The sequence below is a fragment of the Talpa occidentalis genome, unplaced genomic scaffold, assembly GCF_014898055.3.
Source record: "Talpa occidentalis isolate TD23 unplaced genomic scaffold, MPIMG_talOcc4v2.1, whole genome shotgun sequence".
NCBI classification, from domain to species: domain Eukaryota; kingdom Metazoa; phylum Chordata; class Mammalia; order Eulipotyphla; family Talpidae; genus Talpa; species Talpa occidentalis.
The window spans coordinates 147,584,801-147,846,715 of NW_026555331.1; the positions used below are offsets into that span (position 1 = coordinate 147,584,801).

Below are 261,915 nucleotides of genomic sequence, written 5' to 3' on the forward strand. Positions count from 1 at the left end.
GATAGAGGAGCTACCTGACCGCCCTGTGCGTGGGGGAGCTGGAAGGTCATTATCAATTGCCCGCAGGTCTTGTCAGTTGCTAGCAGTGGAAAGACTTGGGCATTTAACCTTGACATTCAGCCGCATAGTCAGAGAGAAGTCAGAACAAGATGACGTGGGGGTGGGGTAAGAGATTGCTCAGATACTCACAATAAGCAGAAACAGAGTCATTCCAGCAATTTTTGGCACCACTACAATGAGCCCAGAGATGATCAGCCGCCAGTTCATGGTGAAGGAGCCGAGGAGCCCTGGGGGTGAGAGTCTGGCACCCCATCAGACTGCAACAAGGCTGCTTTCCACAGGGCCACACCCGCCTCTCTCTCAGAGCACCCTGGGGCTGAGAAGACTGTTTGCCACTGAGGGCTATGAGGAGGAGCCCGGTGCACGTCCAGAGGATGGACAGGATCTTGTGCCCGTTGGGCACCTTGAGCTTGCTAGGTTGTCTCTCTCTCAGCCATCCCAAAGTGCCAGCCTCATTCCTGCCCTCATTTGTGGCCTCCTCTCTGCCTGACAAAATAAATCCCCTCCTGGGCTTTGACAGCTCGTACCCTTAAGGGTAAGGTCCCTAATTCGGCCCCAAAGGCCTTAATTTGTAGTCTTGTCCACATAGACTCTGGCTGTCAAAAGCTCCAGACACCAAAAGTCTGCCTGGTGACTCACAGACAGAACAGTTGTCCCTAAAGGCCTTGGCCTTGGCCTTGGGGAAGAACCGACCATTGTGCATGCATAGTGGGCGGGGGGGGGGGTCCCTCTGGGACATGCTCCCTCTGCTTAGGCACCGTCCTGCCTCACACAGCCTCTCCGCCTTGGCAGCGTCCCCCAGCAACCTTGGCAAAGGGGGTGGGTGGGGCAAGGTGGAGAGGGGGACGGAGTCTGCCACCTCCGTGAGAGGAAGCTTCCTGCCAGGGGGTTCAAATAGAAAGGAGCAGGTTTTCTTTAAAAACACCCTTGTTTATTTTTTCACAATATAGGATTTCTCCCCTCAGGTTCCATCACAGTAGTTTCCCCACCACCAAGGGCCCCCAAGTCCCCACCACCCTCCAGCACGCCCTCCTCTCCCCTGTCTGCTCCTCTCCTCTCCCTCCTCCTACCCTCCTGAATGTCTCAGATCCACCTGCTTTCAAGGGTCAGCCTGACAGGTGTCTTTGTCTGATCCTCTGTTTGGTTTCTCTACAGTCCATATGTAAGTGAAACCATCCAGTATTTATCCTCTAGAGGAGAACATTTTTTAGGAGTATTTGGAACACAAAATACCTCAACACAGACTTACCCTTTCTCTGCATCTGAATCTCTTTGAAATACAGTGGGAAGAAAATGTAATCAAATGTCCACTCAAAGTGGGCATCTGAGTGAAGGGTATCTGGGAATTATTTATTCTGCTCTTGCAACATTTCTGCAAATCTGAAACAATGACAAAATAATATTTTTAAGAAAAGAACTCCATCTGAAGTCTGAGATCAGAGACCAGGAGTTGGTGTGACTGGCTCCTTCCACTGTCAGTCAGTGCTGCTCAGCCCCTTTGCCATGGGCTCCTCCTCCTGGCCCCTACTGCTCACCTTCCAGGCCACACGAGGCCAGTGGCTGTGTGGTGTTTCTGAGACATGCTGCTGGAGGTGGGGTGAAGTGAGTGTGAACGATACTCATCAAGGAGTTTTTATTGCATATGAAATGTGATGTGTTCCTTCAATTACATTTTCCCTTATATAAACCAACATGCTCACTATAAAAAAAGGTTAGAAAATATTGGCAAAGAAAATTGAGCAGACAAAAAAAGTCCATATATGTTCACATATTCAGCTATGATCACTGCTAGCACTGAAACTGAATTCTTTCTTTTAAAAATTTTTTTTAAAAAAAGATTTATTTATGCATACAAGAACTGGGGTACAGGCCAGAGGTGTGGGGGTAAGAGGATTCACCAGAGACAGAGTGGGGAACAGAACAGCAATATACTGCTGAGGGGAGCAGCGGGGAGACAGGAGAGGTCTGCTGCGCCATGTGGGTACCTCTCTGACCGGGGATTGAACTCTGCTGCAGTGGCTGTGGATAGCTTCATAGGTTGTGTCTTAGCCCCTTGCACCACCAGAGAGGCCCTGAATCTGAATTCTTTCTGGATGAGTAAGTAGATAAAAAGATAGATGATGGATAGATATGATGGATGGATGGTCTGTCTCTGGTCTCACCACCTCAATGGAAGGAATTGGTTGCCAGCTGTTGTCATGCTTGCAAAGTTGTTTTCTCCTTAGTGTAGAGCGAGAGTTATTTAAAACCATGTCTCTTTTGAAAGAGGGAAAACAAAATATAGAACAAAGAGTCTACATGTTTCCAGAAAAATAGAAGAGAACAGAGTTCTTTGTGAATGTTTTATGTGTTAAAAATGCAAAATGTGTCTTTGTCAAATAATAAAACTTAAGCAGCACAGTTATGAACTAAATTAAAGAACAACTGCAATATAGAAACATACCTGATAAAAATTTAACTGAAGGAATTCAATTTTCCAATGGATTAATTTCTGAATGCAAATAAAGTCTCACTATGTCTTTTGTGAAGACATGTCTCCCAATTTTTTTACAGATGATAAATTTTTAAAAGACTGTTTATGGAGTGAAGAAGAAATTATATGATTTCAGCAGAATCAAACATTCACAAATATATTATAGCCAGAAACACAATGTCTTAGAATATTGAAAATGACTGAGAACTTGCTGGAGAAGAATTAAATAATCTGTTATGTTTTATTGCAACAGATGAAAGCAAGGGTATAAATAATAATTCCAAGCAGCTAGCTTTGTTCACTTATGGCATTGATTAAAAAGTTTATGCAAGCAGTGAATTTATTAAAATGACACCCATGATATCTACAACATCAAGAAATGACATATATCTGTGTACTAAGAAAAGCTTTGATATTTTACTGTTGAAAGGTCAAATAAGTAAGTGTGACTGGGGAGACATTCTGTGATGGTTTGTTTGAAAATCAAGCTTGTTAGTGAACTTAAAACCACGATGGAAACTTTATAATGGTAAGGAACTAAAGTCTACTCATTGCACCATCCGTCAGGAAACACATTGTGCTAGAAATCCATGGATGTGGTAATTAAGGCATGGAATGGGCCCATCAAATATGTTTGGGGCAGGGTCGTAGTAAACATTTTAGTTGTAGTTGTGAGGAGGGATAGTTACAAAGAAGGTATTGTGAAACCCCCCTCCCTATTCCCTTACCCCCTTCAAAAGTATCTGGTTCATTCTAACCCATCCTCCTTACATCTTCTTACCCACTTGTTCCTTCCAAAGCTCTATGGATCCAACTTTGCTAATGTTTTTCCTTTGCTTTTATAACCCAATTCAAAACTTATATTTTCCAGATTAGCTTCTCTTTTCCGAAGCTAATATTTCCCTAGTTCTAGCCTCTAATCTGAATTTTGACTCAGTACCAAGAATCTGCTGATGTTTTCCAACTAAAGGAAATTATGTCAACCCATTTGCAATAAGTTACAAACCACACTTAGCATTTTCCCTCAATTTTGACCCACTTCCTTTCCCAACTTCTCCATTCTTTTGTTGGTGATTAGATCATATTTCAACACACTCATACACTGAAAACCTCCTTGATTCTTCCTTCTCTTTCAAATACCATATCAAGATACTCATTAATGATGCTGTTCAAAAACACTTTAAGATCTATTCCACCTTTTCCATGGTGTGATATATGTATATATATGGTATGGTATGTACATATGTATATATACCAAACTTGACAAAGATATTTTAAAGGAAAATAAACACAGAGGTTAGTATTCCTCATGAACATAGAAGCAAAGCTGCTTGATAATACAGAAGCAAATAAAATAGAGTAGCATATTAAAATAATACTACATTATAACTAAGTAGGGTTTATTACAGGAATGCAAGACTGACTTAATATTTAACATTTATTCAAAGCAAATCATTATGTTAACAAAATCAGGAGAGAGAAATCATTTCAATAAATACAAATAAAGCCTTTAATTAAATTCAACTCCAAATCATGATAAAAAATTTCTCAGCACACCAGGAATAAAAATGGCATGCTTAATATGATAAAGAACACTTGTAAGTAAAACCAGTGTTTTACTTAATGATGAGATGGTGGATATTTTTCCCCTAAGGTCAGGATTGAGGCAGGGATCGAGTACTTCAATCAATATTGTAGGAAGATCCCAATCAGTGCAGAAAGTTAGATAAATAAAGGGCATAAGTTTGGGAAGGAAGAAGAAAAATTGTTTTTACTTGCTGATGCCATGATGGCTGAAGTATGAAATTTCAAAGAACCTACAAAAAATATTGGAATTACAAGTTAATTTAGGAAATTTGCAAGATGCGTAATCCATATGCAAAAATTGCATAAACCAGCAGTAAGTAACTGAAAACCAAAATTTAAATATTCCATATACAATAATATAAAATATTACACATTTGGGGATAATTTCATCAAAAGGCATATAAAACTTCTGCACTAAAAACTATAAAATGTTTCTGAAGTTAAAGACAAACAAGTGAAGAGAGATAACATTTTTTTTAGATTGTCATATTGACCATTTTAAAGAAAAAGACGTCATTTTAAGAACAGACATACAAATCAATAAACTCCCACACATAAATAGTAAAAAGCCAGTTCAATGTTAAAAAAGGGCAAACAAATCAAATATTAATAGTTACTTTATAATGAGAGATAGACAAATGAAGCGTGTGAAAAAGTGTTCCACATCATTCTTTGTCAGGAAAATGCAAATTAAATCATAATGAGATACCATTCTCCTCCACTGGAATGCCCTCAATTTAAAAAGACTGACAATACCAACTGTTGGTGAGAATGAGGAACATCTACTATATTGTGGATGGAGGCTCAAAATGGTAGAATCACTTGGGAGCACTCTAGCAGGTTTTGGTGAAGTTCAATGACCATCAAATTTATGACATAGTGATTGCACTCTTAGATTCTTCTCTAAGAGGAATAAAAACTATGGCTACAAAGATGGATTCAAGCCTGTTGAGAGGCTTTATTTGCAGTACCCGCAAATTGTAAACAATCCAAATATCCTCATTCGTCAATGGGGCTAAGCCTGTTGTGATTCATATGCTATTAAGGATGAATCTCAAAAGCATGATATGAAGCAAAAATAGTAGAAACAGGAGTTTCTACTCAATGATTCCATATAAGAACAGACAAAACTAATTGTTGGAAAGATATAATCTGTGGGGCGAGATTAGGATAGTGATCCTCTAGTGGGTGGGGATTGAGTGGAAGAGAAATATTGGACTGTTGCCTGCTGAGGGCAACACAGAGTATCTTATTTGGGGTATTGGTTCCATGCATGTGCACTTAATCAAACTTCACCACATGGTACATTTAACATCTCTGCTTTTTTCTGTATATACATTTTGCCTAAAAATGAAAAATTATTATAAGCAAATATTGAGCTCTAGCTAGTCATTTTGCTTTCTGCACTATTATAAGATAGCAGTTCTAAAACCTTTTCCCCTATATGCTAGGCCTAAGCAAATGAGAGAATATATTGAGCATAAATGGAGGATAAATTTCATGTAACCATGTTGCAGGGAGGTACAAATGTATAAGAGGGGATGACAACAAGGGAACCCCAATTATTGCATTGGAATTTTATGTCTATGTAGAGGGGGCACGGGGGGAAAGAGAAATTGGCAAAATATAACTTATGGGTAAATCTGGATACAAGATTATAGGTACACACTTGCAACTTTTTAATAAATTTGACATTGTACGAAGCATCTTGTTGAAAATAAAGCTGTGGAGGGCAGCAAGATAATGGAGATGAATGGAGTTTACAGACAGAGCTTACAAGAAGAGTCTCCCCTGGTTTCTTTCCTAATCATATTTCCCCAAGTCCTCTAGAGAAAAGTGGGCTTCAGAGATCACACAACAGTTTAGCCAGAGGGTCTATCACCCAGCTTTAGGAAAAGGGGATCTGAAGCATTGGTCCCCTACGTTGGCTGCACCCTGGAATCATGCAGGTTGCTTTAAAACAAGATGCCTGGGGTCTCCCCGGTGGCACAGGGGCTCAAGTCTTGCACTATGAAGCGATCACCAGCCACTGCAGCATGAGTTTGATCCCCAGCCGGCCAGGGAGCTGACCCACATGGTGCAGCAGACCTCTCCTGTCTTGCCCACTGCTCCCCTCAGCAGGGTATTTCAATCAATCTGCCTGTTCTATTCTCCACTCTGTCTCTGGTGAATCTCTCCACCCCACCTCTGGCCTACACCCAAGTTCTTGTGTGCATAAATAAATAAAAATAAATCCTAAAAAAAAAAAAAAACCCACAATGCCTGAAGCCAGTACTTCAGTTTGATCAGCTAGGACGAGGCCAGGACATTGAGATTTTTCAAACCCCCACTGGGGATTTCAATGTGTAACCAGGAGTGGGAACCTTTGAGGGAAACTAGGAAAATGTCTGTGTCCCACAAGGAAAGGACCCAGATAAAGTTGCCAATTTTGTGACCAAAAGGTTCGTGTGTCTGGAAAATCTGGGAGGAGCAATTGGATTTATTTATCAAGACCTGACAGGAGGGGGCATCGAGGTGCCCACACCAGCAGCACCAGGCGCCTCTCAAGAGCTGGATGCCTCGTGGGCTCTATGCTTTCTTTTTAGGATCTGATTTGAGGGAGCCTTCCTGATTGGGTTCATGTGCAGCCAGAGAGAAGATGCTGGACCTAGGCCACATAACACTTAGCTAGGCTGTCTTGACCAATGTTTGGTACCAGGTGAACTGCTGTCTTCAAGGGCAAGTGACCCCCTTGACTCTAGTGCCTAGGGCCCCTACTGGGCAAATCTCGACCTCTTTCTTCCCACTGTAAAGCAGGTTGAACATGCATTTCTGACAAAATGACCCCCAAGCTTCTCGTTTCTGGGGCGCTTTAAAGTAGTACCTCATGAAGTTGAAATGATGACATAATTGTTCTTCCCAGTTTGTCTCTTCATTTCTTATGTTTCCATGAAAACCGCAGAGCTCGACCAGGGTCATATAATTGCCATAATAGTGAAAATATGTCCAAGTATCATGTTGACACCAGTTCTAAGAAATAGACTTGGCAACCACATGCAAGCTGACCCCACTGCTTTGGAATTTAGAAATTATTCCAGAAGAGGTGACTACTGGTGGTTTGGCTCACGCCAAGCACTGATAATCCACATACTTTGACATCTCTGTTTACTTCATTCTATCCAGCAAACTTCAGGAACAAATGCCACTTGCCGAGGCCACGCTTAGAGCTTCAAGTATTTTATTCTTCTGTGGGTGAGTCCTGGGATGTCAAGTGGAGAGACTCTAAGGGAATTTTTGCAGAAGGAACTGGGATAGGTTTATGAAGGCTTTATGGCCAGTTGGGGGCAAGTTCATGAAGAGCCCACTACCTGTCCACTCTCAGCAGGGATTTGGTGTCCTGAGGTCCATGCTGCCCCATCTGCTGCTCTGGGCCCAGTGTAGAATGGCCCCCAAAGCTCTTCTCAGCTTGGGGTTGCCTGAGATCAAGATGACTGAGTGTCCTGAGGGACAGGCGGCCATGACCCCCACACAGACCATCACCCCCAGCTTGTGCTTCCACAGCATCAGTAAAGGCACCGACACCAGGGCTGCGCAGAACGACACCACGTAGAGGCAGAGGAAGGAGGCCAGAGACTTGAGGGCTCTGATGTGGGCCTCCAGGCTGGGGTCTCGTGAGTCTCTGGTTATGGCTCTCATTGTCCTCAGGTGCCCCCCCAGGGAGACAATCAACACCCCAGAAGAAATGACAAAAATGAGGAAAGGGGGGATGGCCCCCAGGCTGCAGATGAGGAAGGAATGGAAGAAATGGAGTTGTACGATTTGCACATTGAGTTCCTTGCTGTGGTTCATGACTCCTGTAGCCACGACGATGAGGCCAGGCCTACTAAAATAGTCCCACAGACAGAAGGCGATGCAGACACAGGAGATCAGGAGAGCACCCAGGAGCATGTGGGGGAGCTTCCTGGGGATCCAGCACACCAAGCAGACCAGGAAGGTGTATGAGAAACGGACGATCTTCGAGCAGTAGAGGAGACTGAGGCAGGTGGCCAGCCAGAGGCTGGCTTGCTTTATGATCATCCAGAGCATGATGATGGTTTGGTAGCTGACGTTCAGTGGGTCTTTCATCTGCTGGACGTGGGTAAGCTGGATGGCATCCAGGAACAGCAGCCCTTGCAGGAAGAGCCGGGTGAGGCTGAGACCCAGCAGCACAAGGTCACAGCTGCTCAGCGGCTGCCTCCTCACCACATCCCAGAGATTCACCAAGAAAATGAAGGCATTGGCCAGGATGCCCACTGCAAACTCCAGGACTGAAAGGACCAGAAATACACCCTTGACTTCATAGGACACGGTGACGGCAGGAGTCAGCGTCAACATGGTGTCCCTCCTCCCGGGCCAAAGGAACCTCACGTGCCAGCTGGCAGAGAAAGGTGAGTGTGTCTTCTGAGCCAAGGCTTCTCCTTCCCCAGGCGTCCGACTCTCGCCCTAGATGTATTCCAGAGTGGCTGCGTCGAAAGTCCTGGCAGCACTCTCGGAGGAATGCCGCTGTTTTATAAGATCTCTCCCAACAAGGGCTCTTTGCAAGAGTGGGAGAGTGATGGCTCTTTCTTTGGGGTGAGGCAGAAGCCTTTACTAACCCAGGTGTTTCTGTATTGCTGTCTCCCTAGGGGAGCACATCACAGCATCAGGGATGCAAACAAGACAGGGTCTCAATGTCCCAAGCCCAGATTTGCGTGTCCATCTGCACCTGTGTGAGTAGAAAGGAGAGTGGGATTTGCTTATGGGATTTGTTCATGGAAACTGGCAGCAGGCCAAGTACGTGTGGATTTGTGGGGAACTGAGGTTGGAAATGATGCCTCTTTCCATTTGCATGCCTGTACCACACCTCTGGGCCCCGAGTCTCTCCCAGACTTATGTTTTTAATATGAATATATGGACCATTCCTTGTCTGGTACCAGCTTATGACTGGCCTGGCTGCCATTGACAGAGTTTGTTCAGTCATCATCATCACTGTGCCAGCTTTTGTGTTTGGCAAGAGGAGTTTTCACACAAGCAAGACAGCACCTTGCTGTGCAGGGAGAGGGCCAGGGGCCTAGCTGACTTGGATTATTGCTGAAGATTTTTACTTCTCTTTTTGCTTCCCACCCCATTCTCTTACCCCATTTTCTCCAAAGCAACAGTAATGATTGTGTGACAGAAGAACTGAGATCATGGCATTGCTCTGTTCAAACCTTTCAGGGCCTCCCATCTTTCTCATCATAACAACTAAGTCCTGACGTAACCTCTAGGTCCCCTACACATTTGGGCCTCTGTTCCTTCTCATTTGTCAATCTGTGACCCTTGTCTTTTCCCTCACTCCCCGCCAGCTACCTTTCCTGTCCTGTGAACTCACCAAGCACCCCCTGCCTCAGGACGTTTGCACTTGCTTTTCTTGCAAATTTAATTACTTTCCTCCTACATACTTTCACTTTCTTTTCAGAAGGTCTCTTCTTAAAAGTCCCCTTGTCAGAGACCATCCCTAACTATAGCAAGCATGTTGGGTGCTTACTGTCATCCTTAACCTGTGGAATATTCCTGCAGACATGCAGTTATTTAGTTCCTGTATCTACCTGCCCCCACTAAAAATGTAAATTTCATGAAGGCTCATGCTAGCTTCCAACAGCTCATACTGTTTCCAATCAGTAAACATTTTTGAATGATTGAAATTTTCACAAATAAGCGTTTCGTCATCTATAACATTCCCATGGATAACAACGAGAACATTTTTTTGAACATACCTGGACATTGTATTCTAACATACTTGGGTGTCATTTCTTTTTTTTTTTTTTTAAAGATTTATTTATACAAGCACTGGGTACATTCAGAAGCATGGGAGGGTGAGAGAATTCACCAGAGCCAGAGCGGGGAGCAAAGCAGGCAGAGGGACTGAAGTACACTGCTGAGGGGAGCAGCGGGCGGCAGGAGAGGTCTGCGCGCCATGTGGGACCCTCCTCTGGTGGCCGGGGAGCAGCCGGGGATTGAACCGGCGCTGAAGAAGCTGCTGGCAGCTTCGCAACCCAGCGCTCAACCACTGCGCCACCAGGGAGGCCCACTTGGGTGTCATTTCTGAAGTCTAGTTTTCTCCCATTTTTAAACATTTCCAAACATTTGGTGAGCTTGGGCTTCCCCGAATGGGTAATTCACCTTGATCTGCAGAGGAATGTGGACTGATTTCAGCTTCACTTCTGCAAAAGTTTTACGTCAGACTAGTTTCTCAGCATAGATGGGGACCTGGTTATTTATACGCAGTGTGTTTTAGAACATTCACCATCACCAGGTGCTCTCTTCCCCCTTACAAATGCTTTAGCTTTTTAAATTCTTTTATTCTTGTCCGTCATGCTTCGTTCACGCCACCATTTCATCCGGGGATGAATGAAGATGAAGGGGAAGAAGACGTGGAGAGGCTGGTTTGCCCAATAGCATTTCCTTGCAGGGCTAGAGCCTTCCAGCCTCTGTTCATCTTCTCCCTCGTGCTGCACTGGTTCATTCTGCCAATTCTTCACGGTCTCTCTCTGGGCCGTTGGCTCCCTCTGAATGTCTCACTGTTCCCAACGCATCCATGAGGACAGGCACTCTGTTGGTTCGTAATTACCATTGTGATGTGTCTGTGATGTTCTTCATCCTGTCTTCTTTCCCTCATTTTCCTTCAAATTTTTCAATATGCGTTATGTGCGCTGCCCCCTTTGTCTCTGTAGACATTTTGTCTTTTTCATGTTTTCTTCTGACTACAGCTCCTTTTATTTACAAGTAATGCCACACAGGTTAATCGTTACTAAAAATGGCCCGTCCTGTTTTATCCTGAACTATTCCTATCCCGATAATCAGGCAGTCCTTCATGGTACAAAATCACATAGCAGTGACCTTGTGCGTAAGTCAGTGTACTTGTGATGCCCTCAGTTGGGTCCTTCATTCTTTTCGGTGGCCACAACCCAGCAGAGGTCAGCACGCAGACCAGACTGGTCTTCCTTTCCTCCTCTGCACACCAGGTGGCAGTATTGCCCAAAGGAACTTAGCCGTGAAGGCGCCCTTTCAACCCACTACAAACTTTGGAAAACAGAACTGTCTTTACTGTCAGATAATCTCGCGCATGCACACACACTCTAGGCTCACTTAAGATCCCTGAGAGGACACGTCTGTCGGCCCTGCAGGTTAGCATTGCCACCGGTAATGTGCAAACGAAAATCTAAGAGAAGTCCTTAGTGTTGAAGGGAATTCTTCCTGGTTTCTCCAGGCAGCCCTGGGATGAGGGCCTCTGGACTCCAGGCCTGTAGTTCTCTGCTTCCATCATGCTTTGCTCATCCCACTGCTGTTGCACTCACCCTATTTATTAAAATCTGCATTTGTCTGTGTTTGCCATTATGGCGAGCTGTTCAAAAGCAGGGACTATGTGATACTGTTCTTCTGTGTTCCTCAGGCTATGTGACACACAGCTAGACTTTTGCTCCCTTAGTTGGTCATCTCCCTAATGCCAGGGTGATGCTGTCCACGATGCATTCCTCAGGATGTAGTCTCGTGTGTAGCCCTCGCTAGATTCTATGTGATTTTGCTCCTGGGGCCATACATGCTTCCTGCACTGAAGGTTAAAGGCTGAGAACTTCTCACAACACTGCACATAGCCACTCAGGAGAGGCCCTGAGGGGAGAGAGAACTGGGCCGTGGAACCTGACCCAGGACAAAACTGTAGCCACCAGTGGCAGCAAGGCTCAGAGACCCCTGGAGCATGTCAGGAGGCCTTGTCCTCATGCCAGCCCTGCACGCAGAGGGTGGATTAAATAGGCTCTCTGACTGGAGGACTCATTCATTCAGGTCATCTCGAGTAATTCATCGCACGTGACATCAGACAGGATGGTCAGAGTCACAGAGAACCTGTTAGAAATGCAAGTGGTTGGACCCCACTTAGGGCTGTGGAAGCAACTGCTCTGAAGTTGGAGCTCATCTGTGTCTGAACTAGCCATTCAGGGTATTCCCATGCACACTGGCATTTGAGAACCCCTGGGTTACGAGGGAGTAAGACTGGGACCATCCCAGAGATAGCCACACCTCACATGGCCTCCACTCAGGAGGCGCCAGGAGCTTTATTCAGGATCCGTGTTGTCTTGTCAGTGGGAGGAGTTAGCCGCCCTCACCCAAATGCTCCGCCATAAATGAAATTTGGAGTCTTGTTAGACTCCATGGTCAAGTGGCATTGGAGCTGTCATATGCGAGCGTCTCAGGAACCCCCAAATCCAGGCCTGCTATGTGTCGAGAACGGCAGTGAGAAGGGGGTGCAGGATATGTGTCGCAGAAGCAGTGATGGCAGGCGTAGTAGAGGCAGTAATTTGGCGAAGAAGCAGGAGCATGACCTGAAATTTACTTCATAGAAATAGGAAAAGTACCAGTTGCTCGTCTCTCTGCTTTTCCTTCTTTGAATTTAAATGGCCGCTAATTCTTGCTACTTTCTACATGCTTATTCCTTTCTCTTTTGGGAAAGCAAGTACTTTTTAGTAAACTCTAATTTCTGCCTCAATAAAATGATATGATCTTAGTGCCCAATGCAATATGAATTCGACTCTGTGTCTCAAATCCTAATGTCAGAGAGGAAGAATCTGGTTGGACCAGGTTGGTCAGCTGTCCAGTGCCGGCCCAATCAGCTGGCACCAGAGGTCAGGATTGTGTTGCCCTTCCCTGTAGGAGTTGGCAGGTGTCCTCTGGGTGTGGGGAGGAAATATTGGGGGTCTCTAGTCAGGATTTGGGATTAAAGAAAAGTAGCCATCTGAGATGAGGATGGGAAACTGATAAATGATAGGATCTGACAATTTCCACTTTGGTAGAAAGGGTGGGGAGTTAACTTTTAATTTTTTTTAAATGAATGAACAAATATATAGAATGAAGAAGCAACTATTTGCTTTTTCAAATTTACTGACTTTGTACTTTATGAATATTCAATCACTAGATTGAAATTTAATTTGCATAGGTTTGACTCTGCTGCTATTTGAGTGACCTTTAGTAAGTGATTGTCCTTAGTTTCTGTTTCCTCATTTATAGATGGGCATTAAAAGTACCTGTCCTACTGGTTAGGGTTGTTGTGCTTAATGACATAATACAGATTAAAGTGCTCTGAAAGTTGCAAGGTGTTCTAAAAGAAGTTTTATTACTAGCGCGTGAATCTTGGGCAATGTTTTATCCCTAATAACTTTCTCCTTGGATTTGCATGCGTGTGGCAGGTGCTCAGTCTGTGGGGTTAAGAGGCAGGAAGGGGTGAAAGCTGATGTGAAATTGCTGAGTAACAGGTATTTCACAAGAGAAGGATATGCTGTAATGCTCAGTGTAAGTCCCTTCTGCTCTCACCTTCCTCTGAGCACTTCTGGGCAGAGAAATTACTGCTGCCCCAAACAAGTGCATTTCTCCCTTTCCAGGTAGCCTCTGATGTGAAGAGTTTGTATCTGAAACAAAGGAAGGAAAATCAACTCATTGCGATAAGAAAGAGGTACATTTCAAGTGTGTAGCTGGTAGAGATGGACATGATTTGTGATTGGAAGGGGGATAGGAGCCATGTGTTTGTGGGTTTGAGCAGTGTGTGTGACTCCTTCAAACAAAATAATGGACTAGGCCTGGCTTTGCTCCACTGGCCTGTGGGATTAGTTCTCATGGGAGGCGCTGGTGGCTCACTTCTCTGTGATGCTGGTCCATTGGTGGAAGAGGCTCCCTCTTTCAACCCAACCTAGTGATGTTATTCCTGGGCGTAGATGAACTGGAGCAATGGTTCTTAGCAGAATTTAAGCTAATTGCACTGTTTACTGTATTTTATTTTCAGAAAAAAGAAGTTGGGGAGGGATTGGGAAATTGACATCAGATGCCAGGTACTCACTATTTTGGCTTAGACCTGGAATGATATTATGGCATGCATGTTATCATCTCTAGTTTAAAGAGAAGGCAACTGAGCTTCCAAAAATTTAAAGGACTGCCCAAAGTCTAGAGCATGTAAGTAGAGAATCCAATATTTAAACCCAGGCTGACTTACTTCCAAACCCCACTCTCTTTCCATGAAATGTTACAGAACCCACTAAACTACCATTTGAAGGTTTAACATGGAAACACTCTCCCAAGAAGTGATTCATCTCAATTTTAGTGTTATATTTAAGTATATTAGACTAATGGACTATTAGAGATACTTTCAGGGTCATCTAACCCACCCACAGTTTACTGCTGGTAACATTTAGACAGATGAGTATTTTATTTTCTGTGAGGATTTTATTCCAGGAAGTGAGAATCCATTAACTCATGTTTAATGCCAAGAAGATGGGAGAACACACTGGTGCTCAGCAGCCCCTTCTTAGCTCAGTGGCCAGGATAGGTCCCTCAAATCAGTCTGTCTTTGACCAAGAGCTTGAAGGAACTAGACAGTGGGGACTTGATAAATGGCTAGTATTTCTCTGAGCACTTTGGGATATGGGTGCCCATACAATAGAACAATATATACTTTTTATTCCAGGTCTTTTCTGTTATCCATATTTAAACGAGGTAAAACTGGCTCACAACACTGTATATGATTTACGGGTATAGTATCACATCCTTCAGGTGTATGTTACCATATCACACCCAACTCCAACACCCCTCCTCTACCACAGCCCATGGTGCCCCCTCCCTACTTTGCTTTCTCCCCCATCCCTCTGGTAGCTTCAATTCTATAGTCATAACTAGACTTTGTTATTGGTTTGTCTTTATCTGACCTTTTGTTTGATCTCTTTATATTCCACATATAAGTGATGCCAACCATTGACTTATTTGCTTAGTATAATGCCTTCTAGTTCCATCCATGATGTCACTCACGAATGGCAAGAGTTTATTTTTTATTTTTTAACAAGCAACAACAAATGTTGGCGAGGATGTGGAGAAAAAGGAACTCTCCTACATAGCTGGTGGGAGTGCAAACTGGTCCAACCACTATGGAAAGATCTGTGGAGATTCCTCAACCTGCTAAAGATGGCGCTTCCATATGATCCAGCAATTCCACTCCTAGGTATTTACCTAAAGAACACAGAAACATCATAGGGGCACCTGCACCCCTATGTTAATTGAAGCACTATTTACAATAGCTAAGCTTTTGAAACAACACAAATGTCCAAAAATAGATGACTGGATCAAGAAGATGTGGTCCATATACACAATGGAATATTACTCAGCATTCAAAAAAGATAAACACATGCCATTTGCAGCAACATGGATGATGCTGGAAGGGATCATGCTCAGTGAAACTAGCCAGAAAGAAGAAGAAAAATACCGGATGGTCTCACTCATAGTAGGAATTTAGAAAACCAAAATAAGGGACCAGGAAAAAGACTAATTATAATAAAGTAAAAATAAAAATCAATAAGCAACTATAAACTAGAGACACACTACTACTATGGGGGGGAGGAGGGATTAGGATTCAAATTAGGGGGGTGGGAATTGTATGGGGACTATGACCAAGATGAAGGTGCATACATTGTGCAAAAATGAAAAATGTAAAAAATATATAAAATAAAATTAAAATTAAAAAAAAATCAGTAGTAGACTTGCAGTAGAATCTTGATGAGTGAGTAAGAAGTGGCCAGGCAATGAATTGGAACTCAAATGGTCTGAGCACAGGAAAAAGGAATAGAAAGAATGCTGTCATCAGGAAAAGATAGTGAGCACAGGAAACTTGAGGACCTAATCAGGGAGTGTCCAGGGTGGTGCTGAAAGACATTCTGGCCATGTGGAGCCCCTAAACCATAACATGTGAGATCCAGGGACCTGGGAGGCCATGAATAAGCTCCTAATCAACAAAAAATGAGCGTATGGGGCCTCCCCGGTGGTGCAGCAGGTTGAGCGCAGCGCTGTGAAGCTGTCCACAGCCTCTGCAGCACGGGTTTGATTCCTGGCCGGCTAGGGAGATTCCCACATGGTGTGGCAGACCTCGCCTGTCTCTCCTGCTGCTCCCCTCAGCAGTGTATTTTGGTCCTTCTGCCTGTTCTGCTCCCTGCTCTGTCTCTGGTGAATTTTCTCACCCACCTGCACCTCTGGCCTATACCCCAGCTCTTGTATGCATAAAATAAATAAATCTTTTAAAAAAGTTTATTTTTTTAATATCTGAGTAGTATTCCATTATGTATATATATCTCATCTTCCTCATCCACTCCTCTGGGCTTATAGGTAGTTTCCATAACCTGGCTATTGTAAATAGTGCTGCGGTGAACATAGGTGTGCATATATCCCTTTGAATCAGTGTCTTTGCATTCTTCATATAGGAGTAGAATTGTTGGGTCATATGGTAGATGCATTTTTAACCTTTTGAGAAATCTCCATACTTTTTGTCCATAAGGGCTGGACCAGTCTACATTCCCACACCAAATGTAAGAACATTCCATTATCTCCACACCCTTGCCAACACTTGTTGTTTCTGGTCTTTTTGATGTGGGGCCATTCTCCTAGGTGTGAGGTAGTATCTCATTGTGATTTTGATTTGCTTTCCCCTGATAAGTGATAATGAACATTTTTTTCATGTATCTATTGGTTATTGGTATGACCTCTTTGGAGAAGTGCCTCTTTAGATCTTCTACCCATTTGCTTTTTGTTGAGTTGTATGATTCTTTTGTAGATCTTGGGTATCACCCTCTTGTCAGCTGTATGATATGCAAACATTTTCTCCTATTCAGTAAGGTGTTTTTTTGTCTTAGTGATGGGTTTTTTTTTCTATGCAGGAGCTTTTTAGTTTTATGCAGCCCCAATTGTTTATATTTTCTTTTATTTTCCTGGATGTTGGAGATGAATCCACACAGACAACTCTGAAATGTATATTATGAAATGTTTGCCTGTGTTTTCTTCTATATATTTTGTAGTTTCAGGTCTTATATCCAAATCTTTCATACATTCTGAATTAATTTTTCTGTAATAGTATGAGTTAGTGGTCTAGTTTCATTACTTTGCATATGTACTATTGAGGAAGCACAGACATTGCTTCATTGCATTAAAAATATTCTAGTAGTTCAATGGAATTGGTTTTCTTTGTATCCTTATAGATTTTGTGTCATGAATTTAAAAACATAAATCTAAGGGAGGTCCACAGGAAGCACCAGACTGCCAGCTAGTCTTCGTGGTACCTCTTCTGGAGGGAAGAAAATAAAACTATTTTGAAAAATCTCACAGCTATTCCCTTTAAATGCAAACCAGCAGATTGGGCCACCAAGTGTCACCTGCTGCAGAAAGGTTAGAGGTCACAGGGAGAGATGGGCTCTTCTGGGATCCTGGGTTTGCTTATTTTTTTCTGTTTATCTCCTACATTTTGAGTTGGACTGTGTTCTTTTACCATGCACCTGATAGATATCACTGCTGTAGAAAACATTCAGGGCCTGCAGGGTTTAGAGGAGTCAGGTTGGTTGCTTCTTGTTCTAGGATCTTAGGTATGTTCTCCTCATGGGAAGCCTGTGATTACTAATTAACTAGTAGATCTGATACTGACAATAAAAGCTGGCAGTCATTAGTAACACCGTCACCTGGGCTGTTGCTGCTCTGTGTGGACTCTGCTTCTCTGCTGTTAACACCAGGCCCTCCTTCAGAGAGTGGATCAGCGGGAGGTGATGAGGTATGGTCATAAACCCAGTGTCCATTAGGATTCCTGGTGTGTGTGCATAGAACAGTGTGGATTTTTGCTGCTGTCCTTTGGTCAAAATGCCCTTGTGAATTTGTTAAACATAGACAAATAGAAATATCAACAATTCACAACATGATATAAACACACAAACAAAACAAAATTCATGCATGCATCTCTCTCTCTCTCTCTCTCTCTCTCTCTCTCTCTCTCTCTCTCTCTCTCTCTCTGTGTGTGTGTGTGTTTGTGTGCAACTGCCTGTGTATGTTTTCCTCCTCTGGATGGAGGCTGGATCTTCACACCCTGTTGTATCTAAGCCTGTATGTTGCTGTGTCTCTGTTTGTGGTGTGAAGAATGATTTCATAGACCCATGCGGGGAGGGAAATTGTAGTTTTTTCCTGCTATGGAAGATGGGGTGGGGGGAATGAGGGGAAGGAGTTGGCATTTGGGGGTTAGCTAACAGTGTTGCTGCACCTTCCTTCTATAAGGGTGTGGAGTTGTGATCAAGGGATGCCTATTAGAGAACATAGAGAGATTGCTTCCCTGTGAGTCTGGGAAGCACTTAATGCTCAAATAAACTAGCCAAGAGCAGAGGGAAGGGTGTCTGGTCCTCTGGGGTACAGTGAGAGGGTGAGAGGGTCTGTGTGGAGTCTGGAAGGAGGTTCTAAAGGAAAGTTGGGGGTTTGGGGAAGCCACCTTTAAGGCAGGATGGGTTCCATTTTGGAGGGTGTGGATTATTATTGGCCTCTCTCTGGTAAAATTTAAAATGAAAAAGGACTGTGTCCTCTGGGTGCTGGAGTTCAGCTGGACACACATGGGCATTTCTTACTACTGAGGTGGAAAGACGTACTACTGGGAAAGAGAGGGAGGTCACGACCAAGCCCGTGGGCTCACTGGTAAAGGTGGCAGAGAGACAGAGAGGTGGCTAAAGGGGCCTCCTGATCCCCAAACTGTCTGTCGCTCTGGTCCTGGTGTGGAACAGCAAGAAAGTGTGGTGGGCATGGAGAGAGAGAGAGAAAGGAGGGGTCTTTGGTTTGTTGTGTTGGGTGAGGCTGATGTGCTATCAAGAAGCAAGTGGGAGGCATTTTTCCCCGTGCTCCCAGTTTAATACAGTTCATCACTCATATGGACCCATGATGCCAATGGCTTTAGCATCGGGTATTCCTTCATAACTGCTTTTGCTGAGTTAGTAAGGTGACTTTCCACACTGCCTCATAAGTGTGGGGTATGAATAAGCAGATGGACCTAGAAGAAGAAAGTTGGCTCAGGAGGCAGCTGCAGAATGTGACGTGGAAGGCGAGCCTCTTGGCGCGCAGGTCCCGCAGGCACAGGGGTCACAGCTGTCTGCTAGTGATGATCTCCCTTTGTGGTTCAGATGGGGAAACCGAGGCCTGGATTGGTTAAGCAGCTTTTCCAGGTTCAGACATCTGAGTGGGATCCAAGTCTGCTTTGACATCTCTGCACTTTGGGCATGAACAGACTTGGGGGAAATTCCCTTTCCCAATCCTGAGCTGAGTAGTTGGGAGCTATGAACAAAATCACTGCATTTCACCCAGGATTTTTGAGGGTTAGTTACGACTTATTCCAGTCTTTGTAAAACCAAGCCTCTCTTTCCCACTGTCTTGCCTTGTGTCGTCAAAGGATTTTAAAAGAAAAGACTTGGGTCACCAGACCCCAATTAGAGACTGGCTCTCACTCAAAAAAGAGCGGCGCCCCCTATGTTTATTGCAGCCCTGTTTACAACAGGTAAGATATGGAAACAACCCAAATGCCCCAAAATAGATGACTGGATCAAGAAGATGTGGAATACTATTCAGCAATCAAAAAAGATAAACTCATGCCATTTGCAGCCACATGGATGGAGCTGGAAGGGATTATGCTCAGTGAAATAAGCCAGAAAGAAAACAAAAGTTATCAAATAGTTTCACTTATAGAAGGAATGTAGAGGCACCAAAGAAGGGATCAGGAAAAAATAATTATAATAAATTAAAAAACAAAATTAACAGGCAGCTATTAATCAGAGACACTCTGCAGGGGAGGCGGGAGGAAGAGGGATCAAAGCAGGAGAGGGAAGAGCACAAGGGACTATGGTGATGGTAAACGTGGTGGGAATTTTACAGGGCCTACACCTGAGAGGAGAAGGCATGCATTGTACAAAAAGAAAAAATGAAGTAAAATACATATATATATATAAATAATAATAATAAAAAAGGGGTGCCGATAATCCAGTTTTCCCAAGTGAGTTCAGATAGCCTTTCTGTGTTTGGGGCCTCCACCTGAATTTATTTACCTACTTTGCATAAATAATTACCACAGTACCAGGAGAAAGAGCTTTGGCAATTATTTATAAACCATTTTAATTCAAGAGGCAAAACTTGGAATCAGTTAGAATCTGCACGATTTAGGTAACAGTAATATTTTGTACCTTCTCAGTGAGATACCCCCGACCAGCCTCATGAAAACTGCAACATTTACCCCCACATTTCTCTTCTTTCCCTCCCTTCAATTTATTTTTCTCCATAGCGCTTACACAGTCTAACTTAAGTGTATTTACTAATTTAGTCCATGGTTCTTTTTTCTTTCTACTCACCAGAATATAAATTCCACAGGGCAAGAATTTTTTTTTTTTTTATCGTTTGTTGTTGTGTAACCAGCTTTTGGAAGAGCATTTGGTGCTTGGTAGGAACTGAATACATAACTGATGAAGAAACAAACTGCAATCAGGTCTTCCGTTTCTCCAGAGACATAGCATCCATAAGCGGTGATAATAAACTGGGGAACGAGGGGTGTCAATAGCTTTTCTCCTTGGTCTACAGAGAATTTAAAACAGTGATGTGGGCCATGAACATGCTCCAGATACTTCTAAAACCACTTTAAAATCCCCAGGTGCTATGGAGACAGAGATACAGAATGTTTGTTTCCTTTTCTTTCCATAAGCCCTGTACCCCCTCCCTGGTGTTGTCTTTGGAAGGACCTAGGCATCCCCTCTAGGGCCCACCTCCTCTTAATTTCAAAACCTTTATTATTTATGAAACTGTAAGTTTTTGCATTTGCATCATGTGGTGGACACTGGTTTTGGTTTCAGATAGCCTGGAAAGCTTGGCTTTGAGGTCTGGACCTTGGGTCACCTAGCCCTAATGGGGCTCAATTAGCTTATCTGTAAAATGGGGTAATGGCAGGCCCTGCTTGGAGGGTGGTTGTGAGGACAGAATGAAACAATGTGCCCTGGTGCTGTGTACTTTCTAAGTACTTGCTTAATGATGCAGACACCACTTGATAAAACCACCACCTCACATATAGCTAAGCTGGGATATGATATGGGCCATGATAGCATCGAACACAGAGTAGTGACTACAAGTTCTGGTTGTGGAGTCCAAAGGGCAGGTAGTGGCTTTGCTTCTTATCAGTTGTGTGGCATCAGGCAGGCTATTGGTCCTTGCTGAAATTTCATTTCCTCATCTGAAAGTGAGGCCAGTAGTAGGAAGTAACTTGTGGTTATTGAGGATTGCATGTAACCACTTATGCAAAACCTCTCAGAATATTTGCTAAATCTTTGTTAGTTAGTATCATTGCTACATTAAAATTGCAGTTTATGTTGGTCATATGGAATAGAATATTCAAAGACTGAGGACAGATTGCCAATAGCAGTAATTCAAAACATTTTTTCCTCTTTTGAAAGCAGTTAAAGCTATTTACATTTCTTCCTTCTTCTTTTTGCTTTTTGCCAATTTTCTTTATCTTGATTTTTCCTTAATTGTTTCCCTAATTGATACATAAGTTTCACCATTAAGATCCCTGTAATTTGGGAAGTAAGATCAGTCAGATGATGCCAAAGAGGATATTTTTTTTCCTCTCAAGGTTTAAGGAAATGTTACTCTTGTATAGCTAGAAAATAGTTCTCTTTCCAATTCTCAATCTCTTGTTCTTATATAGCATGTTATAATGAAAACCTTTATTTGTACATGGTTTCTCACAGGTGCAAGTGCATTTATGGACTAAATTTCTATAGAAAGAATTTCAGATTGTGGGTATAAGTGCCTTTAATCCTCTTTGTCAAGTTTTTACTGAGCATATGGTATTTATGGTTTGACTAGCAATATGTGGGTCCCTTTTGGTTCATAACGTCTAACTCTGTGTTAGTAAACATTTGGAAAAATTTTAATTTTTAGTTAAGTGTTAATTTAATTAAAGTAAAGAACAGCCTCCAATCTCACAACTGTTATTAACCCCCATGGTCATTTTGATAGGCTTCTGAGAAACTCTTTACCTCATTCAGTCACCTAATTATGTTAGGCAGGGACTCAATCTTTATGGAATTTTATATGCAAAATTTACATTATGGGATATTTTATAAAACCTTTGGGAATGTGAGGTGTTGGGCACAAGACAAGCAAGAACGATTCTAGGTAGATACTTCCTATCTTAGAAAGCAATCCTGGTGAGAGAGGTGGAGTTCCCTTTCCTCTTGCATAGTAAGAGGACTTCATGTTGACAAATAACAGTTTCCCACCTGTGGGTGAGAAGGAAGTCCTCTTGGCATTTAATCCTTGGGCAAAGGCTGAGGAAGCTTCTTTTGCTTGAAGAGAACATGGTGATTGAGAGCATGTTGATTGGGTGGAGAATGAGGCACGAGGAAGTGTAAACAGTGCATTTGCGCTGAGAACCTCTGGCTTCCAAATGGGGACACTTGAATTAAGACCTGAGGTAGGCGGGAAGGGGTGTGCTTTTGAAGTAAAGATGGTGGTTTTCCTGGCAGCCTGGAGAGGAGCTGTGGGTGGGAGGTGGGGAAAGCAGGCCTGGAATTGGCAAGGCCACCAAGCTCACCACTTTCCTGGGTCTTCCCCACTTTCTGTTCCTGTGCCTCAGGTAACTGCCTCTTCACAAAACACTGAGCAATTTAGGGGCGTGCAGAACTGTGAAGACTTTCTGAGGAGCTTGGTGTTCCTTACCTGGGACTCACCAGCTGTACTCTTGCCTGTAAATTGCAACATAATGCTTGTGACACTTTATCCTTTCGGGTGTTTTTATCGGGTTCTTATTTGGAAGATGACATTAGATAACAAGAATAATCTATCTTATTAGTTCCATTTTTGCAGGTAAGAAAACCGAGACTTGAGATTGTTTAGTAAATTCTTTGGGTTACTCCAGCAAGAAATGGGGGGGCTGGGAACAAAGCTCAGATCTTCTCACAGTCCATCGGCAGATTCTCACCTTGAGAAGGAGAATTTGAGGGTAGAGAAAGGAGGGAAATACTGACATGTGGTTGGCGTGGGCATCTTTAGTGGAAGGGAGGGACAAAGAAGCACTCAATTTGTGTGATTGCCCCACAAATGACATATTAAAAATTGGTATGAATTTTATAGTTCTAGTTCAACCCCTTTGCTTCATGAATAAGGACAATGAGAACCAGAAAGTTTCGGTACATTTCCCAGAGTCATCTGGCTAGTTATTTTCAGAATCAAGAATAAAATTCAGGCCTTCTGAGTCCCAAGAAGCAGTGCTGTTTCTACTTCTTGCTTTTGTTGTGTAGAAGGAAGTAACACTTTTGGACTTTAAGCTTCCTCAGTGCAGAGAGCATTTTATCCCCTACTGTACTTTCATGATGTACTCTAATCAGGGTATTTTATCCAGATAGTTTGTAAATATTTAATCAGGGAGTAAAATATTATCAGTTGATAGGTATTTATTAAACAGATTCTGCTAGGAGGTACCTAGGAGACCAAGAAAGGGCAAGAGCAGGCATCATTCTCATACCCTGGGAGCTCACAATTTGAGTAAGGAAAGGGTCTTGTAAACCTATGGAAGTGTTGGGTGGGATGCTTTGATGAGGGGCAGTTCTGCATTGAAGACTTTCACAAGGGGCCACCCATTCCCCACAACCCCCTCCAAATATGTGATTTTATTTCCCCTTATCACTGTCTCCTATTTTGTCTTTGTCCCATTTCACTGTCCTAGTGTACACTTGCAGCTCCGCCTCCCACCTGATAGGACAACACTGTACCATGTTGTTAAACCAGGGATCATCTCAGAATTCCCAAGGTCATTTTCCAACAGCAGTGGGGAGAGACTGAAAGTCAGAATCATCTGGGAAACTTTTCAAACCTACATGATGGATTCAAGATGGTAGACTAATCAAAGAATTGGACATTTCTTCCTGGGAAGACTTCCACTGACATTCTCATAGAAATGTACCAAATGGGCCTGTACGATACGGACAAAGGAGCAGACAGGCCCATCACGCTGCAGAGAACAGTGCAGAGTATCTCAGCTCACCATGAGCCTGGGCTGGGGCCTCTACTGTGGAGTTGCAGGCGCTTCTGCCTGGCAGAACCAGCAGGCTCTGAACTGAGAATAGCAGAGCCCAGAGAACAGGGGAGACTTGTGGGCTGGTCTTCAGCTGGGTTAGGCTTGCAGACCATTACTTTTTAAGGGAGAAATATTGCGAAGGTCATGTGGAGGAGGTGGATATTCTGGAAGACCCTTCCTGGAGACCTTGATGTACCTCTTTTCATACTTCAAAGATAATTGGTGTAAAAAACTTGACTTGGATCCTAAAATAAGTGATTGTGCTGTGATTTATGTTATTTTTTAAAAAAGATTTATTTATTTATGCACAAAGAGCTGAGGTGTAGGCTAGAGGTGTATGAGAGGACTCACCAGAGACAGAGTGGGGAACAGAACAGGCAGACTGACTGAAATACACTGCTGAGGGGAGCAGTGGGGAGGCATGAGAGGTCTGCTGCGCTATGTGGGTCAGCTCCCTGGGGGGGGGGATCGAACTTGTGCTGCAGTGGCTATGAATAGCTTCCAGTGCTGCCACTTAACCCTTTATGCATCAGGGAGGCCCTTAAGTTATTTTTTAGCTCCAAGTTTTCTTTCTTTTTCACTTATGTTCCCATGGTGACTGGTGAGCTTTCTGGGAGGAAGTCACCCTGAGGTGTCTTGTCCTCCTTTTCCCTTTTGGGAAATAGGAATGAGGACCCACAGTTACCTCTAGTATACAAAGCCCAGGCACAGGTGTTTCTTCTGTCTTGTCCCCAACCAGAACATGCTCGTTTAGTGCCACCTGCTGAGGGAGGAGGGCACCCAAAGAGGCATTTCTTACATCACGGAGCATGAGGAAAATGATGGTGGCATCATTAGGTTCATGGAACGGTCCTTGGTTTCCACTCCCAGAAGAATTTCCCCAGCCTGTCTTTCCTTATACCCCCTCTGTCCCCCCGGTTGCCCTCAGGACTGAGGAAATTGGTGTCTCAAGCTCTCAGACTGAGGGATAACTCAGGGATAGTCAAGACTCTCCCTCACTGGCCTCTAGCAGCTTAAAGTTCATTGGGGTTCCTGAGGGCCAGACTGGCTGGTGGTGGGTGTGCCTGGGCCTTGGGCCTGGACCTGGGCCTTGGGTAGGCGTGTGCCATGACCCACTTGCTGAGGGAGACAGTGTGACCTAACCCCACACAGTGCCCTTAACTAACATCACCTCAATTATCAATAAAAAAAAGTCAATAGTGGGAGGCAGCTCACCCTCTGTGAAAACTTTACAGGTAGATAAAGTGTGGGAACAGGAGAGGAAGGGAAGGCAGCTAATTGTCAGCCCCGAGGAGGTATTGTTTGCACCAAAGGAACAACATTCTTATAGATAGCGAAGGCAGAGTAAGGAGTAAGGAGAGAAGCGAGTAGGGATGAAAACAAACCAGATCGGCCATGGGTCAGTCACTTTGGGTGCATGGGGGTTTGCTCTATTAGTCATTCTACTTATGTGTGCGTTTGAGCTTTTCCTTTTAAAAAGTTGATAGCGATTGTTGAAACTCTAAAATGTTTCTTTCTTTTTTGATAGATGGCAAGAAGAAAGCTGAAAGATTGTACTAACTTGGAGCTCATGCTCTGCGCCCTTCTGGTTATTATGTTTGTCGTCACGATCCCACTGTTTGTGCTTTCAGCCAGGAATTCTGGATCAGGTACTCCAATGGGCCCCTCCTGGGAGAGTGCTCCTCAGAGCAGAACCACAGTCCCCACAGAGGTGCATGCTTCCATGTTCCCTGGTGTGAATGTGTGTGAATTGGATGAGTGTGTGCATGCACATGGGTGTATGAGTGTGCACACATGTATGTGTGCACATGTGCGGGCTGTATGAGTGCATGCAGGTGTGCATGTATGTGAGCATGTTTGTGTGTATGTGTGGGCTGTATGAATGTGCATGTGTGTGTCCACATGTGGGTTGTGTGCGTGCATGTGTGTGAGTGTGAGCATGCTTGTGTGCATGTGTGTGGGTGGTAAGCATGTTGGGGAGCACCTAGTTAACACCAGGACAGCTCAGTAGGCATTCTCTGTAGGCCTAAGTTCTAACACTTTCTTTTGCCAATTAGTAGAGTGTAGGATTCCACAATGGACATTTGAAATCTACTGGCCGAATTTCGCTAAGTAGGTCTAATTTTGTCAGCAATAAGAATTAACATTACTAAAAAAAAAAAAAAAAAAAGAATTAACATTACTCTAATATGAAACGCTAACAGATAATTGAGTCAAATCTTTTTAGCCAAAGTGTGGTTCTTTAAGAAAATAAGAGTGTTTTTCCTTTTATTGAAAGTTTGTTGAACTGTTACCTTGTGAAAGAGAGGCTGAGTTTTGCTGAGTTATCCCTGATTTCTTAGCTGAGTCCTCTAGGAGAAGCTTCATGAAAGAGCCAGGCAATGAAAGGGCCTTTCCGTGGCTAAAGGGAATCATCCGTCCCTCCTCACCTCCTCATCAATGCCAGATTTACAGCAATGCCAGGTTTACATTTTGGGAAGTTAAAGAGTTCAAAAGTTGTTCAACTCTTAAAATTTACAATCCTGAAGATGGAACTAAAATCTTTATGCAGAGAGTCGCACATGTACGGAGTCATTTTAATCTCGTGTTTTTATTTTTTTTCTAGTGTTTTTAAATTGGAAACCCTGATGAAAAGAAAGAGGCTCTGGAAGCCTTGATGTTTTGTCTTCCTGTGGTCGTGAACTTATTATAGCATGCCTTAAAGAAACCTCACTTCCTTATTTTAGAATGCAATAAACGTGATTTGTGACTGATTTTAAAAAGTGAATCAAAGCCAAGAAGTAGATGCTAGCTGACCTTCTAGACCTGTATGGAGACTTTACGTTTTCATACACATAGTGTCCCTTGTTGAGGGACTTCCTGGTGACTAAACAAGGAGCACTGGGTTCTGACCAGAGAGTCAACTTCCCAGACAATAACATATGCTGCACAAGCTCTATGAGTAGACAAAACTACGACTGGCCGCGGGGAGTGGTGATGAAGCATAGACAATCTGCAGGCTGAAAGGCCAGATACATAATACTTAAGAGTTTGTCGAAATCTCTGGGGTTGGTCCAACCGTTTGGCCACGTGGTATCTGTCCTAACTACTTAATTCTGCTGAGATAGCACAAAAGCAGCTATAGATAATACATACAAAACCTGGTGTGACTGTAAGTACACTATTTAAAAATCAGATTGTGACTGATTTGGTCCACAGATCCTAGTTTGCCGACTTCTAGCCTCAAGAACGTAAATCTGGCTCCCACCTTGTGAGTTCCCACTCTCACGGCCAAGCTCTTGCTCTTGTATGCACTGTCTCATAGCAAGGTCCTTGGGGGTAGAACGAGATGATGAGGGTTTATGCAGAGGTAATACAGTCAGTAAGAACAAAGAGGTCTTCTAGAATGAATGCATAAATCTCAAGTACATCAGCATGAGGTCCAATCGCAAGTGGTGTCCTTATAATAGGAGGTGTTGAAAACTGGGGGGGATATTGAATGCTTGATACTAAACCTGTCTGAGAGTCATTTTATGTTTGCTTTTGGCATTATCACAGGTTCTGAGTGCTCAGGGATACCAGTATCAGAACGGATAAACTGCATCCCCGAAAAGACACCAACAAAGGTTTGAGTTATAGATCTTGCTTTCACCTAAGAGTTTTTGACACTGGGTAGCTTTATTTTCCCTGTTTATAACTCTCAGAGAATTGTTGGCATGACACCACTTGGTGGTTCAGGAGAGTGAGTCCTGAAATTGCTGTGGGTCAACAGATTCAGCAAATAAAAGTACAGGCTGCTCATAAATTTGAAATTCAGATACACAATGACTACATTTTTAGTGTAAGTATGTCCCATGCAAGACTTGGGACTGACATGCTAAAAACTGATATGTCTTTTAACACTTCATAGTTCTGGGTTCGCTCGCCCTCTCTTACTGCTTCTGTTTCTTGCCCTCTCTTGGCTGTCTCTCTCCTTTCACAATTCCAAAGGTTATCCAGGATCCACCATATAAAGCCATACATATGCATAAAACATTATTTAAGATAAGGACATCATTTCAAGAGCCACGTTCTAGACGGAAGATGGTCATAAACACGTGATTAAAGATAGAGCAATCATCTGGGGAGTGATGAGAGAGATGTTTGGTGACTAGCAACTGAAGTCCAACGGGATATTATGATAATAAAATGCACTGCACATGCCCTATCAGTCACTTTGCACGTTGAGAATGAATGAGGATCAAAGGTAATCCACTGGCGTGAGAGGCAGACCTGTGTCAGATACAGGAGGGCTTTGGTGTGTGGGGTGCCTGGACCCCGCACGCCCACCCCAGCTGTGTGTGCATCTTGGAGGGAGAGAGCTGCATGTCTGTGATGTTCTTGAGTGGCTCTTTTGGTTTGTCTAAAGATTATTTTTTTCTTCCCTACTTTCTCTCTCACACTTCTGGAAGGCAGAAATCCAAAATCGAGGTGTTGGCTGGTTCTTTTTGAGTACTGAGGCAGAAGCTGATCTGTGTGTCTGTCTGAGCAGCTTCTGGCAATGACCATCAATCCTTGATTTTGCTTTTAAAGGCTTCACTCCATGGTGTTTTCTCATGGTGTTCTCCGTGTGTGTGTGTGTGTGTCCTGGCTTCCCACTATGGTAAGAACGCAGGTCACATGGGTTAAGGGCCAGGGTGATCTCTTAATTAATTGTATCTGCCACAATCTTTTTTTCCAAATAAAATCAGTTCTGAAGTCCTGAGGATGTGGAATTCAACATGTCTTGTCTGGGCTCACAATTGAGCCCATGACCTGGACAAAGTCTTAGAGATGGGAACAGTAGAAAATGGGAATTGCTATGACTTGGGCCTTTGGAATTGACGGGAATGGCATCGATGCTGAGCAAGAAATGAATGAAGGCAGCAAGGAGAAGAGCTGAAAGGTCAGCTGTAGGATGTGACACCTGGGGTTGTGGAAGCTGCAAGTTTAGGAAGAGAAGTGAACCAGGACCAGAGAAGTAGCTTGCAGGAGCTAAAATGCCTAGGAACTGCAGCTTGGAGCTGAGTGATGGGGGAAAAACTATACAGGAAGTCTGGAGGCTCTGTGGGAGGCATGTGAGAAAGAAGGCCAACCTGGTAAATAGTTAAGGATCGTGAAATCCTCAGACTAGAACAAACCCAGTGCCCTGACCAGCTGCTTTTAATAAATACCATGGTATCAAGATTGTTGTTCAGTAATGACCTTTGCTTTTTTCTATATGTTTTGACCAACTGAAGTAATCTTTGACCTTCCCCTTCATTCATTGGTCTGCTCCTTGTTAACTCAGAGAGAAATACTCCTGGAGCACCATCAACGGCCTGCTTGTTCATAGGCCTTACTTCATTATTTCGTTGCATGTTTTAAGTGTTCTGGGTGTTATATGCTGAATGAGACACTTGTTGAGTGGCTGAGTCTGGCCACTGATGTGCACGTTATAGCTTATGTAAGGTTTATGTTTAGGGCAGTGCACAGCTCTGTGGAGGAGGACAGGGGCACGGAGTTAAGACCATGACCCCAGATTGGGCAGTCTCCAGTGGTGCGGCCATTGCTCCACTACGTTATCTCTCCCACCTCCTCCAGGATTACTTACAAAGAACTAATACCACAAATTTTCTCGCAGGTGATTCTTTATTGTAGACTCCATTGTTTCTTGCTCCCAATAATGTGATGTATGCAGGACAAGACAAAGGAACGTATCAAACCATCCTGAGCACCCTTGGGATCCTTATTTGAAGGAATATCTTCAGGAGTCCTCAGTCTCTGCTCTTACATCTCTAGTCCTGAGCTTTGGTTGTGGGGTGGCAGCTGCTGCAGGGTGCCTGCACTTGGATGTCTCACTGTGACATTGGCACAACCCGTTAGCTCTTTACACAACCTGCCTTCCTGTCCTAGCCATTGGATTTCTGTTTGTAGTTCTTGGACCCTTTTGGTCTCTGAGGAAGAAACAACAGAACTTTTGCTTAACTCTCCCCTTCAATCTCTTGGGCCAGTATTTCATTATTTGAACTATTTTCCTTAACACTATTTCCCAGAATTAAGTCCTTTATTTCCATTCACACGGCCGTTGCACTAGATGACACTACCTCATGCTAGGATTCCTGCAAAAGTGTCTGAGCATCTGCTCTGAATTCCATGACGTGTGTGGTTGAATCTCCTGTTGAAGATCCTACTTCCATTATATTTCTACTTATCTCAAATGCCTACAGCATTCATTATTCTACATTGGGTAATGTTCAAATATTTCATTCTAAGATCCTGTATAGCCTTCTTTGGGTCTCTGTGGTTACACTTAGACCCCATGCATATCCTAGAGAGCCTCTCTTTAAAATGTTCCAGTTACTGAGGTCCTGATTTTTTTCCTAAATTTTAGATCTGCTGCTTCCTAACGGTGCACACATTCTCAGAGGTGTCATGTCATTAGTGACTTATTTCCAACTCACTTTGATGTGTACAAGTTTCTTGTTGTGTTATTCTGAATTCCAATGCTTTTAATTACATACATTGTAAATATCTTCTAGTCTTAAGAGGCTGTGTTCATCTATTTTATGCTCTCGATAAACAGAAATTTCACATCTTAATGGAGTCAAAGTCAAACGTCCATATTCCTATGTGACATCATATCTCAGAACTGATTACAGGAACATTAAAAGCCTAAAGGTGAAAAGGAAAAAAGTTACAACATTGAGAAGAAAGTAAAAGATCTAAAATAATAATGATGAACTTAATAAGTCAAAGTTTATTTCTATACATTTTCTTAAGTTTCTACATAGTCAATACTATGCATGGAAATCATGACAATTTGACCTCATCCTTTGTAGCCTTAAAGTTTTATTTTTTGTTTCTATTTGTTTTTCAGGTTAGGCTCTCCAATATATTTTTAATTTTAAGAAGTCATAGGCATAGATATGTGTGTGCATATATGTAAACAATAAAATACCTTTACCTTTTGTGTACTTTACCTAATACTGAGGGAGCTCTTAAAAATATTTCATTATGTACTCTTTCAATTTTACATTGTGACTCTTTAAAAATTTTCTGTAAATATTTTGAGTCTTTATCATTAGTTGAAAATCAAGTTTGAGATGTCATATATTTCCCATAAAATAAGCCTTTTGTTATCATATGTGACTTCCCCGCTCCCTGATAATGAATTTCCCCTTGGGTCTATTTGTCTGCTATCTCTGCAGCTGTACTGGCCTTAGGTTGGCATTCTTCTTATGCATCTGCCCCCCCCCCCACCTTTTAATCTCAGTGCTTCTGTGATCTTAAAGTTTGAATGTGCCTCCTATAAGCAACTTTAGTGGCATTTACTTCTTTAAGTATAATCTATCTTTGCTTTTTTTAAAAAATACTTATTTATGCATACAAGAATTGGGGTACAGGCCAGAGGTTTGGGGGGGGGTGAGAGGATTCACCAGAGACAGAGTTGGGAGAAGAGCAGGTGGAGCTACTGAAATACACTGCTGAGGGGAGCAGCAGATGAGACAGGAGAGGTCTGCTGAGCCATGTGGGTCAGCTTCCTGGCTGGGGATCGAACTCGTGCTGCAGTGGCTGCGGATAGCTTCCTAGTGCTGCGTCTTAACCCCTTGCACCACCAGGGAGGCCCCTATCTTTTCTTTTTAAATTAAATATTGAATGAAATAATGACATGACAGTTTTTTTCCCTAGTGTCTCATTTTATATTTTCCATTTATTCTTCTCTTATCCTCCCATAACATGTATTCCTGCCTTAGTTTCCCCTCAGTACTGTATTTGAAATTATAGATTCTATGTTATTTTGGCAGTTTCTCTCATGTTTTATTTTATTCATTTATTTAAAGATTTATTTATTTATGCATATAAGAACTGGGGTGTAGGCCATAGGTGTGAGGAAAGGGTGAGAGGATTCACCAGAGACAGAGTGGGGAAAGAACAGGCAGACCGACAGAAATACACTGCTGAGGGGAGCAGCGGGTGAGATAGGAGAGGTCTGCTGAGCCTTGTGGGTCAGCTCCCTCGCCGGGATTCAACTCATGCCACAGTGGCTAGTGATAGCATTGTGTGTTTAACCCCAGTGCCATCAGGGAGGCCCCTCTCTTACGTTTTAATCGTCATGTTCAACATAGAGGGGCATTTTGTGTCTTGGGTCTACTTTTTCTTGTTCCTTCGGTCCCACTCTTGTCTTCATTCTGCTTCTCTTGACAACTACTAGGGCTCCCCTACTTTTTGCCCCCTTCTTTGTATTCCTGGGGCTCTGCTCTCCTCCCCCTTCTCAGCATGGCCTGGCTCTACTCCAGGAACTGGTGTTTCACACGGACTCTCAGAGATTGCTCACGTTTCTTGCTGCTTTAGGTACTCTTTGCCCTTTGCTTTTTCTAGTTCAATGTAGAAATGATTAAACTCTGTGCAGCCTACAAAAACCATTCTCTTTAATACCCTTTTCAAGACCTTTCTTCTTTCCCTTTACGCTGAAGTTTCATCTGAGTGCTTTTGGGAAGGAAAAAACAGACACTGCTGATTGAAGCTGAGTTCACAGGGAATGTGATCCGTTAGCTGCATTGATCACAGACTAGCAGCCCCTCCACCCCTCCTAATGGCTGTTAGTGAGAAAGTAGCATTTGATTTAACCTGGTGGTTAAGATGTCTAAGCAAATTTTTCTTATTATTTGTAAAGCATTGCCATATCTTCCTGAAAATGTGCTCAGCAGATCCTCAGCTCAGACTACAGGCAGAAGGAGTGGAGATTGAGAGCCCTGGGTTTCTGGCTTTGCCTTCTCAATGGCTAATGAGTGACCCTTTGACAGGCACATCACCTCTGTGGCTTTGATCTTTGTGGCCTTGAGGTTTCTGTCTGTAAAATAATGCATTTGCCAATCAATGGTGGTCCTACAACTTAGTTATTCTACAGTAAACATTATTTTCTTACAGTTTCTGTGGTTGGAGATCTGGTCTTGTTATCTCTGGGGGCTTTTGGCTCGAAGTCTCATACGACTGCAAAGATGGTCTCTATGAGGACTGTGGGGTGTTCCTTTTCAAGCCCAGTCATGTGATTGTTGATAGGATGGCAGGATCCATTGGCTCAAGGATGGCTGGACTGAGGGCCTCTACTTCTTGCTGGCTCTTGGCCAGAGATCTTCCTCAGTTCCTTGCTGTGTGAGTCCCATACTACGTCTCACTTGCCCCCGAGTGAGGGTTCCAACAGAGCAAGTCAGAAAACAAGCAAGGCAGGAAACTCAGGCTTTCTTTATTCTAATCTTTTTGCTACGTTCTATTAGTTTCAAGTCACTAAGCCTAGCTCAGACCCAAGAAGAGGGGTTTCTTTTTGTTTTTTTGCATTTGACCTAGTTGCGCCTCCCAAAGAGTTTCCAGGAAGGGATTGTACTCACTTAACTCTCCACTTGACTCAGTCATTAATTGTGGCTGGTACCTTATTCTTAAATAAGAATTAGAATCTATTTGGATGTCAAGGAGCAATGACTTTCTGCCTTGGGAGGAATTGAGGGATTATTTTAGATATGTATATAATGTATGTCACATATGCACATGTAATATACATATCTAAATGTCAAAGCAGGATTGGTTTGGTTTCAAACTTCTGTTGAAATGAACTTGATTGGTTTCTGAATAAATTTGATTATAGTCTCTTTTTTTGAAGTCCACACTGATATAAATGAAACTCCATTTGTCGTTTGAGGCTATTGGTAATATAACTGTATTGTAGTTTAGAATATTTAAATAAACATATTTCTGTTATTGTGACAACAGACTTGGAATGCTTTGCGGTCCCCATTTTATTATATAATAGGGAAAGGCAATCATCAGAAAGATTAGCTTTAAGTACAAGTTCTACACTGATACAGCATGAGTTTTCTATATATCAGTTACCTTATTTATCAAATGAAGTTAAGGATGCCACAAACTCAGATGATATTGATAACTGCTAGTATCCTACATGTCGAAGAAGTAACTGATGATCTCTTATTTCAGGATGTGTGTGAGCAACGTGGCTGCTGGTGGCAGCCTCAGAGCTCTGTCAACGTGCCTTCATGCTTCTATACCAACAATCATGGCTATTCCATGGCGGGTGACCTTAGCAACACAGGAGCAGGTAAGCCAGACAACCATGAGGCAGAAGCCTCTGCTTTAAAGGCCCCACTTCCTATGCAGCCATAGCAGCTTGCACAGCCCTGTGCCCACATGTGGGTGCTTCTCTTAGCAAGGACAGGAATCTACTTTGGCAACAGAGAAAAAAATCACTGTCTGTCTTGGGAGTTTAGAGACATGCTCTATTCCTGGCTCTGTGTTTATGGAGATTTGTAACCTTGCACAAACATCCTGACCTTTTTGTCCCCAAGTTTCCAATTATCATTTTTTGAGAATCTCAAATTGATTTCCTTAAATTTTTTCCCAAATTATGTTTATTGAGGTCATTTAGATTTACATCTTTGTACAATAGCTTAATTATGGGAATAGCCTAAGTGCCCAAGGACAGAGGAGTGGATCAGAAAAATGTGTGTATACACACACACACACACACACACACACACACACACACACAATGGAATACTACTCAGCTGTAAAAAAGGACAAACTCCTGCCATGTGTTACAATATGGAACTGGAATGATTAATGCTAACCAAATTCTTAACATTTAAAGAGCATGATTTGAACTCAGTAACCTCTGAGACCATATCCAAATCTAATATAGTGTGATTTCAATGATAAGGAAATAACCCCAATTTTATAAACATCTTATGAAAGTTAACTAATCAATGTCAGTGCACAAAAACTAAACACCTCCACTTCTCTCTCCCATCCTAAAATGGAGAGCATAGCAATGAACTTTCTGGGGGATGCTGGAAGGTGACAACTTTGGGGAGCCTCTTAGCATACAGGAAAAGGCAGGCTTCCTGCCTAGAAACTCTTAGCCTGATGAGTTTTTTCTAATAAGCTCTCAACTGGCTTATTACATAACTAGGGAGATGGCATCAGTGAATATGACCACCTGCGATGAAAATCCCTGAGAAGGGATAATGTCTACTTGCACATTGAGGGCTGAGAGTATAAAGGCTGAGTTTGTGGCGGAAAGGGAGTTAGGCCTTTGGTTGAGGTTCTCAATCAGACTTTGTAGAAAAGAGGCATGTTTTTTTTGGCTAGATAATGACAGTACCCAGCTTCAGAATCTGGCTAAGGTGGTATTGTGCATGATGAGGTATATGGTCTTTCTTTTGGGCAATAAAGACGCTTACCAGTCCCTTTGACATAAAGCTTCATTTCATGTGGCTGTTATTTGTGAATTTACTCAGCCAGCTCTGAAAACCCCTGTTCTCTACCCATTAGGCTTCACAGCACAGTTGAAAAGGCTGTCTTCTCCATCCCCATATGGAAATGATGTTATCAACGTCCTTCTCACAGCGGAATACCAGACAGCCAATCGTTTCCACTTTAAGGTTGGACTTTGTTTATATTAAAAAAAATCCTTTTGAAGTGTTCTTCCCTACTGGATAGCTGCAGTTACTACAAAGAAGATGGTTTGGCTATGCAGATGTTTTTCCCTATGTAATTATTCTTACTGAGCACCCATGTGTTGAAGCCATCTGTGGCCTTCTTTTAGAGGGATAACTTCTTAGTGCTGTAGAGTGTTAAACATTTGAATCTGGTGGTACAAGGTGTGAGCCTACAGCAGACACAGAGTGTCTGGATCGGTGCCAGTGGTCCGATATCTAAAGTGCTGGTGTTGGGGTTGGGGGTTGGTTCTGATTTGGAAAGACAGAGTTTTCATTTTGACTTTCATTCCCCTCCTTTGTCTGGACAGTTAACTGACCCCCAAAAGAAGAGGTATGAAGTACCCCATGAGCATGTGAAGCCCTTTCAAGGAAATGCTGCTGCTTCCACCAACTATGAAGTTCAAGTCTCCAACCAGCCATTTAGTATCAAAGTGATCAGAAAAAAACTTGGCCGTGTCCTGTGAGTTTTGAAAACCTGTCTGGGGAGCCAAGTAGGAAGGTAGTAGGGGAGGGAGGTTTGCAAGCCTGAGAGCAGAGTGCATCTCATGGAGACTCCCAAAGCTGGCGAGCTGCTATTGGGGACTAGATGCTGCAGCTCCATGCAGATACATTTCTTCTGCCTTCCTCCTTCCTTCTGTTTGTTCATTCCCCCCTCCTCTTTATTTTTCCTTTACTTCTATTCTTCTAACCACTTAACCACCAGCGACTACTTATGGACCATCTAATGTAACAAATGTATACTCTTTTAGTCACGTGGAGGAATGTCTGGTGGACAGATCTAAGAAATGTGCCACGTGGTTCCTCCTGATCTCTTGGTGTCCAGGGAAAAATATCACAGGAGAGCAGGTGGGGTGGATGAAACTGAGGGTAGCACGTCATGAGACACAAAGGACATTTTCTAAGCAGTCTTGTTCTCTCCACTTGGCTTCCTGGCCCTGTTTCCCATCTGCATCTAGGTTTGACTCAAGCATCGGGCCCCTCCTGTTCTCCGACCAGTACCTGCAGCTGTCCTTCCGACTGCCCAGTGTCAACGTGTACGGGCTGGGAGAACACGTGCACCAGCAGTACCGCCACAACATGGATTGGAAGACCTGGCCCATATTCACCAGAGACACGATTCCCACTGGGGTGAGCTTTCAGGAGGGGCCCCTCTCCCTGGATGTCATAGCTCATTCTCAAAGTCACCCCTGGCAACACAATGGTTAGGAGTAAGAACCACTTGTGTGGTTCAGGGCATGTGACTGCTCTGTGTCTCCAGCTCCTTGTCTGGTCTAGGAGGTAATAAACTTATCTCTTTGGACAGTGGTGGGAATTAAGTACACATACAGAGTCTAGAAGAGTGTCTGCCACACAAGACGTGCTCAGTAAATAACAGCTTCTTAAAATAACAACTCAGTAAATAACAGTATTTTCCTTCTGGCCTAAGAAGTCTTGGCGAGAGGACCATGCATATTGACTCTGTCCAATGTTAGCTGGGATCTCCATATTTTAGGTTGATCCTTTATGAATCACCAGTTTCACAGGTTTGCCAGCAAACGAGGGTATAATATCAATTAAAATACTCAGACATTCTTTGTGTGAAGAATGTTTCGGGCAGTGAAAGAGTAAAAGGAATGGAATTTTGTGGCTGTCATTGTCATGCTGTGTTTTGACAGCTAAAACCCAAAGCAGTTGTTTTCTAGGCTCAGCAATACTTACAGGTCTTGTTAAGCAATTTTCAAGGGTGGTTATAAGAATAATTTATTAAGTGATTATTCTTGTACATTATCTGTGTTTACCAAAGAAATTCTGAAAAAATAAGAATCCTTTACCTTATTGAACAGATGATGAAACCAATAATTCACTTGTTTACAGCAACCATATCTAGATCTTGGATGTTAAACATTTATTCAAATTTAACCATGATTTCCCTATTCAGTATTCACACAATTAGCACTAATTTCCTGAACCATTTCTGACAATGTGGGGTTTGGACTAGTAGATTGTAAATTTTTGTTTTTTTAATTATCTCTCCACAGGATGGAGCTAACTTGTATGGTGCACAGACCTTCTTCCTGTGCCTTGAAGACAGCAGTGGATTTTCCTTCGGAGTGTTTCTGATGAACAGCAATGCCATGGGTAAAGCTCTGAAGGAATATTTGTGGACAAAGGGCACAGGAGTGACTTTTAGTCCCTTTGTTACAGTGTTACAATAAAAGGACTGGGGTCTTTTAGGAATATCTAAACCAGAGCTTAGGGCCTTGTGTGGTCCCTGATTGTGTCACCCCTCTTCATTGCCTGTTCACCCATGAATGGGGTAGCTCTCCTTGATTTATTTCCTTGAACCTGGTTGCCTCTCTTGGAATATTTTCTAGAGGTAAGGCAGCTGACTAACTCTTTCCTGTAATCTACTCTAAGCAGTTTCTTACTAGTTGTTACTCCCTTCTTTAACTGTGATATAGTGGAGTAGGCTGATAGAATCCTAACGTGGGCCTAATGATGGCAGGTGCTGAGCTTAACCAGGTTGCTACAGCTGAGCAGCGGTTGTCACATTTAGACACTCCAGGGTAGCGAGGTGGAGTGACAAGCATCATGCAGAGGAGTATCAGGTTGTTTAAAGCCAAGTAGTGAAACGTCAGATTCCAGTGGCAATAAATCAGTCACCACAGGGGAAGAGGACGTATATCAGAATCCCCCAGGATTGACGGAGGTATAAGATATTCATCTCCTTCTCAACTGAGAATCAAAGGACTAGATCAGTGCTACTCAAATCATGGCCTATGGATGGTTCACAAACTATTTCTTTTTTTTTAAATTAAAAAAATTTTTTTTGCATAGAACTGGGGTAGAGGTGTTGGGGGGAGGAGGTGGAGTGGAGGTAAGAGGATTCACCAGAGACAGGGCTGGGAGCAGAACAGGCAGACGGACCGAAAACACTGCTGAGGGGAGCAGTGGGCCAGACAGCAGAGGTCTGCTGAGTCATGTGGGTTGGCTTCCTGGTGGGGGATCGAATTTAGGCCATAGTGGTTATAGTCTGAGACTTAACCCCTGGGCCACCAGGGGTTCACAAGTTATTTCATGTCTAAGGTAAGAGAGTAAACGTTGCCTTAGCATCCAAGTGCATGCATGAAACTTTCCCTAGTAATTCTTTTTCACATTATTTTACAAAAGTATTCATTTGCAAAGAAGTGGAAATTAAAAAAAGAAAGACCCCAACCTTCACCAACAGAGAGAGAGCCACCATGGGTGGGCTAAGATGATTCTAAGATACTGAACAGTCTTGAGGTGATACAGAATTATTTCATTTCAGGTAGATGAAAGGAACCAGAAAACAAGTTGAGTCAGATTTAAAGGGAAAGTTCACAGGATCCCATAATCTATGCATGAGTTGGTCCTATGACCAAACAGTAGAGTTTGGAGATCTTCAGGCCTTTTATCCCTAAATGTGAAGGGTATAATCCTGGATCTGGGGCATGGGGAAAGCATTTCCTATAGTTGTGAATGTCAGAGAAGAAAACATTTTCCTTTGTCCTCTTCGGTTCAGTGGATGGAAACCGGCAAATCACAAAATCACAGGCAGGTTAGCAAGAGAACAGACAGTGATTACTTATATGTGCAACATTCAAGGGTGCTCAGTGAAGGGTAACTCAAAAGGGTGGGTAGGATTTGGAGCTTATAGACCATCCTAGTGGACAGATGTGAGGGGTGGGGAGAAAGGCACTTATCGCAAGTGCTTCCTAGAAGAGGTAGGAGGATGAAAGGCACTTAGAGAACAAAAAACGACTTAGAAACGTAAATTAGCCCTTGGGAGAATAGTTGGGAACCCAACATTCTTACGAGAAAATTTATTTGGATGTGGTGCCAACTTCCTGTCTCTGAGAAGATTAGAGTCCCTCTAGGAGAGGGGATTTATAAACAACCCAGTGCTTTTGAAAGGCTCTGCTTTTAGGTTGATAAGGGATTTCAGAAACTCAGATGTCTTCAGTTTAAAATAATCTTTATGCCACAGTAGCTTATTCAAAACATCTTCATGAAATGGGTCATTTTTTTATTAAGAGTGTTTCCTACATCAGTTAACCCTGATGTGGGGTTAACACACTCTAGAATGAATTCTCATTTTTCTTTATTTTCCATCATTCTAGAGGTCACCCTCCAGCCCGCCCCAGCTATCACGTACCGCATCACTGGGGGCATTTTTGACTTCTACGTGTTCCTGGGAGATACTCCAGAGCAAGTTGTTCAAGAGTATCTGGCGGTAAGCTCACAATGCCATGATTATGGCCGAGGTACCCCAATGTGCAGGGGTGACTCCTAGCTGTCCTGCAGAGCTATTGTAAGTTGACCCCACCCTAAGGAAGCCCAGTGGTCTATCTTGTGAGACTGGGTGAGTTGATGGTGGGTTCACTGTGGTGGTAATGCCTGATAGGGGCACCCCAATATTACCTCAGTTAAAAATAATACAAAATAAATGAAACAATTATGATGTTATTAACATTTTAAGGGGAGGGGAAGGATGAGAGCAAAGAAGGGAGGGTCTGTGATGGCAACTGTGGGGTCCTTGGCAGTGGGCACATGCTAGCAGTGGTGCCTGATCGGGGTGTCCTACACTTATATTACGGAAACAGTGATGTAACCCAATATCAACTCAAAAAATAATAAATAAAACACTTTAATATGCAATTCAGAAACATATAATGGATGACACAGGCAAAAAAGTAATGTAAAATGATCAATTATAAGAACATGCAAAAGGAGGACAAACAAGACCATAAAATACAATGGCAGAAATAAAAATTTAAGATTTGCAGAGATTTAAAATCTCTTAATTTCCTTTGAATCTATAATTACTCAAAATTAAAATTTAGAAAATATCCATCATGGTTCATGGGTGATTTGGTAGTGGGAATTTTATGGGGATTATACCTAAGGGGAGAATCAAACATTATATCAAAATGAAGAATGATGTAAGAGAAAACTAAATATAAAATAATAAAAAAAAAATCAGTCATCTTTATATATGGAGTTTGGTTAAAAAAAAAAAAAGAATAAGTTGACCTAGACCTTAACAATTTATAAAGGGGTTAGGAAAATAGACATATATTCTAATAATGAAACAGTATGTTGGCAAATTGGTCTTGTGCCCCCAAACCAAGACCAAGAAAAAGTTTCATCAAAAACAGAGCACTTTATTAACTTTCTTTTTAAAAACATTTTTGAAAAGATTTATTTATTTAGGCATACAAGAACTGGGGTGCAGACCAGAGGTGTGGGGGGTGAGAGGATTCACCAGAGACAGAGCAGGGAACAGAACAGGCGGATCCACTGAAATGCACTGCTGAGTGGAGCAGCGGGCGAGTCAGGAGAGGTCTGCTGCACCATGTGGGTCAGCGCCCTGGTCAGGGATTGAACTTGTGCTGCAGTAGCTGTGGATTCTTTCATAGTGCTGATGCTTAACCCCTTGTGCCTCCAGGGAGGCCCTATATTTATTAACTTTCATTGCACATATTTCTCTCAGCTTGTTGGGCGGCCAGTCCTACCCTCATATTGGTCACTTGGATTTCATCTCAGTCGCTATGATTATGGAAGCCTTGACAACATGAAAAGAGTCGTGGCAAGAAACCGTGGAGCAAATCTTCCTTATGTAAGTGATGCTTAAAAAAAGCTTCCCCAAAGAAAAGAATTCCCTTGGGGAATAAAAACAACTGTCTACAATGTCAAAAATGAACAAGCTTAGAGATCTAATTGACTTTATTAAGTGATTCATGAGCCAGGCAGCGTGTTTTTGAGGTGCTGCAGGGGTTCATGCAAAATGGAGGGTGTTTATAAATAGAAGGAGGGTGGGAATGGTTATTAGCAAAAGGTAAGATAATTGCAGGTAAAACCCTCTTCCTTAGGGGCAGAGAGAGGTGTCTTATGAGGCAGATAACCCCTCTGGTTCTGATTAGGAAATTCCAGATTGTTTTAGGGTCACTATCGTGAGGGAGTTTGAAACTATAATAAGTATCAATTCTGGGTGGAAATCCAGTATAAAGGACTCCATTTTAGGCCTGTTTTTTTTTTTTTTTCCTATTTTTAATAAATGCCAAAGAAGACTTAAAGTAGAAGAGAAACACAACAAAATGTGGTTATAGTGGAGTGAAGAAGTGGGAGAGAAAGCCCCTTCTCTCCTTTTATCTTAGGGACAGTGGAGGATTAAGGCACCTAATAGTTTTTATAGCGATTGCTGTAATTGACATAGTTTGCTTATTAGCTTGATTTTTTTAATGCTTGAGGGCAGGCGACTAGGTTGGACAAGGTAGTTAACCTGATTTCAGGCTTTAAGGAAGCAATGGGTCATTTGTTTTTGAAATTACTATTTTTTAAAAGATTTATTTATTTATGTATACAAGAGCTGGGGTGCAGGTCAGAGGTGTGGGGGTGAAAAGATTCACCAGAGACAGAGTGGGGAAAAGAACAGGCAGATCTACTGGAATACACTGCTGAGGGGAGCAGCCGGGAGACAGGAGAGGTCTGCTGCACCATGTGGGTCAGCTCCCTGGTTGGGGCTTGAACTCATGCTGCAGTGGCTGCGGGTAGTTTCATAGTGATGAGACTTAACCCCTTGTGCCACCAGGGAGGCCCTGAAATTACTATTGAAAAGAAACAGTGAGATGCTAGGGATAGATGAAGACTATTTGGAGCCCAGCCCAGCATCAGTGGGGAGCATAGAGAATTGCCGGAATCACTTGAACGACTCATTTAAGCAGGGACCCTCCCAGGGACTAAATGCTGGGCTCTGTGTGTCCTTCCAGGATGTTCAGCATGCCGATATTGATTACATGGATAAGAGGAAGGACTTCACTTATGACCCAGTGGCTTATAAAGGCTTCCCTGAATTTGCTGAGGAGTTACACACTAATAAGCAGAAACTGGTCATCATTGTGGTACGTGCCTCCTCTTTACCCCAGCCAGATGCTTGCTCGCCTGCTCCCCTCCTTTGATTCCTAACCCCCATCTCCTTTCAATGCCTCTAGCTTACAGTCTGGCCCTTCATTGTTGTCCCCCTTTGTAGGATCCAGCCATCTCCACCGACTCTTCCCAAAGCAGCCCGTATGGCCCGTACGACAGGGGCTCCAGCATGAAGGTCTGGGTCAACATGTCTGATGGTGTGACTCCGTTGCAGGGAGAGGTGATTTTATGGGGAAGCTGGAGGTGGGGGAGCAGCTGAGGCAGCGTGTGGTGCGTCTGCGTGCCTATATGGCTTGGTTTTCCATTTTCAGATGCCTTACATATGCTGCAGAGAAACCTGCCCTTGTCCTTGCACCCCCACATGTCTGTTAGCTTCCTCCCTCTTACCTGTCCTCCCAGCTGAGTCCCTGGAGACAGCAGCTCACCTGCTGCTGGTCCGCAGCCTCACTGTCCACAGCCTACTGAGCGTTGCTGCCGCTGGGTTGGCAGATGGCAAATCCTCCTCACTGGCAAATGCAGACGATCTGTTTCCTTCTTCTTACTTTATTTCTCAGTAGTATTTGACAATCCTACCACTTCTTTCTTAAACTTCTGTTTGTCCTTTACCTGCTGCTGGTTCACTTCTAAGGCTGCTGCTGTCCCATCTGCCTAGCATCTGAGAGATGTGGGCAGGAGAGAAAAGGAGAGCAGGAATTGATGGGGAGGGCCCACAACTTGTGGTGGATTGTGGAGTTTACAGTGTTCTCCCTCCCTCACCACCAGAGGCCTGGAAGTAGAGACAGTGAGAGGGGGGGTGAGGGAGGGTGAACCAGAGCTGAAAGTCAACCATTTCTGAAGGACTTAGCCATTTCTTTTTCTAAATAAGATTTTGACCTGACCCCTCCTGATGTTTATTCTTCACATCCTGAGCACTTCACTTTCCTCGCTGAAAGAACCTGGGCCTGGGCGCCCCCATCGTAGTTGTGAGTGTGCTGGAAATGCTTTGCATAGCCACTGTTCAACTCTATATCCAGTCAGTTTATGCTAATCAACAATTTTCTTTTTCCCCTGCAGGTCTGGCCTGGAAAATCTGTGTTTCCTGATTACACCAACCCTCTTTGTACTGCTTGGTGGAAACAAGAATTTGAGCTTTTCCACAAGGAAGTGAAATTTGATGGAATCTGGATTGTGAGCTTTTTTTTTTCCTCAAAATTTATTTATTTATACGTACAAGAACTAGGGTACAGGCCAGAGGTGCAGGGGGTGAGAGGAATCACCAGAGACAGAGTGCGGAACAGAACAGGCAGACTGACTGAAACACACTGCTGAGGGGAGCAGCAGGGCGAGACAGGAGAGGTCTGCTGTGCCATGTGGGTAGCTCCCTGGCCGAATGGGGATCAGGGGTTGAACTCATGCTGCAGAGGCTGCGGACAGCTTCACAGTGCTGTGCTTAGCTCCTTGTGCCACCAGGGAGGCCCTGGATTGTGAGTTCTTAACATTTTAATTATTAGGTGACTAATATTCAGACCATGTGCATCTATATGGAGCATAAGTGGAAGAGGAAAGCAAGTATGATAACAAGTCTAAGTACCCCCTATCTTGGTATTCATATATCCTTCCCAAGACATGTAGCTTAGGATCACAATAAGATTGTTAAAGCTGGAAGTAAATACTGAAATGAATGAGCTGAAATAAAAATAGGTCATCTACTCCTTACATTGTTGCAAGCCCAATGAATTGTTGGATTGTCAGTTCATTTGGACACGCTGGACAAGTTGATCAGAGTAAAAGTACCTGGGATTTTGACAAAACTGAATGGGAGGACAGATAATCATGTCATGTCAAGTGCCATGCAGCAAATGTTCAGCATTATTGAGGGAGCACAAGAGTTGAATTTTTTTCTTTTTGTAAGAGAAATGTAGAAAATTCAAACAATACAGAGAGTGAAAAAGATGACAACCAAAACCCTCAAGAAGGATATCAACCAATGCCATCTACCATCTGTAGTTTGGTCTTCCTCTTCCCAGACCCTCCCTCTTTCTGCATATGCTTATATTTATCTGTGTAAATGTGCTCTCTCTCTCTCTCTCTCTCTCTGTGTGTGTGTGTGTGTGTGTGTAGAGAGAGAGAGAGAGAGAGTGTGTGTAAGTTGATATTTCTGGAATCAGAGGAATAGAAATTTGTTTAATCTAATGTATTTGGAAATTTTTCATTTTCAGTGACTAGATATTTATCATTTGGAAGGAATTTTTTAAAAGATTTATTTATTTATGCATACAAGAGCTGGGGTACAGGCCAGAGATGCAGGGGGGTGAGAGGATTCACCAGAGACAGAGTGGGGAGCTGAACAGGCGGATCCACTGAAACATACTGCTGAGGGGAGCAGTGGGCAAGACAGGAGAGGTCTGCTGCGCCATGTTGTTTTGTTCCCTGGCTGGCCAGGGATAGAACTCGTGTTGCAGAAGGTGCGGATTGCTTTGTAGTGTGGTGCTTAACCCCTTGTGCCACCAGGGAGGCCCTCATTTTGAAGGAATTTTAAGAAACTTCCTGATGAAACTTTTAAAGGGTAGAGAAGACAGTAACATTTATTTCTCTCCATATACACAGAACCTCTTTAAAAAAGAAATATCCAGAATCATTTCTCTGATTCTTCAAAAAAAAAAAAAATAACAATAAAGAGTACCATCAGTGCAACATAAGGGGAAATGTTACTTTTCCTAAAAAGTTTTTGTTCATTGTCTTGTAGGATATGAATGAAGTCGCCAACTTTGTTGATGGTTCACTTACAGGATGTTCTAAAAACAGTCTGAATAATCCCCCATTTGTTCCCAGTAAGTCTTGGTGGTTAGTCTGATTAAAATAACAATTCATATTTGATGTTTAATGTTCATGAGGTTAGATATGAACAGCCAGACAAAGGAATTTTTACATAAGAGCACATAGGGAAAGGAAAATTATAGGTAATTAATTAAGGATAATCAACACCAAAAGAAAACTAAGAAAGAAAATCAAAACACATCATGCTTTCCTAAGAGAGGCAAAAGGGACAATCTAGTCCTTCAACATACAGCCCAATCTGCAGCTCAGGGGAGGCCCAGAGAAGGTTCAAGGCAGTGCCTGGAGGCTGGGGGTTAGTGTTCCTCTTAGGTCCGTCCCCGCATGTCAGGACTTACCAGAGAGAGACCAGGTAACCTGTCTACAGATGAGGGTTAGTCTGCTGATGCTAAGAGTGTAAAGAATAGATGTGAAGCGAGGATGAAGCTGGACCAGCAAGAGGCTGTGGCTTGGGAGGTCACAGTCAGCCAAGGACTGTCATGTTAGTGAGCTCTGATTGCATCTGACAACACTGTCTCTAAGGATGTGGCCCTGGAATCATAGCATTTATTGTAGTTTGAAGAAAGCTAGAGGCCCACAGGCATATCATATCTTATTAAGGTAGGGGTGAGCTGCTGGAACATAAGCTGCATCTTATGAAGACTTGCAGTCTAGTGGGCTACTAGGAAATTGGGGCAGATGAGTCAGAATCAAATGTTGCGGGGCTTGGATGGGAGGCCAACCAGTTCCCACTCCAGATGTTTTGTGATATGAACTTTGTTTTCCTCATTAAACTTTGTTTTAATGGGTCTCAAAAGTCGGTGACAGGTTTTTGGTCAAGTTGTTTCATTAAAAAGAACAGGTTTTAAAAACTGATGACTTAAAACTGCCACACAAAAGAAACCAAATGGTCCACAAAGCATTCTCCTGTCCTTCTGAAGGTTTTAGCATGCATCATTATCATTAAGCAGTCTTTTGCTTTTACACTTCAATGGCCAATTGAGATAAACAATTCAGTAGAAACTTTTTTATGTTTGAGAAAGAAGAAAATATGATAGTCAAATGGCTTGGGAATTATTAGTTAAAGTACAGTGTGATTTAGAAAATCAGTAGATCAATAGTAATTAAACCATTAAGAAACCATTATAGTAGTTAAGATCCAAAGGTAATTTAGACACGAACTAGGGTACAAGAAGCACGAAATAGAATAGATGAACGGAAGAGACAATCTTCCTTTACGACACTGGTCAGTGGAGAGAAGGGGTGAGAGACTGACACCTTCTCACCCACTATTTCTATTCTTGGACCACTTACATGAGCTAAGCTTGAGGAATTCAGATTGAACCTCAAGTGTAACTGTATCCTCTTGCTTCCAGATGCCATCTGGAGTCTCAGGAGGACCCAGGAGGGGGAATGTGTATGGGTCAGTGGGTAACTCTTTGATAGCAGGGAAGCAGTATGATCATTTACAGGGTGGCCACAATAATTATTGACCAGGGAACCACCCTTATAGGTTCTGTGACAGTCAAGGAGCAGGGAGGCTCTCACTGACTGATCCCTCTTTTGTCCTAGGAATCCTGGATGGTCTTATGTACAAAAAAACTCTCTGCATGGATGCTTTGCAGTCCTGGGGCAAACAGTATGATGTCCACAATCTGTACGGCTACAGTATGGCCATCGCCACAGAAGAGTAAGACCACTATTGCTATGGACCTGCTATAGGAGGGAATTTTTAACCTTGCTAGATGCCAGGTGCCAGTGTGCTTTTATAAGAACTGTGGTTATTATTATTGAATGAAGGAAGAAACTACCTGGCACATTGGGAAGAAAGAATCCAATAGATTTTTGTGGGATGTATGAAATGAAAGAATGAATTAATGAATGAGTGGAAGGTTGAAAGAAAGAAAGTAACTTGAACAACATCAAACAGGTCTTCAGTTTTCAAAGTTTAAGTCCACTTCTGCATGAATGTAAGACCCATGTGTTTTTCCCAGGGACACACTATGCAGAGGGAGTATGCAGGGCTAAGTTACCTGTGCTTTGGGGGTTCGGTAGCACCCTTATTCTACGATGCTATATCTCCCTTTGCGTGCAGACTCAAAATCTATAGTGTGGACCAGTTTGCACTCCCACCAGCAGTGCAGGAGAGTTCCTTTTTCTCCACATCCTCACCCACATTTGTGGTTGCTAGTTTTTTTAATATGTGCCATTCTCACTGGTGAAAGATGGTAACTCATGGTAGTTTTGATTTGCATTTCCCTGATTACAAGTTATGTTTGAACATTTTTTTCATATGCTCAGCGAGATAAGCCAGAAAGAAAAAGAAAAATACCGGATGGTCTCACTCATAGCAGGAATTTAGAGAACCTAAATAGGGGGCCAGGAAAAAGACTAATTGCAATAAAGTAAAAATCAAAATCAACAAGCAAATATAAACCAGAGACACACTACAGTGGGGGGCAGGGGGAGGAGAAGAGGGATTAGGATTAGGGTCAAAAAAAAAGGGGTGGGAATTGTATGGGGAATATAACCAAAATGAAAATGCGTACATTATGCAAAAATGAAAAATGATGTAAGAATTATATAAAATAAATTCATAAAAAAGAGACAACAACAAAAAAAATCTATAGTGTGGGAAAAAACATTGAGAATTTCCTCTACTTACTGTAAATGTCACAAAGGAAAGCCAGGCCAAAGCCACATCACTTAGCAACATCATGAGTGTAATTTCAACCTTTTTGAAAATTGATGAAAAAAATCACAGAGAAAAAATATTAAAATATATGTACAGACTTCTCATTTTAAAAGTATAGATAATATATTTATATTTATTTATAAAATACACATTCACACATGCTTATAAAATATCTTTTCTTGTTATAAAATTATGACTAAAGCATTTCTACTGGAAAAAAATTCTACTTGAAAAGAAGTTCCAAAGGCTATTCATAAGCTCATTTTTGTGCATGTTTGAAATCATGTGCAGTGATAGACCAATTCCTGTCTATCTATCTATATATGCATATATCTTTGTAACACTGAATTTCACCTTTGTTTTCACAAAAATTGTACAATTCTCATTACTGCCTTTTCATGGCTGCTTTTGAAATGATTGGAAATTATGGAGCATGAGAACCTTAATAGAAAGCAAAACAAAACAATACAAAGCAAACTGCACTCTTACTGGTGCAGTCTGCTCCCAACAGCAACTCTGCCCCTCCTGGGAGAGAGCTAGAAAGAACAGGGTTCTCTGATCCTTGGTGCTGTTGCTCTGTCTCTGGAGCTGAGACTGACTGAGGTTGCACACTGACTGCCTGGGCCTCTCTTCTTTTGTAGAGCTTCCAAGACTCTGTTCCCTACTAAGAGAAGCTTCCTTCTAACCCGCTCCACCTTTGCGGGCTCCGGCAAGTTTGCAGCCCATTGGCTAGGAGACAACACAGCCACCTGGGACGACCTTCGGTGGTCCATCCCTGGCATACTTGAGTTCAACCTTTTCGGTATCCCAATGGTGAGTCCATGTCCCAAGCTCTTTTATGAATCTCAGTCTCCAGAGAGCTTCATTCTAAAAGGTTTCAAGCCTTAAGACTCCTCTACCTTCCATGGCTCAGATATCTTGTGAGCATGTGCTTCAAGACTGTAAGGCTTGATGCCATGGCATTCTTTCCTGTACTGCCTTATAAAGAGAGGAAGGGAAACCTTGAAGTGATGTCACTGGAGTTTTTGTATTAAAGCAGAGCATGCATGCAAACAAGCGTGCATATCCTTGCATATGCAGTTGCACTTCCCAAACTGAACACCTCTGTGCATCCCGAGCCCAGATGAGGAAACAGCATTGCCGGCACCCTAGGGGTTGCTTTGGCAACATATGCATTTATTGAGCACTCCCATGCAGGTACTGAGCTTGGTGCACATGGGGAGAGAAGAGAAAAGCATAAATACAGTAACAGAATATTTTCTCTTTCCCCAGAGAGTTTATAGTTTAGTAAAAGGAGGATTTATATGGCCAATGATTATGACCAGCCAGGGTAAGTGCCACAAGGAACTTACAATTAAATGTTAAGAGAGATCCTAAAAAAGGGCTTACTGACTTAGAGAAAAATTATGAGGGAAACGGAATCAGGGGAGGTAGTCAAGAGAACCTTCATGGAAAAGCTGACACTTAACTTTAACATTGAAAAGTTGGTATATTTTATCAGGCTACTGGAGGCCGGTCACTTTAGGGCTGAGAAGGAAACAGGAGCGAGAGCTGTAGTAGGCAGAACTTGATGTGTCCGTGGGGATTGGTGTGTGGGAGTGGAGTGGAGTTTGATGCTGGCGAGGTGGATTTTGAGGAGCTAATCAGATGAGCTATAAGGGCAGCCTGCAGATTTTTGACTAGGTGTGTGGAAGTTTAAGATTCAGGCTTTGAAAAATTAATTCTGATAGTGGTATTGTTAAAATAGTATCAGCAATATTCCTAGTTACTATTCATCAAAAAACTGCTCTGTGTCAGGTGTTTTACCTACATTATTTTACTTACTAAAAGCGGATGTTGCTAGTCAGTGCCCACTTTATCAAAATGGAGACAGTGAGGCACAGAAGGGCTAAGTAACTCACTCAGCATCATCTGATGGGGATCGTGGACGCTGGATGTGACCCCTTTTTGGGGGAGATTAGCACAGCTCAGCTGGCAGGTCCCCCTTAGAAGGCAAAGGTGGAGGGGTGAGGGTGGTGAGGTATCCCTGCTGTCTGTGTGTCCTTCCAGGTGGGTGCTGACATATGTGGCTTTTTACGGGATACCTCTGAGGAGCTCTGCAGACGGTGGATGCAGTTAGGAGCATTTTATCCGTTTTCCAGGAATCACAACGGCCAAGGCTATAAGGTAAATCTCCTAGGATATGGGATCAAAGTAAATGTGGTGCACAGTAGGACTGGCACTCTGTGCTTCCTCATCCAGCAGCCTGTTGAACTGACCCTGCCCGGTGCTTCACTATGGCGCATGTGCAGCTACTAGGGGCTGGTGAGGCCTTATGAATACAGCCCGGCAGCCAGAAGCTGCTGTTGCTACTGCTGCAGTCAGAGAGGCAGTCTATGGAGTTTTAAAAAGACCTCTGTCCTCTGCTACTTGCTCATTTTGTGATGAGAATCACATGAGAAAATACCTAAAAGGTGTTTATTTATTTTTTATGTGGCAAATCTCATTTTAAATTTATTTTTGTTATTTATATATATTTTACATCATTCATTTTTAAACAATGTTTGCTGCCCTGCCCCGCCCCCACCACCTCCACCCCTGCCAGGTGTAGTCCCCATAGAATTTCCTTCACCAGTGCACCCGTGCACCCTCACCTCAGTGCCCTGGGCTCCTCCCTCCCTCCCTCTGATCCCTCTCCCTCTTCCTCCCCTGCAGGTTGGCTCTGATTTATAATTGTCTGTTTTTGTTTTGTTTTGTTTTGTTGTGTTTTGTACTGTTATTATTTTTTTCCCCTGATGTCTTATTTGGTTCCCCTATATTCCTGTTATAAGTGAAACCACCCGGTATTTTTCTTTTTCCTTCTGGCTTATTTCACTGAGCATAATTCCTTTTAGCTCTATCCATGTTGCTGCGAATGGCATGAGTTTATCTTTTTTGATTGTTGAATAGTATTCCATTTTGTATATATATATACCATATCTTCTTGATCTAGTCATTTGTTTTTGGGCATTTGGGTTGTTTCCAGGTTGGTTTTTTTTTTTTTTACAGATTTATTTATTTATGCATACAAGAACTGGGGTATAGGCCAGAGGTGCAGGGGGTGAGAGGATTCACCAGAGACAGAGTGGGGAGCAGAACAGGCAGACTGACTGAAATACACTGCTGAGGGGAGCAGCGCGCGAGTCAGGAGAGGTCTGCTGCACCATGTGGGTACTTCCCTGGTCGGGGATTGAACTTGTGCTGTAGTGGCAGTGGACAGCTTCATAGGTTGCATCTTAACTCCTTGTGCCACTAGTGAGGCCCTGTATCCAGGTTTTACCTATTATTAATAGTGCTGCAATAAACATAGGTGTACAGGTGCTCTTTTAAATCACTGGTTGGGTAGATCACTAAGAGTGGAATTGCTGGGTCATATGGTAGCTCCATTTTTAGTAGACCGAGGAAGCTTCAGACAACTTTCCCTAGTGGTTGGACCAGTTTGCACTCCCACCAGCATTGTAGGAGAGTTCCTCTAAAAGGCGTTTAAAGGACTGTGTTTATAATGGATAATAAAACAAATTTCTTCTTCCTGAGTAGGTGACAATGGCCACTTATTAAAGGTGACAGTGACCAGTTACTTGGTGAAACATCTCTCTTGACACAACCTGATGGCTCAGAGGCAAAGTTTGCAACCTTGCCCCAGGTCATCAGGAAAGAAACTCTAAGTTACATTGAATGGAACCTGGAACTCTCAGATGCTTTTGTTATTTATAGGCAGGTAACAACTACAAACTCTTGTTTCCTCCAGGACCAGGATCCTGCCTACTTTGGAGATCAGTCTGTGCTGCTGTCGTCCTCCAGGCACTACCTCCAAATCCGCTATACTCTGCTGCCCTACCTCTATACCCTCTTCTACCGTGCTCACACCCAGGGCAGCACAGTGGCCAGGCCCCTCCTGCATGAGTAAGTGCATCTAATCCAAAGGGATCTATGAATCAACTGAGTGACATTGACTATATCATCAAATATCAGAGTGAAAATGGAAACAATTCGAACAGTGACATATATGTGTGGGGTGTGTGTGTGTGTATAAATGTGTTCCTGTGTGTGTGTTTACACGTGTTCATGTTTATATATGTGTATATACACATACCTATACACACACACACACACACACAGGAACACTTAGCTGGTGTTTGCAAGGTTATTGATGCCTAAGTACTATTCTAGAGTTGTATTTAAGAATCATATTCTGTTCCCTTTTGGGGACAGAACTAGCCTAACAGTCATGGGACCCAGGTAGGGTCTTTGTTTGGTCTCCTACAAATTCTGTAGCCTAAATAAATCATAGTAGCTCCTTCATTCTTACTTTTTTTTATTCTTAATTTGAAAGATTTGGTAACTTGAACATGATGGTCTCTTCTGTATTATACTATGTTTAGGATCTAGCCTGAGCTGGGACAGGTGGATCTGTCTGTAGGATTGGGGGGTGGGATTGAGTAGATGTCACAGAATAATTTGGGGATTTTCCCCCTGTCAGGTGGCTGGCATGTTTTGGGTAGGCTGGGGAGCCAGCCACATCTCAGTGAACATCTTTCTGATCTCCAGGTTCTATGAGGACAGCAACACGTGGGGTTTGCATGAACAATTTTTATGGGGGCCCGGCCTCCTCATCACTCCAGTTCTGTATGAGGCAAGTGATCCCACAGAGACACCTTGGTGCTTGCTCCTGTTCCTGACACCCCCCAAACTCCTCTCTTCCTGGACCCTTTTAGCTTCTCTTTATTCCATATCCATTTTCAACATTTGTGACTGAGCCAATCCTGAGGAGAGTATGCTGGGGTTTGGGAAGTTGGATATTTGATATTTATACATTTTCTTCCCTAGAAGCCTTTTTCTTTTCTTTTTTTTTAAAGATTTATTTTTATTTATTTATACAAGCACTGGGTGCAGTCAGAAGCATGGGAGAGTGAGAGAATTCACCAGAGCCAGAGTGGGGAGCAGAGCAGGCAGAAAGACCAAAGCACACTGCTGAGGGGAGCAGCGGGCGGCAGGAGAGGTCTGCGCGCGATGTGGGACCCTCCTCCAGTGGCCGGGGAGCATCCAGGGATCAAATTGGTGCTGTAGAGGCTGCGGGCAGTTTCGAAACCCAGTGTTCAAATGCTGCACCACCGGGGAGGCCCTAGAAGGCTTTTTCTTGACCAAGTTCCCAACCAGTGTAGAAACACCTGTGGGTGACTTTGAGTTAGGGATGATCCTGCTTGTTTCATCGGATTCTTGTAACACATTGTTACCTGCTTGGTGGCGTAGAGGTAGCATGGGCCAGCACTCCCTCCAAAGTCATACCAACCAGGCTATGATTGTACCTCTGCCATTTGGCACTGGCATGATTCAGGGAGAGTTCTGAGATATTAATAATACCTGCCCGGGGGACTGTTGGGAAGATGAGATGAGTTGATCATCATAAAACTGACGTTTTCGCAACATGTTTCTTCTTAGTCAACATGAACATGGTTTCATTTGGGATTTCTCTTTGGGTTGCCAAGTTATTGTTTCTATTATTACTAATGGAAGAAAGTACGGTTTGATGGCAGACATTAGGAAGGTCATTATGCATTTTCGGTAGCTGGTTAAAAAGTTCCCTAGGGGATACTACGACATCCATTTTATCCTGTCTAGATGTTGAGCCATGGAAAACCAGATTTTCCTTTTTTAATTTCAGGCTGTAGAGAATGTGACGGCATATATACCTGATGCCATCTGGTATGAGTATGAGACTGTAAGTAGCTCTGACTTTTCTTAAACTCCTTGAGACCAAAATGGCAGCCACATACACTAGATGCCCCCCATGGTGAGAGAAGCCTCCATTCTTCCTTTGAGGAGTGTCTCCAGTGTTTTCTTTTTCAATTTCACAGCTGATAAAGCAAGTTGTTGTCACTTTATATTAATCATGATGAAATCTGAAGGGAAAAAAAGTCCATACACTTTACTGAGCAACAACATAAAGACTCAAGTACAGTGTTTTGTGGGCAAATATTGGAGGGGCTGATGAGCAATCTGAGCTTGACCAGAGGTCAGATAACTTGTTTAGAATGCTCAGCTCATATAATATATATCAAGTAGCCTCAGTATGATAAAAAGTTCTTATAAATTCCTAACTGACCATATTTTTACATACTTATTTTTTTCGTTAGTATAGAGTAAAATTGACTGCTTTTTCTTTTGGTGTATGGTTCTGTGAATTTTACTACATGCAAATGTTCATGAAACTCACCAGAAAAAGAACACAAAACCGTTTCATAATCCATAATCACTCCATCCTGTCACCCCTTTTATCATCAGCTCTGTCACTGTTTCCTAGTATCTGATAACTAATGATCCATCTTCCATATACCTTTTAGAGAATATTATGTAAGTATAATTCAGTAATATGTAGCCATTCGCACCCCCCCAAAAAAAATTCCTATCTGATGATAAAACCTGTTGCTCTGGATCTTTTTTCCCCTTCTGTTTGATTGAACGACTAGATAGTCATTCAGCTCTTGGGAAAAGGAGGGAGGTGTTGCAGATAACTCCACACAGGGCATGAGGGAGAGGTGTGTAAGCTGTCGGCCGCCATTTTGATTTGTCCACAGGGCAAGAAGCTGGAGGAGAGGAAGCAACAAGTGCTGATGAATCTTCCTGGAGACAAAATCGGCCTTCACCTTCGAGGAGGCTACATCTTCCCCACACAACAGCCAGGCATAACCACCGAGGACAGGTACAGTGTGCTGGGGAGTTTCTTTAAAGCAGGAGTCTGCTTCTGTGGCTATGTGTTGCCGCCAGAAGATGCTGAAGCTTGAGATGGAGGTGGGGACAGTGACTGGGATGTGATTGTGGTCCTCAGACTCTGTTCTCTGGGTTTCCCTCAACTCCTTCTGAGGAAGCCGTGACTAGGGTTGCCTCCAGCTGGATTTTGAAAGGCCCTAAGCCCTGTCTTCCTAACCCCTGTGAATTTCTCTTTGAAACATGCCACTGGTAAGGCAGTAAACTTTCCAGAATTTCCAGGACCATTGCAATTTCAGCATGGAGAGTCCCATGTCCTAAGAAACCTCCCAATTCCTGGAAAATGGGGTCTGTGGGTTAGTCAGCCTTCCTCACAGAGACCATCCATCCATCCTGCCCTGCCCTTCTCTCACTCATTCTCATTCCTAGGGCATCGGGGCCACTCTCCCCCCATCATCTCAATTCCCCATTCCTTTTCTTAAACTGAGCCATTTCTTTCTTGTGATATAAAGCACGGTTCAAAAATTACTTCTTATGAACCTCATATCCCTGGTTTCTCCTCTTAGGGATTTTTGATGCCGAAGTGATAGGTTCCACTGTACTAGGGAGGCACACATTTACATCTATCTCTAAAAGTATTAGCTCACTTGCTTTTAGTAGATCCTGAGTTCATTCTGTCTTTTAAACTTCCTTTCCAACTTTCATTTTTCAAATTGTAGACTTTTTATGAAACTGATGGTGTGTACATCCACATAGGATACAAGCTGGTTTCCTTTTCTCTGATCATTCAGCTTCAGGCTGTCCTGCACGATGATGCCAAATTTGTTTTTCTAAAATGAAGAGCTCAACTTGTTATTGCCCTGCTTGAAGCCCAAAGTCTTTCAGGAGTAGGGTCTTCAAGGCCTGTCACAATCTGGCTCCAAGTTATTAACTACTGCGTCTCCTCCATAGCATGCTCTGCTGTCCAGCCACAGCGAAAATCTTGCTCTTCCCAAACTTCCCATCTCCTTCACTGCATTTGGGCTTCTGTGTTTATTGCCCTTATTAGGATACTTTGCCATATACACATTCTCATTTTTTTCCATTTTAAATCTATTTTAAATCTATTAGTATCTCCTCCCTTCTTTTTTTCAAGTCATCGTTTTGATGGAGAGGGCAGATCATTTGATCAGTAGCGTGTCCCCCTTCCTGAACCAACTTCTTACTTGTGATGCAATTTAGTTTATTCCTTTCTACTCTTCATGGCTCTCTAGGCTGGGAGAGACTTGATTAGACTCAGGTTCAAAGGCAGGCATCCTTTGGAGGTGATGGTGTGTAAAACTATTGCATCACCTCTAAGACACATGATGTCTGGATGTCTCTCTTTTTGAGATGTGAAGGTCGGTTTCTGAATTCAGGTAGAGTCAACCTACCTTTCTACCTTTTCCCTAATGAATGTGCACATCATAGATGCTGGTAGCCTAGTTCAATTTTAGAGTTTGCTAAATGGTGATGATCTAAGTCTGTCATTCCTCTTATAATTACTAACTGGAATTCTGTTTATAACGAACTTACTCTCATAAACTACTTGGGTTGCCTAAAATTCAGATTGTGCAGGAACGGCAAAGAAAGGATTAAGTTTTTCCTTTCATCTGTTTTCTGAGTAATGCTCTGGTCCCAAGATAATCAATGAGTTTTTCTTTTGGAAGCATCATGATCCTCCCAGCAGAAGGAGAGCTGCCACTTCCAACTTTCTGGCCATTTAATAAAATACTCTTTTGTCCCTTATCCGATTTCTTTCTTGCCTCTGCAATATTTTTAAGTATTTAATACTAGGTGTATAATCATAGGTATTTAGTACACTGTATCTGAAGGTACGAGTATTGAATGTCCTTGGGGGAATCTAAATCTATTGTTCGTTGTTTCCTATCATTTTTTCTTTTTAGCTCTCTTATTATCTTGCATGTATATTAATTTTTGTGTTTCCACTGCAGAGGTCTGCAGGATCCAAATTCCCATCCTCCAGAGATCACTTGACTTCTCTTCAGCGGAAGCCAGGGCGTATCATATCAGCATCACACTAACTCCCTTCAGGGGTCACATGCTGCCCTTCATCTAGGACCAGGAGCACTTTAGTGGGGGGTCTTTCAAGATGTTTAGGGTCTTCCAGGATGTCTAGGCTGCCGGACTGCTAGCAGGGGTCCAGTGCTTCCAGTGCCATTCCGGAAGTCTATGAGTATTTTAACTTTTGTGTCTCTCTTCCTTTCTGTCTTGAATTTTTTTGGTGAATATGTTGAATCTGATAATCTGTAAGGTCATCCACAGATGTGGGGTCTATTCCTTACTGTCTTTCAGACTTTGTGACAAATGAGAGTTACACAGTACTTGCATGTTAAGTGTGAGCAGGTGGTTTTATTGATACTGGAATCTGACTTGCACAGGCCCTGACAGAGGGCTGAACTGTAAAAGAAAACAGTGGGGAAGAAATGTGAAGTCAGTGGAGGATGCAGAAGGTGCAGGAAATTGGGGGTCTTCAGAGGAGTGGTGAGATAAGGCAAGGTGCCAAATGAAACTCCTCTGTCTTTCTCCCTTTCCCCATGTCCATCTATTTGAGTATCATTTGGTGTTTCCTAGTCCAAATGGTAAAGTAGACAACTAGACTGTTTTCTTTTCCTCCGCAAAACAAACTGATAACAAATAATCAAACCAGGAAAGCTGCCATCCTAAAGATGCATCCTATAGCATTTGATTACTTTCTGAGTTAAAATGGTTTTCAAACAGGGAAAAAACTGTATCCACTCCACATCCCCCAGCAGAGCTAACACTTCTGTGTTTACTCTCTAAGCTGTTCAGCTGAACCATGTATTGACTAGCATTTCTTCTTCTGATAGTCTGGATTCTAAATAATAATTGCATCAGCAACTTTCACTGTAGTGATTACAGTGATAACTCATTGCTCAGATTCTTATCTTCTACATAGATGTTTATGGCTAATCATCTGGGTACTTCTGTCTCCATGACATGACTGATTCTAGAAGAAGAGGTGCCTATTGATTTTGCCTTTGTGCCTAAAGAAAAGCAGAACCATCTGCTGCCAGTGGCCTTTGCCATTTGAAACTTGGTGGCAACATGCCCAGCTCCTTTGAGAGATTAGCCCCGAGTCTTTGTCTCTGACACCTGTCTTGCTTCCCCCAGTCGGCGGAATCCGCTAGCTCTTATCATTGCCCTGGATGATAATGAGGAAGCCAAAGGCGAACTTTTCTGGGATGATGGGGAAACGAGAGGTGAGCACCGTGATGAGGGCATTGCTGCTTCGGCACCTGCATCTGAGTTACTCCAGCGGGCATGCAGCTGTGGGAGGAGTTGCACTGGGAACGCAGCATTCCCCCCAGAGAAATGGGCTTTAGTTGCAGGGTTGCGGGGTGGTGGGAGGTGGACCACAGATGAAAAGAAAGCACGTTTCTATGTCTCAGAATCCTCCCATTGGCCACAATATAGAGACTCTCATTTGAGGGGTAGTGGGTACCTGAAAGCCATTTTCAAGACTCTTCCTGCCACTCACAGGGCATTTCTTCCCAATAAGTGCTTAGAAACACACATGATAGTGTGAAAAACACACGCATGCCAGCGAGGCCAGAGAAGACACTTTCAAGAGGTCCCGACTCTAGACTTTGCTTCTTAGCAAATGTTTTGGGCTCCAATGACCTAACATCTCTGTGGCTCTAGTGCAGGGAGCAGGTTCCTCAGTCATGTGCCTTGTATGCACTTGGCCTTTTCAAGGTGAAGGCGAGAAGGAGATGGGCGAACTGTGGCGTGGGCTCAGAGACTCTGTCCATGATCTTGTCATTCCCATGATGGCACTTCAGGAATGGCCAAGCTGAGATCTGCTCCTTGTTGGGCAGGCCTGTCTGATTCATCTTTCTCTTACTTTCAGATACTGTGGCCAAACAAACTTACCTCCTGTGTGAGTTTTCCTTCACCATAGTGAGTAGCATGTTTTTTATGAATCTCAGGTGTGAGCGTTTCTGGTGACCATTAGCACGCGCCTGTATGTGTATGATTATATTTGTAGCTTCTAGGCATTTATGATTATAAGTGAGCACACTTTAATTTATGACCGGATTCCCAAGAATGGAATCATTCATGTCAGTACAAAGAGGCAATGATCGATTAATCAATGCCATCTTTTCAAATGTAGTTTAAAAGAATTTCTCCGTGTCGGTGTGTTTCTGTCTCTCTTGTGTCTGTCTCTATTCTATGTACCCCTGTCTCTGCCTCTTGCTCAGGGGGGTATGAAATTAAAATAATTAAAAGTAAAATATTTAAAATCAGACTGTACTCACTGAGCGCATTATAAACACAACTAAGGGCCATTCTGAGGGAGTGGGAAACTGGTCTAGGACGCACCGCCCCCAAGTGGTCTGAGAATTCATGTGCTACAGGCAGACCTTGTCCTTCGTTTGTTTTTGCAGAAACGCCTAGATGTGAAGATTTTGCAAGCAACCTACAAAGACCCTAACAATTTAGCATTTAAAGAGATTAAAGTCTTTGGGACCAGGGAGCCCAAGAACGTTACAGTAAAACAATACAATGTCGTGATTCCAATGTCTCCTAAAGTCGCCTATGATGCTAAACTTAAGGTAAAGACCATCTGCCAGAGCTGATTTACCCATAATTTCTCATAGCTTATGGTGTTCCCTCTTGCTGAGGTTGCATGGATTCCTGAAGGACCAGAGCACATTCTGAGGCCTGGGGTGGGGAAGGCAGAGGGCCAGGAGAGAAAAAGGAGGAGGGGAGGTTGACAGATGGGCTAGGGAACTGCTCAGAAATCAGGAGAAGGTAAAAATCTCCTTTCATCTTTGTTCCTTATTTTGGCCATCAGTCTCTGTCCTCTCTGATTGGCACAGAGGAAAAGCAGAGTTAGGGAGTGTGGGAAACAGGATTAGAAAAGAGTGGATCTGAATGTTGCTGGCTGATGCTAGAAAGATAAAACATCCCATGAATTAAAATTTTGAAATGTATTTTTTTTTACTGTGTTGAGATACATAGACTCTTGCTCCAACACATTTTATTTTACTATTTTTTAAAAGATTTATTTATTTATGCATACAAGAACTGGCCAGAGGTGTGGGCGGGGGGGTGAGAGGATTCACCAGAGACAGAGTGGGGAGTAGAACAGGTGGATCTACTAAAATACACTGCTGAGGGGAGCAGCGGGGAGACAGGAGAGGTCTGCTGCACCACATGGGTCAGCTCCCTGGCCCGGGATTGAACTCGTGCTGCAGTGGCTGCAGACAGCTTCATAGGTTGTGTCTTAATCCCTTGAGCCACCAGGGAGGTCCCAACACAAACATTTTAAAGAAATAGTTTAAATCAAAGAATTTGAGAAGCCTAGCTAATGGCTACTGCTTTGGTTAGATGATAATAACATACTTTTCCTCACCTGTCATGAGAACCGACAATCCTGAACACGTTGTAAACAGTTCTTCTGATGTCCTAGCATTATATGGAATCCTTTCTACCTTTCAAATTTAGAAAAATAAGTAAATTTATTCTTCTATAATGATTTATCAATGACATTTGATATTTTGTCTTAGAACGTATATTGAGGAAGCATGCATTATGAAGTTAGAAATAAAATGTATGGGTGCTTATATGTATCACCAAATGCAAGTCATTTGAAGGGTACACATACAACAACCACCTCAATAAATGAGTGAGTTAGTAGAAAAGCAAAGGAGCACTGTTATTACTAAAACTTGGATGGTTGGGAGACACAATTTATGGTGCCTGCTGGGAAGGAGACAGATCACGCATTCTGACATATAAGAAATGTTCACTTCTGCCTGGTTTAAGGTCCTGAGCTTAATGCAGCAGAGCCCCAGACAGTTCAGGGTGGAGCTGGGTGGAGCATCTGGTAGACATGCCTTCAGCTATGAGTGACAGGAAACTCAGAAAAAAATGCTACTTTACACAAGTTGGGATTTTTACCCCCTCAGGCAATATGATTCAAAAGGGCTCAGTTGCTGGCTCAAGGGTGTCAGAGTTCAGGTCTTTTCTTCTCTTGTGACAGGAAATGGCTTCATTTCAGCTGCTGTAGCCCTGTGACAATGGAAGAGGAAGCCAAAAGGAACAGGTCAAGGTGAAGGGGCAGATTCTTGAATCAGGGAAGGAGCACTTGGTCAGCTGCTCCCAGCAGACCTGCACTCTCCCATTGGTGGCTACAGCTACTCACATAGATTAAAAAGTCCCCAATTGGGAACTTTCATATTCTAAATGGAAATAATGAGTGAGAAGGGAGCTTTTAATTAGGGCCAGAAACTAGCTGCATATTCTACAATTGGCACCATTTTTCTAGAAAGGATATTGGTTAGATAAAGCACTGAGGTTGAGACATCAGCATAAGTCAGCATAAGTAGGGAGAAGAGCTTTATATAAAGCTGTGATTATTGTAGAACCAGAGCCAGTGAGATTCGTTTTCAGAAGGAGATCAGTTTGGATAGGTACCTGTGGGTCAGATTTTGGAGGGTCTTAGGTGGTGAAATGAGAAAGATTTGATCTAATTCTCACAGAGTGTTGTATTGATTCTGAATCAAGGCTGTGCCACTGTGAACATTGGTTTGGGGTGGGATTTGTAATGCAGGGAAGTGCAAGGTGAATTCAAGTCTGCAAGAAGCATGATAACCCTTAGAAGATGTCTTTACATTCTAGACAAATGAGATCTTCCTCTATGGAAATTGTGAATTAAAGAAGAGGCAAAAATAAGAAAAATGCATAGAAAATACTAGATATTTGAATTAGTGAGTAGGGTACAAAGACCCTTTCATGTTTGGAGGCTTTGAACTTGGAGAAATGAAGAGGATGGGATGTTAGAAATGGAAACAAATGTAATGGGGTTGCCATTGCACAAAGATCCAAAGACTTGCACAGAAGACTGTAGATGAGAATGAAGATTTCCTGATTCTCATTCCTGTTTTCTTGCCACTACTTCAGGGGGATAGTGGTTGGGGGTATGGAGGGCAAGATCAGCTCAACGTGGGCTGTGTTTGTGTGTGTTCATATACAAGGGGAAGTGCAGAAGAGAGCCTTCTTGATACAAGAGGCACAGGAGGAGCCAGAAAAGGGGCGATCATGGGTTTTATTTAATGTAATATTTTCACTGTGTCATGTGCAGGACTTGGATACAGTATGACATTTTTCCTGTTGCATCTGGATGTCCTCATCCCCCATGTCACTCTCTTTATAGACACTCTGGTGGTGTGTTACCTGGGTTGTCCAGATTTCCTGCTCTGATTTCTCTTTCCTTTCCTAAAAGAAATTTTCCATCCTGCAAGGCTTTTGTCTTGAGGCTAAATTTCTTTGTCATTTCCTCATTCCGACAGGTTGCCCATATCACAGGCCTTAATCTTGAGCTGGGAAAAGCATACACGGTGGAGTGGACCATTACAAAGGATGAAGAAAAGATAGACTGTTATCCAGATGAGCATGGTGCTAGTGAAACAAACTGTGTGGCCCGGGGCTGTATCTGGGAGGTAACCATGCCAATGGTGTGACTGTCTAGTAAATTCCTTTAGGATTAATCTATAATTCCCAAGCATAGCACCAGGCTTATGGCACTCACTCCCTAAAATTTATAGAAAGAAAGGACTTTCAAAGAAACCTGTGTATTTATCTGGATGAGCAGGTAGTGACAGGTGTGTGGGTATGTATGTGTGTGTGTGTACACAAATACTTAACATGGAGACCAGGAATTGAAAGGTCATTACTACCTGACAACATGTGAGGAAATGAGTGATGGTTGGATTTTCACCTCCCTGCAAGTTGCTTTGTCTAGCCTTTCTCTGTGATAATCCTATATCTGAGCTGACTTCACCTTTACTTTTCAGGAATCCCCCGTTCCGCGAGTGCCTGCCTGTTATTTTACCAGGGAGCTATATTCCGTTAGTGATATTCAGTATGACTCCCACGGGGCCTCTGCTATCCTCTCCTTAAAGCCTGGATCTTATGCCTCTGCTTTTCCTTCAACACCTGTATCCCCCCTCCATCTGAAGGTGACCTACCACAAGGACCACATGCTGCAGTTTAAGGTAGGTGTTTACATGTCAAGGGATGATCATGCCCTTCTGAGTTTCATTACCTTTTGCTAGTCTAGGTTACAGAACCCTGAGCTAAGCTTGCTCTTCTACATTACCCACATTGCCATGTACCAGAATGTTATCCTAAGAGCAATTAAAAACCATTATGAGACCGTGAGATCTGTTCTAATTTGCAATCAAGAAGATGACTGTGTGACACTAACGATAAAGTACCGATCACAAAAATCTACAAAGAGCTGATGAGACTCAACAAAAACGAAGAAAATAATCCAGTCAAAAAATGGGCAGAAGAGCTAAAAAGAAACTTCTCTGAAGAAGAAATGCAAATGGCCAACAGGCATATGAAAAAATGTTCAACATCACTTGTAATCAGGGAAATGCAAATCAAAACTACCATGAGATACCATCTCACACCAGTGAGAATGGCACCTATTAAAAAAACTTGCAACAACAGATGTTGGCAAGGTTGTGGAGAAAAAGGAACTCTCCTGCACTGCTGGTGGGAGTGCAAACTGGTCCAACCACTATGGAGAGCTGTGTGGAGATTTCTGGACCTACTAAACATAGAGCTTCCATACGATCCAGCAATTCCACTCCTAGGTATTTACCCAAAGGACACAGAAATATCAATTCAAAAGGGCACCTGCACCCCTATGTTTATAGCAGCACTATTTACAATAGCTAAGCTATGGATGCAACCCAAATGTCCAAAAATAGATGATTGGATCAAGAAGATGTGGTCCATATACACAATGGAATATTACTCAGCAATCAAAAAAGATAAACACATGCGGTTTGCAGCAACATGGATAGAGCTAGAAGGGATCATGCTCAGCGAAATAAGTCAGAAAGAAAAAGAAAAATACCGGATGGTCTCACTCATAGCAGGAATTTAGAAAACCTAAATAAGAGACCAGGAACAAGACTAAACAATACAAAGTAAAAATCAAAATCAACAAGCAACTATAAACCAGAGACACACTACCAGGGGGAGGGGGGAGGGAGGGGAGAGGAAAGGAAGGACTAGAGTCAAAATAAGGGGGTGTGCAATTGTATGGGGAATATAACCAGGATGAAGATGCATACATTGTGCAAAGATGAAAAATCATGTAAGAATTATATAAAATAAAATATTTAAATAAATAGAAAAAAGAAGATGACTGTGTGAAGGAAATGGTTGAGAGGACAAGAATAAAAAGGAGAGACAACTTCCTGAGACCAAGTGTAGGAAAGGAGGCAGAGACCGTGGGCTTCTTCGAGACATCGAGAGGGTAAAATGACAGAATCTGGTGACTGATTGCATGTCGGTGCTGAGGGAGAGGGAAGCATCAAGAATGTTCCCCGAGTTTCTATCTTGGGTCTCTATAATGGCAGTGGTGACATTAACTGGAACGGGATCCTTAAGAAGGTTTGGACTTAGGCAAAATAAGATGATGAGCTCAGTTTTGGATCCAGAACTTGGGATATCTGTGAAATACCCATGAAGAGTCAGGCATTCTTTTCCTCTAATTTAATCACCTCTAAGGACCTGTGATGGGCTATTTTTATGTCAGCTTCTGTTTCTCTACTAAGTGGTAAGTCTCTCAAAGACAGGAATCCACCCTTTGGTCTTTGTGTCCTGGAGTCTGACACAGCGCCTGGCAGCTGACTCTCAAATGTCTATTGAGAGTGAATGAAAAAACATCATGCCAGAGTGGCATTACCTCCCTCCTGTTCTTCATGTTTTGACACCAAACTGGACCGAGTTCCTTTGATCTCCTGATGCAGGGATGATGCTGTTTTCTACTCCTGTCCTCACCTGGGCTCTGCATGTGGAGGCACGTGCTGCATTTGACATAAATGAGCTTGTGTGGGTTTCTGGCTATAACTCCTTATTGCTGTACATCCTGACCATGCAGTAAACCCCATAATATTTGCCTCCTTACAACCCACTTTATCACTCTGTGCCTTATTTCTCTATCAGGGATGACCTGATCTTCCTTCTCTGTTTTACTAGTGAATACAAAGCTTTCAAGACTCAAGCTGTCCTCTTCCCATGAAACATTCCAGAAAAGTGTTAGACATCTCCTTCCCTGTATCTCACAGCACTTCTATACAGATCTACCTTCATGTTATCACCCAGGTCTTGTGGGTACCTCCCTTTCTCCTTCTACTAGCATGTGGGTTTCTTAAAAAAATAATAACCGTGTCTTATTCAGTTTGGTTGTCCCTAATGTCGAGTAGCAAATCAGGCAGGAATATCATAGGCACTCAGTGAGTCAGTTTACAAGGACTTGGATGATTATTTTAACCTAGTAGAGTTCATGTTTTTAGGGGGAGTGTTTCTCAATTCAGAAAAAATTTCAGGTCATCATATACATCCATACATCTACACATGAAGTAATAAATAATATATTCATAAATACATACTGATTCCAGACTGATTTTCCAAGATAGCACCAATTCAGAGCAGGTGTGTCAATGTAACAGAGGTCTTATAAATTAGATGTGATAGACTCAGATCAAATGCTAAATCTGGCATAATTCTTTGGTATGTTAATTAAATACAGGATTGATATTGTGAACTTAAAAGAAAAGAAGACAAAGGAATATAGCATTTAGATTCCGTCAAAGACATCAAGGGTATAGATTTCAAGAGTACTGTACTTACCTGAAATGTATTTCCTCTGGCCCCAGATTTATGATCCTAACAACAAACGGTATGAAGTTCCAGTTCCTCTCAACATACCCACTGTTCCATCCAGCACCCCTGATAGTCGACTCTATGATGTTGTCATTACAAAGGACCCATTTGGCATTAAAATTCGCCGGAAGAGTACCAACACTTTTATGTAAGTATCGCCATGTCTGATACTTTGCCCACTCAATGTCAGATCATTGCCCTTAGACATGTCATGGCTCAAAGCATCACAGTATCCATTCCCAGATTAATAAATTATTTCCTTTCGGTCTGTTCTTATGAGAAATCTGTAGTCTCCTAGGAATAATTTCCCAAGGCAATGTCAGGTACCTAGCGATTCATTCAACAAATATTTATGGAGTGCCTTCTCTATATTGGATGGTAGTGGAAGGTGAAGTCTCTCTTCACATGACCAAAAGTAATAAGCAAATGTCAAGGATAATGTAAGTTAAAATATGAATTAGTAGGTTTAGATTGTGACAGCTGCTGTACAGAATGATGGAGAGTAATGGGAAATTTCTGCTTTTGATTCTGTGGTCATAGTGGGTCTCTCTAAGGAGGTGATATTTAGACTAGAACCTGGAAGAGATTCATACACCCCTGTGGAGATCTGGGAGAAGGGAACAGCATTTTATTGAGTGCACAGGTCAAGAAACAAAATGTCCAGTGTGGTTGGAGCAATGTAGTAAGGATATGAATGGAGGGAGATGAAGCTGGGGATTTGTGTGTGTCAGGTGTGACCTTAAAGACTTCCTAAGATGTTTTGATGAAAAATCACTGAAGAACTCGCCTGGTTATAACTCAGAAAAGAATGAGATTTTAAAAAAAAAAAACTATCACTCTGGGCGCTACGTGGAAAAGAAACCGTAGGGGAGCAAGAGTAAAGTCAGGGCTCGAATGGGTGGGAGGGGTAGAGGAGTGCTTAGATGTGCTTTGTGGGAGGGAGAAAGGAATGGACAGTGTGAAAGAGCAAAGTGAACGAACAAAGTCTCCTGGGCTCTTCACAAAGGCATCTATGATCATTTTAATCAAGTGGACTTCGAATTTTGTTTGAAAGATTAACAGGGTTCTGGGAGGAGGGAGGAGTGAAGAGTTTCGCTGTCCCTGAAAAGTCAGCTGCTTGAGGCCAAAATCTCTGCCCATTTTTTCTCCAAATATGCCTTTTTGTGTTGCAGTTGGGACTCTCAGCTCCTTGGCTTCACCTTCAATGACATGTTCATCCGCATCTCCACTCGCCTCCCCTCCCAGTACCTCTACGGCTTTGGGGAGACCGAGCACACAGCTTATCGCAGAAAATTGGACTGGCACACATGGGGCATGTTTTCCCGAGACCAGCCCCCAGGGGTAAGGGTGCCCCCCTCCGCTCCCCCACCCACCCAGGTGTGCACTTCATGCTCTATCTTCCCAGGATGCTCACTTTCTGCTTTCGGACAAGTGGGCCAATCCTCAGGCTCCGTTAGTTCTCATGCATTTGATGTGTTTCACAGGGAAGAGTAGACTCAGCTTAGCTGTCAGTGTTTGTTGTTTCTTTCTCAACCACCAAGTCTTAACCTCCTACGCCTTCTCCCCCATGACTCTCCCAGGAAAAGCTGAACTCTTATGGCGTCCAGCCCTACTACATGGCCCTGGAGGAGGATGGCAGTGCCCATGGAGTGCTCCTGATGAACAGCAATGCCATGGGTAAGACGGTGCCGGCGTCACCCCCTATAATTGTGAACTGATCATTTTTGAGGAACTTTAGAGTGTGCTTCCCCTAGCTGCCCCCGCCCTCCTACCCCCCGGATTCAAAATTGTCTGTGGGCAGTTGTCTTTTCTCCTTCCTGTACAACCTTTCTATTTATTTCAGTTCATTAACATGTGGTAACCAGAATTAAGTCAATTCTTACTTGGCAAAGATCATATAGGAAGGGCTACAAAGCCAAGCAAGTTCTGGATATCTAAGTGGTCAGCCGGTGGGGTTTAGCTGTATGAATTGAGCTAGTGCTGAATCTTCGGGTCAGAGAATTCACTCAGGGTATGAGAGATGAAGAACATATGCATGTATATTCCATATATGTATGGAAATGGGCAGTGATATTTACCCCAAAAATCAGGACTTGGGGAATGCCCCAAAACAGATGACTGGATCAAGAAGATGTGGCATATATACACAATGGAATACTATTCAGCCATCAAAAAAGATAAACTCATGCCATTCATTGCAACATGGATAGAGCTAGAAGGAATTATGCTCAGTGAAATAAGTCAGAAGGAAAAAGAAAAAAATATTGATGGTTTCACTTATAGAAGGAATATGGGGAACCAAATAAGACATCAGGGGAAAAAACAATACAAAACACAACAAAATAAAAACAAACAGACAATTATAAATCAGAGACATCCTGCAGGGGAGAAGGAAGAGGGAGAGGGATCAGAGGGAGGGAGGGCGAGCACAGGGGACTGAGGTGAGGGTGCATGGGTGCATTGGTGAGGGAAATTCTATGGGGACTACACCTGAGGGGTGGGGGTGGGGAAGCAAATATTGTTTAAAAATGAACAATGACGTAAAAAATGTAGATTAAAAAAATCAGGTCTTGGGGGAAAGAAGCACATGTGAAGCCTGAATATGTTCTATACCCGAAGAGAGAGCATCACATCTGTGTCTCAGTCATGTCACATCAGTCCTAGTGTTGACCAGGTACGCTGCTTATATAGGATGTTATTATTGGGGGAAGCTGGTGAAATGTACGAGGGAACTCTCAGCACTATGCTTGTAACTTCCTGCAAGACTTGTGCTATCCTAAAATAGAAATCGTGATACTATTTTAAAAAGAATAGAATAACAAAGCATGTTAGATAATAAAGCACATCAAAGGCAGGAGTTCAGAATGGGGCCTTGTAGACTTTCATGTAACTTGTTCAGTTCTTTGTAGGTATAGTAAAACTACTTCCTCTCTATCATAGGGAGGCACAGGACGAGGGAAAAGGGATGAATTTCAGGGGTAATTCCTCATCTTCAAGCTTTCTAGCTTGATTGACATTTTTTTGATTTTCAGATGTGACATTCCAGCCTCTGCCTGCGCTGACATACCGCACTATAGGAGGGATTCTGGACTTTTATGTGATCTTGGGGCCAACTCCAGAGCTTGTCACTCAGCAGTACACCGAGGTAGGAGAGAGTTTAATAGGTTAGCAATGGCATTTTGCATGCGAGTGCCCATATTCATTAGTATAGTAACTAATGAATGGTAGTTGGCAAGTGGAATGGTGGATCTTCTCGGAAGACAGATTTATAAAGTAAGGAGTAATAAATACATCTCAATAACCTTTAAACTTGTAACCTCTCAAAACATTGCAGATTAGCAGTAGTAGTGATGGTGCCAGTGGTGATGGTGTTGGGTATACAGGGGGTGGTGACGATGGACATGGCAGTGGTGATGTGATGGAGTTGGGGTGGTGTGATGGTGGTTATGATGGTTAGGACAGCATGATGTTCTGGCAGCAGCAACAAGCACGTATATAAAACTCACTATATGTCACTGACAGTATCACTCACTGCATATCACTCAATACTTTAACTTGTGCCCAGGGTCACCTAGCTAGCAGGACTGGAGCCTGTCTGATTTTCAGGAGCCTTTCTGAAAATCAGCACTTTTCTCTCAGATTCCGGGTTTTTAACCAGTGAGCTAGAATCTGATTTTGAATAAAATCAGAGTTTTCAAAATTCCCAGAGAGGGCGCTCAGGTCCAGCCAGAAGCTTTCTCCTGGGTACTGCCCCTCACTGCACCCTCTCAGTGTCTCTGGATTTGAGTTTGTTGATTATCTAACCTGGGGTACTAGAAAAGTATTCTTATTACTTTGTGAACCTCAGTCCATATTTTCCTTTTTAGGGGCTAATGTTTTCTATCTGTTTTCCAGCTGATCGGTCGACCGGTGATGGTTCCTTACTGGTCCTTGGGCTTTCAGCTGTGTCGCTATGGATACCAGAATGACTCTGAGATTGCCAGCTTGTATGATGATATGGTGGCTGCCAAGATCCCCTATGTAGGTTCATAATCTGTGGTGTCCTGGCTGTGCTGACCCCAATTCTCTCTGTGTCTGGATAGTTTGATTTTTGAGGGGTTCTTCAAAGTACAAAATGCTTTCTCCTCCAACATCATGCTGAACTTCACTCAACCCAGCAGGTCAGCTGGGATTAGTGTCCCCATATCACAGAGTCACAGTAATTTGCCAAGAAAGGAGGACAAGGGGCCAGCTCTAGGGCTCTTTCTGCTATTTGTTTCTTGCATTTCTTTTACGGACTTTAGTCAAAAGCATCCTTGATATCACAGTAATAGAAGGTTCCCCAAATGGTAATATTGTTTAATTAAAAAGATATTTCAGACTGAGTCAGATCATTGTGTGTGTGGATAAAACCTCAGCTCCAGCACCCTGTCACTTTGTCAGTGCTGCAGCACAGTGCTCCCTCTGCTTTGTGCTAACCTCAGTGAACTCGGGAGCAGGGGAAATGCACGTGGGGGCATGCTCTGTCCCTCACGTGAGAACTAGAGAGAGAAGCTCATCACCAGTGAACCGATCCCTTGAACCACTTGCTTATTTCATTTTATTCGACTAATTTTTCTATTGTGGACAATTGTTCTTACTAGTGGAAAGCCTGGCTCTCAATAGTTCATTCTTAATAAGAAATCTGTATTTGATAGCTCCCAGCATTGGCTATTTCAAGGCAATTACAGGCTTTGTGCTTTGGAGGGTAGATTTACCATCCAGGTTGTATCAGTCCTGGGTAATTGACATGATGTTATTTTTCTGAATATGAATCATTGATACCATGACGGTCTCTACTGAGAGGCCACCACAGTCCTTCCACACAGTGATCACTTGCAGGACACTCGCTCATCTACTGTTCTCACTTATCCTCACAACAGCCTCTAGATAGGCATCAGCATCCTCTATCTCACTCATTTAGGTTTTTCTACTATATCATTAAACATTTGAAAATTAGGTTCATTTCCTAAGAGCTACTTTGTGACAAACAATATAGCAGAGTTTGGTAGACTCAAAAAGAAGTCATCTGAAATTCACCATCCGTGAGTGCTGGGAGGTTCTCATCTGGAGCCTGCCACCAGCAGGTACTCAGAGTCCTTGTGTACCCCTTCTCCCCTCCTCCCCCCAGGATGTGCAGTACGCAGACATTGACTACATGGAGCGACAGCTGGACTTCACCCTCAACCCCAAGTTTGCGGGCTTCCCCGATCTGATCAATCGCATAAAAAGAGATGGGATGCGCGTCATCCTCATTCTGGTTAGTCCCACATGAATGGGTGGCTTCTGTCTGGAAGAGGGATGGCCTTGGGTGGAGAAAGCTGTAGCTTGTGTTTCTATCCATGTTCTGAGTAGAGAGGTTGACGTTCAATAAGAAAAGTGATTTCCCAGGATTCCCAGAAGCTGGCAGTTCTGGTGGAAGTGAATGCCTCCCTTCTTCTGTCTGAGTCACCTCTGGATCTGGTTTTCAGGACCCAGCCATTTCTGGCAACGAGACAAAGGACTATCCTGCATTCCGTCGGGGCGTGCAGGATGACGTCTTCATTAAGGACCCAAAGGATGGAAGCATCGTGTGGGGCAAGGTCTGCTCTCTGACCCACTGTCCCTCACCGGGGGTGGGCCACTGTGTGTGTTCTGAGCTATTTCTTAGAATTTCCCTCTGGGCCTGGGGTCGGAAGTTCTTATCTTCTTAATCAATATGTGTCAATAGTGTGAAGGAATTTTCAGGAATAAATGTGCGTGGTGAGATCCACTCTTCTCTAGATCAATCCTACCTGAAAACTCTAAATATTATTCCCCCTAGTACCATGGCATATAATTTCCTAGGAAATAAAAGTTACCTAGTGCATTGCTTCTGAATATTTTTCTCTGCACAGGTCTGGCCTGATTTGCCTGATGTTGTTATAAACAGTTCTCTAGACTGGGATACTCAAGTGAAGGTAAGGCCCATGGTGGGTGTTGGGTGAAGGCAGGGGTGTGGGAGGGGTGCAGCTGTACCCAGGACACGGGGCATCTCCTCGCCGTGGGCGCAGGTGTGGGAAGGAAATGCACTCAGGGACACATCCTGGACATCGTCTTGTACCAGTTTTTTCTCTGCATAATGAAGTCCTGGAGAACTTAAATTTCTTGTCCATGGTTTGAGGTGACAGTGGTGACTTTTTTTTAAAGATTTATTTATTTATGCATACAAGAGCTGGGGTACAGGCCAGAGATGCGGTGGTGGGCAGGGGGGATTCACCAGAGACAGAGTGGGGAACAGAACAGGCAGACTTACTGAAATACACTGCTGAGGGGAGCAGTGGGCGAGTCAGGAGAGGTCTGCTGCACCATGTGGGTATCTCACTGGCAGACCAGGGATTGAACTCATGCTGCAGAGGCTGTGGATTGCTTCATAGTGTGGTGCTTAACCCCTTGCACCACCAGGGAGACCTGACAGTGGTGATTTCAGGTCCAAAGCTGTAGACTCCAAAGGCCCATGGTGTCTCCATGTGGTGATGCCTACAGAAATCCTCTTTTCCCTGAATTAGTGTACTTGTTGCTGCCTTTGCCTTGAGTTGCCCTTTTATTTTTTAAAAATATTTATTTATGCATGCAAGAATTGGGGTACAGGCCAGAGGTGTGGGGGGTGAGAGAATTCACCAGAGACAAAGTGGGGAGCAGAACAGGCAGATCTACTGAAATGCACTGCTGAGGGGAGCAGCGGGAGTCAGGAGAGGGTAGCTCCCTGCCCGGGGATCGAACTGGTGCTGCAGTGGCTGTGGATAGCTTCATAGTGCTGATGTTTAGCCCCTTGCACCACCAGGAAGGCCCTTAGTTGCCCTTTTAAATTAGACTCTCACCCCAGGCTTGAGTTATGGGGTCCTTTTCTCTGTGCTTCCTTTCATCATGGACACTTACCTCCATTTTCACTCTTATAAACCCCCCATCCTTCTTTGCTTTCCTCGCCTTTGCTCCTGTCTCCCAGTTTCAAGATTTTTGTTGAAGCTTACTGGCTCCTGCGAGCAGGGGTGTACTTGTAAAGGATCACAGTAAGGGTTCAAGGGTGAGCACCCCACTTCCTGTTCTCTCCCTTGTTGAAGTTTGGTGGCCCAGGCAGCCCGCGGGCACACAGGGATCCGCCAGGCCAGACAAGTTCAGGGTCCTGGGCTCCTTGGCTTTTGTTCACTTATTTTCTGTTTCAGTATTTCTCCCCTCGTCCCCTGCCAATTTAACTGAAGTATAATGAACAAAATTGCATATATTTAAAGTATAATAATATGGTAATTTGATATCCACAGATAAGAAATGATTACATAAGGTAAATTAGCACAACCTTCATTCTCATCATCATTTGTGTGTGTGTGTGTGCTGGGAATGCTTAAGATCTGCTCTGTTAGCAGCTTTTAACTATACAGGGCGATATTAACTACAATCACCAAGCTGTATGCTATTTCCCCGGAATGTACTCATTTTAGAAAGGTAGACTTGGACCCGCTGATGAACATCTTCTAGCTCCCCCAATCTTTTGCCCCTGGTAATCACCATTTTTCTCTGTTTCTGTGAGTTCAGTGTTTGTTTTTAGATTCCACATATAAATGAGATCACACAGTTTCTGTCTTTCTCAGTCCAGCTTATCTCACCTAGCAGAATGTTCTCTTGGCTCATCCATGTTGCCCCAAATGGCAGGATTTCCTTCTTTCTCATGGCTGAGTAATACTCCAGTGTGCGCGCACATGTGCGTGTGAGTGTGTGTATCACATCTTCTCTATCTGTGTTTCCCTTCATGAATTCTCAGTAATTCGGCTCACTGCTCTCCCATTTCTCAGTGGGCTAAACCTCTGGGTTCTGATTCATTTCCATTTTCTCCTTTGTGTCCCTTTTCTACTTTTTATGTACATCTGTGGGTTCCTATTTACTTTTGGTCCATTGTATATAAGAACTGAAGACCAAACTTTCTTTCCGTTGTTCTCCTCGCTCTCTCCACCTGCGTTATTTATCTCTTTAACTCCTAAAATGCATCTGTAACATAAAGGCACCTATTTTCTGAGATATACAAAGGACCATGCAGCTCCCTAACCAGTGATATGGGCTATGAAGAAAGTGACGGGTATTTACTGTGTATGATGTGAACTCACCATTATGCAGGCAACATTTATTTTAGGTCAGGTTTTTTTTTTCTTTTTTAGAGGCTTATTTATTTATTTGTTTGTTTGTTTTGTTTATACATGCACTGGGTACAGTCAGAAGCGCGGGAGGGTGAGAGAATTCACCAGAGCCAGAGCGGGGAGCAGAGCAGGCAGAAGGACCGAAGTACACTGCTGAGGGGAGCAGCGGGCGGCAGGAGAGGTCTGCGCGCCATGTGGGACCCTGCTCCAGTGGCTGGGGAGCAGCCGGGGATCAAACCGGCGCCGCGGAGGCTGCAGGCAGCTTCGCAACCCAGCGCTCAACCGCTGCGCCACCGGGGAGGCCCTTAGGTCAGGTTTTTAAGCACTGTGGAAAATACAAAGATCAACCAGAAGAATATAAAATAAGGTCCTTGCTATTAAAAATCTTACAATAGAGTTAAGGAATTATAGCATAGATTCACTTCCAAGTTACAATTAAGACACAGCTTTTATTATTTGAGGTGGGTAAGAGAATGGAGAGTCGAAGCTTCCTCCTTAAGTCTTTCCCATTTAGGTGACACACAACTGTAATCCTCAAGTGATCCTAAAGCCATAGAAAATACTGATACATATAATTAGATAGGCTAATACAATAAAATGCAGTCTTTCCTGTCAACTCCTTTTCCTCAAGGAGTGAGACAGGAGAGGATCACCTAGAACTTTCTTTCCAAACTGTCGCTGATGCCTCTGATGTCTGCCCCTTCTAAGCTGCAATCTCTGGTGAGAGAATTCACCAGAGCCAGAGCGGGGAGCAGAGCAGGCAGAAGGACCGAAGTACACTGCTGAGGGGAGCAGCGGGCGGCAGGAGAGGTCTGCGCGCCATGTGGGACCCTCCTCCAGTGGCTGGGGAGCAGCCGGGGATCAAACCGGCGCTGCGGCTCATGTTGTCTTTGAGGAGTGAGGACACTGCAGGATGGAAGTGGAGGCCTGGGCCTCTGGTGCGTGGCATAGTGAGTTCAGGGTGTTAATTGCCACCATTCATGTAGGTACAAAGAGGATAGCAGTCCAAAGACAGAGGTTAAGAAGGTGTCTGATTTGTGCTGACTTTATTTCAAATATGCCCAGAATGTTTCTTGGGCTCTGTTTGAGTTATCAATCACCATGATCCCAGACCAGGCCCATATACAAGTGGGTCCTCATCTCCCTTCTGCAGGCACAGATGATGACTGAGGAAGCTACCCTCCTTTTCCTTTCAATACACCTTCCAGGGATGAACAAGATTTTCGTTACAGCTATGTGACAATTTTTAGTTATTCCTGTTGTCATACTCAGGAGGCAGATTTAGATCAAGCATGGCCCTGCTAAGTGAGAAACTAACAGTCTTGTAGCCAATCATTCTGTAGGGCTAAATTGGTCATTCCAGTCAATTTTCAGTTGAAATTGATGCGTCTCCCTGCTCTGGCACCTATGGGACATGAGAGGAAGCATACAGGGAGACACCAGCAGTTACTTCATAGTGTGACTGATGCTGTAATAATTTAGTTATAAGAGGCAAAGGGAACATGGAGAACTGGAAATCTCTCTATTTCAAAAGTGACTCGTATCCATAGGAATTTTTTTGTTTTTCCTTATTCTTATTGAATCGCCGACTGATATTTTACTGAATTACGAGATTTTGCATACATGAAACTTCAGCAAGTGCCCATTTGCTGTCTAATATATTGGCTTGGAACAAACAAGTTATATTTCATTTTTACAGCTATATCGAGCACATGCAGCCTTCCCAGACTTTTTCCGTACTTCAACTATCACATGGTGGAAGAGGGAAGTGAAAGAATTACATGACAATCCACAGAACCCAAACAAGAGCTTGAAGTTTGATGGCCTGTGGATTGTAAGTGTGCACTTGAGTCTTTGTCCATGTAGATACGTGTGTGTCTATCTTTGTGAGTGTAAGTACATGTATCAGTGACCTTTATCAAGGAAATAATCACCCAAGAAAGACTTTGGACATATCAGGCTGAAGCTCCTCCAGCTGGTGGTGGAGAGGAATAGCCCCAGGAATAGCCCCAGTATTCCTCATACCTTGGACCTTTCCTGAAGTCCCTGTTGTAAAACTCTAAGGTGATTACTAGGAATTCCTTGGAATTGAGCCTCACCTCACACCCTGAAAGAGAATTTTTAAAATTTCTCTAGTCAGTCATTCTGTAGGTCTTCATTGATCATTCCAATCAATTATCAATAGATACTGTTCTGACATCTATGGGATTACTGAATGGTAAACAGTTTATTCACTGCTTCCTTGTGTCTGAGTTTACAAGATGCCATCATTTTGGAAAGTAAGCTGTTTCTATGTGGCATTTCTAGGATATGAATGAACCATCAAGCTTTGTGAATGGGGCAGTTGAACCAGGCTGCAGAGATGACCCTTTGAACCACCCTCCCTATATCCCACGTAAGTACATTGGGTTTATCTCCTGCCAGACCTGGCTAGAAGGCATGACCCTCGTAAGGGCCCAGTGGCAGGGATTTATCCTGACTGCTCAGGGCATGTGCTCAGTGGTGCTTTGGTTTTGGTTGAATTTCTCAGATTTGTTTAGAAAATGCTTGACAGTGGCAATGTTGCCAAAGAATTTTAGGTTTCTTACTTCTTCAGGCTTTTATCAGTTCCTCACAGGAACTTGTGGTTACCCCAGTGGGTGGAAAGTAGCATCTTCACCTCATCATGGAATCTATGAACTTTGGCTCCAGAAATTATTTTCTCTGTCGGTTATATGGCCTTAAGAGATTACTGCATGTTTCCAAATTTGTATCTTCATTGAATTATGCTAAGGGTCACAAAATAATTTACATATTAAAAATCCTAGATTGGAGTCTGTTCTGTAGTGTTTTCCCACTTTCTCTTGGTGAACCCTCGAGGGGGTTCTCAAGAAACCAAACACCATTGGAACCAGGGTAAGACATTAGCTTTTAGCTTTAAAAGCTTTGTGTTACTAGGAAGACAACCTGTACTGTTAGCATATAGTGCAGCATATAGTTAGTATATAGTGCAGTATTATTAACTATACTCATCATGCTGAGGGGACTTGATGTTGAAACCACCTGTGGGTGCCATTGTAGCTTAGAGCTGAGCACATCCCCATCCTGCTGGGAACGAGGGGGACCCCTGTAGGGCTCACGCTAATCTTAAACTCCAGTCTAATCCCTTAAAGAGAGATCAGGGATGGCCAGGAGTGGGTGTGATTTCTACATGACTTCTTTCTCCTCAGACTTGGACGGCAGGGACAGGGGTTTGAGCAGCAAGACCCTGTGTATGGGGAGTCAGCAGATCCTTCCAGACGGCACCCCAGTGCGACACTATGATGTGCACAGCCTGTATGGGTGGTCCCAGACCAGACCCACATACGAGTGAGTCCTCATCTCCCTTCTGCAGGCACAGACTGAGGAAACTACTCTCCTTTTCCTTTCAATACACCTTCCAAGGATGAAAAAGATTTTCGTTACAGCTATGTGACACTTCTTAGTTATCAAGTGGACACTCACGGACATGGACTCAGGCCCTGTCATCATACTTAGGAGGCAGATTTAGATCAATTGTGGCCCTGCTAAGTGAGAAACTAACAGTCCTGTAGACAGTCATTCTGTAGGACCAAATTGGCCATTCCAATCAACTTTCAGCTGAAATTTATGAGTCCCTCTACTCTGGCTCCTGTGGGATACCAGAGGAGGCACACATGGGGACACCAGTAGTTATTACACAGTGCAACTAATACTGTAATAATTTAGTTATAAGAGGCAAAGGGAACATGGAGAGCTAGAAATCTGTTTCAAACGTGACTCATACCTGGAATGGAATTTTTTGGTTTTTGCTTATTCTTGTTGAATAGCCAACATATTTTACTGAATTATCACTATACCATTTTATGTGCCCAATCAATCGAAAAACATGAATTATCCTAAGAAAAAACTTATAAAGGAATTTACCTTTCTTCTCCAATTATATAAAGCTAAGAAATGAGTAAATGGACTTGGTCATTGCTCACTATTTTTAGGTAATCTGCTGAGTTTAGTGTACAGTGAAGTTTTGGTAAAATATTGGAAAGCACCATGTAAAGGCACAATTGTCCTTACTATCTTCATCATCTGGATCTGTCAGTGGAGATCTCATTATGGCTCAGATTTCCATATTCTCTCTAAATAATCCAGGACACATTCCATTACCATACTGTAGGCTCAGGAACCCTGGGAGTTTTGTGGCTTTCCCTCCCCTGCTTTGTTCTCTCTCAATCACCTCCTTGTTTTCGCCTCCAACCAGAGCTACGCAGGAGGCGACCGGAGAGCGTGGGATTGTTGTCACCCGCTCCACATTCCCCTCTTCTGGCCGTTGGGGAGGTCACTGGCTGGGAGACAACACATCTGCCTGGAACCAGCTCAGAAAATCTATCATTGGTATGTGTGCTGATTCCCAGGTGCCCCTGATGCTCAGGATGGTAGAGAGGAGAGTCAATAAAGGGGTCTGAGGAGGGAGGAGGAGGAGGCAGATCATGCAACCCTCATCTGACACAGCTGTGTTCTGATTGCAGGCATGCTGGAGTTTAGCCTCTTTGGCATCTCCTATGTAAGTGTTCTTTGGATCATTCCTCATCACCAAACAGATGGTGATGTCTTTCAGAAAGTAATAAACTCATATTATTTCATGTTATTTCAGACAGGAGCAGATATTTGTGGGTTCTTTAACGATGCTGAATATGAGATGTGTGCTCGCTGGATGCAACTGGGGGCCTTTTACCCCTTCTCAAGAAACCACAACACCATTGGAACCAGGGTAAGACATTAGCTTTTAGCTTAAAAGCTTTGTGTTACTAGGAAGACAACCTGTACTGTTAGCATATAGTGCAGCATATAGTTAGTATATAGTGCAGTATTATTAGCTATACTCATCATGCTGAACGTTAGATCCCAGGACATATTTCAATTTATAACAGAAGGTTTATACCTTTGACTTACACCTTCTCATATCTTCCACCCCCTTGATAACCACCATTCTACTGTTTGTTTCTTTGAGTTTTTTTTTTTTAAGATTCCATATATAAGTGAGATCATATTTGTCTTTATCCATCTTATTTCATTTAGCACAATGCCCTCAAGGTCTATCCATGTTGTTGCACATGGCAGGATTTCCTTCTTTTATATGACAGAAAGATATTCCATTATATCTGTATCTCTCACATCTTCTTTATCCATTGATCCCTCAATGAACATTTAGTTTGTTTACATATTTGGCTACTGTGAATAGTGTTATAATGAACATGGGAGAGAGATATCTCTTTGAAATACTGAATCCTTTTTTTTGGTTTTTGGATATATACCCAGAAGTGCCATTGCTCAATCTTATGGTAGTTTTATTTTGAACTCCATACTGTTTTCCATACTGTTTATTTTTAACTCCATACCAATGTACCCCAACCAATAGTGCACAAAGGCTCCCTTTTCACCACATGATACCTTTTGTCTTTTTGATGATAACATTCTAACAGGAAGTGATATTTTATTATGGTTTTGATTTGTTTTTCCCTGATGATTGGTGATGTGGATTATCTCTCCATTTACCTGCTGCCCATTTGCATGCTATTCTTTCAAAACTAGAAAACTCTACAGAAAGAAAACTGTAACATTCAAAAAACATGTGGAAATTAAACAGCCAATTTTAAAGATGAAATCAAAAGAAAGATTAAAAATAAATCTTGACACAACTGACAATGCGAAAGCAGCATATTAAAACTTGTGGGATACAGCAGAAGTAGTTCTAAGAGGAAAGTTTAAAGTGATAAACTCTACATTAAGGAAAAAGAAAGATCTTAGAAACCACCCATGTTACACCTTAAGGAACTAGCAAAACTAGAACAAACTATGTCAAAAGTTAGCAGAAGATATTACAAATATGAGACAGAAATAAATGTTCTTTGGTCTCTAGACCAAAGAACAATAGAAAAAAGCAGTGAAACTAACAGGTGGTAATTTGAAAATATAAACAAAATCGACCAACCCTTAACTAGACTTCTTAAGACAAAAAGAGAAAAGGGCTAAATAAATTACTAATAAAAAAGAGATATACATCTGATACTATAGAAATACAAGAGACCACAACAATTATATACAAAAAAAATTAGGCAACCTATAAAAAATAGATATATTCCTAGAAATGTAAAACCTATCAAGTGTGAATCATGAAGAAATAAAAAATCTGAAAAGACCAATAATAAGTCAGGAAATGCAACCAGTGATCAAAAATCCCCCAGAGGGGGAAAAAAAAAGCCCAGGACTAGATGGTTTCCCTGCTAAGTTCCATCAAGTACTTAAAGAAGAATTAAGCTAATGCTTTTCAGAATGATTGCAGAAAACTGAAGAGAATAGAGCACTCCCAAACTCATTTTATAAGACCAACATAGCCCTGATACTAAAACCAGATAAGTATGCTGCAAAGAAAGAAAACTACAAGTCAATGTCCCTGATGAATATAGATTCAAAACTCCTCAACAAAATGTTATCACACCAAATTCAATAGCACATTAAAATAATTATGCACCATGATTAAGTGGGATATAACCTTGGGATGCAAAGATATTTCAACATATGCAAGTTGATAAATGTTCTACACAACATGAAGACAATAAGATAAAACCCATATGATCATTTCAATAGGTGTAGAAAAATCATTTGACAGCACCCTTTCATAATGAAAGCTCTCACCAAATTTGGTATAGAAGGAATTTACTTCAGCATAATAAATATTATATATATAACAAGCCCACAGCTATTATTCAAAGGTTGGAGGCTTTTTCTCTGGTATCAGGAATAAGACAAAGGTGCCTACACTTACACACTTACTCAAAATAGTACTGTTAGTCCTATTCAGAGCAATAGGGGAAGAAAAATAGAAGATACATGAGTAGTTAATCGGTACAAGGGAAGACTCTCATACTTGAGTGAATATATTCCTTAGTGTTCTTTATTGTACCAAGTCTATCCCCCAGATAATGTCATATGGGGAAATTTTATCAGTTGTCCTGGGAGAGCTTCAGTGACCTTTCTCAGTTGATTCACAACATTATCTGAGTCTCATCTAGATCATCTTTGGCTTAGCTATGAAGAGCTTCATTTGAATAAATATTTAGTGATCTCCTGAAGTCCCCTACATCTCCTAGGGTGTGAGCTCTGAACACACTTCTTTTCTCCTTCAGAGGCAAGACCCTGTGGCCTGGGACCCTGCCTTTGAAAATCTTTCCAGAAGTGTCCTAGAGACCAGATACACCATCTTGCCATACCTCTACACCCTGATGCACCTGGCCCACACAGATGGCAGCACCGTTGTGCGACCTCTTCTCCACGAGTGAGTCCAGGATCCCAGTCATTAAGGAATAATTCCATCCTATGTGGTGGCAGTTTAAGAAAACAATTCTTACAAGTTAATTTCAATGCATGATTGCCTTTGCCATAAGCTTTTTAGGCACAGATCGTACTTTATTACTCCTTTTCTTGAATTTCAATCATGCCTCAGTCATTCAGCCATTGATAAAATGCTATTACATTTAAATTTTTTCTCAAAATGATATAGCACAGAGTAATTTCATTCTAATTTAGGCATATGAAGACTTACCAATCTTTGGTAGCATCTCAGGTCACAAAATAAGGTATTCCAGGGGGGAGATTTGAAGGATAAGATCATTCTTGCATTCAAAATGTGCCATGATTAAGAAACATGGAGAAAACGATAGGTGAGCACATGTCTTCATCCAGCCATTTTTGGAGTTGGAAGAACTCCATGTCATGTAGAAATAATGAGTATGTCTTACTCTGACACACCCAGGGGTGGAGTAAAGGACAGCAGAGATTACAACTTCATTTCTGACTTGGATCTGAACATGAGGAGTTTCTTCACGGTCTTGGCCTGGATCTCTGTTGGGCTCCTGATTGTGGTGCATTGGTTTCTCCTTCCAGGTTTGTGTCTGAACGGGCCACCTGGGATATAGACAGCCAGTTCCTGCTGGGCCCAGCCTTTCTGGTCAGCCCTGTCCTGGAAGCTGTGAGTATGAAGGCCTCTGATGAATGGAGGACCCCAGCTCTGAGACCAGGGATGAAGGCAGGGAGCAGAGATGGGGTCTGGAGGAGATCCTGAGATGTGGGTCCTTATTCTCCTCTGTCCCATCTTCTCCCTGTGCACTGAAGTCCTTAGGTGTCTAATATCACTTAGGTATTCTGGGCCTTAGCTCATATTTAAAATCAACATAATCAATTCTAAGTCATTGGTTAATCTAAAAGGAAAAAAAAAGCTTTATGATACATTTTAGAATATCATGATTTCTTCATTATCTGAATAAGGAATATAGGTCGTGTGGGGCAACTCTGTGATGAATTCACTAGAATCTTTGATCACCATTGAAACTAAATGTTTCAGAAATATTGTTTGAACTAAAGGTGTGATCTTGTGGGCTGACCCTTCCCATCCTTCCACAAGAGGTCCTTAGGCAACTATTTCTTTGCTTCCTCTGTTGATGATTAGGCTTTTGATTAAAATACTGGTTAACTGTGTCCCCTCCCAAACTTACTGCCCTAATCGTGATTTCAAAATATTGGCACCATCAAATTTACAAAATTTTCTCTGCCCCAGACCCAATCTCAGTTTGTCTCTTTAGAGAGGATGTGGGGGAATTCTAGAAGGAAATGATAATTTTTGTCTCCAGTGTCCTGGATCCCAAAATGTTTTGTGGAAGCCACGGTTTTTGTGTAGGCAAGTCTCCCATTTGAGAAGGAGAGAGGGACAGAAGGATCCCCCAACATTGTTGACCTTTAGAGAGATGAGATATACCCATCCAAGATCATCCCTTATTGTTTTGACCCCATTACTGTACAAGTTAGCTACTCTGCCCTGAATAACAGAACAAAACTGTCCATGCCTTGTTTGTGTTTATTTTCAGGGTAAAAGAGAGGTTGATGCATATTTCCCGAAGGCCCGTTGGTATGACTACTACACGGTGAGTTTTTCAGATTGTCTGTGCAGCCTGGGAGATGCAGGCACAGGCTCTGGGATCTGACAGACTCCAGGCCACACCCTGGCTCTGTAACCCACTAGGTTGTGATCTGGGACAAATCACGTTGAACCTCATAGCCTCAGCTTTCTCACCTCCAAGTGGGAGAGTAGCACCTCCCTCACAGGGCGGTCCTCCCGTGGAGAAGTCTGGGGGGTTCTGTGTCTTGGTTTTCATCTTTCCCTATAACACCCCTTTTTGCAGCGATGTATGATAGTGATAGCAGTAAACTCTCACACTCATGCTGTGAGCTGTAGTTTTTGCTCACATCCTCCCTGCAACATGGTAAGTTCATATGTATTTGGGGCCTTTTCCTCTCAGGTGTAGATAGTGGGGTGTTGAAGTTAATTTCCCAAGGGGAGCAAGGTCTTAGACGGTGTAAAGAAAGTATGTTTAGAAATGCAGAGTAAACATATCATTTTCTGTCATATCGCTTTTCTGGGCTAATATGAGCTCCCAAAACTCAGTGGGGAAAACAAGGTCTTCTAAAGAAGCTTCAAGGTTGGTTGTGTAGTGACACAGACAACTGTTTGATTACTTTTTAAAAAAATTATTTATGCGTACAGGAGCTGGGGTATAAGCCAGAGATGCAGAGGGTGAGAGGATTCACCAGAGACTGAATGGGGAGCAGAACAGGCAGATCTACTGAAATACACTGCTGAGGGGAGCAGCGGGCGAGTCAGGAGAGGTCGGCTGCACCATGTGGGTCACCTCCTTGGCCAGGGATCGAATTCAGGCTGCAGTGACTGAGGATAGCTTTGTAGGGCTGAAACTTAACCCCTGCGCCACCAGGGAGGCTCCATTTGTTTGATTCTCAAGGAAAAACCAAAGGAAGTGTTTCCTCGCCTTCATCTGACTTTACTGAAAGTAAAGCAGGGGACTGGAAACACAGTCACGGGATAGCAGCAAGGGGACAGGAGGCAGAGCCTGCCCCGACCCCTCTAGCCAAGGGGTTTGCAGTGGGATTAGGTGAAAATCAGTGCAAGGATAAAGGAAGTTCTTTTCTCAGAACTTTTTCTGTTTCTCTTGGAACCCTGAGGCCTCCCACACACACTCCCTTTTTTGGCTGGCCTGGATCTGTGTGGGTGGCACTGCTTGCAGACTTCTGTGCTTCCCAAACAGGACTTTTCTACAGGAAAAAGCCAGTTTTCTTTAAATTGAGCTTGGCCTTTGTCCTACATTTGCATGCTAACCTTGCCATTCACTAACAGTCAGTCATTCTGAGTACATAGGGGCTCCCTGGGCTAGGGCTAGGACTCGGGCGAGGTCAGCAAGGCCCATGAGGCCCGCAGTAGAAGGAGGAGCCCCTTTGGAAGGCTGACCCTGCATTTGCCTGGCCCCGATGGTGAGGCCACCTGAAGTTGCACCCTGGACACCTCACAGTTCTCATCTGGCTCCAGCCCTGTCCAGGGCTGAGCTGGGTGTTGGGTTGCTGCACATGTTTACTGAGCGCTGGGTGTTGGGTTGCTGCACATATTTCCCCATGGAACTCACAATTGAATCTGGAGCTAAAACTGCATGTCATAAAGACAAACACAAATGTGCACAGTCACACGTGCCACATAAAGCTGAAGTGTGAGGGCGGATAAGGAGATTTCCCGGAATTGCTGAATTTATATATAACTCTTCAATAGAAGAGTGCTTTAGTTGAGGAATAAGAGATAGAAGAAACCTTGTAGGAAGCCAAATATTGATGGAGCAAGCCATTTAGGAAAAAATAAAATCTCAATGTTTAATTAGAATGGTTTTAGTTCATGGAGAAGTATGCCTTTCATTGACCTGCACACATTGTGGTTACTAGTCTCTGTTCTAGAGCAAAGGCTGGTAAACTACCTCCTGGTAAATCAAGTTTTATTGGGGCACAATCATGCACATTTGTTTACTCATGGGCAGCAGTAACTGCGCTTACAATACAATAGCAGAGTTGAGGGCTGCTTTTTCCCGTGGCTAGAATAGTGCTTATCTAGCCCTTCACAGACCAAGTTTACTGGTCCTTGCTCTCGAGGATACACAAGCAGCACGAGACCCATTCCACCCTCTGCCCACATGAAAAGGGGCAAATTAAAACATGGTGCAGAAAAATGAGGCCTCCCAGGTGGCGCAGCAGTTGAGCGCTGGGTTGCGAAGCTGCCCGCAGCCTCTGCGGTGCCGGTTCGATCCCCGGCTGCTCCCCGGCCACCGGAGGAGGGTCCCACATGGCGCGCAGACCTCTCCTGCCGCCCGCTGCTCCCCTCAGCAGTGTACTTCGGTCCTTCTGCCTGCTCTGCTCCCCGCTCTGGCTCTGGTGAATTCTCTCACCCTCCTGCGCTTCTGACTGTACCCAGTGCATGTATAAACAAAACAAACAAATAAATAAATAAAACATGCCTAAGAAAAAAACAAAACAAAACATGGTGCAGAAATTTAGAGGAGAAACAGATGTGGGCATACTAAAGGACAGAAGACATCACGGGGAATATGAAACTGAAAAGATCCCCTGAAAGCTCTGCAGGGCACAAAAAATACATTAGGGAAGTACAAATAGCTCCACTAGTAAAAATTCAAAACTGAAGAAGGCAAATGTTGGCAGATGGAAAGTCATCAAATCAACATCCTCCCCTCCCCCAACTCTTTGTCCCCCTTCTAAAGCTAACCTGTTCATAGTCTATTACATAGTTTTGCTGATAAAAATGAGTGCAGAGAGTAATCTTTCATCTTTACACAAACACTATTAGACCACTTGAAGTCAGCTACTAATAATGTATCATGGATATCTTGTATATCGGCACCTTGAAGTTCCTCTCCATTCTTTTTAGCTACTGTATTATATTCCATCATATGGAGTCACTTACTAAACTGGAATGACATTTAGGATCTAGCTTAGTCTGTTTTCTTTTTAGAAACAGTGGTGAAGTGCTGCAGGAAACTTCATTGTATGTATGTTTTGGCATAAGTTTTGATTAGTAAAGCTCCTGGAATAATATATTTTATTTTACCTTATTTTTTTAAGATTTATTTATTTATGCATGCAAGAGCTAGGGTACAGGCCAGAGATGCGGGGGGTGAGAGGATTCACCAGAGACAGAATGGGGAACAACAGAAAAGGCAGACTGACTGAAATACACTGCTGAGGCGAGCAGCTGGGAGACAGGAGAGGTCTGCCTCGCCATGTGAGTTGCTCCCTGGGTGGCCAGGGATCAAACTTGTGCTGCAGAGGCTGCGGATAGCTTCATAGTGCAGTGCTTAATCCCTTGTGCCACCAGGGAGGCCCCAGGGAATAATTTATTTTAAATCGGAGGTGTGGACCTATTCTGACTTATTGATTTCCTATTTTTATGAAGATGAAGAGCAGATGATGTGTATGAACCAAAGTTTTCACCTACCTTTCTCGTGGCCATTTTTGCTTGTTTCCCATGTTGAACCCATGTTGGGATTTTTTTTTTTTTTGAGTCTTCTCAGTCCTCACCAGTGACTCCGCTTGGTGTGAATTCCCTATACAAGGCCATGTGGAGTCACCTTATATTATTTTAATGGTACTGCTGTTAGATCTTATCTTATCATCAGATCTTCATGGAGATTTTAACAGGAATTTGTCAGGCTAGCTGTGATCAGAAACTATGCAAAGGGAAGTAAACAAACCCGTGACTCATTAGGTACTAGAAATGAAATGTTATGAAGAATAAAACCATGGCCTAGTTAGCTATAATGTGTTGTAGAAGGAAAATCCCACTGGGAGAAGTAAAGCATTTGGTAGGAAGATAATGTTGACAGCTTGACATATATTAAGTTTCTCTTGAAGATAGGACAACAATGGGAAAAATGTCCACTATTCATAAGCTATTAGAGGGAAATATTATCAGAGATCATGTAACCCAACTTTCTTGTGTTATCAGTGAGAAAAATTGAAAACTCCCCCAGATGTAGGGTTGGAATTTGTATTAAGTCCCACAGAATCTGGAGTCCTGAGGCTAGTGCATGAAGCCGAGTCTGTTCCAGAAAATGTGGTACCTATTGGTTACTGTGCTTCCTTCTACCTCCTCCCGTTATGGTTTTACTAGGATTAAATCTGTACAAATTGAACAGCAGGGCCGAAGAGTGGAGGTGTGTGATGGCAGCTTTGCTCCTTACTTCCAAGTTATCATTTTTTAAATGGGGGATTTTGTTTACCAGGGGACACTGGGCAATGTCTAGAGACATTTTTGGTTGTCACAATGTGGTGGTGGGGAACAGACACTGCTGGCAGCTAATGGACAGACTGTGGGAACATCTTGAAAGCACTGAACAGCCCCCACAACAAAGAATCACCTGGCTTGAATGTCCATAGAACTGAGCTGAGAAATCTGCCTCTTGCTTGAGAAAATGTGGAAGGGTGGTTTCTTGGGAACTGGACTCTATGGCTTGGGGTAAGAGCACTTCTCCTGTCACACAGGAGGCAAGAGACACATGTCAAACCCAAAGCAAGATAGAGTGTGTTAAAGGTAATGATTTGTAAAGTAAGTTGGCTTACTTTAATCTTTTCAGACAAGTAGGAGTAAATGGTGCTAAGTTGGTGCTAGTGGGGAGTGCGAGAAGTGAGCAGGTCTAGAAGTGTCTTGGTGGGTGACGTATCAGGAGCTGGCCTGAAATGCATGAGAGGCTCAGCCTGCCCCCTCCAGCAGTGCTCTCTGACGAAGAAGCAGGGTGTGGAAGGGTAGCAGGGTGAGGTCGCGCGTGATCTCGTGTGGTCCGTCCTGTAGAGGCCCCCAAACAAGGGGTGCCAGCCTGAGCTCTAGAGTTATACAGGGTTCTGCATGGCAGCCGTGTGTGCATGCAGGTGCAATCACAGGTGTGTGCGCAAGGGTCACGAGCAGGCTCGCGTGCAGAAGAGAGGTCTGCTGAACGGCGGGCAGACAACCTGTTCTCTCCCTCACCATCGCCTGTCTTCTTCTGGGCCATAGGGTGTGGACTTCACATCTCAGGGAGAGTGGAAGACCTTGCCAGCCCCTCTTGAGCACATTAATCTTCATGTCCGTGGGGGCTACATCCTTCCCTGGCAGCGGCCAGCGCAGAACACCTTCATGAGGTGAGTGATGGGCTCAGGGTTCTCCTTCAAGTGTGTGTTAGCTCAGGTCTTGGTAAAACCCAAGAGCTTGTAAGTGGCAGCCTCAAGCCTAAAAGCAAGTGTACCAAGCATTTTTGCTTATTGGTTTGTTTGTGTGCATTTTAATTCTTTTCAGTCTCTGTGCTCTTTGTATAATTTTTAATACCTATTTTAGCTCTAAGTGGATGTAATGGTAGGTAGAATTAGTGACACTTGAAATGGAAGTGAAACAGGTGCAACCATGATTGATGCTAGTTGTAGAAGACTATCTGGGTCTTAGTTGACTTGCCTAGGAAAACTATTGCAGGACAATTGTGTAAACATTATCGCCGCAATGCCTGAGGCTGAGAGCCCTCCCATGCAAGATTTAGAAATTCTAGACTGTGTCTACATGATAACAAATATTTTCTCTGAGCCCAGAACTATGCAAAATGGAGATTGCTATTTGGAGATTTTTTTTCTTAAAAAAAAAAGGAAAAAGGAAACCCTATCTTGTAAGGGCTGGAAATAACCCCATTTTCCAGATGAGCAAAGAGGGGTGTCAAGAGGCAAAGTGATTAACTCAGTCAGATCATTAGTAAGTAGTTGAGTAGGGACTAAAGTCCTTGTCTACTTGATGTCAAACTAAAATTCTTAGGGCCCCCTATTTATTTGATTCCAAAAATTCAGTTCAATACTGAGTTGTTCACTGTACTGTGCTTCAGAAATTAGGTCATGAAAGAAGGAAGGTCTCAACATCACAGTCTCCTCAAGGTGGGGTGTGGGGGAAGAAAGAGTCCGATGTGTTGGCCATTAGTTCCTCACAGCACGTATAGAGCTCTGGTCAAAGTTTAGAGGAAAATTTCCCTGGATTCCTTCACTCATTCTGACAGAAGTGACAGAGCTAATGGAGCCAGGACTAGAACTGGCCCCCAGGTCTCTTGAATCCTAGTACCTAGTATCATCAGATCTCATGGAGATTTTAACAGGAATTTGTCTCCACACCATGAAGCATGGGACTTTATATCTTTATGAAAACCCCTGACTTGGGGCCATGTCATTGTTCTTAGCTAATGCCTCTCTCCTGCCTCACTGCAGCCGTAAGAATTTACTAGGCTTCAAGGTCGCTTTGGATTACCAGGGGCGGGCTGAAGGTTGCCTCTTCTGGGATGATGGAAATAGCATCGGTGAGTATGGAGGGCCTGGGATAGTCATCACAACATGTGTCTCTTATAGGTCTGCTTCTTTCTTTTCTGTGTTAAAACAATTCTGCATTTAAAAATATATCATTTGCTACTTTTCTCTTTTACTTTTAAGTGTTTAATGTATGCTGTGCAGACTCCTGCACGAAAATGAAGCTTAACTTGGAATCTCTCGTCTTTATCCAACTGTCCTAACTCACTGTAGAAGGGGGGTCAGAGGGGAAGTCTCTTTGCCGCCAGATGTGTTCCAAGCCCTTTATGTTTGAGGGCATGTTCCTGAAAGACGTGGTTTCCTGTCCCAGTGAGAGAGACAGTGTCACCATCACTTGTGTCTTTTATTTGTGAGGATGTTCTGTGAGGAGTTCACAGGAACTGGTGAACTCGCAGGAGGAAGGCTCAAGTATCGTGAGCTATTTTTAAACAAGCTCTGTCCAGTAGAATGGCTTGCAGTGATGGAAATATTCTACAGCTCTGTCGTCCACTGGGGTAGCCACTAGGCACAGGTGGTTATGGGGCATGTGAAATGTACACATGCACCCGAGGAACTGAATTTTTAATTTTATTGAATTGTAATGAGTTTAAATTTAAATAGTTAAATTTTGTGCGTGGCTGTTATCTTGGACAGCACAGCTCTAAGATAGCCTCTGAGTGGTCAGCAAATTAGAAAGAATTTAGCACATGGAGAAGAGTGAAATATCCTCAAAGGTGGGGTACAGGGTGGGGATACCTGTGACAAGATTGTGGCTGGTCTACCTTTACTGGATATGCTAAGCTTCATATTACCCCTGAACCTGTGATGTAAATTAAGGATAAAGGACAAGGAAGACTTTTATTTGTTCTCTGGGGACTGCTTTCAAAAATACTACTTAATATCTGTCAAGATAAACCAACCAAGACACTAGCCTTGGTGTTGCAATGTGGTGCATGAGGTATGTGTGCATATGTATCTGCCTCTAGCAGAAGGAATCTGGAAATTCTGAGGTGACAAGATGTTGGGCATGGTAAAGACAAGAAAGAAGTATTAAGAGTGGTGGTAGGAAACCGCATTTTATTAGATGACTGCCAGGCAGAGCCAACTATACACACTCACTTCAAACATTTTATGCAAACTGAGGTTGAGGTGAGAGTCTGAATAATCTCATCAAATGGAACTCTATAAAAAATAAAAATAAAATAAACAGAAACCATCCCTACTTCTTTAACCAAGACAAGGAAATAATTAGAATTCTAGGGCTGACCTCCCGGTCACACTTACCTTATTGTTTGTTTACAGATACCTATGAAAAACAACTCTATTACCTGGCCAACTTTACTGTCCGTGAGGTGAGTGGGACTGATCCTCTGAAGGGAGAATGGGGTCCTTCTGGCTCAGTGGGGTGCTGAATACCACAAGCTATAAAGTACCACCTACAATTCCCTCACTGCATGTCTTGCTAATTTGCATCCTTTTCTTCCTTTAGACTTCAGAGAGATTTACTTTGCTCTCAGGAAATGTTCCATGATTAAACCTGTTCATGTATCATCAGTAACTTATCTTAACTTCCCAAGGTGCAGGTGGACAGGCTGTATCTATGCTATTAGCCCTTTATTCTGCACATTTTGTGTTTTTCCTTGTGTAGACTGCAAGGAGAAAGGTCTTTGGTAACTGAGGTGTTTTTTTTAATAAGATTTATTTATTTATGCATAAAAGCACTGGGGTGCAGGCCAGATGTATGGCGGGAGGGTGAGAAGATTCACCAGAGACAAAGTGAGGAGCAGAACAGGCGGATCTACTGAAATACACTGCAGAGGGGAGCAGCGGGTGAGACAGGCGAGGTCAGCTGCTCCATGTGGGTCAGCTCCCTGGCTGGGGATAGAACTCATCCTGCGTTTGTTGCAGACAGCTTCATAGTGCTGAGACTTAACCCCTTGAGCCACCAGGGAGGCGTTGAGATGTTTTGTCATATTAGAGTTCAAGATCATTCTAGAATCCTTTGTGGAAGGACAGTTGGCAACAGGAGAGAGAGGGTTGGAAACCCTGGTCTCTGCTGTCCAGCAACACAAGATGGTGACAGAGGTTGTGGTATTATGATCTGCATTTATGCCCAAAGAGAGGCTGGGAAAAATTGGAGTGAATTTTGCTATTTTCCCTCATGTGGTTTCTTTGATTGCCAATTGACAGAATACGATGACGAGTCATGTAATCCTCAACAACTACCTCAGCAACACAGAGCCCTTGAAGCTGGGGTTCATTGATATCTGGGGAGTGGCCAGTGTCTCCACCCCCAGTGTCAGCATGACCATGAGCAGCGGCACTATAACACCTACAGTCACCTACAACTCTACAACACAGGTTAGTGATCAGTGAAAAATGCAAATGATATTTCTTGACCCTGAGACACCTGAGCGATTCCTGCCCTTCCCAAGCAATGTCCTCTGCTAAGCCCCCCAGGACTCCCTCTGTTTTGGAGGTGTCACCAAGGACAGCGTGGAGATGAGGGGAAAGTTCATGATATATTAGCCTTTGGAAGGAGGGTCTGACTCCTTCCTTTCCATGCATGTCTTCTTATCTGCACACCTATGTAAGACTTTGCCCCTGCTCCCTCACCTCTGCTTTGGAGATCTTTCCAAACAGCTGGAACTACCATGTTTCGTCAAGTATAAGACACCCTAAGTTAAAAGTTGTTCCATTATTTCCTGTGCCACGAAGAAGAAAGGATTACAAAAATAGGCCACAATGCTTTATATCTCTTGAAACATCTATAGTAAACATATAGAAAGCTTTGCAAAACACTTTAGACATTAATTTTTATCACTTTAGTAGGTTACTGATAATACAGAAGAACAGAACAGGTTGGGTGGAGTGACAAGGACATTGATAAATTGCCATCAAAGTTGCTTAGAAGGGGTAAACTCTGAATGTGAAGAAATAACAAAGGCATTTAAACTATTTTGGATGACTTTTTGGCTGTTTATAATTATTTTAATTTTTAAATTATTATTTTAATTTTATTTAATTCTTTATTATTTTTTGAACATTTTAGTTTTTAAATTATGTAAATATTTTAATTGTTAAATTATAGAAATATTTTAATTTTATCTGTTATTTAAACGAAAAATATATGGCATGAATTGGTTAAGGAATCTCCTGCATACACTCAGAGGTGTAGCTTTTCATAAAAATTCTTCCACTGCTGTCTATGGAATTTTGTCCAAAACACTGCACTGCTTGCTACTGTGAGTTTTCCTCCTAGCTTGCTCTCAATTTTGCTCTCCACCAGGATTCATACTCCTCTCTGAAATAATCCTTGAGTGCCTTGTCATCCATCCACCCGTGTCCGCCAGTGATGGCCACAAATTTCCCGCCGGCACAGACGATACCTGGTCATAAGCGCTGCTGCTCACATGCCCCTGAGGCTGTTGACTGCAGAGCTGGTTCTGACTTCATGAGTGTTGAATTTGAGCCTCGGATTAATGCGGGGTGGTGGCTCAGAAATCGACACTCCAAAATCTATGCTGCTGTGCTTACTGTCGGCTTTTCCTCAACTGTTTTTCTTTCATAATCTTTACTTTTGTCTTTTTTTTTTTAGCTATTTGTGCATACAGGAACAGGGGTACAGGCCTGGGGGAGGGGAGGTGGTTGGGGGAGGGTGAGAGGACTCACCAGAGACAGAGTGGGGAGCAGAACAGGCAGACTGACTGAAATACACTGCTGAGGGGAGCAGCGGACGAGACAGGACAGGTCTGCTGCGCTATGTGGGTAGCTCCCTGGCTGGGGAAGGAACTTGCTGCAGTGGCTGCGAATAGCTTCACAGTGCTGTGCTTAACTAACCCCTGCTACACCAGGGAGGCCCTCCTAATCTTTCCCGATTACAACATCTGAAACAAAAGTTTTCCTTCAGTTTGCATTTTTCATTTCTTTCCTCATATTTGTGGTTTCTTTGTCAACCAACTCTCCCAACTTTACCAAGTGCTTACCCTGGACTTTGCCCGCTGCTGTCTCTGAGCAACTGTGGGAGCACACTTTGCTCGCCACCACGCACAACTGAAGTGCCAGGGAAGTGTATGCTACAAAGGAGCTGAAATGCTGGGCACTTCCTGGGCGGTGATGGTGGTGGATGATGAACTGGGAGGAGGAAGTGAAAGGATGCTCCGGGAATGAAAAGGAGGCCATTTTCTCCCTGTGGCTGTCTCTCTGCAGTGGTTACGAATGGCTTATTGGGCGAAAGGGGCTCTGTTGTGTTTTCCCTGCTACTGAGCCAACTGTGTACTCTAAGGTATTTAGAAACACCCTCCTGGCAGCTAGGCCTTGAATGGTGGCCGGACCCACCATTATGTAATTACGTAGCCTCCTGACTCACTCAGGGTCAACCACTTTGACCACCACATTCTCAGTGCTGCGACTTTGGTTCTCAACAGGTGTTAAGCATTAACACGGTCACTGACAACGTCATGCTGCATGAGTTCATTTCCTTGAAGTGGACCACTCCGTGAATTTTTGCAGCCAGATCCTGACGATGCACGGTTTGAAAGCCACGTGTACTCTGTGCCCATAAAATTATTGTATTTTAATTGATTCTTGCCCTGTATGGGGAAAATATCTTAGTCATTTTATTGATTTTTTTCCCATCTGTGTTTTTTAACCCTGAAGTTCAGATGGTTGGGATGTGGGGGAAATCTATGGGTGACCTCAATGTTTCCAAGTAATCAGCATGACACTGATGGGTCATCTGACAATAGTTACTGCAGAAGCCTGGAAGCTGAAGTGTGTATGTGCAATCAGGGAGTGAACTGGACCCACTGTCTAAATGCTCAAGGAAAAACTGGCCAGGACAGCGCCAGGCCTTTGAGTTACACCTCAAGAAAGTATCCAGAAAGAACAGTGCAAGTTGACTACAGGGAGGGGAGGAGAGTGAGCTAAGATCATGATTTAAGGGGAAGGAAAAGAAAGTAAGAAAGAAGAGAGATACAGAAGGTGATAGCATGGATCGTGCCAGCTACGGAGATAATGTAAAAATATCAGGAAGACCAGCCTCACGGAGAGGAGAAGAGTCTGAAAGCAAGAAGAGGTCTTAGGGGAGACTCTTGCCAGTAGAAAATGGGGATGAAGATGAGATTCAAGCAGGCAAAACTGAAGGAAGGAGTATGAAGCTGAAAATAACTTGTTTTTGCAGAGGTGTGCTCCGGAATGTGTCAAACTTACCTCTCAAACTCTGTGCCTAATGTATATAACCACAGTTCACACAAGTGTACATGATTTATATGCCAGAGAAAAATAAAACAAGCAAATTCTCAAGAAACTGAACTGTGTGGCATTTTGACCATTGGCATTTCACTTCGGGATTAAGACTTCTTGCTCAGCAAACGTTTCTTAGTTGGTCTTGGCACGAGATTCCGGGCAGTCTGCTCCACTGATGGATGACCATCCTTAGGATTATCCACCCTTTGCCTTCCACCTCTGATGTGGGTTTTTCTCTAGGTTTAGATTTGCAAAAATGTGTACTTGGATCATTGTTTTAATCATAATAAAAATTGCTCTATTTGGTAAAATGTCAACTCTGTCAGCAATAGAATTGGCAACAGCATTGGTTAACTTGATGGCTAAAACTTGGGATAAGGAAATTCTGTGTTAATGTTTAATGCAGATACTTAATTTTACTATTACTTGAAAGTGTACATGTTGGAAATGAATGTTTACTTCCCCATATCTTTATCATTCCTTTTAAACACCACAAAGCTAGATGCTGCCTGTATATTCTTGTATGACTGCATGAAGTTACAGAAAATAATACTGTTTAATTGGTTTTATGTTCATCAAAATAAGGGACATTGGATGAAGGCTTGAGCTAACTTTTCAACTAGTGAAATAAGAAAGAATAACCCCATGATCAAACTGATGGGAGACTCGTCCACTCTCTCTAATCAGCCCAGGAAGGCCAGCAGGAGGAAAGCGTCTTCACTAGATATATGAGAAATATTTTCTGTTACTATCAAGGGCTTATTGATGGAAAAAGGGCTTATTGGCCAAAAAAAATGTCAATGAGAGAATTTCTGATGAAGCATCTGGATTGCCAAGTCCCAGAGTGAAGCGTGAAGGAGTTCCCCACATTTGTAGAGTCACCCCATAGGCAGCCTCTTGCTCCTCTCCTAAGAATGATGCTCTAAAATGCACAAAATAAAATGTGTACTGTCATAAAGGAGTCCTAATTATAGTACATTGAGAAAAATACTTTATATAGAAGTTTAATAGCACATGAGGTAATTTAAATGATCACATTAAATAACAGGATTTAGCTTTGGGGCTAATAATGTCATAATTTCAATATCATGACCAGCATATGCAGTATTTTGAGAAAGCTACCACAGACTCACAATGTGAAAGGAAGTGCCCGTGCTTCTATTTCTGAAAAACTCATGTGTGCTTCTAAAACAAATACAGTACTGTGCTCTGCTGTCTACCATCTCAATATAAGAAAATGCTAACTTTCAGTTAGAAATTAGTAAACAAATTTTTTTCCCCATCTACAGTCACAAGTTTCCTAAATTGTTGTCTTGGAGGTCTGGGGACCCTAGATTAAGGACCCCTAGATTCAGGCACATCAGCCTTCCAGACTTGAGCTCAGCACTGAGACCCCATGCAACTGCACAAGGCTGGCAAGTCTCCACACTGAGATCTTAGTTCTCTTGAGTCCGCTCATCCTTTTGACTTGAGGCAGCCTTTTCCCCTGGACACGAAGACCTTCGGTCTAGACTGGAAAGGGAAGGGGTCTGTGAGGAGCTGGGCCTGTGGCTGTCTTCATCACTCTCTGGAATGGTGTGTCCATGTCTGAGTGTGAGGCCCCCAGCCTCACACCATCCCAGGAGCCAGGTCCTCTGGCCAGGGCATATGAGGAAGAAAAACCCAGAAGCCATCTTTACGGTCAGGAGACTTGCATTGGTGCCTGGACAAGCCACTTATTCTCTTAGGGATCATCTGTCTTCTGTAAAATGCTAGTGTCTCTCTAAAGCTGTGGTTTCCAAATTAGGGGACTGTGCAGAGCACTGGGGCTCACTATTGCTCTCTGGGGGTGGGGACCAGGGGTGGATATGAGGAGGGAGAAGAAGGAGGGGGCATGAGAAGGGGCATGGGGGGCGTTCAGGGCTCATTGTGCCACACCCTGGCTCTGATCATTCACTTACTCGCATACTGGAATTCTATTGAAATAAAGAATTGTTTTTGTTTTTATTTCTTTCTGAAAATATTTTCATCTTTTCTCTTACTTTATGATTATTTTGTTGAGGTAATGTTGATTTATAACACTACATGTTTTAGGATTATAGTTCACATGTCTTCAAACACACGTCACCACACCACACCCATCACAGGATACCTTTGCCCTCCTGTTCCCCTCTGGTAACTGCAGTGCCTCTGTCCGGACCCAAGGTTTGTTTTGTCTGTTATTTTGCTTTGTTTCTTTGACTAAAGAATTTTAAATAATTATGTATAAGTAATTATATATATAAAATAAATATATAGTATATACTTAATACATATAATATATATCCTTAACTTTTTATTTAAGTAACTTTTTACTGAAGTATATATTTTTACAGATATTACATATAGGTAAAAGTTTGAAAATCAATACACCAGATCAGTCATCCTCAACTGTTTTTGGTCCTAGGACTACTTTACACCCTTAAATTATTAGGTGTACCAAAATAGTTTCTTCACAAGCTTATGTCTATTGCTATTTATCATATTAAAATGTAAATAGCTGCATTTTCTAAAACATAACTAAATTAGAAGAGTTGTATTTTTGCTAATCTCTAAAATCCAACTTAATAGGAAAAACTTGATTTCTCCTCTGTGTCTGCATTCAGTATTTTATTTATTTATTTATTTATCTTTTATAGAGGCATGTTTTATTTATTTGTTTCTTTGTTTGTTTGGTTGGTTATACATGCACTGGGTACAGTCAGAAGCGCGGGCGGGCGAGAGAACTCACCAGAGCCAGAGCGGGGAGCAGAGCAGGCAGAAGGACCGAAGTACACTGCTGAGGGGAGCAGCGGGCGGCAGGAGAGGTCTGCGCGCCATGTGGGATCCTCCTCTGGTGGCTGGGGAGCAGCCGGGGATCGAACCGGCGTCGCAGAGGCTGCAGGCAGCTTCGCAACCCAGCGCTCAACCGCTTCGCCACCATGGAGGCCCTGCATTCAGTATTTTTTGGTGTCACCTGTAGGCTCTGGAAAACTCTAGAAAGGAAAATATCTTCTTAGTGTTTTTATGACAATAGTTTTTTTCTTACAGACCTGTAAAGATCTCAAGGACCTCCCAGAGGGTGATCCCCAGAGCACACTTTGAGAACCACTATACATGGAGAAACATTTATTTGTGACCACCCTGGAGTGGTCCCTCGTAGTGACATTGCTCAACTTACACCTCCTGGCCAGCTAGTAGGGGACATATTCTCTCTTCTCTGGATCACGTCATTGCACTTTTTCTCTTCATCTATATGATAAAATAAAAATAACAATTACAAACCCTTTTAATTAAAGGGGAAAATTCATTCCTTTTCATATTAAAAGCACCCTTATTATAGCATTGATTATCACAGCTGCCTATGCAGACAAGGCTCTGCTGGCCTTGGCAGATGGTTGGGTATCACCAACATTTCCTTTTTGTCCTTGAAGCTACCTCTTTGAGACTTTTGCATCTGACCTGGGAGGCTGGTGCTCTGCAAGTTAAGGTCATAATGTGGTCCATTTCTGACCTGATGATTCCATTCCTCTGCATGCTTTGAGCACTTTAGGTGTTCTGCCCACAGCTAAATTCACTATCTCTACCTTCTTATTAATAAGCAACTGGAAGATCCAAGATCACATACTTGTCTCTTCCCTTCAAAAATGCCCGTTGCTTTTCATTGGTCAGGACATACATGTGGTCCAGCATCTCCCAATTGGTTGTGAGCAGGAAGAGATGGTAATGTTAACCATTTTCTGCATTTAGGAAACAGGTTGCATCATTGTGATAAGAATGATGTCACCAAGGAGCATGGGGAAGTGGGGAGTTAATTATCACACAAAGAATGGAAAAAGCTTGTGTAATGATAAATCTCCTTTTTTGGTCATTGGCCAAGCCATCATTCCAATTTGAAATGAGATCCATACATTTTCCCTTTAACAAAGGCTATCTTGTTTTGGGAGTGAAAGATATGGTACATATATCATACCAGGAGTTCAAAAAGACAGAAACGTGTGTGTGTGTGTACTTGCTATAAGTATTTGAAGCAAACATGAATCTCTATTGGTACTATATTACTAATGGATCTTAGATGCTATCAAAATATGGGGTGCCCTCATCTATAGCTTTATATCGGATATACGAAAAATATGGAACACATACCCTCCTTGGTTGCTGGTAGGAAGATAAAATGCTGCCACCACTTTGGAAAAACAGTCCTGCAGTTCTTCAAATGGTTAAAGGTAGAATTACATTTGACTCAGTAATTCCGCTCTTAAATACAGCCCCAAGAGAACTCAAAATATATGTCCATGTGAACATACATGCCAGAATTGCTCATAATAGCCTCAAAGTGTAAACAGTCCAATGTGTAGCCACTGATGAGTAGATAATTAAAATGTAATATATTAACACAATGGCTGTCATCCAAGCTTTGACAGGGATTTCCATACAACATGGGTCAATGTGGACATCATGCCAAGTGGGAGGAGCCAGACACAGATGGCCACATTTTCTGTGATCTCCTTTATATGAAATATTTAGATTGGCAGATCCATAAAAATAAGAAGTCAGGTGGTTGCAGGAAGAAGAGGTGGGGAAGGGAAAGTGACCAATAATGCGTATGTGACTTTTTAGGAGAGGATGAGGTGTTCTGGCATTAGAGAGTGGTGAGGGGTCACACAACCTCATGAATATACTGAGACCCACTGAATTGGACACCTTCAAAGGGTAAAGGTCTTGGTATGGAAGTTATATTTCAGCTAAAAAGAACCCACTTCACTAGTGTAAGAAGAAAAGAAATTTGTCAGTGCTCTTAGTGACTCATTGAAATTTTAGGAGGGTGAGAGTGTCAGGTTGCAGGCTGTGTGGCCCTGGACAATGTCCCTAGGACCTTGTGGGAGATTTTCCTGCTGCTCCCCTAAGCACGTGTCTGACAGCTTGTCTCTCCTCTCCCCATACCGTGCTGGGACTCCCCTAGGTCTCCGTCCTTGCTGCCGCTGAATGATTTCTCCACAATTAGGATTGCACAATGCACCTTCTTTCACTTTCTTCTGGATCACAGCCCATGTCACTGGCTGAGCCACACCACTCATCTCTCCCCTGTCCAGAAGGGAGACTATGAAAGAGCATTTTTGGGTCATTCCTTAGACAGGCAGAATATGAAAGCAGGAAGATCTTTAAATACTAGTGTTTCCTAAAGATGCCAAACAATCAAAGAACATGGCAAATATCCAGAAGGGGCGACTTCCTGTTTACTGTTCTATAATACCTATTTTAATGGTGCTTCTGTTATTTAGTGGGAAATCTATTGGAACTATATTTAAACTTCATTTTATTTGATGGGAAGGCTTTTTTGAATTCATAAAAAACTGAGTTATATCAAGAGAACTTGGAGAAAGGGGCAATGTGTTCATGAGCCAAGAACTATTCATTCTTTCATTTACTTGTTCATTTCATATACTTATTAAGCAAATAGCATGGATTTAAAAATATCTGTGGACACTGGACAAAGTGCTAAGCGCAGCTGGATAAAATTCTAGTTCTTGACTTAAGTCATGTGGACAGACCAGCAAGTATAATACGATGTGACAAGCCATGTAATTGGATATGAACAGGAAAATAGAGGTAGAATAGCACTAGAATACAACCTCACCTTCCCCTTTTATTAACAAATCGGGCTTTCTCCATGTCGCAGGCAAAGCAAGGCCCCTTTTATGGCTCGTCCTCTCCAATTGCCTTCAACTTTGCAGGGCAATAAATCAATCCTGGTGGCTTGGCAACATCAACCCAGTTACCTTTGCTCAGTGCTTCTCAAGAACCACTGAACAGACACCAACAATAAAAAGATATGAGGTGAGTACCTCTCCCGCGCAAGTGGGACTTGCAATATTCTTCTTGCAAAGGTCCTGTCGCCTCTGCTACGTGGACCCTTACTTTTTTTCTGAGCCTGCCTCCTTCCCACAGAGGATGAGGAGTAGAGGTGAGATCGTGCAGGGAGGCAATGCTGAGTGGAGAAGAGAGACGTGTGTGTGGGGAGGAGAGGGAGTTGGCAGGATCTAGTGTGAGAAACCAAAAAGAATACACAGGTGGGATCCTTCCAGAAGCTTGTGGATAATGGTCTTGGTTGAGAGAAAAGTGACTGTGCCTCTTCGGGTAGAGAGGGAAATGGCTATAAAAAACATTCAGGTGTTTCAATAATAACCTGGGTTTTAATTATTGTAAAATGTCATTTGATATAGAAAAGCATCTTTGGGCAGGGTGCGTTTCTCAGTCGGGAAGAGTTCCTACCTGCAGGAGTATTCACTTTTGCCCTCTGCCTGCATGAGCATAGTTTCTATGGCAGGAAAATGCCTGGGGGCTTTCCAGAGTGTCCTGAACTTCCGGAGTTAAAGCAGCTGCGCCTGCCTCCAGGACGATTAGCAAACTGGGCAGAGGCTGTTCAGGGTTGTAGAAGCTGGAAAGGAAAATCTGTTGGAGAGAAACAGTATGTGGAGAAGGACTAAGTGTGGGGTACTGATTATAGGCTGTACGTTTAATAAACTAAGCGAGGTGGAATTTATCCTCTCGATCTTGGCTAGGAGACACTGCAGCATCCTCAAGCACTAGTTTAAGAAGAAGGGCTTCCCAGTCTTTGCCTCAGTTCCACAACTGTGGACTAGGCAAAATTTTGTGACTAGACAAAATTCCATAGCAGTCATTTGTAAAATGGGACTCTTGATGCCCACCTAGTCAACTTTGATGAAGGGATTTTTTTGTGAATATGTTACTATGATATGTATCTTGTGAGGATGAGAGGAAACTATTGAATAATTTGGACCCCTGGAGAGGCACCTGACAGATTTGGGCTAATAGGAAAAGTAGTTAATAGACTCTAACTTCAGGGCCTCTCCTGGTGGCGCAGGCAGTTGAACACCATGCTGTGAAGCTGTCTGCAGTCTCTGCAGCGCCGGTTTAATCCTGGCTGGCCGGCGAGGGTCCCACATGGCGCTGCAGACCTCTCCTGTTGCACCTGCTGCTCCCCTCAGCAGTGTATTCCATCAGTCTGCCTGTTCTGTTCCCTGCTCTATCTCTGGTGAATCTTCTCACCCTCTTCCGCCTCTGGCCTGTACCCCGGTTCTCGTATAAATAAATAAATAAAATCTTAAAAAAAATAAACTCTAACTTCAATCCCAAACCCCAACCCTAAATGTTCTCTGGGCAAGCAATCTATAGATCCCTGCTTCTCAACTCCATTCCACAGTTAAGGTGTTTCTTTTCTTGGCTTATTAACCATTAACCTAAAGACTGTTTTTGTGAGAAACTGAAACAGTCTTTGAATTGGAAAATACTTGCAGAAATAATCACGGCACTGAGCTGAGGTTTAGAAGAGCAGGATTCAGGTAAATGGAAAGAAAGTTAAAAGAGAAATGAAGTAAGAGGGGAGAGGGAGGGAGAGACTGTCCATAATATTTATGGGTTCTCACTGTATAAAGATTTGTTTGTTATGTCTGAAACAAAGGGTGAAAACAGGCTGGGTAGCCGGGCGTAGTGGTTACCAGAGGTAAGGGGGATGGAGGGGAGTAAATCGGGAAAGTGGACCATGATTTGGTGGAGGATAGATTGGAACTTTTGACAGTGAGCTTGATATTGCATATATACAAGCTGATTCTCAAGGTATGCAGCTCAAGATGTACACCTGAAACATGTATGATGTTATAATGTAGTGTTTTTAAACACTTTCATTTAAAAAAATGAAGAAACAAACAAAAATATAAAAAACCCATGATTACAAAGCTAAAAACTTTCTATTATTTCTGTTTTATCTGGAGAAGACTTGACTCTAGAAGGAAATGACTCTCTGTTGATATAGGTCAGTCAAGCTGCAGTGTGGAGTTAGTGGAGTTCAGAAACAGAAAGAGTAGAAGCAGCGAGTAAGTCAGGAAGCTGTGGTCAGAGTTCAGGCCTGACACCATGGCCTGACCACAATGTTTCCAGTGCAGGCAGAGAAGAAGGAACAGACTGGAACCACATTTGTAAAGTAGCATAACTGGCTGGGGTCCTTCTTGTGAGAACCCACGGAAAGACAGGAGTCCGAAAAAAGATACTCAGGTTTTTAAGGAAATTGTGATTCTGTTCCTCCAGGTATTGATTATTTGAGGAACAGTCGAACTGTCAGAATTGGCAGATATTGGGACTGGATGTGAGAAGAGATGATTTCATGTTTAAACATGTTGAATTTAGTGAAGTCTGTGGCACAGCCCACGAGACATAGAACAGACTGTTGTATACACAAATTTAAATCTCTGGGTTAGAAATACAGATTGGATTGTCCTCAAAAATTTTTTATGCTGAAACACTTTCTGCCTATTTTATTGTGAATGATGATGGAGATGATAAAAGAATAGCACATATTTTTGTCTCAGATACAGATATTTGTAGTTTCATTTTTCCCTTAGATTTTATTCACTTGCTAGTCATTTAATGATAATATAATCTGGGGGTACATCTTCACACCTCCACATGTTCGGATCTTATACAAAGTCCTGTGAGTGGTGGGGACTGCCAAGGAGAGTAGGCAACTGTCATTTTTGAGAAATTAAAAGAGAATAAATGGGAGAATTATGCTTAGACAGAAGAAAGAAAAACTCCTATTGAAAAGAGAGGGGAAAGAAAAGAATTTTCTACAATGTGGATCATTTGTATAAAAAAGCTTGGGGTAAGAAACATGGAGACTAGTTTCTGCAAAACAGTTATTTTGTCTGAAATGTAGGGGATGATACTGACTCAGAGGAAGGGTGGAGGTGACAGAGGTTGGGATAGCTTGAGGAGAATTACTGGAAATTTCTGCTGTGAACAAGGAGAGTGTTCATTAAGATTGTGAGCAAGAGTGCAGACCCAGTGTCTTTGGAAGATGCTCAACCCAGTGGCATCTACATTGGGCCACTTGAATGCATCAAGCAGCAGTCTGTGGGCAGATGGTTTTATTGAGTAGATTTCAGAGAAGCTCAGGAAGCAAGGGAGGGGAAACTGATGACAGATATTAAGGCCTAGTACTCAGGTAGGGATAAAAACAGGAAAAGCTCAGAGATAAAAGACAGGAAAGAGAAAAGAAGCCTCAATGTGATCAAAGAGTGCGAAATAAATGCAACAAGGGAGAAAAAGGACATGATCTACTGACCAGTCAATGGGCCGCAGAGGTGAAGAGTTCAGAAGTGGAAGAGCTAGTGACCTCTCAGCAGTTAAAAGCATCAGCATTATGATCTGGAATTGAGTAAGAAGACCTGGTGCAAGTTCTGCTACTTGTTCTCTCTAATCATAACCTCCCCTCTACTGCTCAGGGTATGAAGAGCAAAGTGGCATCTAAAGGACTTCATAAGCCATCTCAGCCCCTCATCTCTCTTCTGTATCCCATTCCACTTCTTTTTCTTCTTGGTTTCTCTCTTCTCTCTTTCTTCAGTTCTTTATGTCTGATGTTAAGTCTCAATCATCTGTAGGCAAAATAGAGTTAACTGGACACCCTGTGATGAGTGGAGACCAATAGGCTCTGGATTTTGTAAGGGTAATGCTGAGAATCAGGTCACAGTGCAAGCAAATTTACATTCTCATCATGATAATGGTCTATTCTGTTGGCTTGATCACACCCTTGTCTGTGTCCATTTAGATGGCGAAGAAGCTCTCTTTATTGGAAATCCTTCTGCTCGTCTTCAACCTACTTATCCTGGCCGTAGATATCCTCTTGCTGCTGTTTCTGTTGAATCCTCTAGGTAAGGGTGGTGTTGGTGGCTGCAGGGGTGGAAGGATTGGTCAAGGAAGTCTCCTCTGGAGGCCAAAAAATTCATTTTAATCCTTCACTTTTCAACATGCCACTCCCACAGCTAATTTAAATCTGTATTTGAAAGTATTTTTTTCCATTGCAACTAAACCTTGAATGCTAGTGGTAGTCAGGATATCCAAGTCCCATTTGATGCAATTTGAGCAAGATGCAAAATTAGGCTTATCAAAATCAATGCCTGTCTTGTAGTCCAGAGTCAAGTTAAGGGAACAGTACCTAAATGCATTATGGTATGGAAAAAGAAAGATTACAGGGAAGTTAAAGGCTGTCTAATATGGCCCGAATGTATAATTACAATTAGCCAGCAGCCCATATTCTGATTGAAATAGCTATGATTTCTTCATCGATTCCACTCAGACAGATGCCTCCCTAGTGCACATATTATGTTCTGAATAACAAGTTACTGTAATATGAAATCATACTTGTAATAAAATTGTAACTTGAAATTATACTTGTAATTAAAATTGAACTTGAGGTTTATTCGGCTTGATGAAGCTACTTTATAGATGAAGATTAAGCATTCAGTGAAAATATATTGAGAACTCTACTTAACCTCTCAACACTGCTCTCCACAGTAAACATGAAGGCATTTTCTAGGAAGAATTATGACTTTGGAAAGATGATTTGAAAATCATTGATATAAGCCGTTTTTGGTTTATCCCTGCTTTTTCCCTATTAAACTTTTATTGGGGTAACAAGTCCCTTGAGATTGTTATTCAATGTATATGAATAAGTAATTTCTTTTATTTAACATAAAGCTAGACCTTCAGTCTGCGTTTATCCTAACCCCCATGCTAATTCATACAGAACACAACTTTGTAAAATACTAAAAACCATTGAATTGTACATTTTAAAAAGGCAGATTTTATGATATGTGAATTATAGTTCAATAAAAATACAAACAAATAAAAGTGAACGTGTTTAAGCTCAGAGGAGTGTTGAACACTCTATCTAGTGCAGATAGAAGCTACTAGTTAGTGATTAGGGATTGGGGAAGTAAATTGGTTGAAGTCTGTGACTTCACTGCTTCTTTCTGAAATGGAATCATGGTATCAATGTTCACCTTTGTCCTACAATTTCTCTACAGGTACTTCACTTACCCCAGAGTGCCCAAACAACCTTCCTGAATCAGACAGGATAGAGTGTGTGCCTGGTGGCGTGGTGACAGAGGTCAGAGAAATGGGCTCATGCTATTGATCTGCTGGGGTTTATTGCAAAGCAACGGGTATCTGAAGTGGGGAGAGGGGTGGGGGGGAAATGAATTATGAACCTCTGGTTTGCTTGGAGTTATCTCTTTCTTGCCCTATTGAACCAAAAAGCAACAATAAGGAAGTTAGGGAGTCAGGGTCAGGTTAAAAGGAAGAGGAGGAAGAGCCAACGAGAATGTTGCTCTTTTTCAAGTCCTCCAAATGGTTCTTATTTTGCTTCAAGGTATCCTAGCCTATTTGATCCTTTAGATTTTTGAATGCAATTTAGAATTAGCCTGCCCATTTCCTTATAAAACCTGTGATCACGTAAGATTTACAGAATAATTTTGGAAAAATTGTCATCTTTACAAAAGTAAATATTTCAATCCATGTACATGTTAAATCCCTTCATTTTTGAGAATTTTAAAATTGTTAGTACAAAGCCCCTCTAGATTTTCTCTATCTGATGGTTGCTTTTCTATAACTATTATTTTTTAATTTAGAATTTCTGTCCAACTGTTGTTGGCATACAGATTTAAAATTAATGTTTTTGAATGTTGATTGTATAATCAGTTAGCTTCCTGAATTTACTTATTAATTCTCTTAGTTTATCTATAGATTCTTGGATTTTTCTAATACATATGCTACCTGCAAATAAGAACAATTAAATTTATTTTTTAATATGCATTTCTTTTTCTCCTTGTCTTCTAACACTGAAGATCCTTCTTCTAATTTTTCAATATAGTTTGAGGGTTTTTTTTTGTGTAGAAGAACTGGGGTGTAGGCCAGAGGTGTGAGTGGTAAGAGGATTCACCAGAGACAGAGTAGGGAACAGAGCAGGAGGATCTGCTAAAATACACTGCTGAGGGAAGCAGCGGGAAGACAGGAGAGGTCTGCTGCGCCATATGTGGGTCAGCTCCCTGGCTGGGGATTGAACTCAGGTCATAGGGTTGATAGTCCTGATACTTAACCCCTAGACCACCTTGGAGGCCCATTGTTTGAGATATTTTATCTAAGAGGCAATCTATGAGTATAATAGGTCTTAGAGACTAGAACTTTCTTGAGACTGATTTTGAATAAGCATAAGAAATAGCGGTAAAATGTTAACTATGAAAGTGGACTTTCTGATTTTGGAAGGAATGGACTATGTATAGAATTTAAGCATCTTTCAGAGACTATTGAAAAAAGTTCTGTATCAAATGGAAGTTGGATTAGGTAATTTCCATGTCAATTTTCTCTTAAATTCAATAATTTCTTAGTGGAAAATGACATAGAAATAAATCTATTTGGAAGATACCCAGTGAATACTCTAGGAAAAAGTTTGACGTTAAGGAAATAGTAGAGATGAAGTGATTTATTATGAGTCAAATTTGCAGTCTGGGGATGAGTTTATGAGGGTCTGTGTTATTGTAGTAGTCACATAGGTTGACAGTATCACAACAGTATCTCAAAGGTATTGGTGTCTAGGATAGTAGGAGTGGCTTAAAACTGACTTGGGATTATTGGGGCAGATTGTATATTTACCTGAATGAACTAGATTTCTTGTCTCATTGCACCTTTTTTATGGAGGTCTAAAGACTTTGGAACAATTTAAAACCTTGAAACTGACCTTTTATACTCCATATATCAAGAGTTCAGAGGTTGCAAAAGTACTTAAAGTCTGTCTCAGACTTAGGAAAATCAGTTATGCAGAAAATTTCCAGAAACCCAACCCCTTTCTCTACTTAGTCCCTGACTGAAGAGAATGAGGCAGGAATATTAATTATATCTATGGAGACTTTGTGAGCACAGTTAAGAAGATTTTGTGATTTTACTGTGATTGCTTTTTTATAGTAGGCAGGAGACATTTATTTAAGCTATGTTCATATTATAGTTCCCTACAGCAATTGCATCGGATGTTACATAGATTCTACCTTATCCCAGGGAATAGTGTTGTGACATAGTCTTTTCCTTCTTATTACATAATCTATACTGACTATGTTCCTTTAAGCAGAAAGATTCCAACATTATAGTTATGTGCAGATATTAGGGGTGCTCTTGTTCGGAGTGGTCCCCCTATGTCCAAATCCAATAGTGTGTAACCTTCTAAACTTGTCTTTATGTGCTTTCCATATAATTTACATATTTTTCACATATATTTGTATATTTTTACTTTTGTTTTAATACAGTTTTGATTATACCTTATATTATTTTTCAATTAGCTTTATGAATTTTGGGCACTTCAATTTACAACATCAGGGCCTCTCTGGTGACGCAGGTGGTTGAGCGCCACGCTGTGAAGATGTCCGCAGCCTCTGCAGCATGGGTTCAATCCCAGCTGGCCGGCGAGATACCCACATGGTGTGGTAGACCTCTCCTGTCTCGCCCCCTGCTCCTCTTGGCAGTGTATTTCAGTCTGCCTGTTCTGTTCCCCACTCTGTCTCTGGTGAATCCTCTCACCCTCCCACACATCTGGCCTGTGCCCCAGTTCTTGTATAAATAAATTAATTAAAAAAATAAATTTACATCATTAAAGTTTAAAAAGTTTACTTTCTTTGACATGATAGCATTGTTTTTTATTGATGTTGGGAATCATTGAAAGATTTCCTTTTTAATTTTTATTCATTCATTTTTAATTTTTAATTAATTAATTAATTAAAGATTTCTTAATTTTGACTTATTTTAACTTTCACTTGGAAAGTCTTACCTGGCTATAGTGCATTAATTCTTTTAATACCCTAATGGATTAAAATTGCTACTACTGCACTAAATCTTTAGGCATCTATGTTTTTTAAATGAAATTGGCATATATATATTTTTTGCTTACTTGTTTATTTGGACTGTCCTTGCCTAGTTTGTTACCAGAATTATTCCAGTTTTATAAAATGAATCAGGAAACTTTTCACTTTTTTCTACTTTTGAAATTATCTATCTATCTATCTATCTATCTATCTATCTATCTATATTTTTGTATATGTATGGATATATATTCCCATATATACTTGTAATGAGAATATTCCATCCCTAAATCATCTTGCCAAGGTATTATTTTTTTAGAGACAGTTCCTTTGACTACTTCTTAAAATTTTCCATAGTTACTGCTCCCTTTAGGTTTTCTTTCTCTTCTTACCTAATTTTAATTATATTTTACTATTTAAAGATTCAAGTTAGAATGTCACATTAATTGGCAGGCATTTGTACAATTAGTTTTGCTGAAATTCTTCTTAATGTTAAAAATACCCTATGTAGTCATTGTCATTCTCTCCTTTTGTTTCTAACCTTGTCTCCTCTTTCTGTTAAAATTGGACTTGGTAAGAGTTTACATTTCCTTGATCTTACAGAATTTTCTTTAGATTTATTGATCGTCTAACTCTATCAAACCATACCCTTATACTATAGAAGTTACCAGCAAGGCCTTACAGCAGGAAGGCCTACTCAGACTTGGAATGTGATGGGAAGTCCCAGAAGCAGATTTCTATGCTCACATGTGTGCACTTACATCTGGTCATACTAAGTGTGGCATCTCAAGGCATGGGTAGAGACAAGGGGCATTTAGTTCATGGTGCCATGTGTCTCCCCAGCCCTGCTTGGTGGCAGAGCTGTAATCCAGGACCTTGATAAAGACCTGGACAAACTAGCCATTCAATTAGTGTTTTGAATGGCTGAATGTGGGCATTGGCTTCTCTCTTTCATGAATTACTTTTCCTCATTAATTTTTCATGTACTTTTGGGGAGCTCATTTTGCTCTTGCCTCGTTTCTTGGGCTATGTGTTTTGGGTCGTTCACCAGCTATGACATCACTCATTCTCTGGCCTTGGGCCCTCCCGGCGCTGCTCTGTCTTCATCCCCTTTGTTGCTGCCAAGAGGATTCTCATTCTCCTCACTTCTTTATCTTTGTGTATTATGTTCTAAGATCATCTGAAACTTGATTTGATTTTTTTCCTCTGGTTGTTAGGTCCAAATATTAGGAAGTACTAAATCTTCTTGTCTGATATCTCAACTTTCAATATTCTCTGTGGCTCTTAAAATAGAAGCAACATATTCACATTGCTTGCCATCATCATCTTTTGATTGAGCTTTATAGGGAATTATATTTTTATTTATATTTTTGGATATTTTTATGTACATTGTTAATTACTAATTTCTAAAATAATTTCATATGGTTAGAGGATATACAATATATGGGATGTCTAAGCAAATTGTTTAAAATATTTGATACTTGCTAATTATTGTGCTCAGAGATGTACTTACATTCATTAAATCAAATTCATTAACTATATTGTTCAAAAAAGAAATCCAATAGCAAAACACAAATTAATATCAGTTATATAAAATGTAAATTAAAATAGTTTCAATACCTGAAAAAAATAAAATATATGCCAAGGATGTGTACTTCTCTTTGAAGATAATAATTGTATATATTTTGAAGGCTTATGGGTTTTCTGTATCAATTGTTTCCTCCCCTTTTTTTTAATTAAGTTTATTACTTTTCTATCATGGTGTTGGTTTCTCTCAAATGTTTAGTAGTTCTCGACTGTCATCTTTGAACTTAATTATCTATGACTGCCTGTCTTTTTTACCTTGGCTCACACTGGGTATTTTGGAGGGAGGGAAAGAACTTCTGGAGAGAGTGTGGGTGCTTGTCTGTGGATGGGGAGCAGTTTATTAGCTGGTGCATGGCCAGCATCTCTCCTCACTTCCTCAACCTACAAACAAATACTTCAAGATACCCCCAAAGTAACAAGTTTAGCATCACCCATTTCCTCTACTATCTGAAAATAGAGCATGCCTATGAAAACTCTTGTAAGCTGAAATGACTTAAAGCAAGAAGCAGCTGCGAAATTTTTGTCACCCTCTGTCTTAATTCTGTTTTCTCTTTATTTTCCACTTCATTCTTGCTCTCTTGCCATGTCTTCTTGTTTCATGAAAAAGTCTGAGCCGTGTAGTCTGGCATCAGACATGTGGTGTGGATCCTAGGTGTTCCCAGCCTCAGTTCAGTTACTCCTGCATTTGGCACAATGAACTTGTGTTTTTCCTGAGTCTATCATGCATTTCTGCTTTATCTGCCTGGAATGCCTCTCTGCTGTCCCTTGTGTAACCTCCCCCAGTGCTGTAGGACTGCACACACCACCCACCTGCCTGGAAGCCCTCCCCACCCTACTTGCAGCTTCCCAGGCTGGGTGCAGCCACCGCTGTGTTCCCTTAGCCCCTGAGCCCACTATGGAGCATTCATGTCTCATGTCATCTCATCATACTGAATTGTCTGGCTTTATCAGCAGATCCGAGTTTGTTAGTGGGCAACCCCAGAAATAAAAGAGGGTGCCCTGATTTGTAAGTCATCACACCTGCACTTAAAAACTTGGGACAAGACCCCAAAGCAGATGGATATATAGAATTTTCTTTAAAAAATATATATTTATAAGGGAAGTTAGAAGGAGGGAGACAGGGTGGAGAAAGGGAGAAGGAACAGTGAGAATTGGCAGCACATGGCTACAGGCAGTCATTGGCACCAGATGGGCAAGACAGCAAGGCCTTCTTACTTTCACTGTCTTGAATTTCCCTGACTACTCAGGTTCCTGGCATGCTGGGAGTTGTAGTCCTTGATGCCTGAGAGCTCATCAGTGTAGAGATGGGGTGGGGTCCGTTCAAGATGCCATTCACTGGCTCAGAGTTTGCTCTTTACTGTTCCTCTGACAAGTTTGCTTAAGACAAGAACTGTGTCTTGTCTGGTAACTAATAAATACATAGTGGATAACTGGATATATGCTTGAATAAAAGAAGAAAAAAATGAATGATTGAATATCATTATGACCTATCTTTAATTCTTCTTAGAATAAAATTGCTTATAAATAAAAAGACAAATATAATTCTCTCCCTTCTTCTCTGTAATGCTGACTCTGCTGTCATACAGGAAGTCTGCGTAGGGATGTACAAGTGCTGCTGGGCGCCTGTGGCCAATATTAATGTCCCCAGCTGCTTCTTCCCCACCAACTGGGGCTATGAAGTCAGAAACAGACAGAAAAATGTGAGCGCACGTGAGTACTGGGCTAATATTTTCCCAGGGATCAGCTCTTTATGGTCCAGATAAGTTAATTGTAAAATAGAGGCTAAATGCTTCCCTCTTTCTCTCTTGCGTCCTCTCTGCCTCCCCACCCTTCCCCGCTCCCAGAATATGTCGCCCAGTTGAAGAGGTTGCCGACCCCATTAATTTTTGGAAATGACAGCATCGACGCCCTCTTCACAGCTGAAAATCAGACGGCCAGACGTTTCCATTTTAAGGTTTGTTTGGGTGTTACCACTGACTACACCTCTGAAGAAAGAAGCACCCCTACATTGGGTCCAGATCATTCTCCTTTGTGAATTGTGCAGAGGGGTGTAGGCTCTGGAGGGGGCCTCTGGAATCCCTTGATGGGCTGATTTATATTTGATGGCCAACACCTGATTAGGTGTTTTCTTCTCACCAATCAGAAACTTTAGGGTTGAGGATTCAAAGCTGCTCTCCTCAGGGGTTATTCGAGAGTGAAAATCTTTTGTAGCACACCACAAGGAAATGATCTTACATGGAAGTTTTCCTTCTGACAGATCACGGATGCCAAGAACAGACGCTATGAAGTCCCCCATGGAAACATTATGCCATTTAATGGGACTGCCGAGACTGACAATAAGAGTTATGACTGGCAGGTCAATGATAAACCTTTCAGCCTCAAAGTCGTGAGGAAAAGCAACAACAAAGTCTTGTGAGTTTTCAACCCTCTTTCTTTATCTTCGAATATGTGTTCCCACTATCACCACAATAAAATAAGGGAGACCATGATACTTTCACCATAAATCATTAGCACTGTTTATCTGTCATGATAGCAGTGTCAAGGATACTGAAATGTAATGAGCTATTTTGTTAAGGTATATAAATACTCTCGTGGTTCATGTGTGTTATGAAATACGGAATTTTTTTTGACTTACGTTGAAGTGAACTCAACTTCACTGTTTATCATTCCAAATGATTAGTTCCTGAGAAACTTCCTGTCAAGCCCCTAACAACAGTCTAAGCTTAAATCATAAATTATACTGGAAAAATATGAGGATTAATATTAGCAAGACATATATTCAAATCTGGGTACCAAATCACCAGTCAGCTCTGTGATACCAAGCAAAATACCTCACCTCATCAGTTTCAGTTTCTTTGTCTATAGAAAGGGAATGAAAATATCCATTGTGGATGTATATACTGAGATATTTATAGTATCTATAAATATGTATAAAGCCCTAATGTTACTAGACAAAGGGTCTAAAAACTCATTGAGTCAGAATCTCTTACTGGTTCTGGGTCCAGCCACCGGCTACCACAAATGCAAGTAAAAGAGTCTTTGTTGCAGCAAAAAAAAAAAAAAAAAGAAGAAAAAGAAAAAGAAAAATATTATTCTATCCAACAGGGTAGAGGGAGAACTAGCAGAAAAGAGGGAAAGGGGAAGTTCCAGTTACCTACTGAAGGTATGAAGAGGAGTTGAGGCTATGGGAGCTGATACAGTGGAGCTGCTGAGACCCCCTCCCCCAGGAGTGAAGCTGCTCCCCCATCCAGCTGCTGCCTGTAGTAGCTCCCACAACCAAATCAAGCAAGCCCATGTGATTCCTCTATATTAAAGGATCACAAAATGGCCACTCTGCCCCCTTCCCAGCAGCCTCCTCTCTCAGCAGAGCAGGGGGTGAGTTCAGGCCAGGGTACTGTACCCAGCATTTTGTCCAGATGTTAGGTGTTGGAATTTGAGATGCACTGCTCTGTCCAGGTCCTGGGGGCTGGTTGGAAAGCTAGTTTACACCCATCCCATTAGGCAGCACTGGCAACCCCAAGGACCCTGGGGTGCAGGACCACCTCAACATTCAAAGTAGTGCCTGGCATCAAGTAAATGCCAGGAAATGCAAGGGCACATCTACTCTTTTCCCCAATTATCCAACTTGGGTTTCTGGCATCACATCTCCTTTGTGAAGCTACTTAGGAATTAAGGAATCAGGGACACCCTCAAAAGTCCTTCCCAGGGAGCTTGAGAGCAGCTGCCAATACCTAACACAGCTGCTCTCCAAGTGAGCAGGGAAGGGAGTAGCCGGTCTCCTGGCACAGAGTGCTGTTGGGTGACTGCCTCTTGCTCCACGGCCAGGTTGGACAGCAGCATCGGGCCCCTCCTGTTCACCAACCAGTACCTGCAGCTGTCCTTCCGACTGCCCAACGTCAGCGTGTACGGGCTGGGAGAACACGTGCACGGGCAGTACCGCCACAGCATGGCCTGGAAGACCTGGCCCATATTCACCCGGGACACCCCTCCGGTCAAGGTGAGCTTCCCTTCTTTCTGCTTGTTGCTCCCAGGACAGAACCGCTCCCTGCCTTGTGGAAAGTCCCTCCAGCTATTCTTCTAGCTGTGTTGTTTCACGTCCAGTTTGGACCTGTTTGTGTTAGGGAATACTTGAGGGCTAAAAACTCATACTTCCTTCTATATTGACTTTTCAAACATCTCACTTTTTAAGGCAGAAATATTTAATGACTCTATGATAGCCTCATACGTATTAGAAACTACTTCTGCTAAATGACTATGTCTGTGTAAATGAGGAGTATCTACAGGAGGACTTCAGCGGTGACTGATCTCAGCAGAACTTTATGGATGAAAAAAATGCCTGTTTGGACAGGTTGAATATTATTCTAGGTCTCTGCTAGTTGGAGTATGTTCTAGCGACAGCAGTATTGGCATCACCTGGGAGGTTGTTACAAATGCAGAATCTCAGGCCATTGCCTGAATCAGATTCCGCATTTTAACAAGATCACCAAATGAATCACATGCACATTAAAGCAGTAAAGATGAATTGTGGAGTAATTTCTTTTTTCTTTCCTTTTTAAAATCTAGAAATGGGCAGTGCCTTTGTAAATATAATGAAAATGTATTGCTGAGAAAATGAAAGAAAAATATTCAAAGGCATAGAAAATATAAGCCAGCCTGTGCCCCTATGTTTATTGCAGCACTATTTATAATAGGTAAAACCTGGAAACAACCCACAAGCCCAAAAACAGATGACTGGATCAAGAAGATTGGTATATATATATATATATATACACACACACACACACACACACACACACACACACACACACACACACACAGAGGAATATTATTCAGCAATCAAAAAGATAAACTTATGCTATTCACAGCAACGTGGATGGAGCTGGAAGGAATTATGCTCAGTGAAATAAGCCAGAAGGAAAAAGAAAAATATCGAATGGTTTCGCTTGTAACAGGAATATAGGGGAACCAAATAAGACATCAGTGTAAAAAAAATAATAACAGTACAAACACAACAAAGCAAAAACAGACAATTATAAACCAGAGACCATGTACATGTTGTACACAGCTTTTGATTTTGTTGTAGGGTGGATGAAATTGTTTTCAACACAGGGCACTATCATTTTTCCCTCTCTGTTGACAGGGTATGAGCAATTTGTATGGTGCACACACATTCCTCCTGTGCCTTGAAGACACCAGTGGGTCCTCCTTCGGGATTTTTCTGATGAACAGCAATGCTATGGGTAGGAAGCACCTTTTTGTCTTGGCAGGAACATGGCTTGATGTGCTGCTTTTATAACAATGACTTTCATGGTGAGATCATTGTTTAATGGAAGATGTATTGGATGTACAATGGCCTGTGGGAACCGGAAGCCAAAAGTAGGGTCATCTGTTTTCAAATTTACTTCATGCTGAAAGCTGTTTTTATTGAAAATTGTCCAGGACACTTTTTTGATGCACTTTTCCCATAATACTATAGACAATAAGATCCATTGATGGGCATCTTCCAAACAAGGCAGTAGATTTTGCACATAGGCCATGCTGTCTGTGTAGGCAACAAGGCTGTATTGTGTGCTCTGTTTCTCGTAATTCACTCCTTCCCCGTTCCAGAACTTTCTTCCTCTAGTTTCTGGACTAGTGGTGTTCTACGAAGGGTTTAATTTCCTTTTTATTTTTTAACTGTAGTTAAAAACATGTTTTAAAAGCTTTTCCTATGGGTGAAATCACTCACAAATCCCAGACACTTGTGTTATTATATAACCAGATTAAAATAGAATTTGTTCTTTCTCTTAAAAGATCAATTCTTCATTAGTGTTTTATTCATAAAGTTCAGTGATCATCTAACAAATGTAATGTGTGTGATTTTCATCTCCTTCAAAATGAGAATGAATTGGTTTGGGATGCCTCAGGTATTCCTATTCTAGAGAAGAATGTATCTTCAATCACAAAATTCTAATAACTCTCATTTTAATCCTTTCAGAGGTCACCCTTCAGCCTGCTCCTGCAATCACTTACCGCACAATTGGGGGCATTCTTGACTTTTATGTATTCCTGGGGAATACTCCAGAACAAGTGGTTCAGGAATACTTGGAGGTACGGGTTTGCATTTAGGTAGTCTTTTCTTTATCACTATTATCTCATATGCTAATTACAAGCCAACAAAAGAACAATAAAATTGGTGAGGAAACTATGGATTATAAATGCCCTGATTATGAGTCTTTCATTCATTGTATGTTTATTTTTATGTACATTTATCAGATGCTGTCTGCATGCTACAGAGGTTCTGTGCAAAAACTGAGAAATGCAAAGTTGTCCGATTCCATCCTGTTTTCAGGGAATTCTTAGTCCCTCTCTGTGTGATCCTATTCCAGAGGTCTAAGGCCAGGAATCAGCAAAGTTTATTTACTCATTCAGTGAATAAAATTTATTGAGATGAGACTATATAAAAGAAACTGTGTTAATTTTTGCTCAAACTATAGGGCAGGAAAGAACACTAGGCACCATTAGCCTGAGCTCCTTATTCTGACATCAAAAAAACTAAGCTAGAGAAAGGTGAAGTGATTTGTTCAAGATGACACACAAAAGGTCTATGAAATATATTTGGAGATGCTGGACAATTTAAAATCCAATAGGAGATTTTTGACACTGCCTGAATTTATTATAAGTGGAGACACCTTAGAATAAATCCCCCACTAATAAGGTGCAAATAAGCTATTTGGAAATTCAGAGACATGAGAGAAAGCTCTGTGCTGAGGGGACTGAGATTGGATGATCTGAGCGCTCAGGATGCCATGTAACCTGGGGCATTCTCCGGATCTCCTCAGAATGTTATCTCAATAACTTGTAGATTGGGGTTGTGCACTTATTTCAACATCTCTATGTCTATCCCACTCTTAATCTTATTATTTCTCCTTGGCACATACTACTGCTTGAATTTATATTAGACATTCACTTGCTTATTTCCTTTAAGCTCTGCAGGAGCAGGAAGTCTACTTGCTTCATGCCCCTCTATCCCAGGTGCCCACATCCACCTTTGCCACCCACGAACACTCACAAAATACTTACTCAGTGGCTGAATCTTACTTCTTTCTCCCAGATTTTCTGAAAATTCCATTCTTTTCTGATGTTTTAGTTATTGGGAATATATTCAGTACTTAATAAAGAAAGATATGAGTTGTGGGATTTTGCAAATTATCCTAGAAGATTCCTTGTGGATCTGACATTTTAGATCCCAGAGAATGAAATGGAGACAGCATTTCAGCGTCTACATGGTGCTGAAACAGCATTTGTTCTAAATGTTTAGATGCCTCTTTCTTTATCTTTTCAGCTTGTTGGACGACCGTTCCTGCCTCCGTACTGGAGCCTTGGGTTCCAGCTTGGTCGCAGGGCCTATGGTGACATCAACAAATTGAAAACTGTTGTTAGCAGGACTCGTAACGCCAGTGTCCCCTATGTAAGTTGGAACTTCTCTTATCATGCATAAAGCATCCTTTCCTTTTTTTTTTTTTAGACTTCAGGCATCTGATAGATATTAGGAGAAAGATAGATAGATAGATAGATAGATAGATAGATAGATAGATAGATAGATAGATAGATAGATAGATGGATAGACGGATGGACAGACAGGCACAACTACTGTCAGAAATGTGTGAGCTAAGTTTCCTATCTTCTGGGATGACCACAGTTTATAGTCAGATATAGTTTAGATTTTAGCTTTACCTCTGAGCTCTATACAACACTGGGCTGGTTAATTAGCATCTCTGATCTTAGCTTCCTGCTTTATAAAATGTAAGACTGACATGGTGGACTGGTAGTGAGGACTGCCTTATATCTGCATATAATGGCTGCAGCACAGAGGATGAAATCTGTCAAAGTCAGCTATGATTTTATAACACAAGCAACACCTGGGGTGATGTGGTTAATACCCTGAATTCTCACAGTGACTTTGTATGCTCCTTCCTGGTGGAGCCAACTCTAATCTTGAAAGCTTTATTGTTACAAAGTATTTATGGTGTTCAAAGTTTACTAGTAGATAATAAAAGATAACTATTAAATGTATAATATTTGATAAGTTCCTCCAGGAGGTAGGTAACATATGGTTAATGAAGTTATGAAACTTTTTTTTTTTGGTGGGGGGCTATTTGTTTTGAACTGTTTGGAACTGTTAATCAAACATATATTTGGTTAACATCTAAAGGAAGGAGGGAAGATTATGGGTAGAGCTGACTTTGATCTCAGAATTTTCAGTCCCCACTCAGAGTAGCAATGAGGGTAGGCTGGGAGATGATTTTCTTTCTGTGAGAAAACTCACTCTGTTGCTCTGGTGTTAAGGGAAAATCGATTCTGTGTTCCTTTTGCTTCTCCCATATAAGCTATCTGCAAGAACCCAATTCTAGGAGGAATAAGACCAAATCTTGCCACATCTTTATTACCCATCAGTATTTTGTAAATAAGGAAATAGACACTGTGTGGTTAGTAACTTTACTGAGTTCCCCAGAGCTGGTGAAACAGCAGGACCAGGCTCCAAAGAGAGCTATTTCAGCTTTGATGATGTTGGTTTCAATCTGTCCTTCTGCCTCTTATGGGGAGGACATTTTTTAAATTAACATTGTATTAGAAAAGTACGTATCAGTTGTACATTGTTGAGAATCAACACCCATATAGACTACATTAAGTTCACCCTGAAAATCCAATTCTATCCTTCATGATACTGGTGTTCCCCTTTTCCCAGAGTACCCACCCCTCCCCACTTACCTTTCAGTAACTACTAATTGGTCTTAAAATCCAAAATTTTATTTTCATTTTATTTAGTTCATTCGTTTCCTTGTTTTTTCTATATATACAACACATGCGTGAAATCATTTGGAGTTTGTCTTTTTGAGGTATTGCTTATGTAGAAACAAATGAGCTTATGTCCTACACATCATCTTCCCACCATGTGGCTGTGGTGGGTGCCTGGGTCCTATATTACTGCAGAATTAGAGCTGCTCCTGCTGCCTTGGCCCAAGTCACAAATACCATTGCCCTCAGAGTCAAGCATGACTCTATAGACCCTTTCTTAGAAGACCTGCACATGTCAGTTTGGGAAAAAAAGAGAGAGAGAACATTTGGGGTCAAAGGGTAGACCACCAGAGCCCTTAGTGACCTCCTAACCTTCCCACGCACATGACCTTTGAAATGTTACTTAACCCCTTCTCATTTCAATCTTTTCACTAAGAATAGTACCTGTTCCTCACAGGTGAGTATGCAACCACAATAATAGTGTCCGTATAAGAGTTTGGTTAACTAAAGCTCATTGTCATTGATCACTGTTAAGCTGTATTCTAACAGTGTTAAAGGACAGGAAGACCTTGTTCTCCTCCAATGGTGTGTTCTAGCTTGATGTTTAGGGTCCAGTTAGCATGTGCTTATAGCATGACTAACATACATGTTCAAACCAACAATGAGAGAGGACCTGTTGTAGGACAAGTATCAAGTCCTCAAGTTACAGAGATAAGCAAGACACAGTCCTTGTCCTTGTCCCCCAGTCTCACCCGTGATCTTAGGACATGCATCTGGTAGCCATAAGCGCTCCAACTGCAACATTAGAGGCCCTTTCAGAAAGGGCTCTTTCCTCTGGAGGCAGCTGAGTCCTGGAGCTACCAGGACCATTAAGAAATGATGGCTTCTGATTTGATGGTTATGGAGCAGAGGTGTCATATTGCTGGCGACACTGCCTAGGTCCTAGCTGGCTGGCTCTCTCTTTCAGGATGTCCAGTACTTTGACATAGACTACATGGAGGCAAACAAGGATTTCACTGTTGATGAGACGGCTTACCCTAATCTCTCCAGTTATGTAGAGGAGCTACATCAAAAGGGACTGAAATCTGTCATGATTGTGGTATGTTCAAACTCTCTGTTGCCTACTTTTACCTTTCAAAGGGCAAAAGAAATTGAAAAAAGGGCCTCCCCGGTGGCGCAGCGGTTGAGCGCTGGGTTGTGAAGCTGCCCGCAGCCTCGGCGGCGCCGGTTCGATCCCCGGCTGCTCCCCGGCCACCAGAGGAGGGTCCCACATGGCGCGCAGACCTCTCCTGCCGCCCGCTGCTCCCCTCAGCAGTGTACTTCGGTCCTTCTGCCTGCTCTGCTCCCCGCTCTGGCTCTGGTGAATTCTCTCACCCTCCCGCGCTTCTGACTGTACCCAGTGCATGTATAAACAAAACAAACAAATAAATAAATAAAGCATGCCTCAAAAAAAAAAAAAAAAAAAAAGAAAAGAAATTGACAAAAGCAAGTTTTATTTTCATATTTATTTATTAGACTCCTGGCATCTTCAGTGATATTAGTTACCAGCCCTACAGAGATGGAACTGAAAAGAGAATATGGATCATAGACAACTCTGGCTTTGTCCTCGGGAAGGTAATTTTTTAGAAGTTGATGGCATGAATCAGAGTAATTGGTGATGATTTAGGGAAGTTGGCACTTAGGTATAATGGTGGGTGGAAGGCAAGTTATAGTATTGTTACCATTTATATGGCTTTAGAGGTTTCCTTTATTATTTTAAAACAGTAGGTGTAATAGGAGAGTGATTAAAATTCTGAAGGATTTACTTTTTAAATTGAAACATATTTGACATGCAACACTGTATAAGTTTAACATGTTAATTTTATGCATTTGTATGTTGGGATATGATTACCATTATAGGTGCACTTAACATTCTATCATGTCATATGATTATCATTTCTTCTTTTTTTGGTGGTTGGAATAATTAAGATCTGGTCTCTATAAAGCTAGTTCTTGCCCCTCTAATACTACTCATGATTGAAAAGCAATATATTATTTAAAGAAAATTCATTTTTTCGTAACATCCTCCCACCTCCTAGTTTCTCTTTCCCGAAACAATAAATTCAACTGTGATAATGCAGCAAGATGCTCTAGGCCAATGTTTCAGTGACTGTCTTTTTAATTTACATGAAACTTACAGTGTCCAACCTTTACTTAAGGTAGCAGTTTCAGGAGTTAATGTAGGCTGGTGAAGAGCCTCTTAAGGAAGCTGAACTTTTTAAAAGAATTGTTTTTTACATCATTATTCATTTTTAAACAATATTTGATTCCCCCTCCCACCCCCAGCTGTAGAGCCCATAGAATTTCCTTTACCAATGCACCCGTGCACCATCACCCCAGTCCCCTGGGCTCCTCCCTCCATCCCTCTGATCCCTCTCCTGCCTATGCCCTGCAGGATGTCTCTGGTTTATAATTGTCTGTTTTTGCTTTGTTGTGCTTTGTACTGTTATTATTTTTTTTACACTGATGTTTTATTTTGTTCCCCTATATTCCTCCTATAAGTGAGACCATCCAGTATTTTTCTTTTTCCTTCCGGCTTATATCACTGAGCATAATTCCTTCTAGCTCCATCCATGTTGCTGCGAATGGGATGAGTTTATCTTTTTTGATTATGGAGGAATATTCTGTTGTGTGTATATGCCACATCTTCTTGATCCAGTCATCTATTTTTTGGCATTTGGAAGCTGAACTTTTTTTCCTCTCCCTTTTTTTTTTTGCCTTTTGTAATTGTTTTTTATTAATGAGGTACCATTGTCTTAAGATATGGAAACAACCTAAATGCTGCCAAACAGATAAGTGGATCAAGAAGATGTGTATACATAATACAGAAATAATAACCAGCAATGAATGCATAAGGGAACCATCCACAGAACTAATTGATGTCATCTTCTTCTTTGTTCTATAGGGATACCCTGGACCGACAGTTTTTCCTGATTATAGTGATCCAATTTGTACTCAGTGGTGGGAAGACCAGCTCAATGAATTTTATAAAAATCTGACGTTTGATGGAGTGTGGATTGTAAGTTGTTCTGGGATCAAATTTCTTTTGGAAATGGACATTCCAGGTTTTGAGATGAACTTTGATTCTGGTCTGTAATAAACAGTCAGCTTGACACAGTAGTATTTTAAAATCCTTTTACTAAATGCTGAGCTTATATCCAGTAAATTAAACCCCTTAAAATCCCAGGTTTTAATTCTGTATCTGCCACTAGTTATTTCTTTTTGGGAAAGTTCTTTGCTTTCTGATGGCGTCAGCATTTTCTTCCACTAATTGCCTTTCAACTTAAAAATATTTTATTAGGAGCTATAATTGCTACTATTTATTGCACATATCCATTACAACTTAAAGTTAATGATTAAGAAATCATTTAATGAGCCCATTATATTTTATTAGCTGGATATATATCATTGAAATCTGGAAAATTATCTGTTAGCAGGATTCAGTTTCACCTATTTATAGTCTATTTTGAAAAATTGGATTTGGTCTCAATTCTATCTTCACTTGCCCCACACTGACTGGGTTATAGGCAGAGGAAATGATATGGAACTGTTCCCATATCTTAGGTTCTTTAGGGCAAGGTGTAGTCAACAAAAGCAACAATAAAAGTTACAAAACTCATGGTACACAAGCTCTGCCTTTGGAATATTAAGTAATTAACTGACTGAAATCAATGTATAAAAGGTTAAAAGTCCTGGTATTTTTTAGTGTTGGGTGGCACTTACGGTACCATCTAATCTGACGCTAAAATAGACATTAAGACAGATGAGGAAGAGTACTCAAGATCCCCAAATCAGTTCATAAGAAACCCCAGATTCAGTAGGCTTCCAGTTCATAGATACTCCTCAAAGCCGACTCTACATCAGTAACATTTTTCATTTTGTGTATTTTGTGTCTTTGAAGGAAAGGGATGATTTATTCAGCCTTCCCTTGAATTCTAGTTACACGTGTGAAAACAACCCTTTGAACACCCCTCCCTTCACGCCTCGTAAGTATTCACACTTTGCCATTGATGTAGTCATGGGACAGGTTTCAGATGACCTAAGTAGTACTCAGTGTGGCTGAGGGGCGCTCGCAGACACTCACCTCTCCTCCTCTGGAGACCTGACAGCACTGTCTGGTCTCTGATGACCTTGTAGCACTGTTGTCCCAGACTGAGCATGTGGGGGAAAGGGTACATCTGTGGTGTGCACCTCTGCTGTGGAGCTCTGCTTCCACCCTGTTTGCATCCTCCAATCCTGTCACACTTATGCTTCAATTTCAGCATTTCTCACAGTATCAGAACACTGGAAGGTGCAGGCTACCTTCCACTGCACTAATTCTGTAACTTTACTATTTCAAAGCTCATTAGCACCATTTTAAAGCAGCAATGGTTCCTTTTAGGTCCTGCCTATTTGTAAGTCCTATTTCTTGTTAATGTCAATTTTCCGTTCCCTGAATTTGACTGAAAATGCATGTGTATTTGTGTGTATGTATAAGAAATAGTATAGAATCAAATATGCTCTTCATTGTTAAAATAAATGAATCCCAACATTCAGTGGATCAACATGATGAAAGTGTGTTTTTTACTCCTAACTAGTACTCCAGGATGGATGAGCTATTCTCATCCAAGCAGTCACTCAGGGGTCTATTACTTCCTTTATCTGTTTCTCCCATCTTGGAGTCCTTTGCTTCTGGCTTCCTAGGTGAAGGGCAGAGAGGGCAGAGGAGCTTTCTGGACAGGCTTGGAAGTGGGTATATTCAATTTGTTCAGTTCCTTTGACCAAACCCAGTAACATACTCCTTAATTCCAAAATGTGAAATCAGATTTTATACTTTCAGGAAGAGACCACAGGCTTGGTGAGCATCTAGCCTGCCTCTGCCAGTTTATTCTGGTTTGTCCACTTCAATTGTACCTCTAACTTTAATTGCACCCCTTTTTGTCACTGAAGGAGGGAAAGACTTTTAGGTGGAACCTCAACTCCAAACCATTTACCTTCTTGCAGAAACGCTGGTTTGGTCCCCTCACTTATTCTTTGTTCTTCTCTGCTCAGTTCATGTTCTTCCTGTATCTTCTCTCTCTGGATCAGTTTGTCATGTTTCCTTTTCAATCTCTTAATCTTCTTGGCAAAACTAAGTTTTTTTTTCTACAGAAAACTGCAAACCCATCACCTTCTCCCTGCTTCTGGCAAGCACTGGGGCAGAGCACTGCTCCCTAAGCATCTGTCTACCTACTTAGGGCAGATTGATTGGTCTCATAGTTGGTGTGCTTCTCCCCTTTCCAGAACTGGGCAGTACACATTAGTGTCACAAATATTTTGATGAATTACTACTGACCCTGGGAAAGCATTAATGTTCTTTCTCATAATTGGGGTGGTTGTGAATCTTATTTTACAAACTGAGCTGTGCAAGAAATAGAATTTACTTTATGTTTTATAGTCCATCTTAATTTCTGAATCCAATATAACTGACTTTGATGGGCTGGTAGAAAAACAACCTCTGTGCTTCCTGGTTCCATTACTTTCTGGAATTGGGTCTCATATGGAAGCCTTGTGTGCAGGCAAGTCTCCCTGAATGATGCAGATATGACCTGGTTATTGGTCTACAAGGAGAAGAAAGAGAATACAGCCACAAGTGGAAAAGGTTGAACATTTTAGGCATGAGAAAGGGAAAATACAGAAATGATGGTGATTTCTAGAGGCAAGAGTTGAATTCTTTTTTTTTTTTTTTTTTTTTTTGGTATGACTTTTCATTTTATTGGCTCCCAACATGATTTAGGGGTACAGGCTCACACATCCTCAGATGCATGTCACCACTCCACACCCATCACTAGGGTCCCATCATCTCCACCACAGCCCATTAGGGCCCTCTGCCCTTTGCTTTTTGTCCCCCAACCTCCCCTCTTGGTTGTTTCAGTTCTAATGTAAAGTTTCTAAGACTTGTTTCAGTTAAGCTTTGTCTCTTCTTTGGTTTCTTTCTGTTTCACATATGAGTGACGCCATCTGGCATTTGTGTTTCTCCTTCTGACTTATTTACTCATCATAGTTAAGCTCTTATTCATGAAACCACCCAATTACCATCTCAATTTTTTTTAAGTGTGACTGGAGTGTGAAAATGTTCCCTTTTCATTGTCCTCATATCTGGACTCTGTACACTCACTTCTTCTTGGTTACGTATACATGGGCAGTTTTTATTTATTTTTAATCATAGATTGCTCTTGCTAAGAGCGGCTTCTCAGGTGATGCCACTCAGCACCATTCCCGGCTAATGGGAATGCAAAACAATGTTTACTGACCTACCTGGGGCTCCATGTAGGCTGCAGGTAAGAAGTGGCCTTGAAGGTAGACTTTGAAATCTGGAAAGAATTATGTCTGCTGGAGACTGGCCAGGAAATGTCACCAGGGAGCAAACGACTGGGTGGTTATGTCGCTAGAGTCGCTGTGAGGAAATGTCTCACCAATGGATGTTTCCTCACAGGGGTAGTGGACAGAATACTCTTTGAAAAAACCCTCTGCATGGACACTGAGCTGAAATTGAGCTTTCACTATGACCTCCACAGTGTGTATGGCTACCTGATGGCAATCGCTACAGACTCGTAAGCACTTGTGTTTTCCCCTAATTCCAGATTCTAGGAGGTGGGAGGTGTCTACTATCTTCCATGGCTATATTTTTCAAATATTTTTTGTGGCTATAGGAATGCAGAAACTCAGGTCTCAGAGGCATGCATGATTTTATTTTATTTTTTTTTTTTATAGAGGCATGTTTTATTTATTTATTTTGTTTGTTTGTTTGTTTTGTTTATACAAGCACTGGGTACAGTCAGAAGCGCGGGAGGGTGAGAGAATTCACCAGAGCCAGAGCGGGGAGCAGAGCAGGCAGAAGGACCGAAGTGCACTGCTGAGGGGAGCAGCGGGCGGCAGGAGAGGTCTGCGCGCCATGTGGGACCCTCCTCTGGTGGCCGGGGAGCAGCCGGGGATCAAACCGGCACCGCAGAGGCCGCGGGCAGCTTCGCAACCCAGCGCTCAACCGCTGCGCCACCGGGGAGGCCCCATGCATGATTTTAATTGTGGCTAGGGACTTCATTATTCCCAGGATACTAGTGAACAGTAATATAAAGGTGCTTAGAGAACCCAGTGGGAAGTAGCCCTTGCTTGGGTCACATCACTGAATGTGCTGTGGCCACTGCACTGGAGTTGCCTGATTTAGCAAGTAAAAATACAGGACACCCAGTTAAATTCTTTCTGGACATACTTACACTGAACATTATTCATTGTTTATATGAAATTCAAATTTACCCAAATGCTCTGTATTTATCTGGCAATTCTCTAGACTCCTTACTTCTTTTCCCACTGTTGGTCTCTTTCTCCCTCCTGATTGTCTCCTGTGTCCCAAGAGACACACACGCACACACCATCACCATCACCACCACCATCACTACTACCATCACCACCACAACTGCCATCACCACCACCATCACCATCACCACTCATTATTACAGTCTAGCAAAGAGGCAGATACATCCTAGAAAGTACTCAGTACTATTATACCATATCACGTAGATTTTTTTTGCCGATGACTTTGGAAATTGAAGACACTCCCAGCAAATTCCCCCCACCAATTTCTTTCCTTGGGACTTCCTTGAAACTGGGCTGCTTTCATGCTTGAGACAAAACTCTATCCCGGCTCTCCTGCTCTTTACACTGTCCCTTCTCAACCTCTACATTTGGATCTTTTTCATCTACTTTTTCACTATTGATGAACCTTATGGCTCGATTGCCAGGCTTCTCTTTTCATTTTATGCCAACACATAGGTCATTTATTCTTTCTCATGGTTTTTGAAGTAATTTATTCTGATGATTTGATAACCTCCCTGACTTTCAGACCCAGATATCCAGTACTACCCTCTGATCTCTACCTGTATGTCTACAGTAACTCCAGTACACTCACCTTACTCTGATACCTGTTTCTATCCAGCCTCCACACTCTGGCTAATCACATTTTTATTGCATTATTTTATTATTGAGTTAACGTTGGTTTATAACTCTGTATATAATTGAGAGGTATAGGTTTGCATCTGTTCAGATGGCTGTTACTACACCACACCCATTACCAAAAGCACTGATATCATCTTTGAAATTTGTTAAATTCCCAATCTTGGTTAGTAGCAATACCATTCTTATCTACCTGACTCCCAGGTGAGAAACTTGGTATCATCCTGATTTGTTTCTTCCTATCGCATGCTTACGTGCAATCAGATATTGATTCTTTTGATCTGACAGCATGACTACAAGCATACCTTTTTCTCCTATTTATACTTCTTTTTTTAAAAGATTTATTTTATTTATACAATAGCTGGGGTACAGGCCAGAGGTGTAGGAGGGTGAGAGGATTCACCAGAGACAGAGCGGGGAGAAGACCAGGCAGAAGGACAGAAAGCACTGCTGAGGGGAGCAGCAGGGAGACAGGAGAGGTCTGGTGTGCCATGTGGAAATCTCCCTGGCCAGCCAGGAATCGAACCCACGCTGCAGAGGCTGCGGACAGCTTCACAGTGCAGCACTCAAGCCTCTGCCCCATCAGGGAGGCCTTATTTATACTTCTTAATTAAGGTCATCATGATCACTTACAAAGAATATTATTCTGTATGACTAAGGTTTTATCTCCCATGAATCTATCTTCTTGGCACCCAACGTGTGGTTCAAGGACCAGAAATATTAGCATCACTTGGGAAAATATTAGAAATGAAGCTTCTTGGGCTCCAGACCTGGGGAATCACAATCTCATTTTAATAAAATTCTCAGGTTTGGTGCAGGTGAAGGGCATCTCTCTTCCCTGCTCTCAAGTGATCTTTCTGGATTACAGTTTTGCTCATTTCTCTGCTTTGTGTAAGATTATTTATGGGTTGGTGTTTTCTGTACAATAAACCCTTTTTAGCAAGACCTATAAGGAACTTCATAGTCTAACCCTTTCTGAATATTTTTCTTTCATCTTTTTCCACTGTCAGAAAATTTTCTGAATTAACCTCTGAGGTGAGGTTTAAACATTAAGTGTATGTTTGCAAATGGACAGGGCAGGTAAAAATATCTTGTGTGGGGAGAAAAGCATAGGAAGACATATAGGAGAATGATATAGTATATGATATGGGAACAATTAGCAGTTCTGTATTATCAGAGCATAATAATGCTGGTTAAAAAATGGATAAGAATGCCACTCAGTGAATATTAGGAGAATTTAAGTCATAGATCTATTGACTATTTTGCTCAGTGTTAGCTGGAAGTCTAATTTGGGGATAGTGGTTATTGGTCTACCCAGAGAATAAATTTCACCACCCACTACGCTGAATGCAGAAAGAGATCAGATCCTCTCAGAACTCAGGACCTGATTATAAAAAGGCCAAACCCAAAAACTGGATAAGAGAGACTTAAGGATCCCTGAGTAAAATTGTTCCTCTGTGCTGGTAGAAAAATAGACAGTTACTTAATTTGTGCTAGCATAATAGCCAGTCTCTAAGTAAACTGTGACCTCAAATAACTTCCTCCCAGTTTTGGTTTCACTCTGAAAATCCTGAATGTGTGTCTTTCATGATGGATGATTTCAGAGTGCAATAAACCCTCCAGTCTATGGCAATAAAAGCCAATTATCTACTGGTCTATATCAACAGACAAATGAGGATGGGCATTGAAGAGTGAGTTCTCTCCTCCAACCTGCACCCATTTTTAGTCTTTAAATGATCAGAGTGGAGCACTTCACTTTCTTAAACCAGTCTTCTGTTACTACACAAGTCACTTTCATTTGTAGACTCCCCGTAACACCCTTTGGAATATGAGTAGGGAAGCATAAGTGTCTTTTACAGTATTTATGAAGAATTGCCTTGTACTTGGTGATACACTGGTCTTGGACCACGTGTTGTAAGGAAAGACAGAAGAGAAGAGCTTGCCTGCAAAGAGCTAGCAGCAATCATGGCTCAGCTACTAGCATCTAGTAGTTGTACTAATTTTCAATTTTGGAACACTATGGGAAGGTGTGAGCTGGTTATCATGGAAGGAGAAAGGCAGAAGAGGCATTTCAGCAGAGTATTAGAAAAGTGTTGAGAATAAAAGCTAGCAAATGGTCTACATCTGACTATATGCTACCCCCCCATGTCCTCCCATCCAGAAGTAATTATTATTCTGAATTCTGTTTATAATTCCTTTCCTTTCTGTGTGGTTTTATTTAATAAGAAATAGTCTATCTAGTACAATGAAAATAATAATTGATATTTTGTTTTAAGATATATAAAGAGTATCAGATATCATATTTTGAGACTTATTCATTTCAATTAATATTATTTTGCATAGATTAATATTGCCTAACATTGGGAATTGCTAATAAGTTCTGAAGCTCCAGAGGAACCCAGGTGCTGGGAACCAGCTGGTATATAAACTTTTCTCTTAAGCATACATCATTCAGGATTCCAGCCTGAGCTGGTGCTGTGCTAAACAGGATTATGAATGGGCAGCAAGGCATGCAACTTAGGGATGATGGGAAAACTTTGTCTAAAGGAAGAAGATTAGACCAAGAACCTCAAATGTGGTTCCGTTGTGTTGTTGACCAAAAGTGCAAGAACATAACAAGATCCAACAAGATGAAGAAACTACATTCAAGAGGATTGGAGCCTAGAGAGATTCCTTGGGGGGGTTGGAATCTAGAGTTTTGTGCATGAGGTTTTAAACTTTATCCAGAAGTTGGAAGAATTCTTAAAATGCTCAACTGTCTTACCCACCTTAAAATACCCTGATGTTTTTCTCAGTTTGGCTGGAAAGCCCATTGCTGCCCTTGATATAGGTGAGCTCCAGACATTCAGAGTTCATTTCATATTGAATTAACTGTATTCATTTTCAGGGCCCTGAAGAATATATTCCACAAAAATAGACACTTCATTTTATCCCGTTCTACTTTTGCTGGATCTGGCAAATATGTTGCTCATTGGCTGGGAGACAATGCGGCCACATGGGATGATCTCCAGTGGTCCATCCCCAGCATCCTTGAGTTCAACCTATTTGGCATCCCATTGGTGAGTTTCCTCCTCAACCAAAGAACATAACACCTTGTCCTCTTAAATTCATTTAATTACCAGTCTTCAAGAGTGTGTGAAAAGCAGCAGTGTGTGTCTCATTGTGATATATATTGCAAATGTCATTTTTTAATGTGTGGCATGAGCTGCCTTTGTTATAGGGGAAACCAAAATTGTGAGTCCTCACCTGCATGCTTATGAAGTTTAAGAATTTGGGACAAGACCAAAAAACAGACATGCAGAGAGAAATTTAAAGTAAGATTTATTTACAAGGAGAACGAGAAGAGGAAGAACACAGGAAGAGAAAGAGAGATTCATTGGCTGACAATTCCTATCAGTAACACCATTTGATCTGAGAAATCAGGGCACAAGTTGAAGCCAGAACAGCAAGAGAGAGGGAGCACACATGTTAGAAGCCAAGCATGGGCTCTTAACTCTGCTTCTAATTCCCAGGGGCCCCCTGTTCAGGAAATCAGGTTCATGGCATGCTGTGAGTTGTAGTTCTTGGGTCTTGTGATCTCATTGGCTTGGAAGGGGGTGGAGTCTGTAAAGACATCAGAGGGTGGAGTTCATCCAATATCATTCACTGGCTCAGACTTTGCTCTTTACTCTTCCTTGAACACCTTCTAGAAAACAGAAATGGTCTATTTAATTGGGTAGACATTTGTGGAATGTCTGAAGTTAGGAATGAGATACCATGGGTAAAATGTGTTAGTATCAATGGAAAAATTCCATCAACAGAGCATCAGTGTATATAGCAAAATATGAAACTGGGAAATGAATTTTGAAGAACCCCTGATAAACAATCATTCTTTCTCTCATCAGTCAAACTGTGATGCACACTTGTTTATTTTTTTTTCCTATTTTCCTATAAGTGTGTGTGTGTGTGTGTGTGTATAAAACATCATTGTTCATTTTTGTACAATATATGCTTGTATGCTTTCTCCTTTCAGGTATAGTCCCTGTAAAATTCCCACCATCAATTCACCTGTGAACCATCACCATAATCCCTTGTGCTCTTCTCTCCCCCGTTTTGATCCCTCCACCTCCCCTTCCCTTGCAGATTGCCTGTGATTTATAGTTGACTGCTAATTTTATTTATTTTTTTTCCCGATCCCTTATTTGGTTTCCCTATATTCCTTCTATAAGTGAAACCATGCAATACTTTTCTTTTTCACTTGTTTCTTTCTCCCATTTGGCTGGGGGCTTGCCCTGAATGCCTGGGACCTCTTTAAGTGAGGATTGATGGGCGTGAGAGATTCTTTTATAATCATTCTTACTATATCAGTACTCAGTCAAATCTTTCTTCTCTTTTGCTGACCACCCTGCTTGTACATGTGCTGATTCTCCAGGTAGGTGCCAACATCTGTGGTTACACACATGATGTCACAGAGGAACTCTGCACAAGGTGGATGCAGCTCGGAGCCTTTTATCCACTGTCCAGAAATTACAATGGGCCTGACTTCAGGGTAAGGTTCCCAAGAGAAGTGGTGGAAGCTTCTTGGATTGTATAATCTCTTTGTTTTCAAAGTTAGGGTTTGAAGAAAATCCTTTGGGTTGGTCGGGAGAGCAAGAACAGAGTAGATGACTCTTGGGTGATGGGCCTAAGAAGCAGCATTTCTGGGTGAGGGTGTGTGGGAAGGGGTAGATTTCTATTAAATGACTTTATTATTGGGAGCTTACCTACAAAGGTGAGAAGGGTTTTTAATGTTCCTTTGGTGCTGCTGTCACTTCTGTGACCGCCTTATATGAGATGGGACAATTGGAGTTTACTTATAATTTACTGCAATTAATTCAAAGGAAGCCCCTCCTGGGCATGAGGGAGCAAGGAGGAAGGAGGTAGGAAGAAACAGTCCAGTGATAGGAACATTTTTTCCCACCGTGTTGCATTTTATCATTCCCTGACTAGCTTGGCAGACCACACCCCATTGCATTCCTGACTTATCCAACCTTTGTCCACTTTTATCCCAAGTCATATTTCTGATAGGCAAATCTATAGAAGTGGGTTCAAGGTCCCTTTTAAAAAAAATGTTTATGGTCAGGGCGGGAGTAAGTAAGATGGGATGAGATGCCCTTTCTTTTAATGACATTGTCTGCAATCTAATGAGAAGTCTGATGGAAATGTCCATAATTGCTACATCTTCTTCTAGGACCAGGATCCCGCTGCCTTTGGTAACAGCTCCCTGCTGCTGAATTCCTCCAAGCACTACCTGCACATCCGCTACAGACTGCTGCCCTACCTCTACACCCTCTTCTACCGGGCTCACACCCGGGGGGACACAGTAGCGAGGCCCCTCGTCCACGAGTGAGTGTTCTGACCCTCAAGGGACCCTTGGGGATGCTAATCTCGCTGACCTAGCTCATGGTAATGAGGCCAGGTTGGCCCACGCCATGTGCCACTGTCCTGAGGGCCGCACCTGCCTTCTCTGCTCTCCAGGTTCTACCAGGACCCGGCTACGTGGGACGTGTACAAGCAGTTCCTATGGGGGCCCGGACTCCTCATCACACCTGTTTTACAAAAAGTATGTTTCTAATCTGAACAGCGGGGTGGCTGTCACACTGGCCTGTGACTCTAGAGCTGAGTGATCTGAGGTAATGACAGCGAGATCAGGAAATCAGAAAGGCAGTCATTCTCGGTGCCACGGGGCTCACCCAGCCAAAAAACTTCCATTTTTGCAAAGTTACCTTAAAGCTGGTGACTTAAGCAGACAGGTCCTTTAATGCCTTGGTGGGTTCGCCTCCTCGGCCATCTGTGTGTTTTCCCTTGACCAGAGGGCATGTGCTCCTGAGACTGGCTGGGGACAAGGAGGGGTGGTGGGAGGAGCAGAGGAAAGGACAGCTGGGCAGAGGAGGGTCCTTGGTGAAGGACCACGTGTCCCCCACCTGCGAGGGATCCGGGCCGGGGGGAGGAGGGGGAGCACTTGTAAGCACGTAAGGTGGCCACTGTTCTTGTGTGGGTGCATTTTGGCTCCCTCTCTGGCCGGTCCTGCTGACCAGCAGATGGTCCAGCAGGAAGGCTCTGGGGTCCCTGCTGGCTCCACTTCCTCCCACCTGTCAGGTTATAATCACTCAGCCACACACACTTCTCAGCTTCTGTTAGGAAATTCAGGACCCATGAACCAACCCTTTCTGCTGTGCTTTGGGTCTAGCTGTGCTCTGTCTTTCTGAGCATCTGTATTACACCCGGGGCTGGGGTGACCCCAGCTCTGCCTCGATTGTCCAGAGAAGCATGCAGCCACACTGGGGGTGCCGAGTGCCCTGGGCAGGGCTGTGCTCAGGTGTGCATTGTCGTGTCTCCCCAGGACGCGGTCCAGGTGGAGGCTTACATACCAGATGCCACCTGGTACGACTATGAGACGGTGAGTGAGGCGGTGCCCACAGAGCGCATCGGGGGCAGCAGTCTCAGAGTGGGGCGTCTCGGGGACGAGGGACACTCCATTTAGGGGCACTCAGGTTGTTTCCTTTTCCAGGAATAACTGGGCTGGATCTATGGGAATTTTCATCGTTATCAGCCTGGCTGTATGTGGTTATCAGGACTAGTATCTGGCCCGAGGCTGTGATCCTCTAGAGAATTAAAGCCCAGTTGTGGGCCTTCCTGGTGGCGCAAGGGGTTAAACACAGCACTGTGAAGCTGTCCGCAGATTCTGCAGCAGAACCTTGATCCCAGGCCTGCCAGAGAGCTACCCACATGGCGCAGCAGACCTCTCCTGTCTCGCCTGCTGCTCCCCTCAGTAGTGTACTTCAGTCAGTCTGCCTGTTCTGCTCCCCACTCTGTCTCTGGTGAATCCTCTCACCCCCATACCTCTGGCCTGTACCCCAGTTCTTATGCATAAATAAACAATCTTAAAAAAAAATAAAGCCCAGTTGTGCAATCACGGTGGTATGATGTAAAGAAATGGGGTGAATTGCACCCTCAGCTATCATTTGTACCTGTTTGTGTGGGGCCTGACTCTTAACTTTGGGGAGGGGTCTCTGCTATTCTTTTCTTTTTTTTTTTTTTAATATTTTATTCTTTCTTTTTTTTTTTAAGATTTATTTATTTATTTATTTATTTATTTATTTATTTATTTATTTATACAAGCACTGGGTACAGCCAGAAGCGTGGGAGGGTGAGAGAATTCACCAGAGCCAGAGCGGGGAGCAGAGCAGGCAGAAGGACCGAAGTACACTGCTGAGGGGAGCAGCGGGTGGCAGGAGAGGTCTGCGCGCCATGCAGGACCCTCCTCTGGTGGCCGGAGAGCAACCGGGGATCGAACCGGCGCTGCAGAGGCTGCGGGCAGCTTCGCAACCCAGTGCTCAACCGCTGCGCTACCGGGGAGGCCCTGCTATTCTTTTCTTTGAGATGAGGTCACTGAACTAGATGATCCATCTCAGGGTCCCCTCTAGACCCGACTGATGTGTTTCTTCTGTTGGTCAGAACGAATCCATCCCGTGGAGGAAGCAGTCGGTGAAGCTGCATCTCCCAGAGGATAAGATGGGCCTTCATCTCCGAGGGGGCTACATCTTTCCCATCCAGGAGCCGAGTGTCACCACCAACGCCAGGTAAGCAGTGCCCTCGCTCTTCTAGGGTGTGACTGCCCTGGCGCTGCTCCAGGGCACTAACAGAGGCTGAAGTTAGATAAACAAAAGCAAGCGAACAAGCCACAAAACCCTCTGGTCAGAAATCTTTCTCTCAAGGAGCTTCAAGGTCAGCCCAAAGTTAGCATCTCCGTCCTCCTGCAGCTGAAAGTAAATGTAGCCTCGGTTGTCGTTTTACTCTTCTGTATTGCACAAAAGTTAGAGTCACTCTTGAGGATATCTATGTGGTCAGGAGTTGTCCTCAAGTGGACCCCCTTCATGCAAGCAAAACAGAGCTGGGGCGATCATGTGAAAGTCACCATTGCTTTAAGGTCAGGTGAAGCCCCAGATGTGTGCCCATAGGCAGCTTACTCTGAGTTTCTGCTTATCATTTGTAAACTGGAAATGAAGCAAGTCTGGCTTTCTGGAGTTATCACAAGACTTTAAGGAATAGCGACGAGCACAGGACACTTAGAGGAACGCCTGGCACAGGGACGCCCATGAAGTGCAGGTTGTTTCTATCATCACGACCCAGTTTTCAGCAGACACTGCCCCCCTACCATTCCCCTGACCTCAGGTGCCTGCCCACACCCAGCCCCCCGGGCCCCCACAATGTCAACCTACTCAGTTTCCGGGATAGACTCTTGGATGATCCATCCCCAGGGCGGGAAGGGAGCTTGTTCAGCACAGTTCTATGTCCTTGATTCTCTGACACTAGAATTGCTCTTTTACAGTCGGAAGAATTCCCTGGGGCTCATTGTTGCCTTGGACTACAAGAGAGAAGCAAAGGGAGAGCTGTTCTGGGACGATGGAGTGTCTGCAGGTGCGCTGCCTCGGGGAACCCTCCATGCTTCTCAGGGGGCCGAGCCCACGTGGCTGCCCAAACCCCACTGGGCACAAACCTCCCTGTCTCTGACACCTGTTTCTGCAGCTTGTGTCAGTTTCTCCTGAAAGCTGACCAAGCCCAGAGCGTTAATCTAGACCTCAAAGGAGCAACTTGAATGCTACTGACACTCCCAAAGCCACAGATGTTAGCTTAACTCTTTTCTTCTCTGGGTATCAGTAGTACTGGCAAATAATATATTTTATTCATAGACTTGTAAAAGACTGCTTTGGTTACTTTTGAAGGAGGAATGTCTGATTGTGTAATGGTTGTTTTCCTGCTGTGAGGTTTCCAGGTAAGACAAACCCTAGAAATCTGACAACAGAACTAAGGCTACCCAAACGAGTGGGCAAAAGCAGAGAGGAGGGAGCACTGTGGACTCTGGGGAAGGCCTGTGGGTGCTGTGGTTGTGGGTGCGGTGCAGTAACAACACTTTCAGGGGGAGAATCTGTCCTTCTAAAACACAATGATATAAACCAATGTTAACTCAGTAAGAAGCAAGAAAGAAAAGAAAAAAAAAGATTTCCATGCAAGTCCTCACGTAGGTTGTGGTCTCTGTTAAATATAGATCTTGCCCTGAATAAAATGATCATTTACAACGATGTATTGCTATTTATTGCCGCACTGTATGCAGGGGACTTAAATATGAGTAAGACATAGATTTAGCCCCTGGGAACTCCTGGCTGAGCAGGAGACACACACCGTATGTGGGTAACGGTAGCATAAGTCAGAATGTCTGAAACGCCAGCAAAATGGTGCTACAAGGCACCAGGAGAATTCAGGGAGGGAGTGATGGCAGCAGGTTGAAGCCATCCAGGAAAGCTCCGTGGACCTTTGATGAAACTGGTGGACCCTGAGTAAGCAGAGCCAGGTCGTAAGCATGTTCCTGTAGTAACAGGTGCTTCTGTCTTTCTGTTTTTAGATGCTGTGGCTAAAAAGAATTACATTCTGTACGAGTTTTCTGTCTCCTCTGTGAGTACCATTTTTTGCAACACAGTGTGTCTGTTCTGTGTCTGCTCTTTGAGCTTCAAGTTTGCTCAGTTCAAGGAATAGCCCAGTGCTGGACTGTGACACTCCCAGACAGGAGTAACATGCAAATGAACGTTTTAATCTGTGTTAGACACAGAAGCCAATAAAAAGTCAGTGTGAGCTCTGTAAAGAACTCTTTCTTTTTTCTTGAATCTGAGTATGAGCCTAGATTTCTTAGATCTGTCCTTCGGTGCAAGAATATGGCGGTGTGGGTGGAGGTGATTGTGGAGGTACAGTGACTTTTTGAAGTTCTTTCCAGCCTCTAAACTTGGCCTTGGGCACAGGTATTAAGTGATGGCTTTGCGAGTCTGCAGGATACTGAGCATGACTCGCCTCTTTGCTAGTTCCCAAAGGGACTATTAATAAGAGGCAGCCAGGCGGTAAGGCTGGTGGGGGAAGGGGAGTCCTTGAAAATTGCAGCATGTTAAGAACATATTTTTTGAATAATAGAATCAATTAATAGTTTAATTCAATAAATCAAAAAAACAAAGCAAGCACAATATATCAGTATTACCAACAGGTTTAAGACGAGTCCGCATAACCCATCCCCCGGGTGTTCTCCTCTGATGACACATAAAGCCTCAGAGAGACAAACCATGGATCTCAGAAAGAGAGGTGTTGCGTGGTGCTTGGGCACAACTAGAGTGTGACGTTCCTGGTCTCTAAAGTGACTTTTCTCTCCTCCCAGAACCGCCTACAAGCAACTATTATTAACAATAATTATTCGGATCCTCACAACCTCACGTTCACAGACATCATAATCTTAGGAATGGACAAGGAACCTGCTAATGTTACTGTCATGCATGCTAATAACAACTCTCCCAAACTGACCGTCGTCTATAATGCTTCAGCCAAGGTAGGGAGTGTTCTTCCTGCAGGCCGTGTGCCCAGAGCACTGGCCTGACATCTGGAGGTCAGCCTCCCCTTCTCAGACTCTGTGCAATCCGAGAGACAACTGGCTTGCCAGGGAATCAACATGGGGAGGATGCAGAAGGAGAAACGGGCGCTGGATAAACATGCCCCCCGGCTGCGTTTGCAGGGACTGAGGAACACAGTGGGAGTGGGGCCCCGATAGCAGGCTGTGCTCTGGGCAAATTTCAAATGAGTGTGCTGGTCCCAAATCCAAATATTGGCACAATTCAGAGGAGTATTTACTCATTTGTCCTCCTGAATTGAAAACAGAGACTCTCTTTGAGACGGTCGCTATTTTTCCTCAGTACGATAAGCTGTTTCTATACCATAGCAGGAATGAGCGTTGGTTGAAAGACAAGGGGAGTCTGATTTGGTTCTTATTGGATGAGTCCTTTACATCATCATCTCTCGCAAAAGATTCCAGTGGTTGGTGGGTATTTCCAGCGCTGGGAGTGTCACTACTTCCTTGGGGCAGAGGATGACAGCTTCCCGCCCTCGCCCCCCAGCCTTATCTCCTCGCTATGAGGTTTTGGGCAAAGCATCAAGGCCCTCGGAATCTCAGTTTTCTATTTTGTGCAACGGAGACTGCCATATTACTCACTGCATGGGGTCCCCTTACCGGGTCAATAGCGATTAGGCACCTGCAGGAGTGATCCCGGTGTCCACTCACACAGATGCTCCAGAATGCTGAACCATTGTCCCGACAGCCGCCTGCACTGGCCTGTCGGGCTCTGAGCTCCCTCACACCACCGCCGCCGCTGGCTCCTCTTTCACAGCCTCCGAGAGGCGAGCAGGGTCAGGAACAAGCCCAGTACATTCTCCTGCAGAGGTGAAAGGCTTCAGAGGAGAAAACACAGTGTTCCAAGTACCCCATGCAGAGAGGGCATGGGGGGGCGGCTAGCTCCCCCTGACGTCCAGGACACCAGGGACGGACACTACCCAGGGGCTCCGTCTCATCTTGGTGGTCATTGTGGCCTCTCTTGCCCCAGGTGGTGAACTTCAAGATTGTCAGGGGTCTGGACCTGGGGCAAGAATTTTCCATTTCCTGGTCTCTTCCGGTCAAGGACACGGAGAAGTTCAACTGCTTCCCGGAGGACCCAGCTGTCTCCAAGGAGAGCTGCGAGCTGCGTGGCTGCCTCTGGGAGGTAAGGGTGGGAACAGTGTCCCACAGTGACCAGGGAGCTGTGGAAACTCTCCCATGGGTCAGTAGGTGTCTAGAAAGCACTTCTCAGCGTTGATGGGCTGAACTGTCATTGCTCTTCAAGGAGGAAGACACGCTGCCAGCAGGTGCGTTATTTTGTTACCCACCCCCCTTAGTGGTCGCTGTTCCCCTCAGAGACCCTGAGCCAGAAGAAACTCGCTGCCTCCCTGGCTCTTCTTCTCCAACCACAGCTCTTAAAACCCCATTTTAATCTTTGATATAGCAGTGATTCTTGGGGGTCCATTGTATACTGAGGAGGGTAAGAGATTTTTCCCCTCTGCTGGAGAATGGAGTTTCCAAGCAGGCAGGTGCAGTCAGATGGTTTCTCTCCATTTTAAAAGTGAATAAAAAGTCATAGAAAATAAGGGATTTCCTCAAGATCATACTGGGCCAGTGGGACAGGGGAGCAGATCTGTCTCCAGATAGGGTTCCTGCTGGACATCAGAGGAGGCCAGGGTGTGTGTGTGTGTGTGTGCGTGTTAGATGGATACATCCACTTGCCACAACAAAGTACCACAAACTGGGCAATCTAGAACAACAGAAATTTGTTAATCTCAGTCCTGGGAGCTCAAAGACTGAGATGGAGGTGTGAACAGGGTTGATTCCTCCGGAAACTGTTGGTGCCTCGCTCCTAGCTTCTGCTGCTCTCCCACATCCTCTAGTTTGCAAAACATCACCTTGATCCTGCCTTTATCTCCACGTGGTGTTCTCTCTGCAAGCCATGTGTCTCTGCCTCTACATGCCCCCCCTTTATTTATTTATTTTTTTAAAGATTTGTTTATTTATGCATATAAGAGCTGGAGTGTAGGCCAGAGGTGTGGGGGGTGGGGAAGGGGGGCTGTGATAGGATTCACCAGAGACAGAGTGGGGAGCAGAACAGGCAGACTGGCTGAAATACACTGCTGAGGGGAGCAGTGGGCGGGACAGGAGAGGTCTGCTAGGCCATGTGTGTCACCTCCCTGGTGGGGGATTGAACTTGTGCTGCAGTGGCTGGCGATAGCTAGTGCTGTCTTTAATCCCTGCACCACCAGGGAGGCCCATGGTATCCCTTTTAATAGGGACACCAGTCATGGTGGACCAGCCCTGTTCTAATTCCCTCGTTGTATCTGATCATCTCCAAAGACACTACTTCCAAATGTTGCTTTCACAGGCTCCAGGGGTTAGGACTTAGCATTTTTGGGGAAATGTAATTCAATCCACGACAACAGGCCTGGTGTGAAGACTTGTCTGTGTTCAGCGACGTGTGTGGTAACCTGCATGTGGTGTGGAGTGGCTGATGAATGTCTCCCTGTTGCAGCCCACCACTGTTGCTGGTGTGCCCCCCTGTTTCCACGACACCATCCCCAGTTACATGGCCAGTAACATTCAGTACCAGCCAGCGGGCATCAGCATGCAACTCACCCACCTGGCACCCCCCACATCAGCAAGAGCAGCGACTCCACCTCGATCGTCCCGGAGTGTGCCACCGGGCGCAGCAGCAGCAGCAGAGGCCACCTCTGATCCTTTCTCTGCAAAGATCCGCTTACTCAACGTGAGCGTGATCTACCACACAGAAAACATGCTGCAATTCAAGGTAACCCTGGGATGATCCCCATCCTCAGCCTGTTCTGACTCACAGCCCTGCGCTCTCGGCAGCCATGGTCACCTCTAGTCCCAGTCGTTTTATAAAGGAGGGTGCTGAGCCCCAGAGCTTAGACCGTCAGGAGATAGAGGACCCGGGAGATGCCCTTTGCTCTACCATGGTGATGAGTTTTCTAGAGTGATGAACATCCTCAGGGAACCATCCTTTCATCTTGAGAAAAATCACATCTGCTCTTTGGTAAACTCATGAGAATGTCGTTAACTCGCTTCCAACATTAGAGTATTTCTTAGCAGTGATTCTTTTTTGTTTTTAATCGGAATTGCTAGACTTATTTATTTATTGTTTAAATGTATTTTTTTAAATATTTTTGAGATAACAATGAGATAACAATGGGTGACACACCTGTGGTTCAAGTGTACAGGTTCACACCAGTGTCTGCTGCACACCATGGCCACCGCCCAAGGCCCCGCAGCCCCCCACCATAGACAGCGGGGTCCCTGCCCCTTCCTCTCTGGTGGCCCCAGTTCTAAAGTCGGATTTCTGGGGTTTGTTTTGGTGTAGTTTAGTCTGTTCTTTGTTTTGTTTCTTTATATTCTACATATAAGTGAAACCATCTTTCTTTTTGTCTTTCTCCTTCTGACTTATTTCACTTAGTACAATCCCTTCCAGCTTCATCCACATTATTGAAAATGTCAGGATTTCATCTTTTTTCATACCTCACTTAGCAGTGGTTCTTCACTTGAGCATACATCAGAATTCCCTGAAGACAGAGTTCCAGCTCAGATTGCTGGGCTCTCCCCAGAGTTTCCAGCCTGAGAATCTGCATTTTTAACAAGGTTCCAGGTGCTACTGATGCTGCCAGGGGTCACGCTTAGAGCCCACTACTCTGCTGTAATAGAAACACCTTGTGACGCACATATGCTTCCCAGCAGTCCTATTCTAAGAAAGGTATTTGAAAACATCAAGTGAAATTAACTTTAAGAGCATTTTATTTAACCACCATGCTAAAATATTATCATCTCACCGTGTAACCCAAATACAAGGATAGAGATATCTCGGCATGTTTTAATCACATTGCCTCTTCAAAATCTAGTGTGTGTCTCGTACTTACAGTGAGTCTCAATTCAGACCCACTCAGGTGCTCAGTGGCCACATGTGACAGGTGGGCAGTGCCTTGGCCAGCTCAGGTCTACACCTTGCTCTTCACACTCTAGTGTTGGATGACTCACCCTAGGGCGCTCGTGACCATGAACGTTCAGATTGAAATGGTCTGGGGTGGAGCCTGATATTCTGCCTTCCTAACACATTCCCAGGTGTAATTGCTGTGTTTGATTTGGGAAACACACCTTTGAGAAGCAAGGCTTTAGATAAAGTTGTCTGAAGTGCGATATCAGGTGTCACAATATGCGATAAGGTAGAGGGTGATGGCTTGTGATGGTAACTGACAATCCTCCCTGATTTTCACTTCTTCCACTTCTCCCACCCTTCAGTCCTGTTAGGCAGGTAGGACAGGTCACTAGCACCAAAGAGCAAGCTCAGGTGGGGAGACGTCAGACCACCCCTGGAAGTGCCACCAGGGAGGCCTCGGTGTCCTCATGAAATCCCTCAGTTCTCCCACTTTAAACAGTTCAAGATTTCAAACAATTCCAAACAATTCCAAAGATTATGCTCACACATAATTTTCTTACGCAGGTGCATACATATACATGTCCACACGCCCATAGACTCACATACTCTCTCCTTCAGCTTCTGTTTCTCTTCTATCACAGATTTTTTAGACGTGTCCTCCCTGGCTTTGAAGTGCTGTCACTGAGGCAGTTTTTGAGCTCAGGGTCTGTACAGGGCACAGTGTGTGGTGGCCTTCCAGCTAGTCACTTTGGGACATTTGATGCCTCCTATTACGATGCAAACTGGCCAGAAAACACAGGCTCTGAGTTATATGCACTGGCATGAGGAACTTTAGCTGTGAGATTCCATCAGATTCCATCTTGTCTCTTCTTGTCAGATCTATGACTCTAGTTATAAAAGATACGAAGTCCCGGTGCCGCTGAACATCCCTCCCTCTCCCGTTGGCTCCCCTGAAAACCGCCTGTACGATGTCAGCATTCAGAACAATCCTTTTGGGATCCAGATTCGACGAAAAAGCTCCAACACTGTGATGTAAGCGCTGCTTATATGGCTCTGATTAGAGTAGATGGAGGTCGAATTCCAGGGGTTCTAATTCATGCATGCGAAACAGTCATCTTGGAGACTCTTTGTAAAAGTGCGTGTTTCACTAAATGGAGAGTACATCTATTTCCACCTACTTGCACCATGGGGATTTAGTTCTTTATTAGCCATTAACTCAAGAAGAAAATGAATCAATCATAGGTTTACAAAAGTGAAGTGTTGCTTGATGTCTGTGAAAGAAAAAGGCATACTCCACTTGTCATGCCTGCTAAGCTGAACAGAAAACCCTGTTTATGACAACAGCAACTTAAGATGGAGGTCAGCAGAGAGGGACAAAGGTGACTCATGACAGAGAAATGGCTCCTTACAGACTTTGCTTGAAGTCTTTCCATGATGCTAAGCACAAAAGGAGTCGCCTTTCGCTCCCTGTCTGCTGCTGAATGGAATGATGTGAAGGTCTGGACGTGGCCTGGGACTAAAGTCCTCCATTCAACAGAAACTGTCCCCCAAGTGTGAGGATCTGGGCAGCCACAGGCTCTCCTTGACCACATGTCTGATTTTTTTTGCCTTCTTTGGTGATAAGTCCCTTGGCCAATCTAGAAAAGTCATTCTAAGTTTCACCCCTCCTGTTGGAAATTCTGCTTAGACCATACCCATGTATGCCTACGGTCATGTAAGCTGCTATGCCCAGCAATGTGAAGTCGCAATAAAAAGGTGAATGAGACGTGGTCCTGTCCCTCAAGCCTCAAACCCATGACCCAGAAAAGGGGTTCTCAGCCTTGCAAACTACAGAGTGACAATGCAAACCAGTGCGCCTGTGGGGCGCCACAATCATTGTTAGTACTGGTTCTTCCCATGGTATTTGACCCTGGATATAAATGTGGAATAGTTCAGGAGACTGTGAATCTGCTAGATGTCCCGACATGCTCTGTGTTTGCGCTGGCCTGAGCAGATGTGCCCTTTGTGTTGCAGTTGGGACTCTCAGCTCCCTGGCTTCACCTTCAATGACATGTTCCTTTCCATTTCCACTCGCCTCCCCTCTCCCTACATCTACGGTTTGGGGGAAAATGAGCATGAAACTTTCAAAAGAGACGTGAACTGGCACACGTGGGGAATGTTTGCTCGTCATGAGTCATCAGCGGTAAGACGGAGAAATAAGATTATCAACCAGTTTCTCTCTTTGTTATTTTATTTTAGTCCATATGCACTGGATGGTAGCCCATTAATCCGCCTTACCTTACATTGATAAATTCTACTCTTAGGTGAAATAAGTCACATGTTATGTGCTCTTCTCAAAAAGAAAGTTCCTCTGTGGACTATGCATTTTATTTATTTAATACACTTTTAATATAGTCTATGATCCAGGCACACATAGAATAAAACAGTGTCTTATTTAATAATGCAGTGTTTGTTTTCCAGAGATTTATAGGTTAATGAGGTAAAGACATGCATAAGTAGTGGCAGCAGTATAATTCATGCTATTATAGTGTAATAACAAACAAGGAGGGCATAGACGGGGAGGCCATTTAGCCATTTACCTGGGGTCAAGGAAGCCTGGATAAAGGACATGACATTGTGCCTTCATGGTTGAGTGCACCCTTGCTGTTTGGGGGTGATAGGGACAGGGTTTTTTGCATTTACTCTTTTTGATTATCCACCTTCTCTTCACCATGACTCTCCTAACACAAGAAGAACTCCTATGGTGTCCACCCCTACTACATGGCACTGGAGAAGGATGGCAATGCCCATGGGGTGCTCCTGCTGAACAGCAACGCCATGGGTAAGGTTCCGGCACCACTCTACATGACTGTAACACCTTCATTGGGATCTGAAATGCCAATAGATGTAGAGAAATTCAAAGGCAAGAGAAATGGCACAAATGAACCGACTTCCATTCATTCATTTATTCAACTGTGTTAGGAGCTGGAGACTAGGTATTGAGCAAACTTGACTAAATAGGTTCCTACTCTTATATGACCTTATTTTACTGTGATGCTTTAGCACCTTTTCACGAGTGATATAAGGTTGGTGCTATGTTTTGGGTATCTGCACATCCATCTCTGATTCCAGTGCATGCAAGAAGACTTTCTAGAGGAGGAGGGCAATAAGGAGTATGGAAATAGAAATATTGGGGATAGAGTCCCTATCTCAGTAATTTACAGTCCCAAGGATTCTCCTCATTTTCTATGTTTTTTTGAACAGATGTGACACTCCAGCCCCTCCCTGCGCTGACATACCGGACCACGGGAGGGATTCTAGACTTTTATATGGTTTTGGGGCCAACTCCAGAGCTTGTAACTCAGCAGTACACCGAGGTTGGTAGTCATTCTGCCCCATCATATAAATAGCTAAGAGATTAGATAGATAGATAGATAGATAGATAGATAGATAGATAGATAGATAGATAGATTCCATCTATCATATAAACCACAAAGTGTTGCTGGGAATTGCCATGTTCTTAGCCCAGAGGTAGGTAAATGTTTTTCTTCTGACCCTTGGTGTCCCTGCTGTATTACTGATATATTTTCTGAAAGTCAGGCTTCAATGTTAAGAGATGATACATGCATATTGAAACCCCATGTCTCTTAACTACTTGCTAAGTAGACTTTTTAAGGATGTTTAATCAGTCTAATCACTGGGTTCTCCTTTTTCTTGAGTGAAAGCTCTAAAGTACAGGGAGATTTTCTATCATTCTGCATCCCCATGGTTGTTCAACATTTATTTGCCTTTCTTATTTTTCTTGAATAAGACCTCTTAGATGAGACTGTACTCAATAGAATTACTCAAGTTACTTCAAATATAAGCCAGTCATCTCTTCTTCCCTAAGATTTACCTGGAACCAATTCTCTGTTTTATTCTAGTTGATTGGTCGACCAGCAATGATTCCATATTGGGCCTTGGGATTCCAGCTGAGCCACTATGGATACCAGAATGATACTGGAATCTCCAATTTATATCGTGCAACAATTGCAGCCAATATTCCCCATGTATGGAACCCCCACTCAGCCTGTGGTTAAATTAGTAATGGGAATTTGTAGCCAATTTCTTCATAGAAATTGCTGATGAACATTTCAGTATAAAGAAAATGTAGGTATGGAGGTAGTCCTATGTAGATCTAGTCTATTGCTTTATAGATTTGTTCTATGCTTTCCTTTTAAATCAAGGGTTCAAAATTGAGAGTTGCATAGATCCTTCAGCCATTAGCTGTGTGATAGGAGGATATTGTCACTCACTGCCTCCTGCTAGGAATATCCTCAATAGTCTTCATGACTGGGCTTAGATCATGACTTTGGTGACTCCTAAGTAATAATCACATGGAGATGATGACAATTTTAGGAGGTTACACTGAGGTGATTCTTGGAGAATATGGATATAAAGTGACAATGAGAAGAAAACAATGAAAACCAAGTCTTCACTTTCTCTAAAACATCCATGCAGGTCTGTATATCTTACAGGGGCAAGCTATTCCCCTAGGGGAGCCCCAAGAGGCTCAGTCAATTGCTGTCAACAAGCAGAAGTCCACAACTAGTGTGCCCTTTCTCCTTGTATAATTATCAATTTCTCATTGTTCGTGCTCTTTCTCTGCTTTCAGTTCACCTCCTGAGATTCTAGAGAACAATTAGTGATTAGAAGATGAAAATACTAAAAGGTGTTAGGATGTTCTCATCCAAGATAATTCAAATAATTCATCCAGGCTTATTTTTTTATAAGCTACTCTACCATGTACTTACTAAACATAAATGGGAAAGGATAGGAAAATTAAGGGGATAAAATCCACATATTTATCTCACCGTGGCAATAAATGTTAATAATATGTGGGTTCATCTTCTTCCAAGTTTTGGGTTACTCACAAGTGTCTGTTCCTTCAAATGAGTTTTACCTAGAATCTTAAGGCAGAACAGGTGATTATCACCTTTAAACTAAAGGAAACAATGTTAGCCAACATTCAACTCATCGACTGAGGGTATTTCATATACAGAAACCTGGGTGGTTGTCACATAGGAAAAAGGAGAGATAAGGTTATCATCTCAAGACCATCAGTCCAATGGGAATGGCAGAAACTTGTGCATTCCAGAAAACTATAAAATAGTGATGTTCTAAATATGGGTAAATTCAGTGAGGTTTACTAGAAGAAATAAAAGATACCCTATCTGAGATTTGAAGAGTAGAAAAGACATGAACTGAGAGGAAGGAAGGGGAGATAATTCTAGTTGGGGGAGCAGAAGGAGAATGAACAAGGACAGGTGATCTGTATGCTGAAATCAGAAAGCAGTTTTAGTCCGCAGAATTGAAAAGTCAGCCTAGGAGAGTAATGTGATGAATGAGGAGGACCTGGGCTGGGGCCAGCCAGCAGCAGCACAGGGTCTGGCAGCGCCCTCTGTGTGCCCAGAGGGGTACTGCAGCAGACCCAAGCACCTTGCTTGCTCCTTCCTTCTGTAGGATGTCCAGCATATAAACATGGATTACAGGGACCGGAAGCTAGACTTCACCCTCAGCCCCAGCTTTCAAAGCCTCAGTTTCCTGATTGACGGCATGAAGAAAAATGGCACGAAATTTATTCTTGTTCTGGTAAGTATTTCAATATGGTTCCATTTTCATATGTTCATAGTGCAAAGATGATACTATTGATGGAAACCAGGTGATGCGTACATGAGGCTACCCTGTAGTTTTTACAATTTTCTGTGATTATAGAATTATTTTTTAATTTTAAGAAGTGTGTAAAGGAGGAAAGAACAAGTACAAATGGCTTTTAAAAGATGACATTTTACCATGTTTAATTTTCATCACTGAGTGTTACTGGATACAACTTACTGTTGCTCTTCTCTTGCTGGTTAGGAAAACTAGAGGGTGAGATATTGCAGAGAGGGAAAAAGTCTGTTTCAGACTTTGTCTCAGAGGAAATAACTGTATCCTGGTCTCATCTTTATTTCAGGGGGTTTGAAGCTTCATAAATTGTATTGATATCCAGCAGTGGTGAGGCTCAGTGGATTTATTTCTTCTTAATTAAAGCCATGAACAGATCAGGAACAACAATTATTTTGCATTGAAATCTACATCTTGATAAACAGAAGTGGTTACTTGCAAATGGTCTTCCCTTCTATCTGGAAAAAATTAGAAAGTAGGGCATTATTTGCTGACTTCGTTCATTCATTCATTTTCTCAAGTATTAATGAAACACTGGGTCTTTGAAAATCATTGTTCTAAAAGATGTGTGTGTGTAATCTAAATTAATGAATAAGACAATGTCCTTTCACTTATAGGGAATTTTTTTTTCTGTTGGAGAGAGACAAACAATAAATAAACATTAAAGAAAAATAATTTCAGTTGGGGATGACATTCATGACAACTGTGAGATAGGAGATTATTAATGAGACTAATTGGGGAGGGCTTGGGATGAGGGGAACAGGGAAGGCCCCTTCAGATAGACAAGTTGGTCCACAGAATAGAAGAAAGAAGTTTCCTATTGTCAAGACTGCTGCTATCATGCCTTGGAAACACACTAAACTGGCTTTCTCCACCCGAGGGTGATGTCTTATTAACCTGATTTATCTCCAGAAACTGTTTTTGAACATGAACGTACTTTCTTTCCTCAGGAATTGTAAAGGGACATACCAATATATTATTTTATTTTTCAGCTACTCAGTCATCATAAGACAAATTATCCATGGGTTTTATTTTTGCATTGAAGTTCACCATTTCTTTTGACACTGTAAATTGTTATGATTTGGGAGAGGAATTTTTCTTAGAGAGGTTTTTCTTATGCTTTCTCTTTTAAACTATTTTATTGCAGGACCCAGCCATTTCTGGCAACGAGACTGCATATCCTACATTCACAAGAGGGCAGGAAAATGATGTGTTCATCAAATGGCCCAAGAGCAATGACATTGTCTGGGGAAAGGTAAGCCTTGGGAGAAGGTGCCTGTGATTATTCAGCGTCAGACTGTCTTGATTAAAAGAATCAATCTTGGCAAAGTATATTGAGCTCGTTAGTAAATTATTAATGACTAGAAATATTTCTGATACTGATTAGCTCAATACACATTACTAAGATCAAGGTTACAGTCTAATCCTCTCAGATATCAGTGGACTGGAAACATTCTGGAACTGTTGTCTGGAAATATTCTGATACCTTACTCCTTCCATATTCCAGCTGGTCACGGATGGCCATTCTTTATTTTCCTAGAATTTAGGATTTAACAATCATAAAGGATCCCTTTGAGGAAAACTCTGAAATTTGTGTCTCCCAGTCACAACATTCAAAACTTGCACTCATCTTAGACTTAATGATGCTTAACCAGCCTTGTGTCTAAATAAATCCTGTAAATTCTCTTTCTTTCCTTGTCTCTTTTAATTCCTTGGGTGGCTTCAATCTCACCTTCATTGTGTGACTTAGAGCAACAAGATTTTAGGTGACCTTCCTGACTCTTTGCCAGGGTTCAAACTGTGCTGTTTCCTATCACGGGGGACTGTGAATGTTTGAATGGTGTCTTCTTAGTTTGCCCAAATAATATCTACGCTTCAAGACCAATCAAGGATTCCCTCTGAGGAAGCTTTCAGTGTCCCTGTGGCTTCCTGCATCTCCCTTTTCTATATTGTCCTCAGCAGATCACATACAACTAAGCTCTTGGGTTCTATCTCTGAGCTCTTTGAACACAAGGAGTATTTTTAACTTAAATATTAGTAGATAAATATTGTAGGAGAGCCTTGCATGTAGTAAGTGTTCAGTGTTTGGTGAATTAATGAGTTTATGAATAGGCATAGTTAATGGATGAAATTGGTCGATATTTTGTAAAAGGAAATTGAAAGTGTAGAACTTTCTCATGTGTGCCTTTAATGGCTTGTTTAAATCCAAGAATACATGTATACTTGAGGTTCCCAATAAGTTGTGATGCTGCTTGAAAGTAGTGAAGCTAAGCATATGGGTAGTGAATGAAAATCAATCTTATTTCTTGTAGCCCCAGCTCACATTTGTTATTTTAAAGGAAGCATCGGTGTGGGTCTATGACACGCATCTAAGGAGCTAATTATCTGAGAGGTAACTGTTTGGGGATAGATTTAAACAGATTTAGTTTATCATTATATTCAAAAGTGAAATTTCAAAAACTTATAGGATGTGTCCAAAGACTGCAGCCTATTTTCACCTGAAATATATGAAGAATTTCATCTATTCAGACCTTGCAACTTAATGGCAAAGGCTTCCACTGGATTTTGTAGAGATGGTTTTCAGGAAAGTCTGTCATGTAAAACATCTTCCCGTCCATGTCCAATGCCTTTCAAGGTTTGAATTCGTCTTCTTTCTCTCTAGGTTGGGCCAGTCCTGCCCGGTGTGACTGTGGATGACTCCCTTGACCATGAAACTCAGGTCAAGGTAAGATTGCACAGAGACTTCAGTCTACATTGCCCTGGACCACTGGATATTTATGAGTTAGTTTTATCCTGATGTTCGCTTAAGTAGCTCTAAGTCGAATGTGCTTGTTAACAGGTAACTTCTTAGCTAAAAAAGATGCTTGAAATATGTAAAAGGAACTCAAAAGTGAAGTACCTTCTCATGTGTGCCTTTAATGACTTGTGCTTCATTTACAACCATTGTTGTTTGAAAAATAATGAACTAACATCTAGACTATTTTCACTGCATATGTTATGAGCACACAGGGTTTTAGTGAATGTCTATGTACAAAAGAATTCACCTCCTAGAGAAAAGGAGGATTGTCCTTCCTGGCACTCAGTGCCACATCAGCCAGGGCATCTAGCATCCCCTCCACTCATTTTCCTGGGCAACTGGTCTCCTTCATTTAAACCAGTATAGAAAAAGCATTTATATCTCTGAAGTTCCAGTGTTTAAACACTGGAAATTAACTTTCTAGTTCATAGGATTAAATGTCCTGCCATAAAATGAATCCTTTCTTGAGAAGGAATTGAAGACTAACTTGCTTCTAGGAAAATGAAGAATGGGATCAGTCTTCCCTAACCTTTGTCCACAGCAAACTTGCAGCCCCAGCCCCAGAGCTGAGGTTAGGTCAGGTGTCTTTGCAAAACATCCGCTGAGACCCAACGGGAGAATATGTGTTACTCTTGCAGCTCTACAGAGCCCACGTGGCTTTCCCTGACTTCTTGCGTAAAAGCACAGCCGCATGGTGGAAGAAGGAAATAGAAGAGCTCTATAAAAACCCTGGAAAGCCAGAGAAGAGCTTGAAGTTTGATGGCCTGTGGATTGTAAGTGCACCCTTAGTGCTTTGGGTTTGGAAATCTTAACAATCAAAACATGGAGAAGCAATTCAGAGACCAGAAGGGGGGCAGGTTTGGGGGAATGGAAAGGGAGGCTACTTGTTACTGAATTAAGGTCCTGGGACTGTGCATCTCCATGAGGTGGGTGTCCTCCCTAGCAGAGACCACACTCTCTGACATCAAGGAATCTCTCGCTAACTAACTGCAGGATATGAATGAACCAACGAACTATGTGAATGGATCTGTTGGGGGCTGCAGAGATGAAGTGCTTAATAAGCCACCCTACATGCCACGTATGTAAATGGAGACTTCTTCTAATGATTCCCCCGCTCAAACCTCCAAAAGGTTTCCTTTAATTGTCAAACTAGAACCTAATTTTTGGAGACAGAAAATTCTCTTATACATGGCATAAAATCTCAAATAGAATATCTTGAATAAGTGCAAATAAATGAATTACTCATCAAGTCTAGAAATAATGACATGATGTGGTAGGAAAGAATCCAAACAACGCATGCCTCATAGGATCTCCTCTATAAACTGGTGCTAGAGCTGTAAATAACCTTGCTCCCCCCACACCACCCCCCACCACTTTTGATTAGAGAATGATAATCTAGTCCAGGCATTCTTTTTTCCCATGTTCACAGATACTTTAGGGCATTCTCTGATTGTCCTGAAGACCAAATAGAAATAGGACCTTGCCAGTAAAGGTATCTCAGAAAGTTGAATCCTCTCACCTCACAGAAACCCAGGACAGGAAGAGACTTACTTTCCAAAAGTACTTAACCAGGAATTTGTGGGACAGAATTTGGAATCCAAGTTTCTGGATGTCTAGGTCATTGCTGAACTCTCTGTTGTTCATGGACTTCCTCCCGCTCCCTCACCGCCTCTCTCCCTGCTTTTCTATCACCCTTCCTGCCTCCCATTTTCCCTTCCTCCCTTAATGTTTGTGTATCAGGCAAGTGCTGACAAATTAGATAGATTTAGAGACATTAATACAAAGTTGATTGAAACAATATCTATTCCCATGAAAATATTACCATCTAGTGGAAATGACGGTTATAACAACAAAGGACTTTATTATGTTGATGAACGGGCTATGATAGTACTTGATCAACATCAGAGTTGGAGTAAAAGGTCGGGTATATTCCCAGCTCTATATCCTATCCTTGTGTTTATTACTTATAAAGTCACAGGATATTGATTTGGTAAACAAAAAAAATCTTGAGGTTGGAGCAAGTTTTTGGTTGAAATAAATGTCAAGTCCTTGGGTGCTTCTAGTGAATGTGGGAATTGTTTGGAAAATAACTCAGCCTTTCCTCTCAGTTTTGGAATCCAGGGACAGGGGTCTGAGCAGCCAGACCCTGTGTATGGAGAGTGAGCAGGTGCTGCCAGATGGCTCCCAGGTGCGACACTATGACGTGCACAGCCTGTACGGGTGGTCCCAGACCAGACCCACATACGAGTGAGTATGGCTTGTGTCACCAGCAATAAGGATCACTTTCCACATTGCTGCTTTTGTCATAAATTGATTGAGCTCTATCTACATGATGTCACTTCAATGCATGGATGTCAAAATACCAGGCGCGGTTGTTCACGTAACCACAGCACCTCTGGAGGTTGTTAAATTCACTTATTTCAAGTGAGCAAGCAGATGGTGTTTGGTATATTCATGGAATTGTTAGCAGTCATTGCAACTAAATTTTCGAATGTTTGCATCATCCCCAACCAAGAAAGAATCAGGCTATAATGTAATCAAGATTGTTACCGATGTCCAAAACCAAGGGGCTGTCCCAAGGTGTGTTCCACCAGGGTCAGGGCATAGGACAATGTTAAAGTGTCAGACAAAGAAGTGGTGTGAGTTTAATTTGGTTTAAAAGTTTTGGACTGAATGACAAGTCTTCTGAAAAAATAGTGCAGTGTGAGGTCTTGTGTAAAAATGAGCCCGTGCTTCTTTTCCTTTTATAGTCTCCATTAAGGAGAAAACAGGGAACTGCTGAGTGAAGCTGCACTCAGTAACCACCCAAAAGTCTCAAAAAGGCTATTAGAGACAAAATGGAGTCTATAGGATTCAAAGTAGGTTTCCCAAGTTCCATGGCTGTCCATCCTCAAATTCACCATCTCTTAAAAATTAATTTATTTTTTATTGAAGTAACATTTCACTATAAAATTATGTAAGTTTCAGGTTCAATTCACCTTGTTCTCCTCCAACCAGAGCCGTGCAGGAGGTGACAGGACAGCGAGGAATCATCATCACCCGTTCCACATTCCCCTCTTCTGGCCGTTGGGGAGGTCACTGGCTGGGTGACAGCAGGGCCAGGTGGGACCAGATGAGAAAATCAATCATTGGTATGTGGGCAATTTCCCTGGGGTGTCTGCTGGCAGAGAGGGGGCCAGGGGTGTGTGGTCACTGCTGCATTGATTGTGTCTGATCGTCATGCATGTGGGCAGTGAAATCAACAGGAACTGAGTTATAGGTGTGGATTTTAATCTTTATCCCTATTTCAACATTCTCATGATAAGTGGTCTCAAGGCTTTTCAATGGGTTACTGGAAAGACAGGTCTAACCTACCCGCTTGAAGGGCTGCTTTGTCCCTCACAGCTGTATCTTTTCATTGCAGGCATGATGGAGTTCAGTCTCTTTGGAATACCTTATGTAAGTTATATTGGATCCATTACTAATTATCCAGTTGGACTTCAACGTGTCTGTCACCTACAAAAGTCCCACACCTCATGCTCTGATTTTGCACTCTATCAGACAGGAGCAGATATGTGTGGCCTCTTTGGAGATGCTGATAATGAGATGTGTGTTCGCTGGATCCAATTGGGGGCCTTTTACCCACTTTCTAGGAGCCACATCACCATTGGGACAAAGGTGAGACACCATTTTATACTGCAGGTGTTTTGTGTCCTCAAATAAGAACTCTGTTTTAAATTCAAGTATCATACTTCATTGAGAAAAATCATAAAAATGGACAGAGCCTCTATGCCTTGGAAATCCATGGAGTTTAAAACCCTGGAGTTATCAGAGGAGATTGTATGACTTCCTATATAAAGCAAAATAAGGAGAAGTTCCCTTTGTTTTCACAACTTGAGTTTGTGTTTCACTCAGTTATATTCATGTACTGCATAGGGACCCATCTTTCATATATGGACTCAAGGCTGCAGAGGACATAGGAATCCACCATACAAAGTGGGAGGCAAGTTCTGCTTCAGTAACTGGCTGGCATGGGGGCAGGGCAGGCTAGAAATGAATGGAGAGAGTGTGTGTAACCTGCATAAGGGATTTGTGCTTGCTAGTCCTTTTCTGGCACCGCTAGCAGCAAGTAAATGAGAGGTCACCTGTCACCTGCTCCTTTATCTCTTTAGAGCCAACATCCTGTGGCCTGGAATTCAACCTTGGAGACATACTTAAAGGGCATCATCAGGATCAGATATATCATGTTGCCTTATTTCTACACACTGATGCACAAGGCTCACGTAGAGGGCAGCACTGTCATCCGGCCCCTTCTCCACGAGTGAGTGTAAAGCCTCTTGCCCCAAGTAGCAGATCTGAGCAAGTATAGTGAATAACCCTCCACAACAGTCCTAACAATATGGATGAGGTTTTATGTATTTTTTTAAGGTTTACAAATGACAACACAACTTGGGACATAGACCGTCAATTCATGCTGGGTCCTGCCATCTTAATCAGCCCCGTGCTGGAACATGTGAGTCTCCCCACCTCCACAGAGAGCCTCAGACACATAATCAAAGGACAGGATGGGCATTTTAAAGATTATCTGTCAAAACACTATTTCTAAAACCTCCTTTTTCAGGATCTCCACTCACAAAACTTCACATGCAAACTGACATCTCATTCTAGTCTCTTTGTCACCTTGCATCCTTATGAAGTTAACCATTTAAAAAAAAATTACTTTTCTGTGTGTCTGGAGAAGAATTTCTCCAGATCTTTTTCAGTCAAACCCCCAAACTCTTAAAATCATTGATAACATTCTCTTTTCTATCTTAATTCAACAGAAAGAACTTTAAAAAATAAAATGAAATATCGGACTGTTCATAATGATGTGTTGCTTTTATGTTTCAGAACACTTTTGAGGTTAACGCTTATTTCCCCAGAGCCCGTTGGTATGACTTATTCAGGGTAAGCTTTGCCCTGTCCCGTGAAGACCAGATTGCTCTGTGCAGGCTGGGGAGGGCCTGGAGCTTTCTTCTGACTTTCGGGCACTTATTTTCTTTCCTTTTTTTTAAAGATTTATTTTTATTTTATGCATACAAGATCTGGGGTACAAGGCAGCGATGTGGAGGGTGAGAGGATTCACCAGAGACAGAGTAGGGAGCAGAACAGGGGGATCCACTGAAATACTCTGCTGAGGGGAGCAGCGGGCGAGTCATTAGAGGTCTGCTGCGCCTTGTGGGTAGCTCCCTGGCCATCTGGGGATCAAACCCGTGCTGCAGAAGCTGCATACAGCTTCACAGCGCTGTGCTCAACCCGCTGTGCCACCGGGGAGGCCCCAGACACTTATTTTCAAAGGCAGTAATTTTCAGCCTTTCAGCCATGATTAGTTTGTTTAAATAAAAGTATCCATCAAAGCTTAAATAGGTAAAACCTGACACCATATCACATTGACTCTTCCCCTCAGCCACCACTCCCGCCTGTTCAGGAGAATACAGAGAATACAGAGAAAAAAGAGAATACAGGGAAATAGAGAAATACAGAGAATAAAGAGATAGAGAGAAAAAAGTACATTGCCAGGGTTCTGAGCTAAGCTGAAAATCAGAGCTCTTACCCTTAGATGTGCTGAATACCCACCTGGCTGAATACCCAGTCTCCTGTTGAATACCCACCAGGCTTCCTGGGAAAGGAAGGGCTTATAATAAAGCATGCGTCCATTCCATCCATTTGTCTGTCATCATCCTTTACCTGTGTTCTCCCTTCTAGGAGGAGATAGTTGAGTCGAGAGGTGAATGGAAGAATCTGTCCACGCCCCTTGAGCTCATCAACCTTCACATCAGAGGAGGCCACATCCTGCCTTTGCAAGTCTCTGGGATAAACACTCATGCCAGGTGAGAGGGGGCCTTGCTCTGCCATCATGAGGCGGCCCCCCTGACCAGAGCTGTGGGGGTCAGTGAACCAAATGACAGACTGTGTCATTGATTTGTCTCTGTGAGTGTCACCTGAGCGGGCTGGGAGAGGAGGAGCTTGAGCCACCCTTGAGCAAAGCTGTTGTCTGTAGGTCTGGGTCAAAGTTCCAGGACAAATGTTCTCCTGAGGGCAGCAGCATTTATTTCTTTCCACACTGAAAAGTGTTGGGAATTTAATGAGCTCATTGATTTGTGATGGATATCCAGGAATTTAGTGCTCCTTCCCAGACTATATTTAAGTATACACACGTACACACTCACACATGTACACACACACACATATATGTGTCACACATTAACGAAAACATTTTATGTCCAGAGATACACACATAAAAATAATAGTAACGACTCCAAAGGAGAAAAGTGAATTTTTAACCTTGTGGTATAAACATGGTTTCACATGAAAGAGGGCTTTGAACGAGTCTTGAATAATAAATAGAATCTGGTTTTTAAAGACAATAGAAAGACATTCTGGAAGATTCCAGAAGTAAAGGTGAATAATGAGCTGGCTTTAGCGAATAGTAAACCATCCGATTGGAACATACACAGGGGAGAGGGATAAAATAAATAAAGCTCCAGCAGGTTCCAGTCAGGTCCTGGAGCAGATAAAGGGAAAAATACTTCGCATTTTATTCTGTAGCAATCTGGAAGTTACTGAAGGTTTTTTTTTGGTGGGGGGTTTCTAAGAAAATTGTATCTTATCTTGCTACTTAGAACATATATTTGCGTGTGTGTTTTTTTTTCAGGTCTTTTTTCAGGTCTGGGCATGACCTTTTCATGATTTAGAAAGAAGGCAAAAATAGATATACACACTGTATATATCTATTTGAAATTTGAATTTATACCAAATACTTCATTAAAGTTTAAGCATTTTATTCTATTAGCTTTTAAGTAGCTTGTATTATATTTATTTTTAGAACTTTGTGCACTTCAATGCATTATTATTTTTTTTCATCCTGGATAATAGTTTTAACAGAAGCTATCCTTCATTCTTATAACCTCCAGTTTAGAAAAATAATTTTTTTTTCATAGTCGACAAAACTTTATGGGATTGGTTGTTGCTTTGGATGAGAATGAAACCGCGCAAGGTCAGATGTTCTGGGATGATGGAGAAAGCATCGGTGAGTGTGAATGTTCTGGGCCCCCATACACCATTCAAAAAAAAATTCCATAGATATCGGGGTCAAAATAAGTGGAGTGCCATTGTATGGGGAATATAACCAAGATGAAAATGCATACATTGTGCAAAAATGAAAAATGATGTAATAAATATATAAAATAAAAAAATAAAAATATTAACTGCAAAAAAAAAATACCATAGATGTCACAGCTGAAGAATCTCTATTTCTGCTACTGCTAATAAAGTGGTGGTGTTGGGAGTTCTGCAGCTTTTGCTCACTCACTGAGACTGCACTATAATTATTGCAGAACAGTAGAGGGTCCCCATGCAGGGCTGGAAGTTTTGATAAATGTATACAGTTGTAAAGTCATCACCACGTCAAGATGCAGGATATTTCCATCGCCCTGAAAGTTCACTTTTTACTTTTTCCCTGGTGAGTGTTCCCCACGACTGGCTACACTTCTGCGTCCTAGTAATCACTCATCTGCTTTCTGTCACTGTAGATTAAATTTAGCTTTTTTAGGATTTACATAAATACAGTCATCTTGTACATGCTCTTTACATTTAGCTTCTTTTTAGCAAAATGTATCTTTTTAAATTCATCCATGTAAAAGCAATTCATTTCTTTTTACTCCCGCATAATGTTCCATCGTGTGGGCATGCCACGATTGTTTATCCATGTACTGATTGATGAATATTGATTTCATATTTTTCACCACTATAGGTAAATCTGTATGATTATTTCAGTATGAGTCATTTTGTGATCATATGTTTTCATTTGTCCTGGGCTAAGGAACACGAAATAGAATTTCACGTTGGGTCATATGATACATTAACTTTTGGAGAAAATGCCAAATTACTTCCTAAAGCATCTGTGTGTTTCCTACTGCCAACAGCAGTAACTAAGAGCCCCACAAGACCACATTTTCACCAACACTCATGTTGTCAGTTCAAATAGTTTTAACCATTCTAGTAGGTATACAATGCATCATATAAAGGGTTCTCTCTTCTTACTTATAGATACCTATGAGAATGGAAAGTATTTCTTGGCAAACTTTACAGCATTTAAGGTAAGACTGTTTTATTGAATTTTGTAAATAGTTTCTTAGTTGCACATTAAATGTTATTAGCTAACTATATAAATATAGTGGCTCACTTCTTACTAAGAGGCCCTTCCTGCCTTTAGGTTTCTAAATCAGGTCTGTTGATGTTAAAGTAAGGAAGAAATAGTCCTTATTGCGGTAATTATCCAGTATACCCTTACTCTGTAAAAAGAAACTTAGAATAATTCTTGTAATGTCCAGGCAGAGAGGAAATGAGTACTTAAATGTATGACATGTTTCCCATGGGTTGAAAAACATTACCTGATGATAAAATTTTGAAAAATAAATGCTGTCTGAGATACCTGTTGCACCATAAGGTACATAACAATGTACCTGAATGCCTCGGCTGCATGTAACAATACAGGAATTACTTAGCTCATGGTTTGCAGAGTTCAGACTCTGGGCTGGACTTGGCCGATCTTGGCTGGCTCATATATACCTGCAGTGGGACTGTGGGGCTGCTTGGATGGTTGTGGCACACTTCCTCACACCCCTGGGCAGTCAGCTGGCTCTTGGATGACCTAAGTAGGTCTTTTTTTTTTTCAGGTCTGGGCATTACCTTTTCATGATTTAGAAAGAAGGCAAAAATAGAAGTGGAATACCTGAGTGATTTTGAAAATTTTCATTTGCGTCAATTTGACTAGTATCTCATTAGCAAAGCAAAGTCATATGGCCATGCCCAGAGACAAAGGTAGAATATAATGCTTCATCCAGTGAGGGAGGCTTGCAAAATTACATGGAAAAGGTTCTGGATAGGGAGGGGTGATAATTTGAGACTATTATCCAGTCATTCAACCATGCATGCTAAATGAGTTCATACTTTTAGAGTAGGAAGATCATTCTACGTCCAGTCTGAAATCTGCTGCTCTCAATTTTTATGTATTGATTTGCACTAAGGACTGGTGCACAGATCTGTTTTGTCTTCTACATCATAGTGCTTCCGGTATTTGAAGGTATCTGTTAATATGACCCTTCTGTCTTCTTGTCTCAGAATCATGCTTCTCTAGGCTAACTTCACATTTTCTCTGTTCTGTGCTTATACTAGTTACCAAATTTGATTACTTTGTTTGGACTACAGTTAATCTAGATTTCTTTTACAACAATGGTGCCCAGGATTGAGAGATTATCTTAGAACTGCACTACCCAATATCATGGTCACTAGCCACATGCAGCTAGTGAAATGTATCACTTGGGTGTCACTAGTCCACTTAGAAATATTGTTAAATACCTTATGAATATTTTTTCCATTGGGTACATGTAGAGAAAATGAAATTTCAGATATAGTCGACTAAATAAAATACACTTGAAGACCATTTTCTTCTGTTTCCTTGTGCTTTTCAAAATGTGGTGGTGAGAGAATTTAAAATTACACACATCATTTGTATGACATTTCCACAGGGAATAATGTCTTCCTTTTGCAAAGCAGATACCTCAAAACCTCAGTGGCATATAACAATAAGCACTTGTTTAACTCATTGACTGTTGCCTATTTTTAGCTAGATTTTATATCTTTTTTTTTTACTGTTACTGCCTCACATTATGTTAATTTTTAAAAAACATATGTATGAGATGTTTGATATGTATAATTCTCCAGGCCAACTGAAACCTTGAAATTCTTTCCGTATACATTAGAATCAGGTCATGTTGACACCATCCTACATTTGCCTTCTGGAAACTAAGTGCAAGACTCTGCATACTAATTAAATGTATACACTTTTGTTGATTTTTAATTTAGGAAAGTTAAGTAGAAAACATTATAAATATTGCTTTTAATGACACCATTGATCTGGAAGTTCCAAAGTAGTTCATTATTGCTAACTCCTTATCTTGTTCAATCTGTTTCTTTATTACAAAACTTCCCTTTAATAACTTCTAACTCTAGAATTCCATTCTTCTATTATTCCAAAGTCATGATTCACGGCTTCTAATTTCTATGTGTCATTTAGTGGAATCTTCCTAAGGGTCGGTTGCCTGAAATGAAAGAAAGCTTCTAGCTTTCCCTGGGGATAATTATAAGTTGTGTGTTGACTTGTAAGGGTTATGGGATGTGGGTCAAATTTGTAGTATTTGCAGATTTCTGTGGTGTAAGTACTTTCTCCATTTTAGTGAACTTCAAGATTATTTCAAGCTATTAACTGGTTTGCAAAATTGCAGAAAATTTACAAATAAGCTCTCCCAAGTCAATAAGAGTAGCTCCAGCACGCGCATTTACATCAAGTTATATCTCCCTTTCTCATTTTCACAAGAGTCCTGTGACCTCTTCAGAATGCCAATTGAACTTCTTTCCTTTTTTCTTTACACTGCCACCATCAAAGATGAGGAGTTTCTTCTTCTTTTTTTGGCAGCTGTCTCCTTGACTGATCATGTAACATCTTCGTAATCTTATCTTCCACACTCACCCAGGGCATTTCTCTCTTTGCTTAGCACCAGCTACAGCAGCCATTGCATTCCCTGGGTGTGCCTTTGTTCAAACTGCTCCTCCCACCATTCCTGTCTCCATGTCACTTTTAAAACCCCTGTCCATCCTTCCAGGTGTTCTGAAGTTCCATGTTCTTCCAAGTCTTTTCTTGACTTTCCTGTTCCCACAGAGATGTTATTTTTTCTTACTTCTCATAATAAATATCCGCTGTCATTTTCATTGAGGTCTTAATCACGTGCCACTTGAGGTCTAAGTCTACATTATTGTTTTAGTGAAATTTTATTTTATTTTATATATTTTTTACATCATTTTTCATTTTTGCACAATGTATGCATTTTCATCTTGGTTATATTCCCCATACAATTCCCACCCCCCTTATTTTGATCCTAATCCCTCCTCCCCACCCTGTAGTGTGTCTCTGGTTTATTTTGATTGTTGATTTTGATTTTGATTTTTACATTATTTTAACCCTGTATTGACACTTAAACAGTTCATGGTCTAGGTAAATGACTATATTTGTGGCAGACTGTTCTTAGTCTGGGCAATCTTTGCCATAATTGCTGTTCCGCTTGTATCATCTTGCACAACACTTTGCAAACAGGCCCCTAGTGACTGCAGCCACATTCATGTCACTTGACTCTGTGGCCTTGGGCTACTCATCTGTGAAACAGAGAAGTGATGCTTTCTGCAAAACCATTATAAGAATTAGTAATAATATAGGCAAAAATCTCTTTCCCTAATGCTTTTCTAGAGCTATTTTTGGCATCATCAAATTTTATTTATTATAGCAGAGGTTCAGGAAATAGATCTTTATGAAGTGCTTATTAAGAATAAAAACTGCAACCAGCATAACAGTAATTTGAAGTTTCTTAACTTTTTTTTTTAAGATTTATTTATTTATTTATACAAACACTGGGTAGAGTTAGAAGCACAGGAGGGTGAGAGAATTCACCAGAGTCAGAGCAGGGAGCAGAGCAGGCAAACTGACGAAGTACACTGCTGAGGGGAGCAGCAGGCGACACAGGAGAGGTCTGCGTGCCATGTGGGACCCTCGTCCCAGGGCCGGGGATCGAACTAGCGCTGCAGAGGCTGCAGGCAGCTTCACAACCCAGCGCTCAACCGCTGCGCCACTGGGAAGGCCAGTTTTCTTAACATTTTAATGTGGAGCATAGTCTGGCAGTAGATACATTATATAATTTTTCTCTTTGTACATTATTTACAGAACGTATTGCAAATCCACACTGTACATAATAAGTATTTGAATGAATCAAACTCACTGAATGTTAGAGATATTTTAATCTGGGGGATAAATTCTACTTCTGTGACACAAGTCAGAGTCACCTATAACAATCAGCAATTCATGGAGACAAATTTCTGCAGTGACCCTAACAATCAGGTATGTCTCAAAGAATGTTACCATAAGTTAATTTTATCATTTGGCAAAATTTCATCACTATCTTTACTGTGGTTATATTTACTTATATATATCACCCTTGAAAGGATTAGAGATATGTGCAGTAGATCATGTTCCTGAAAAGTTGTGTGTTGAATCATATTGTAAAATGCACCACAGTACAGGTTTTCCCAGTGTCACCCAGAGATCAGTGATAAATGGTCTGATGAAATCCTTCCCATGGTTTTCCCAAAGAAATTGTGCTGTGTATTAAGCTTGCTTTCTCAGACTAGCATCATCAAACTTACTTAATTCTGAGGCAGGGGCTAAAACAAAGGAAAGAGTGATCCCCTAAGATTGTTTTGGGTTTCCCCCTTCCTTTGTATCCTTATTTAAATCGATAAATCTCATGTTTTGGTAAGATTTGTGCTAAGCATCAAAATGTCCCACCTGTGTATAAGATAAAATTACTTGTTAACAAAGGAGAGTGACATAAATAGCAGACCCTGTTGGAACTTTTAGTAGCATTCATTTTAGTTACCAGAACCAGACCAACTCACTGGAAGATAAATTAGCAGTAGAATGATCAAGAGTAAACATGGAGGGAAAAATATCCCACTTTAGATTGCTAAATATACCAAAAATATGCACCCAGTAACTCAAGGGGGAGGGGCTTAAAGAGTGATAATAGATCACTATAGTTCCTGTTTTCTAAAAGGTCAAGTAGTGCCCTAAGGGTATTTGGATTTTGGAAAAACACTCTTCTGAAAACTCCAGTTGATTTTCTCAGTAGTCATTTCTAGTTCTCCATTTCACAATATATTTCCTGGAGTATTAAGTTCAAAAGAAAATTATAGTTCCAGTTAAGACTGGTCCAGAAAATCTTTGAACACCTTCTTTTGGGGACTCTAAGTAGCATATCAGATGCCTGTTGTGTGCCAGGCACCAGATGAGACATGAAGCCATCTTCCCTCAAGAAGATTAAAATCCGGTGGCAAAGCAGAGAGATTTTCATCAACATTGGTTTTAATCAAAGCTGCAAATACTTGTGAGCCATGGAACACTCCCTAAATGAAGGTGAAAGAGATTTCTAGCACAAGGCTTCTGTACACAGGAAGGTCTCCATATCTATGTGTCTGGAATCAGTGCCCTAAAAAGGTGTTTTTATATCCTCCTCCTGCTCTCAGGAAGAGGGATGAATGCATTGCTTTTTGTTAAATTATAATTTAAGGTATGACTCAAATGAGATAAAAATATCCTAAATACAACTTTGCCTCTTCTTTTCTCACAGACACTATCAATTGAATTGACCGGCAAGAATATCAGTCTAGAAAAGTTAACTGAGATTACATGGTTGTTCGGTGGTTCTACAGTTCCTGCCACACCTACAAGTACCTACTCAACAACTGGTGGTCCTTCCCCAACAACTACTATAGAATTCACACTTAGTACTGTTATTCCTAATGCCACTACAAATGCTACTATGCCTTTTACAACAAGTACTGCCACAACAACTCCTTTCCCAACAATCGGTCCTATCCCAACAACTACTACCGAAGCTACAACTACTTCCACTGTTCCTAGTACCTCTACAAACACTACTACACCTTTTTTAACAAGTACTGCCACAACAAATCCTTTCCCAACAATTGGTCCTATCCCAACAACTACTACCGAAGCTACAACTACTACTTCTACTGTTCCTAGTGCCTCTACAAACACTACTATACCTTTTTCAACAAGTACTGCCACAACAACTCCTTTCTCAACAATCGGTCCTGTCCCAATAACTACTACCAAAGCTTCAACTACTTCCACTGTTCCTAGTGCCTCTACAAATGCTACTACACCTTTTTTAATAAGTACTGCCACAACAACTCCTTTCCCAACAATCGGTACTTTCTCAACAATTACTACTACCAAAGCTACAACTACTTCCACTGTTCCTAGTGCCTCTATAAACACTCCTACACCTTTTTCAACAAGTACTGCCACAACAACTCCTTTCTCAACAATTGGTCCTGTCCCAATAACTACTACCGAAGCTACAACTACTTCCACTGTTCCTAGTGCCTCTACAAATGCTACTACACCTTTTTTAATAAGTACTGCCACAACAACTCCTTTCCCAACAATCGGTACTTTCTCAACAATTACTACTACCAAAGCTACAACTACTTCCACTGTTCCTAGTGCCTCTACAAACACTCCTACACCTTTTTCAACAAGTACTGCCACAACAACTCCTTTCTCAACAATCGGTCCTGTCCAATAACTACTACCGAAGCTACAACTACTTCCACTGTTCCTAGTGCCTCTACAAATGCTACTACACCTTTTTTAATAAGTACTGCCACAACAACTCCTTTCCCAACAATCGGTACTTTCTCAACAATTACTACTACCAAAGCTACAACTACTTCCACTGTTCCTAATGCCTCTACAAACACTCCTACACCTTTTTCAACAAGTAATGCCACAACAACTCCGTTCTCAACAATTGGTCCTGTCCCAATAACTACTACTGAAGCTACAACTACTTCCACTGTTCCTAGTGCCTCTACAAATGTTACTACACCTTTTTTAATAAGTACTGCCACAACAACTCCTTTCCCAACAATCAGTACTTTCTCAACAATTACTACTACCAAAGCTACAACAACTTCCACTGTTCCTAATGCCTCTACAAACACTCCTACACCTTTTTCAACAAGTACTGCCACAACAACTCCTTTCTCAACAATCGGTCCTGTCCCAATAACTACTACTGAAGCTACAACTACTTCCACTGTTCCTAGTGCCTCTACAAATGCTACTACACCTTTTTTAATAAGTACTGCCACAACAACTCCTTTCCCAACAATCGGTACTTTCTCAACAATTACTACTACCAAAGCTACAACTACTTCCACTGTTCCTAGTGCCTCTACAAACACTCCTACACCTTTTTTAACAAGTACTGCCACAACTCATTTCCCAGCACTAAATCCTATCCCAGCAACTACTACCGAAGCTACAACTACTTCCACTGTTCCTAGTGCCTCTACAAATACTACTACACCTTTTTTAACAAGTACTGCCACAACTCCTTTGCCAACAATTGGTCCTATCCCAACAACTACTACCGAAGCTACAACTACTTCCACTGTTCCTAGTGCCTCTACAAACACTACTACACCTTTTTTAACAAGTACTGCCACAACTCCTTTTCCAACAATCGGTCCTATCCCAACAACTACTACCGAAGCTACAACTACTTCCACTGTTCCTAGTGCCTCTACAAATACTACTACACCTTTTTTAAAAAGTACTGCCACAACTCCTTTGCCAACAATCGGTCCTATCCCAACAACTACTACCGAAGCTACAACTACTTCCACTGTTCCTAGTGTCTCTACAAACACTACTACACCCTTTTCAACAAGTACTGCCACAACTCATTTCCCAGCACTAAATCCTATCCCAGCAACTACTACCGAAGCTACAACTACTTCCACTGTTCCTAGTGCCTCTACAAATACTACTACACCTTTTTTAACAAGTACTGCCACAACTCCTTTGCCAACAATTGGTCCTATCCCAACAACTACTACTGAAGCTACAACTACTTCCACTGTTCCTAGTGCCTCTACAAACACTACTACACCTTTTTTAACAAGTACTGCCACAACTCCTTTGCCAACAATCGGTCCTATCCCAACAACTACTACTGAAGCTACTAACTACTACTACACTTTTTTAAAAAGTACTGCCACAACTCCTTTGCCAACAATCGGTCCTATCCCAACAACTACTACCGAAGCTACAACTACTTCCACTGTTCCTAGTGTCTCTACAAACACTACTACACCCTTTTCAACAAGTACTGCCACAACTCATTTCCCAGCACTAAATCCTATCCCAGCAACTACTACCGAAGCTACAACTACTTCCACTGTTCCTAGTGCCTCTACAAACACTACTACACCTTTTTTAACAAGTACTGCCACAACTCCTTTGCCAACATTCGGTCCTATCCCAACAACTACTACCGAAGCTACAACTACTTCCACTGTTCCTAGTGCCTCTACAAATACTACTACACCTTTTTTAAAAAGTACTGCCACAACTCCTTTGCCAACAATCGGTCCTATCCCAACAACTACTACCGAAGCTACAACTACTTCCACTGTTCCTAGTGTCTCTACAAACACTACTACACCCTTTTCAACAAGTACTGCCACAACTCATTTCCCAGCACTAAATCCTATCCCAGCAACTACTACCGAAGCTACAACTACTTCCACTGTTCCTAGTGCCTCTACAAATACTACTACACCTTTTTTAACAAGTACTGCCACAACTCCTTTGCCAACAATTGGTCCTATCCCAACAACTACTACCGAAGCTACAACTACTTCCACTGTTCCTAGTGCCTCTACAAACACTACTACACCTTTTTTAACAAGTACTGCCACAACTCCTTTGCCAACAATCGGTCCTATCCCAACAACTACTACCGAAGCTACAACTACTTCCACTGTTCCTAGTGCCTCTACAAATACTACTACACCTTTTTTAAAAAGTACTGCCACAACTCCTTTGCCAACAATCGGTCCTATCCCAACAACTACTACCGAAGCTACAACTACTTCCACTGTTCCTAGTGTCTCTACAAACACTACTACACCCTTTTCAACAAGTACTGCCACAACTCATTTCCCAGCACTAAATCCTATCCCAGCAACTACTACCGAAGCTACAACTACTTCCACTGTTCCTAATGCCTCTACAAACACTACTATACCTTTTTTAACAAGTACTGCCACAACTCCTTTGCCAACAATTGGTCCTATCCCAACAACTACTACCGAAGCTACAACTACTTCCACTGTTCCTAGTGCCTCTACAAACACTACTATACCTTTTTTAACAAGTACTGCCACAACTCCTTTGCCAACAATTGGTCCTATCCCAACAACTACTACCAAAGCTACAACTACTTCCACTGTTCCTAGTGCCTCTACAAACACTACTACACCCTTTTCAACAAGTACTGCCACAACTCATTTCCCAGCACTAAATCCTATCCCAGCAACTACTACCGAAGCTACAACTACTTCCACTGTTCCTAGTGCCTCTACAAACACTACTACACCTTTTTTAACAAGTACTGCCACAACTCCTTTGCCAACATTCGGTCCTATCCCAACAACTACTACCGAAGCTACAACTACTTCCACTGTTCCTAGTGCCTCTACAAATACTACTACACCTTTTTTAAAAAGTACTGCCACAACTCCTTTGCCAACAATCGGTCCTATCCCAACAACTACTACCGAAGCTACAACTACTTCCACTGTTCCTAGTGTCTCTACAAACACTACTACACCCTTTTCAACAAGTACTGCCACAACTCATTTCCCAGCACTAAATCCTATCCCAGCAACTACTACCGAAGCTACAACTACTTCCACTGTTCCTAGTGCCTCTACAAATACTACTACACCTTTTTTAACAAGTACTGCCACAACTCCTTTGCCAACAATTGGTCCTATCCCAACAACTACTACCGAAGCTACAACTACTTCCACTGTTCCTAATGCCTCTACAAACACTACTATACCTTTTTTAACAAGTACTGCCACAACTCCTTTGCCAACAATTGGTCCTATCCCAACAACTACTACCGAAGCTACAACTACTTCCACTGTTCCTAGTGCCTCTACAAACACTACTACACCTTTTTTAACAAGTACTGCCACAACTCCTTTGCCAACAATCGGTCCTATCCCAACAACTACTACCGAAGCTACAACTACTTCCACTGTTCCTAGTGTCTCTACAAACACTACTACACCCTTTTCAACAAGTACTGCCACAACTCATTTCCCAGCACTAAATCCTATCCCAGCAACTACTACCGAAGCTACAACTACTTCCACTGTTCCTAATGCCTCTACAAACACTACTATACCTTTTTTAACAAGTACTGCCACAACTCCTTTGCCAACAATTGGTCCTATCCCAACAACTACTACCGAAGCTACAACTACTTCCACTGTTCCTAGTGCCTCTACAAACACTACTACACCTTTTTTAACAAGTACTGCCACAACTCCTTTGCCAACAATCAGTCCTATCCCAACAACTACTACCAAAGCTACAACTACTTCCACTGTTCCTAGTGCCTCTACATACACTACTACACCTTTTTTAACAAGTACTGCCACAACTCCTTTGCCAACAATTGGTCCTATCCCAACAACTACTACCGAAGCTACAACTACTTCCACTGTTCCTAGTGCCTCTACAAACACTACTACACCTTTTTTAACAAGTACTGCCACAACTCCTTTTCCAACAATCGGTCCTATCCCAACAACTACTACCAAAGCTACAACTACTTCCACTGTTCCTAGTGCCTCCACAAAAACTACTACACCTTTTTTAACAAGTACTGCCACAACTCCTTTGCCAACAATCGGTCCTATCCCAACAACTACTACCAAAGCTACAACTACTTCCACTGTTCCTACTGCCTCTACATACACTACTACACCTTTTTCAACAAGTACTGCCACAACAACTCCTTTCCCAACAATTGGTCCTATCCCAACAACTACTACCGAAGCTACAACTACTTTCACTGTTCCTAGTGCCTCTACAAACACTCCTACACCTTTTTCAACAAGTACTGCCACAACAACTCCTTTTCCAACAATCGGTCCTATCCCAACAACTACTACCAAAGCTACAACTACTTCCACTGTTCCTAGTACCTCTACAAGCACTACTACACCTTTTTCAAAAAGTACTGCCACAACAACTCCTTTCTCAACAATCCGTACTTTCTCAACAACTACTACAGAAACTCTACCTACTTCCACTGTTCCTAGTGCCTCCTCATGTTACTATGCCTTTTTCAACAAGTACTTCCACAACTACTCCTTTCTCAACAATCGGTACTTTCTCAACAACTGCTACAGAAACTCCACCTACTTCCACTGTTCCTAGTGCTTCTACAAATGCTACTACACCTTTTTCAACAAGTACTGCCACAACAAGTCCTTTCTCAACAATCTGTACTCTATCAACAACTCTACAGAAATTACAACTACTTCCACTGTTCCTAGTGCCTCTACAAACACTACTACACCTTTTTCAACAAGTACTGTGACAATAACTCCTTTCCCAACAATCAGTCCTATCCCAACAACTACTACTGAAGCTACAACTATTTCCACTGTTCCTAGTGCCTCTTCAAATGCTACTATACCTTTTTCAACAAGTACTGCTACAACAAGTCATGCAGTAGTTACACCTAATTCCACTGTTTCTAATGCCACTATAAATACTACTACACCTTTTCTAGCAAGTACAATAACTGAAGGTACTAGAGGTACTGTGACTTCTACAGGCAGTACCACAACAAGTACTGCCACAACTACTCCTTTCCCAACAATCAGTCCTATCCCAACAACTGCTACAGTAGTTCCACCTAGTTCGACTGTTTCTAATGCCACTACAAATGCTACTACACCTTTCCCAACAGGTACAACTAGTGAGGACACTATTGCTACTCTAACTACCACAAGCAATACTTCCACAGACAGTCCTACCACAACAACTCTTTTCTCAGTAACTACTCTGGAAGTTACACTTAGTACAGTTGTTCCCAATGCCACTACAAATGCTACTACACATTTCCCAAATGGCAGAACTACTGAAGACACTAGCCCTACTCCAACTGCCAAAATCAATACCTAAACAGACAGTACCATCACAACAACCACTATCCCAACAATAATCCTTTCCCAACAACTACTATAGAAGTTCCACCTAGTACCGTTGTACACTTTAAATGCTATTACACTTCCTGACAAGTACAACTACTGAAGACACTAGTGCTATTATAACTTCATCAAGCAGTCCCTCAACAATACTAACAACAACCTCTTTCTCAATAAGTAGTTCTTCCTAAAAACTACTTTCAGAGTTATACCTAAAACCATTTTTTCTAATGCTAATACATATGCTACTGCATCTTTTTCTATAAGTACAGCTACCATGGCCATTAAGCTTCTCTGCCTATCAAAACAAGCACTTTAAAAACAATTACTCATGACGTTACAACTAGTGCTCTGTAAATACTGGCTTTGGTGCGGTTATTTAGCAGTCTGACTCGTTCTTGTTCTTGGATGTCAGGACATAATACTATAATTGTGATCTGGCCCTCCCATGGGTGCTCTAGCATCCGTTGTCAATAACACAGATGTTTATTTACTTAATAATGCTAAAAATTGCACTTTGTTTTCCTATGGACTTTTCCAAATACTGTGACTACCTAGATAATAATTTTGTATTACCCACATTGAAGTTATTATTTTCTCTAAAAAATCCAAACTGTAACTGTAAATATGGGAAATGCTACCATTATAGATCTTGTATATATTTTTACTTCAGAAATGGAATAATTAGGAATATTTTGTTACTTTACCATGTTGAAAATAAAGATATGATTATGAATGTTAAAAAAAAGTAACTTCCCAAACTTTGCTACCATTACTTCTATGGATACTGTTGATATTCTTTCCACATATTTGATAACTATCTATTTATAGATATTAAAGCAGTTCCAGGAAATTATAATTAACCTTACTCATGAGACTATTATAGGCCTTTGCTATTACTACAAATGACTGGATTTACTTCAAGTCTCTAACTCATCCATAGACCAGAAATATCTCAGACAGAGATGAGTGTATAAAGTTATAATATTAGAAAGATGGTTCCACAGGCCCCACCCAGGACTGGTCCTGGAGGAGGGCGCTGGTGTCATTTGTTCACTGCTTCCCAGAGGGAGGCCCAAAGTCTCATTGGACCCCCAAGTTCTTTTCCGCCCACTGTCTGACTGAGCTGACCCGGAGCTGGAGGTCACTCAGGGAGCCCCGTGCCCTCCTCCACTAGGCAGCAGAGAGTCTGAAAAATTCATATGTGTGGGTGTCCACAGGGCCTCCCAGCACGCACTGGAGGCGCGTGGGCACCGGCTTCGTGGGGACCGTGGAGCTGGGCACCTGTTCATGCAAATTCTCCTTCTTACCTACTGAGCTCGTCAAACTGCAGGGGACGGCTGAGGGGGTCGGCAGCTACCGGGCGCACCTGAGCGGCACCTGGGTGTGTAAGAGGAGAAGACACATTTCCCAAGGGGGCAGCTCTAACACCCGGCTCTGGCACGACTGAGACGGCGGGGAGCCAGGCGGCCAGGTGGAAGGAAGAGGCTTACCTGGGCCCAGGGTGGGAGCCGGGCCAAGACAGGGGAGGAGCTGGGGAGGTGGGGAGCCGCACCCTGAGGAGCAGGCATCTTGGCAGGAGATGACAGCAGTGACAGCGACCCTCCGATGCCAATTGCTCTGGGGATTAAGGGAGGGGTGGGGGTACGGGAAGACAGCACAGCCAGCTGGGTAAACTGAGATGGGCCAGGATCCCTTATCCTGCCATCTGCCCACAGAGCACGGTCCTCGGGCTCAGACAGGGCCGAGGAGGGCTGGAGCCCGGGACTCGGGGAACTGCTCCGGGCCAGCTGCCGTCAGGGGTGATCGTTCCTCCTTTTGCCCAGTTATGGTTTCCTCCCCCCTTCACCTCTGGCCCCCAGAGTGACCCTTTCCAGAGCAAAACTCAGGATTCTGAGTAGGCGGCTTGCCAAGGCCTACAGATTGTTCTAGTATTCGAGCTGTGTGTTTTGGGCCAAGCTTCCCAGAGCTTCATCTCCTTCCCCTCTGGAGCAGACGACACCAGGAACAGGCAAAGGAGCCCGAAGTGAAAAGGGAATCAGCACGTGTCACTTCCAAGGTCTGGGTGGACCTTTGTGCACATTCGAAGGAGTGAAATGGAGACATGGTCGGTGAAGTCACTTTATACAGAGTTGCAAATAATGAAAATCTGTATTTATTTTTTTTTAAATCAAGGCCCTCACCACTTGAAGGTCGGCAAGGCCCGCCTGGAGCCACCAGCCTTGGCCGGAGCCATGGGGCCACATTGCAACAGCTGCTAAAGCTTCTGCAAATTGAAAAAAAGTAAACTCGGGGAGGCACAGCCCCAAGGTGCCAGGCCACCCTGCTCCCCGACATGGGGAGGACACCAGGTGCCCAGTGCCTATTTGAATGTCGTGTAGTCCCAGGCCTTGAGAGAGTGAGGCCGGCCAGAGGCCTGTCTGCCCAGCCCATACTGTTCTCTGTAGGGGGCAGTTGGTGTAGAAGGTGGGTGACTGGACATTGGGTGGAGGGTGTGGTGAGAAAATGAACCTTGGACCCATGTGTTGTTGTAAGCTAATGTTTCCTCGGTCCAAAAAAAATTGTTATGAGAACTTGTTGATCTCACTTGAGTACTGTTGGGTGATAAAAGAAAGAGAAAAGCTACTGGTAATGCTTTGCCATTTTAATTGAACTTGACCTTCACCACTGTAATAATAGAAGTCAGCTCTTACTGGGTGCTCAGTCTGTGCCAAGCTCTATTCTAAGAATTTCTCATCTATTCATCCATTTTTTCCATGCAATAGCTTTCATTGTTACCTCCATCCTTCAGGTGAAGAAAGCGAGCCCAGGGCCTCCCTCTTCGGTGGAAGCCGCCCTGTGAGCTGTTGGAGAAATATTATAAAAAGAATTAAGGCTACAAGACAGGGAGGGTGGGGGTCGGGAGCATGAGGGGAGGAGGCTAATAGACTGTGGTGGAGAAATATGGGTGCCTGGGGTGGGGTGGGTGGTACACACATCTGAAGGGGTATGAACTTGTATCCCTAAGTGATACCCAGTGTTGTGAACCAATATTAAAAATAAATTAAAAGTTAAATTAAAAAATAAAATTGACCACATTTCTTTTTTTTAAATATTTATTTATTTTTAAAAAGATTTATTTTATTTATATAAGAGCCGGGGTACAGGCCAGATGTGTGGGAGGGTGAGAGGATTCACCAGAGACAGAACAGGGAACAAAACAGGCAGACTGACGAAATGCACTGCTGAAGGGAGCAACAGGGAGACCAGAGAGGTCTGCCACACCATGTGGGTTGCTCTGAGGCCTGCGGGGATCGAACTGGCACTGCACAGACTGCGGACAGCTTCACAGCACTGTGCTCAACCACCTGCACTGCCAGGGAGGCCCCCAATTTGACCATATTTCTAAAGTAAGTGCTCTAAGAAAACAGGGGTGGGGGAAGTCTCTTCCCTGATTTCCAGCTGGGAGAATTATGCCTCTTACATTTAGTGTGTGTTGCCCTTTCAGCATCCAACATGGGGAACTGGAGATGGGTGTCCACGTCTGCACCCACGCTGCCCCACAGCAATCAGGAAGGGGATGCCAAGCTTGCTGGGGGAGACCCCTCTTCGTCCCACCAACAAGCCCACAGGAAACAGGAAGGTGCTTTGAACCTCAGTGAGAAGATGAAACAAACTATTGAGTTTCCTGAGAAAGCCACTCCCTTTCAAGTTTCAGGCCCAGAGAGTGTCAGCCACTAACTGCCGTGTTACAGGCCAGGATCCTGCTCTCCTGCCTGCCTGGCCGTCCCATAGCCCTGTCACTCTGTCCTGCGGGAGGACCTTGGGGCCAGAAAATGGCCGTGTTTCCCGTGTTGTTGTGGGGCTGTGTGCTCATGGCAGCCGTGAGGACAGGTCAGAGGCCAGGCAGAGAGAGTCATGCAGTGAGTTGAGGGAGGGAAGGGACCCCAGCAGCGTGGAGACCTGGGTGGCTGCTCCGTGACCCTCAGTCTGCCTGCCTTGTGTTCCAGACGCCGCTGCGAACCTGGTGGAGCAGAGGCCCCGGTGGGTCTTGGTACCTCGCATGCAGGCCAAGACCCTGCACTGCACCCTGAAGGATAGCCTGTACCCCTGGATGAGCTGGTACCAACAGGATCTCCAGGGGCAACTGGAGCTGCTGGCCGCCCTCCGGAGTGATGGGGACGAGAAGGTCACTACCCTCCCTGGGGCGGACTACAGGGTCAAGCGGGTCAGCAGCACTGAACTGGAGCTGCGCGTGGCCAACGTGACCCAGAGCAGGACCCTGTACTGCACCTGCAGCATAGACACAGTGAGACGCTCTCCGCGGGCGCACGGGCAAAAACCACGCCTGGCTCCCAGCCACGACCAGCTCCTCCTCCTCTGCCCGGCAGCCCCCAAACCTGCCTCCTCCCAGCCAACCCTCCCTCTGGGCTCTCCCTGAGGAGCAGATGCCCTGCTGCTCTTCCACTGCCCATCGGGGAAGCCCCTGCATGAAGGGTACAGCACCCCCATGAGCTCCCCAGAGCTGAGCCACAGACCTGGACTCTGCTGCTCGTGAACTCAGGAAAAGACTGAACCTCCCTGAACCTTCCCTTCTGTGCCTGTACAGGCAGGGGGTACCTGACCCGCCCAGAGGGTTGCTTGGAGGATTAACCACCACAGTGCAGGCGAAGCTCCCGGCACAACACCCAGGCGCAGGGGCTGGCTGCTTTCTCCAAGCACTCATCAAACATGGATGCACTTTAACACCCACAACAAAACCCACAGGGACTGGGAAGAAACCCGGAGAAATGCTGGGAGCTCAGAGCAGGGGAGGAATGAGCATCTCAGGGCGGTCCCCCGCTTGCACACCGAGGACACGTAAGCACCATGCTGCCTACTAGCCCCCCATCCTCAGGCCTTGCTCCCACCTGGCTTGCCCACACCCTAATTCCAAGTGGATCATTTTATATTAAATTATTTTTTATTGAGGTAGCCTGGAGGGATGCAGGGCCCGAGGCTCTGGGGCAGGCAACTCGCCAGCACCCAAGGGTGCGGGAGGCGCATGGGGCAGAGAGAAGTCGTGCCGAGACCCTGGGGAGCCCGGGCCCGGGCAGGTGCTCCTGGCGCGGGGCGCTCTGCTCCTACCTCCGATCCTCTGGACGCCACAGGGCAGGCCGAAGGAGCAGGTGGCCGGGGTGCAAAGTGGGGGGGAGCCCGTGAGAAGGCGGTTCAAGGGCACCTCAGCCAAGGGGGTGCGAGCTGGGTGCATGTGGGGAGGGGAGTTTTTTCCACCAGGGGGCGCCATCGGCCCACGGTTCTGGAGCTGCACCGTGGGCGTTGGGGAGACCCAACCCCCTCACGGGGCTCCCGTGTTTACTGAGACGCAGCCCCCCTTGTGAACCCTGCCTGTCTAAGGGGTGGGACGTGGGCCCGTCAACAGGGGAGCAAGAAGGTTCTCGTGCAGAGTCACAGCAGCGAGACATGTCTGCGGGGCAGCCCCCGGGGCTGTTAGATTTAATTCTGCGGCTGGGCCCGGGGCCAGGCTGGGCTGCACCGCCCGGAGCTCCTGCCCCGGAGCTCAGTTGTTCTGGATCACGTTTTCCATCCAGGCCACATAGTGGAGGACTTTGGTGTAGACGCCCACGTCCGCTCTCAGCACGCACCCGTCGGCCAGCGCCAGGATGCCCTGCAGCGCGCCGTGGCACACCGCGGGGGCGGCCGTGACCTCCTGCGGGAGGAAGGACACGGGGTTACTGTCCCCTGGCGCGGGACGCAGGAGCAGAGTGGGGAGACGAGGCCCGGAGAGCTCGTCACCTTGCAGGGCTGCCTCCTGCCCGGCACGATGCCCACGCACATCATCGTGTCCTTGATGCTGACGCTTCTGTAGGCGTCGCGGCACTGATTCGGGGAGATGACCGAGATGTCCACGTGCTGCAGGGAGGTGGGGTCCTGGGCTGCAGGAGAGAGAGGTCGACGCCCCTGAGGAATCATTACACACCAAGACTTCTTCTTCCTTTTCCCCTTTTCTCAACACACACACACACACACACACACACACACACACACACACACACACACACATTTGTGTCTCCAGGCAGAATAGAAAAGAGAGAAAACACCAAGAAAAAGCAGGACAGGGACAGGGCCTGAGGAAAGGATTAGCTTAACAAACTCTCAAGAGACAAGTATCCATTTCCTTCTGCAAGAGATGCACCTCTTGGAAGTTGTTTGTAAGTGTGAGGCATCTGCTGGGAAGTGAAGCGAATGAAAGTCTTCTGGAAGTTTAAGCACTGAGAGCGGGCCTTTGAGATGGAGGTTTTATTTGATCTTATTTTATTTCTCTCTTGAGCGTTCGTGTTTATTGTTTGTGCCATATTTTTCATTCATTACTGATTCCTATTTACGATTTACTTGATAAAGGTATTTGAGATCTAATGTCTTGTAAATGTAAAGTCATCACGTGTTGATGGGCTCCACTTGTCGATGGCAATAGGATGGCTATTGTGGTCACATCTCTGTCACATCTCATCATTATCATTTCATTTTTGTGGAGGAATTCCTAAGCTCTAGTCTCTTGCCAATTTGGTTATAATAAAATACTGTGAGTGTTCATTTTCTGTGCATTAGAACTCCAGGATTTAATGATCTACTAGTTGTAAGTTTGTACTCTGAGGCAATGTTCCTCCTATTTTTAGAGTTTGAAGGACTTTAGAGGGTTCAGAGCCTAGTTCTGCATGTGTCAAATCAGAAAAGCAAGTATCTGTTCAAAAAAATACTCAACAAATAATTTTCTTAAGCCCATAAAACTAAGATTTAAAACTGGGTCTCTCGATTCCTAAAATCAAATTATTGATTATCTATCAGTGGCTCCCAAGTGCTGTTGACTGTGCAAGTTACAGCAAAGTCCTTCCTCACCTGCAACAAAATGAGAAAGCAAGAACACAGTCTGATCTGTTCATGGCTAGAGTTTCTTGCTAAGGCGTCTTCTTTGGAAGAAGCATTTTATATTGAGATCGAGATCTTTGTTTCTATTAGGGGTGTGTTTGTTGGAATGCCTTTATTTGAAAACTACAGATGAATTCTTAAAAAGAAAACATTTGAGAATCTCTGCTTTATTTTCTAGCCCAGCAATAATTGTCCAGCTCCACATTTCCTTTGGGAAATGCTTAGTTACTTCCTGAGCCCGATTAAGATAAACTACGCTTTGTGTGGACACAGCTCTTTTTCATTCAGTGGCATAACCCAGATGAAGCAAACACACCGCTCACCAGGGGAAAGAGGGGTATTTCCAGATGCAGCAAGACAAGTGTGGCGTGGCCTCACGTGTGTGGAATCTCAATAGTTGAAGTCATGGAAACAGAGTAGAAAATGGTGGCTGCCTGGAGGGGCGGGAAGCATGTTAATCCAATACAAAATTTTCAGATATAAGATGAATAAGCTCTGGGGGTTTCATAGACAGCCTGTTGACTACATAATATTATAGTGGAGTCTTGAAATTTCCTAAGAGAGTAAATCTCAGGTGTTCTCAACCACACCTACACACAGAAGGTAAACGTGTGAGGTGATGGTGAATCATCTCATAATGTATCTCATAATGTACACAGATATCAAACTTCAGGTCATGTACCTTAGAGACGATGTGTTTGTCAACTATTCCTAATAAAGCTAAAAAAAGAATTTCTATTTGTCATATATTCAAGAAAATGTACTTGAAGGACTGAAGACACTTACCCAAGGGCAATTTAAAAAGGTTTGAGCCGTGACAACACTGGGGGGGTGGGGAATGACTGCTCTTGGCTTCCACAATAGGAGGGCTAACAGGTGAAAACAGGACAGTGGGTGAATGCAGGGCAGCTGAGCCCTCTTCCCATACTCTGGTGTCTACTATGTGGTGGGTATTAAGTATACTCAAATAAATTTACTCACAAGTAGAGTTGTATCAATAATTCTTCCTCAAGGACCTTAACATAGTTCAATTTTGCTTGTGCTCCCTATTCTCTTGATTAATATCTACGGTTGATTCGAATTTGCATGAATATTTTGGGGTAGGATCGTGGGCAGACAGGGATGAAATTTAGAAAAGAGAAAGTGGTCTTAATTTTCCCCAAGCTTTTTTTCATAGACTGAAACATGTGACATAGAAGATCAGGTAGAACATCTCGTTCAGTCATTTCAGATCTTATATATAGAAGATTTCCCCTTGTGAAAATAACAGAAGCTTTTTTTTTTTTCATTTTACTAAAGAAATAAGAGAACATTCAGAATGTTATCAAACTTGCAGAGATATTTTTCTTAAGCTTTTGTTTATCTGAGTCACCATCTTGTACAAGAAAGTTCTTTCTGATTTAATGAAGCAGTATTTACTTCTATTTAGTGCGTTGTGTTTACTTCGTATTTTAAAGTTTTATGTTTCCTTGTTATCTGGAAGAGTCTGACAATATAATATCCAACTTAACATGTGCCACATTTTAGAGTTAAGAACCTTAAGGTTCCAAGGGTAAAAGGACTTGCGATCACACAGCACACCTGGACTGGAAAACAAGTGTCTTCCACGAGCATCACTTGCATCATCTATGAAAGCAAGGCTAAGGGAAAGATCGAGTGGGGGAAACCTGCAGGACTCCTTCAGCTGAAGTACAGGGGAAGAGAAGGGATGAAAAGGATGAACCGAGAGTTCAGAAGAAAGTCTCACTGGGAAGGACTTCAGGACTCAAGGGGAGCAACAGAGAAGCACGTCCATTCCTGAGCAGACACTGAACTTGGACTCACTGATTTCGCAGCTGCTGTAGGCCCAGGTGGAGACCGTGCACGTGCTATTCTCCGGGGCAGGTTCACGAGGCAGGCTGACCGGTTGTACATACTCATTGAGTTGAATATTTTCCTTCAGCTTGATTAACATGAGGTCATGATCGATAGACGTGATTGAGAAGCCTGAGTGATGAATCATCTTCTCAAAGCCCACCTCTTGGACATTATTTTCTTTGGGATTTGATGGGTTTGAAACTCCCAGGATCACCGAAAGCTTCCTGGAATGTCGTGGAGTGCATGAGAGGACTTACAGAGAATGCTCATCCCTCCTCAGTGTCCTTACCGTCTCCCCCACCCTGGCTCTGCCCTTCTCAGCAACCCCGGGGGCCTCCCTAATACCGTAGAATTGGGCAGTGGCTGCAAGCGGGGCTTGCACTGTGCCCAACTTTGGAACCCAAAGCCTAATGAGCCCGCAGGTCCTATCACTCACGGCAGGTGGCAGTGGGCAGCTGTGAGCACCCAGAGGGGGTGGATGAGGACTCCAGCGCAGGGCAAGTAATCAGATTTCAAGTAGACCAAGTAGGGTGTAGAGACGCCATTTGTGAAATCCGGATCAAAGGCCAGAGCAACTGAAAGTGGCAGAGATAGGAACTTCTGAGACATTTTTTGTTGAAGGATTATGAGGAAAAAATAAAGGAAAATTACTAATAGTTTCCCAACTTTCCTCTGCTCTTTTCCCCAGGACCTTTGTATGTTAATTGAATTTGTACACTGGCTTACTTTATTCTAAAACATGAAAAAAATTATAGAAATATACCCGTTTCAAAAGATAAAATGTGTTCTCCCTTTTAGATGTCAATAAATAAATGTAGAAGTCAATAAATAAATAATTTTTCAAATTACAGTATGAGGTTCCTTAAATATATTCCACAATTCAGAGGACATATCTTAAATCTGATTGAATGGTTTTGCTCCCACTCACACTCTGTTAGCATTTGGTTTGTTCTTGAAATAAATCCTGGGGGATTTACTAGTTTTACCTTTTTTTTTAAATTTTTATTCATTTATGCATACACGATCTGGGTACAAGCCAGAGATGCGGGGGATGAGACGATTCACCAGAGACAGAGTGGGGAGCAGAACAGGCAGATTGACTGAAACACACTGCTGACGGGAGCAGCAGGTGAGACAAGGGAGCTCTGCTTCCCCATGTGGGTAGCTCCCTGGCTAGGGATCGAACTCGTGCTGTGGAGGCTGCGGATTGCCTCATAGTGTGGTGCTTAACAAAAGGTTAAGCACCTTTTGTTAAGCACCACAGGGAGGTCCTAGTTTTACCATTTTTAGAAAGCTTTGTCCAACCTTAGCTCTTTCTGTATAAGGCAGACTGATATAAGGCAGAATAATATGATTTCAAGAACAAACCAAATGCTAACAGAGTGTGAGTGGGAGCAAAACCATTCATTCAATAAGTAAATATCAAACAGCTAGTATGTGCTAGAGTCCGTTTAAGTGCTTGGATTATATAGTGAGCAAACACAAATAACTCTGCCTTCATACATTCTACCTCAATACCTTCCAGAATAATGCACACTGCATAAGTAAGTGGTATGGTGTGTTGAATGGTGATTTGTGCTGTGGGGAAAAAGATAGAAGAGGGCTAGGTGGTATCAGAGGAGTCTGTGTGCTTGTGTGTATGTTTGTGTGCGCAAGTATATATGTATTAGTGTTTGCATGTGTGTGTGCACAGCGGTGGGGGGGAGAGCATTGTGCAATATTAAATCCCAGTTGGCTAGATTTCTTGAGCAAGGTGAGATAAACAATGAAATGAAGGTGGGGAAGTTAGAGAATCCCTTACCGGGGAGACAAGACCCCAGGCCAAGGAAGCAGCTAGATCAGGAGCCAATGGGACAGCTATAAATCAGAGACTTTCTGCAGGGGAGGGGGAGGGAGAGGGATCAAAACGTGGGTGGGAGGAGCACAAGGGACAAAGGTGATGGTGCACGGGTGAATTGGTGGTGGGAATTTTATGGGGCCTACACCTGATGTAAAATATAAACAAATAAAGAAATTAATTATATGTTTTAATTATAAAAACAAAGAGTCAATGGGCTGGATAACCCCCGAGGTCAGCATAGGGGGCCTGATGAGGGCTGGGAAGAGTCAATAAGGACAGAGGTCAAAGAAGAGGTGCAAGGTTAAGGTTTCGTTTAGTGTCTTGTCTTCTGAGTGAAATGTGGAAGCACTTTAGGGTTTTGTGTAAAGGAAGCATGAGCATTTCCCTCTGGACAAGCGTCGAGTGATGGAGAATGAGGCAGAGAGAACTGTTAACATAATTTGATAGTCCAGTCAAGAGATGGTCCTGGACCGTGGTGGGCGCTGGAGGTGATAGATGAGGTTGGATTTGAGATATGTTTAGAAAATAGAGACAACAAAATGTTCCAGATGGATTGGATGTGGGTGTGAGACAAAAAGGATCAATAAATATCCTCGATGTTTTTGTGTAAGTAAGAGGGACCAGGCCTGGACAAGACCAAACCCTTGAATGTCTTGCTGTGTGTTAACTGGACCCCTACTTCAACCCCCACCCCTAATCCCCATTCCCTCATTTCGACCAATCCTGTTCTAGACAGCTCACGGCTCTCATCTCAGTCCTCCTGAAGAGCAGGTCTGGTCTGGGGGTTTCAGCGTCCATGCCTCCCCAGAAACACTCAAGCAATCACTCCGAGGGGAGGTGGGCAGGTAGAGCCCAGGAGGAAAGCTGGCGGGAAGGGTGACACAGGTGAAGGAGGAGCAAGAGCTGTACTGAAGTCTGGAACGCCTCCTCCTGGTTTGTTTTTTATGCATAGAAGAACTGGGTGTGTAGGCCAGAGGGGGTGAGAGGATTCATCAGAGACAGAGTGGGGAATAGAACAGGTGGATCCACTGAAATCCACTGCTGAGGGGAACAGTGGGCGAGACAGGAGAGGTCTGCTGCGCCATGTGGGTTGCTCCCTGGCTGGGGATCGAACTCATGCTGCAATGACTGGCATGAGCTTGATAGCGCTGAGATTTTAACCCCTGCGCCACCAGGGAGGCCCCCTCCTCCTGTCTTTATCTCTTTATCCATTTTGCATATTTCCTTCAGGATTTCTCTTGGGCAAATCAAGAGAAAATTGTACACTCACCAGACAGGTTCAAGAGCATCCAGAAGAGGATAAACATCATAATGATGTCAAAAGCCTTTTCGAAGGAGGAGGCTTAGCTCAAGGTCTCTGGAAGAGAAGGAGAGGATGGAGGGAAAAGGACTAAGTAAAGTGGAGCCTCCAGAGCAGAAGGTTGTGTGTGCATGTAAGATGAAGCAATAAGGGGTCCTGAGGTTGGAATCCCAATGGATTCTTCCAGTGACAGGATACAGCTCCAGGAATGGGGTCTAGCAATCAGTTGTCTGGAGTAGGAAGGACAAGAACAGATTCCTGGTGACTTGGTTGCTGAGAGTTGAGATTGTGTCTGGAATTCAGGGAACACGGCAGGCAGCCCGGAACACATTGGCACCGGGAGTGCTCCCCCAGCCTCCTCCTCTCTGCCCCGACTTTGTCAAACTCCGTGGACAGGTCCCTCTCTGAACCGCATGAAGGACACTGACCCCTCCCGCCTGTGTGATGCTGACCCCTCATTTGTGTGGCACGGACTTTTATCTCCAGGACGCTGCCCAGGCCTCTGGTGCTGACCTTGACCACTCTGCCTAATGCTCAGTGAGTTATAGTAGCCCTGTCCTTCATATTGTTACTCATCCTTTTACCCATTTAACCGTGCGATCAGTAATTCATAATATATGTGACTGAGCTATGCTCTCTGCTCAATGCTGAGGATGTCAAGGTGAAGACCATGTCCCTGCCTTCAAGGAGCTTATAGAATAAAGGGGGTGATAGGTACATAGGTGGGCGGTAATGAAACAAAGTATTCAGAACTAAAAATCAAGGTATACCATGGATTGTGTGAAAAAGTTTGCACACACATCTGATAATATACATCTCATCAAGGTTTTATACCCAAAATGTATTAGGAAATCACAGAACTTAACAAGGAAAGAAACTGATTAAAGGTGGGCCACATATTAAAGAGATCAGAAACAACAAGTGTTGGCGAGGATGTGGAGAAAAAGGAACGTTGTGGGTGGGAATGTACATGGTGCAGCTCCTCTGTGTAGCTCCACTACATAGCTGGTAGTATGGTGAAAATCCAAAATACGACAACACCAAGTGTTGGCAAGGATGTGGAAAAACAACAAGAACTCCCATTACTTGTGGGAACACACAATGGTGCAGCATTTTGGGAGATAGTTTGGGGGTTTCTTGTAAAACCAAACATAATCTTACCATGTAATCAGAAAATGCACTCCTAGGTATTTACCCCAATGAGTTGAAAACTTATGTCCACAGAAAAACTTACACATGAATGTTGAAAATTTTCTTCATAAAACTTGATGCAACCGTTTCACTTATAGCAGGAATATAGGGAAACCAAATAAGACAGCAGTGTAAAAAAATAATCACAGTACAAAACACAACAGAGCAAAAACGGACAATTATAAACCAGAGACATCCTGCAGGGGGGAGGAGGGAGAGGGATCAGAGGGAGGGAGGGAGGAGCCCAGGGGACTGAGGTGATGGTGCACGGGTGCATTGGTGAAGGAAACTCAGGGGGACTACACCTGAGGGGGTGGGGGGAAGCAAATATTGTTTAAAAATGAACAATGATATAAAAATAAATAAATAGATAAATAAATAATATGAAAAACAGCAACAACAATGATGCAACAAAATGTCTATCCATGGGTGAATGGATAAACAAAGCATGGCACATCCTTACAGTGGAATATGATTCAGTGATTTTAAAAAAAAGAGCTATTAAGTGACAAAAAGTCATGGAGGAAAGTTAAATGAGTATTACTAAGTGATAGTAGGCAGCCTAGAAAATACCTATTGTATGATTCCAATTTTTGGAAGCCAAACTATGAAGACAATAAAAAGATCAGTGATCTTGGGGACACGCACACACAGGGCATTTTTAGGGCAGTAAAGTATTCCATGTGATACCGTAATGGGGGGTAACTGACCCTATGCATTTATCCAAATCCATAGAACTGAACAACATAAAGAACAGATTATGACATCCACTGTGGACTTTAATGAATGATAATATATCAATATCAATTGCTGATTGTAACACTGCACCAATGCAAAGTAACAATTTAACAAATGAATTACTCAGCTTTAGAATCTAGGTGGCAGGTATGCATGGAACCATTCTTTCACCCTTATTGTTAGTTTGAAGATTTTCACAATAAATTGTGCTAGGAAATTGTTTAAATTCGAGGTATGTGCCTTAGAGCCCAGAGCTAATGACAATTCTTCAGTCTATATCTTGTGTGAAAAAGGGGGCTTTGGAAGTTACACATTGCCTACGTCTTAGAGAAGGAGGAGATTATCTGGCATGAGAAGAGAAAAATTAAGTCAAAAAGAGGGAACAGAAGATTGGGCAGTGAATCAGAGCAGGAAGCAGCAAGAGGATAGGGATGAGACAGGCAAATGGGTGGGTCGAAGATGACGAGAAAAATCCTTGTTGAATTCAAAGGCATTAACACACACAGTTGAGGTGGTTTTGTGTAGGTGCTTGGATAAGCTGTGGGTCTTTTTTTAACATTTATTTATTTATTTATACAGGAAGCGGGGTACAGGCCAGATGTGTGGGAGGGTAAGAGGATTCACCAGAGCCAGAGTGGGAAACAGAACAGGCAGACCAACGAAACACACTGCTGAGGGGAGCAGCAGGCGAGACAGGAGAGGTCTGCTGCGCCATGTGGGACCCTCACCGGCTGGCCGGGATCGAACCCGCGCTGCAGAGGTTACGGACAGATTCACAGCGCTACGCTCAACTGCCTGCGCCACCAGAGGAGGTCCTAAGCTGGGGGTCTTAGACATTATCCATCTCATTTTTTTTTCTGCTCTAGTCGGGGGGAAAAAGTATCCAGGCTCAAAGTAAACCAATGTCCAAGAAAACCCACATCCTTCAGTCTCTGCAGACATGTGCCTTCCTCAAGGCGGGAAACACCAGGCCTGACCTCTTCACTCTGCCCTTTTACCATGTTGCCCCCTCATGTGTCTGCTTCTATGGTGACACCTCTCTTGACTACCCCCCCAGAATGTCTTTTTCTATACCCTCATGGAACGTACTGCTTTTCTCATTAGAGCAATTGTAACAAAGTCTTGTAATTGACAAATGGATGGCCAAGACTGTCACATTTACTCAGGTATCCCTAGCGCAGTGGTGCCTAGTAAATAGCTAATGGTTCAATAATTTTGGAATTAATGAGCAAACGGTGGGGATGTTGTTAAATTTCTCATTGGCCCTGCAGCTTATATGACAGAGAGAGCAGGAGTCACAAGGTGAGTTCTTAGTGCCATATTTTTTGTAATTGAATATTTTCCATTTGGATTCGTGAGGCTATTGCACTGCAGGGATGGAGGAACAGAGGTCTTAGTGGGCACTAATGATCTTCAATATCCATCTTGCATAGGGAGGGACTTCGGTGAAGAATCCTTCACTGCCCAGGATGACACTTCCTTTGACCCAGGACAAGATCCCATGCACTCGCCCACTGCAGATGGCTGGAGAGGCGGACACTTCCTGCAGAAAGAAGGACTAGGAGGTCAATGCTGCACTGTCCTCATAGAACAAGACATATCCAAGGGGGGGCATCATAGTGCAGAGGCAGCTAAGGAACTGGCCTCACTTACTCAGGGTCAGAGCCCTCTTCTATGCTGGCCTCACCTCCGGGTTCAAGCTTGACTCAACCTGAGTGCAAGCAGGAGGAGAAAGAACAGATGGTTCTACCCAGAATCTCTTCCAATAAAAAAAGGGGGGCATTAATAATAAGCCCACAGACTGAGGGACAAGAGGAAAGGCACTCGGGGCTCTATTGCATGAGTGTTATTTGATTCCCACCAGTTATTTGATTCCCTTGCTGCTTTCCTGTCCAGAGAAAGGAAAATACCTTGATTTTAGACATGATGTTCAGGGGTTTCCCCACACACATGATGGATGCGGCCAGGTTTTTATTGAGCTTATTCTGGCACTCGTGGGCGGGTAGGATGTGTTCGTTTATCCAGGTCAGGATGTCTGGGTCGCTGACTGTGGGAAAGAGAAGGTAAATGAAGCCTGAGGTTACTTTCTTGGTCACATAGACTCTTGTGTTTAGTCTCTGCTAAAAATACATGAGTCTCCGAGGATATTCATTGCAGGTAGTGGGCATTCACCCTGCGTAGGGCTCCTTGCTCTGTCTGTGTCAGAGCAGTGCTTCTAGAGCATTTGCTTTTGCTGACAGCAGATATGAGACCTGCAGCTGTTCCTCCACCGCGCATAGGGAGGGAGTTGGAAATCCATGGGATTATGAAAAACCACGAGAAGTGATAGATGCGAAGTGATTGTTCCCGAGACTCCCCCCGGTTTGGGGCACCTGCTTCATCTTTACACTTAATTATAAAGGGAGAAAAGAATTACAATAGGTCTAAAATTGCCCTTTAATGATAGATTATTTATAAATGGTGATTCATATGTGTGTATTAACTTTAATTAATTTTAATTTAATTAATTTTAATTTCTGGTAGAGAGTGACAAGGAGAAAGCATATCCAAACCAAAAAAAAAAAAAAATTGACCAGAAATTTTTCAAACCTAATTTTTTCAAACCTAATGCCCTAAACCTAATGTTGCTTATGGAACAAAATGTTTTGGTAGAGTGTACCCACTCTGACATCCCAAAATAGAAGATCAACGCCTGCTAGGTCAAGGCAGAAAAAAACTTTTATTCAGTGTTCAGTTTTTATGGAAATTGAATTGAAATACATAGAACAGTGAGGTGCAATCAATTTAAGTTATTTATAATAAAGTATTCCTCAAAGTAATGGGAACCTTGCAGCAGACAGCTATGGGCTGGTCAGAAAAAAAATATTTAGATTCTCAAGCATGTTGTTTCTAAATTGAAAATGAAATTTGCCAAAAACAGACTGATTTTAAAAGTTGTCACTTCTGATTTATTGTTCACAGAACAGTGACTTGTCCTGCAGCCTCCAGTGCTGGGTGTGAACCTGGTTATACCCCTGGCCATTTGCCTAACTGAACACAGCTCTAGAAGTCGATCAAGCAATGTCACCTGGAGAGCCAACCAGTTACTCCACCAGCCCTTCCAGTAAGCGCTGAGGTTGGTCTCGGGAACAGCCGATCAGCAAGTCTCACCCAAGTGTCTATGCCTTCATGGGTGACGTCACCCCCACACTTTCAAAGTCCTCTAAGCCCTTGTGTGAGACGGGGCTTGCTCAGCACCGCACTCCCTCGCTAGGATAAGAAATAGCTTCTTCATTCCACTTAGATTTTTCATTTCATTTCAGACATTGAAGGATGGTCTCACCATCCTTTGAAAACACCTGAAGATTGCGCGATGAGTTATGGCCAGTAAAATGGAGCCAGAAAAAAAATGCATAAAAAGCTGCTGTCTTCCTAAAGTGCCCTGATCCTGCAGAGACCAGATCTTCTCTGCTCATCCCAATTAGAGCCCAGAGGGGAAGAGAGGTGTGTCCACAACAGGACTGTGACAACTTTTCCCAGAAGCATGACATGCCAGAGAGACACCAACACCATGTCATAATAGCCAGTTCCCTGTGAAGCACCCCAGTCTCCACCTCTCAGTGGGAACTACTGGATGAAGCAGTAGATCTGGAAGTACAACTCACTCCCTGGCAATAGCTCTGGTGACTGAAATGGGGGCTCCCTCAGCCACCCTCTTGTCTGTCAGGGTCTAGCTGAATGAATCACCATCAATAGGTTGGCTTGCCTGTGGGAGAGGGTGAAAAGTCCCCTCTGTTGCCTCACCCTACGTCAAGTCCTCTTTGCTTTATTCCATTAATTGCTTGGTGACTGTTAACTGCTTGGTGACTTTCCCCAATTATCCTTGAGCTACCCTCCCACAGGAGACCGCTGCTCTAAAGAGAGGACGCCTCGTTCCTCCATCTGCATTTGAATTCAGTTCCCTGAATTCTGGTTGTGAATGTACTAGAGCTTTAACCATTACTCCCTGCTCCATTGGTTGCTGTTGGCTGCCCTGTACAGTTTCTTTGGGTTTTATCATTTGACCTTCAAGCCTGTAGTTTAAGACCCTGGCAGTAACTAACCAAGGTCAAGAGCATTATACCTCCTATCAGCTAATCCCTTCAAACATATCCCTCCACAATGTTCTGAGCTCCAGACCCTTTTCAGGATGAAGAACACAGAGTCAACACTCACTGTTTTTGAAGTCGTTCCAAGTCCAGGTTGGGATAAAACAGGAATCGTTAAAGGCTGGGGGCTCCATGGCGAAGGCAATGGTTCCCACGTGGGCATTGAGGTCAGCGGCCTTGGACAGTTTTATCATCATCAAGTCATTTTCCAGAGTGTGGGCGTTGAATGCAGGGTGGGGGATGGTCAGTGAGCAATTTCGCGTCTGCTCTTTCTTATTTATGATGCTGGGTTGATAAACTCCCAGTCTTATTTTATCACTTGAGAAGAAGCGGGGCAGGGAAAAGGAAAGCAACAAGGTCACAGAATGTCAGAACTGAAAGAAATGGCCGAAATGACTTCTCTTTCATTTTGTTTCTAATTTCCATAGGATGCCACTAAAATTTGTTGGGATGTCTTGACAGACCTGCTTTTGTTCATATACTCCTTTTCCAGGCCTCTCTGGTGGCCTAGGGGTTAAGTCTCAGTGCTATCACCACCTTGGCCTGAGTTTGATCCCAGTCAGGGAGCTACCCACATGGCACAGCAGACCTCTCCTGTCTCCCCGCTGCTCCCCTCAGCAGTGCACTTCGTCAGTCTGCCTGTTCTGCTCCCCACTCTGTCTCTGGTGAATCCTCTCACACACACCCCTCTGGTCTATACCCCAGTTCTTCTACACAAAAATAAATAAATAAATAGACCTTTTCCAGCTCCCAGAAGTAGCAGGATACTTAGAGGAAGGGGGTGTGAGCAGAAGGATGCTTATGGTAAGGGGGTGTGAGAAGCAGGATACTTACGGCCGGGGGCAGTGCGCAGCTGTCAGCACCCACTCAGGGTGAATGAGACACCCCACACAGGGCTCTGGGCTGGATCTCAGATACACCATGTAAGGAATAGTAAAATCTTCTGCTAATTTTGGCTTTTCCTTTTCTAAATCTTTGGCCAGAATGATTCCTGAAAATCAGAGGAATTGTAGGTAGAAAGAGTGGTAAAGAGGTTGAGGGGTGAGACTTGACTACAGTAGTTTTTCCCAACCTAAGGTTTTTAAAAATTAAAAAAAAAAAACCTTTAAAAGAGAAGGTTTTGATACAAAACTCTTCAAATGATTTTAAATATGTTTAATAAACAGAGGGAATCAGGCATATGACCCAAACTCCTCACATGAGGAAGCCAACACGTGTCTCCAGCCTACCAGAAACTCTGCCATGTTGAACTCTGTGGAGTAATACAATGGATCATTGCATTAAAAATATTATTTTTAAAATTAACTCTTGCCAAACATGGGAGCAAAAAATTAAATACTACCTGACTCAGTGGTGAAAGGAATGGAAACTCGTGGGGTGAGGTCCTGGGGCTTCCAGAGTCCCTGCCCCCGCCCACTTTTCTTTCCTGCGCCCCTCCTTCTACAGTCCATGCCCAGAGACAGGGCAGGGGCACCCTAGAAAGTCATACCCCCAGAGTGTCAGGAGAGAGATGGTGCAGGCAGTGAGGAGCCCCCACTTCTCCTAAGGTGCCTGTGGCCTCGGAGAGAGGGCGCGCTCAGGGGGTGGCTGTGCGTGGAGAGAGGTGCCTTGGGTTTCCTTCACTCGTTAGCTGTTTTCTGAAGTGCCTGCCTCTTGTAGGCTGATCCCATTCCTTCCCGACCCTTCCACGCACCACCCCTCCCTCCCTAGGCAGCCACAGGGCCCCGGCTCTTACCAGCCGCACCCACGAGAGCAAACAGGAGCCCCCACATCATGATGGGCTGTGACGGGCGGGCCAGGCAGGGTGCACGCTTGTGGACGGGCCCGGCTTCAGCCCAAGTGCTCTTATCAAGAGCAACTCAGGGAAAACCGTTCACTGGGGCTTGAGAGGGAGAAGCAGGACCGTGGAGACGTCGTCAGACGAGGCCTTCGTCAGGCCCAGCTCTATCAGCCACAGCTGGGCGTGACCGCTGGCGTGAGCGAGAGAGGAAGCAGCAGAGCCAGCCAAGCCCCGGCTGCCCCTTCCTTGACCCCGAAGGTCCCCCGCTGGCCCCTACACACCTGCTGACATTGCCCCCTTCTGTGACACAGCCCTTCCCCTCCTCCCTTTGTGACTGTGAAGGGTCACTGGCCTTCCCTTGCCGTGGCTCTTCTTCCAGCCCCTCCGTCAGGCTCGGAGCCTCCTGCCCGCTGGGTTAGGAAATACGTGAGATAAACCATCCTCTCCCGCCCCGGCCCCTTGTCACCTTAGAGACAAGGAATCTGCAGCCCTCACGGAACTTAGTGCAATGTCAGGGCTTGGAACGAAGTCCAGAGCTTTTGTTTTAACTGGGATAACATGGGTTGACAACACCGTACATGAGTTAGCGGTGTGGGCTCGCCCCCTCAGGTGTCTGTTACCACATCACACCCACCCGAGGCTGCAGAGTCCATTGTGTCCTCCCCACTGCCCTCCCCCATCCTCCCCCGTGGCCTCAGTTCTACACTCACATTTCTTTTATTTTTTTTAAAGATTTTATTTATAAATTTATAAATAAATTTATAAATAAATTTATAAATAAATTTATAAATAAAGATTTATTTATGCATACAAGAGCTGGAGACAGGCCAGAGACGCAGGGGGGTGAGAGGATTCACCAGAGACAGAGTGGGGAACAGAACAGGCAGATCTACTGAAATACACTGCTGGGAGGAGCAGCGGGGAGACTGGAGAGGTCTGCTGCGTGGTGTGGGTTGCTCCCTGGCCGGGGATCAAACTTGTGCTGCAGAGGTCTCAGATCACTTCACAGTGCGGTGCTCCACCCCTTGTGCCACCAGGGAGGCCCTCTACAGTCACATTTCTAAGGTTTGTTATTGGTTTTGTTTTATCCAGCCCTTCGGTTTGTTTCTCTATATGGCATATCCGGTATTCGTCTTTCTCCTCCGAGGATAGAACACAAGAACACTGATGTGAAGGGATAGCTGCGCTCCTATGTTCGTCGCAGCCTTATGTACAATGGCAAGTTAGGGAACCAGCCTAAATGCTCACGGAGAGAGGGGAGGGTTAGGAAGGCGTGGTCGAGATGCACAGTGGAATACTACTCAACTATATATATAAAAAATGAACTCTTGCCATTTGTGACAACACAGGTGTTCAAGGACAATGCAAGAGAGATAAGTCAGAAGGATTCAATCCTGAGATTGTCTCTGACATGCTGAACTTCTCCTGAGTCCTTCGAAACAAAACTGTGGTGGGTAAACATTGCTGTGTTCTGGGAAATGGCTTATGCAAAGAATTACCCCTCCCCATGTGCGCTAGAGAAGACTCTGCCACTTTTACGGCTCCCATAAGACCTAAGACGACTCCCCTGCTTGCCTGTGCAAGGTCAAACACTGACCTTTCTCCTTCCACCTGCACCCGCTGATGGGGTCACACACAGACCGCCAGCTCCCCATCCTTTGTCTCACGAATGATTAGCTGAGCTTAGACTGCTTTGCCATGAAGCGTGCCAGAGAGATCAACACTTGCTGTCCTGCTGACTGCTTCTGAATTCCCTGCACGGCAAAAACAGCCTTCACTGTAAGTCTCCTGCCTGTGACTTGGCTATTTGTGTCCAGAAAAGTCGAAGGCAGACCTGTCCTCCTGAGACGCCGATCTTTGGGTCTTATTGCAATAGTCAATAAAATCAACCTCCTTACCTGTTCCGTTATTGTCTTTGACAACTTCTTGCTTTCTCAACGCACCACATTTCTTTTTATAAGTTATTCCTGGAAAATTAACCTTCCAGCTGCTCCGGAGGTTGATAATAAGGGGTGGGTTCCATCAGGCATGCTGGTGGGTTCCATCAGGCACGCTGCCCTTCTGTGGCTTTGGGGCCCGAGCCACACTAGCCTCGAAGAATGAGTTTGGAAAAGGCTTCCTCCTCTTCAGATTTTTGGTAAGTATTTGAGAAGGGCTGGGTTAATTCTTTATTAAATGTTTGGTAGGATTTGCCAGTGAAGTCATCTGGTCCTGGGGTATTCTATATTAGGAAGTTTTTCATTATTCATTCGATTTCTTTCCTTGCTATTGACCTGTTCAGATTTTCTATTTATAAAGTACTTAGAACAGTGAGTTTTAATGGGAAATAGTAAATGCTATATACATGCTGGTTAAATAAAATAATTGTAACCTTAGGTTCCTCATATTTACCAGGTTTCTGAGAACACCTTTTTATTTTAATGTTTAAATGTTGCTGTGAAGCCCTTAAATCTTGGTGACATTTTAATGTTTATTAACATAACATTGAGGACTGTGGACTCTGGAGACAAGCTACAAAGATTCAGTTCCTGGTTTCAGGATTTGTAGCTGCCTTTTTTTTTTTTTTTAAGATTTATTTTATTTATACAAGAACCGGGGTACAGGCCAGATGCGCCAGAGGGTGAGAGGATTTACCAGAGACAGAGCGGGAACCAGAACAGGCAGACTGATGAAATCCACCGCTGAGGGGAGCAGCGGGCGAGACAGGAGAGGTCTGCTCACCATGTGGATTACTCCGAGGCCAGTGGGATTGAACAGGCACTGCAAAGGCTGCGGACAGCTTCACAGCGCTGCGCTCAACCCTCTGCGCCACCAGGGAGGCCCTTTAGTAGCTGCCTTTTACTGAGAAAAACACTAAACTCTTTAAGCATTCATATCCCGGGCTCTAAGAGGGAGAACTATGAATTCCTACCACATAGGCAAGTTATGAGGATAAAATAATAACCAAAAAACATGTAAGCATACAGAGGCACAAAGAGCATGCTTAACAAATGTCATTTTTATTATTACAGTTTCACCTCTGCAGAGGTGAGAACTGAGTTCTGGGCACTAAGCAAGAGCAAACCTTCCAGGCTCACAGAGTGTTGGCTCCAGCTGTGTTCTGGAAAGTGGTTCTTTCTGAAGTGAGGATGGTTCTGGAACACGGTTTCTTCCTTCTGAAATTGCAGGTTTGGAATTACTGAACTCCTGCGGGGTTCAGAGCTCCCTGAACACTGTTGTCTCAATATTTCCAGGGCCTCAGTTGAGAACATTTTATGCAAATTTACCTCCACTTGTACTTTTTTCTTATTGCTCAAGGCAAAAAAAAAAAAAAAAAATTTGGGACCTGGGGGACTGATGGCAGGACAGTCTCCTGTAGACATGGTGCCTGCTATGCAGTAAAGTCCCAAATGCCAGCAAGAAAGGTCTTGGAAAAGTAGAACATTTAAATAAGTTAAATCTTGGAAAATACAGGGAATCTCTGATTTTTAAGACGGTCTCCATCTAAAGGTTTCCCATATGACCTACCCTCACGAAGGTTCATGTAGCGTAGAGAGAACGGGGAGAGGACACCGCATAAGTCACAAGGCTTGGGAATGAGAACAGTGAGGTCTTCATCCCAGCTTTTCCATGAACAAGTTGAAGGACTCTGAGTACTAGACTTTAGCGTTCAGTAATTTCCGGTCATTATCTGCTGAATGACCCCTAACCTTGTCCCCCTTCTGTCCTCAGTGTCCCGCTCAGAGTCTGGAGTCCATAGGTGATCAGTTACTATTTTGATTGGGTTGAAGAATAATCTTTCAAATGCAGTCCCCATACAAGAGTTCAGTTCTATGTCCACCCTCTTATCGGTCAGTTTCAAGAAAAAGGTCACAAAGAGCAAGGAAAGACAGTTCTTGGACACCTTTGGTACAGGAGAATATGTTTTTATTTAGACATTTTTTTCAGGTATAGAAGGAAGGTGAACTTGACTAACAGGGGAAGGGTCATGAAGAGATCGAGGTGCTTAGTTGGAAGCCATGGTCTGCTGGATCCAGTCCACGTAGTTGCAGACCTTGGTGTAGACGCCGGGCTTGCCCTTCTGGGCGCAGCCGTAGCCCCAGGAGACGATGCCCTGCAGTTCTCCGTTGCAGACCACGGGGCCACCAGAGTCACCCTGAGAAAAGGGGAAGAGACAGAGTTTTCAACTCTACCCAGATGGGAGATTCAAAGATGCTTCTCCAGGTCCCGGGGCCATCTTCCCAACCCATTGGTCCTCCACAAGCCAATTCATCTTCCCCTGGATTTCCAACCCTCAACCTTCATACTCCACCCCTGTCCTTTCTCCTCCCTCCTTCTGGTTCCTCCTTTTTTTGGAGGAACAAGTTTGCAGACCTGTTGGGCCAAGACAACATCAACACTGGTGAGTAGAATGCTCCCAGCTAGCCTGGTGCCTTTCAAAGAGTTTCCTTCTGCAACATGCCCGCGAACAAGTGCGTTTAGCTGTCCCGCTCATACACCATCATCTCTGTCTTTTTCACCCATAGCCCTAACCATTAATATCACAAAAAGAAATTTCTCTTTGATCCCACAACTATCCCTCACTCCTCACAATCCATCCCAATGACAGCTTTTTCAGTCCCCTGTGTTTTTGGAAAGGGCGCATCTGGTGGGAATGCATGACACAGAGCTGGAGGGATGGAGGGAGGGAGGTAAAGAAACTCACCTGGCAGGAGTCCTTGCCGCCCTCCAGGAAGCCAGCGCAGATCATGTTGCCGGTGATCTGGCCGGGGTAGGCCTTGCGGCAGTCGGCGTCAGAGAGGATGGGAGCATTCAGGCACTGCAGGAGCTCGGGGTAGTTGTCTGTGGGATGCAAGGATGAAAGTGGAAGTTAACCCACCAGATTCCTGGAAACTTCTTTTTCAATATCCCTCCCTGCATTCCCCATTCTTTCTTTTGCATTTGTCAATAACCTCTAGTTCGGGAGAACACATTTCACCTGTGGAAGCTCTTGCAAATCAACAGCTAATCTAACCAACAACTGGTTCTCTCCTTGACACCTGGTCTCATTGACCATGATAAGATTTCCCTCTCTGCCTTTCACCTCCAGGGTTCTCAGATGTGGCGACACTTACAGCCATTGCTCATGGTGTTGCCCCAGCCAGAGATGAGACACTGGGTGCCAGCGGGGGCACAGGATCTTGGCAGAGAGATGGTGGACACTCGGTTGCTGATGGTGGCAGGGCTGTTCAGCTTGATCAACATGATGTCGTTATCAATGGTGGCTGAGTTGTACTTGGGGTGGCGGATGACCTTGGCAGAGTTGATGAACTGCTCATTGCCCTCGATGACCTCAATGTTATGTTCTCCCAGACGCACCTGGATGCGGCTAAATGAATAGATGAACATTCCCTAAGTATCTAATTTGAGCTTCTTCCCCTTGCCAGCACACTCCAGTCATGGCATAACTGGGGAGACCATGCCCTTTGAGCATCCATGCACACCAGCGAGAGTACAGTCCTTACTGAAGGCAGCCCTACCAGTGTCCCTCGGGGAGGTGTCACACAAGTATAGACCCTTCGCCCGCCATCTTGTTTAAATAGCAAAGCAAAGGAATGGGAACCAAATGGCCCCAATTAAAAAGCAGTGAGAATTGAGGAGGAAACTGGTCGCAACTGATCAGCACCTGGTAGGGATTACCAATGATTGTAGGGAGAGAAGGCTGGAGTCAGAGAAGTGCAATATGAGGGAAGCAGAATGACTGTACTTAATTTTAATATTGTACTAGAAATTACCTGTATTTTTTCTCTGGTTGAGCCATTTAGGACTATTTACTGATTAATACTTCTGAACTAGCTCTAGGGATATTTCCCGCACACATCCCTCCCATGCCTCCATGAGAAAGCTGTGAGATGCCCTTGGGGAAATGAGGCTCTTAGAATGGCAATGCTTACACTTCAGGCATGACTACTTTGCCCTGATGTGACATGGCAAGATGGGGAGTGAGTTCAGTTTAGAGAGCAGAGATGTGGAGATTGGTCACTTACGACTTGTAGCAGTGAGCAGCGGACACCACCCACAGGTCGTTGATGAGGGAGCCTCCACAGAAGTGGTAGCCGGAGTTCAGGGACACCTGGTAGGGGATGGAGTTCTCCTGGCAGGTGTAGCCCCCGACGATCTTGTCATCGTCGTTGGTGGGGAAAGCGACTGGCAAGAGAAAAGTTGGAAACCATCCGTGAATCAGATCCAGCTTGGAATTCTACTCGCCACCAATCATTACCAGTCAACCAGAAAAGAGCAGACCAAGTTCCTTGGTCACACACAATCAGGGGGTGATGGTTTTAAAGCAATTTTTTCAAGAACTTGTTATTCTATACCTTTAACATGTAACATACATATGCCATTAGGCGTATCTAATTTGTTCTTTAAATGTGATGAACATACTTTTCTATACATACACTCACATCCACATGGATCAGAGATCCCTTACACAATAAAAGCCCTGACCATCACTCTCTGAGGATGTAAAGGATAGTTCTCCTACAAAACCCAGCCCAGCAACCATGCAAATAGGTGCTCAAATTATTTTTAATAACCATGTATTTTTTTTTTAATTTGTTGCAGTTAGTAAAGGGCAGATGTGGGCACGGTATAAGGACAAGGAAGCTTGTAGAGGCTACCTGAGAATGTTCTGGCCTAGAAGGAAATTGGGGTTCTCTACTTTTGTCCCTCCAATTTCTCTTTTTGGTTCTCACTTAAAATTATCATGAAATAATTTCATTGACCATTATTAAGATTTCCTTCTGTAACCTTTCTCCTCATCCCAGTGATCTTTCCAGCATTTCCAATTAACACAGCACTGTGAAGTCTGATCCACTAATGTTGAGATTTCTTATAGCTCTAAAAGACTGCGATCATATTATTACATCCCCTATTATTTAAGTATTTTAAAGTAATTTTGGGAAAGACATTTCAAGGTATAGAGAGAGGTGTTTTAAATTTATACCTGCTCAATTTGATGAAATTTAGTAGTACTTCTTAGCGGTATAAAAATAGAAATAGTCATTTGTCCATTTTTTCATGGTTGAATGACATTATTTTAAACTGGAGAGACTTCACTAGCAAACATCTAAAACTCAGCTCATAGTGTGTATTCATGAGAAATAAACTATCTTTGTCTTGAGGTCCCTTGGCCCTTGATTATAGAGGAGACTCCACACTGATGTTCACAGTGGACAGAGAGCAAGGGGTACAGAGCTGGCCTTAGTCCCAATCGTTTAACCACATGTCCTTAGGAAGGTCAAAACAACCATTGCCTTAATGTTCACCACTCCTTGCTCTCTTTCTTCATAGACTTCACCTTAATGTTTGTGGCAAATCCTGCCTCTTAGAAACTTCTAAGACAGGTGATCATTCTTGATCATTCTTGCCCACTGTGGTTGTCCCCAATAAGTGAAATTTGGTTATCTATAAAAATGTACTATACACTCTTCTTTCAACATCTAAGCTTCTTGAGCACAGAGATGATATTTCATATTCATTTTTGTCTTCCAGTATAAAAATGCAATTGGCATACATAACAGACATTTTTTCAGATGTAATTAGCAGATTATATTAGTTTCTGGTATAAACATAATGATTCAATATTCATATATTCTGCAAAATGAACACCACAATAAATCTAGTTAACATCTGTCACCTGACATATTGCAAGAAAGTTTTTTCTTCCTGTGAGGAGCACTTTTAAGATCTATTGTCTCGGTTACTTCCTGATATTCTGAATAGCCAAGACTTACCAGCAGCTCCCAGGAGAGCGAGGAAGATGAGGGTCTTCATGGTTGCCACTGGGTTTGGTAGGATGAAGCGTTTCATCCACAGGTATTTATACCTAGAGAGACCCATGGCCACATGTGCCAGAAAATGATTTCATGGAAAACTCATGAATCCAAATTTAGAATTCAGGTCTGTGCCAAAAGGAAGCTAATTCAACATCAAATTTAAACAGTCACCTTTGTCCACTTTTCCAAAAGGTTATGGGAATAGAAGTCCTGAGCCCACCTGGTGAGGTCTATTGCCTGTAACAGAATGTTAAGCCAGATAAAGGTCAGAGGACAGGGCGACAGGTGTCCTGATTCCCAGTCAGAAACTTAAGCCTCTTGGCCATCTTCACGATGAAGACTTGTCCCAAGGCCATCGTGAACCTGCACTCCTGATCTTTAATTGACATTGGCTCTTTCACGCTTACATAATTTGTCCTGAGTTCTGGCCTTGAAGCTCCATGTTAACTTCCATTATTTACAGGAACCACATATTCCCCTGAGAAAAGAGAAAATTATTCTGATTGGAAATGACAATAGCTCAAAACAGGTAAAAGAGTGATGGTCCGGGCCCATGCCATAAGCATAGTCCAGGAGAACAATCTAAACTTTACCAAATTAAGGGCTGGCTCCAAGGAGCTTGTGGGAATCTGAAAAATCCAAGATGTAGGCTCCTGTGTCATTTCAATTGTCACAATTAATGGGCATGGCAGAACTATCTAGAATAAGTGGCTCTTAGTGAGAACTAGCCCCACTGGATAGAGCCGGGTGCTCCACCGGCACAGCACACCTGAGCAGCCTAGCAGTTAAGGCTTCTGCTTCAGCAAGTCAACTCCCCAGAAGTAATTTCTGTATTTTTTTCCCTTTGAGCTTCTGCAAATATGAAGATGACTTACTAGAAAGCAGTGCTTCTCAGCCCTGGCACTATTGCCGTTTTTATTGTAAGGAACTGCCTTGCACCCAGTAGGATTGTTTATCAACACCCGGGCCTCTAGTTACAAGTGGCACTCTCACCTCCTCCCAATTATGACAACCAAAAAAATGTCTCCAAGTTTTACCAAATATCCCCTGGACATCAAAGTCCCCCCTGGTGAGAATTAACTGAGGGCCTGGGGGTGGAAATGGCCAAAGGAGCTTCTCCGGCTATGGCCATGGGACAGTGCCTTGAGCTTTGGGACAATACGGGCCTCAGGCTCCTTCACTCCTGTGTGATTAGCACCCAGGGCCTGGAACTGCTTTCCACTGAAACCTGGAGATCAGGAAATTTTAAGAAGAAGGGAAGAGGTGGGACCTAAGGTGGGGAAGAGGGAGCCTCCTCATGCTGTCCAATTATTGTCCGCTGCTGATGCCCCCACAATAAGGTGCTGCATGTTTTCTGATTCTATGTCACCCCTGAAACATCCCCAAACCTCATCTGAGATCTTGGCCCCAGGAAAAGCATCCAGGGCAGAGCTCTTCATGATAATTGGCTCATGTCCTAGAGAGCTCTCTCTGGCAAGTCCTGGGATTATCACTTGAACCCCTTCTTTGAGGTAGGGAAAAGTGAGGGTTCCAGATGCAGGGACTTAACAAAGCTTGACTGCAAATTCCCAAATAAACACCTCGAGGCAAAGGAAGCTGGGCCTGCCTGGCAGCTGCAGTGTGATGGTTCTCCAGTCACTAAAGCCTCGGAGGGTTAAGGGGTACAGGGGAAATGCCAGGTGATGGCTTCCGGTCTTCAGTCTTTCCCCTACAACTCTCACACTGGTTGCGTGTAATGAAAGCACGCGATGGGGATGTGTTTACAATGTGATTTTTAAACAAACTTCTTTTCCTGGGTCTTGGTGAAGTTTTATCTGATGCACATTAAAATGAACACAGGATATTGAATAAAATAGCTCCTTAAGTAATAACGATCCCCAATGCACTTCCTAAGCTTGTGTTGAAGACGCTAGTGATGGATCTGCAGGTGGTTGGACGAAATGAGGGTGGGAAATTCCAAGCCTCGCTCATGGGGGTGGCTGGGGGCTGCCGGGAGTGGCGTGGTGCAGAGCAGATGTGGATATTAATGGGATGTGGTGTCCTAAGTGAAAGTGACTAGCAGAACACTCCCATGCGGACCCGGGAGAGGCCGGGCCCCTATGAAGCATCGCGGTGTGCGTGCACCTGTCAGTCAGTTATGCAAAGCGAATGAGCAAATCTGAGGTCTGGCATGGTCCTGGGGGAGCTTGGGACTACAAGATCCCTTCTACTTGGAGAAGTGGGTTGAAAGTTTCCAGACTCAATAAGCATGCTCATCTGCACCTTAGGAGCAAAACTTCTGTTCTCAGTAAGATAATGAATTCTCATTCATAATCAACACTGAGGATGCCACTGGAAGTGGGGTTTCCTTCCTCGGCCTCCCCCGAGGAAAAGGGCCATGAACCACGCGCGGGTAATGCCCACATTCCTGCCCAGCACAGAGCGCTGGGAACCACAGTTCTTTTCCTATCTTCAAGACGTGGTGGCCCAGATGCGTCTGTATTTAATTAATCTGTGTCTGTCATCTCTTTCCCAGGCGCGTGACTGAGTGGCCTTGTAGAACTGTCGGAACCTGTGCCTGAAGGGGGTTGACTGGGCTCCAACAAGTATGTTGACCTCTGTATTGGCAGAAGCAAGTCACCAGCGTCGAAAGGCAATTTTTTCCCCTTTTTCCTCCCAGAGTTTGTTCTTTTTCTAAAACTTTTCTGGCCACTTTCCCAGTTAATACCTCACTAGCCCCTGAGGTGGGCTGGCGCTTTACTTCTCTGATAGGCATGGAAATTTTTAAGTAATTTCATGCCCAGAAAAGAAGATGATCTAAGAAACTTACTTTCAAAAAAACCAACTGCTGTAAACAATCAGAACAGTGACTATTGGCTCATGTCCTAGTCCAGCGATAAAGTGTGTGTTTTTGCCTAAACTTGAGGTTAATCTGAGCGGCTCGGCTAAATTGAATTTGAAGGATGACAATAGTTTTCATGAAGGAATTTTATTGACACCTCTATGTGAGAACTACAAGCCCCTCCAAAGCCAACACAAAGTTACAGCGGGTTCCAGCCCAGAACAGAGCCTGGGAGGGGAGTGGTGTGGGGGGCGTGAGGGGGAAGAGAGAGGGAGGATTAGCTGCGTCTGTTGGCCGCCATGGTCCTGCGGATCCACTTGAGGTACTTGCAGACTTTGGTATAGACGCCAGGTTTGCCTTTCTGGGCACAGCCTGCACCCCAGGAAACAATGCCGTGCACGGCTCCCTTGCAGGCCACGCCCCCCCCCGAGTCACCCTGCAGTAAGAGGAAGAGAACATTAGGAGCGTGTCCACCCCCTGCAGACGCAGAGCCTGGGGATGCAGGCAGACCCACCTTGCAGGTGTCCTTCCCGCCATGGAGGAAGCCCAGGCACATGCTGCTGCTGTAGATCTGGCCAGGGTAGACCCAGTGGCAAGTCTGGGGCTGCAACACCGGGGCAGACAGGCATCGCAGGACATTAGAGCTCTTGGATCCAGCCCTGTCCTCATCTTCTGAATTGTTTTTTGAGGGGGAGCTCATATCTGAAGAAAGGGCATAGTGATGATTATTCGTCGACACCGACCAGCACCCCAAAACACAGATAGGGGTTTCTCCAAACCCTTTCTCCAAACTCCCCAGAGGGTAGGATTCCCCCAAAGGGCAGGGCAGCAATAACATTATAATAATAAAGATGGGGCTTCCCTGGTGGTGCAAGGGGTTAAGATAAAACCTATGAAGCTATCAGCAGCCACTGCGGCCTGAGTTCGATCCCCGGCCAGGGAGCTACCCACATGGTGCAGCAGACCTCTCCTGTCTCACCCGCTGCTCCCCTCAGCAGTGTATTTCAGCCAGTCTGCCTGTTATGTTCCCCACTCTGTCTCTGATGAATCCTCTCACCCCCACACCTCTGGCCTGTACCCCAGTTCTTGTATGCATAAATAAATAAATCTTTAAAAAATAAAAATAGTAAAGATGATGATGATATACAATAATAGCTATCATATCTTTAGTAGTGCCCTTCCCTCTTCTAGGCTCATTACATAGATTATCTCACGTAGTCCTTAAACTCAACGAGTGAGCTAGGGATTGTTATTGGCCCCATTTTGCAGAAGAGGAAACCAGGCTGAGTTCAGACAAAGTTCTCCAAGACGGCTGAGCCCGCCATACCCAGCCCGCCATACCCGGCTCCAGCTGAGCCGCAGCTGGAATTGTTTGTTCTGCCCCGAGGGCCGCTTTAGACACTAGAGGCCTGGTGCTGCCCCAGCCGGAGAGCAGGCACCACGTTCCGCTCACGGGGCAGGCCCTGGGCAGGGCAATGGTTCTCACGCTCCTGTTGAGGATGGCAGGCCTGGCCAGCTTAATCAGCATGATGTCGTGCTTCAAGGTTTTAGGATTGTAACCGGGGTGCTTGATGACCTTCACCGAGTTGATGATCTGTTCAGTCCTCTCAGAGACTGCGAGGTTGTGTTTACCCAGTTTCACCTGGAAGCTCCTGGAAAGAGCAGGAAGGCCACAGGCCTGCTCATTGGCCAGGTGTTGCTTTTACGTTCACAGCCCCCATTTGGCCACCCCATCAGAACCTACAAGCCCACGGAGCAACCCAGAGGCAGGACCGGGCCCACCAGTGGACTGGAAGGAAAATTTGGGTGGGGGGCGGGGCAGGAGGACCATGTCCTGCAGACATGGAGACAGTGGGCAGGAGGCGGTCATGGTGAATCTCTCTAGAAGCAGCTGGAGGCTGCCAGACCGCGTCCAGGGAGGAAAGAGTCACGTGTGGGTAGAGCAGGTCAGGAGTCCGTGGAGTGGAGCCTCTGATGGCTCATGGCTGGGCCCCAGCCACAGGCCAGTAGGGGCATCGCTAGTGGCACTGACACTCTCATGTGCGTAAACATTGCTAAGAGGGCAGAGCTCACAGTAAATACACCATCCCATAGTCTTTTGAAAAAGCAGGAAGAAAAGAAAAGAAAAGAAAACGTCCGTTAGAATGATATTCGGGGCTCAGTGAAGGTTAAAAGTATTGGGGTTCGGGTCTCAGAAGAAGGAGCGTCTGAGAACACGGGGGACATTTTCCTCAGTGGGGTGAGCAGAAGTGATGGTCCAGAGATGTCCTTCCTGGCACTGCACCACTGTGCCCAGGACCAGCCAGCGGCCTCGGAGACCACCCCCCACCCCCGCCGCAGGCTCGGGGGCCCACACTCACGGTTTGTAGCAGTGGGCGGCGGACAGCACCCACTGGCGCCTGATGAGGGAGCCCCCGCACACGTGGGAGCCGACTTGTAGGGACACCTGGTAGGGAACCGCGTTCTTGGCACAGACGTAGCCCCCAACAATCTTGTCATCCGAGTCATCATCACTTATGGGTAAAGCCCCTAGCAGAGGAAGAGGGAACGCCCCTGCAGATTACGGGGTCCCCAAGGCTCCCGCCAAAGGCAGACCTGAGAAGGGGCAGCGCAGCTCCTCAGGGGGCACGGGAGGCCGCCAGCCTCGACCTTCTTTTTGTCTTTTCCCACAAGAAAGCAACTTTTTAAAGAATATGTCATTTATGAAGGCTGTCCAGAACTACAAGTTTACTTCAACCAGTATATTTCAAATAGATTTTAAATACATTAAAAAAATTTAATATATATAAAAGTTTTTTTCTTTTTAAATTTAAATTTATTCTTTTTTTTTAATGAGGCAACAGTGGTTTACAACATTAAATATGACTTAGAGATACGGGCTCACCCCCTTAGGATATGTGTTCCCCCACCACGCCCACCACGCAGGCCCCCCGAGTTCTCCTCACAGCCCGTGTCACTCCCCACTCTGCTCTCCCCTCTCCCTCGCCCTTCGGTAGCCTCAGTTCTGCAAGCAGAATCCTAGAGTTTATTGCTATTAATTTGGTTTTATCTGACCCTTTGTTTTGATCTCTGTATTTCACCCATAACTGACACCATCCTGTCTATCCTTCTGACTTATTTCACTTGGCATCATTCCATTGTCACAAAGTCAAGGTTTTACATGTTTATAGTATTTATAGTAGTGTTCCATTGGTATACTAAAACTTCTTTTTTTAAATATAACCACATTCTTGTAGGAAATTGAAGCAAGTTGACCAAAAGTACCACAATTTCCTAAGCCACTCACCTGTCAACGTATATTTTTAAGAGGGATTCAAGGGATTATTCCATCGTCCTTGTTCCCAGAAAGATGAGGAACTCAATATTGGACAAGATTTAGCCAGTTGAGGAGTGATTAGAAAAGCCACAGCAAAGAAATTTGTAATTATGATGAATTAAGCCATAGAACAGCGGCTGAAACAAGTTATGGAAGATTACAAGAGGTCAAAGTGTAGATTATATAATTTGTAGTAATTAAAAAATTCAAGTTAGGGGCCTCCCTGGTGGCGCAGCAGTTGAGCGCTGGGTTGCGAAGCTGCCCGCAGCCTCTGCAGTGCTGGTTCGATCCCCGGCTGCTCCCCGGCCACCGGAGGAGGGTCCCGCATGGTGCGCAGACCTCTCCTGCCACACCCGCTGCTCCCCTCAGCAGTGTATCTTGTCCATCTGCCTGCTCTGCTCCCCGCTCTGGCTTTGGTGAATTCTCTCACCCTCCCGTGCTTCTGACTGTACCCAGTGCTTGTATAAATAAATAAAAATAAAATTAAAAAAAAATTTAAGTTAGAATAAATGTTTTGATCTCTTCTGTAGCAAATGAATGGGTAAAAATACACAGCACATTGAACACCACAGAGGTAAACATCCTGAGGTGGAAAATAACTTTTAAAACTTCTGTTTTTACATATAACACACATTCTTGTAGCAAATGAAGCAAAAGTACCATACAGTCAACTCAGCAACACAGAAGATAAAATATTATCTTAAATTTGACTCATTGAAAATAATCACTCTAAATCTGCTCATTCTCGCAAGTATTTCTCTACACCATGGTGCACATACACTGGACACGTTTTTCACATGTGTCCAGTGTATGTGTCTCACGTGCTACTCTACAGAAATTTTGATTTTTTTTTAAACATTTGTGTTATTTGATTATTTATTTTTAATTTATACAGGCACTGGGTATAGTCAGAAGCGAGGGAGGGTGAGAGAATTCACCAGAGCCAGAGCGGGGAGCAGAGCAGGCAGAAGGACCGAAGTACACTGCTGAGGGGAGCAGCGGGCGGCAGGAGAGGTCTGCGCACCATGTGGGACCCTCCTCCGGTGGCCCGGGAGCAGCCAGGGATCGAACCAGCGCTGCAGAGGCTGCGGGCAGCTTCACAACCCAGCGTTCAACCACTGCACCACCGGGGAGGCCCTCTACAGAAATTTTGAAACACTGATGTCTCCTACTCTAAAATATGCTAAAAGACAAAGCAAACATCACAATCTTACCCTCAGGACACACCTGCCCAGCAGCAGAATAGCACAAACACAGCCCTGGGGCAAGGTGACCAGCACCAGAGCTACTGGCATGATTTGGCAAAACTCTACAATTCTGCAGTAAACAATTCCATCAACATGGATGATTATATTGGTGAATCAATACATAGAATGAGGGGGTGGTTGAGCTCGAAATTTCCAGAAGCATCACTTTGGAAAGGTGACGACTGCGTGATGCCAGAGAGGTGGTGAGAGTGGGAGCTACCCCGGGTGGAGACCAGCTTTCTTTGACTCTGCATCTAGGGATTTCCCTGGACACACAGGTCCTGTGTTAGGGGAGGCATTATCTCCAAAAGCAGAAGCATTATCTGAAAGGACATGCCTGACGTTCACCTTTTGTAATATGAACCCTGTGGGCACAGCCTATTGGAACAAAAAGAGGCCCTGAAACTGTGCTGTGACCCAAGAAAGACCCAGAAAACTGTACTTTACCTGGACTTTCATGTTAGATTAAAAAGGGTTCATGGAAGGGAGTAACTTTAAAGTGTTTAAAGGAAGCAAAGAAGGAAGGAAGGAAAGAAGACACGAAGTTAAAGAAAAGAGGGGGCTAGTACAGGAGGAAGAGGGATGCTTTTGTGTGGTCTTGTTAAAACTTGAAAATGTCTGAGGCCAAAAATAATGTTTTTTCATATAAAGAAACTATTCCTAAGCTATTTGTCCTGGGCAAGTGGGGAAGACATTTTTTGCTTCTCCCAAGCAGCTACCAAAGCAGAGAAGAATGTGACTTGGACAAAATACCTGACCTCTGCCTGGTGGTAAAAGGGGTTAATTTCTGTAGGGCAGCATGTGAGGTACAGTCTCACCTGTGAAAGGGAGTCTACCTTTTTCTAACCAATTCTAGGAAGATCTCAACTGGATGTGGTCCCTCCCACTTTAATTTTTGCATTGGAACAACACTGCCCAGGGCCTCCCTGGTGCAAGGGGTTAAGCACAGCCCTGTGGAGCTATCTGCAGCCTCTGCATGAGTTTGATCCCCCACTGGCCAGGGAGCAACCCACATGGCGCAGCAGACCTCTCCTGTACCGCCCGCTGCTCCCCTCAGCAGTGTATTTCAGTGGATCCACCTGTTCTGCTCCCCACTCTGTCTCTGGTGAATCCTCTCACCCCCCGCACCTCTGGCCTGTGTGCATAAATAAATACATCTTTAAAAGAAACAACACTGCCCAAAGCAGACACATCTCTGGGCTCTACTCTGGAGCCCAGACGCCGGAGGGGAGGAAGCTGAGAACAAGGCCTACCGCATTGATCTTGAGCACTGGCCTCAAGGCCTTGATTTGCCAGGGATGTTTATGCCAACAATCCTGGTACTAACTAGGTCACTTCTTATTCTCGAAAAGCATTCCTATTTGGTCAATAAATTACATGGTCACCCTCATTACGTAGCAAAGTCTCATGTGATATCACACCTGGAGGAGAGAGCGAGGGCTGGTTTGCTGTCCTGTGCCTTTTTAGCTCCTCTCAGCCATTCGTTTTCCATCCTCCCTCTTTTTTCCAGGTGGAACAAAGAGACCCACATATTTGCACTGGATTTCTGACCAACACAGGAGACCAACAGAGGCTAGAAATTTAGTCTCTATCAGTCTCTCACTTCAATATTAAAGGGGAAAAAAGACTTACCAGCAATTCCTAGGAACATAAGAAATACGATGGTCTTCATGGTGGGAATCTCTCCAAACGCACTTGGAGTGATTCAGAAGACCAGGGATCGTCCCCTATATACCCCCCAACCAACCAACCTTATCGCTAATCCAAGGCCTCTGGGCAACAGGTGGAGGATGAGAGGAGACACCCACATATTCATCTAGAGGGGCCTCCATTTTTCAAATATGGCAAACATTGTTGCTAAAGTTAATCATAAACATGAGTACAAAGGCCTCTAGGCAGCAGGTGGGGGATGAGAGGAGACACCCATGTATTCATCTGGAGGCTTCCATTTTTCAAATATGGCAATACTGTTGCTAGAGTTAATCATAAACATGAGTACACAGGGACAATGGCATTTTCAGAAGTAGACCCCATATGGTTAAGGACCCAGGGACTTGGCTGAATAAGGTTTTACTGAAATAATGACACAAAGTGGCATTAAACAAACCCCTGCATTGTTAAAGAATAAAATAATTCCAGCACAAGGATGTGTAAATTATTCTCTCACTGTGTACATTCCCCCTCTTAGATTTTTCATAATTTTTTTTATGGTTCATAACCTGTCCTTCGAATACCTTCTCTCCTAAGCCCCCGTAGGTCCATCTTCAACCTGAACCTATTTGGTCAAGTGTTCTCTTGCATTTCAGGTCAGTTTATCTAGAGCTGAATTCATCATGGCTCCCTGTTCCTTCCTCGCCTATGTCAGCGCCATGTACCCTCATCCCCAGGACTGGCCTAATCTGAAATGTGGAATTCACCCCGAGTGATACAGGGTTCTCTCTTCCTTGGAGAGAGACACACTCTTCCCCTCAAAGTATAACAAACCTTGATTGACATGTTGAACTAACACCTTGCTCTGTCCTTGCATTCCGAGGACAAAGGGCCTTCGCTTCAAGACAAAGCCAAGGACAGAACCTGGCAAAGACAACGTCAGAACGGCTGGTCGCCAGATGGTGACGAAAACCAGCTGGTGTCAACCGAGTCACCAGACACTTAGGTTACGAGAATGGGTGTGACGGGGTGCTGACCGCACCCCCCCTTCATGTCCTTGTAGCTCTAGTTAAGCCCCCCTCTTCTCTGCTAGTGCACAGGACAATCGTTTCTCAGACTCTAGTCAGCTCCCCTCCTCATTGGTCAATGAATAAATGAAACCACTTTCCTTCTCCTCAAAATGCTGTCTTCTTGGCGAAGGGGAAGCGAGATGGCCATTGCGGTCTTAACCACCTGCACTCACATGTCAAGTCTGGAAGCTCTCGCCTGTCTTGAGGATCCTTGGCTTATCTTTCAAGTCAGTGCCCTGTGCCTTAGCTCAGGTACACAGTCGCTCTCCTGCGACCCTGCACTATCAGCACTTCGCTCTCATTCACCCATTCCTCTGGGCCTGCCTGTGGCCGCTCAGTCTGAACCAACCAATAAGGGGCCCATGGGACATGAAGGGGAAGAGGAAATGTGAGCTAGAAACTACTGTTTCTAGAAACCACCAGGGACAGAGACGTCTAGCAAAGTCCTCGCTCAGAGCCAGAAAGGACCAGGACGCCCAGCAGGAAGGTCCCATCGTGTCTGGCGCCGCCATGGGCTCCAGGCTCCTCTGCTGTGTGGTCCTTTGTCTCCTGGGAGCTGGTGAGTTCTGGAAACGGGGGTCTTCTCTGTCCTCAGACTCTGGTCCTTCTCATAACTGCCTGAGAGGAACTTCTGTACTCGGTTTCTTGCCCCCACAGGCCATATGGACACCGGAATTAACCAGACACCGAAACAGCTGGTGACAGTGGTCGGGGGCCAGGGGACCCTGAAGTGCCAACAACGCCTGGGACATAACGCCATGTACTGGTACAAACAGGATGCTAAGAAATCTCTGGAGTTCATGTTTTACTACAACAACCAGGTTCTCATTGACAACAACACCGTGCCCAGTCGCTTCTCACCTAACAACACAGACAAGACGCGCTTAGTCCTTCGCCTGGACTCCCTGAAACCAGAAGACTCCGCCCTGTATCTGTGCGCCAGCAGCACCCACACAGCCACACAGCCAGCTTCTCCCCGTGCACAAACCTCCTGCCCCCAGCCAGGAAGCCCTGGGGGCCCCCGAGGCTCAGAAGCCTTTCCCACTGGGTCCCACACAGATGTCACCCCCACACACCACCTGTTGGCTCAGGGGCACCCCCACAGGCAGCGACAGCTGTGGCCTGGCTGGGTCTTGACAGCACTGGGTCTGAGGGTGAAGGCAGGACAGGCAGGTTCAAGTTCAAGTTCCCCCAGGCATCCTCCATCGGCCTGGAGCTCTGGTGAGACTCCACTGTGCCTCAGCAGCCCTCCTGCCTCCTTCCACAGGGACTCCCCCAACTGCTCTTTCCATCCAGGTTTCACCCGGTCTCAGCCCCAGCCCCACCTCCCAACATGCTCGACCTTTTCCAAAACGCACCCCCTGACCCTGGCTCCTCACGGAGGAGGAGGCCCCCCATCTGGTTTGGGTCTCTGGAACCCTCTCTCTGTGGCACGGCTGGGGTCTCGGATCCTCACTGGCTTCTCTGCCTCTGGAGCTTGAATACTTTTAGGCTTAGCTCTTTTCCTCCCACCTCTTTGATGCTAATTCTTGGGGTCTTCACCTTGTGCTGTATCAGCCAGACAGCTGATGGCCTGGATGGGTGCTCACCACGGCGGTGGAGAGACAGAGGGACTCTGACATTTCTGAGCTGGACTGTATCCTTGGGGCCCTTCAATGAGCCCCATGTTTAGGAGCTTTTCTCCTTGCAGTGACCTCAGTCTGCACGCACTGTCGTCCCCAGGCTGAGCAGAGTCTTATCTTGGGTCTCACCTGTCTGTGTTGGCACAAATGCTTCCTCCCCACAGAACAGCTATAGTTCCTCAACAACACAACAAGAGGGCACATAATCATTCTTGAAAGTTAATAAATAGTGCCTAATGTCATCATAGTATTTCACTCAATATTTGCTAATTGTCATTTGTTACTTTCAAATGACAAAGATGAAAATATGTATGATCTATATGGTGTTAGAGATAGTAAATACAGACATCGTGAGTAGATAGACGAGCTTTGGTTGCCAAGATGATGGCTTGTGAAGGCGAAGGGTGAATGGCCAGAATCAGGGTGTCCATCTGGTTTTGATTTGGGTTTTCATCTGGAAAACCAGCTGATGGTCATCGCTTCACCTGCTGGGGTATGATTGGAGAGCTGGCACATATGTTGACTTCTGTGTTTTTGTCAAAAAGAAGGGGAATTTTTTTTTCAGGGTCAGAGCTACTAGGAACTAGCAGCCAACTGAGCAGAATAAATAGGATGTCACAATCCTTGTCAGTCTTTGATCCCTCCCAGATCAGAGAAAACTTTGAACATGAGGGAAGAGAGACAGAATATGATAAAACTGAAACTTCATGGGCTCTCTGGCCAGGTGGCCAGACTTAACAGAACGGATCAAAAGAGGGTCTCCTTTGTCCCATTCTGCCAGAGCTATAAACTCTGACTGATCTACCATCAGGCTTATAGATCAGATTTTCTTCCTATCAGCCACATAACACATTTTTATCTTCTAGTCTAGGGCAACCTATGAACTTCTTTTTGTTCTTATCAGAATGCAAACACCACGAGAGTCAGAGTATTGTCTTCCTACAACTTTGCCCTGAGTACCCATTCAATGACTGCAAAGGAATGGACAGAACTCCATGTTCCCGGAAGGAGGGTGGACAGTCCTTTCTGCTTTGTTCGCTCGTGTGTCTCTAGTGCTTGTTCTGCATTGAGTCAAAAAACTAACTCACCACCTGTCTTTGTGGGACTTTCACTCTCTTTGAAGTAGTAGATAGTGCTGTCAAGCATTGTGTGTGTGTATTTGTGTTTGTATTTGTGTGTTTGTGTGCCTATTTGTGTGTGTATCTGTGTGTGTGTATTTGTGTGTGTGTGTGTGTGTGTGTGTGAACAGAGAAGAAGGAAGGAGCCAGAGAAGGAGGAAGACAGGAAGAAGAAAGAGAAAGAGACACAGGATGCCTCCTTGGTGGCGCTGGGCAGTCTTGCCTCCCTGGCCTTGTTCCTGGGCCTTGCTCTGGTCCTTGCTGACCTGGGGCACTGGCTGCAGGGGAGGGTCTGGGAGCTGACCGCTAGGAGAGCTGTGGTTCTACCATGGTCCCTGATGCGGGTGGAAGGAAGCCTGGTAGGGCAGAGGAAGGACAGTTGGCAGGAATGCAGGTGGTTCTCCGTAGGGGTGATTCAGCTGGAGATTTTTAGGTTGTCACAGCGGGGGTGGGGAGTCCTACTGGCACGTGTTAGACAGAGACCAGGAATGCTTTAAATACCTCCAGTGCACAGGACAGCTCCCACCATGAGTTACCTGGTGCAGCATGTCAATAGTGCCGAGGTGGAGAAACCTTAGGCCTTGTTGCCCTGAGCTGTCATCTTTGCCTGAAGAAAGTGGCCTGTAGACATCTCTGGGATGGCAAATCACTTACATTTTCCCCCACGCCCATGCCATTGCCCACCCCCATCACTGACTTGTGACTCCTGCCAAGACAGCATCACAGGAAGGGGCTGCAGCACCACTCCCCCCTCCCAGGGGCTCATCAGCAGGGTTTGCCTTGATTGCCAACAGTTCATGCGTTTTAAATGGTCTGCAGCTGGTTCTCAGGGGAGGTCTCAGGGGAGACCTCATAGGAAATCTCTCCCCCAGCACTGAGATAATCAGGGGTCCACTAGGAGCAAAATGGACATTCAAAGGAGGCAGGATATGAGTGGGATCATCCTGTATTATCAGGAGGGAGAAAATGGTGGTCCAGAGAATAGAAATTACCTTATCTCAGGGAGAGGACCCCCAAGGGGAGGCAGGAAGGAGGAGGCTGACCCTGGAGCAGGAATAGGAGAGGGAGGCAGCTGCAAACACAAGAAAGACCTCTCTACTGAGCCAACGTGCACCCACTAGAAATCTGAGAGCAGAGAAGGACTGGACAGAGGAGACCCTGAAGATGGGAGCAACTTACAGGCTGTCACATCACAGGCAAAGCACCTGTCAGACAGAGGGGACCTGCAGCAAAGCAACTGTCAGGACAGAGGGGACCTGCAGGTGGTTTTTCTATAAGAAGGTGACCTGGACCCTGGACAAGGGCCCTGTATGGTGGCTCCAGACATTGCTGTGGGCTCCAGGCTCATCCACTTTGTGGTCCTCTGCCTCCTGGAAGCAGGTGAGTCCTGTGCCCAAGTGATACAATCGTGCTTTGTGTCTGAACCTCTGCATCACACCAGTAGGCATCTCTTGGGACTTGTCTCAATCCTGCCTCTTTCTTTCTCAGGACCCTTGGATCCAGCCATTTTCCAGACTTCAAAATACCTTGCCACACAGACAGGAAGTAAGAAGTCCTAAAATGTGAACAAACACTGGGCTGTGATGCTATGTACTGGTAGAAGCAGGACTCCAAGAAATTCGTGAAGATCTATGTTTATTGACGATAATAAGGACTTCATTTTATATGAAATTGTTCCAAGATGTTTCCTGCCTGAATCCCCTGACAAATCTCATTTAAACCTTCAAGTAGATACGTGAAGCTGGACAACTCTGCCATGTATCTTTTTTGCCAACAGCTGAGGCACAACCCTGCACAGTCACCATCTTCCCAAGCACAACCCCATGGCCCAGGCAAGAAGGGGTGCTGGCAACCTGTTTACCCCACTTGAGATTCTGTTTGCTCCTGTTAGGCCCCTGGCTAAAGGTTCAGTCTAAAGGATAGAATGCCAACAAAGCCCATGTACCACACACAAGTCAAACAGAATCCTACCTTTCAGTGAAAACAGGGGTTCACAGTAAATACACCAAAGACTCAGAATGCCGCAAACAAGAAATGATCCTGTACCATGCACTGAAGATCTTAACTGATGGAGAAACAATTCCTTGCCTTTCTCTGATGCACATGTATATGCTGTTATGATGAAAAACATGTTTTTATTGAAGAAGTGGATATGGCATATAGAGAAAACAAAGAGATAAACTAAATAAAACAAAAATACATTTTGGAACTATGAGACCCCTTAGTGGATACCAGAGGAAAGAGAAGGTGAATAGATTGGGAAAAAGGGAATGATGATATGGAATGATAGATTCAGAATTTTAGCAGTTTGAACTTGGTGCATATATACACATGTTGATTAATAATGGTGCACACCTGAAACTTAGATAATGTGATAGTGCAAAGTTATTTCAATGTAAATAAAGAAAACAGTCAAAAAGGTGTGATGAGAAAAGCCTAAAAGCAAAGTGATAGTAAAAGTTTCTAAGACTAAAAGGAAATTCAGGTTTTCAATGAGTTCACTGTTTAACAGAAAAATATTTGAATAAACTTGAAAGTTGGCGATAGGTAAACTCGAAAAAAAAGTGTATAAAGGGAGTATGTGGGACATTGTGGATGATATAGTGTAGAGGTTCTGGGTTATGTTATATTCTTCTAGAGAGTGTTTGGTTTAATTTGGGTGGGTTTGCATAAAGGACTTGTTGGGATCTGTTTCAGCTTTGCCCTCCGCTTCGGAGAGTCTTAGCTTGTGTCATTGGTGCTAGTGCATGGCCTGTGTGTGGTCTCAGTATGAATCACAACATATTCACTGATGTCTCACACTCTACCAATTTGAATGCCAAAGTCACCCAGCTATGTGTGTCTTCTGCAATCTCTACTTAGCTCTCCAAGTCTTTCAGAACCTGTTCTTGGTCAGCCTTCTGGAGGCCCACTCTGCCTGTACACAAGCTAGAAAGTGACCAAGAAAAAAGGGAATCTCCTTCCACATGTTCTTGGGGCCTCTTTTCAGTTTTCTATATTAAATCTCAGTCAAGTTGGAGTTGGTTATATCTTTTCTATTTATGTTCAAGCAACATATACCATTACTATTTTTATAGATGATGTTTGAGTTTATTTACATGTTGACCATTCTATGTCTTTATTAGTTCTAGTTGCATTTCTGAATGGCCTTAGATAATTTTCCTTCTTCAGGTACATCCAGAATCCAGATAACTTAAATTCACCATTCACCCACCCCTTGCTTTGAGTAATGCTTATATTGGCTATTTTTCTCAGGGCAACCAAGTTTTTCACTTTTTTCTTGTCCAAGGTTTCAGTTTAAATTCTATTATTTTCTTAATCTTTGTGATTTTGTTACATATTGGAAGCCAAATAATAGAATAAAATGCTGTTGATTCAAAATTTTGCTGTTCATTACAGAAGGACTAGGTGAAGTATATCCTTGTTAGAGTGGATGTTCATCATAATAATTTAATAGTAAGAGTGCTAGCTTTTTAACTAAGGTTAATTTTAGATTTATACATAAGAATGGAGTATTTCAACTACAGCAGATTGGAAACTCATCATATAAGTGACCTGCTAAGTTGGAAGATATCTGACCCCATTTAAATTCTAACCTTATGCCTTTACATTTGTACATCTCTAAGTTAAAAGAAAAAAGTTTTAATTATCAACTCCTGACTTAAAGTATAGTAACTATCTTCCTTACTTCCAGCATAGGTTTATATAGATTCTTCTTATTTCAATTTGATAACAAAAATGTACTATAATAGTAAGTAATTATTAAATAGGTAAGCAAGTATAGATCATTTTATATTTGTGCTCATTCTTATCTTCAAATATCCTAAAATGAAAACTCAGTACTGGTATAACCATACATTTTACAAAAATAAATGCTATTTTATTAATTAAAAGGACAAGGAACATCAAAAGAGAGTTTAAATAGTAAAGTAGAAATGACTCTTGGTGGGTCATCCTTGCTGGTTCCAAATTAGAAAACGTTCTATAGATCCAGTGATTTAATTTCCAACATGTTAGAAAAGGATGAGTTTTAGAGATGGTTTTGTTTCAGTTCCCCTGATGTAACAGATAAGAAAATATGGCATCACATATATTAAGCTATTTAAATACTGAAATTCTGAATCCATTGCTTATGTTCCATTTCTTAAGGACTATTTTATGCCCTTGTAACGGTTAATGTGACTATGTGTAATTACCCACTAAAATAGAATCCTGTGTGTGAAGATGTGGCATTATGTGCTTGCCCCAAAGATTCCTCAGCGAGTATTTAAGATGGCCTATAAGCTCCACAGGGCCTGCAATAATTTCTGTTTTGCTCATTACTAAGAATACAGATACAAACAGTCTCTGTTGAGTAAAAATTGAATATGTGTCTGGATGAGTGAAAATATGGCCACTGTTTTTGTTGTTTTAGATTCTTTGTTATCTCTTTCCTCCACACTCCCCTAGATTTTCATACCCTTCTCTACTAGCTGTTCCCCCAGTCTGTGGAAGGAGGGCTGGATGAGCCTGGATTCTGTAGATGGGCTGACAAGTGGCCAAGAAAAGTGCAGCTTTGGCCACAAGGAGGCACAGTGGCTCTATTGACACATGTGAGGCTGGGGTGTGTGGTAAAGGGGCTGGGAGTGGAGGGATAGAGCGAAGAGGGAAGTGAAGACATTGGGCTCCATCCTTACATCAGTTGGGGCCATCAATTTTAGACTTTGCAAAGATACTAAACTAGTCATTTTCTGAATTAAATTGATGGTCCCTTGTCTTGCATTGGATGCCTAGTGTTGCTCTTGCTGCAATCTGTTTGCTCTAGGTAAATCCAGCCAAGATCAGCACCCTCAATTATAGGGAATGAGGGTGGCTTATCCCTTGGATGGTGCCCCCATCTCTTCACGGGGTCTGACACCTGCAGGTTCATAGTTCTACTAGTCAGAAACAGGCCCTGGTGCAGGGTGGAGGCACGCCCTCCAGGGACCTGGGCCAAAGCCTCCATCACACTTGGGCACTGAGACCGCGGAATGCTCTCCCTGTGAGAAGGGTGTTTGGAAGGACACATGGAGACTCTCTATGAGGAGGGCAGCTAGTAGTAAAAGAGCAACTGTCAGAAGAATACCCCAGCCCATTCGCTACAAATCCACCGTCTATCAGCATCTATATAAGGCCCGAAAGGGGTTGGGAAGCCGTGAGACATGGTGACATCACAGGCAAAACCACCAACCAAGGCCAAGGAGGCCAGAGCCCAGCCCCCTGACCAGGACATCCTAGTTAGAGGGAGGCCCCAGCCCTGACTCTGCCATGGGCTGCAGGCTGCTCTGCTGTGTGACCCTCTGTCTTCTGGGGGCAGGTAAGTCTGGGGTTCAGGGGGCTGTCCTCAGACTCCGAGTCATTTCCCTGTGGCTGCAGCCATCTCCTTCTTCGGGGGTTTTGTCTAAATTTTGTCCCTTTGCCAATAGTCCGCATGGACCCTGAAGTTACTCAGACACCAAAGCACCTGGTCATGGGGATGAGAACTAAGGGGACCCTGAAGTGTGAACAACACCTGGGCCACAACGCCATGTACTGGTATAAGCAGAATGCAAAGAGACCACCGGAGCTCATGTTTGCCTACAGTTATGAAAAAATGACCGGAAACAACACCGTGCCCATTCGCTTCTCACCTGACAGCCCACACAGGACCCGCTTAGACCTTCGCCTGGACTCCCTGAAACCAGAAGACTCCGCCCTGTATCTGTGCGCCAGCAGCACCCACACAGCCACACAGCCAGCTCCTCCCCATGCACAAACCTCCTGCCCCCAGCCAGGAAGCCCTGGGGGCCCCGAGGCTCAGAAGCCTTTCCCACTGGGTCCCATACAGATGTCACCCCCACACACCACCTGTTGGCTCAGGGGCACCCCCACAGGCAGCGACAGCTGTGGCCTGGCTGGGTCTTGACAGCACTGGGCCTGAGGGTGAAGGCAGGACAGGCAGGTTCAAGTTCAAGTTCCCCCAGGCATCCTCCATCGGCCTGGAGCTCTGGTGAGACTCCGCTGTGCCTCAGCAGCCCTCCTGCCTCCTTCCACAGGGACCCCCGACTGCTCTTTCCATCCAGGTTACACCCGGTCTCAGCCCCAGCCCCACCTCCCAACATACTCCACATTTTTCAAAACGCACCCCCTGACCCTGGCTCCTCACGGAGGAGGAGGCCCCCCATCTGGTTTGGGTCTCTGGATCCCTCTCTCTGCCGCACAGCTGGGGTCTCGGGTCCTCACTGGCTTCTCTTCCTCTGGAGCTTGAACACTTTCAGGCTTAGCTCTTTTCCTCCCGCCTCTTTGATGCTAATTCTTGGGGTCTTCAGCTCGTGCTGTAGCAGCCAGACAGCTGCTGGCTGGATGGGTGCTCACCACGGCGGTGGAGAGAGGGAACCTCTGACGTTGATCTGAAACGCAGGTCTAGTTCTCAGAGGGTCTGTGTGTGGTTACATTATGTCTGCCCCCGCTGGAGGCATCCAGGGCACCCGGGGTTTGAACATTTTACAGCCACACGAAGGCTCCCCCTGCAGTGGGGGTGCTCCCGAGTCTCAGGGTGCCATCTGAGATGGTGATGTCATCGCACCTGCCCTGACCTTACTGACCCGCTGCTCGCTGAGAGATGCGTCAGCTCCCCCGGCCCTCCATGGACCACCAGCTCCTATGCTGGGTGCTCTGTGCTCCCGGGAATAGGTGTGAGAGATCCCCACCCTCCCTTCCCTACGGCAGCTTAGACTTCACCCCCTTCTCTTGCTGGCCTCTGCCTCTTCCCACAGGACAAATGGAGCCTGGTGTCCGCCCATGCCCTCCCTGGCCACCAGATTGCAGAGATGGGGCAGAGCGTGCCTCTGAGGTGTGACCCCACTTGTCATCATCCCTATCTCTACTGCTACCAACAGACCCTCTAGAAAGAGAATGGAGTTTCTGGTTTCCTTCTATGACAGGATTTCTTTAGGGAAGGCCAACTTTTTCAAAGATAGATTCCTGGCTGAGACGGGGAGGGGTTGTTCTGCTTGCCGAGGATCCAGCAGGTGCAGGGGAGGGCTGAGCGGAGGGATGGGGGTAAGGCTGGCCACGTACCCCTGAGCCAACAGCTCAGCCATAGCCTCTCAGGGACACTCCCTGCCTTCACACACACCTGGCAGCTTCTAGACTCTCTGCAGCTTTCCTGCCTCAGGGCGCTGGGCTGTGGATTGGGCCCAGTTAACTCATTTGTGGAATAGGAGGGTTGAGCGGGGTCTGGGCTGTGGCCCCCTGGATAGTATTTCCAGGATGGATTCAACTGAGATCATCTGACTGTTTATTTTTATGGCCTGAATTATATTGGCTTGTCTTTGCCACATTAGCAGAAGAGTGCAAAAATATAAAAATTATTACCTTCTTAATCCATTATTGGTTGATTCAATCTTTGCTTCCACTGGCTGAAGTGGATGAGATCCATTCCAAATCAGTCAGGTCGGAAGGATGAGTGTGTGTGTGTGTGTGTGTGTGTGTGTGTGTGTGTGGTGTGTGAGTGTACTGGCAGTTGAGAGTGAGACAGAAGGGTGGGTGGGGTTAATATGGGGGACAGTCCCATAGGTGGGGGTGGGAATTTCTGTTATGATTTATAGACAAGAATCCCTGTGTCTGTGGCAATGACCACTGGGAGGCGCTGTGGGACCGCAGATTTGCAGGTGCTGTGGGGGGAGGGCAGTGCCCAGAAGGCCCAGTGAAAAGGAGTCTTGGCCACATGCCTGTGTCAGGGAGGGGGACTGAGTCACTGCGAGTCCCAGGACACCTGGATCCACACAGACTCCTCTGCCCAGGAAGTAGACAGGGATCTTGACCTCAGCCTGTACCAAGGATGCAGTTCGCTGCACCTGCACAGGAAGTAGAGGCTGAAGGAGTTGGGAGTAACTAGAGGCAGGAGGGACAGGCAGAGGAGAAAGGGTGTTTGAGGGCACATGGAAAGGGGTGCAACCCACACCCACCCACGTGTGGGCTGTGCATACAGGGCATGGACGGAGAGTGACCAGCCTTGGACCCTGCTAAAGGTGCAGCAGGCCAGGGGAGTCCTGCAGGGAGAGGAACAGCAGAGCAGTGACGTCACAGCAGTGACATCAGCAGCAAGTGCCCAGTCAGGGCCCAGGAGGTGACTAACTCAGACCCCCCTGAGCCAGGAGCTGCCAGGGCCTGAGGCCACCATGGGCTCCAGGCTCCTCTGCTGTGTGGCCCTTTGTCTCCTGGGAGCAGGTGGGTCCTGGCACCCTGGGGAGCCTGGGAGGGGCTCAGCTACCTGCTGACCAGCCTACCCTGGTGATGGTTGAGCAGAGGCTTCCCCTGGCTCTGCCTTAGCTCCTGTGTGTCTCCTCCCACAGGCCCAGTGGACTCTGAAGTCACACAGAACCCCAAGTATCTGGTCACAATGAGAGGACAGAACGTGACCCTGAGATGTTCCTATAAGACTGGACACCTCGCTGTGTACTGGTACCAGCAGGCCCCGGGCCAGGGCCCCGAGTTCCTGGTTCGGTGTTATAATGGGGAAGAGAAAGAAAAAGGAAGGAACTCTGACCGGTTCAAAGCTGGGCAGTTCAAAAGCAATAGTAGCCCTGAGCTGAATGTGAGCCTCGTGGAGCTGGGAGACACGGCCCTGTATCTCTGCGCCAGCAGCAAGGCACAGCCCTACAAGAGCAGCAGCCCAGAGCACAAAAACCCTCCAGCCCAGCTCAGGAAGTGAGGGGGAGGGCGGGGCTGGGGCAGGAGGCTCAGCCCTGGGGGCAGGACAGTGTCTCTGGGGCTCTTGCATGACACAGAAAATGAAAAGGCAAGAATGGATGAATGGATTACTCTTTACATGTCTGCACAGAGGTCACCTTCCCAGGCCCACATTTCAAACCGTGGAACAACACATCAACCTCACGTCTGTTCCTCAACACCTGCCCCAAACCCCACCCCATACACCTGGCCCCCATCTGGCTTCCTCTGCCAGGTCCACATTAGCAGGACTGGGCAGCTCATGCTTTCATATGGATATTCACAACCTCCACCCTGAAAACTCCAAGGAACATGGGACATCAGGATCAGAAAGTCTCATCGATCCTTCCTTGTGACAGAGAAGAAACACAGGCTCCTGTACTGCAGCCTGGAGCGGATCAGCTGGCACCCGGATCTGCTGGCACCTGTGTGGGCAGGAGCCCCCAAGGGTGCCCTTCCAGCAGCAGAAATGGAGCATGATGTTTACAAGGGAAGTGCAGCAACATAATAACATACCCATGGGGCTCATTACACTCCTTTATGCAACATTTTTACATCCCTAATTTTATACAAGATGCTGTAGCACATAAAATAAATAATGAAAATAAGTGTTTCTTGGCTTTAGAGTTTTAGGGTCTGCACTGCTAAATGCTCAGTACTTACCCGAACTATCTGACTCTTCCTACTAAGTCCCCAGCCGTGCTGGTGCAGACCCACTGCGGATGCACATGCTGAGAACAGTAACTGCTTTCCTGGGTCAAGACGTTTCAGGTAGAAGACTCAGAAGATACTGACGCTGGAGCTCAGTAATAATTTTCTGCATAGCACAAAGGTATTCAACTAAAAATGTCAATGAACAGAGTGAAACAAGAGGCAGATGCAGTGACTGCTTCCATTTTAAAGAAGAGGAAACTGGATTGTAACTTAAATAACGTGATGGAATCCAGTATGCACTAGGGTGCAGAAGGGAGAAATAAGTTGAGCTCCCGTCACCCTGCTGCGTGGCCTTCAGTCTCTTGGGGCAGAAAATCCTGGACACAGACATGGAACCCACTCCCGCCCAGGTCAAGGTCCGAGACATGGTTACAGCATCAGGGGCCTCCTCAGTTTCTGCTTCAGTGTCTGTCCTTCATGCCAGCCCTGGGGGTGCTGCCTCGCCCAGACCCGGGCCCTGTGGTTTTACCCTGGACTGAACATCAGGAGACTCAGATTAGAAACAGGAATCATGTGAGCCCAGGCCAGTGTCCCGGGTCAGTGACTTACAAGAAACAGCACAATGAGTGTGAACTGTTGAAGCTCCTGCCCTGGGGCTTGGGACCAGACAGCAGGGGACTCTGGGGGTGGAAGGACAGGAAGGATGGGCCAGACTTAAATTTCAAACAGAATAGTGGGAGCAGCTGGGACACAGGAGTCATAAAAACCACCAGGATCACATCAGGATTTTCCTACAAGAGAAACTACAGAGAATCTAGATGAGAATGTCAGTGTACTGTGAAGAGTTACAGCATAGGAAGGAAATCTACATGCAGCTATCAACTGACTGACGGAGAGTTCAGACCCCTTGGGAGCCCTGGATTCAGATGCTGCTCCTCCCACTCTGAGCTGCTCTGGACACTTGTCATTGGAGCCCAGGGAGGGGCGTGGCCCTGTCACAGGTTGGCCCTGGGCCAGGAGGCCTGTGACATCTCACAACACTCCCTCACAGCCCCACTCCCTTCTCATCAGCACCCACAGCACCAGCACCCTCAGTCTCCTATCTCTGCCATGAGCGTCCCCCTCCTGTGCTGGGGGGTTTGGCGTCTCCTGCAGGCAGGTGAGTCCTGGGCGGGGCCCCTGTCCTGGCCTTGACACGGTCAAGGCCTCAGTTCTCGGCCTCTCCATTGTGTCTGTGGCTCCATCAGCTTCATCTCCTTGTGCACAGGTGTGGTGAAGGCTGGGGTCTCTCAGAGCCCCAGATTCCAGATCCTGAAGACTGGACAGAGCAGGAACCTGAGTTGTGTCCAGGATATGGGACACAACTCCATGTACTGGTATCGCCAGGACCAGGGACTCGGGCTGAGGCAGATCCATTACTCAACGGGTGCTAATAGCATCGCCAGTGGAGTCATCCTCCAGGGGTACAAGGTCTCTAGACCAAACAAAAACAACTTCCTGCTCACGCTGGAGTCTGCCACCACCTCCCAGACAGCTGTGTACTTCTGTGCCACCAGCTATGCACAGCGCTGCAGTCTCGCCTCCTCTCTGCACAAGAAGAAAGGGCCCTGCACCCCGGGAAACAACACAGCCCTTTGCAGCCTCTGAGCTCAGGGAACCCTGCAGTAAAGGGGTCCTGCAGGAGGTGTGAACCCAGTTGAGTGAGTCACACCTGTCCCAGGTGAATGGTCCCCCAACAGTGATACTTGGATCATATTTCCAGACCCTAACTAGGAAATTTCTCAATTGAGGGGGCACACAGACTCCCCCATAGGCAGTGGGGGGCTCTGTCTCTTCGTGAGCTTCTGTGATACTGGAGTAGTCTGGACATCAGGAGTCCTGGACAGAGTGAGGGGCCAGTGGAGACAGCAGGATGAGACCTTGTCTCAGACACACCCTTGGCTCAATTCTTGGCCTTTTGGACTCTAGCAGGGGAATCGCCCTCAGGGATAGTCGCTCATCTCCTCTAGATCAAGAGGAGCTGCGTTTGGAAACAGGTTTTCATGGCCTGCATCTCTGCACGGTGTTTTCCACCATCACATCCTAATTGCAGTGGTGTAATAATCACTCCCTTCTTACCCAAAATGCTGGTTCATACAATGAGTTCACAAAATCTCAGGGTGGAGTTAAAGATCAGCCTTAAGGCAGCCAGGCTGAGAGGGCAGTAAATGGAGAGCTGGGGACCTGGTTGGAGGAGGAATGTCTGCTCTGATTCCCTCACAGGAGGGGAATCCATGAGCCTGGGGACCTGTGACCACAGGGAGGCGCTGTGGGCCCACAGATGTGGGTTACACCAGAGGGGGAGACAGTGAGGAGGTCCCATCAAAGGGGAGTCTTGGCACATGCCTTGTCAGGGAGGGATCTGAGTTGCTAGAAGTTCATTGAACACCTAGAGCCAGAGATACTCCCCTGCCCAGGGATGTAAACGTGGGCCTTGACCTTAGTCAGCACCAAGGAGGCAGCTCCCTGCACCTGCACGGGAAGTGGAGGTTAAGAAGTTGGGGGACAAGGGATGGGAAAGTAGCAGCAGGCAGGACAGGCAGAGGGGAAGGGGTGTTTGTGGGCATATGGGGAGGGGCTGAGCCCACACCCACCCACATGCGGGCTGTGCAGACAGGAATGGACAGAGAGTGACCAGCCTTGGGCCCTGCTAAAGGTGCAGCAGGCCACGGGAGACCTGCAGGGAGAGGAACAGCAGGGCAGTGATGTCACAGCAGTGACATCAGCGGCAAGTGCCCAATCAGGCCCAGAGGTGACTAACTCAGACCCCCCTGAGCCAGGAGCTGCCAGGGCCTGAGGCCACCATGGGCTCCAGGCTCCTCTGCTGTGTGGCCCTTTGTCTCCTGGGAGCAGGTGGGTCCTGGCACCCTGGGGAGACAGGGAGGGGCTCAGCTGCCTGGTGACCAGACTGCCCTGTTGATGGCTGAGCAGACTCTTCCCCTGGCTCTGCCTCAGCTCCTGTGTGTCTCCTCCCACAGGCCCAGTGGACTCTGAAGTCACGCAGAACCCCAAGTATCTGGTCACAGCGAGAGGACAGAACGTGACCCTGACATGTTCCTATGAGACTAAAGACCAGTATGTGTGCTGGTTCCAGCAGGCCCTGGGCCAGGGCCCCGAGTTCCTGGTTCAGTATTATGGTACAAAAAAGCAAGAAAAAGGAAGTCTCCCTTAATGATTCAAAGTTGAGCAATTCAAAGACCATCGCTCTGAGCTCACCACGATACCCGTGGAGCTGGGGAACGCGGGTCTGTATCTCTGTGCCAGCAGCTTGGCACAGCCCTGCAGGTGCAGCAGCCCAGAGCACAAACACCCTCCTGCCCAGCTCAGGAGTGAGGGTGAGGGTGGGGACTGCATCAGGAGGCTCAGCCCTGGGGAAAGACACAGAAATCACTAAATATGACTTTGATTATTTATTCCCCTGCAGGAAGTGTCCTGAGCAGGCTGCTCCTGTCACTTTGGCTTCATGGCTCCTTCCAGTCCCGGGTTTGCTACTCCCCGATACCCAGGACAGAGCTGGGCCCACGGACCCGGCAGCCCCCCAGGACCCTCAGATGAGAAACGCAAGGTCAGGCCACAGACTGGCTTCATGATCTGTGGGCCCCAGGTGCAAACCTGATTCACAACATGAAGGGCACGGCCACAGATTTCGGTCGGCGCAGGCCCTCTAAGGAGGCCCCAGAGCACCTGTGAGCCCCACTTTTGCATCACTCAGTGCCAGTAGTTCCCATGAGGAGACATTCCTGTGGCATGGGATGACCCAAGGAAAAGAGAACATTTCCCTTCACCCTGGAGTCACCCTCCCCGGCTGTGCTCCTGGGTCCTGTGAGCTCTGAGCACCCACTGTCTCCCCAGGGATGGGCAGTGACATGTGAGGTGTGTCTGCTGCTGCTGCCCCTCCACGCACTGGGCTGGGCTCCGGGCAGGACAGTCTCCAGCTGCCCTGGTCAGTGTCCATGTCAGGGACTTGACAAGAAACAGAGAAAAGGGTGTTGTCATGAAATGCTAATGGCCCCGCCCTGAGCTGTGGGATCAGACAGCAGGGGAATCCCTCCCAGGGGAAGGTCAGTGACAGGATGAGTCTCTCTTGATCTTCAAACAGTATATTGGGAGCATCTGGGACAAAGTTCATAAAAATTACCAGGATAAGAGCAGGATTTTTTTCTAAAGGTGAATTTACATGAATGGAGTCAGTTTGTTGTGATGCATCACACCATGGAAGTGAAATCTACGTGAAGCTGTAAGCTGACTGAAGGAGAGTTCAGACCCTTGTGACACAGCATGGATTCAAATGATGCTTGTCTCACACTGAGCTGCTCTGAACATTTGTCATTGGAGCCCGGGGAGGGGCGTGGCCCTGTCACAGGTTGGCCCTGGGCCAGGAGGGCTGTGACCTCTCACAACACTCCCTCACAGTCCTGCTCCCTTCTCAGCACCCACAGCCCCAGCACCTCAGTCTCCTGTCCCTGCCATGAGCGTCCCCCTCCTGTGCTGGGGGGTGTGGGGTCTCCTGCAGGCAGGTGAGTCCTGGGCGGGGCCCCTGTCCTGGGGGACAAGGTCAAGGCCTCAGTGCTCAGCCTCTCCGCTGTGTCTGTGGCTCCATCAGCTTCATCTCCTTGTGCACAGGTGTGGTGAAGGCTGGGGTCTCTCAGAGCCCCAGATTCCAGATCCTGAGGGCAGGACAGAGCAGGAACCTGAGTTGTGTCCAGGATATGAACCACGACTACATGTACTGGTATCGCCAGGACCGGGGACTTGGGCTGAGGCTGATCCACTACTCAATCCGCAATGAGATATACAAGGGAGACATCCCCGATGGGTACAAGGTCTCTAGACCAAGCACAGCCAACTTCCTGCTCACGCTGGAGTCTGCCACCACCTCCCAGACAGCTGTGTACTTCTGTGCCACCAGCTATGCACAGCGCTGCAGACTGACCTCCTCTCTGTACAAGAAGGCAGGGCCCTGCACCCCGGACTCATCATGCCCTTTGCAGACCCAGAATAGGGAACCCAGGAGCCCTGAGGCCCTGGGCATTGTGAATCCAGGTGATGAGTCACACCTTGCATGCCTCTGGGTCAGCTGTGTCCTTGGTTACTGGTGATCATGCTGGGCTCAAAGGCCTCGCTTCTCCTTCGCTGAGATGGGAATTTTCTTTTGCTTCTCTGCTTGTCCTTGATGGGAGTTGATGTCCTCTGTGATCTGTTGACTCATCAAAGTGGCATCCAAGGTGAAGACCAGCCTGCCCTCAGGGGGGTGCCGGTGACTCTGCCCCTCATGAAGGCCGTGCCCCAACCAGGAAACTGCAAAACCCAAACACACCTACAGGATGGTGGACATTCCCTGACTGTCTGACCAGTCACCACCCTGATCCCTTCAGACTCTTAGGCCACCTCTGCCATGTCCAGTGAGGCCCGAGGCCGGGCCTCCTATGCCCGGGATGGACATGCGCTCTGATCCGCGTCTCGCAGTCCTTTCTTCCCCTGATCACGTCCCTCCAGCGGGTTAAGTCGGGACTCAAACAACATGCTCGTCTACTGACATGAGAGCCCGGGCCTCAGAGGGAGAGAGATTTTACTCTGAAAGACTCGGAAATAAATAGTAAACTATAACTTTTGCCCCTGCTCGTCTTCATTCACTGATCACAAGCAATTCTCTGATGCAAGGACTGTACATGGAGTTTCACACTCAGGTCCTGGCCTCCCAGCCTGAGCTCCCGTGTGTGAGCGTGAGTGAGCACGAGGCAGAGAGAGTGTGTTAAGAGCTTGCATAGAATGTTCTCTTGTGGGACAAGCATCTGTGCATTGGTCCATATAAGCCTTACATCTCTGGTATGGGAATTTATAATGTAAAATATATAAAATATAAAATCTTCTAATGTAATGCTGATAGTGAGACTCATCACCCAGGTTAGGAATAGGATATAAAAGAAAAGAACAAGGATGTCTAAAGGTTAAGGGATTTAGATACAAGGACTCTAGTGCTCGCTGCATGTGTTAGTTTGGCTGACACATTTTAAGACTTCACAAAATCAGAAATTATGTGTAAAATATATAAATCCTCTCTAAAACTGCTGTATCTAACACTCAGGAATAACTAGTAAAAAAAATGAGGAAATATTTAGATTTCATGAATCAGGAGGAGCTGTGGTTAGAACCAAGTTGTTTTTGTGGCTGGTCCATCACAGACTATTTGTCCATCATCACATACTAATTGCAAAGATATAAAAATTACTCCCTTCTAAATCGAAATGCTGGTTCATACACCGACTCACACAAGCTATGGTGGAATTAAAGGTCAAACTTAAATCGTCAGCTGGGGAGCAGTAAAATGGAGAGCTGGGCACCTGGCTGCTGGGGGACTGTCTGCTCTGGCTCACACACCAGAGAGGAATCCATGGGCCTGAGGACCTGTGGCCACTGGGAGGCGCTGTGGGCCCAGGGATGTGGGTTACACCAGAGGGGGGAACAGTGTCCAGGAGGGCCCAGCTGAAGGGGAGTCTTGGCCACATGCCTTGTCAGGGAGGGGGAAGGAGTCGCTGGAAAGTCCCAGAACACCTGGAGCCACAGAGACTCCCCTGTCCAGGGTAGTAGATGTGGGCCTGGACCTCAGCCTGCACCAAGGAGGCAGCTCCCTGCACCTACACAGGAAGTAGAGGTGGAGGAGTTGGGGGCCAAGGGTTGGGAAACTAGGGGCAGGTAGGGCAGACAGAGGAGAAGGGGTGTTTATGGCATAGGGGGAGGGGCTGAGCCCACACCCCCCCACATGCGGACTACGCAGACAGGGCATGGACAGAGAGTGACCAGCCTTGGGCCCTGTTAAAGGCGCAACAGGCCAGGGGATTCCTGCAGGGAGGGGAACAGCAGGGCAGTGACATCACAGCAGTGACATCAGCAGCAAGTGCCCAATGGACCCAGGAGGTGATTAACGCAGACCCCCCTGAGCCAGGTGCTGCCAGGGCCTGAGGCTACCATGGGCTCCAGGCTCCTCTGCTGTGTGGCCCTTTGTCTCCTGGGAGCAGGTGGTCCTGGCACAATGGGGAGCCCGGGAAGTGCTCAGCTGCCTGGTGACAAGCCTGCCCTGGTGATGGCTGAACAGAGGCTTCCCCTGGCTCTGTCTCAGCTCCTGTGTGTCTCCTCCCACAGGCCCAGTGGACTCTGAAGTCACGCAGAACCCCAAGTATCTGGTCACAGTGAGAGGACAGAACGTGACCCTCACATGTTCCTATGAGTCTGGAACTGTCTGTGTACTGGTACCAGCAGGCCCCTGGCCAGGGCCCTGAGTTCCTGGTTGAATGTTACAATGGGAAAGAAAACAACAAAGGACACAGACCTGGCTGATTATCAGTTAAGCAGTTCACTGACCATCGCTCTGAGCTGAACATGAGGCCCGTGGAGCTGGGGACGCGGCCCTGTACCTCTGTGCCAGCTGCTTGGCAAGCCCCGCAGGTCAGCAGCCCAGAGCACAAACACCCTCCTGCCCAGCTCAGGAGTGAGGGTGAGGGCGGGGCTGGGGCAGGAGGCTCAGCCCTGGAAGGACTAAAAGGAAGGTCACAGCTTTCAGCCCCATGGCCTGCAGGCGCCTAGGACACGTGACCTCCGCGGAGGTGTGTGAGCAGGATGCTTTAATGAAATTTCAGCCCAGAAGGGGCGTCCACACAGCGCGTGCGTGCGCTGTCCTGAGGCAGTGACTCTGAGGCAAGGTCCTCAAGGGCTGATACTCATTCATTGCTTCCTTTCATTGCACAGTTTTGCATCATTAATTTTTTGCTGTGTCTCCATCCAAGAGCAAATGAGAATAACCATGGTCTTGCTGTAGATGTAAGGGCTGTCATGTGAAATGTGCCCGACAGTCATTTAATGTCTGACGTCGCAAGGAAATCACCTGTCAGGGGAGAGGCACGTTCACTGCTAAACTGTGATATTTCCAGGTAAAAGCAGCATGGGGGGAAAACCGCACGTCACTGACCCTTGCCTGTGCCCCTGAAATGCCTTCATCATCAATAAAACTTCAGTTTTTTACACAACCTGAAGACAAATGTAATACCTTTCTCCCTCCACACAGAACCATTAGGGATTAGCCCTTGAAATAGACAAAGTGACCAAAAGCAACAGCCCTTAGGATGCAGGGGGAGGGGCCCATTACTGGCCCGTGGGCTCTAATCCCGTGTTGGAAACTCTCCCCTGTGATGCATTAAATAAAGGGACATTCCTTCCTTCAGGATCTGACCTTCCAGAGGAGGTGCTCTAGTGACATGGGTGACTGATGAGCTCCCCGGGACACTGAGTGCAGAGGGGAGCCCCCTCCTGCTCTGGCCTTGTTGCTTCCAGTCCCCTGCTGCGTGTCCTCCGTCCTGGGCAGAGTCCTGGGCACCGACAGGGACCCCCTGGTGTTCCAGGCCACAGGCCAGAGCCTGGACTTGAGTTTCCAACATCAGGCTCCTCCTGTGATTCTGGGCTCAGGGTCTGTGTCCTTCTCTTGGCCCCTGGGACGCTGACATCTCACACCCAGCACGGGAGCTGGAGGCCCAGGGACCCGGCACACCCGCAGGACCTCAGAAACACAAGGTCACGGCCTCAGCACTGGTTGCATGGTGTGGGGCCGAGGCTCAACCCTGATTCAGAACATGGAGGTCAGGCCGCAGATCTGAGCTGACCCAGGTCCTCTGAGGTCGGGATTCCGTTTTGTCACCCCCGTCCATTTATCAGTCAGTGACAGCGGTTCTGCAGGTAGATGCCCCCATGACATGGGATGTTCCAGATGAAAAGAGAACATTTTCCATCTCCCTGGATCTGCCCTTCCTCTGAGCCCCTCCCCACCAGTGCTCCTGGGCAGGACATCCTGTGAGCTCTGAGCACCCACTGATCCCCCAGGAAGGAGAGTGACCGGCTGGGTATATCTGTGGCCACTGCCACTCCACAAATGGTGCAGGGCTCTGGGGCAGGATGGTCTCCAGCTGCCGGGCCAGTGTGCCAAGTCAGTAATCTGTAAGAAACAGCTAAACGTGGGCCTCCCCGGTGGCACAGGCGGTTGAGCGCAGCACTGTGAAGCTGGCCGCAGCCTCTGCAGTGTGGGTTCAATCCCTGGCAGCTGGGGAGCTACCCACATGGCACAGCAGACCTCTCCTGTCTCACCCGCTGCTCCCCTCAGCAGGGTATTTCAGTCAGTCTGTCTGTTCTGTTGCCCATTCTGTTCTGTCTCTGGTGAATCCTCTTGCTCTACCGCGCATCTGGCCTGTACCCCGGTTCTTGTATGCATGAATAAATGAATCTTTAAAAAAAAATAGAAACAGCAATATGAGCCTGAAATGTTGACGATCCTACCCTGGGGTTTGGGGACCAGACAGCAGTGCCAACACTAAAGACTGAAGGACAGAAGCAGGACCGGGTCACTGGATGCCAGAAAAAAATCTTGGATTATTTGGAACTCACCAGCCATAGCTCACATCAGGATCCAACAAACATTTTTACTAAGTTTTAAAGATGTAAATATAATGAGACCAATGTGATGTGAAGAATAATATCATTGTATTTATATACATATATATATGTTTATATATATACACACACATAAACTTTCACACTGATTTACAAAGAGTTGAGCAAAGATTAACACTTCGGTCATTTAGGAAAACACTCTCCACTCGGAGCTGCCCTGGACACTTGTCATTGGAGCCCGGGGAGGGGCGTGGCCCTGTCACACGTTGGCCCTGGGCCAGGAGGGCTGTGACATCTCACAACACTCCCTCACAGCCCCGCTCCCTTCTCAGCACCCACAGCCCCAGAACCCTCAGTCTCCTGGCCCTGCCATGATCATCGCCTTACTGTGCTGGGGGGTCTGGGGTCTCCTGCAGGCAGGTGAGTTCTGGGCGGGGCCCCTGTCCTGGGGGACACGGTCAAGGCCTCAGCCGCTCTGTTGTGTCTGCAGCTCCATCAGCTTCATCTCCTTGTGCACAGGTGTGGTGAAGGCTGGGGTCTCTCAGACCCCCAGATTCCAGATCCTGAGGACAGGACAGAGCAGGAACCTGAGTTGTGTCCAGGATATGAACCATGAGTCCATGTACTGGTATCGCCAGGACCCGGGACTCGGGCTGAGGCTCATCTATTACTCATATATTGTTGGATCCAAGGACAAAGGAGACTTCCCCGATGGGTATAATGTCTACAGACCAAAAAAGCAGAAGTTCCTGCTCACGCTGGAGTCTGCCTCCCCCTCCCAGACATCTGTGTACTTCTGTGCCAGCAGTGATGCACAGTGCTGCAGGCTCACCTCCTCTCTGCACAAGAAGGAAGGGCCCTGCACCCCGGGAAACAACAGAGGCCTTTGCAGACTCTGAGCTCAGAGAACCCTGCAATAGGGGGGTCCTGCAGGAGGTGTGAACCCAGTTGAGTGAGTCACACATGTCCCAGGTGAATGGTCCCCCAACAGTGATACTTGGATCATATTTCCAGACCCTAACTAGGAAATTTCTCATCGAGGGGGCACACAGACTCCCCCATAGGCAGTGGGGGGCTCTGATTCTTCATGAGCTTCTGTGATGCTGGAATAGCCTGGACACCAGGAGCTCTGGTCAGAGCGAGGGGTGAGCGGAGATATCAGGATGAGACCTCGTCTCAGACACACCCTTGGCTCAATTCTTGGCCTTTTGGACTCTAGCAGGGGAATCGCCCTCAGGGACAGTCGTTCATCTCGTCCATGATCAGGAGGAGCTGCATTTGGAAACATGGTTTTCATGGCCTGCATCTCTGCACGGTGTTTTCCACCATCACATCCTAATTGCAGTGGTGTAATAATCACTCCCTTCTTACCCAAAATGCTGGTTCATACAATGAGTTCACAAAATCTCAGGGTGGAGTTAAAGATCAGCCTTAAGGCAGCCAGGCTGAGAGGGCAGTAAATGGAGAGCTGGGCACCTGGTTGGAGGAGGCATGTCTGCTCTGATTCCCTCAAGGGAGGGGAATCCATGGGCCTGAGGATCTGTGGCCACTGGGAGGTGCTGTGGGCCCACAGATGTGGGGAGACAGTGCCCAGGAGGGCCCATCAAAGTGGAGTCTTGGCCACATGCCTTGTCAGGGAGGGGAACTGAGTCACTGGGAGGTCCCAGGACCCCTGGAGAGGCTGAGACTCCTCACCCACGGAGGTGGACACGGCCTTGACCACAGTCTGCACTGGATTGGAGAGTGAAGAAGGCAGGGGGTCACGTGCTGGGCAACTGGTGACAGGAGGGCCAGGCAGAGGAGAGCAGGTGGTTTTGGGCAAATGGGGAGGGACTGAGCCCACACCCACCATGTGCGGGCTGTGCAGACAGGGCATGGACAGAGTGACCAGGCCAGTGGAGTCCTGCAGGAGAGGAAGAGTAGGGCAGTGACATCAAAGCACTGACATCAGCAGCAAGTGCCCAGTCAGGGCCCAGGAGGTGACTAACTCAGACCCCCCTGAACCAGGAGCTGCCAGGGCCTGAGGCCGCCATGGGCTCCAGGCTCCTCTGCTGTGTGGCCTTTTGTTTCCTGGGATCAGGTGGGTCCTGGCACCCTGGGGAGCCTGGAAGGGGCTCAGCTGCCTGCTGACCAGCCTGCTCTGGTGATGTATTATGAGGAGTTACAGCATCTGAATGAAATCTACATGCAACTATCTACTGACTGACTGAGAGTTCAGACCACTTGGGAGCCCTGGATTCAGATGCTGCTCTTTCCACTCTGAGCTGCTCACTAGACATTTGTCATTGGGGTCCGGGGAGGGGCCTGGCCCTGTCACAGGTTGGCCCTGGGCCAGGAGGGCTGTGACATCTCACAACACTCCCTCACAGCCCTGCTCCCCTCTCAGCAGCACCCACAGCCCCAGCACCCTCAGTCTCCTGTCCCTGCCATGAGCGTCCCCCTCCTGTGCTGGGGGGTCTGGGGTCTTCTGCAGGCAGGTGAGTCCTGGGCGGCGCCCCTGTCCTGGGAGACACGGTCAAGTCCCCAGTGCTCAGCCTCTCCATTATATCTGGGCTCCATCAGCTTCATCTCGTCCTTCACAGGTGTGGTGAAGGCTGGGGTCTTTCAGGACCCCAGAATCCAGATCCTGAAGAAAGGACAGAGGGTGAACTTGAGTTGTGTCCAGGAGATGAACCACGACTCCATGTACTGGTATCGCCAGGACCCGGGACTCAGGCTGAGGCTGATCTATTACTCCATTACCTCCAAGAGTATAAACGAAGGTGACATCCCTAAAGGGTACAACGTGTCCAGACCAAATAAGAAGAACTTCCTGCTCAGGCTGGAGTCTGCCACCACCTCCCAGACAGCTGTGTACTTCTGTGCCACCAGCTATGCACAGCGCTGCAGGCTCACCTCCTCTCTGCACAAGAAGGCGGGACCAGCACCCCGGGACTCATCATGCCCTTTGCTGACCCAGAACAGGGAACCCTGGAGCCCTGAGGCCCTGGGCAGTGTGAACCCAGGTGACGAGTCACACCTCTCATGCCTCTGGGTCAGCTGTGTCCTTGGTTACTGGTGATCATGCTGGGCTCGCCAGGCCTCGCTGCTCCTTGGCTGAGATGGGAACTTTCTTTTGCTTCTCTGCTTGTCCTTGATGGGAGTTGATGTCCTCTGTGATCTGTTGACTCATCAAAGGTAGATCAGGGCTGAGGGACCAGCCTGCCCTCTGGGGGAGCCGGTGACGCTGCCCCTTATGGAGGCCCTGCCCCAGCCAGGAAAGGGAAACACCCAAACGTCTATAGGATGGAGGACGATCCCCGACTGTCCTCCCTCCTCTGACTACAGTCACCGCCCTGAGCCCCTCAGACTCTCAGGCCATATCTGCCATGTCCAGGGAGGCCCAAGGTCCGGCCTCCTGTGCCCGGGGTGCACATGCGCTCAGCCCACATCTCCCAACCCAGGCCTGGTCCCCACTGACCACGTCCCACCTGCGGGTTAAGTCAGGACTGACAGAATGTGCTCGTCTACTGACATAATAGCCTGGTACTCAGAGGGAGAGAGATTTTACTCTGAAAGACTCGGAAATAAATAGTGAACTATGACTTTTGCCCCCTGATCGTCTTCATTCACTGATCACGAGCAATTCTCTGATGCAAGGACTCTGCGTGGGGTTTCACACTCAGGTCCGGGCCTCCCAACCTGAGCTCCCGTGTGTGAATGCGAGTGAGCACGAGGCAGAGAGAGTGTGTTAAGAGCTTGCATAGAATGTTCTCTTGTGGGACGAGCATCTGTGCATTGGTCCGTATAAGCCTTACATCTCTGCTATGAAATTTATAATAGGAAATACATAAAATTTAAAACCTACTAATGTAATTCTGATAGTGAGATATATTTTCAGGTTAGGGATAGGATATAACAGAAAAGAACAAGGATGTCTAAAGGTTAAGGGAATTAAATGTAAGGACTCTAGTCCCAGCTGCATGTGTTAGTTTGGGCTGGCGCATTTTAAGGATTCATAAAGTCAGAAATTTTGTGTAAAATATATAAATCCTCTCTAAAACTGCAGTATCTAATACTCAGGAATAACTAGTAAAAAAAATGAGGAAATATTTAGATTTCATCAATCAGGAGGAGCTGTGGTTAGAACCAAGTTGTTTTTGTGGCTGGTCCATCACAGACTATTTGTCCATCATCACATACTAATTGCAAAGATATAAAAAATACTCCCTTCTTAATCGAAATGCTGGTTCATACACCGACTCACACAAGCTAAGGGTGGAATTGAAGGTCAAACTTAAATCGTCAGCCGGAGAGCAGTAAATGGAGAGCTGGGCACCTGGCTGGCTGAGGACTGTCTGCTCTGGCTCACACACCAGAGAGGAATCCATGGGCCTGAGGACCTGTGGCCACTGGGAGGTGCTGTAGGCTCAGGGATGTGGGTTACACCAGAGGGGGAGACAGTGTCTAGGAGGGCCCAGCTGAAGGGGAGTCTTGGCCACATGCCTTGTCAGGGAGGAGGACTGAGTCGCTGGAAGGTCCCAGAACACCTGGAGCCACAGAGACTCCCCTGTCCAGTATAGTAGATGTGGGCCTGGACCTCAGCCTGCTCCAAGGAGGCAGCTCCCTGCACCTGCACAGGAAGTGGAGGTTAAGGAGTTGGGGGACAAGGGAAGGGAAACTAGCAGCAGGCAGGACAGGCAGAGGAAAAGGTGTGCTTGTGGGCATATGGGGAGGGGCTGAGCCCACAACCACCCACGTGTGGGTTGTGCAGACAGGAATGGACAGAGAGTGTCCATCCTTGGGTCCTGTTAAAGGAGCAGCCAGCCAGGGCATTCCTGCAGGGAGAGGAACAGCAGGGCAGTGACGTCTCAGCAGTGACATCAGCGGCAAGTGCCCAGTCAGGGCCCTGGAGGTGACAAACTCAGACCCCCCTGAGCCAGGAGCTGCGAGGACCTGAGGCCGCCATGGGTTCCAGTCTCCTCTGCTGTGTGGCTCTTTGTCTCCTGGGAGCAGGTGGTTCCTGGCATCCTGGGGAGACCAGGAGGGCTCAGCTGCCTGCTGACCAGCCTGCCCTGGTGATGGCTGAGCAGAGGCTTCCTCTGGCTCTGCCTCAGCTCCTGTGTGTCTCCTCCCACAGGCCCAGTGGACTCTGAAGTCACGCAGAACCCTAAGCATCTGGCCACAGCGAGAGGACATAACGTGACCCTGAGTTTTTCCTATGAGACTGGACATAAGTCTATATACTTGTACCAGCAGGCCCCGGGCCAGGGCCCCAGGTTCCTGGTTCAGTATTACAATGGGAAACAGCAAGAAAAAGGAAGTCTCCCTCAATGATTCACAGTTGAGCAGTTCAAGACCATCGCTCTGAGCTCACCCTGATGCCCGTGGAGCTGGGGACCGCTGTATCTCTGTGCCAACAGCTGGGCACAGCCCCGCAGGAGCAGCAGCCCAGAGCACAAACACCCTCCTGTCCAGCTCAGGAGTGAGGGGGAGGGCGGGCGCTGCAGCAGGAGATTCAGCCCTGGAGGAAAGACACAGAAATCACTCATTATAACTTTGATTATTTATTCCCCAGCAGGCAGTGTCCTAAACAGGCTACTCCTGTGACTCTGGCTTTACGGCTCCTTCCAGTCCTGGGTTTGCTGACTGCCCCAGATCCAGGACAGGAGCTGGGCCCAGGGACTGGACACAACCTCAGGGCCCTCAGATAAGAAACACAAGGTCAGGCAACAGGAACAGCTGCATGATCTGTGGGCCCCAGGCTCAAACCTGATTCACAACATGACGGGTACGGCCACAGATCTGGGTCAGCGCAGGCCCTCTAAGGAGAAGATCTGGCCCCAGAGCACCTGTGAGCCCCACTTCTGCATCACTCAGTGCCAGTAGTTCCCATGAGGAGTCATTCCTGTGGCATGGGATGACCCAAGGAAAAAAGAACATTTCCCTTCACCCTGGAGTCACCCTCCCCGGCTGTGCTCCTGGGGTCCTGTGAGCTCTGAGCACCCACTGTCTCCCCAGGGATGGGCAGTGACATGTGAGGTGTGTCTGCTGCTGCTGCCCTTCCACACACGGGGCTGGGCTCCGGGCAGGGCAGTCTCCAGCTGCCCTGGTCAGTGTCCATGTCAGGGACTTGACAAGAAACAGAGAAAAGGGTGTTGTCATGAAATGCTAATGGCCCCGCCCTGAGCTGTGGGATCAGACAGCAGGGGAATCCCTCCCAGGGGAAGGTCAGTGGCAGGGTGAGTCTCTCTTGATATTCAGAGTATTGGGAGCATCTGGGACAAAGTTCATAAAAATTACCAGGATAAGATCAGGATGTTTTCTAAAGGTGAATTTACATATAGAGTCAGTTTGTTGTGATGCATCACACCATGGAAGTGAAATCTACTTGAAGCTGTAAGCTGACTGATGGGGAGTTCATACACTTCTGAGACTGCATGGATTCAAATGAATATCCTCCCATCAGAGCTGCTCACTGGACATTTGTCACAGGAGCCAGGGAAGGGGCGTGGCCCTGTCACCAGTTGGCCCTGGGCCAGGAGGGCTGTGACATCTCACAACACTCCCTCACAGCCTCACTCCCTTCTCAGCACCCACATCACCCCAGCCCACTCAGTCTCCTGTCCCTGCCATGAGTGTCCCCCTCCTATGCTGGGGAGTCTGGGGTCTCCTGCAGGCAGGTGAGTCCTGGGCGGGGCTCCTCTCCTGGGGGACACGGTCAAGGCCCCAGTGCTCAGCCTCTCCATTATATCTGGGCTCCATCAGCTTCATCTCCTTGTGCACAGGTGTGGTGAAGGCTGGGGTCTCTCAAAACCCTAGATTCCAGATCCTGATGAAAACACTGCGTTGGAACCTGAGTTGTGTCCAGGATATGAAACACGACTACATGTACTGGTATCGCCAGGACCCAGGATTCAGGCTGAGGCTGATCTATTACTCCCTTGATGTCAATAATACAGACAGAGGAGACATCCACCATGGGTACATCGTCTCCAGACCAAGTACGGAGAACTTCCTGCTCACGCTGGAGTCTGCCACCCCCAACCAGACATCTGTGTACTTCTGTGCCAGCAGTGATGCACAGTGCTGCAGGCTCACCTCCTCTCTGCACAAGAAGGCAGAGGGGTCTGGACCCTGGGTCTCAGCAGAGCCCTTTGCAAACTTTTAGCTCAGGAACCCTGGAGCACTTGGATTGCTGCAGGTGGTGTTTTCCTGGGGAGGGAGTCGCATGCACAGCAGTCTCAGTTGTCCTGACCTGACTCAGAGCCTTGGGGCCAATGCCCCTGTGGCTGCTGATTTTATCTTGCACAGCTCCCCTGGCCTCTCTGCCCCAGCCCCCCTCCTCCCTCACTTGTGTCCCTTCTCATCTCAGAGACTGGGTCTGTTTCCCTGCCTGGACATGGACCCTTCCTTCCAGAGGAGGCTCACTCCTGCTGTGGGCTGTGACCCCACACCTGCTCCCCAGGAGCTCTCCCTCCCCCACTGTGGAGCTCAGCCTCCTTCTCATAAACCTCCTGCTTGCCTGTGCCCTTAGTGGGTGAATTTAGGCTCGATGGAGTTTCTAGTACCTGTACGGGTTTGATTCTCAAGTAGATGTTAACCCCATGAAGGTAAATGCTCTGACTCTGTGCTCATTACAATGTGCTTTACAGGGATCCCATCCAGAGAGAATGGTGAGCGAGATGGGGGCGTGAATGAAGGAATGAATGAATGAATGAATGAAAAGCACTGACTGGCCGGGGAAGTGGTCACAGAAGTGAGCAGGCCTCTCATTACCTGCCTGATCATATGATATAAATGAACCACATAATGGGGGGCATATACAGAGTCTTTAATAAATGGTGCTGGGGAAGCCAGAAGGTCACACCAAAAAGAATGAATTTGGATCACTCTAATTCCATACACAAAAATGAACTCCAAATGCATTAAAAGTTAGATATATGACCTGCCACAATTAAACATAGCGAGGAAAACATGAGTGGTATGTGCCATCTTATCATGGAACATCATATCATTGACATCAATGGCCTTCAATCTCTTGGGGCAGAAAATCCTGGACACAGACATGGAACCGGCTCCCACCCAGGTCAAGGTCTGAGACATGGTTACAGCATCAGGGGCCCCCTCAGTTTCTGCTTCAGTGTCTGTCCTTCATGCCAGCCCTGGGGGTGCTGCCTCGGCCAGACACGGGCCCTGTGGTTTTACCCTGGACTGAATGTCAGGAGACTCAGATTAGAAACAGGAATCATGTGAGCCCAGGCCAGTGTCCCGGGTCAGTGACTTACAGGAAACAGCAAAATGAGTGTGAACTGCTGGAGCTCCTGCCCTGGGGCTTGGGACCAGACAGCAGGGGACTCTGGGGGTGGAAGGACAGGAAGGATGGGCCAGACTTAAATTTCAAACACAATATTGGGAGCAGCTGGGGCAGAGGATCATAAAAACCCCAGGATCACATCAGGATTTTCCTACAAGAGAAACTACAGACCATCTAGATGAGAATGTCAGTGTACTGTGAAGAGTTACAGCATAGGAAGGAAATCTACATGCAGCTATCAACTGACTGACGGAGAGTTCAGACCACTCCTGAGCCCTGGATGCTGCTCCTCCCTCTCTGAGCTGCTCTGGACATTTGTCATTGAGCCTGGGGAGGGGCGTGGCCCTGTCACAGGCTGGCCCTGGGCCAGGAGGGCTGTGACATCTCACAACACTCCCTCACAGCCCCGCTCCCCTCTCAGCAGCATCCACAGCCCCAGCACCCTCAGTCTCCTGTCCCTGCCATGAGCGTCCCCCTCCTGTGCTGGGGGGTCTGGGGTCTCCTGCAGGCAGGTGAGTGCTGGGCGGGGCCCCGGTCCTAGGGGACAAGGTCAAGGCCTCAGTGCTCAGCCTCTCCGTTGTGTCTGCGGCTCCATCAGCTTCATCTCCTTGTGCACAGGTGTGGTGAAGGCTGGGGTCTCTCAGAGCCCCAGATTCCAGATCCTGAAGACTGGACAGAGCAGGAACCTGAGTTGTGTCGAGGATATGAGGCACAACTCCATGTACTGGTATCGCCAGGACCCAGGACTCGGGCTCAGGCTGATCTATTACTCATATACTTTTGGATCCATAGACAAAGGGGACTTCCCCGATAGGTATAATGCCTCCAGACCAAATACGGGGAACTTCCTGCTCACGCTGGATTCTGCCTCCCCCTCCCAGACATCTGTGTACTTCTGTGCCAGCAGTGAAGCACAGTGCTGCAGGCTCACCACCTCTCTGCACAAGAAGGGAGGGCCCTGCACCCTGGGAAACAGCAGAGCCCTTTGCAGACTCTGAGCTCAGGGAAGCCTGCAGTAAAGGGGTCCTGCAGGAGGTGTGAACCCAGTTGAGTGAGTCACACCTGTCCCAGGGGTATGGTCACCCAACAGTGGTACTTGAATCATATTTCCAGACCCTAACTAGGAAATTTCTCATCAAGGGGGCACAGACTCCCCCCTAGGCAGTGGGGGGCTCTGTGTCTTCATGAGCTTCTGTAATGCTAGAGTAGCCTGGACACCAGGAGCTCTGGTCAGAGCGAGGGGTCAGTGGAGACAGCAGGATGAGACCTCGTCTCAGACATACCCTTCGCTCAGTTCTTGGCCTTTTGGACTCTAGCAGAGAAATCGCCCTCAGGGACAGTCTTCCATCTCAAGCTGATCAAAAGGAGCTGAGTTTGGAAACATGGTTATCATGGCCTGCATCTCTGCACGGTGTTTTCCACCATCACATCCTAATTGCAGTGGTGTAATAATCACTCCCTTCTTAACCAAAATGCTGGTTCATACAATGAGTTCACAAAATCTCAGGATGGAGTTAAAGATCAGCCTTAAGGCAGCCAGGCTGAGAGGGCAGTAAACAGAGAGCTGGGGACCTGGCTGGTGCAGAACTGTCTGCTCTGGCTTACTCACACACCAGAGAGGAATACATGGACCTGAGGACCTGTGGCCACTGGGAGGTTCTGTGGGCTCAGGAATGTGGGTTACACCAGAGGGGGAGACATTGCCCAGGATGGCCCAGCTGAAGGGGAGTCTTGGGCACATGCCTTGTCAGTGACTCAGGGGACTGAGTCACTAGAGGGTCCCAGAACACCTGGAGACAGAGAGACTCCACTGTCTAGGGTAGTAGATGTGGGCCTGGACCTCAGCCTGCTCCAAGGAGGCAGCTCCCTGCACCTGCACAGGAAGTGGAGGTTAAGGAGTTGGGGGACAAGGGAAGGGAAACTAGCAGCAGGCAGGACAGGCAGATAAGAAGGGGAGTGTGTGGGCATATGGGGAGGGCTGAGCCCACACCCACCCACATGCGGGCTGTGCAGACAGGAATGGACAGAGAGTGACCAGCCTTGGGTCCTGTTAAAGGTGCAGCAGGCCAGGGGAGTCCTGCAGGGAGAGGAACTTCAGGGCAGTGACATCACAGCAGTGACATCAGCGGCAAGTGCCCAGTCAGGGCCAGGAGGTGACTAACTCAGACCCCCCTGAGCCAGGAGCTGCCAGGGCCTGAGGCTGCCATGGACTCCAGGATCCTCTGCTCTGTGGCCCTTTGTCTCCTGGGAGCAGGTGGGTCCTGGCACCCTGGGGAGCCCGGGAGGAGCTCAGCTGCCTGGTGACCAGCCTGCCCTGGTGATGGCTGAGCAGAGGCTTCCCCTGGCTCTGCCTCAGCTCCTGTGTGTCTCCTCCCACAGGCCCAGTGGACTCTGAAGTCATGCAGAACCCTAAGCATCTGGTCACAGTGAGAGGACGGAACGTGACCCTGACATGTTCCTATGAGACTGGACACGAGTCTGTGTACTGGTACCAGCAGGCCCTGGACCAGGGCCCCGAGTTCCTGGTTCAATATTATGATGGGAAACAGCAAGATAAAGGAAGTCTCCCTCAACGATTCACAGTTAAGCAGTTCAAGACCATCGCTCTGAGTTCACCATGATGCCCGTGGAGCTGAGGGACGCGGGCCTATATTTTTGTGCCAATAGCTTGGCACAGCCCCGCAGGAGAAGCAGCCCAGAGCACAAAATCCCTCCTGCCCAGCTCAGGAGTGAGGGTGAGGGCGGGGGCTGCAGCAGGAGGCTCAGCGCTGGGGAAAGACGCAAAAATCACTCATCATAACTTTGATTATTTGTACTCCTGCAGGAAGTGTCCTGAACAGGCTACTCCGGTAACTCTGGCTTCATGGTTCCTTCCAGCCCAGGGTTTGCTGACTGCCCTAGACCCAGGACAGGAGCTGGACCCAGGGACCAGACACAGCCTCAGGGCCCTCCAATGAGAAACACAATGTCAGGCCGCATGAACAGCTGCATGATCGGTGGTCCCAGGCTCAAACCTGATTCACAACATGAAGGTCATGGCCACATCTGGGCTGGCGCAGGCCATCTAAGGAGGGGATCTGGCCCCAGAGCCCCTGTGAGTCCCACTTTTGCATCACTCAGTGCCAGTAGTTCTCCATGAAGAGACATCCCCATGGCATGGGATGACCCAATGAAAAGAGAACATTTCCCTTCACCCTGGAGTCACCCTCCCCGGCTGTGCTCCTGGGGTCCTGTGAGCTCTGAGCACCCACTGTCTCCCCAGGGATGGGCAGTGACATTTGAGGTTTGTCTGCTGCTGCTGCCCCTCCACACATGGGGCTGGGCTCCGGGGCAGGACAGTCTCCAGCTGCCCTTGTCAGTGTCCATGTCAGGGACTTGACAAGAAACAGAGAAAAGGGTGTTGTAAAGAAATGCTAATGGCCCTGCCCTGACCTGTGGGATCAGACAGCAGGGGAATCCCTCCCAGGGGAAGGTCAGTGACAGGATGAGCCTCACTTGATCTTCAAACAGAATATTGAGACAAAGTTCATAAAAATTACCAGGATAAGATCAGGATTCTTTCTAAAGGTGAATTTACATGAATAGAGTCAGTTTGTTGTGATGCATCACACCATGGAAGTGAAATCTACTTGAAGCTGTAAACTGACTGATGGAGAGTTCAGACCCTTGTGAGACTGCATGGATTCAAATGATGCTCCTTCCACTCTGAGCTGCTCACTGGACATTTGTCAGTGGAGCCCAGAGAGGGGCGTGGCCCTATCACAGGTTGGCCCTGGGCCAGGAGGGCTGTGACATCTCACAACACTCCCTGCACAACCTCACTCCCTTCACAGCACCCACAGCCCCAGCACCCTCAGTCTCCTGGCCCTGCCATGAGTGTCCCCCTCCTGTGCTGGGGGGTCTGGAGTCTCCTGCAGGCAGGTGAGTCCTGGGCAGTTCCCCTGTCCTGGGGGACATGGTCAAGGCCTCAGTGCTCAGCCTCTCCATTGTGTCTGCGGCTCCATCAGCTTCATCTCCTTGTGCACAGGTGTGGTGAAGGCTGGGGTCTCTCAGAGCCCCAGATTCCAGATCCTGATGAAAACACAGCGTGGGAACCTGAGTTGTGACCAGGATATGAGCCACGACTACATGTACTGGTATCGCCAGGACCCAGGATTCGGGCTGAGGCTGATCTATTACTCCCTTGACGTCAATAATACAGACAAAGGAGACATCCACAATGGGTACATCGTCTCCAGACCAAGTACAGGGAACTTCCTGCTCACGCTGGAGTCTGCCACCCCCAACCAGACATCTGTGTACTTCTGTGCCAGCAGAGATGCACAGTGCTGCAGGCTCAGCTCCTCTCTGCACAAGAAGGCAGAGGGGCCTGGACCCTAGGTCTCAGCAGAGCCCTTTGCAAACTTTTAGCTCAGGAACCCTGGAGCACTTGGATTGCTGCAGGTGGTGTTTTCCTGGGGAGGGAGTCGCATGCACAGCAGTCTCAGTTGTCCTGACCTGACTCAGAGCCTTGGGGCCAATGCCCCTGTGGCTGCTGATTTTATCTTGCACAGCTCCCCTGGCCTCTCTGCCCCAGCCCCCATCCTCCCTCACTTGTGTCCCTTCTCATCTCAGAGACTGGGTCTGTTTCCCTGCCTGGACATGGACCCTTCCTTCCAGAGGAGGCTCACTCCTGCTGTGGGCTGTGACCCCACACCTGCTCCCCAGGAGCTCTCCCTCCCCCACTGTGGAGCTCAGCCTCCTTCTCATAAACCCTCCTGCTTGCCTGTGCCCTTAGTGGGTGAATTTAGGTTCGATGGAGTTTCTAGTACCTGTACGGGTTTGATTCTCAAGTAGATGTTAACCCCATGAAGGTAAATGCTCTGACTCTGCGCTCATTACAATGTGCTTTACAGGGATCCCATCCAGAGAGAATGGTGAGCGAGATGGGGGCGTGAATGATGGAATGAATGAATGAAAAGCACTGACTCGATGGGGAAGTGGTCACAGAAGTGAGCAGGCCCCTCATTCCTTGCCTGATCATATGATACATATGAACCATATAATGGGGGGGCATATACAGAGTCTTTAATAAATGGCGATGGAGAAACCAGAAGGTCACACCAAAAAGAATGAATTTGGATCACTCTAATTCCATAAAAAATGAACTCCAAAAGCATGAAAAGTTAGATATATAACCTGCCACAATTAAACATAGTGAGGAAAACATGAGTGGTATGCGCCATCATATCACAGAACATCATATGATTGACATCAATCACAAACATGTTTCTGGGCCCTCAGACCCTTTAGTAAGGGAAAGAAAAGTAAAAATATACCACTGGGCTCTCACAAGTTAAAAGGCTTTTACATGGAGAAAAAATGCATGCGATTAAAAAGACTTGCAACTGAGTGGAGCGAATATCCACAAAAGCCATGATTGACAAGAGGCTAATAAATGATAGAAAAGAGATTATATAAGAACATGTACAGTTCAACAATAGAAAATCAAGCAACTATTTAATAAATACGCCGCAAGAAGGAGAAAGATCAACACAGGACGGTGTCACAAACGTGTAGAACATCGAGAAATGAAACAGGCTCAGAAGAAGACAAACTTTAAAACCAACCTGCAGCTGACCATAGACTGAGGTATGCAGAGCGGGAGGGGGCGGGGCAGGGAAGCAGGTGGGGGGCAGAGGACACAGAGGACTATGGGGTGCTGAGGTGTTTTGAATGACAAGGTCGAGGCATGAATCCAAGGGGTGGGGAGGATGGCCAGGGCATCAAGGGGCAGAGGTGGTGGGAATCTGGACAGAAGGAGAGAACAGGAAAATGCCAGAACTAAGTAGTAAACTGACAGTGTGGGAGCCCTCTAGACTTACGACTGAACTGTGATGCTCGGACTTCACGTCCTGGTGGTTGTCTTTTTTTTTTTTTTTTTTAAAGATTTATTTATTTATACAAGCACTGGGTACAGTCAGAAGTGCGGGAGGGTGAGAGAATTCACCAGAGCCAGAGCGGGGAGCAGAGCAGGCAGAAGGACCGAAGTACACTGCCGAGGGGAGCAGCGGGCGGCAGGAGACTTCTGCGCGCCATGTGGGACCCTCCTCCGGTGGCCGGGGAGCAGCCAGGGATCGAACCGGTGCTGCAGAGGCTGCGGGCAGCTTCGTAACACAGTGCTCAACCTCTGCGCCACCGGGGAGGCCCTCTTGGTGGTTTTCATGCTTTAGCCCCTGGTTGCCAGTCCTGTGCTCAGAGGGATGAACGTAACTAGCCCACGTACCTGCCTAGCCACAGTGTGCATTCACCTGAGCAAGCCAAGTGTCGTGGGTGGGGACATTTCCAAATAAAATGTGGCACATTGTTTTATCAGGAGTATAGTCTACAAAGGTAGTTCTGATATTTAGGAGATTTCCTAAGCTTTGGAGGAGATCTATGGAGTTGGGAACTTACACATGGTCCTTGAAGATACTGAGACCAATGTCAGTCCCAGCCAGATCTGCCTTTGTTAGCGCTGACGAGGTATTCACTTCACTTTTATGATTTCAGAATAAATATCAAAAATGTATAGCCCTCTTTATGAATGCACCGTCTGCATTTGATGAAAATTAACTTAAACAGAGATGCATAATGTTGGCTGGGTTGGTGGAAGGTGCCTTGTGTGGGATAAAGTGTGTCCAGGCTGCTCCATTTCATATCATTGGATTTTATCTCTATGGCCTAAATTATTCTGTCTTCTCTTATAGTCTTGCTTAGTATTTCTAGGAACAAAAATTATTACATTAAAAGCAAATGCAACGGCCACCATGGAATGAGACAAGCCCTAAATCTGCGGACAGGCAAGGCAGCAGATGGGGGTGTTGTGGGCTGCAGGGTGCAGGGCAGGCAGTTTCTGTCCTGATAGAGATGATGGGAATGAATGCGATTGTGGACGTTGGCCACGAGGAGGCGCTGTGGGCCCACAGAGCTGCAGGCACCCTGGAGGCATGAGTTATGACACAGGGAGGACACAGGCCTGTGTGTGTGTGTGGGAGGCGTGGGCATGGACTGGGTGGTCTGGGACACTCAGGAACCACACAGACTCCTCTGCCCAGGGAAGTGGACACATGAGGGCCTTGACCTCTGAGTGCACCAAGGAGGCAGCTCCCTGTACCTGCACAGGAAGTGGATCTCGCCGAGTTGGGAGTAACTAGAGGCAACAGGGGGAGGAAGAGGAGAAGGGGTGCTTAAGGGCACAAGGAAAGGGGTGCAACCCATACCCACCCAAGTGAGAGATTGCAGATAGGAATGGACAGAGAGTGACCAGCCTTGGGTTGTGCTAAAGGCGCAGCAGGCCAGGGGAATCCTGCAGGGAGAGGAACAGCAGGGCAGTGACGTCATAGCAGTGACATCAGCGACAAGTGCCCAGTCAGGGGCCGGGAGGTGACTAACTCAGACCCCCCTTAGTCAGGAGCTGCCAGGGCCTGAGGCCGCCATGGGCTCCAGGCTCCTCTGCTGTGTGGCCCTTTGTCTCCTGGGAGCAGGTGGGTCCTGGCACTCTGGGGAGACCGGGAGGGCCTCAGCTGCCTGCTGACCAACCTGCCCTGGTGATGGCTGAGCAGAGGCTTCCCCTGGCTCTGCCTCAGCTCCTGTGTGTCTCCTCCCACAGGCCCAGTGGACTCTGAAGTCACGCAGAACCCTAAGTATCTGGTGACAGCGAGAGGACAGAACGTGACCCTGAGATGTTCCTATAAGACTGGAGACCTGTCTGTGTACTGGTACCAGCAGGCCCCGGACAAGAGCCCTGAGTTCCTGGTTCGGTGTTATGATGGGAAAGAACAAGAAAAAGGAAAGAACGCTGACCGGTTCAAAGCTGGGCAGTTCGAAAACCATCATCACTCTGAGCTGAACATGAGCCTCGTGGAGCTGGAGGACTCGGCCCTGTATCTCTGTGCCAGCAGCAAGGCACAGCCCTGCAGGAGCAGCAGCCCAGAGCACAAAAACCCTCCTGCCCAGCTCAGGAAGTGAGGGGGAGGGCGGGGCTGGGACAGCAGGCTCAGCCCTGGGGGCAGGACAGTGTCTCTGGGCTCCTGCATGACGTGCTTGCATGACAGTGGAAATGAAAAGGCAAGGATGGATTTACTCTTTACATGTCTGTGCAGTCACCTTCCCAGGCCCACATTTCAAACCATGGAGCAACACATCAACCTCATGTCTGTTCCACAACTCCTGCCCCACCCCCACCCCATAGACTGGCCCCCATAGGGCTCCCTCTGCCAGGTCCGCATTAGCAGGACTGGGCAGCTCATGCTTCTGTAAGGGTATTCACAACCTCCACCCTGAAAGCTCCGAGGAACATGGACATCGGTAACAAAAATGCCCACGGATCCTTCCTTGTGACAGAGAAGAAACACAGGATCCTGCACTGCAGCCTCCTTGTCTCAGGACCCGGGGATCTGCTGGTGCCGCTGTGGGCGGGAGCCCCCAGGAGTGTTCTCCCCACAGGGGGACTGAAGCATGATGTCTGCAAGGCAAGTGCCGCCCCCAAGTCATACCCCACCCATGGGGGGCTCATTACACTCCTTTATGCAACAGTTTTACATCCATAATTTTGTACAAGATGCTGTAGCACTAAAATAAATAATGAAAATAAGTGTTTCTTGGCTTTCAGAGTTTTACGGTCTACAATGAGAAACGCTAGGTATTTACATGAACTATCTGACTCTTCCTGACTAAGTGCCCAGCTGCACTGGTGCAGACCCGTTGGGGATGCAAATGATGAGAACAGCAACGTGCTTTGCTGGGTCAAGTCTTTTCTGGTAGAACTCAGCAGATAACTGATGCTGGAGCTCAGGAATAATTGCTGCATAGCATAAAGGTCTGCAAGCTACAATGTCAATGAACAGAGTGAGACAAGAGGCAGATGCAGTGACTGCTTCCATTTTAAAGAAGAGGAAATTGGCTTTTAACTTAAACAACATGACGAATCAAGTATAGACTAGGGTGCAGAAGGGAGAAATAAGCTGAACACCCGTCGCCCTGCTGCGTGACCTTCAGTCTCTTGGGGCAGAAAATCCTGGACACAGACATGGAGCCCACTCCCGCCCAGGTCAAGCTCCGAGACGTGGTTACAGCATCAGGGGCCCCCTCTGTTTCTGCTTCAGTGTCTGTCCTTCATGCCAGCCCTGGGGGTGCTGCCTCGCCCAGACCTGGGCCCTGTGGTTTTACCCTGGACTGAACATCAGGAGACTCAGATTAGAAACACGAATCATGTGAGCCCAGGCCAGTGTCCCGGGTCAGTGACTTACAAGAAACAGCACAATGAGTGTGAACTGCTGGAGCTCCTGCCCTGGGGCTTGGGACCAGACAGCAGGGGACTCTGGGGGTGGAAGGACAGGAAGGATGGGCCAGACTTAAATTTCAAACAGAATATTGGCAGCAGCTGGGACACAGGAGTCATAAAAAACACCAGGATCACATCAGGATTTTCCTACAAGAGAAACTACAGAGAATCTAGATGAGAATGTCAGTGTACTGTGAAGAGTTACAGCATAGGAAGGAAATCTACATGCAGCTATCAACTGACTTGACAGAGAGTTCAGACCACTTGGGAGCCCTGAATTGAGATGCCGCTCCTCCCAATTTGAGCTACTCTCTAGACATTTGTCATTGGAGCCCGGGGAGGGGCGTGGCCCTGTCACAGGTTGGCCCTGGGCCAGGAGGGCTGTGACATCTCACAACACTCCCTCACAGCCCCGCTCCCCTCTCAGCAGCACCCACAGCCCCAGCACCCTCAGTCTCCTGTCCCTGCCATGAGCGTCCCCCTCCTGTGCTGGGGGGTCTGGGGTCTCCTGCAGGCAAGTGAGTCCTGGGCGGGGCCCCTGTCCTGGGGGACACTGTCAAGGCCTCAGTGCTCAGCCTCTCTGTTGTATCTGCGGCTCCATCAGCTTCATCTCCTCCTTGACAGGTGTGGTGAAGTCTGGGGTCTCTCAGAGCCCCAGATTCCAGATCTTGAAGACAGAACAGAGCAGGAATCTGAGTTGTGTCCAGGATATGGGACACGACTACATGTACTGGTATCGCCAGGACTCGGGACTCGGGCTGAGGCTGATCTATTACATCTCTGCTTCTGGTACCTCATATGAGGGAGACATCACCAAGGGGTACAAGGTCTACAGAGAAAATGAGAACGCCTTACTCAAACTGGAGTCTGCCACCCCCTCCCAGACAGCTGTGTACTTCTGTGCCACCAGCTACGCACAGTGCTGCAGGCTCACCTCCTCTCTGCACAAGAAGGCAGGGGCCCTGCACTCAGGGACTCAGCAGAGCCCTCTGCAGACTCTGAGCTCAGGGAACCCTGCAGTAGGGGGTCCCTGCAGTCGGTGTGAACCTGGGTGAGTGAGTCACACCTCAGCTGCCCTGGGGGCAGATGCCCCCATGGCTACTGATTAAGCTTGCACAGCTCACCTGGCCTCTCTGCCCCAGCCCCCTGTCCTCACCCATCACCGCTTCTTATCTCAGAGTCTGGGTCTGTTTCCCCTCCTGGACATGGACCCTTCCTTCCAGAAGAGGCTCACTCCCGTTCTGGGCAGCACAGCCCCACACCTGCTCCCCAGGTGCTCTCCCTTCCCACCAAGGAGCTCAGGACCTTGTGTTCGGCTCTCGTGGAGCCTGTGGATTTAATGGCAGAATGGTGAAATTTCCCATCTTCTTGTCTGCTTATTTTTCACCTTCATTCAATGTTAATCTTATAAGGCAAATGCTGTGACTCCACATAATGAAGTTTGCACAAGTCCCTCCTTGACACACTCTAGACCAGGATGTAAAGGAAATGGTATCTGGGAAATGCCGATTCCCTCCACCTGGTAGCGCAACACCTACTAGCCCAGCATGGATCCTAAGGCCTGACATCTGCTCACATGGTGTCAACCATGACTTGGCCTTCACCACTTTCTTCCCCTCAAATAATGTTTAGTAGGTACAGTTGGTGTATCCCCTGTACACCAGGCCAGGGGGAATTGTGCCCCAACTGAGATAGTTGGATCATATTCCAGACCCTAACTAGGAAATTTTTCATTGAGGGGACACACAGACTCCCCCATAGGCACTGGGGGAGCTCTGTCTCTTCATGAGCTTCTGTGATGCTGGAGTAGCCTGGACACCAGGAGCTCTGGTTAGAACGAGGGGCCAGTGGAGACAGCAGGATGAGACCTCGTCTCAGACACACCCTTGGCTCAATTCTTGGTTTTGGACTCTAGCAGCAGAATCGCCCTCAGGGACAGTCGTTCATCTCATCTGTGATCAGGAGGAGCTGCGTTTGGAAACAGGTTTTCATGGCCTGCATCTCTGCACGGTGTTTTCCACCATCACATCCTAATTGCAATGGTGTAATAATCACTCCCTTCTTAACCAAAATGCTGGTTCATACAATGAGTTCACACAATCTAAGTGTAGAGTTAAAGATCAGCCTTTAGGCAGCCAGGCTGAGAGAGCAGTAAATGGAGAGCTGGGCATCTGGTTGGTGGAGGAATGTCTACTCTGATTCCCTCACAGGAGGGGAATCCATGAGCTTGAGGACCTCTGGCCACTGGGAGGCACTGTGGGACCATAGATGTGGGTTACACCAGATGGGGAGACAGTGAGGAGGGCTCAGCTGAAGGGGAGTCTTGGCTATTTGCCTTGTCAGGGAGGGGTCTGAGTTGCTAGAAGTTCATAGAACACCTGGAGCCAGAGACACTTCCCTTCCCAGGGATGTAATGTGGGCCTTGCCTTCAGCCTGCACCAAGGAGGCAGCTCCCTGCACCTGCACAGGAAGTGGAGGTGGAGGAGTTGGAGGCCAAGGGTTGGGAAACTAGCGGCATGCAGGACAGACAGAGCAGAAGGGGTGTTTGTGGGCATATGGGGAGGGGCTGAGTCCACACCCACCCATGTGAGGTTGTGCAGACTGGGAATGGACAGAGAGTGTCCAGCCTTTGGTCCTGCTAAAAGCGCAGCAGGCCAAGGGAATCCTGCAGGGAAAGGAACAGCAGGGCAGTGACATCACAGCAGTGACATGAGTGGCAAGTGCCCAATCAGGCCCCGGGAGGTGACTAACTCAGACCCCCCTGAGCCAGGAGCTGCCAGGGCCTGAGGCCACCATGGGCTCCAGGCTCCTCTGCTGTGTGGCCCTTGGTCTCCTGGGATCAGGTGGGTCCTGGCACGCTGGGGAGCCCGAGAGGGCTCAGCTGCCTGGTGACCAGCCTATCCTGGTGATGGCTGAGCAGAGGCTTCCCCTGGCTCTGTCTCAGCTCCTGTGTGTCTCCTCCCACAGGCCCAGTGGACTCTGAAGTCACGCAAAACCCCAAGTATCTGGTCACAGCAAGAGGACAGAACGCGAACCTCACATGTTCCTATGAGACTGGACACCTGTCTGTGTACTGGTACCAGCAGGCCCAGGCTAGGGCCCTGAGTTCCAGTTTCAGTGTTATGGTAAAAAGAGCAAAAAAAAAAAAAAACGAAGTCTCCCTAAACTGTTCGAAGGTGAACAATTCAAAGACCATCACTCTGAGCTGAACATGAGGCCTGTGGAGCTGGGGATCCTGGGCCTTTATCTCTGTGCCAGCAGCTTGGCAAGCCCCGCAGGTCAGCAGCCCAGAGCACAAACACCCTCCTGCCCAGCTCAGGAGTGAGGGTGAAGGCGGGGGCTGCAGCAGGAGGCTCACCCTGGGGAAAGACACAGAATCACTCATTAAGACTTTGATTATTTATGCACCTGCAGGAAGTGTCCTGAACAGTCTGCTCCTGTGTCTCTGGCTTCACGGCTCCTTCCAGGCCAGGTTTGTTGACTCCCCAGACCCAGGACAGGAGCTGAGCCCCAGGAACCCGGCACCCCCTCAGGGCCCTCAGATGAGAAGCACAAGGTCAGGTCAGGACACAGGACTGGCTTCATGATCTGTGGACCCCCGGCTCAAACCTGATTCACAACATGAAGGGCGCAGCCACAGATCTGGGCTGGTGCAGGCCCTCGACGGAGGGGATCTGCGGCCCAGAACACTGTGAGCCCCACTTTTGCATCACTCAGTGCCAGTAGTTGTACATGAGGAGACGTCCCCGTGGCATGGGATGACCCAAGGAAAAGAGAACATTTCCCTTCACCCTGGAGTCACCCTCCCCGGCTGTGCTCTTGAGGTCCTGTGAGCTCTGAGCACCCACTGTCTCCCCAAGGAAGAGCAGCGACGCATGAGGTGTGTCTGTTGCCACTGCCCCTCACACACGCGTCTGGGCTCCGGGGCAGGGCAGTCTCCAGCTGCCCTGGCCAGTGTCCATGTCAGGGACTTGACAAGAAACAGAGAAAAGGGTGTTGTCATGAAATGCTAATGGCCCGCCCTGAGCTGAGGGATCAGACAGCAGGGGAATCCCTCCCAGGGGAAGGTCAGTGACAGGATGAGTCTCTCTTGGGACCATCTGGGACACAGACGTCATGAAAATCCCTGGGACTCTCTAAGGATAGAAATGTTTGAGAGGGCTTCCCTGGTGGTGCAGCAGGTTGCGTGCAGCACTGTGAAGCTGTCCGCGGGCTCTACAGTGCAAGCTCGTACCCCGGCCAGCCAGGGAGCAGCCCTTATGGCACAGCAGACCTCTCCTATCTCCCCGCTGCTCCCCTCAGCAGTTTGTTTCAGTCAGTCTGCCTGTTCCGCTCCCCACTCTCTCTCGGGTGAATCTTTCCACCCCCACCCCCGCATCTCTGGCCTGTACCCAGTTCTTGTATGCATAAATATGTAAAACTTAAAAAAAAAAAAAAAAGAAATATTGAGAGGAATAAACCAGAGTGATGTGAACACTCACCTCCGGAATGACACGTAGGAAAAGCAACACACTGACTGACACAGAGGTGAAGAAACTGTATGACTTGTGTCAACCCAGGAAGATGCATCTTCCCACTCACTGGACATTTTGCTTTAGAGCCCGGGGAGGGGCGTGGCCCTGTCACAGGTTGGCCCTGGGCCAGGAGGCCTGTGACATCTCACAACACTCCCTCACAGCCTCACTCCCTTCTCAGCACCCACAGCCCCAGCACCCTCAGTCTCCTGTCCCTGCCATGAGCGTCCCCCTCCTGTGCTGGGGGGTCTGGGGTCTCCTGCAGGCAGGTGAGTCCTGGGCAACAAGGTCAAGGCCTCAATGCTCAGCCTCTCCATTGTGTCTGCAGCTCCATCAGCTTCATCTCCTTGTGCACAGGTGTGGTGAAGGCTGGGGTCTCTCAGAGCCCCAGATTCCAGATCCTGAGGACAAAACAGCGTGGGCAGCTGAGCTGTGCCCAGGATATGGACTATGACTACATGTACTGGTATCGCCAGGACCCAGGACTCGGGCTAAGGCTTCTCCATTACTCAGCAAATATTAATCTCAGCGCCGAAGGAGACATCCCTGATGGGTACAAGGTCTCTAGACCAGACAAAGCCAAGTTCCTGCTCACGCTGGAGTCTGCCACCCCCTCCCAGACAGCTGTGTACTTCTGTGCCACCAGCTATGCACAGCGCTGCAGGCTCACCTCCTCTCTGCACAAGAATGCGGGGCTCTGCACCCCTGGGCTCATCAGAGCACTTGTACACTGTCAGCACAGTGAGTTCTGAAGCCCTGGGGTCCCCGCCGAAGCTGTGAACCCGGGTGAGTGAGTCACAGCCCTGGTGGCAACGGAAAATAGTGTTTCCATGTAGAATCCACAGGAACCATAGACCTCATAATCTACAAGCTGAATTCTTCTGTCTTTTCTCATCCACTGACTGTACTAATTGTCATGGTACATATTTTTTTTTGCCTTAATCCAAGTCTGGTTCATACACTCTTTGGTCCCGGGCTATGGATGCATAGAAGGGGACCCTGCATCGGCCAGGAGGGGAATGTAAAATGCTCATTTCTGTAGATGGGAACGTTGGGATCACATGTCAGAGTAAAATTCAGAGTGGTTCAGAATAAAGGTCTGTTCTAATTAGGACAGAAAACATGAATCTATGAGCTCATGGGCCGGTGGCCACTAAGAGGCGCTGTGGGCCCACAGATGTAGGGAAGCACCAGAGGGGGACAGAGCCCAGGAGGGCCCAGCTGAAGGGAAGTCTCAACTAAATACCTAGCCAGGCAGGTGGATCGAACACTGGGAGGACAAGGACCTGGAATGATAAGTCTCCTCTGCCCATGGAAATGAACATGGGCCTTGAACTTCAGTAGCCACCAGTGGGGCAGCTCCAGCACCTGCAAAGGAAACAGAGGGTGAAGGAGTTGGGGGATCATGGGCTGGTGTGAGGAGAGACGGGCAGTGGAGATCAGAAGTTTGTGGGCCTATGAAGAGGGGCTGAGCCCACACACAACCACGTGAGGCTGTGCAGACAGGAATGGACAAAGAGTGACCAGCCTTGGGTCCTACTAAAGGCACAGCAGGCCAGGGGAGTCCTGCAGGGTGAGGAACAGCAGGGCAGTGACATCGCAGCAGTGACATCAGCGGCAAGTGCCCAATCAGGCCCCAGGAGGTGACTAACTCAGACACCCCCCCCCCCCCGAGCCAGGAGCTACCAGGGCCTGAGGCCGCCATGGGCTCCAGGCTCCTCTGCTGTGCGGCCCTTTGTCTCCTGGGAGCAGGTGGGTCCTGGCACCCTGGGGAGCCCTGGAGGGCCTCAGCTGCCTGGTGACCAGCCTGCCCTGGTGATAGCTGAGCAGAGGCTTCCCCTGGCTCTGCCTCAGCTCCTGTGTGTCTCCTCCCACAGGCCCAGTGGACTCTGAAGTCACACAGAACCCCAAGTATCTGGTCACAGCAAGCGGACAGAACGTGACCCTGACATGTTCCTATGAGAAAGAACACACGAATGTGTACTGGTACAAGCAGGCCCTGGGCCAGGGTCCAGCGTTCCTGGTTCGGTATTATGGTGGGAAAGAGCAAGAAAAAGAAAGTTTCCCTCAACGATTCAAATTTGGGCAGTTGGAAGATGATTATAGCTCTGAGCTGAACATGAGCCTCGTGGAGTTTGGGGACTCGGCCCTGTATCTCTGCGCCAGCAGCTTGGCACAGCCCTGCAGGAGCAGCAGCTCAGAGCACAAAAACCCTCCTGCCCAGCTCAGGAAGTGAGGGGGAGGGCGGGGCGGGGGCAGGAGGCTCAGCCCTGGGGAGTAGGAGTGTCTCTGGGCTCCTGTGTATGATATGTGATGAGAAGAAAACCACCAACAGAAGTATTATTTTACTACCTTATTATCTGTGGGAAGTGTCCTTCCCTGGTTTGATTTCAGAGATGCTGCAGGGAGGAACCAAACTCAAGTCTGCTTTGAACACCTGTGCTTCCCACCGCCCCCCCAGGTAGAATCACCCTCATCTGGCTTCCCCTTCCAGGCCCAGATTAGCCATGCAGGGAGGATCAAGCATTTTACTGCTCATCACCCCATCAATCCATCAGTGTTATTTGGCTTATTTGTAGATGTGTGAGCAGAGTCCTCAACAGGCTGCTCCTCCCACTCTGGCTGCACGGCTCCTTGTAGCCCACATATGCTGACTCCCCCAGACCCAGGACAGGAGCTGATGCCCCAGGGACCTCGCACCCCCTTAAGGACCCCAGATGAGAAACGCAAGGTCACGGCTCAGGACCAGCTGCATGATCTGTGGGCCTGAGGCTCAAACCTGATTCAGAAAATGAAGATCCCGTCCACTGACCTGGGCTGACTCCATTCCTCTAAGGAGGGGGTTCCGTGCCCCTGAGCACCTGTTACCCTGGCTATACTTATCACTCTCTAGTGATAATTGTTCTGCACAAGGAGAGCCCCGAGACATGCGATCACCCAATAAAGAGAACATTATCCAGTCCTCCTGGATTCTGCCTCTCCCCTGAACCCCACACTCACCTGTGCTCCTGGGCAGGAGGTCCCCTGAGCAGCCACTGACTCCCCAAGGAGGGCAGTGACACGTGAGGTGTGTCTGCTGCTGCTGCCCCTCCACATGCGGGCAGGACAGTCTGCAGCGCCCCGGCCAGAGTCCCATACAGTGACTTGGAAGAAACTGCAAAGTGAGTCTGAAATGTTGATGATCCAGACGGCAGCGGCGCCGTTTGGATGGAAGGAGAGAAGTGGGACTGGCCACTAAGATGCAGAAAAACTCTTGGATGATTTGGACCCTCCAGCTCTCGTGCACATCAAGGTGCTACATATATTTTTTAAAGTTTCAAAACCATAGAAACGGGCCTCCCCAGTGGCGCAGCGGTTGAGCACTGGGTTACAAAGCTGCCCGCGGCCTCTGCAGCTCCGGTTCCATTCCGGACGCCGGGTGAGGGTCCCACATGGCGCAGACCTCTCCTGCCGCCCGCTGCTCCCCTCAGCAGTGTACTTTGTCACCCTGCCTATTCTACTCTCCGCTCTGGCTCTGGTGAATTCTCTCACCCTCCCACGCCTCTGACTGTACCGAGTGCTTGTATAAATAAATAAATCTAAAAAAAAATTTTAAAAAAGATGATAACATTTAAAAAAAAATTATAGAAATATTAGATGAAGAGACGAGTGTGAGGTGAAAAATAATATCACAGGAAGAAATAATATAAAGTTTCACACTGATTTACAAACAGAGCAAAATATAAGACTTAGGTCACTTAGAGTAACACACTCTCCACTCGGCGCTGCCCTGGACACTTGTCATTGGGGGCCGGGGAGGGGCGTGGCCCTGTCACAGGTTGGCCCTGGGCCAGGAGGGCTGTGACATCTCACAACACTCCCTCACAGCCCCGCTCCCCTCTCACCAGCACCCACAGCCCCAGCACCCTCAGTTTCCTGTCCCTGCCATGAGCGTCCCCCTCCTGTGCTGGGGGGTCTGGGGTCTCCTGCAGGCAGGTGAGTCCTGGGCAGGGCCCCTGTCCTGGGGGACACGGTCAAGGCCTCAGTGCTCAGCCTCTCCTTTGTGTCTGCGGCTCCATCAGCTTCATCTCCTTGTGCACAGGTGTGGTGAGGGCTGGGGTCTCTCAGATCCCCGGATTCCAAATCCTGAAGACAGGACAGAGCAGGAACCTGAGTTGTGTCCAGGATATGGGGCACAACTACATGTACTGGTATCGCCAGGACCCAGGACTCGGGCTCAGGCTGATCTACTACTCATCGGGTCCTAATGCCAAAGCCACGGGAGACATTCCCGATGGGTACGAGGTCTCTAGACCAGACATAAACAACTTCCTGCTCACGCTGGGGTCTGCCAACCGCTCAACGACAGCTGTGTACTTCTGTGCCACCAGCTATGCACAGTGCTGCAGGCTCACCTCCTCTCTGCACAAGAAGTTGGGGGCCCTGCACCCCGGGGCTCATCAGAGCTCTTGTACACTGTCAGCACAGGGAGCCCTGCAGCCCTGGGGTCCCCGCCCAATGTGTGAACCGGGTGAGTGAGTGACACCCCTGGTGGCAATGGAAAGTAGTGTTTCCATGTAGAATCCACAGGAACCATACACCTTGTAATCTACAACCTGAATTCTTCTGTCTTTTCTCATCCACTGACTATACTAATTGTCATGGTGCAAGATTTTTTTTGCATTAATCCAATTCTGGTTCATACACTTTGGTTCCCAGGCTATGGGTTCCTTGAAGGGGACCCTACATCAGCCAGGTTGCCAATGTAAATGCTCATTTTTTGTCGGTGTTAAAGTTGGGGGCACATGTCATGTTCAGAGTAAAATTCAGAGTGGTTCAGACTAAAATTCTGTTCTGGTAAAGACAGAAAACACAGGGCCTCCCCTGTGGCGCAGGCGGTTGAGCGCTGCACTGTGAAGCTGTCCGCAGCCTCTGCAGCTCCGGCTTGAACCCGGCCAGTGAGGGTCCCACATGGTACAGCAGACCTCTCCTGTCTTGCCCGCTGCCCTACACAGCAGTGTATTTCATCAGTCTACCTGTTTTTCCCCGCTCTGTCTCTGGTGAATCCTTTCACCTGCCCACGCATCTGGCTTGTACCCCGGTTCTCGTATAAATTAAAAAAAAAAAAAAAAAAAAAAAAAAAAAAAAGACAGTGAACATAAATCTGTGAGCTTATGGGCCGGTGGCCACTGGGAGGCACTGTGGGCCCACAGATGTGGGGCTGCACCAGAGGGGGACAGAGCCCAGATGGACAGGCTGAAGGGAAGTCACAGCTGAATACCTCTGTCAGGCATGTGGATTGAACTCTGGGAGGTCAAAACCCTGAAGTGATAAGACTCCTCTGCCCATGGAAATGGACATGGGCCTTAACCTCAGTATGAACCATAGAGACAGCTCCATGCACCTGAGGGTGAAGGAGTTGGGGGCTCACGGGCTGGGTAATTGGTGTGAAGCAGAGGAGATCAGAGGTTTGTGGGCAGAGGGAGGGGCTGAGCCCACACCCACCCGTGTGAGGCTGTGCAGACAGGAATGGACAGAGAGTGACCAACCTCGGGTCCTGCTAAAGGCGCAGCAGGCCAGGGGAGTCCTGCAGGGAGAGGAACAGCAGAGCATTGACGTCAGAGCAGTGACATCAGCGACAGGTGCAAATCAGGGCCCAGGAGGTGACTAACGCAGATCCCCCTGAGCCAGGAGCTGCCAGGCCTGAGGCCGCCATGGGCTCCAGGCTCCTCTGCTGTGTGGCCCTTTGTCTCCTGGGAGTGGGTGGGTCCTGGCACCCTGGGGAGTCCGGGAGGGCCTCAGCTGCCTTGTGACCAGTTTACCCTGGTCATGGCTGAGCAGAGACTTCCCCTGGCTCTGCCACAGCTCCTGTGTGTCTCCTCCCACAGGCCCAGTGGACTCTGGTCATGCAGACCCCTAAGTATCTGGTCACAGAGAGAGGACAGAACGTGACCCTGACATGTTCCTATGACACAAAACACCAGTCTGTGTACTGGCACCAGCAGGCCCCGGGCCACAGCCCCGAGTTCCTGGTTCGATATTTCAATGGAAAAGAGCAAGATAAAGGAAGTCCCCTCAACGATTCAAATTTGAGCAGTTCACAGGCCTTCATAGCTCTAGGCTGAACACAAGCTCCGTGGAGCTTGGGGACACGGCCCTGTATCTCTGTGCCAGCAGTGTGGCACAGCCCTGCAAGAGCAGCAGCCCAGAGCACAAACACCCTCCAGCCCAGCTCAGGAAGTGAGGGGAGGGCGGGGCTGGAGCTGGAGGTTAGCCCTGGGGGCAGGATGCTGTCTCTGGGGTTCCTGCATGCCATACCCGATCACGTGGAATACAGTCACATACGTTTATTTTACTAATTTATTACCTGTGGGAAATGTCCTTCCCTGGTTCTATTTCAGAACTGCTGCAGGGAGGTTACAAACTCAAGTCGGCTTTGAACACCTGTGCTTCCCACCCCCATACTCCCAGGTAGAATGGACCCTCATCTGTCTTCCCTTCCAGGCCTAGATTAGCTGCACAAAGAAGATCAAGCAATTTACTGCTCATCACCCTATCAATCCATCAGTATAATTTGGCTTATTATACACGTGTGAGCAGTGTCCTCAACAGGCTGCTCCTCTGACTCTGGCTGCACGGCTCCTTGTAGCCCAGGTTTGCTGACTTCCCCAGACCCAGTACAGGAGCTGACGCCCCAGGGACACGGCACCCCCTTGGGTACCGCAGATGAGAAACACAAGGTCACGGCCTCAGGACTAGCTGCATGATCTGTGGGCCTGAGGCTCAAACCTGATTCAGAACATGAAGATCACGGCCACAGACCTGGGCAGACTCCAGTCCTCTAAGGAGGGGGTTCCGTGCCCCTGAGCACCCGTGACCCCGGTATACTCATCACTCACTAGTGACAATCGCTCTGCACAAGGAGAGCCCCGTGACATGGATCACCCAATAAAAAGAGAACATTATCCAGTTGTCCTGGATTCTGCCCCTCCCCTGAGCCCCACACTCACCTGTGCTCCTGGGCAGGAGGTCCCCTGAGCAGCCACTGACTCCCCAAGGAGGGCAGTGACACGTCAGGTGTGTCTGCTGCTGCTGCCCCTCCACGCGCGGGCAGGACACTCTCCCTGTCCTTGGAGGTCAGTCCCTTGTTCTAAGATCTCATGGGTGCCTGTCCTCCAAGTGGGTGAGGCCCTGGATGGAGCAGGTGACCGTGATGCTGAGTTGAAAGTTTACAGCTTATCTGATTATTTTTCACCTTTATTCAAATTTAATGTTGCAAGGGCAGTTGCTGTGACTCTGTATTTTTTAAAGTTTCAGAACTATAGAAATAATTAGATGAAGAGACCAGTATGTGGTGAAAATTAATATCACAGGAAGAAATAATACAAAGTTTCACACTGATTTACAAGCAGACAGAGCAATGTATAAGACTAGTTCGTTAGAGTAACACACTCTCCACTCGGAGCTGCCCTGGACACTTGTCACTGGAGCCCGGGGAGGGGCGTGGCCCTGTCACAGGTTGGCCCTGGGCCAGGAGGGCTGTGACATCTCACAACACTCCCTCACAGCCCCGCTCCCCTCTCATCAGCACCCACAGCTCCAGCACCAGCAGTCTCCTGTCCCTGCCATGAGCGTCCCCCTCCTGTGCTGGGGGGTCTGGGGTCTCCTGCAGGCAGGTGAGTCCTGGGCGGGGCCCCTGTCCTGGGAGACTCGGTCAAGGCCTCAGTGCTCTGCCGCTCCGTTGTGTCTGCGGCTCCATCAGCTTCATCTCCTTGTGCACAGGTGTGGTGAAGGCTGGGGTCTCTCAGGAACCCAGATTCCAGATCCTGAGGACAGGACAGAGCAGGAACCTGAGTTGTGTCCAGGATATGAACCACGACTACATGTACTGGTATCGCCAGGACCCAGGACTCGGACTGAGGCTCATCTATTTTACCTATGCTTCTGGTACCTTATATAATGGAGACATCACCATGGGGTACAATGTCTCCAGAAAAAATAAGGACAACTGCCTACTTATGCTGAAGTCTGCCACCTCCTCCCAGACAGCTGTGTACTTCTGTGCCACCAGCTATGCACAGAGCTGCAAGCTCAGCTCCTCTCTGCACAAGAAGGCGGGGGCCCTGCACTCTGGGACTCAGCAGAGCCCTCTGCAGACTCTGAGCTCAGGGAACCCTGCAGTAGGGGGTCCCTGCAGTCGGTGTGAACGTGGGTGAGTGAGTCACCCCTCAGCTGCCCTGGGGACAGATGCCCCCGTGGCTACTGATTAAGCTTGCACAGCTCACCTGGCCTCTCTGCTCCAGCCCCCTGTCCTCACCCATCACCCCTTCTTATCTCAGAGTCTGGGTCTGTTTCCCCTCCTGGACATGGACCCTCCCTTCCAGAAGAGGCTCACTCCCGCTATGGGCAGCGCAGCCCCACACCTGCTCCCCAGGCACTCTCCCTCCCCACCAAGGAGCTCGGGACCTTGTGTTCGGCTCTTGTGGAGCCTGTGGACTTAATGGTAGAATGGTGAAATTTTCCAGCTTTTTGTCTGCTTATTTTTCATCTTCACTCAATGTTAATCTTATAAGGCAAATGCTGTGACTCCACATAATGAAGTTTGCACAAGTCCCTCCTTGACACACTCTAGACCAGGATGTAACGGAAATGGTATCTGGGAAATGCCGATTCCCTCCACCTGGTAGCGCAACACCTACTAGCCCAGCGTGGATCCTCAGGCCTGACATCTGCTCACACGGTGTCACCCTTGACTTGGCCTTCACCACTTTCTTCCCCTCAAATAATGTTTAGTAGGTAAAGTTGGTGTATCCCCTGTACACCAGGCCAGGGGGAATTGTCCCCCAACGGTGATACTTGGATCATATTTCCAGACCCTAACTAGGAAATTTCTCATCGAGGGGGCACACAGACTCCCCCATAGGCAGTGGGGGGCTCTGTCTCTTCATGAGCTTCTGTGATGCTGGAGTAGCCTGGACACCAGGAGCTCTGGTTTGAACGAGGGGCCAGTGGAGACAGCAGGATGAGACCTTGTCTCAGACATACACCCTTGGCTCAATTCTTGGTCTTTTGGACTCTAACAGGGGACTCGTCCTCAGGGACAGTCGTTCATCTCGTCTAGATGAGGAGGAGCTGCTTTTGGAAACATGGTTTTCATGGCCTGCATCTCTGCACGGTGTTTTCCACCATGACATCCTGGTGTTCCAGGCTGCAGGCCAGGGCCTGGACTTGAGTTTCCAACATCAGGCTCCTCCTGTGATTCTGGGCTCAGGGTCTGTGTCCTTCTCTCTGGCCCCTGGGATGCTGACATCTCACACCCAGGACAGGAACTGGAGGCCCAGGGACCCGGCACACCCGCAGGAACCTCAGAAACACAAGGTCATGGCCTCAGCACCGGCTGCATGGTGTGGGGCCAAGGCTCAACCCTGATTCAGAACGTGGAGGTCAGGGCCGCAGATCTGAGCTGACCCAGGTCCTCTGAGGTCGGGATTCCGTTTTGTCACCCCCATCCATTTATCAGTCAGTGACAGCATTTCTGCAGGTAGATGCCCCCGTGACATGGGATGTTCCAGACGAAAAGAGAACATTTTCCATCTCCCTGGATCTGCCCTTCCTCTGAGCCCCTCCCCACCTGTGCTCCTGGGCAGGACGTCCTGTGAGCTCTGAGCACCCACTGATCCCCCAGGAAGGAGAGTGACCTGCTGGGTGTGTCTGTGGCCACTGCCCCTCCACATACTGTGCAGGGCTCTGGGGCAGGATGGTCTCCAGCTGCCGAGCCAGTGTGCCAAGTCAGTGACTTGTAAGAAACAGCTAAACGTGGGCCTCCCCTGTGGCGCAGGCGGTTGAGCTCAGCCTGTGAAGCTGTCTGCAGCCTCTGCAGTGCGGGTTCAATCCCTGGCAGCTGGAGAGCTACCCACATGGCGCAGCAGACCTCTCCTGTCTCACCTGCTGCTCCCCTCAGCAGGGTATTTCAGTCAGTTTGCCTGTTCTGTTGCCCACTCTGTCTCTGGTGAATCCTCTTGCTCTCCCGCGCATCTGGCCTGTACCCCGGTTCTTGTATGCATGAATAAATGAATCTTTTAAAAAAAAATAGAAACAGGAAAATGAGCCTGAAATGTTGATGATCCTACCCTGGGGTTTGGGGAACAGACAGCAGTGGCACCACTAAAGACCGAAGGACAGAAGCAGGACCGGGTCACTGGATGCCAGAAAAAATCTTGGATTATTTGGAACTCACCTGCCATAGCTCACATCAGGATCCAACAAACATTTTTACTAAGTTTTAAAGATGTAAATATAATGAGACCAATGTGATGTGAAGAATAATATCATTATATATATATACATATATATATATGTGTATATATATACACACACATAAACTTTCACACTGATTTACAAAGAGTTGAGCAAAGATTAACACTTAGGTCATTTAGGAAAACACTCTCCACTCGGAGCTGCCCTGGACACTTGTCATTGGAGCCCGGGGAGGGGCGTGGCCCTGTCACAGGTTGGCCCTGGGCCAGGAGGGCTGTGACATCTCACAACACTCCCTCACAGCCTCAGTCCCTTCTTAGCACCCACAGCCCCAGCACCCTCAGTTTCCTGTCCCTGCCATGAGTGTCCCCCTCCTGTGCTGGGGGGTCTGGGGTCTCCTGCAGGCAGGTGAGTCCTGGGGGACACGGTCAAGGCCTCAGTGCTCAGTCTCTCTGTTGTGTCTGCGGCTCCAACAGTTTCATCTCCTTGTGCACAGGTGTGGTGAAGGCTGGGGTCTCTCAGAGCCCCAGATTCCAGATCCTGAGGACAGGACAGAGCAGGAACCTGAGTTGTGTCCAGGATATGAACCATGAGTCCATGTACTGGTATCGGCAGGACCCAGGACTTGGGCTGAGGCTGATCTATTACTCATATACTTTTGGATCCAAAGACAAAGGAGACTTCCCCAATGGGTATAATGTCTTCAGACCAAAAAAGGAGAAGTTCCTGCTCACGCTGGAGTCTGCCTCCCCCTCCCAGACATCTGTGTACTTCTGTGCCAGCAGTGATGCACAGTGCTGCAGGCTCACCAACTCTCTGCACAAGAAGGAAGGGCCCTGCACCCCAGGAAACAGCAGAGCCCTTTGCAGACTCTGAGCTCAGGGAATCCTGAGAGGGTTCAACTCAACTGGTGTGAACCCAGTTGAGTGAGTCACACATGTCCCAGGTGAATTGTCCCCCAACAGTGGTACTTGGATCATATTTCCAGACCCTAACTAGGAAATTTCTCATTGAGGGGGCACACAGACTCCCCCATAGGCAGTGGGGGGCTCTGATTCTTCATGAGCTTCTGTGGTGCTAGAGTAGCCTGACACCAGGAGCTCTGGTCAGAGCGAGGGGCCAGTGGAGACAGCAGGATGAGATCTCATCTCAGACACACCCTTGGCTCAATTCTTGGCCTTTTGGACTCCAGCAGGGGAATTGCCCTCAGGGACAGTCTTTCATCTCCTGTGTGATTAGGAGGAGCTGCGTTTGGAAAAATAGTTTTCATGGCCTGCATCTCTGCAAGGTGTTTTCCACTATCACATATTAATTGCAGTGGTGTAATAGTCACTCCCTTCTTAACCAAAATGCTGGTTCATAAATGAGTTTTCAAAATCTCAGGGTGGATAAAGATCAGCCTTAAGGCAGCCAGGCTGAGAGAGCAGTAAATGGAGAGCTGGGCACCTGGTTGGAGGAGAAAAGTGTGCTCTGATTCCCTCCCGAGAGGGGAATCCATGGGCCTGAGGATCTGTGGCCACTGGGAGGTGCTGTGGGCCCACAGATGTGGGTTACACCAAAGGGGGAGACAGTGCTCAGGAGAGCCCATCAAAGGGGAGTCTTGGCCACATGCCTTGTCAGACAGGGGAACTGAGTCAC

The 261,915-nt window shown here is 45.3% G+C and overlaps 7 protein-coding genes, 1 pseudogene and 11 gene segments (V, D, J or C); 14 read left to right on the plus strand and 5 right to left on the minus strand.

Moving 5' to 3' along the window:
* Positions 1-7,477: 7,477 nt before the first annotated feature.
* TAS2R38 (taste 2 receptor member 38) lies at positions 7,478-8,473 on the minus strand. The gene has a single exon (XM_037518476.1). The coding sequence runs from the start codon at positions 8,471-8,473 to the stop codon at positions 7,478-7,480; it is 996 nt and encodes a 331-aa protein (XP_037374373.1).
* Positions 8,454-94,710, plus strand: MGAM (maltase-glucoamylase). Of its 4 annotated transcripts, none has more exons than XM_054692737.1 (48): positions 8,454-8,526; positions 25,558-25,678; positions 27,567-27,634; positions 33,996-34,116; positions 35,349-35,458; positions 35,824-35,975; positions 36,472-36,643; positions 37,534-37,633; positions 39,637-39,749; positions 41,010-41,135; positions 42,286-42,417; positions 42,546-42,662; positions 43,496-43,609; positions 45,168-45,252; positions 46,808-46,925; positions 48,572-48,743; positions 49,980-50,096; positions 51,697-51,851; positions 52,497-52,581; positions 53,611-53,667; positions 54,524-54,648; positions 57,828-57,916; positions 58,567-58,616; positions 59,105-59,272; positions 62,015-62,164; positions 62,519-62,719; positions 65,405-65,559; positions 66,584-66,752; positions 66,992-67,088; positions 68,444-68,556; positions 69,306-69,431; positions 70,561-70,689; positions 70,901-71,011; positions 71,306-71,368; positions 75,273-75,407; positions 75,881-75,968; positions 76,783-76,921; positions 77,829-77,962; positions 78,097-78,131; positions 78,222-78,338; positions 80,755-80,903; positions 81,512-81,596; positions 82,489-82,545; positions 87,516-87,640; positions 88,736-88,824; positions 90,113-90,162; positions 91,001-91,171; positions 93,238-94,710. In XM_054692737.1, exons 2-48 carry the CDS (start codon positions 25,558-25,560, stop codon positions 93,310-93,312), a joined length of 5,430 nt encoding a protein of 1,809 aa, XP_054548712.1. In that variant the 5' UTR covers positions 8,454-8,526; the 3' UTR covers positions 93,313-94,710. The 4 variants fall into 4 exon arrangements, with proteins under 4 accessions (XP_054548712.1, XP_054548711.1, XP_037370620.1 ...); XM_054692736.1 differs by lacking the exon at positions 8,454-8,526 and adding an exon at positions 14,037-14,095; XM_037514723.2 differs by lacking the exon at positions 8,454-8,526 and adding an exon at positions 17,635-17,717.
* Positions 94,711-99,763: 5,053 nt separating this feature from the next.
* On the plus strand, positions 99,764-174,053 carry LOC119250913 (probable maltase-glucoamylase 2). The gene is made up of 54 exons (XM_054691923.1): positions 99,764-99,892; positions 103,680-103,782; positions 104,938-105,020; positions 110,928-111,051; positions 111,186-111,295; positions 111,599-111,753; positions 113,167-113,338; positions 114,482-114,581; positions 115,319-115,431; positions 116,666-116,791; positions 119,087-119,218; positions 119,635-119,733; positions 121,064-121,177; positions 122,060-122,144; positions 124,613-124,730; positions 129,014-129,185; positions 130,538-130,654; positions 131,336-131,490; positions 131,623-131,707; positions 132,488-132,544; positions 133,603-133,727; positions 134,477-134,565; positions 135,548-135,597; positions 136,343-136,510; positions 137,556-137,711; positions 139,065-139,340; positions 141,355-141,509; positions 142,491-142,659; positions 143,208-143,298; positions 143,721-143,833; positions 144,380-144,505; positions 145,959-146,087; positions 147,310-147,417; positions 148,825-148,887; positions 149,598-149,732; positions 149,953-150,037; positions 151,068-151,206; positions 151,957-152,090; positions 152,363-152,397; positions 152,500-152,616; positions 153,111-153,259; positions 153,367-153,451; positions 153,829-153,885; positions 154,684-154,808; positions 155,919-156,007; positions 157,027-157,076; positions 160,751-160,924; positions 162,213-162,497; positions 163,115-167,865; positions 168,321-168,391; positions 169,914-170,081; positions 172,181-172,330; positions 172,683-172,956; positions 173,648-174,053. Exons 2-54 carry the CDS (start codon positions 103,680-103,682, stop codon positions 174,051-174,053), a joined length of 11,517 nt encoding a protein of 3,838 aa, XP_054547898.1. The 5' UTR covers positions 99,764-99,892.
* Positions 174,054-174,149: 96 nt separating this feature from the next.
* On the minus strand, positions 174,150-181,004 carry LOC119254427 (serine protease 58-like). The gene is made up of 5 exons (XM_037521561.2): positions 180,567-181,004; positions 177,893-178,031; positions 177,424-177,680; positions 174,469-174,608; positions 174,150-174,382 (listed from the first exon to the last, which is right to left on the minus strand). The coding sequence occupies exons 1-5, from the start codon at positions 180,604-180,606 to the stop codon at positions 174,233-174,235; spliced, it is 726 nt and encodes a 241-aa protein (XP_037377458.1). The 5' UTR covers positions 180,607-181,004; the 3' UTR covers positions 174,150-174,232.
* Positions 181,005-183,769: 2,765 nt separating this feature from the next.
* Positions 183,770-188,681, minus strand: LOC119254531 (probable inactive serine protease 58). Of its 2 annotated transcripts, none has more exons than XM_037521664.2 (5): positions 188,388-188,681; positions 187,487-187,643; positions 186,720-186,970; positions 184,436-184,572; positions 183,770-184,083 (listed from the first exon to the last, which is right to left on the minus strand). In XM_037521664.2, the coding sequence occupies exons 1-5, from the start codon at positions 188,425-188,427 to the stop codon at positions 183,919-183,921; spliced, it is 750 nt and encodes a 249-aa protein (XP_037377561.1). In that variant the 5' UTR covers positions 188,428-188,681; the 3' UTR covers positions 183,770-183,918. The 2 variants fall into 2 exon arrangements, with proteins under 2 accessions (XP_037377561.1, XP_037377620.1); XM_037521723.2 differs by having other exon boundaries at positions 183,773-184,068.
* A 3,653-nt stretch (positions 188,682-192,334) lies between these two features.
* Positions 192,335-196,226, minus strand: LOC119254696 (trypsin). The gene is made up of 5 exons (XM_037521820.1): positions 196,187-196,226; positions 194,438-194,597; positions 193,526-193,779; positions 193,117-193,253; positions 192,335-192,567 (listed from the first exon to the last, which is right to left on the minus strand). Exons 1-5 carry the CDS (start codon positions 196,224-196,226, stop codon positions 192,418-192,420), a joined length of 741 nt encoding a protein of 246 aa, XP_037377717.1. The 3' UTR covers positions 192,335-192,417.
* A 3,100-nt stretch (positions 196,227-199,326) lies between these two features.
* LOC119250925 (serine protease 1-like) lies at positions 199,327-205,284 on the minus strand. Its single transcript, XM_037518483.1, has 5 exons — positions 205,245-205,284; positions 201,410-201,578; positions 200,466-200,701; positions 199,564-199,718; positions 199,327-199,485 (listed from the first exon to the last, which is right to left on the minus strand). Exons 1-5 carry the CDS (start codon positions 205,282-205,284, stop codon positions 199,327-199,329), a joined length of 759 nt encoding a protein of 252 aa, XP_037374380.1.
* An 11,968-nt stretch (positions 205,285-217,252) lies between these two features.
* On the plus strand, positions 217,253-218,995 carry LOC119250936 (T cell receptor beta variable 9-like). The segment is given in 3 exon segments: positions 217,253-217,301; positions 217,427-217,722; positions 218,828-218,995. Coding segments are annotated over 3 exon segments (513 nt in total).
* A 571-nt stretch (positions 218,996-219,566) lies between these two features.
* On the plus strand, positions 219,567-222,185 carry LOC119250945 (T cell receptor beta variable 6-2-like). The segment is given in 4 exon segments: positions 219,567-219,615; positions 219,724-220,029; positions 221,474-221,632; positions 222,100-222,185. Coding segments are annotated over 4 exon segments (600 nt in total).
* Positions 222,186-222,960: 775 nt separating this feature from the next.
* LOC119250956 (T cell receptor beta variable 6-2-like) lies at positions 222,961-227,297 on the plus strand. The segment is given in 4 exon segments: positions 222,961-223,012; positions 223,119-223,538; positions 225,636-225,742; positions 227,199-227,297. Coding segments are annotated over 4 exon segments (675 nt in total).
* A 1,001-nt stretch (positions 227,298-228,298) lies between these two features.
* On the plus strand, positions 228,299-229,646 carry LOC119250964 (T cell receptor beta variable 6-2-like). The segment is given in 3 exon segments: positions 228,299-228,347; positions 228,447-228,737; positions 229,558-229,646. Coding segments are annotated over 3 exon segments (429 nt in total).
* Positions 229,647-229,958: 312 nt separating this feature from the next.
* Positions 229,959-233,947, plus strand: LOC119250974 (T cell receptor beta variable 6-1-like). The segment is given in 3 exon segments: positions 229,959-230,007; positions 230,510-230,932; positions 233,928-233,947. Coding segments are annotated over 3 exon segments (492 nt in total).
* Positions 233,948-234,540: 593 nt separating this feature from the next.
* LOC119250984 (T cell receptor beta variable 6-6-like) lies at positions 234,541-235,077 on the plus strand. The segment is given in 2 exon segments: positions 234,541-234,589; positions 234,695-235,077. Coding segments are annotated over 2 exon segments (432 nt in total).
* Positions 235,078-236,683: 1,606 nt separating this feature from the next.
* Positions 236,684-237,221, plus strand: LOC119250995 (T cell receptor beta variable 6-1-like). The segment is given in 2 exon segments: positions 236,684-236,735; positions 236,842-237,221. Coding segments are annotated over 2 exon segments (429 nt in total).
* A 1,207-nt stretch (positions 237,222-238,428) lies between these two features.
* LOC119251006 (T cell receptor beta variable 9-like) lies at positions 238,429-239,505 on the plus strand (annotated as a pseudogene).
* A 590-nt stretch (positions 239,506-240,095) lies between these two features.
* Positions 240,096-240,603, plus strand: LOC119251019 (T cell receptor beta variable 6-2-like). The segment is given in 2 exon segments: positions 240,096-240,144; positions 240,251-240,603. Coding segments are annotated over 2 exon segments (402 nt in total).
* A 9,655-nt stretch (positions 240,604-250,258) lies between these two features.
* Positions 250,259-250,793, plus strand: LOC119251030 (T cell receptor beta variable 6-2-like). The segment is given in 2 exon segments: positions 250,259-250,310; positions 250,399-250,793. Coding segments are annotated over 2 exon segments (444 nt in total).
* A 951-nt stretch (positions 250,794-251,744) lies between these two features.
* Positions 251,745-252,277, plus strand: LOC119251041 (T cell receptor beta variable 9-like). The segment is given in 2 exon segments: positions 251,745-251,793; positions 251,919-252,277. Coding segments are annotated over 2 exon segments (408 nt in total).
* Positions 252,278-253,964: 1,687 nt separating this feature from the next.
* LOC119251052 (T cell receptor beta variable 6-2-like) lies at positions 253,965-254,559 on the plus strand. The segment is given in 2 exon segments: positions 253,965-254,016; positions 254,123-254,559. Coding segments are annotated over 2 exon segments (486 nt in total).
* The last annotated feature ends 7,356 nt before the right edge of the window (positions 254,560-261,915 follow it).

Bases quoted from the DNA above. Each gene is read 5' to 3' on its own strand.
- LOC119254696 (XM_037521820.1), bottom strand. From the start codon at position 196,226: ATGAAGACCCTCATCTTCCTCGCTCTCCTGGGAGCTGCTG. The intron at 193,780-194,437 runs GTAAGTGACCAA...CTATTCATTTAG, and splicing joins GCTGCTCACTGCTACAAGTC to CCGCATCCAGGTGCGTCTGG. The intron at 192,568-193,116 runs GTGAGTTTCTTT...CCCTTTTCTCAG, and splicing joins GCGGCAAGGACTCCTGCCAG to GGTGACTCTGGTGGCCCCGT.
- LOC119250913 (XM_054691923.1), top strand. From the start codon at position 103,680: ATGGCGAAGAAGCTCTCTTTATTGGAAATCCTTCTGCTCGTCTTCAAC. The intron at 119,219-119,634 runs GTATGTTCAAAC...TTTATTTATTAG, and splicing joins TGAAATCTGTCATGATTGTG to ACTCCTGGCATCTTCAGTGA. The intron at 156,008-157,026 runs GTGAGTGTGAAT...TCTTACTTATAG, and splicing joins GGATGATGGAGAAAGCATCG to ATACCTATGAGAATGGAAAG.
- LOC119250925 (XM_037518483.1), bottom strand. From the start codon at position 205,284: ATGAAGACCATCGTATTTCTTATGTTCCTAGGAATTGCTG. The intron at 201,579-205,244 runs GTAAGTCTTTTT...TTCCTCTGCTAG, and splicing joins TATGTTCCTAGGAATTGCTG to GGGCTTTACCCATAAGTGAT. The intron at 200,702-201,409 runs GTGAGTGTGGGC...TGCTCTTTCCAG, and splicing joins GCCGCCCACTGCTACAAACC to GAGCTTCCAGGTGAAACTGG.
- LOC119254531 (XM_037521664.2), bottom strand. From the start codon at position 188,427: ATGATGTGGGGGCTCCTGTTTGCTCTCGTGGGTGCGGCTG. The intron at 187,644-188,387 runs GTAAGAGCCGGG...TCTGATTTTCAG, and splicing joins TGCTCTCGTGGGTGCGGCTG to GAATCATTCTGGCCAAAGAT. The intron at 184,573-186,719 runs GTGAGTGTTGAC...TCTTTCCCACAG, and splicing joins TTGGAACGACTTCAAAAACA to TCAGCGACCCAGACATCCTG.
- TAS2R38 (XM_037518476.1), bottom strand. From the start codon at position 8,473: ATGTTGACGCTGACTCCTGCCGTCACCGTGTCCTATGAAGTCAAGGGT.
- MGAM (XM_054692737.1), top strand. From the start codon at position 25,558: ATGGCAAGAAGAAAGCTGAAAGATTGTACTAACTTGGAGCTCATGCTC. The intron at 66,753-66,991 runs GTAAGGGTGCCC...TGACTCTCCCAG, and splicing joins CCCGAGACCAGCCCCCAGGG to GAAAAGCTGAACTCTTATGG. The intron at 78,132-78,221 runs GTAAGTGTTCTT...ATGTTATTTCAG, and splicing joins GCCTCTTTGGCATCTCCTAT to ACAGGAGCAGATATTTGTGG.
- LOC119254427 (XM_037521561.2), bottom strand. From the start codon at position 180,606: ATGATGTTTATCCTCTTCTGGATGCTCTTGAACCTGTCTG. The intron at 174,609-177,423 runs GTGAGTCCAAGT...TCTCTCCTGCAG, and splicing joins CTACAGCAGCTGCGAAATCA to CCCAGGACCCCACCTCCCTG. The intron at 174,383-174,468 runs GTGACGAGCTCT...TTCCTCCCGCAG, and splicing joins GCAGGAGGCAGCCCTGCAAG to GAGGTCACGGCCGCCCCCGC.